Source organism: Sciurus vulgaris (genome assembly GCF_902686455.1).
Source record: "Sciurus vulgaris genome assembly, chromosome: 14".
NCBI classification, from domain to species: Eukaryota; Metazoa; Chordata; class Mammalia; order Rodentia; family Sciuridae; genus Sciurus; species Sciurus vulgaris.
Genome location: NC_136475.1, coordinates 50,789,780 through 51,066,263, shown reverse-complemented (window position 1 = coordinate 51,066,263; position 276,484 = coordinate 50,789,780). Strand labels below are relative to the sequence as shown.

The window sequence follows — 276,484 nt, the reverse complement described above, 5'->3', positions numbered from 1 at the left end:
TTAGCTTTGACTTCCAAATTACTCCCTGCTGGGCTTTGTGAGTTCCAACTCACTCACTATACACACATGTTGGATACATCACACCTCACGGACATCACAGAACAAACAACGGGTCTGAAACAAGATGCTTGATCATTTCTACTTCCCCCTTCCCTTGTTCCACGTATCCGATCCATTACCAAGTCCTGTTAACCTCCTCTAATTTATAAATGCCCCTGGAATTGAATTCTCTCCACTGGCCCAGGTCACCATCATTTCTCATTCAGACTAAAGCAATGGTCTGAATTTACACTCTATCTTCTTCCCGAACCCAGTCCATTCTCCCCTTGATGGCAAAGGATATCTCTCAAAAGACGTATCAGCCTATGTTGCTGCCATGATGAAAAACTTTGAATGCTTCTCGAGAAGGTTAAAATAAGGGGGAAGCACTGGGGAGTGGGATGGGCCAAATTTTATTGTAATATTGTGTGTTGTGCGCATGTATGAATATGTGATGACAAATCCCAACATTAGGAACAATTCTAATGCGCCAATAAAAAATGTGGGGAGTAAAAGGTTGAGATAAAGTTCAGGCTCCTTGTGCTGGGTTATGAAGCTCTGCATGACCTGGTTGCAGACTCCCTGGTCAACTGCAGTCCCTGCCCTTCCCCCAGGATTCACTACCCACCACAGCATCTTTCAGTGCCTCAGTTTCTCTTTCTGAGTCCTTTTCCCACCTGAGGGGCTCTTCCTTCTCTCTAGCAGTCTTCATCTCAATCTCTTATTTGTTTTCTTTATTACATCGATGTACACTTCATTAGACTGGAATTTAAAAACAAATTGTTTGGTTACCTATTGCTTGGCTTGTTATGCAACCATCATGAGAAAAGGGACTCTTGGTGGCCACGCCTCTATCAGCAGTGCATAGAGGAGCCCAGTGAATGTTGCTGAATGAAGGAATGAATGAAAGAAGGAATGGTGGGAAGAAAGACACACGGCAGGCTCTGCAGAGGCAAAAGTCTGAGTGAAGACATGGCAGAATTTATAAAATTCTAAACCAAAAGCCCAAAATGCTGGGCTGGGAAGGCTGCCTTTGACATTTCAGAGAAGTAAATGTGTGAGTTTTGATAATGAAGAGGTAATCTAGGGAGATTACATAAATGAGCAAGAATGAATATCAAAAGTGTTTAGGCAGTTTTACAAATGATGGTATCATAAAAGGCCATCAAGTGAGGCCTGGGTGATGAGAGTTGTTCCAGGAGAAGGCTGAGGAAGAGCGACCACCCATTCCTGTTTTCTTGTCAGGCACAAGGCTTGTTAATTCAATTAATTCACTCTGAACAAAAGCAGCTGCCACATTTTTTTTTTTTTTTTTTTTTAAACCAAGAACTGTTACTACAGGCTTTACCCTCCCAACTCTGTCTTGTGGACACTTGTTTTACTGGCGAGAGAACAGGATCTCCAGATGTACCTGTGGGTTGCATTTGGTGAGAGGAAGAACTGAGGAATTGAAAAGCAGGGCTGTTACCAGAGTCCTTGCCCCTACCTTCTGTCCCAATGCTAATTAATATTCAGCCTTCCCAAGCCCTAGGGAAAATATCAAAATAGAGAAAATCGCATTTGGTATCTTCTTCTCTGTCCTTTACCTTGTTAGGTGGTCTGCACCCAGGCCCCAAGATGGTTTCCCAGAGCTCCCCGTGGATAGAGTCTCTTTAGAAAGAATAAAAGCTAATAAGTCATTAACACCTTAGCGTGAATTAGCTAATGACCCTACAGGGAACCCACTGACCTTTGTGAGGTGAAATATTTTGGCCAGAGGCTTTCCCCTCCCCCTCAAATTCCAGCCTGCTCCTTCTGGGTCCATGCTGGCTAATGAGCATGTGTGGGCAGAGGAGCTCAATAAGGATTGACTGATTTATTGATCTATGGGAGCAAAGCTGAGTTTAATCTGCCATTGCAGCTGCTCCTTCCCTTGCACATCTCTGGAGAAGTGCCCAACTGCCCCAAGCATCATGCGCCCCACAACTTTCTACCAGATCTTAAAGGGCGTTTTCTGTGAAGTTAACCAAGACAGAGAAACACCTGGAGACTCTGAAGGGGAGGAGCCAAAGCTGCAGCCTGGCCAGGTAGGAATTTCTATATCACATGAAGGGAAGCTTCCCGGGCTGCTTTCTCTAGGGGGTTAAGGTCATTCTACCCCCGTGCCCTTGGCCAGCTTCTGTCTTGGAAGCTGTGAAGAAGCTGGGAGGGCCTGCAGATGCTGGCGTGTGGGCACAGAAGTGTACCCTGGGCCCTCCTTGCACATTAGGCTGGGAAGGAAGAGCAGCTGGATAGGGTGAACACCCCAACAGGTGGTAGGAAAAATGGGGCTATTTATCCTGAATATACAGAGAATTCAAGGGTACTTTAGAGTCAACTTCAAGCACTGGCAAGAACTGCCACACAGAAGATGGCTTTGACTTGTTTTATGTCTTACCAGAGGTTGACATTAGGGCCAGTGAGTAGAAAGTGGAGAGAGGAAGGTGAATCTCCTATGAAGGGGTTTTCCTCAGGACCAAAGTCACCTGAAAGTGTGGTGGCCATGCAGAGGGCATAGTGACCTGCCCATCCCTGAGGGCATTCAAGAAGCAGTTGAGGGATTTGCACAAGTACTTGCCTGATCATTTGAGAGAGATTAGACTGGACCACTGAGGAGCCCTTCAACACTGTGTGGAGGGTTCCAAGAAACCAGGATGGTTGTAGAATCTGCCCATTTGGCTCAGAGCGGGATGGTAGAGTATCCTAGGAACTCTACCTGTGTACAGGTGACTGGGCACCAAGGCTTTGACTGGTTTCCTGAAGAAATAGACCATTGAGGAAATTCTCAGAAACAGTCTTTTAGACCTGGGGCTAAAAGTGATCTCAGAGTTTTATTTCCAAATATCTCTAAACTCCCAGCATGGAAAGACAGCATCTTAGTAAAGAGATTGCCTTTACTTTATACCTACTCTGTTTTATACCTGCACCACCCCATATTTTAGCCACATGTGGCTATTGAGCCTTTGGCACATACCTAGTCTCCATAGAAAGGTGCAATAGCTATAACATACATAAGGTTTCAAAAATTTTAGTATGATAACAGGAACTTAAAGTATCTCATTTTTATTTTTCATATCAATGTCATGTTGAAATGATAATATTTTGATGTATTAGGTTACATAAGGTTCATTTAACCTGTTTCTTTTTTAAAACATAGCTACTAGAAAATTTAAGATAACAGGTATGGTTCACCTTCTATATCTGTAGGATAGTGCTGCTCTAGATTCAGGAAAAGTATTTCTGCTCATTTTCTTATTTAATCCTCACAACTGTGACTTGAGGGAGGTGCTGTTAGCATCCCCATTTTGTTAGCTCAGACACCAGAATTTAGGGAGGTTGGATAGCTTCCCAACACGCAGCTAGTAAATTGCTGACTTGGGATTTGAACCCAGGCCCCAATGACTCTGACCACATTCTCCCATGACATTATGCTGCTATATTGACATCCTCTTCAGGGAATTGCTGCTACATTGTAAAATGCTGAAGGAAGGAGCATGAGAAATGGTTGTGGAAATGCTGACAGCAGCTAAACTACATAATTAAAAATGCAGAAGGCTTTTGAAGTGTAGCCGGACAGTGAATCTGGCTCCAAGTTAGATATGAAATCAGTGCCCTCAGATAAGGGGACTTATAATCCACTTATAAGTACACACATACGGGGAATTTTAGAGTATCAAAATGGAGAGGCATTCCCTGATGGAGCTTGTGTGACCTGAGCTTGTAGCTTGGGTTTCTGCTGAGATGGGGACCCTGCCACCTTGTGAAAAGCCACAGTGGGCACACTTTCTGTCCAGCCAGGGGCAGAGGCCACAGCTGCAGCAGGGAGAGTAAGGGAGATGAGAGTGTGTCTTGGGAGAATGTAGTAGCCCCCTTGATTCTGGCTCAACAGAACTCCCTGCCGTAACTGACCATCCTGTACGTAGGCCTCCACCTTTCCTTTTCATTTTTCTAGGTAGTATACAGGGGAAGGTTTGGCCCTGTTTAGAAAGGGTTCTTCACATTTCCCACACACCTAAAGCACTCTCTCTCCATGGGCTGCCCACAGTGCCTCCCTGTAAGACAGTGTTGCTTCCCCTGCCTTGTTGATCAGGGATGTCTGCAAGCCAGGCTTCTGGGGGCTGAGAGCTGCATGTGGGGGCTGTGGCTCCGGAAGGTTCCTCCCGGGGATCATCTGTTCCTGCCCTCACAGTTAGAAAAACAGAAGGCGGCTGTAGGCTGTGGGAGGCAAGAAAATCAATGGCAGATATGCCTTTTGCAGTTCTGAGTTAAATAAATAAACTCCCCCTGCCTCAAATAATATTCAGTTGAGAAGATTCATGAGAAGCAAGGCAAATGGCCTGTACAAAGCTTTGACTGGGGAGAGAAAGAAGCCATGGTAATGATTTTACCAGCCCAAAGGGAAGGGGAACCAGAGTCAGAAGGAGGTGATTGACTTATAATTACACTGACTGGGGACCCTGGGGCTTGTGACTGCAGAAAATTACTTGAATTTTCCATAGCCCTAGAGCAACACAAAACCCCCAAAGCCCAAGGCTCCAAAGCAAGTTGGCTATAGTCACTTCTGGATCACTCAGGAGGTGAGGCATGTGGAAGGGGCAGAAAATGCTGACCAGCTCAGAAGGGTTGTCAGAGCTGCAGATGGAGCTGTTTCAGGGCCCATACCATCCAGGACCATAGAAGAGGATGCAGGAATGCAGATCAGTCAGAAAGCAAGACATTTCCATGCAGGAGTCATAAAGGAAATTTGAGGGCCCCATTCTCCTAGCCTTTGAGGGCTCCAGAGTAGTGTGGCAGAGCCCAGGAGAAAGAAGACAAATGAATGACCCTCAGCTCTGACTCACCATCCATTCAGCTCTGCATTCTGAGTCTGGGAGAGACGTCCAGGACTCCCTAAGGGAATACCAGCTGTTCTCCCGGATGATGACTTCAGATGGCTGGGGCTGCACCTGCATCAGTTCCGAACAGACCTGCCTGCTGGAAGTGTAGTCAACCCTTTTGGAATCTGCCTTTATTTCGAGTCAGTTTCTACTGCTAGCATTGTTAGTGATAAGGACCACGATCAATCAGGGCTGAGAGTGGGGTGGGGCAGGTCAAAAGAGCCTTCTTTGGGTCAAAGGTAGCTGTGTGAAATTTTTACACTGGGGCCTGCTATAATCTGTGACTATTTTAAGAGAATAAGGAGAAAAAGGCTAATGTACCTCTGGAGATAATCCCCGCCCCCATGAGCCCTGGCAATCCCATCACTTTTTTTTATTTTTAACCAACTTTTTAAACAAGGAGGGAAATTAATAAATATGAAGTTCCTGTTTATTTTTTTTTTTCTAGTCCGCACAGTACGTTGTAAATGTCTGGCAGCTATGAAGTGATGGGTTTGCAGTTAATGTTTCTCTAAGTGCCATTCCTTGTATTTCCTCTGATCTAAGCCCCCTAAAGTAAAAGAGAGACTTACTGAATTAATGCTTTGCTGATGCTTCTACTTCATTCAGCTGCTTCCCTCCACGGAATCACCAGTGAAACATCCATTGTGTCAATTGTACCAGAAAAGTACATGTCCCCTTGTTATGGTTTGAATAAGGGTCCCCCCAAAGAGTTAAAGGCTTGGTTCCCAGGTGGCGCTATTGGAAGGTGGCGGAACCTTTGGGAGGTGGAACCTAGTGGGAGGCCCATATGTTATTGGAGGCATGACCTCAAGGGGGATTGTGGGACTTCAGCCTTTTTCTCTTTCTCTTTTACTTCCTGGCCATGAGGTAAACAGTTTGTTCTGCTCTGTGCTTCCTACCATTGTCATCCAGTATGACCTCCAAAGGCAGAAGGCAATGGGCCTCCAAAACGGTGAGCAAAAATAAAACCTTTTCTCTCTGTAAGTTAATTATCTTGGGTATTTCATTACATTGATGTGAAGCTGACTGACGACTCCCTTTTCTAATGTGTGGGGGGGTTACATTATTTTAGTCTTCATAGGTTGTAAGCCTTTTAGAGTTCTGGAAAAAGGCTGAGCTAAGCTCGTCATTTGACAGCAACACCAGTAAAAGTATTAAAATGATAGCAATGATTTCAAAGCTCAATTTGAGGTGCCAAATGGCATTCAGAATTAAAAAGGGTTTAAAAATAAAACTAGCTCAGCATCTCCCCCTACCCTGCCTCTTCTTTAGAACAGTACAGACAGCAAAACCCCCACAGATCCAGCTCTGTCACACAGTGTTAGCAAGTAAAGTGCAGAACAGGTCACAGTATTTCTAATTCAGATTAATGACCCCATTCAGCCCTGTCTCCTTAGCAGGAAATTAGAAAGTGTAGGAAGGAGCAAATAGTGATTCATTATGTGTGACTCGGGGTATTGGCAGTTGTGCTCGTTAAAAGCTAAGATATTGTTTTGATATAAAATAATTGAGACTGACTTATTTATGGGATAGAGTGTTCTCCATTATAAACGGAGTTCCCTTTTATAAAGCCGGTGGGTTACATACCCACGGGTTTGAAGGACAGGTGAACTGACCTTTGCCCGTTTGTGTTTGCTGCAGCTCTGTTGCAAACAATAATTTGGGGCAGTGTGCTGGTGGGCTGTTGTGCTGTCTGGTGCTGTGCTGTGGGTTCTGTCCTCTCCTCCTGCTCCCCATCGATCTCTTCCATTCCCACTTACTTTTTCAGGGCATTTATTTAATTTTGGGGCTGCATTGGTTGCCTGTGTGCCTCCAGCTGTGGCGTTCCCCCCCATCTTGCCATCTCCCCCACTCCCTAACACCACACACACACACACACACACACACACACACAATTCCATTTGATTCACGTATACACGTATGACACTGAACTCATTGTTGTACCCACACACAAATCCATTCCTTCTTGGAATCTCCATTTCTGGCCACGCATCTCCAGTCTGTCTTTCCTTTGCCCCTCATCTCCCCTGTCACTCAGAGCTCTCCCTTCCTCTGTGCAGTGAGCCCTTCTCCTCCATTCCACACCCAACATATCAGCTTGGCTCAGGATCTTATTTAAGAAAGAGAAACAATTTCTTTAAATAAAATCACACAAAGCCCAGTCCTTGGACATGTCAGTAAACCTTACCCTACAAAGGATGCCCTTCTTGTCACATGTCCTACATGTGCATCTACTCACAGATCCTGCATAGTGTTAATAAGAATTGAACTCTAGAAATAAGTGCATCTATGAAGTCATTCTGTACTGGGATGTATATTGGAATCTCCCAGAGAGTTTTTTTTTTTTTTTAAATCTGAATTTAAGTCTGAATATCATCATCTAGCACTCTCTTGCCACCAGTCTTGTTGCTATTCTTTGAATACAATGAGAATTTTTTTGCCTCAAGGCCTTTGCACTTGCTTGTTCCTCTGGTTAGTAACTCTCCACCCAGTCATGCACAACAGGCTTGCTCCATTACCTTATTTAGGTATCTGCTCTGAGGCTTTTATCTGTTCAGAAAGGTAAACACATGATCTAAAATGGTCTCACTCCATTTGCCCACTTTTATTCTTTTGATTTCTTTGGATCATTTTTCACATTATGTATTTATGAATTTTCATCTTTTGGGCCTCCTAGACAGCAAGTTCTGTGAGGACATTCATTATGTCTTATTGGGTTATTGCTTGATCTGAGAACTTGAAAGATGATTTACACATAGTAGGCATTCAAGCAATGTTTGTTGAATCCAAGAATAAAACTGGATCAGAGAGGCTGGGTTGATCTGGGAAAACTTGTTCTAAACAAGTGGTTCTTTAATTGTGGTCCCTGGACTGGCATCGTTGGCATCACTTGGGAAATTGCTAGGAATGCAAAGCCTTGTTTTTCACACTAGACCTGTTCAATCAGAAACTGGGAGGCATCTGTGGGCATTTCATAAGCCTCTGGGTGAGGCGATGCTGCTAAAGCTTGAGAACCACTACCTGCAGTCATTGTCCTGGTGCCAGTTACCTTTGGCACCTACTTTTGTTGATCAAGACAAAAAAAAAAATCTTGTGGTACTCACATTCACATGAATCCTACACTGTTCCCTGATAGCTTCAGGGTCACTGGGTCAGGAAGCTGGCTTGTTTTGTGGTCCTCAAACATCCAGGAAGAACTCAATGTATTTGTTGGTTGGTTGATTTTACAATATTCCTGTGTATCCCCATTTTTTTCTTCTTTTCTTGGCTCTAAGTGACACATACGGAAAAAAAAAAAAAAAAGGTTACACTCTTGCACTTGGAGCTAGCCCAAGAATATATTTAAGTAGAACAGAGAAAAGGCATTGATTTAAAAAATACTTGTTGATTTCAACTCAAGTAAAGTCTTGAAGAGTGTGGACTTAGGAGTCAGATTTGGGTTGAATCAGCTTTAATTGGGGGCAGTATGCCTGTCTCAGGGCCTAATAATGGTGGTGCACAGTAAGTACTCAAATTAACTGTTGATAATATTTAGTGTTTTAGAACATATATGTAACATTTATTGTGTGGATGTGTGTTCGCATTTGTGTGTGTGTCCATGAGTGTAATTATGAAGGCAGAGAGAAGACAGTGTAAGGTACATATTAGGACAGTGGTTCTCACAAAGTGGTCCTCAGACAAGCAGCCTTTAGCATCACCAAGGAATTGTTGGAAGTCCCGATTCCTGTCCCCCCAGATCTAGCAAAACAGAACCATCACAGTGGAGTCAGCAATCTATGCTTTATAGGTGATTCTGATGGGTGCTCAAGTTTTGGGAACCCTGCTTTAGAATCTCACCACACATGCCTTACATTTGCTGTGCTTATTTGGGGGAATAATGTATAAACTGATGAGAGGACCGTGGTAGCCAACGACTGGAGAATCCCTGCTGAGGGCCAGGTCAGTATGTTCCTAGTTTGAATTTGGGGAACAGACCCAATTCCTGGTTTTGGTATAAACCCATTAAGTAGACTTGCTTTCTGACAGGTCTTTGACAAATGAGGTCCCTGGTAGCAGCCCCCTCTCCCTCCACTGCTTCCTTAGCCAGCAGCAATTAAACAGCTAAGGCGGAAACCAGCCCTAAAGTTCTGTTAACCCTTTGTCAGCTGAAGCTCGAGGCAATTTGTCTTACTGGAGAGATTCTATTTTCAACCTCTTCCCCTCCCACCACACCACAAAGGAAAACTGCCTCCTAAAACATTGCCTTGTGGAGCTCCTGTGTCTGTATGATTGAAACAGCCAGGTCAGAGGTCAACAGAGGTGAAAGGTCTTTACAAGCTAAATGTAGCTTCTGGATCTCCTTGTGCTTCTCCTTGGTGTTATGAAGACAAATAGCATTAAAAAAATTTCCAGCGTAGCAGTTCTCATTTTCTCCTTTCTCAGCCCCCTTCAAACATCTCTTAATGAACTACAACTCTATCATCTGTGAGCCTGATGGTTTTAAAGCCAGGCGTATCCTAGTGAGTCGGTGGAGCTAGCTTTCTGAGAGCTTTTGTCCTGGTGTGGTATGTCTGGTGGGCTTTTTCTACAGACCACGTCTTCATTGTTACTATTTATGAAAATATCAAACTAACCTGTGGTAACTGGGAGCCAGTCCTTTGGTGAGAGTTTACCTCAGAGTCTGGGCTAATACTTCCTGTTTATTGAAAATTGTACTGCCGTTTCCTTTGGCTTTAACATGCTTTTAAAAAATTTTTAATTGCTTTATAGATTTTCTCTGTGAATTTTGACTTCTAGACCAGCATCTCCCACTATCTACTCAGGAATTTCCAGGGAACCCAAGCTAATTTGAATGTGAATTTAAGCAAAAAGCAATGGGGACAATAATCTTTTTTAGTCACATTTGTTAGATTAGAACCTAGTAACTCAAGAGTTACTTTAATAAAGATTAAAGAAGGGAGATCCCATCTTTCTATTTCTTAGCTTCTAAGGTTCAGAAGTTTTGAATTTAGAAAACAGAATAGGCATGAGCTCTATACCTCTGTTGATTCATGATCATTTACAAATGTGGGTTTTAGTCATCTAAAGCACAAAAACCAGAATGGAGATATAGGATATCATATCACAGTAAAAAGAGAATTTAATCAAATTTGAGTGTCTATTCTGTTAGTGCAGATGATGGAAGAAAGAACTGACCTCTTGCTTGTAAGTGAACATTTGTGTATAAAGCAGGACCAGAGTCCACTGCTGTACCAGTAAGTGCTCCGTGGACATGACTCCCCCTTTCTTCTCCCTGTCAGGTGCATGATGTTGTACAGGAAAGGTTTATAGAATGACAAAAGAGTTTGAAGATTTGAAACCATTCGTGCACCAAGCATTGCTTATAGATAGATTAAGCACTATCTCTTACATAGGGTTCCTACTCTTTCCCAAATACCTATGTGCACACTATCCTGGTAAATTAGACACACATTTATCTATAATTGTTACAAAATTAATTGTAGGATTTTTGGGAGGTGGATTTTGTTTTTTCTATCTCTTAACTACTACCAAGTTGTGAAGGAAAGGTGAACTTTGTCAGAATCAAGATGGAGTTGCTTATGTCAGTCCTCACCAGCCATAAGCCAGCAGGGAGGTTGTGAAGAAAGCGTTCCTGTGGGTGACTGCCTGATAGTAACTATCATAAAAGACTGCCAGAGGCACAAGCTCACAGATAGGAAGACAGGCTACACAACTTACACAAAATAAACTTCTACAAGGACATCTGCAAGCAACTGTCTCAGGCTGACACCGCTCTTATTATTGATCATCGTTGCCAAGGATTAATGTTTCAAAATCCTTGGTATAATCTTCCTCATTTTTGTTTAAAAACTTTGCCTCAACTTTCTTGAAAATTTTCTACAGCATGGGTTATTCCCATTGCAGTGCTCTGCTATTCCCAGAAAAATACCATTCTTCTTTGGTTTATTGAGGTTAACAATGTGACATCTGAGAATTTTTTTGTTAGAAACGGGCCTTAGCTAGCTTTCTGCCACTGTTAACAAATAACTGAAATAATCAATTTGAAAGGTGAAAAGGTTTATTTTGGCTCACAGTTTCAGTCCATTGTTGCTTGGCCTAGTTGCTTCAGGTCTGTGACTGCACGGGAAATCATGATAGGAGTATGTAGCAGAGGAAGCCTGTTTACCTCATGGCAACCAGGAAGCAAGGAAAGAGATAGGAAAGGGTTGGGGTCCCAGTATCCTCTTCAAGGACATATCCCAATAACGTAACTTCCTTTCACGAGGCCCCACCTCCTAAAGGTTCCACCAACTCCCAATAGTACCATAAACTGGCGGCCAAACCCTCAACACATTGGACCTTGGAGAATACTCAAAATCCACCCAAACTATAGCAAAAAAAATTTCCTCCCATTGCAAAACCAGGGTAACTGATATTCTCTGACTTGGATTAAAATCTCTTAGGAGGGACCTGGGAATCTGTTTTTGGAAAAATATCTGGATGTCAATTTTACTGTGCATTGAACTTTGAGAACCATTAGCATAAAGCAATTGGATAATATCTTCACATAATCAGGAGTTAGCTCCAGAAGGTAAAAGCTTTGATTTTTCAAATTTTATCAAAGATAGAATATCTTTCCTTTTTAAATCAATGCATACTGTCCAGAAACTTCTTGGAATATCTATCAGTGTTGCCAGAGAGAATTTTAAAGCGCTGTAGTCCTCTTGGAACTCTAAAACAAAGTGATTTTGGATTGTCTGTAGTTGTGCCTCCGTTCACATAGCTGTGTGCACTGGCATACCATGTAAATTAAAATATGATGGGTGAGGAAGCTGGGTCATAGATCTGAAGTCATTAGCAACTGTGGGAGAATCCACCTGATTTGTGATTTACAATTGATAAAATTAGGAGAATTTGCCATCGTCTGTGTTGCTATTGCAAAATTCAAGGGCAGCAAATATCTGCCATATTCTGCCATAAGTTTGAGTGGCAGCTAAACATTTCTAATCAATTCCAGTGATCTAGGGTAATTATACCTCATAATCCTGTGCTCCAGGAAGCTGTGATCAAATAGATTGGAAAACGAAATCTATTTGTTACATTTTGGGTGGTGAAGAGCATGGGCTTTGTTGTCAGATGGCTTAAGAGGTTCAAATCCTGGTTTTGTCACTTACAAGTTGTGGGACATAAAGCAACATATTCCAGATAGTTAGGTGATCTTGAAGGCACATTGTTCTTATCTGCAAAAATGGGACAAATGTCCTGTCTTACAGAATGGTCAGGGTGACAAAAAGAGTGAATTGTCCTTGCACACAGAGGTTGCTCAAAAAAATTCAAGTTTTTTTGTTTGTTTCTTTGTTTTTAGTATAGCTTGGAAGGAAGTGCTGAGGAGCACAAGGGCACCTTTTGTAATGAGGAGAAAAGAACCAGCTTTGAAGAGCCACGTGAGTCTTATTAAGGAAGCATGGAGGATCTCCCACTAGAGAAGATCCTTGTTGAGGACCCTTCTATGGGGTTATGGTTTTTGTACTCTGCATTCTGAAGGACTTAATAAATGCCAGAAAGAGCTTTAAGAACTTTATAAGGATTAATTCATTTAATCCTCACAAGAACCCTGGGAGGCAAGTGTTATCCCCAAATTATAGATGAGGCATCTGAAAGAAGTTAAGTAACCCGGATGGAGTTAGGGATGGTGCTGTTCAAAATAATGTTCTGGCCCAGTAGCAGCAGCAGCATTGGGGATTTAGGAAAATGCAAATTCTCAGGCTTTGCTCTGAACTGATGGACAGGAAACTGCATGGGTCCCAGAAATCTGTATTTTTCATGGGCTCTCTGGATGATTCTGAAAACCTTTAAACTTTTAGAACCAGAAGCCAGAAGGTAAGGGAGATTGGCAGGAGAAAATGTGCAGGGAGTTAGACTGTGATCAAGTGGATAGGGGACCCAAAGACATCAGGGTTAGGGTCCCTCTAGGGAAGTATGACTGCCTTTCAGAGAATTTCTTTGATACCTTTTTGTTTTCTTCCACTTCATCCTGGAATTCTGAATATACTTTTTTCCCTGTAAATGAGGGGAATTGGTTGGTTGTACCTTTTTTTTTTCTTTCACTTTGAGTGACATATTCCAGTAGATTAAACAAGAAGTTCCATCTTGCCCTAAATTGTCTGGGACCTCAAAAGGCACTCCAGGCTCCTTTCAATGGAAGCTCTCTGTAGCTCCTACTGCAGATGGGAGCAGAATGCCTGGTTTCCCCTCTTGCAGGTTCTTTGTCTTCTCCTAGTTCTTTACTTTCTTCAATTCACCAATTTCTCACCACCTAGGAAGAGTCTGAATTCTATAGGAATTTGAAAGTCCATTGTTAGAGGTCTGTAGCACATAATAAAAATACAGTACATGTCTGAATGTGTACAAAGCCCAGGGCTAATGACTCCTTAGTCTGCCTTACTGACTCTTTGTAATTATCTCACGCAGAGGCCCTGTTGCTAGAATCTCCAATGCAAATGAGGGCACTTACTAACCCTTAACATACTTTCCATTTCTAGACTTCAAAAGTGATTTAACCTGCCCAGTGGGTGAGCTACAGGGCCAGGATCCAACCCCAGGTCTGTCTGACTGCACAGCACACTCTCTGGGTCACATACGTTATGTGACAGAGGAGTAAAGAGTGAGGAAAATCTGAGGCCACTGACATCACTACAGCAGAGAAATCAGAATCTACTGCTCAAGGTTTCTGGAAAGAAATGGAAAGTTAAAATTTAGAGATTCTCCTTAATAATTTCATCATGATTTGTCCTCAGTTCACTGTCAAGGATCAGAATCAGAAGTTTCTGGAGCTGTTACTGTTAACTGGATTCCATCTGATTCCTGCAGTTTTACTTCCAAAAGAAGATAGATAAATGCTTTTCTTTTAAGATATGCACTGTTCCAGGTGCTTTGGGAGGAGACTTGGAGCACTCACAGAGGCCGCTGTGCTGACTTACAAGGCAGATGGCCAGTCTCAGTGTCCCTGTGGGGTGTTCTGGGGACTGTTCACCTCATGAGTCCAATCCTGAAGCTTGGGGGTGAGTTGTAAACTTCCCAAAAGACCACTAGTATTTTCCTAATAACTTATGCTATGTCTTGCATTTGAGGGAAGGAATAAAAGAGGAAAGCAGTGGTTTTTAATCCTAGAAACTGTGAGATGCCTGTGTCTGCCACCTTCCTGCAATCTCTAACAGAATTGTTCTGCTTGTGAAAACATAATATGCTCGTAATAAATCAATACCCAGTCAGAACAAGTTGCAGAAAGTATCCTCAGTCCTGCCTAAAAGATTTGCCTTGAGCCATGTACCACATCCCTGGGAGAGAAGCTAGCTCCATTTATCCAGGTGAGTGACCCTTACCAGAAGAGAGAGGGAATCAAATGCCTAGTGTGGTGGAAATCCCCCAGCTCCAAAAACCAGGCAGTGAATCTCAATTTTCAGTGAATGTAAAAATCACGTGGGGCCTTTGTTGAAAAGAAGATCCTCAGGTCCTGCTCCCAACCAAGTCTGATTTAATAGGTCTAAGGCAGAGCTTAGAAACAGCATTTAAAAAATTACCCTAGTAGTCCATTTGTGAAATATTGGTTTGGTGGTGGTGTTGGGTTGTTAGATAATGTCACATCCAGCCTTCAAATGTCAGAGGAGCTGGGTGTGGAATGGCTAACTGATGACAGACAGAGAGGTACAAGGACACAGGAAGTACCAGACAGAGCCCTGTATCCTCACATTCTCCTTCTCTTCCATTCTGCTGCTACCTCCTTCTCTTTCAAAAGAAAATTCTTTACAGGATTTCTTATGAGGAAACTTTATTTTATATAAATCAGATAAAAGTAAAGTTAAAGAGGATTCAAGAGGACCCTCTCTTCGCTTCATCCCTTGAGGAAGCTCCTAAGGCAGACCAGATCTCTGACGTGTAGACGTGGTTCTGAAGCACAGGACCAAGCAATGGTGCCCAGGGAGGGCATAGCTGGCCTACCATGGAGGTGGGAGCTTCTGCTGGCTGGGGATGATGACTGGATGGTATGTCTTTGCAGGCACATGGCCTGGGTGATAATGAGAGGCCTTAGGGCCCAGGTTAAACTTTATGACTGACAGTGGGCCAGCGCCAGGAGGTTCCCATGTCTTGTTGTGTAATCGCCTGTTGGAGAAAATTTGGTTTCTGTGTCATTTTAATTTAATCTTTAATTTTTTTGTCTGATTAAAATATAAATGCATAACCATATGTTCATGAAAAGCACTAGAATGTAGTGTTATGAACAAACTCTTTGGTGATTGAGATTGAGTTTGAGTTCAATCAAACACAAGCCATGTGTCTTTGGGCAAGTCACTTACCATTTCCTGTTCTGTAAAATGGAGAAAGATAAATGTATCTACCCTGAGTGGTTATCAGGAGGATTTAATGAGACAGTTCATGTAATGTTCTTAGCAAAGTGTCTGACATGTAGTAAGCACTTAGATTTTAGCTATTATTATCATTGCTATTATAATCTCACCAACCTAGATCTGGTAATGCTTTAGTATATCCCTTTCAATGTTTTAATCATGTATTTATTTTTTAAAATAGGTAGGATCATATTAGATCTAGGTAATCTTGTGTCCTTCTGTTTTCAATTAATATTCTATTCTAGTGCACAGTTTATAATGGGGTAGAGATAAGAGGATTGATTTAATTGACTAGGATGGTCTGGGTTAGAATTTAACTTTACCATTTATATATCCAGCTGTGTGACTGGGAAAGCTACTTAACCCTTTTGAACCTCAGTTTCTCAACTGAGTTGGAGTGATACGTCACAGTGCTGTTAGGAGAACTAATGAAATGAAAAGTTAAAGATCTAGGTTGGGTCTGAAAAACAGTAAGTATTGAACTGAATGATAGTTGATTCCTTTGTCATCAGGATTAAAAAATAGAGAAATATTCCAGAGCTTCCAGAGAACATATTTCTGCTGCATGTCTGGAAAGCATCTTGGATTTCCCCTGGGAAGATTGATGCCGTGCTAGCACATGTGTTTTATGTGTGATGGACAAGTTTGTTAAATGTTCTTTTCTGCCATGCTCCAGTTCTCACCCAAAGCTGCCTCTTAAGAAGCTCAGAGATTGGATCACAAAGGTTCTCTGAGCTTATTCTCATATATTCCTCTGGTTTCTGAGAGCAAGATGAAGGTGCCTGGGTCAGAAACACAGAGTGCTAAGACAATAACCTACCCACCAGCTAGGGTGCTTTTGGCTAAGGATTTATTGGAGACTTTCCTGTGGAGAGCTGATAGTTAACTCCTACAGCACACTGTAGTGGCATCTAAATAATTATACTGGTTGTCGGAATCAATTCAGGTTGTTAAAACAAAGAGCCACCTCAGACGGGGTGTCTGATAAACAGCAAAAACTTTATTTCTCCAAGTTCTGGAGCTGGGAAGTATAAGATCAGGGTGCCCTCATGGTCAAGTTCTGGTGAGGGCCTTCTTCCAGGTTACAGATGGCTGAGTTTTTCCTGTGTCCTCATGTGGCAGAATTAGCTTGAGGTTCTCTGGGACATTTTTATAAGGGCATTAAGCCCACTTACGAGGGACCCACCATGACCTAATTATCTCTCAAAAGTCCTGCCTCCCACACCATCACATTGGGCTTAGATCTGAGTGTATGAATTCTAGGGGACACAAGCATTTAATCCCTACACGAATCCTGTATCTATGTTTGAACTTTTAATTACTTAATAAGCAATATGTATTCCATATGCCTCATTTTATACTATGGGTTCTCAACTATCCTTTTGGATGTTTAAATAAATTTTTGAGACAGAAAATTTCCTACAGGAAAAAAAATTATCTATAATATAAAAGTGTTCTTCAAAAAATTCTCATTAAAAAGACAGTTCAGTAAAAGAATGGGCAATTCACAGACAAAGAAATCAAAATTTATATCATAAGGAAAGAATATTCAACTTTACTGTGAAGGAAATGCTGATAAAAGTAACAACAGAGGGCTGGGGTTGTGGATCAGTAGTAAAGTGCTTGCCTGGCATGTGTGAGGCACTCGGTTCAGTTCTCGGCACTACATATAAATAAATAAATAAAATAAAGGTCCATCAACAACTGAAAAATATATTTAAAAAAAAGTAACAGTGGAAAACCATTTGTGTCTGTCATAAAGATACTGTAAAGGATTATGTGCAATGTAAAAATTTATAAAGAATGAGCGTATCAATGCTAGTGGGAATGTGGGGAAAATTTTTCATTATTGCTTCTGAAAACATGAATCATAATACTTTTGAAAAAAGCAATCCAGGAATATCAAAATTTAAAACATACCTATCCTTTGACTTAACCATCTCTTAAATGGGAATAAAATCACTATTTAATAGCTAAGGATACATGTGCAAAAATGTTTGTTGCCATATTGTTTGTAAGAGTAAAACCAAACAAGCAGACAAAAATATCAAAAAATAGAAATGTGCAATTAATCTCTTATAAGGAAATAGTTAAATTAATGTTGGCATGTCTGTACCATGGATTATAAGGTAGCTATATTAAAAAATGAAGTTGTTCTATACTAGTTTAGCAGGAGGGATTTCCACAAGTAATTCTTCAGTGATAAAAGTAAGATGTAGAAAAATATCCACTGTAAAATAATTTCATATTTATAAACCAAAAAAACCACTGCTCCATATAGATTTATATAATGTCAAAATAAATTTGTGTGAGCATAAAGGCATTGAATGATATAAACAGGATGCCAATAGTGGTTACTTAGTGGTAGAGGAAGAGAGATGATAAGGAGGGAAAATATACATAGCATAATACTAAGGTAAAGTGTAGAATATAAAATTGTAACTACTATTATGAGTATTTAAAAATTAAATATTTATAGGGACAAGAGCTAGATGTGGCTTATGTGGATAAATCAAAATATTGATTGGATTTCAGATTGTGATGTGGGTAGTTTTCTTCTTGCGTTAGTGTTGTTTCAATATAGTGTCTTAGAACACCTATTATTATTTTGAATGAACTTCTTCACATTTGGTTATGATAAGAAAACTGAATTAGGTAGGTTTATAACTAACATTTATAATCAAGAGCCTGGTTCCCAGAGCATTCGGATCCATTGATTTCAAACTGTCCTTCCTTGGAGGCCCAGGTGTTCCATGAATGAGCTCCAATGGGCCACCAAGTGGGAGAGGGGCTAAACCCTCATCTCTGTGTCTGACCCCTACTCTTCATAGCCTCAACTCTCACCTGTAATTAGAGCAGCTCACCTTTATCTATTTTATATGTGCAATTTTATTTGAAGAAAAGTTCTGATACTTAAAATATGTGAATTCCATTGTTTCAGAGAATAATGCCTGGGCAGGGTCCATTCCACTACAATACTCCATACATTACAGTTAAAATTATGTTTTGAGGGAGGTACAATAAATAGCCAGAGTAGGAAATATGATTTAAAGGCCCCAATTCCTATTATCTTGTTATGAGTACTGGAAATTTCTCCATTATGGACCTTAATATCTAGGCTGAGCCATTTTAATCAACAGAGTGGACTGTTAACATACCTGTGGTTGTGCTTGTCCAGATTGCCTCTGGTAATAGGTCCCCTATTTTCAGAGGGGAGCCTATCCCAAGTGTTTTAGGGTGTATATGACCTAAGCCTCGTTAGAGTACACAATCCACCTGCATGTAGAAAGTTGTTCAGGTTGATACATGACCCATTCTGGGATTTTTTTATTGTTCAGTGTTTTATTTCTGTATGTTTTATTAGTGCATTATAGTTCTACATAATGGTGGGATTTGTTGTTATGTATTCGTACATAGATACACTATAACAATGTAATGTGGCCAATATCATTCCCTAGTATTTTCCTTCTCCTTTCCTTCCCTAGTCTCTTTCCTCTACTGATTTCCCTTTGATTTTCATGAAACTTTCCCCCATCTTTCTTGTCCTTTTTCTTAACTTTTGCATGTGAGAGAAAACATGTGATCTTGACCTTCTAAGTTTGACTTATTTTACCTAGCATAATGTTTTCAGATTCCATCCATTTTCCTTCAAATGACATATTTTCATTTTTCTTTATGGGTGAATAAAACTCCATTGTGTATATATATCACATTTTCTTTATCCATTCATCCATTGATGGATACCTAGGCTGGTTCCATAGTTTGCTGTTACAAATTGTGCTGCTATAAACATGGGTATGCATGTGTCACTGTCATACCATGTCTTTAATTCTTTAGGATAAACACTGAGGAGTGGTATAGCTGAGTCATACGGTGGTTCCATTTCTAGTCTTTTGAGGAACCTCAATGCTGATTTCCATAGTGACTTTACTAATTTATAATAATACCATAGTGTAAACCATTCTGGGAATTTTTATTGGAATTGGGAAAATGGATGCTCTCTTCTCATTGGGACCAGTAGTTATAAGGATTGGTAAATGTAGAGCTGCTAGTGGCCCTCTTTGCTATCACAGAGGAAGACTAGTCCTTGAAATGGAGCCAAGACTGAAAAGCAACCTGAGAAATGGAGACAGATTTCTGAAGATGTTGTCTAAACTCCTGGCTCCATCTATCCCTGGAGTCAGTTTGCTCCTTGAACCTCTCCTCTATGAGGATTCAGTTGATGTTTGAATTAAATTTCTGTATCTTACCTGATCTCTGCCTAATTCTTGCTGGTGGACATTCTGAGCTGAATTGTTTGGGAAAGAGGGAAAAAGGTTCCTTCAGAGAGAGATGCAGAATTATGGATACAGTTTGAAGACACTGTACACCTGGGGCCGGGGGAACAGAAGTGATAAGAACATGAAAGAAAAGAAAGGCGAGATGAAAACCACTTCCTCATTGTTGTCCCAAGATGCCAATACCCACCCTTTGAATTCCTCACCCCTGTGGATCTAAAGCCTTGGAACTATTTTTCCTTCTTTTCCATGTATACCCTTGGAGACCCTCTAACAAAGAATTATCAGAAAATCTTTGTAGGAGTCAGCCTCTGTGTGCATCAGCTAGGTTGGAGAGTGGGGTGGGTGTGTCCTAGGGTTGATCTGAAGAGCTGGACGGTGGCCTGGTGAGAGTGCGCTGCCTGTGTCACCTGAGGCAAGACTGATGGCAAGACAGTGATGGAGCTTGGAGATTACAAACAGGAAAACAGTAATAATATTCCTGGATCTATGAGCAACAATTCCCAGGGAAAGGAGAGGATCCAAGGAAGCCATGTCACAGAGTCAAAAGGCTCCACATCATGATTCCCGTCACTGTTTCAGATCTGACTGATTGATCAAAGCACCCCTGTTTATGTTAAGGGAAAAATGCCAAACTTAGAAAGTCAGAGGTCGTATGTTTTCTCTCATATGTAGAAACGAGAGAGGAAAAAGGAACAGGAAGGTAGGAGGTGATCTTAAGATAAAATAATTAGGCAAATACCTAGTCACTGGAATGTTATTACTCTTTTTAAGGCTTACAGATTGAAGTAGCTGTGCCCTGTGTCTGTTAAAACAACTAAAAATCTGCTTCACTCCACCCTTAAGTCTTTTTTTTTTCCCCCTTATGAGGGCAATATTATAAACCCAGTTCACACACATCAGCCTGAAATTTCTATTCACCTGCTGTCATTTTGCAGTTCCAAGTGAGATCAGCAGCAATCAGGTTGTGGGTTGGAAATAGATTCCCTTCACGGGCAACAGAATGTTCCCGAGTTGTTGTCTCCGAGAGGGGCCAGGCTGGAGCATTCATCATCCAAGCGGTGGGTCAGGCCTGGCAGCTGGTTCTTTACAAATGCTATCACTTATTTCCATGGTTCCCAGTGGCAGCGTCAATAAGATCTTGGGGAAGGATAACTGGGAATGGAATAAATGTTGCCACAGAAATAAATGCAAATGAAAACCTGCAGGATCACCTGCCCGGAAGCAGCGGGTGAAAGCAAAGATGGAAACTCAATGCTTTCAGTTAACAGACTGGCTAGTAACTGGAAAGCAATTGCATTGTTAGAAACTGCTTATTGTCACAGTTCTGATACAGTAATGACTTCTTTTATTCCCCCTGAAATGGGGTATGTCAGAGACCAAAAATACCTTTAGCATAAATCATGCCTTTCCAGCATTTGACAGCTACCGTCTCAAACTCAATTAATCATCAGGCACAAGGAAAGCCGAGATCATCACAGATCAACGTGTTTAATGGATAAAGCATGACTGGGGAGAGATTTCCTCAGTTTAATCTCTGCAGTTCAGTGCTCATTAGTTGATCACATGGTTATTAAAATAAATAGGGCAGTGGAAGTTTCATTTGGGCAGGGTTAAGCAGATGTGCTTTATTTGAAAAAGACTGAATGAATTTTATTCCAAAGAGATATGAATAAAATCTGGGAGGCAGAGCAAATGAAAGAGGCACCAGAGGATATAAAGAGTGTTTAGTCAAAAAGCTTATCTCATTGCTTGGACAAGGACCGTCCTATTGGGAAGTGTATCTCTGAACCTCAGAATCTGAGCCCTAGAACAAAGCCAGATCTCCTGAGCACTAAAGGATGGACTCAGATGCTTCTGGGGAAAACAATGGGGTAGAGGCAAGATTGACACTAGATTGATAGTAGAAAACTTGAATTTCTGGGATCATTTCTATGAATCTTGTTTAATACTTTTCTAGACAGTAATGTCTCCACTTCTTATGTCTTCCTCTTTTTGAGTAATAATGATCACCATTTTACTATACTAAATAGGGTTTATTGGCAGTTTCCTAAATGCTGTGCTACTGATAGGTTTTAGGCTAGAGGTGGATGAAACTCAAGTCTGCAAAGGTATTTTAGACAGTTCTTTTCATTTTCATTAAAACTCATCTGATTAACTAAATCCTTTGGTCCTTCTAAATTGCTTTGTATTTTGCATGCCTGGGTCAGTGTGTGTGTGTGTGTGTGTGTTTGCCAGCATGCACATGTGCTGGGATTGAAACCAGAACCTCAGTAGGAACTCTACCACTGAGTTACAACCCCAGCCCCAGAAACGTCTGTTTTCGTTCTTGTTGTTGTTAAAGATTGAAATCATGTGCCCAGTATGTAAACACGGTTAAGGGCAATGTGGTATAAAAAGTGGTGTCATTGGGGTTTTTGAAGTTGTTCTGAGGTGACCATATGAGGTGGGCAATGGCAAAGATTACCCCCACTTTAATCTGAAAAATGGAGACCCAGGGCATTGAAGTGTTAGATTCCAAATCTCCCAAATCTCAAGCCTAGCTCCCTGGAAGAGAGATAAATATCGCCCAGCTAATTAAGTGGGGAGTAGGTTAGGTTTTGTGGGGAAAAGACTAGAGCTGAGTTCCTATCAGTGCCCATGGGAGACCCAGGAACCTAAAGGACAAGTGAAGACAGAGTCTAGCTAACATGATGATGAAAACCTACTTTCAGCTCTGTGTCTGTCAGGGCAGAAGGTAGGGATTCAATGCAGCATTTAAAACCAAGAGTCTAGAGTTCGGGGAGGATGAATTCAAGTTTGGCAAACTGGAAATGGAACCATCCTTCTATGTCCATCCTGGCATGTGAATCGTGTTTTTGTCCATTGTATCCAGCTGTGTACACTATTTGCCCATTAGTCACCTAGGCACTGTCTTGGTTATCAGGTTCACTCTAGTGACACTGCATTTTTCTTAATAATGTCCCCAAAGCACAAGAGTAGTGATGCTGCAATTTTATTACAGTTTATTGCTTTTGCTACCAATGTTCTATATCATGATTAGCTGTTGTTAACCTCTTACTGCACTTCATTTACAAATTATACTTTATCATAGGTATGAATGCAAAGGGAAAAATACAGTCTATATATAGCTTCAACACTCTGCAGTTCAGCTGTCCCCTTATAGTCTTAATATGTATCCTCCACAGATGAGGGGGGCATTATAACTCCTTCCAGTTTTGCTTTTGATGGTAATAGATTCCACAACTTTATTGCAATTGTGTAAAGGAAGGTTTTCCTTCCTTTGCATTAGAACTCCTTCATTCAGAAGGTGATGGGGACCTTGATAGGTACTCCCCACCCATTTCAGTGTTGTGGGGAGATGGAAGTCAATGAAACCTTGGTGAACCTTGAGGAGAGGCAGGAGACCCCTGGGGGTCCTATTTTGACAGTTCAAAATAGGACTGCATTTCTTTGGAAAAAGAATGATTAGCTCATCCCAGTTTTCTGGGTACTTTCTTATTGTTAGCACATGTGTGGGGAAGCCCCTTAATCCCAGGCAAACAGTCCCAGTTGGTCACTCTAGAATATGTCAGTGTTGGTCCACCAACAATATGTGTTATTATATGATATATAATATCTCTATGTTTTTTTCTCCTGCCTCGTCCTATTTGGAAGTTGGGCCTTGCCATGTGTTCCTGATTAAATTCCTAAAAGTCCAGTTTTGAAATTTCTGATTGAAGTTTGGTGATTGCATTCCTCAGAAGCCAAACACCTTCCTTGGAACTCTAAGGATCTTCCCAGGCTGCTGCAATAAACCAGAGGCCTCTTTATGGACCTAACAGGCCCACTGGATTCACTAACTAGTGTAGATGAATCTGAGAGATGACTCTGGCCATGAGATGAGGTATGACAACCTGTTCTTCTATGAAATGGGAGTAATAATCACACCAACCCTGTAGGGTTGTTTTAAGGGTTAAATGTGTTCATAAGAAAAGTAGTTCCAACAGGGACTAGCACATAGTACACGATAAATATTAGAAAAAGTAAAAACTTAAATAGTGCTACAGGAACACATGTTGATCAGATCATCACTCATCCTAGTTTTCATCTTCTCATGACAAAAGATCTTCAGGTTGTAAAGAAAACATATACGATGGTAAAAATGAAAGTCATTAACCTTAGTCAAGATTTGTCCAAGGAAATGTAACCTGGAGTCAGTGGTTTCCCTGCCACTTAACTTAAACCTTTTAACTAAAATATGAACCCTAGTATTCTTAGGAAGCCAATAAACTATGTCAAAACCAGCAGAAAAAGCTTTATGTCATCCTCCACTTATCAGAGAAAACATTGGGCCTTTTGTTTTTTGGGTCCCTGATGTGGAGGATGATATATAATGGGGGTGGGGAGGAGTGAGAGAAGAATGGAGGATCTTAGATTATGTAGAAGGAAATGAGAGGGAGGGGGCTATGAACATTCATGGAATGAAACAGACATCATTACCCTATGTACATGTATGATTACACGAATGATATGAATCGATATCATGTATAACCATAGAAACAAAATGATGTACCCCATTTGTGTACAATGAATCAAAAACAAAATGATGTACCCCATTTGTGTACAATGAATCAAAAAGCAGTCTGTAAGCACAAGGTCCTGGGTTCAGTCTCCAGCACCGCAAAAAAAAAAAAAAAAAAAAAAAAAAAAAATGCAGTCTGTTAAAAAAAAAAAAAATTAATTAAAAAAAAAAAAAAAAAAGCTTTATGTGGTGCCCTGTGGCGAGGTTTCCACCACTAGAGGGAGCTGAAGTAGAAAGTCACTGAAAACCCAGCCACTGGTTAAGCAGCTGGGAAACCTAACTGCTCAAGTTACTAGCAATCCCATATAAACTGATCTTCAGAGTTAGTTCAACCCATGGTTTTAGAGTAGAATCCAAAAGTCATTGATGTTCTCTACCCCTCAGGATCCCAGCTGTGAGAAAGGGATGATTGATTCATTTCCCTGACAGAGAGAAGGAAGTTTAAAAGAGTGGAGGTGGGGGCTGTGGTAGCCTCTATCTTACCTGGAAAAGCCAGGTAGGCACACTCAGGAGTTTACTGAATCCAACATCAGTAGAGAAGGAAGGTCACCATAATAAGCAGAGATTGAGATGGATTTTAGAAACTGGAGTAAAAGAGTCATGGGACTCAACACATGAGATAAGAGGGGACAATGGAAACAGGCCCTCGGATCTGCAGTGGAAGCTATTGTTTGGACTGGGTGTTACAGTGTGTGTATTCCCTTAGTGCATTGAAGGGTTGGGCTGGCAATGTTTTGAGAACCAGGAATAAATTCCATATAGAAGCAGTTCAGAATAGGGCTTCTCTTCTAGTAGGGGAACAAAAATGTAAGGATTGAGGATGATTCTTTCTTGTACAAGGGTATCAGGTAGCTTGTTCTGTCCTAGAAGGAGCTTCTGGGGAGTAAGAGCAACCCTGAAATCTGTATGGTGGGACTGCAGTTCCTACCTCACTGTGAGGCTCCAAGCCTGGTTCTTCATGATCTGAGACTGGTGGGACATGTGCTCACTTTCTTACTTTTCTTAGAAGGTAAATTCAAATTTTTAGGGCCTGTTTCCCAATGCTAAAGTTTGTTCCCTCTTATTTAGCTATTGACTTCTTTGCTTGTCAATGTATAAGAATAAATATTCCTATAGTATAGGTCATGTTCTACCTACCACAGTGAAAGCAGTCAGCAGAGAGAGAACAGAAGAAGTCATTCAGTTCTTTTCTTTCCAAAATACTTAAAAGTGGGCAGCCACATTTCATTGAATGTGAAATATTTGGAAATAGCCTTTCCAAGGGGGAAAATGCTCTTGAATTCAAAGATTATTGAGGAAGATGTTGCTCCTGGGAAGGGATTGTCAAAAATGAAACATTGAGACTGTTTTTCTCATGTAGGCCAGACACTGTTCTTAGGAGTATTTCCCAGAAAATGGTTTTCTAAGTGTTTTAAAAATAGTACTGTGACAACATCATTTGGATCATCTATAATCTCAAAGGTTTATCAGTTGGAAATGTAGCACTCGATTCTAACACACGGTCTAACATGTATATATAAAAACATTCTAATTATGATACCTTATATGTAGAATCTACTTGTTTAAATTTTGGAAGCATGCTTAGAATAAAATTTACCTTTCTGGTTTTTTTTTTAAATAAACAAATGTTACACATATTCTCAACTCTTTATTTTTCTGGCCAATTATTTTCTGGACTGTGAAATGAGTTTATAAGTGGAAAGCAATTGAAAGTTGTAACAGGGTGCCATCTACTGGGGAAATAGAACCGTAGGTTAAAAAACACAATGGGGGTCTCCTTGCAAAGAAGGGGATATGTAGAAAAAGAATGCGATGAATATGAAGTAATAGAAAACATGAAAAGAGATGGGAAATTCTTATTTTTCTTAGTATTGAAAGTATTTTATTTGAGCTGTAAGATGCTTCTTTGATGTTTTATTTTAACATCAGATCAGATACCAGCTATCAGGAGAAACCTTCAGACTCTACTTAAAATCCTAAAACTTTCAAGTGGCAAAGACCTTTGAGATCAATGCTCTCATGTTACAGATGAGAAGTGGGGCTCAGAGAGGAAAGGGGACTCATCCACACAGTCCAGTGAGATCATCATGGACACTGGCTCCCTTACCACAAGATGGTCCTCACTTAGATCAAGTGGCTATTTGGCTAAACCTGATTTAAGGCATGTGGAGAAGTTACCCAGGGCCAACTTGACATCTCTCCTGCTGTTCAGACAGAAGGTTAGTCTTGTCATTAGCATTGCTCAGTCAAGTGGAAATTGGTGCTTCTCTGTCTGTACTAGAATTTCCCTTAGATCTCTTTATACAAACAAGGATTTTCTGGGAAGCTGTTTTGTCCCTCCTTGTCTACAAAGTGAATAAGAAGAATTTCTGCCTATAAGTCTAATTGCAAGCAAAAAAGTGTGATGAGGAGGGAACTTGTGAGAAGTGACCAGAGTTTTCTGGAGAAACCTGATGAGGCATAGCCTGAGGGCTCCCAAATTCAGAGAAAAGCAGGCTCTTGGAGGGAAGATCATGCATGAGGAGAGGTTATTTGTTTAAATTTCATATCCTAAGGAGAAAGAAATAAGGGGCAGAATTCAGGCTGTCTGATCTGGAGCCTGAGAACTGATCTGCCCAATGACTTAGCCACCAGAACTCCACAGGGAGGTCACATCTCCTGGAGCAGGTGCAGAACAGCCCAGCTTCTGAAAGGATTTGTATGTGGGTAATATGGACCACGGTGAGAGACTAGAAATCCAGGAATGGGAACAAGGGTTTCCCTTTTGCAACTTTTGAAATTTGTTGTTATAAATACCTGGGAAAGAAAGTGACCATCTAAGCCTGCAGTGAGGGTTAGTAACTGTGCCATGTAGCCTCCTCTGGAGGCTATTGATAGTTAGGAGAAGCTCTCCTTATTGTACCAATTAGATGGGGAGGTTCAGCCTTACCCTGGCTAGATGGGAAAATCTGCCTAATTCTGGGGTTCGAAGCCCATTTGGCTCTCACTACATTAGCCATGTTAACTTTTTTTTTTTTAAGTAAACAACAAAAATGCACTTCTCACAGTTCCAGAGGTTGGGAAATCCAAAATCAAGGCACAGCCAACTTGGATTCTGATGAGGGCTACTTCCTACCAGACAATAATCTTCTAACTCTAGCCTTATGCAGGAAGTTAGCCAAATAAACCTTTATCATGAAGAAGGAGAAGGAGAGGAAGAGGAGGTGGTAGAGGAGGAGGAAGAGGAGGGAGGAGAAGGAAAAATTATTTTTTCCATAATCTGAATTTCTTAGTCTTGTTTATCACTTTGTTCAAAACTTGGGTGGAGAAAAGGAAAATGATTTACCAGGTCCCTTAGAAAGACTCAACAATGTATTCCTGCCTTTATCATTCCCTCCCATAGAATTGGTTGCTTTTTTTTTTTATTAAAAATCATAAATTTACATAGGACAATGTTGTTTGATTCATTCTGTTATTTTTTTCCCTTTCCCTCCCACCCTTCCCACCCCTCTTTTCCCTCTATACAGTCCTTCCTTCCTCCATTCTTACCACCCTCCTTATCCCTAACCCTAAACATAACCCTAACCCTAACGCTAACCCCTCCTACCCCCCCCATTATATGTCCTCATCCGCTTATCAGCGAGATCATTCGTCCTTTAGTTTTTTGAGATTGGCTTATCTCACTTAGCATGATATTCTCCAATTTCATCCATTTGTCTGCAAATGCCATAATTTTATCATTCCTCATGGCAGAGTAATATTCCATTGTATATATATGCCACAGTTTCTTTATCCATTCATCAACTGAAGGGCATCTAGGTTGGTTCCACAATCTGGCTATGGTGAATTGAGCAGCTATGAACATTGATGTGGCTGTATCTCTGTAGTATGCTGATTTTAAGTCCTTTGGGTATAGGCCAAGGAGTGGGATAGCTGGGTCAAATGGTGGTTCTATTCCAAGCTTTTTGAGGAATCTCCATACTGCTTTCCAGAGTGGCTGCACTAATTTGCAACCCCACCAGCAAAGTATGAGTGTACCTTTTTCCCCATATCCTCGCCAACACCTATTGTTGCTTGATAATCGCCATTCTAATTGGGGTGAGATGAAATCTTAGGGTAGTTTTGATTTGCATTTCTCTTATTACTAGAGATGTTGAACAATTTTTCATATAGCTGTTGATTGCTTGTACATCTTCTTCTGTGAAGTGTCTGTTCATTCTAGAGCTATTAACTGTCCCTGTTTATTTGATTACTAAGTTCATCCCTACACTCCTTGAGGCTGAAAGCTCCTCTCCATTAGATAACCACTTTGAGAGGTCTCTTGTACTTCCTTCCTGTCCCCAACCCCTACAATTCTCCTTCCTGGGTTCCCATTCTTTCTGGTTCTTCCCTGGGCCTGCAGTCCAGCTATAACCCAGAGGCAGCTCACTGTCCTCCTGGGAATTTTGTTTGGATCTGTCCTGTATTGAATCCTGATTTCTTGACTTCCTCTTGGTCTATATTCTACTCTGGCTCATAACTAATGATTTTAGTAAGCACATTATACTGTATTTGACAGGATTTCCCTTAGAGTCACGAAGAAACTGTCTTCCAGAATCCCAGCATTAAGAAATGTCATAACCATGAGAATTTTGTGGGACCCCTGGTAGGTCCCACAAGCACATTCTGTAGGTTCTCTCTTCAAACTTCTAATGGTTTACTTTGCTGTGCAGTAGCTTTATAATTTGATGCTATCACATTTATTAATTCATGGCATTATTCCTGGAATCCCTTCTATGCTGGTGTTTCAATATAGAACATTAAACACAGTCTGGATTTGATCATCTATCTAGATTAATCATATGATTTTCTTAGTACTTTTAAATTTTTATCTCTTTGTTTGGTTTTGCTTTCTCTGAGATTTCCTGTGCCTTGTCTTTCATTATATAGCATTTGTTTGAATTCCTCTGTTTTTAGTCTACCATCTGTGCCTTGGGTCCCTGAGCCTAGAGTTAGATTCAATAGCTTCTGCAGATAGGAAACTACCCATCCCTGGCTTAGTCAGTAGGATGGGAGTAGGGTCTGTTGCCTAACTCCATGGATTTAGGAAGAGGATTTAAATCGTCCTTAGGTAGGTTTTTCAACCAACACTCCTATTTTCATCCTCATTCTATGTCCCATTCTTTAGAAGTAACTGATACCTCTAATTTCAGAGTCTGTGTTACAGATAGGCCTCCATCTTGTCTTCCCCAGGCTTGGCCCTCAGCTTTCCAGGGTCCATTAGGTCAGTATGCGCAGCATCTGCTCTACAGCTTCCGAAACTCTGTCAACGTCTACCTTTTCCTGTGTCTCTTCTCTCATTTTATTTGTCCATATGAGATCATGCCTCTTTAAAATTCTTTTTATCACCATTGTATTGGGATTTCAGGAGAGATTAATGAGCACTTAATATTCCATACGTGAAGAAAATGATCTTTTCTCTTTGTTCCTCCCACTTTCTAATTTTTAGTAAGAAATTTGTTTTAGTTCAGAAATGATAAGGAGACAGAAACATTAATCACCCTGATTTAATCAGTGCTTATTGTATATATGTATTGAAACCTCCCATTGTATCTGATAAATATGTGCAATTATTATGTTTTAATCAAAAAATTCAAAAATGTTTGCAAAGATGAAAGTACTAACTACCCTGGTTTGATCTTTGTATGCTGTGTATATGTCTTGAATTTTCACATGGAACCCCATAAATTTATAAAATTAAAATAATAAATAAAATTGTAACTCATATATTATATTATATAATATGCCCATTTACAGTACTCAGTTCAATCATTTATAGCTTATTCAGAATTATACAACAATGGCCACAATCAACTTTTTAACATTTTTGTTAGCTCAAAGAGAAACCCATGCCCATTAACAATCACTGTCCGTTTTTTTCCAAACCTTTTAGCTCTAGGCAGTCACCATATAGTTCCTGGCTCAGGATTTGTCTAATTTGAATGTTTCTTATAAATGGAATTGTATCATATGTGGTTCTTTATGATAGTTTCTTTCACTTGGCACGAAATTTTCAAGGTTTATCCTTGTAGCATGTATCAGTATTTCATTTCTTTTTATTAATGAATAATATTCCTTTATCTGGATGTATCATATTTTATTTATTAGTTCATTTGTTAGTAGATATTTGGATTGTTTCTGCTTTTAGGTTATTATGAATAATGTAGTTATAAGCTTTTGCGTATGTTTGGGTGTGGATTTATGCATTCATTTCTCACGACTGTAAACCTAGGACTAGAATTGCTGGATAACTCTGTGTTGAACCATTTGGAGAACTACCATACTGTTTTACCAGGTGGCTGCACTATTCACTATTCCCACCAGCTGTATATGAGGGTCACAGACACTCCATATCCTCGCTGACACTTGTTACTGTTTGTCTTTTTAATCATGACCTTCCTACTGGATCTAAAATAATACCTCATTGTGGTTTTATTTGCATTTTCCTGGTAGATAATAATATTAAACATCTTTCAATATGCCATTCGTCCATTGGTATTTCTTCTTCAGAGACATATCTATTCAAATTCTATCTATTTAAATTAGGTTAGTTGTCTTTTTGTTAATGAGTTATAAGGGTTTTTTTTTAAAAATAGTTTTTAGTTGTAGATGGACACAATATCTTTATTTATTTTTATGTGGTGCTAAGGATTGAACCCAGTGCCCTGCACTTGCAAGGCAAGTACTCTACCAGTGAGCCCCATCTCCAACTCAAGTTATAAGGTTTTTTAAAAAAATATTATGCACAGTAACCTCTACCAGTTATATAGTTTATAGTTCCTGTTCTGTGCATTGTTTTTTACTGTTTTGATAATCTCTTTTACAACAAAAAGGTGTATTTTATTTCTAATTTGGTTGCTTCTGCATTCAGTGTCATGGAATGAGTTGGAAAGTGTTCCTTCCTGTTCTTTGGAAGAGCTTGTGATGTGTTGGTGTTAATTCTTTGAATGTTTTGTAGAATTTACCAATGAAGACATCTGGGTTTGGATGAGCTCTTGTCAGCAGTCTTAAAATTACTAATTTTATCTCTTTTTTTTGTATTATAAATCTATTCAGATTTTTAGATTCCTTTTAGAGTTGTTTTCCTCAGTTTGTATCTTCTTGGTATTGTTTTTCATGTCATTTCCCTCAATCTTTGTGTTTGCTTTTTACTTCAATGGGAGTAGAAAAATCATAGCTCAGAGAAATACGGTGATGTGTCTGGGTTTGTGCTGCTATGTAGACAGTGAGGTGTGGTCTAGTTGGCTCTGCCTCTGCTGTGGGTTGGGAAGTGTGCACCCTGCACAGCTGAGCATGGTGGTCTTAAGCAGAGGCAGGGTTAAGTACAATGGACTTGGGCCACACTCTCTATGTTTAAATATTGCCTGTGGCATATTTTAGAGGTATGTCTTGGGGTAAGTTAACACACCTTCTTAAACTTCAGTTCTGTCTGTATTGTGTAAATATTATTTCCTTCCTCAGGGTGTTTTTGTTTATTTGTTTTGGTTTGTTTTTAAGGATTACATACGATATCAAGAAGTGATTGGAACAGTGCCTGATTCAACTCATATTACTGCTTATTAGAGATCTTTATGGCTTCACTATAAGCTTTAAGAAGTTAGAAAAAAAAAATTAGTTGCAGAAACTTAGTGCCTGACAAGTGGCCTGATACATAGCAGGAGCTCAATGTTGTTTGTTTAGTGTTTCATGTCAAAGAACTAGATCAGGGCAAACAGCTTAGTTAGGGTACTGATTGATAATGAATGTCAACTGGTAGAGCCAGAGGTATATGGACACTATCTTGGCCCTTTTTGGGTTTAGCAGTTATAAATGGCTTGAATTAGGTCATAGAGCCTGCACTTACAAAATTCACACTTGACATAAAGTAAAGCCATGAGGAAGAACAAAATTTGGGTACTCATGTATATGTGTGTATATGTTCCTACACTTGGGTCTTAAAATAGTAATTGCCTAAGTAAGTAATTGAAAGATGTGACTTAGCAACATAAAAAATTATAAAGTATTGTCAATAATAAACTCATTATGAGTAAACAGCTCATAAGCTTCACTTATTTTTTCTTTGATTTTTTATTCTTTTTATTTATATTTATAGTAGAATATATTTCGACATATTTATACAAACATGAAGCATGTCTTATTCTAATTAGGATCCCTGTCTTGTGGTTGTACACGATATGGAGATTCACTGTGGTGTATTCATATATGAGCATAGGAAAGTGTGTCAGATTAATTCCACTGTCTTTCCTATTCCTGTAACCCCTCCCTTCCCTTCATGTCCCTTTTTCTAACCCAATGAATTTCTATTCTTCCCCTCCCACCCTTGCTGTGTGTTAGCATCCACATATCAGAGAGCATTTGACCTTTGATTTGTTTGAATTAGTTTATTTCACTTAGCAAATAGTCTCTAGACCCATCCATTTACTGGCAAATGCCATAATTTCATTCTTCCTTATGGCTGAGTAATATTCCTTTGTGTATATGTACCACATTTCACCATTCATCTGTTGAAGGACACCTAGGTTAGTTTCATAGCTTAACTATTGTGAGCTGCTATAAACATTGATGTGGCTGCATCACTGTAGTTTGGTGATTTTAACTCCTTTGGATATATACAGAGGAGTGGTATAACTGGGTCAAATGGTCGTTCCATTCCTAGTTTTCTGAGGAATCTCCATTCTGCTTTCCAGAGTGGTTGCACCAATTTGCAGTCCCACCTATAATGTATGAGTGCACCTTTTCCCCCACATCCTCACCAACATTTTTTATTATTTGTATTCTTTTTTTAAATACCTTTTCTTTCTTTCTTTATTTTTACATGGTGCTGAGGATTGAACCCAGTGCCTCCCACATGCCAGGCAAAAGCTCTACCACAGAGCTACAACCCCAGTTCCATTCTTGATTGTTGCTATTGTGACTGGAGTGAGAGGAAATCAAGTATAGTTTTGATTTGCATTTCTGTAATTGCTAGAGAATTGTTGAACATCTTTCATATATTTGTTGACCATTCGTGTTTCTTCTTCTGTGAAGTGTCTGTTCGATTCCTTTGCCCATTTATTGATTGGGTTATTTGGTTTTTGGTGTTAAGCTTTTGAGTTCTTCGTATATCCTGGAGATTAATGCTCTATGTGAGGTACAGGTGGCAAAGATTTTCTCCCACTCTATAGGTTCTCTCTTCATGTTCTTGATTGTTTCTTTTGCTGTGAAGAAATTTTTAAGTTTGATATCATCCCATTTATTGATTCTTGGTTTTACTTCTTGTTTCTTAGGAATCTTGAAAAAGTCGGTTCCTAAGCTGACATTATGGAGAGTTGGGCCTACATTTAGCTTTACTTATAATGTATAAAACAAAGGTGGGGACAGGTACACACACCACAGAGGTGTGTTATGACCTCACTCCTGTTTAACTATTTTTAGAATTGATACTAACTACTTTCAAAACTATAGCTGTGAAAATATTAGCAGCAAACAACCTGAGTATAATCCAGCCATTGATACTCTCAAATTTGCTTCTGAAATAAGCCAATCAAAGAATCTGAGGAATGTCTTGTCATGTGGGTCCCATAGAATTGCTTTTTTGGAATTGTGTTTTGGCATGAGGGTATCAAAGTATATTAAAGACTGTTCTAGGGAGCATTCTTAAGAAATATGGCTTTGATTTTACACTGGTTCCATTACTTTTATTACAGCACAGTTTTGTAGAATAATTGTTTGAATTAAGCCTGGAAGAGAAAGATTTTCCTGAGCAAAAATGGTACAGGAGGTGGTGTTGGGGAGGGACAAGAAGGTGCAGAAGTAAAAGAAGTCAGGTGCATATTTGGGAGATGACAGTTATCTCAGTTTACCTGGAGTGAGGCATGCAGCTAGGGCTAGAAAATCAGATAGAGCTAATTGTGTCAGGTCAAAGAAAGAATAAATGGAAGTTCATTCTTTCTGGTGGGTGTTTTGAGTAGTTACTGTTTTAGCAGTTGCTGAATGTTGTGTGATAAGTAAAATGGACATGATACCTGACTTCCTAGAGTTATTCTGATCAATAACACAGACAGAAATCTAATAAACAAATAAATGCATAATTTCCTTTATAAAAGAATAGGGAGCTAGGAAAAAACAGAGTGAAAGAAACCTTCTTGAGAAAGGATGGACTCATCTCTGAGGAGGTGACATTGAAGCAGAGACCTGAAAGATGACAGATTTTGTCCAGATGAAGGACGGCTACCCTCATTTCTCAAATGATAAGTGGTGAAGAGCGTTGCATGAAAAGGAACAGTGGCAAAGGCCCTGGCCTGGGAAGGATTAGTGCTTGAAGGATATGAGAAGGACCAGTGAGGGTGGAGTATGGCGAGTGAAAGGAGACGGAGAGGTTGCAGAGGTAAGCCTTGCCCAGTCATGTTGAACTATACTATTGAGAATTTATTCTAAGTGCAGTGAGAAGCTTTTATAAGTTTCAAACTCTCTCTCTCTCTCTTTGTGTGTGTGTGTGTGTGTGTGTAATAGAGAGGCGGGAGAAGAAAGAGAAGATCCATTAGTAATACAGTGGAAGGTTTTGAGTATTGCATACATTCAAGTAGGGAGAACTGGAAAGATGTTTGAGCAGAGAATAAGCATAGGTGAGTATTTTCCATAATGGGCCAGATAGGAAATAGTTGAGGGTTTCAGGCTGGGGATGTAGCTAAGTGGTGGAGCACGTGCCTAGCATGACAGCCACAGTTCCCTGGTCCTTAATCCAGGGTGTTAAAGATGTGCCGATGGGTATGAAATAAAAGGATGACTGGGAAAATCTGAGTATCAAGAGCTGCCAGCATTTGTGGCTGTGTGCAGGGGCTGAGAAAGAAGACATCAGCAGACAGGGCTAAATGTTGGGGAGACTGGTAGAATAGTGGTTTTTAAATTTTTTTTTTTTCTTTTGAGAGCTATATGGAAGTAAGGAAAAGAAACTGATTTTTGGAGTGAATGTTACACTTGCTTTTAGTTTCTACACAGTTTACACCAGATTTTCAATTGCTCTTAGCCAGTGTGGAAATGTGTGCAAGGCCAGCAGTTGGCAGTGACATTCAAGGATTATACAGGCTGTGAGTGATCTGTAGATGGGATTCCCTGTCTGTGTTTGAAAGCAGCGTGGGATCTGATTTGTCCCACAAGATGAATGCTAAGTGGATATTTATTTTCTTCATTAATGAAGGTGCAGCCTTAACTGGAGAAGTCTCTTTTCTCTATAGGACTTTGAAAGTTTTATTTTCTCTGCAGTGATGCCTTGTTTGTGAGAGAATGTGGTAAACCATTGTGGATGTCACATACATCAAGGGCAGTGACATCTCCAACTCTATGCAGTAAACAGCCATCACCAGATACCACACATGATTCAGATGCCGGTCTCCAGCCAAGAGTGCTGTCTCCTGAAACGGGTTTCCCATTTTTGGGTCACCTTTAGTTTTATCATGCTTATGTCTTAAAATATATTTCAACTATCACATTAATACATTTTGTACTTTTATTATATTCAAATCCAAGGAGACTTATCTGTTTAATGAAAGATGCAGAATATGCCTGAAAACTATCCTCAAGATAATATAAAAGAGAATGAGAATTGGGATTTGGCTTGCTTTGAGTGTCAGCATGGTTTTTGCAAAAGAGTTTTGGGCTTTCCATTTTATGGGTGGGTTTGACAAATTGGAGGTACTTGTTCTGTGCTCTTCACTGCAGCCTAGGGGTTAGGTGACTGGGTTATCTTCTCTTTTCCTCCAAAGTTTGTTCTTGGTGCTCCGTGTACCTGTATTCCAATTAAAGTGGTTGACCACCATGATTTCTCTCACTGGTCATGTCTTAACCGAGTTCTGTTTTTTCCTTCTTACCCTCTTCTTTTGGGGGAAACCATCGCTGTTCTTTCTGGTCATATGGTCTAAGTGAGGACTGTCATCTATTTATATGTCCCCAGTGTCCTGGCCACAGCGATGGGTCTGGAGGTAGCCTGAGAGCTCCTTCCTGTTTCCTCCGAAGCCTTCAGTGCAGCACTCCATCTCCTGCTCAAGGCTAATTAAGCTCTTTTACTCATTCTATGAGCTGCCCCTGAAGCTCTTAGAAGTCCCTTTTTGGCTCACACTATTTATGTTCCTTGTCCCCTGTATGGAGATGCTGTTGAAATCCTATATATACTTGAAGGCTCATTGAAGATACCATCTCTTCCATGAAGCCTACCTTTATTGACCCCGACTAACATTAATCTTTGCCTGTCTAATTACAATAGGGGTCTTATAGTTCCCTTAGCACTTATGCATTACTTCTCCCAGTAGTTAGAGGTACAGTCATTTTTTAAAATTCATTTTTATTGTAAACAAGTGAGATACATCTTGTTTCTCTGTTTGTACATGAAGTAGAGGCGTACCATTTGTGTAATCATACATTTACCTAGGGTAATAGTTTTTGATTCTGTTATTTTCTGTTATTTTTGTTATTTCTGTTATTTCCCCCCCCCACCCCTCTCACCCCTCTTATCCCTCTATACAGTCCCTCCTTCCTCCATTCTTGCCCCCCTGTCACCCTCCCATTATGTGTCATCATCCGCTTATCAGTGAGATCATTCGTCCTTTGGTGTTTTCAGACTGGCTTATCTCACTTAGCATGATATTCTCCAATTTCATCCATTTGCCTGCAAATGCCATAATTTTATTATTGTTTTATGGCTGAGTAATATTCCATTGTATATATATACCACAGTTTCTTTATCCATTCATCCATTGAAGGGCATCTAGGTTGGTTCCACAATCTGGCTATGGTGAATTGAGCAGCTATGAACATTGATGTGGCTGTATCTCTGTAATTTGCTGATTTTAAATCCTTTGGGTATAGGCCAAGGAGTGGGCTAGCTGGGTCAAATGGTGGTTCCATTCCAAGTTTTCTAAGGAATCTCCATACTGCTTTCCAGAGCGGCTGCACTAATTTGCAGCCCCACCAGCAATGTATGAGTGTACATTTTTCCCCACATCCTCGGGTACAGTCATTTTTATGCACAGTATTAAGTCAGGAGTTTGGTTTATGTAATTTCTGAACTTCCTTGTAGTATTTTCATAGTTTTGTTGTTTCTACAATTCTATCAATTATATGAGCTGTTCACTGCCCCACTGCTCTCTCTGGGCATCTATAAAGAGCAGTTGGATGGCTTTTCCTTTTGAACCCTCCAAAGCACACAGGATCTGCTTTCCTTTGGATTTCTCCAGAAATAGGCCCCCACACAAAGGTTTGACTGTAAGTAATTTAATTGGGGAGATAATTCTAGGAAATATCAGTAAGGGAGTTAAGCTATCAAATAGGAAAGTGAAGGAAGCCAGTGATGGATAATGAATCCAACCAGTTACCACGGGGTGGCTGGGAAATCCAGCAGCAGACAGTGTGGAACATGGTTCAGTATTATCCCACTGAGAGGCAAAGGAAATGGTATCTATTTACCAGATCTCTGTCTCTTGGTGGTTAAAGGCTTCTTCTGCAGGTGAGAAATCTCCAGCACTATCATTTGTCCCAAGGACAGCCAAGTGGGCTCTCACTGCCAGAGGAAAGCCATAGGTGACTGGAGTAAAGATCACTGGAGTGTGGAGGTGAGTGGACCTCTCCAGGGTCCTGGGCAGTGGGACACTCCTGTTAACCTGTTATAAACCTACCTGCCTTCTTTGGTTCTAGGATGCTCACATACCCACTTCTCTGATAGTATTCCCAGAGATTTCCTATAATATAAGCAGAATCTCCCACACTTGTAAAATCCAGGGCAGGGACATTCTTACTGGTTAGCTTCCCCATTTCACCTCTGTTTATCTGTTTAGTTATATACTGGCCATCTAATGTATGAATGATATCAAATAAAACTTTTATGTATTGAGAAATCACAATAAAAATGAAATGGAGACCATCTCCTCCATAGGTTCTAACAGTAGCTTCTGCTCTGTATACAAGAAAGAGACTTGGGATGTGAACATATCTTAAAATTTTAAATTTTAAATATGCACAGTTTCATAATTTCTTGCTTCCCCCAGTTTCAGCAGGAATAAACTATATTAGGTTGATAAAGGTGAATAGAATATATGTGCACCAAACAAAAACCAAAAATGTCAACTATGGAATCTATTCCCAAATATAGTCAGGTGGATTTTAGTGATGTGGGACCCACTCTTGAGATGAGTTCAGTTTCCTTCATGGGAAAAGCATCTGGCTTTGTGTAAAATGGACCATTTTAGAAAGCTCTGTGGTGACAGTATTTCTCACTACTTCTCAAGGCTTGAAATGGAAGAACTTGTTTTTTTTTTTTTTACTTTGCATTTAATCACAAACTTAATTTGATCTATATGCAATTATTTACAGTCTCTCCAAACATTCAGGGTATCAATAATAGAGGAGCTACTAGGCAGTGTGTTGTTTCTCATTGAATATTCAGTGTGTGGAATGAAGATTTATCTTGTAAATATCACTGGTTATAGCCTTGTAAATTCAGAGATACATCGTCTACAAGTTTGGCTTTGAATATCAAGAAATGAAGGGAGAATGGTCTTTTTAAATGAAAAGATCAAAAAGGTAATTAATATTTCCTAATCTTAATTAACTTTTCTCCTACATATTGATTTTTAATGTTATTTGAGGTATAAGGTGTGATTTTTGCCTTCCTAGGCCAATCAGATAATCTAGTCACAAACCTAAATGTTAAAGATTATATGAACATCCTTTTTGGCTCAAGAAATTAGTCATTAGGTTCCTCAATTAGCTCTGTACTTATTCTGGGGAAATTGTATTACACAAGTGAATAAGATTTCAAACATTAAGAATAAGAAACAAGTTATTAAGCATGTTGGATTGGAGTCCACTGGTGACAGATATGTGAGTGGCTAGATTTGGGGGAAAAGAAGCACACTCCAGTATCATCAGTCCATCAAGGCCCAATTCTTTCTTAGTTAAAAGTTTAATTTTTCCTTAGTTAAAAGTTTAGCGCTCCTGACATAATTCAGTAAAGTAAGTATAGCCTAAGAAGTACCTATCTGAGGGTTTAAAACCAACAAGTTTGTCAATTTTTAAAAATTTTTATCCTAAAGTTGGGTTCGGGGTCTCAAACCTTTTATTTACTTATTTTTTTTTCTTGTATCTTTTCTGTTGCTATGTGTTTCCATTAAGATTAAGAATATTTTAGGTCAGGGTGGCAAGACTTTGACCCCAGGACACTAAGAAAGATGCATATGGCATCTTCTCAGCTGCTCAAGGATTTAGAAAAATCATCCTTCTTCATCTGCTTTGCATGGGGCAGGTCAGTGTAGGGTGTACGCACTTACTTGGTGTATAGACAGTGACTATCCTGACAGCTAATTGCCAAATCAGCTGAAAACCACAGGGAGCTTATGAGAAAATAGAGAAACTGGTTCATCCATTGAATTTCCTGTTAGCTTTGAAGAAAAATCTTCCCTTCCTTCCTTCTTTGGAACAAGTTATGCTTCTGTTGTCAAAACCATTTACGTGATAGTGCCACTTGTCAGACTTTTCTTTTATTGTGATATCTGATATCACAATTAGATATTAGAGGTCAGAGACTGGGCTTTCCACTCCTTTGTGTCCTTGAATCTTCTAGCTTTGAACTTAATAAGAATGCACCATTTATTATTATGGATTATTGATTATGAACTATTATTGCTGAATTATTAATTTAATCATTATTTTGGCTCATTCATGCTTGATGAGAATTCGAAGTTAAAAGTATATGCAATGCTTTCAATCCTATTTGTGTAGAGCCAAGACAAGCTTTTCTTGATTCTTGGCTCAAAACTCTTATAGTGAACTCTCTTTATAGAAGGTTCACACTCAGAATGCAGTGTCTTTAATTCACTATTTACTGAACTCCTGTCAAGTGAAGGGTTATGGGCTACGAAAAGCAATAAGATAGTATCTAAACACTCAGGGAGCTTTGAATCTAACATAGTGGGGAACAGATTTCAACTTAAATGTCTACTTTTGTCCATTGTTTGTGGCTGCTTGGAGTGCTAAAAAGGGTTATGAGTTCTGGTCTAGATTCAGTAAGAGTGTTGTGATCAACTAGTAATGTCTACCATGTACTTAGAAAAGAAGAAGTGAATGTCTACAATCCCCAATGTGAAGATGCATCCAAAGTCTAGCTAGTCAAAGAAGTTTATTTTTGGTAGAATACAATCAATCAATAACTTAAACACATTTGGTACAAAGTAAGTGCCAAACAAATGTACAAATGACATGAAATTACACTCCCATCCACCCACACACATGCCATGCACACACAGATTTGGGCTATCATTACAAAATACCATAGACTGGGTGGTTGAGACAATGGAAATTTATTTTCTCAAAGCTCTGTAGGTTAAAAGTCCAAGATCAACGTTCTAGCTATTCAATTTCTAGTGAGGGCTCTTGGTTTGTCTATGGCTGCCTTCTTGCTACATGTGTGCTATGTCCTCTTTTACTTGTGCATGTGGAGAGAGGACTAGTGAGTTCTCTCATCTCATAACAACACTAAATATTAATTGTTCAGGGTCTCACCCCTATGACCTCATTTGACGTTAATTTGTTAAAGGCACCATTTCCAAATACAGCCACATTGGTTAAGGCTTCAACATATGAATTTTGGGAGACACAGATATTTATTTCATAATAATGTCTTATGTAAAGTACAGGTTTGTGTCTCCTATTTAAAGAAAGGGATGTCACAGAAGTTATAGATCTAGATGTAATTATCATTTAATAAAAAGTAGGACAACAGAATCCATTCCTTAGTTTGAGTTTTAAGCACATCTCATTTTACAGATTGTTTCTTGTAACTCAAACATTTAATATGCACAATGGAATTTAAAATAAAATTACATCATGAAAGCCAATAGTTTAAAGTAGTGAATGGTAGAAGGGTTTGCAAATGCATATTTAGCAAAAAATCAGGTATTCTTGTAAATCATAGTGACACATTAAAATGATAATTAAACACTTAAAAATACCATCATATAAATGATATTAGCTAAAAAAGATTTGCTTTGGAAAGTTTGTCTTAGAAATACTGGTAGAAGAATAAGCCACCCTTCTTCCTCTAACTACCAACTGAGATATATCCCCAGCCTTCTAACTACTGACAGATCTTATTTTTTGATCAATGTGTGTGCTTCATCCTATATGTTTTTTATGGTTACATTGATTACAGTAGAACTTAAAGGACATGATTTCTTAAGATAGAATTTTCTCACAGTGAAATTTAAATCTAGATCCAGGCAAGTTTTGTTTTTTGCATTATGCTTTTTTATTTTCCCCCAAGAAGATCCATTTGTTAAAAGTAATAAGACACTAGAACCAGCTATTACCCATAGAAAAATATAAAACTTATCAGTGCTTGGATTTTGACCTTATCCTGCTCTTGCTTATCTCTTTAGCCCTCCAGAGTTTTAAATTCAGAGGAAAATAAATAAATAAATCTCATTTATTCTTTATTGTTAAAGTAAAAGCCAACCTGGGTTTTAATATAACTGCTTGAAATGATTCCTAATGTCCCGTCGTTTCTTTTTTATCCTGACTTGACTGAACTCTGCATCATCCACATGGATGATAGAATGGATTCCCTTGATTTTGATAACAAACAGAACCTTAATAAGATATTTAATGAATGCTTAGCTAAGGTTTAGAAAATTATAGGGAATGTTTGTTTATCCACATTCTTATCTCAAAATGACTTTCTCTTTAATTATTAACATGGCTTGAGGAGGACACAGGAAAGTGTGGCTCAAGGTGACATGGTAAGTGTGACTGAATGATGATTGAAATGTAAACATAAAAAAGATCTGAGAATTCTGTGAAGACGGAAGCACATCATTTGAAGAGTTCAGCTTGGAAATACTCTCTTTTCATGCCTTTGAGACATAATGTAACAGATAAAATAACAATATGGAATATTCACTACTGATGTTTTTGTTATAGTACTTTTACAGTTGAACTATATGTGTCAACTATAGATCAGAAATATATTAGTTTTAACTGAATTTGTACTTTAACTCAGAGACAATCACCATTAATATTTTGGTGTATAACCTTCCTGTCTTCAAAATTGGAATTATATAGCACATGTTAGAATGCTATATTTGCTTAACAATATATGAGAAACATTTTCTTTTATCATTGCATTTAATTAAATATGATTCTCCTATATATGACAAAATTTATTTAGTAAATTCCCATTGCTGAATATTTATGTTATTGGAAATTTCCTATTTCAAGTAATGTTGTCTTAAGCATCATTTAATATGAATCTGATTATACACAAATTAATTTTCTTATGATAAGTTATTAAAAGTGGAAGTCTTGTGTTAAAGGGTGTTATATTTTTGTGATTCTCAATAAGCATTTCTTTTCAGAAAGATGTACATTTTACATTTGAAAAGCACCCCTTTGTATCTTTGCTAAAATAGTGTTACAAATTTTTTGTGCTTATCAACTTGATAGGCAAATATTGCAATATGTAATCACAGACTACTCAGACTTAGCTCTGAGTCTACATCAGAACTTAGTATTTTCAACTGTCCATATTTGCAGGTTTTACATCTGCAGATTCAGCCAAAAATATTTTCAGGACAAAAGTATTTAGAAAAAAATAGTCTATACTGAACATGTAAATTTTTTCTTTCATTATCCCCTAAACAATACAATATAGTACTTGCTTACAGAGCATTTACATTGTATTAGGTATTGCAAGTAATATAGAGATGATTTAAATTACACAGGAGGATCTGCACAGGTTATATGCAAACACAATGCCATTTTTCATATGGGACTTAAGCATCCATGAACTTTAGTATCCATGGGGGTCCTGGAGCTAATTCCCTGCAGATCCTGAGGCTGCAGGTAGTACAGAAGGAAGCCTTGTCAGCCTGTCTTATTGCTCTGAAGACTATTTTTAGATTGGTGCCTTTTCATTCATCCATTTGACAAATGTTATTTTGAGTGTCTCCACAAAAGCAGAAAAGACTTTAGGAAGTTAAACTTTATATTTGGCAAGTTGGCAATATTCTTCAGTTGATGACACATTAACACCATGGTCTATGCAAGGACACTCTCCTCTTCTTTTGTTTTCTCTGCCTTCATTCTGGTGCCTCCTCCTTTTCCCTTCTGTTCGCACAAGCAGCCATTCTTGTGTGTTAGACACGCAAGCTCCTTAGAGAATATGTAATGGTTTCTATTTTTGAGTATATGTGTGTTTTTTATCTTACATGTATTGTTCATACACTTTGTTTTAGCTTACATTTTCAACTACTGAACGTTACATTTAAAAAAGTTCAATTCTATCCTCATTGTTATAAGCACATTTACATTTTTGTTTCTAATTGTGGCAAAAAATTTCATTGTATATCCCTCAAGTCCAAAGAAGGAAACTTTTGATTTTTGATTCATCATTCTGGGTTGATCCATTGAGTACTCATATGTTGTTATTTCTTGAAGAAAGGGCATCATGCAGTTATATGGCGACATATGTCTGCAATGGATCTATGAGCTTTTGGGAGAGCAGCAAGGACATTCAGGAAGGCTTAACTCGGTAGTATGACCTCAGGGCAGCAACACTGTGAGAGGTGAGACTGTTCTGTCTACTCTGCACATCTCTCTGTGCATGTGTCACACAACCTTGACTCTGTGTGGGGGACAGCACTGGCACCACAGGTTACAGCAGCAGGCCTCTCCCACCCTGCCGTGGAGTACCCTGCTGCAGATATGTCACTGCCACTGGTATCAGAACAGCAGACTCCCCATGGATGCCTGAAACAGATATGAACCAAATTGTGCGTATACTACATTTCTTCTTATACATATGTGTATGATAGGGTGTGATTTATAAATGAAGCATGAGATAAACAACAACAACCCATGATAACACAGAAAAATTCTGACTGCATACTGTAGCACCACTATGCTTGCACTTCGGGTTAGCTGATCTGATAACCACGATGGCTTCTAAGTGCCTACTGGGTGGGGGTGTATGCAGCATGGATAAGGTGGACAGTGGGGGATCATGAGCCAGGTGGGATGGTATGGATGTGTAAGATTCCATCACACTACTCTCAGAGCAGTGTAGTGTTTAAAATTTATTAATTGTTTATTTCTGGAATTTCCCATTTAGTATTTTCAGATGCAGTTGATGGCTAGTTACTAAAACCAGGGAACGAGAAACCCCAGTGGTGGAGGATCTGTTGTATCTTCGGCATCATGCACAGTGTGTGGAACATGAAAGGAAGCACTCAAAAAACTTGTGTTAGTCAGGTGCTGTGGTGTGCACTTGTAGTCCCAGCTACTCAGGAGCTGAGCCCAGGAGTTTGGGGCCAGCCTGGGCAACATTTGTGAGATTCTGCCTCTTAAATAATCATTGAATAGATGAAAGAAAAGAGTCAATCTAGTAATAGTTTTAGGGTGATAACTTAAAGTGGCCGGGACTTCAATTGCTTAAGCACTGAAGAATTTCCAAGGATACAGCTTGTAGTAGTTGATAGTATAAAATTCACCCATGACTGGTTCTCCTTCCTTCCTAAGCACTTGGAAAACTATACTTCCTAGCTCTTTTGCAATTAGATAAAACTGACTCATTGAAGCCAATGAAAGATACAAGCAATTGATAGGTCCTGTTTTCAAGTTCAGGTATTCAGCATTCCACTGCAAGCTCTCTTCTCCTTCTCCAGTGGGAGGGGGTTGCCTATTCCAGATTGCATGTCTGTCAGATGGCAGAACCTTGGACTCTGAGATTGTGTGTAAGGCAATTGTTTCTCTCTCCTTTTCCCAATCTGCATTGGGAGATTTAAAAGTCTTGAAGAGAGGGTTATTTTTTAAATAATTCCTTTTGGAGATATTTCAGTTGAGACCTTAAAACCTGAAGGCAATGAGGAGGTGAGATACTTTTGAACAGTGTTCTGAGAAGAGGGATCAACAAGTGCAAAGGCCCTGAGGTAGAACTGAATTTACTGGGTTAAAGGAAAAAGGGCAAAATCAGTGTGTCTGAAGTAGATGAACAAGGGGGCAGTAATAAGATAAGGTAAGGAACATAACTGGAGGTGTGGAACAATAGATTATACAAGGTCTTTTAGATTACTATAAGGACTTTGGCTTTCACTTTGAGGTGGGGAGGCATTGGAGAATTCTGCATATAGGAGTGACATGATCTAACTCTAATGTATGTTGAGAATAGACTGAGGGTGGTAAAAGGAAGCAGCAGGATGTGCAGTTAGGAGGCTACAGCCACAACCCAGATAAAAGATGGTGGTGCGGGCTGGGGTTGTGGCTCAGTGGTAGAGTGCTTGTTTGGCATGTGTGAAGCACTGGGTTCAATCCTCAGCACCACAAACAAATAAATAAAACAAAATCAAGGTATTGTGTCCATCTATAACTAAAAAAATATTTTAAAAAAGATGGTGGTGGTTTGGATTAGTGATAATAGTAGCAGTGGTGTGAAGCTGTTAAGATTATGGATATATTTTGAAGGTAGAGCCAGTAGAATTACAGGGGACTGGATGAGGGATATGAGAGAAGGGGTCAAGAATGACTGTGTGATGCTGTCTGTGCAACTGTTAAATGGAGTTGCTCTTTGCTGAGATGGGGAATACTGGAGGGAGAACAAGTTTGGAGATGAAGAAGCTTGGGTTTGGACAGTTTAGATTGGAGATGCCTGCTGGACTTGTGTGTGTTGTGAAGGGGATAAAACTAGGTTATGGTGGCAATGTCACAAGAACTGGTAATAATGACAGGGTAATGACACATCTTATTTGGAGATTGAGGTCCAATTTCTCTAAGAGGAGAGTCAAAAAATACAAAGGGCATTTTGGAGATCAGTCTATGATTTCTGTTGGACAAACTGACCTGGAACTGAGTTTCCCAATCACTGTGTTGAAACTGAGTTTTTTTAAGACTGGCTGATGATTTAGCAGCAAATATACACGAGAGCTGTCCTGTCCACAGGTAACCGAAAGGCCAGAATTTTTCACTCTTTTTGTGAAAAATCACCTAAGATCATCAACCTCAAAGCTTCTGCCTTCTTGCATCTTGGATTCATTTTCAGGCTTTCAGATGTGAGAGATGAGCACTGAAAATACATATGTATACATTTTTAAATTAAAAATCTTAATTAAAAACTGTCATGAGTACATGTTAACTATACAGAACAAAGGGTTTAATTGTGGCATATTCATACAGGCCCATAACATACTTTGATCATACCCACCCCCTGTATTCATGCTGACTCTTTAAGCATAAAAAAATTCATTTCCCCTACAGAGTCATGTTTGGTTTCTAAACCTGTTTCCATAGCAAGAACTCTGTTCTTTAGCTTTCCCTAGTTGCATTGTTTACATTTCTTAGCCAACAATATCTGAACCACTTTTTTTTCTTACCACTTGGAACTTCCATTTATTTCAGCCCTCTTCTTTGTGAAACATTTGTATGTGGTAAATTGGAAGGGGGGGGGGGTTACCCCCTCTCCTTTGGGAGAAATGATAAAATAGGGTTTGTTTGTTTTCTGAATCCAGCTCTCCATAACCATTCTGCAGGCTCTGCACGTTCTGCTTCTAATTGCTGCACATGGGTTGAACCTGACAGCACCCTGTCCATGGGTGGTAAACAGTGATTCATTCCTTATGTTACAGTTCTTCACAAGTGTCATTTCTGGGACTCAGTACTTATTGAATGCTTAGTCATTTGTTATTTCTGTTTATTTCCCCTGATGTTTACATCATTTCTTGACTTGTAGATTTTTTCTTCCTTTTTGTTTGGCTTTTTCCTGCTGTTTTTCTGTTTTGATTTTCTCTGTTCTCTTATTCCCTGCTCAGGGGGATTTGAATGTTTTGCACAGACCTAGCAGTCTAGGGAAATTCGTGCTTTTTTCACTGAAAGGAAGGGTTCAGTTATTGTACTCTTTACCTAAGTGTATCACTTAACTCAGATGCTTTTCCAGGGAGTTCTCAGGTATAATATTTGAAGGTAATTGCATTCTATCAACTTGTAAAGTGCTATACCCTTTGTAGAGGCATTATGCGGAGCCCAAAGCCATTATCAGTCCAGAAACTTTGATGGGATTGAGGGAAGGTATAATGAGTTGAGTGGGCCACAAAGGCAGATCTCTAAGGTACCTGTTCTAGAGAAGAGGGGCCATTTCTTAAAGAAGATCTAATGTAAGTAGCAAGCAGGACCCTCTGTATGTTTGCATAGATTATCTCCACTAGGGTGCCCAGTTGAGGGACAGATAGGAGCTGGAGTGCAGCCGGTGCTGGTCCTATCATGTGCCCATATGTGATGGTTAATTTATTGTGTTAATTTGACCTGTCCAAATGTTTGGTTAAGTAGTATTCTGGGTGTTTCTGTGAGGGTGTTTGGGATGAGATTAGCATTTGAATGGTTGACTAAGTAGAGCAGATTATTCTCCCCATGAGTAGGCCTCATCTAATCCATTGAGGGTCTGACAAAAACACAAAGGTGGACTGAGAGAGAATTCACTGTCTCCAGGCTGGGACATTGGTCCTCTGCCTTCATACTGGGACTTGGACTGCAACTGTCACCTTTGATTCTCCTGGTTATTAGACTTTCATAGCTGTCCTGGGTCTCCAGCTCGCCAACTATAGTTCTTGGGTCTTCTCAGCCTCTGTGACTGCTTGAGTCAATTCCTTCTAATAAACGTGAGTGTGTGTGCCTACCTGTCCATCCACCCATATATCTGTCCATCTGTTTTACTGCTTTTGTTCAGGATAACCCAGACTAATAAAACCCCACCCCATGGAGGGTGACTTTTTTTTGGCTAATTCATACAAAGTTTCTCTATGGATTAATCACGGGTCTGGCATCAACTGGAGAGTTGGGTGTGAAGGGGTCAGGGAATAGATTTTGAGAATTTATGGCCTTCTCCTTACCATGCAGCTTAGAGGTGATTTGAAACTCCTGGTTTCTGCACAAGTTACATAATATGGGTGATTCTTGCAATTCTAGAGGGACAGAAGCAATTTAAAGCTTTAGTTCCTCTGCTAGATTAGTGGCGAATCCTTACAATACCTTTTCTGTTAGGAGAAAGATACAGCAAAATAGAGATACTCCAACGGTGTCACAATTATACTTTTCAAAACATGTTTCTTTCACTGTTCCCACAGAAAGCAGTCTGATACTTATTATCATTTGAAAGGTGTGGAAACAGCTGCAGAGGCTACACAGGGACCGTGGCCTGGTGGTGGCTAGAGGTCGGCTCTCTTCCCTGGTTGAGCTGCAGTCCAGGGAGCTTTCCCTGCACTGATGGGGCCCGACGGAATTTTTAGATTATTAGAGTATTCTTTCTAACCAGTTCATTTCTTAGGAAAAATAGAACGGTGAGCTCAGGGGCATATTTTCTTAAAGGAAAACATTAGCAATCAGGCTGATCTGGATTCAATTTTTTTTTTCCCAAGAAAATGGGCATATAGTTATATATTTTAATCTCATTTTCTACTCTTGCTGTCCAAGGCTTCTTCTCTTCTGATTGCTGTAAGGATGAGAATCTTTATAGATAATAAACATATATATCTATGGATACAGACACATATATATCTAAGGATACATACACAGATAGCTCTCTGTTCTGCAGTTTTCTAAAAAAAGAACTCAAACGGCATATACTCAAGGCAGTGTGATAGTACAAAGATTCTTGCAATAGAGGCTAACTGAGAGGTCATGTTTGCAGTACCTGACATATTGCTCCTAAAATAAGAATTATTGTTGGTGTTCATCCACAGCATGTGGCAAAAAGAGGAGCAGTGGCTTTATGATGCAGTTGAGAATTCTTTATACCCTAGGGAGAAGATGAAAATCAATGAACCAGAGAACCGATGTTTTGCTTTGGTTTTTGACTTCTACCCAAATTGGTTTCATGAGTTCTTGCACTTTTATGTAACCTTCCCTCTGGGACATTTAATGCAGATTAAAACAACATAGTCAGTCACACTTCCAGCTCTGGAAAAACCACCTTGGAGGAATGGCGCATTATATTTATGAATATTAGTAAGAGATTTCTGAACCCTTTTCTAAATATTTGTGATCTTCATGTTCACATATCATCCTTAGGATGATATATGAAAGTTCTAGGTAGGGAATACTGAAGAGACAAGACAATCAGAAGCAAAAGTGGGGTGAGTCTTATTTTTCCGGCCATGCTACTCTTGAATATGATGGAGGCTGGACTGAATCCACAGTGGGATTTCCTCTAAGTCAGGGAATTTCCTAAATTCAAGCTATTTCTTCTAGTTCTTTAAGTCTTTTTCTGCCATTAGTTTATGTTAGTGTGTCTCAAACTTATAAATCATGTCCTTATAAGTCACCTTGAGATGTTGTCCAGAGACAGAACCCCTTTCAGTAGTTCGGGGGGGGGGGGCGGGGGATGGAGAATCTGGATTTCTACCATGCTTTTTGGGGATGCAGATGCTGCTGGTTCACTGATCCTAGGATAACTAGTAAAGGCCTAGAGTGAAGTTCACCTCCCAGGAACTCTATTCCTTCCCTGCTTTCTTTTGATACCACCTCTGTGTGACTGGGGCCTCTTACTCCCTCGCTATTGCTGTCATTTCTAGTTTCAGTCCTCATCTATTATTGCCAAAAGCATTTAAGCATTACTCAAGCCTGCTTAGAGATCATTTGGCCAGCCTGGGGTGGTCTGACTTTTCAAAGAATTACATTTCCTCTTTAAGACCCTAATTGCGCATTGCTTTTCATTGCTAACAAACTTAGATCAAGTTTTTTGGAATGCTGAATCCCTTAACTGTCCTGAATATCCCCTCAAGGATCTTGGTGGCCTTTCTCTTTCCTTTTTGCTTGGGCGTGTTAACTGATAGTGTTTAGCAGGTAATGTTAGCCCTCCAATCTTATTCATGGCCTCTGATGGTTAGGCAAATGGTACAAATGCAAATAAGATTCATTGAATACTCTTAGATGTCACAAGACCCAGAAATGAATGGAGTGTGTAAAAGAGGCTGTTACCCTGACTCTCACTGCAAAAGAACAAGTAGAGACCCCACAAGGGAGGCACGAGGGTCCCATATATTGTTCAACTGACTGTATCAGAAGCAGCCTTCAAATACACATTCATAGGGGTTCATCTCTGACCAATAGAATCAAAGTTCCTGGAGAGAATTTGTACTGTTATAAAGCACAGTTTGGTTAGGAGCTTTCTGTGCTGATCTGCAAATATTAAACACTTGCCATTCATTTCTTTGATACAGGTTACTAAAGATCTCCAACAGGTCAGGCACAAGACAGACAGCTTCTCTCCTCATAAAAGAACTTACCTTAAAGTGGAAACAATAATAGCAAAATAAAGAATAACTGCCAATGATACATGTTATAAAGGAAACAAAAAGGCGGTGAACTCAAGACAAAGGAGGCTCGGGTCAGCCATGATGTCTCCGGGCAGTGCTAGTAAGTTGAGGCTTGATGGTGGATGACTCAGCCAGCAAGCAGCACAGTGTGCTTGGCAGGAAGCATCAAATGTAAACATCCCTGAGTGGCAAAGAGTGTGATTGATTTAGGAACTTCTGCAGATGCTACCAGAGAAACAAAAGAGACAAGTTAGGATTTCCTTCCTGGCAAATTAGTTGGTAATTCGGACTCCTTTCTCATGTGGCAAAAGCATCAGGACTCCCTTTCTTTCCCCTTCAGAGACTGTTTTCATTCTTTACTTGCTCTGCTGCTAATGCCCAAATCCTGGATCCCATTGAATGTGCCATTAAAGATTCCTTACACTGTTCCTTGGAGGCTGCTGTGGAAAGTCAGGGGTGCAAAGTCCACCTGTCTAGATCTCAAACCACTCCTGCTTCCTCTGGTGATAGTGATCTTCTGGAAGCCACTCCACTCATGTGGATTAACCACGGGAGCCTGGTCTGAGCCTTGGATCCCTTTTCTGTGAAATGGAACATCTGTCACATAGATGAGTCAATATCATGTGCCTCAGCAATGAGAACTTTTGTACAGTCACAGTGTGACTGTGGCACCCTGGAAGGTTCTGTTCTGAAACACAGTGTTCCTGAATCTGCCCTGTCCCCAACCCCGCCATTTACAAGTTTTGATTATATTGGGGCACTTGAAGCAGATATCCCAGGTGACATCAATGCTGTCAGGGCCCAGACTCTTGAGGAGTAGTCCAGAGCAGACTTACTAATCAAACTTGTACAGTCTCAGAGCAACTGATTTCTGTGTTAGAAAAACAATCTATTGAACAAACGTGTGAAGAGGTGTTTTCAAGTATAAGGCTCTTCATGTCTGTTTCAGACATCTTAACAAAGGGACTGGAATCTTCCAGATCCCGTGGGAAAGGTTTGCACAGAGAGAGACAGGAGTTGGCCAGTTCTGCTGGGAGTTTGTCTTGCAGGTTAGATTTGTTAGGCAGTCTATGCTTTTAGCACTTTTTTTCCTTTTCCCTATTCTTGGGGTTATGGCTTCTCCAAAATACTTCAAGTGATCAGGGCAGGCAGGCATTACAATGGTCATGTGGGTTCTTTGTGATCTGTGGCTCTGCCATATGGATATCTCTTCAGGAAGCCACTTCCTTTTGTACTTTTCCTGCATGCACATCAGAACACAGCACCCCAGAGTCTGGGCTTCAGTATATTTGAACAACATTTACTGAACTTCTACAGAAAGCACTTTACTTGCCAGATGTAGCAGAGGGTTCACTGTTGAGTAAGACAGTGAACCTGCCCTTCGAAAAAATATGAAGGAAAAATTAATAGGTATCTACTAGCTATAAAACAAGAAAGACTGTGATAACTACAACAATACAGTTGTTCTGTGTTATAAATAGCATTGTGTTGGTTTCCCTGTTGTGGCCACAGACTAAGTGGCTTAAAACAACAGAAATTTATTCTCTCACAGGAGGAAATGTCTGAAATGAGTCTTATAGGGCTAACACCAAAGTGTCTGGAGGGCTGTGCTCCTTCTGGAGATTCTAGGGAGAATCTGCTCCTTGAATCTCCCAGTTTCTAGTGGCTGCTGGCATTCCTTGAATTATGGTTATATTGCTCCAATCTATGACTCTGTGGTCACACTGCCTCCTTCTCTTCTATCAGTAAAATCTTCTGACTGCCTCTTACGAAGACCTCTGTGATTGTGTTTCAGGATCACCTGGAAAAACAGGGCTGATTTTCCCATTGTTTTGCCATATGAGGGAACATTCTAGGTTCCAGGAATTAGCTCCTAGGTGTATCTTTTGGATGGGGGAGGCAGTATTTATCCCACTGTAGGGGCCACCCTCATTTTGCCACCCCTCAGACCAAAGGATCTTCAGCTCTGATGTCCAGTCTGGTAGCCTCTCATCACATGGCTATTGAGCACATGGATGTGACTTTCCTGGATTGAGATGCATAACAGGTGTAAAATACACACTAAATTTTGAAGGTATACTAAGACATAAAGTAGAGAATCTCAAAAACTTATATTGGTTACATATTGAAATGATAGTATTTATATTAGTTTAAATAAAATATATTATTAAAATTAGTATTTATTTTAGTGAGTTTTTTTTTTTTTTTTTTTTTTTTTTTTTTTTTTTTTTTTTGCTGCTGTGACTTTAAGACCTGATAAGTCAATTTTAGAGAAGGAAAAGCTTATTTGGGGCTCATGGTTTCAGAGGTTTCAGTTCATAAAGAGCTGGTTCCATTCCTTGGGATTTGAGGTGAGGTAGAACATCATGGTGGAAGAGAGTATGGCCCACGGAAGCAGCTCTTATGATGATCAGAAAGGAGAGAGAGAGAGAGAGAGCGAGAGAGAGAGAGAGAGAGAGAGAGAGAGAGAGAGAGAGAGAGAGAGAAAGAGAGAGACTAAGTTCAACTTATCAAATGTGCACCCCAAAGGTATACCCACCAATGATCCACCTCTTCCAGTCACACCCTACCAGCCTTCAGTTACTACTCAGTTAATCACATCAGGGGGATTACTCCACCGATAGGATTTAGGCTCTCACAACCAAATTATTTCTCCTTTAAACCTTCTTGAATTGTCTCACACATGAGCTTTTGGGAGACACCTCACATGCAGGCCATAATAGTATCATTTTTACTTTTTAAATTCAACTACTAGAAAACTTAAAATTACATGTAGGGCTTGCATTTTTGGTTTGTATCTTATTTCTATTGAACAGAGGTCTAGACTCTCTACAACAGTACTTCTCAAACTGCTGCAAATTAAAATTACATGGGGAGTTTTAAAAACACTCAATGCCCAGGCTGCAACCCAGACCTATTGAATTGGAAATCTCTAGGGAGGGGGCCAGGTATCTGTATCCTTTATAACTCCCCAGGTAGTTGCAGTTCAGCTAAGGTTGTGAATTCGTGGAGTAGAGACTTCAAGGAGGATCAATAGTGGAAATAGTGTCACTGGTCTAGGGATCATTACACAAAGGTAAGTCTGTTTTCTTTACAAACAGCAGGAAATATGGGCTCCTGAATACACCTTGATTTAGGCTTTCTTCCTTGGGATGTTGCTTCAACTTATCCACAGAGTATAGCTGAGTCTAAGAGTGGGGAATGGGCAGCAGAGCTGTCCCCATGAGCCCAAAGACACTGGGATCTCCACATTCTGAGGGGCTAGCCTGGCTGTACCTCTTTTCCTTGGGTGCTCCTGGTGGGTGGATCAATACTCCCTTGGCCGTTTCTGTTTTAGCACCTGGAAGTACAAAACGTGGTAAAGTGCAGCATGCTTCTTCATTGTTCAGTTTGTAAGGCTGGATAAATTGAAGGGCCTCTAAGAGGCTCAGAGTGTAGTTTCTTTTGGGGGCATCCATCAATAACATCTACCACCACCAGAGTTTTGATTTCATCCAGGGTTTCTAGTTGCTTACTGGTTCCACATGGTGTCTATGTTCTCTGAATGTGACTCCGAATTAGTCAAAAAAGCGGCAATCTAATGCATTCATGTTGAATTATGAAGTATTGCTTGGGAAATTAGTTCTTGGTGGGATTAGGATGTTTCAGTGGCTACCCATGTTACTCCACACAATGCAGATTTTTAAAATGTGAAGTGCCTCAGCCTAGTTCATGCAGATGACTTATGTTTGGCATCATCAGCAAATAAACCCACCACCTGAGTGCATTTGCAAGAAATTGAGGCCAACTCATTAAAGCACCATGTTATCTCACATTTTGACAATTTTGAACCATTTTGAAATTGTTTCTAAACTGCCTACTACTCCTATGACTTCCAAAATAGCATGTATTAAACAGTAAACAATATTTTCAAAAGGAAGTAGTCTACTCATGTATGTGTCATGGATGGAGAGGCGGCCAAACAAAGAGGATAAAAAATCTGGACAAAGGCCCCTGACAAGCTTGTTTCCCACATGCCTTCTTCCCCTCCTCCATCTTTGCTTTCTTTATTTAGTACTGACTCTCTGCTAGAGAGTGAATCTTGTCTTCAAGAAGTTTAGGGGTAATAGAGGGAAAAAACATTGTCCTAGACTATTTGTGTTGCTATGACAAAAGTCTGGGTAATTTATAAATATTAGAAATTTAGTTCTCATGATTCTGGAGGCTAGAATTTGATGTCTGGTGAAGGTTCACTCTCTGTCTTATAAATGGCACTTTTGCTGCATCCTCACATGGTGGAGGGGTGAGATGGACAAAGAAGATCCAACCATGGCAGAGGAGAAGGAAGGGATGAACATGCTCCCTGCAGCCCTTTTATAAGGGCTAAACCCATCCAGGAGAGTGGGGCCCTCACAGCCCAGTCACTCTCCAAGGTCCCGCCTTTCAGTACTGTTGCTTTGGGATTAGAATTCCAACCTATGCACAGTGGAAGGGCACTTACATGCAAAGCATAGCAGACATCAAAGGGAGAGAGAAAAAACATCATGGGGCCTCTGAAAACAAGAAATCCCTTCTCCTCTTCCTTTGCCTTCCTTCCTTCCTTCCTTCCTTCCTTCCTTCCTTCCTTCCTTCCTTCCTTCCTTCCTTCCTTCCTTCCTTCCTTTATTTTCTGCCTTTCTGAAATAAAAATAAATAGATAAAATAAAACCAAATCAGACAGCACTTATGAAGATATATACAGGACAACTGAAAAAAATAAAAGAAGAAATGGAAACAGGAAATATGAAAGTAAGATAATGATGGTTAGTCAAAAAAAAAAAAAAAAAATTACACTCCTTAAGTCTTATTCAATGATGGAAGATGGGCCAAAAATTGAACCCTGACTTCCCCGGAGTTAGTGCAATGAGAAGTAAGTTACCGATTGCATCCAGAAATCAACTCTTCTTACTGACTTAAATAGAGTTATCAAAACAAAAAAAACAAAACAAAACAAAACAAAACAAATGAAACCACTGTTTTCCCTGAATCCCTGATTTTAAGCCCTGTCTAATGATGTGTTCTTTTTCACTCTTGCACATAGTTAGTGTCCATCAGATGAAAACTAAGGAACTGCACCAGAGAACCACTTCAAGTGCAATGCCATGATAAGGCATCAGGGGCTGCAATAGAAGTGGTGTCCTCAAAAGTGTACCTAGTCGCACCATGGTAGTCTGTGGGGCAAGACAAAATTCTGTATGGTGTAGAGAAAACTGAAAGAAAGACTATTAAGTCATAGCTGGAACTAAACTCTTTTGTTGGAATTGAACGGTATTAGTCTGAACCTCAGTATATGATTTTCTATATGAGTGCTTCTCAACTTATGATGGAATTACACCCCAATAAACCCACCTTAAATTGAAAACAAGTAAGGAAAAAATATATTTGATACATTTAACTGAATGTCAGAACTTAACCACACAGTACCCTGCAGAGTGTCAGTGGTTTCTCTCTGTGACTGTGTTGACTGGGCATTGTGGCTCTCATAGTATCCCACTGCATATCGCTAGCTGAGAAAAAGATCAAAATTCAAAGTACAATTTCCACTGAATTCCTATTGCTTTTGCATTGTCACAAACTTGAAAAATTGTAAGTCCAACCATTGTTAAGTCAGAGACCACCTGTGGTTTAATTGCTTACGTTCTTGCTGGAGGTGTGTGCTGGAGGTTGTGGGAGTGGAGAAAAGGATGGGCCAACGCTAGGGGTCTGAACAAGGGGATGCCAGTGGAAAGATCCTATGGGAGATCCTATGGGAGCTGTTCAAGAAAAAGGCAGGGAAGGCTTTCCATGCATGAGACAATAGCGTCAGTGGGGTACGGAGGTACAGAGAGTGATGATTAGGAGCTGGAAAAATAGGAAAGATGAGACAAGGTGTGCGATGGGACATGGAGCTGGAGAAGCAGGAAAGGGCCTGACTGTGCCCATCTTATGTACCCTGCTAAGAAAGTGGCTTCACCCCAAGGAGAAGTGCTAAGATGGCAGGAGAAGGTCTTAGGCAGGGGTTATATCTGCTAACTATTGCATTAATAATGCTGCACAATGAACCTCCCCAACACGAAGTAAGAAACAGAAATCACATATTCTCACACGCAGACCTGTGAGTCTGTGGGCATGGCTCTGATCCGGTTGCAGGGCTTAGGTTAGCAGATGTGGCTGGGTATGGGTCCCAGATTGGAGGACAGCAGCTATCCGACATTAGCTCTTCTCTCAGTAAAGTGCAAAAGTACAGGAGCTTGAGTGGACAGAAAAATGCCTCTTGGACTTCATCAGAGAAGGGACATACCATTGTAAAATGACTGCTGGACCTCCAACCAGCCATCTTCATTTGAGACAGGAAGAAAGAGCACATTCCTCTTGAAAAAATCCTGGCCATATGACCCAGTGAATCTCATTCATATCCTTTCATATCCTAATAAGTAGACCTGGCTAGGAAGTTATGACTCCAACATCACTTAATATCCTAATGACCACAGGCAGCCACATTCCACTGCTAAAGCAAGTCACATGGCCAAGCACAATACCACTGGAGAAGGGAGGTCAACCCTCCCTCCTTGAATGGGAGGTGCCACAAATTCAGGTGGAGAGTGGTGGTAATATTATAGGGAGGTTGTGAAGGATCGTGAGGGATGATTCAGTCTACCTTGAGGATGAGGCAAGTAGGCTTGACTTTTCCAGATAGTTCACTTGGGTAATCTTATGGAAAGCAGATCTGAGAAGGGTGATACTGGAGTCAGAAGGACCAGGGAGGAAGGTCATGTAAAACCTCTTGGAAACCTGGACTGGGATAAAATTGCGTTGATTTAAAACACTATATGTGATAAAAACCATCAGGATTTAATGACGTAGGGACACTTATGACTGGTTTTCAGATTCCTCCATTAACTTGCAGAGTCCAGGTTTGCATAAGAAATCGTTGTCTACCTAATACCATTTTCTTCTTTCTTTTTAAAACAACTTTGATTTTACTTGTGGTATTAATATGTCCAACTTTAAAAAAAGTCATAGATTCCTGGCACTGTCTGGCTATTAAGCTATAAATTGATATGAATGAGATTCAATGGGTCATATTACAAGGACTTTTAAAAGAGAAATGTGCCCTTTTTCCATGTGCCTCTAAAATGAAGATGGCTCGATGGAGCTCTGGCAGTCATTTCACGACCATGAGGTAACTAGGCCAAAGATGGCTGAGTAGAGAGAAGGATCCTGCCTTCCACGACGTTATGAATGACCCCATGCTAGCCCTCAACTGCCTATCTTGCAAATACCAGTATATGAAAGAAAACCCATACCCTCTTTAGGCAACTGCTTTGAGTTTCTGTTTTAGCACCTGAGTGTTACCATATAGGACCTTAGCAATAATAAAGCAAGATTATTCGTTAAATAATAGTCCATACTCAATGACTAAAATTAGAAACATTAAAACTTCAATAAGGTACTCTACTTCAAAAGTGTCTATAAATTTGTGGAGAAGCTTTTCTTTGGTTTTTTTCTTCCTTGTTCTCCCAACCCAAGTTCAAATTCCCCTCTAAGCCATTTATTTGCCTTCTAGTATTCACTCAGATGGTTAAGTGATCTGGAAGAAGTTAGCAGAGAAAGCACTTGTTTTAGTCATATTTTTGTCTCTGTGACCAAAAGACCTGATGAGAATAGTGTAGAGGAGGCTCATGATGTCACAAGTTTAGTTCTTGATTGGCCAACTCCATTGCTCTGTATCCAAGCGTGAGGCAGAACATCATGGAGGAAGGACATGGAAGAGGAAAGCAGCTGTGGACATGGAAGCCAGGAAGCAGATAAAGAGAGAGAGAGAGAGAGGGAGCTCTGCTCACTAGAGTAAAATATAAACCCCAAAGGCACACACTAGTGACCAACTTCCTCCAGTCATACCCTGCCTGCCTATGGTTACTACCCAGTTAATCCACACAAGAGGATTAATTCACCAACTAGGTCAAAGCTCTTATAAACGAATCATTTCACCTTTGAACATTCTTGCATTGTCTTTCACGTGAGCTTTTGGGGGATACCCAATATCTCAACCATAATAGCACTAGCTGTTTCAACTTAGCATGGGACTCCCGAAGAATAGGATGAAGGAATAAATACAAGTGATGGTTCCCATTTCTGGACAGGGGCCTGTGCAGATATAATATCAGTAACAGTAAGGTTGAATTTCTGTAGGGTATCTTTATGAAGAACTTCATACATTTCATCTCATTAATGGCCCGAGGCACAGCAGGGTTAGATGATTTGTTCATGGACAAGAACTAACAAGTTAACAGGGACAGGATTCATATTTTCTGACTTGAAGTTTCCCTTCCTGTGCCAAAACTGGTGTTAGAAACTATGTTGATGAGAGCCTTCTGTGGGCTTGGGAGAAAGGGAGGTGTCAAAGAAAGATTGCACCAGGCATGGTTAAACAGGCAAGGAAGACTTTATTCAAGATGACTGAGAGACAGACTGAATCAACTCCACTGAGACAAAAGGGTGGGGATTGTTAAGCACTAAAGTGAGCTAGTGGAAAAGTACCAGAGGACTTTGGGGTGGGAGGTTGGTCACCTGCCATTGCCAATCAGAGCTTGTTGTAGTTAGACTCCTGCCCTCCACAGAGCCTGGGAGATAGGGTACTGTCTACCATGATAGGTGCTTTCCAATGCCTGCCTTGAGATCCTTGAGAAGGATCTTTGAGGGTTGTAAAACTGACAAGAGGTGGGGAGAAGAGTTAGATCTCAAAGGGTCAGAGAAAGGATTTATAATTGAAAGTCCACTAAAGTAAATGCTCTGAGAAAAGGAGGTCAAGGGTCCACAGATAGGAAGAAATCTGTGTTTAGCTAAGATGAGGGGTATGTGCAGGGGAGAGGGCAGCGAGTACCATCTTTCCTTGTTCTCCAGAAACCAGTTCTCAGTCTCAGTCCCCAACTGATCACCTTTAATAGGTAGTGTTTTATCAGGGACGCACACTAACCAGCCTGTGGAGGGACTCTGCTTTAGATCCTCATCCTACCAGATGGAGATGTTTCCCTCTGCATCCCAGTTAACTGAAATCGTGTGTGTGTGTGTGTGTGTGTGTGTGTGTGTGTGTGTGTGAGAGAGAGAGAGAGAGAGAGAGAGAGAGAGAGAGAGAGAGAGAGAGAGAGAGAGAGAGAGAGAGAGCACTACAGTTTTCTGATCCTATCTCCATCTCAGAAATGACATTCTCACAGGGCCAACTGAATCTACTTCTTTAGGCAAAAATCATGTTTTCAGCTCAAAGTTGGTTTCATCCCACTGTACCAGAGGGTAACTCAAAGACAGAACCCAGACGCACAGTTTCCTTCCAGATACTACAATCTAAAAAGCCAACCCAGGTAACCCTGCGGCAGAGGAAAATGGAAATCTCCTTGGCTGGCATTTCAGTTTGCCTAAGGGGACCTTGCTTTGCTCTGAGGGCAGGTGACTGTTGACCTTAAAATCCCGGCTTCAGGAGGCATGAGATGAAGGTATTTTATTTTTTTCCTAAAGGCTTTGATGTTTTTCAAATAAGAATTTAAAAGATTCAGTATTTCCGCCTGAAGCTTCTTCACCAAGTAGTGGATTTTAGAAAAGACAAAGGCCTGGGGGTGGGTGGTCCCTAAAGAGCAGTACCCCGAAGCATCGTTTTCCCCTTTCCAGAGCATTAGGATTTTCTTACCTCCCCCGTCTTTTTTTCTGACTTTTTCTCCCATTCTCCAAAGTGCACATGGCCGGGCATTCCTCAGGTCCTGCTACCCTATCTTTCCTGATCCCCAATTCCTCCAAATACCAAGCACCTCTCCTTTGGTTAGCAGCTGTTTGCCAGCCTGGTGACAAGACTGGCCTGCTGGGGGCAGAGGAACAAGCGACTTCGGTCACATGGTGGCGCGCGCGAGCCTCTCATAGCCCAGGCGGCCACAGCTTCGCACCTGCTCTTTATTTCAAACCAACCCGCACCCTAGCGCTCCAGGAGCCGCGCCCCCAGCCTTCCCGGGTGGGATAGCTAGGAGCGCTTCTCTGGGACCTGGGTGACAGTCGGGCGGCAGTTGCTTCTGGCCCGCGCGCAGGAGCTGCTGCGGGCTGCGGAGGTCCCCGGCTCCAGGCTCCTCCTCCTGCCGGCCCCCCACCCTCCCCTTCTCGGCTCCGCTTTGCAAATCGAAGCCTTCCCGGAGCAGCCTTGGAGAGACGGCAGACGCAGCGCAGGCAGCAGGAAGAGCACAGCCGGCTGGCCGCGCCGAGCCTTCGGGCAGCGGCGACGGCGGGCTAGAGCATCCCGGGGGGCGCCGCGGATCCCGGTGCACCCTGCACAGCTAGGAGAGGAGAGGACCCCGGGGGCTTCAGCTGGGCAAGGGGGAGGAAAGTGTGTGTGTGTGTGTGTGTGTGTGTGAGAGAGAGAGAGAGAGAGAGAGAGAGAGAGAGAGAGAGAGAGAGAGAGAGAGAGAGTGTGTGTGTGTGTGTGTGTGTGTGTGTGTAGGGCGTCAGTATCGAATTAGGGCGGAGGAGAGGGCAGGGGATTCGAGGGCGCAGTCCCTTGGATGCCCCCGCCGGTATTCAAGGTTTTCCCGCGTGGGAACCGGCTCCCTCACGCCCCTCACCATGGACTTGCGCGGAGTTGAAACCGGCCAAAGCAGCAACCCGCAGTTGACTGCCCTGCCCTGGGGCATCGCGGGTGCGCGCACGGGGATGGCAAGGTAGGATGGCCGCCCAGCGCGACCACCGCCGCCCCAACACAGCGGCCCCCGGGCGGTGCCGCTGACTCTCCAGAGCGCACAGGCGTGTGGGCGGAGGCGGCCCAGCTTCGCCCGCGTCTTCGCGAGTCGCTTTGCCTCTTCCACCCACTTGCACCTGCCACCGCGCCAGACCATGTCGAAGGCGGCTGGAGGCGCAGGGGCGGCGACAGAAAGTTGTCCGCCAGCCCCGGCTGGTTCGTCCCCGGCAGCCGCGGTGGAGGATCTGTCCAAAGTATCGGACGAAGAGCTGCTGCAGTGGAGCAAGGAGGAGCTGATCCGCAGCTTGCGGCGCGCCGAGGCAGAGAAGGTGAGCGCGATGCTGGACCACAGCAACCTCATCCGCGAGGTGAACCGTCGACTGCAGCTCCATCTCGGAGAAATCCGCGGGCTCAAGGTGAGCGCAGGGTCAGACGGGGAGTGGGGTGCACTGGGGAGGGGAAAGGCAAACTTTCTCTCGCTCTTTCAACAGGCGATTCTCCCCTTAATCCCAGTCAGCACCCCTTACCCTCATTCAGCCCTTAGGAAAGTTTTTCAAACTTTGGAGGCTTTTGCTCCCCCCACCCCTTTTCTCCATATGGGGCGCGCCAGCGTCGAGCTCTCTAGGGATCCTTTGAAACCAGTGGAAAAGGCCCCTAGGATGCTGAAAATCGGGGCGGGAGGCACATGATGGGCACGCAAAACCTTTAATTTCCAAAGGAGCCTGCAAAGTCGATGCTTTGGGGAGCTGGGTTATAGCCAACCAGGGTGAAAGACAAGCAAAGGAGAAAGACCAGGACATCTTCACCTTCGGGGGTCAGGGATATGGCTGCCCGGGCGCCACCAGCTCTCTGGCGAGCAGAGGGCGATGAAAGGGCACCATTGCCGAGAAGAGCGGGAGGGGCGTCCAAGAGAGAAGACGCGGGCGCCACCCTCGGAGCCTGTGTGTGTTACCCGGTGCAGAGGAGGTTAAGTTCTGCCTTCAAGTCGTCTCCTAGCTTTCGTGCTCTCACCTCCACTTCGGCTAGCGTCACTTGGAGTTGCCTTACTCCCCTCCCCAGTACACCCCTCGTTTGATTTAAATTTTATCACGCATGTAAGGCAGGGAGAAGCGGCAAGGGACTCAATATGGAAGGGTCAAGGTTTTGAAAGGGTACCCAAGTGTCGGACAGTGGTGCTTTCTTTTTTTGAGACAGCCATCCTTCTGCCGTTTAGCAAAAGAAGGGGGGAACCCTCAAGCCCCACTAACTTTTCTCCTTGGAAATCTCTGAGTGTGCCGGCAATATGCTCACCCGGCTGTAGCAGATCTGGTGGTGGGGTGGCCGGGAACCGCCCTGCCGGCAAGCACTGCAAACTTCCTCTCCTCACAGCTTGCCTGGTGCCTCCTGGTATTCCTTCCTCTCATTGTTCTGCTTTTGTTTATAGGAAGCCAGACACAAACGAAATCACTGTAGGGACCTCAGGGAGCAGATTCCCGCAGGCACAAGCTGTTCTTGTCCCTTCCCACTTCCACCCCACTTCTCAGCCAGTGGATTCTGTTCTTTAATTGCCTCATGCTCCAGCTCTGGGATTCTGGGGCAAAGAGGAGTGGGAGGGGCCGGATGCCCAAGACTTACCTGTGTGTCGCAACCAGTGTGGGTGAAAATGGCCCTCCTCAGAGACCCAGACTCACTGTCATATAGTCCCTAGAGAGGATGCAGTAAGGAAGATCCCACAGTTAGAGAAATCCCAAGGCTTGCTCTCTTCTTTGTTTTAACTCATTACTAATGGAGTATTTATTAAGAACCAGGCTCTTTGGGGAATAGAAGTAGGCTCAAATAGTAAAATGGTGATATCAGAGATGGGTTTCAATGAAGAGTCTGCATCTGCCAGAAAGGTGAGCTTGGCTAATTTGTCAGATACTTGTTTTATTCATCAGTAAAATGCAAATGATAATAAAAATTTCCTAGGTGCTGTGATGATCAGTTGTGATCACAGAGGGAAAGATTTAATGCTGAACTTGACTACAAAATATGGTGGTTATTGTCATCAGGAGAGGACTTATACATGTACTGTCATTAATTTCCAGGTTTGGGTTTCTTAGGCAAAGCTAGGCAGTGGTACTAGTTTGTCTCCCACCAATTTAATCTTCCACGATTTGAACCATGATGTGATTTGGAAAAGTTTTAAATAAGTTAATCAATTGATTAATACTGAATATTTAATACTATGAAGAATCAATATAATAACTCAAGAACTTCTTCAACCTTCTTTTAAGGTTGTGTGGACCTGATTCTGTGTCAGGGTCTAGGTATCAGTGGGGAGGGGGTGGTCTGGGTGGTGGGCTGCCTGGTCTTTACTCCAGGAACCTCATTTAGAAAAACAACCACTAGATCAGTTAAAAGCAGTGGCAACCCAGGTAGGAAGGCTTCCCTGTGGCCTAGATTCATGACCTAGCATTAAAAGACTCCCTAGCCTACCTCTGTCAAGTTCAGAAACAATGGAGGCAGTTACTTCCTGTGGCAGACTATACACCTTGGGTGTCAGCCCTGGGCAACTTCAGGATGTGGCTTGGGGGGTGCCACGGGGTTAAGGCTCTGCTAAGAGATCAATATTTTCCCTTCTCTTCAGTATTTTGGCTCAAAGTTTCCTTAGATACCACAGCAACCCGGAAATATGGTTGACTGAATTAATGATAGGCATATTTATTTATTTTTGGTTTAACCATAAGAAAAGGATTTTATATTTGGGAATCTGATGGATGGGCACTCTTCATTAAGGGCGGTAAAGGTAAGGTCACAAAGGCCACAACACTTTTCTTTGCTGTGCCCTTTCCTGTGAACTGACTTTGACATTGTATCTACATGTTTTTAAGGCTAGTAGGCAGGACTGCAGCTGTATGATTTGGTAAGCATGAGCAAACTGTTAACCTCTCTGAGTCTCAGTTTTCTTATCTGCTCAATATGGGTTTTAATTCCACATTAAGTTTTGTGAGGAGTAAGTGATACACAAATGCAGAAGCTCAGTGAGCTTAGATAGCTTTTTCAAGGTCACACAGATGTAGAATGTTTGAAATAGGCCTATTTTCTTCTCTTTTGCATAGTTGACATTCTTTGATTAGAATGTGTGAGGAGATTAGGGTGCTAGATTCCTGAGACAGTTTCTTTGGACTGTTGAGCATACACCAACCTTCAGGTTACTCTAACCCAGAATCCTGGTAGGGGAATATTCCGGGGAACTGAATATCTGTTGATTTGTTGTCTGAATTTCATTAATTTCCCTACTTGCTCCCTAATACACCAAGCCCTCCCCCTCATCCTGCAGTGAGAAGAACAAATTAGAACAATTCTTTAATCAGAGATGTAGTTCTTCATGGTTTGCAGGCAGAGGATTGAAAGTTTGGGTAGTATTCTATGAGATGGACTTCAAGTTTTAAAAGTTCATTTTAGACACTTGGATAACATCCAGTGGCCTGTGGTGATGTTAAAAGAACACCTAGGGTTTTGAAAAAGAAAGTCCAAGTCTAAATGTGGCAGATTTGAAAAAGCTGACTCACAAGGTTATTATCAAGCTTATTGCTTTGCTGGGCATCAGAGGGTGAGGGAAATCTCCCCAAATTGGAAAGTAAATAATATTCTCAGGAAAATTAATGATAGGAAGAAGGAGCTGTGAAAAAGGATCATAAATAGGCCCATACCTGCTCCCTGTCCACCACCCTGGAATGCTGAAAAGGATCTATTTCAGGTTCTTTGGAGAGGACATTAACTCCGAGAAGCCCCTAATAATTCCAGTTTGCATTCCAGTTCTGGAGAAATCAGAGTAGCTGTGGGATAGTCAAAAGGAAGTGTTTTCAGATGTAAATTCATTCAGATGAAGAAGAACAAGACTTGAACTTCCTATCAAATGCCAGGATTAAACTAAATGGTGAATAACTTTTTGTAGCTTAGAAAGATTAATTTTGTTTAGTATTATTTTCTCTGAATATCCACAGCTTCTGATTTTCTCTAAAGATCAGCATCGAGGGATAATTCATCCTCTTACTATTATAGACTCCAACGTGGCAGGGCTGGCTGAAAACAACTGTAAGAAATCCTTTATCAGTAGCTACAGCTACTTTTTTTTTTCCATTAAAAAGTTTATTTATTTTTATTAACTCATGTTAGTTACACATAATATTAGGGTTGCAGTAGACATTTTTGGTCATAAGCCTAGGGCTTTTAAGGGGTTGATCAGTCCATAAACACATATTAAATGCCTCCTGTATGCAAGGTACCATAATAAATTTGTTGCAAATGCCAAAACAAACTAACAAAACAAAACAAAATAATAATAATAAAAAAAAGACTTCAGACCTCTGTCTTCTAGAAGATACGGTATCCACACAAGAAAGGAGACAAAACTGATGCACTGAATGCTCACATGTGTTAAAGGCATTAATAGCAGGTGGGGAAGTTACATCATTCATTTATTCATAGGTGATATTCCATGTAGGGGGAGACTTCTCAGAGAAATCTCTCATTTGAAATAGGTTCATATAGGCAGGAAGGTGATATTTCTATCTGGAATGCATGACATCATCAGGGTTCAAAGCTAGTTGACAGTGAGCTAAAGGTGGAAAGGCAGAGAAAGCCTTATAGGACTGGCCTAGGGGTTTATTCACTTCCTGGCAAAGGGAAAGTTTGCGGGGTTGGTTAGCAGCAGTGGCAAAGCATTCAGGAAGTGTTTCTGAAGATCAGTTGGTCCAGCCAAGGAGTACTTGAATTGGAGTGGGGGAGGGAAGAAAGGCAGGGAGGCCAGCTGGGAAGCTGTTGGCAAAGATCAGGCCCTAGTCATAAGCGGCCATAAGAAGCAGAAGGAAGAGGTGGGCATTGGAAACAAAGAAATGGAGTTGTTGGTAATGCCAAGAGTTACCACTGGAGTTGAAAACGAAGCTGCATAGGCTTCTTCCTCAAGGCTGAAATTCTCTTTCATCTCAGGCCTTGTTACTGTCAGGAAGTGAAGGACATGGTTGGTGAAAGTTTTAAAGTGTATTTACTAGTCAATATCAGTATCGGAATCAACCTGCGTTTAAAAGAAGTAAGTCCCCTCTCTGAGAATCTCTGGCTCTGGACTGGATGATGAAATCGCAAGACCACAGGATTTCAGGCTTTGTAAAGCAGGGTGAGTCTTAGGTAGCAGCCCCACAGCTTCCTGAACATCATTCTTACCAAACCCTGGTGCTTGCTTTACTATATGTGTGAATGGAGAGGAAGTGAGAATGGCACAATGCATTTTTAAATTCCTTAGTTTGAGGTACCTTCAATGGGGGTACTGCATTTTGGATGCACAGGAGACTAGAATAGATGAGGTCCCTATTCTCATGGCTCTAGCGAGGCTGGAGACTTAATTAGCAGGCACACTCAGACATATGTTGCAGTATTGTAATAAGTACAACAGAGGCAAAGTCTAAGGGGTGACATAGAATATAGAGGTGGACCTTCTTTAGATTTGGGTGGCTCTTCTTCAGAAGGCCTTCTATGGGGGGGGGGGTGATATAAAATAAGTCCCAATAGCTGTGTAGAAGGCTGGGGAAAGAAAGCATTGCAAGTGAAAAAGGAGAAGGCCTTGTCCCCTGAGAACCTAAAAAAGGTCAGGGTTGGTGGTGCTCAGTGTGTGATGCTCACCTTTTGCCCTGCTACCACCCATCCCAGCTACCAACATCTCCTGCCTGGACCAGCCCAGTAGCCTCCTTGCTGGTCTTGTGGCCGTCTTGTCCTGTCTCCCTCCCTGCTCTCCCCTCCCCACTCCAGCTGGTCTCTTTTCCATATTAAACTGTGGTGATTCTTTACAAAATGAATCATATCATGCCACTCTTTTATTCTCAGTTCTTCAACAGCTCAAAGTCTGACCACTACTCAGGCCCTGACACCTCGGACCTTCTTTCTTATCTCTGTGCTTCAGACGCAGTGACTTCCCTGTGACTTGGGCTCTTGCTGTCATGTCCTTTCAGGGCTTTTGTATTTGCCTTCTCTCTTCCTAGGATTATCTTTCACTCATACATTTACTCCTTCATTTCACCCAGGTCTTTGCTTTAAATGTCTCCCTTTCCTGCAGAAAAGTAGTGGTTTTTAATCTGCTTTAGTTTTTACGGCAGCACCTTTCGTGAGCCCTTATGTGCTATGCTTGTGTTTTGTTATTCTTTTCCACCAGAATAAAAGCTGGGGGATGTGAAGGTGTCCACTATGTCTACTGATACACCCCTACCACTTGGACTAGTTTCTAGCACATAATGGATGCTTGTGATACCTTTGTGAATGAACAAATGGATCACCATCTATGCTGGAGAAGTAGAGCAAGTCATAGCATTTGGGGTCTTGTGAGAATCGAAGGATCTTGCACTTTATCCTAAAGGCAATGAGAAGCTATTAAAGGGTTTATAACATGGGAGTAACTAGATGAACTTAAGTTTGGAAGTCAAGTTCCAAAGGCTGGTTTGGAAGTAGAAGATGAGGGAGGAAATGCCAGGGATATCCACAGGTTCTTACAAAGAACATGAGTGGTGATGGGATTTACTGACAGGTGAAATTTGGGAAGGGTGTTTGTATATCAAGATTCCTGGTAGCTCAAGTATCAGATGCCTGGGAGACATTTCAGTTGGGTATGGCAAAAGGGTTGGATGTGCAGGTCTGAAATGCCACTAGGGGGCAATTGTGCCTTTCCCTCCAGGGGGCATTGGGGTTGTTCATTTCATGTCAGGGGCTAAAAATTAAGCAGTGCTTTGCTTGCTCTGTTGAAAGCCCTACTGGCTCAGAGCTTTAAGTGTTTCCTAGGTCACAAGTAGCCAACTTTCTTTCTAGAGGGTGAGGCGGAGGGAACCTTGTTTTTCTATTGATTGATTTCCTGTTAATTAACTGGCTGTTCCCTAAATACTGACTAGATGATCTTGGATGCGTTAAGCTTTGTGAAGTCATTTTCCCATCTGTGGGTACCCTTCAGAACCATAATAATTATTATCTATTATGTGTTTGGGGTGAATATTAGATGAGATAATGCAAGTAAATCATTGTTGGGGGAACATGGCCAATGCCTATTATTCTTAACTTTTATGGATACTTAAAAACCTTCAGTTCTTCCTACCCTCCTACCTCCTCTGGCAAGAATTCAGCATCTATACATTCTGCTGCTCCCAGGATGTCTGGCCTAATGATGTCTCCTATGTGTTCCTCCCTAGAATGGCTCTCTCTCTCTCTCTCTCATTTCAGGATATCAACCAGAAACTCCAGGAGGACAACCAGGAACTGAGGGACCTCTGCTGTTTCCTGGATGATGACCGACAGAAAGGCAAGAGGGTGTCCCGAGAATGGCAGAGACTGGGCCGCTACACCGCAGGGGTGATGCACAAGGAAGTGGCCTTATACCTGCAGAAGCTGAAGGAGCTGGAGGTGAAGCAGGAGGAGGTGGTGAAGGAGAACATGGAGCTCAAGGAACTCTGCGTGCTCCTGGATGAGGAGAAGGGTACGGGCTGCGCGGGCAGCCGCTGCTCCATCGACAGCCAGGCCAGCCTGTGCCAACTCACTGCCTCCACCGCACCCTATGTGCGGGATGTGGGTGATGGCAGCAGCACTTCCAGCACCGGCAGCACCGACAGCCCCGACCATCACAAGCACCACGCAAGCGGTGGCAGCCCTGAGCATCTGCAGAAGCCCCGCGGTGAGGGCAGCCCAGAGCACTCCAAGCACAGAAGTGCCAGCCCTGAACATCTACAGAAACCAAGGGCCTCCGGGACCCCAGATCACCCCAAAGCACTCAAAGGACCCAGCCCTGAGCACCACAAACCCTTGTGCAAGGGTAGCCCGGAACAGCAAAGGCACCCACACCCCGGAAGCAGCCCTGAAATGCTGCCCAAACACGTGCTGAGCGGGAGTCCGGAACATTTCCAGAAGCACAGGCCAGGGGGCAGCCCGGAACATGCCAGGCACAGTGGAGGGAGTCCTGAGCATCTTCAGAAACATGCCCTTGGTGGGAGTCTGGAGCACCTACCCAGAGCCAGGGGCACGAGCCCTGAGCATCTCAAACAGCATTTTGGGGGGAGCCCTGATCACAAACATGGAGGCGGAGGCAGTGGTGGAGGCAGCAGGGAGGGCACCCTCAGACGTCAGGCGCAGGAGGACGCGTCACTCCATCACCGGAATGTCTACAGTGGCATGAACGGTGGGTCAGTACGCGCTGGGGAACTGCTTTGACTGGGGTGACTCAGTAGAGCTATGAATGACCAAGGGCTTTCCAGCCACGCTGCAAAGTGCAGGTGCTGGTAGCGGGTGGGTAGGGGGGAGGAATAGGCCTTGGCTCTGGAATTATGGGTTGTGTTTCTTCCCCTCGATTTGTTTTTGTTTTATACAATTACCAGTCAAATAAGCTTGAAGAAGGTTGGGGTGAGAGATTAGAGGAAGGACAGGAACAATAATTCCTTGAGACCCTGAGTTGCCAGGGTGACATCTAAATATTGGAGATAAAAATAGATTCTTTCATCTTGAACTTGATTGAATTGTATGGTGTTTCCTACTGGGGCTCACTTGTTGAATGATGTCTGAGCAGGTCCTGAATCCAGCTAGTGTCTTATGTTCAGGAAGAAATGAATATTTATTATGAAGAACAACATTGAAAAATAAACATGGTGTCCCTTAATGCAGACGTGATGCTGCTTTCCTTGTCTATAAATATGCCTTTATCTTGAGAATTTTTCCCATTGTGTTGGGGTGGAAGAATGAATCTGTGATTTTTATTTGCATTTAAAATGTATCAAAAGATTCCCTTCCCTACTCACTCAAAACTCATCAACCCTCTAACCAAACCTTCCTAAATATTCTGAATAGTATGCTCTTCTACATTACATAAGACATCTTTCTGGGTCATTTCAATGTACCTCTTTAAAATATATAGATGTGTTTGGACACTCCTTTGATTTCCAAAGCATAACATCCACTGCATTTGCTGAGGCGGCACTAAACTTGAGCTTTTAAACCTTTTGGAAGAAGCTTAATTTTCTGCATCTTGGTTCTGAAACCACTTTGAACTCAAGAGAGAAAGAAATCATTCCTAAAGAAAACAAATCAAAAACCAAAAGAGCAACACACACACACACACACACACACACACACACACATGCACAAATCCACAACCACAATAACCCTCCTCCCCCAAACCTTACAGTTCTTTTGTGTTACATGTGTTTGAGTTGAAGCTTAAAATGATTGCTTTCATAAACTGTGGAACTTTTCATTCAAAATATCTGAGGTTATTTTGGCTCTATTCGGGAGCTGCTCTATTGAGTTTATGTGCAGCCAGCTCTGAGCAGTGGTGGAGGAGGTTGCCGGTTTTAGCAGTGACACAAAGAGGTAAATTTTCAATATTGTACTTGGGGATTTACCTGTTGGATTCCATTTCATCCTAATCCTTTTCTCATAGTGCTGAAAATTGACTCCGGAAGCTTGACTTCTAATGCAGCCAGTGTTCTTTTCAGAGAAAATGGAACTAGAAAGGATAGGAAAGATAGGAAGCTGCTGCTTTCTTGGTTTGTTTGTGTTGGGAGGCTGCAGGGAGAAGCCAGTTCACCTGCTTCCTGGAGGCCTCCTGACTGGCTGGTGTCTGGACCAAGTTGACTGAATCTACACTCCTCGCTGTTGCCAAGAGCTGCAGCAGCTGTGCCCTGATGGCCGTGGGCGGCCTTGGCTGCGCAGGTCTCCACAAGAGATGAAAGTCATTTAAAAAGATATTTTGGTTGTGTTATTATCATGAGATGGGTCATTGGCCATGACACTTGTCTTCAGGGGCTGTAATGGGTCAGTGGGGAGATAGTTAATGACATTTCCATTTTGTGATTACTTTTTAATGAGCTTGAAAAGTAACTATGTGCACTATTTTAAAGAAACTGTTTCTTAAACTAAAAAAACAAAATAGCTAGGGGCAGGTGGTTCACTTAATAATTCATCCATTTATAAAAGGACTCTTTAAATAAAGAACCCTAGTATATTTTTATTATTCTTAAATTTTATTATTTTCGACTGACAAATTATAATTGTATATATTTATTGGGTACAATGGAGTGTTTTGATCTATGTGTAAAATGTGAAATGATTAATTCAAGCCAATTAACATATTCATTATCTTAATTATATTTTTTATGGCGTGACATTTGGAATTTACTCTCTTATTTTGAGATGTACATTGTTGTTGACTATGGTCATCAAGGTCTCAAAGCCTACTCCCAGATCTGAAACTTTGTGCCCTTGAATGAACAATTACACATTTCCTCCTTTTCCACTATCCTAACCTCTGATGACCATTATTCTGTACATTTCTGTGGCTTCCACTTGAGCTGATCTTGTGGATTAAGTGAGATCATGTTTCTTTTGCCTTTTTGTATCTGACTTATTTCTCTTAACATAATGTCCTTTATTTTTATCATGTTGTTGCAAATGAAGGGTTCCTTCTTTTTTATGGCTGACTAGTATTCTATCTTGTATATATCCCACATTTTCTTTATCCACTTAGATCAAATCCAAATCCCTGCTATTGTGACTACATGATGAAGTAAATGTGGTAGTGCAGATATCCCTTCTACATATTCATTTCAGTTACTTTGGAAGTATATCCAGAAGTGGGATTATTGGGTCATATATTCATTTTATATTTAGTTTCTTGAGGAACCTCCAAACCGTTTTCCCTAATAGCTATACTAATTTATTTTCCCACCAACATTGTATGAGTTCCTTGCAACCTGTTGATAAAAGTCATCCTAACGGGTGTGAGGTGACATCCATTAGAGTTTCAATTTGTACTTCTCTAATGATTAATGATGCTGAACATTTGTTCATGTACCTGTATTCCATTTATAGACCTTTTGAGAAATGTCTGTTCAATCTTTTACCCATTTTTAAATTTGGGCTGTTTTCTTGCTGTTGAGTTGTTTGACTACTTCATCTGCTTTGCACAATAACTTTTTATCAGGGGTATGGCTTGCAAATATATTCTCCCATTCCGTGTGTTGTCTCTATGTTCTCAATTATTTCCTTTGCTGTGCAGAGGCTTTCTAGTTTGATATAATCCCAGTTTTCTAGGTTTACTTTTGTTGCCTGTGCTTTTAGGGTTAGATCCAAAGAATCATTGCCCAGGCCAGTGTTACAGAACTTGTTCCCTATTTTTCTTCTAGAAATTTAACAGTTTCAGGTCTTCTATTTAAATCATTAATTTTGAAGATTTTATGATGATTTTTGTATTTGGTATGAGGGTTCACTTTCATTTTTCTGCATGTGGATATCTAGTTTCCCCAATGCCATTTATTAAAAAGACTGTCTTGTCCCCAAGATAACTTCTTGGAATCTTTTGTCAAAAATTATTTGGCCCTAAATGTTTGATTCTGTTTCCAGATTTTCTATCCATTCCATTCACCCATCTGTCCATTATTTTTACACTGGTACCATGCTGTTTGATTATAACTGCTTTATAATAATGTTTTGAAATTGAGAAGTGTGATATCTTCAGCTCTGTTCTTTTTGTTCCAGATTATTTTGGCTACTCAGGGTCTTCTGTGGTTCCTTATGGACTTAAGGATATATAGCTATATTTTACCATTTCTGTGAAAAATGACATTGGGATTTTAATAAAGAATACATTAAATCTTTAGGTTGCTTTGGGTGGATATGAAAATTTTACAAGATTAATTCTTCAATCCATGAATACAGGAAATTTTTCAGTTTATTTGCATTTACTTTCTTTCATCAGTGTTTTATAATTTTCAGGATATAGGTCTTTTACCTCCTTGATTAAACTTATACCTGCTTAAATTTTCTATATTTGTTATCATAAGTGGGATTGTTAATTTCCTTGTTGGTTAGTTTGTTATTTATAGAAGTGCTGCTGATTTTTGTATGTCGATTTTGTGTCCTGCAATTTTACTGAATTTGCTTATCAGGTCTAGCAGGTGTTTTGGTGGGTACTCAGGTTTCCTATAAAATGATGCCATCAGCAAATAGAGACAATTCACTTCTTCCTTTCCTATTAGGATGGTTTTTATTTCTGTTGCCTAATTGCTCTGGCAGGCACTTCCAATACCTTGTTGAAAAGAAGTGGTGAGAGTGGGCATCTTAAAGGAAAAGCTTTCAAGTTTTCCCTGTTGAGAATGGGGTTTATCATATTGGCCTTTATTGTATTGAGGTACATTCCTTCTATAATCTGAATGGTTTTCTCATGAAAGGATCTTGAATTTTGTCAAATGTTTTTAAGATTTCTGTTGGGAGTATTCCTTGAGTTTAATTGATGCATGATTAAACTTAAAAGAAAGATTTTTAAACAGTGCCTTACACAAAGCAAGGTATATTTGTAGAGAAAGATGATATTATATAATGACTTATTTTTGCCTGCATTCAGGTAAACTTGGTGGGTCAGGTTTTATAAAATTTAACAACTTAATTTAGTTACAACTTTGATGTAACAGCTACATTATTGAATGACACTGTAGTTTAATTCTTGTGTCTACTTCAAGTTTTCTCATTCTTAAATTTTCTCATCTTGTGTCTATTTCAAGGTTTCCCATTCTTGTGACTACTTCAAGTTTTCTTATTCAGATCTTCTACTGACAGTTGATATCCTCACCAGAGTATATTTATAGTACATTTGGATTGCATTTTCATTTCAGTAATTAATTGGAAAATGAAGTGGCACAATGAGATGTTTATGGATCATCAGCCTATAAACTTGTGCATTGGTAGCCTGTATGTATCCTGCCGTTACAAATTAATTTTTGATATGGATGGTAAGACATGCTTTTTCATATTTTAAAATTGCCACACAGTTTGTTTGAATCACTGGTGTACGGACAGATAAGAACCAGTAGCGAGGTTAATCCCAAATTGCAGATTTGCTGAGTCATTTCCAGAGCTATTTGTTTAGGGTTGGTATGAACTATGAGTGTTTTGGTTCAGCACTTGCATGTTTTTGTAGGAACAAATAAATAAATTAATAAATAAAATAAAATGCAGATGAAAGAAAGTGGGAAGAGTGCCTAAATTATGGCAGACCAAGACAGAGATGAAATATGTACCTGCAGGATATTGTCCTACCTGTAAAGATATGCATTCCCTCCAAACACACATGCTTGTGCACAAATGTCAGTGAAAAAGGACTGCTGTTGTAGTCCACTGTGCTTTGGCCATCTTTAAATCTTGTCCTTCACTTAGAAACTCAGTGGTTGAAGTAGTTGAACATGGTGTCCAAGAATCTTCTTTGATTAAAACCAGTGGCTTAATTTCCAACTAGAATGTGAAGATGAATCTCTGTTACTTTGTTAATTAGTAGCTGATTTAAAAAAAACAACACAAGCAACACATACAACCAGAAAAAACACACAGAAAAACTCCTAAGGTTAAAACAAACAAACAAACAAACAAACAAACAAACAAAAAACCTCACAAATGCATTTTCTTCTTTGAAAGTTATTATTCAAGGGTTTTTTTTCAGTTTATAGAGCATTCCATTCAACACTTATCACATCTAGACATTAAAGCCCATTCATTAATTGCTCATTGTATTCCAGGTTAGCAGAGTAAGTAATTGAATATCCACTTCTAGCTATAAAAGCACACAACTGGTCTCAACTATTGAGAATGGGGATCTCACTTACCTACTCCATTGAAATTCAAAGTGGAGTTGAACTTCTTAGGAGGTAAAAGGAGTTCCCTTCCAAAGGAGTTTTGCTGTCAGATAATCAGCTGCCAGATATTTGCTTTTAAAAGGTACCTATTTTAGCTCAGGTCATGGGCGTTTTGGATGATTCAGACTCTAGCAATATTTGTTTGTTCTGTTTGTTGCTGACCTTCTAGATATTAAGGTTCTGATGATCAGAGGACCTTACCTGCAGCTGGCCCATTGGGCACTATCAATCCAGATGAAAAAGTAGTAACATTATTTCAATTAAATATTTTTTTTTACTTTTATTTTTTTATTTTTGATGGATGTTTATATACCATATGCTTGGCAAATGCTCTACAACTGAGCTACAACTCCAACCCCTTGTTTGATTAGAATTCTCGGGGCACATATTGCTGGTTATCAGCAAATGAGAAAGAATGAATAAAAGAAACATTACTCTGTATTGTGTTGTTTATTTTTTCTTCTGAAAATAAGATAATTGCTTGATCATCTTGCTGGTCTGTCTGCTTCCCCTTGCTTTCTTCGAACACATCCCAGTGGATAGTAATATCATCCTCTCCTTCAATATCACCCTAGTCAGGGGGAGCACACATGAGGAAATTATTAATTTGTGTTAGACAAGGTCTGCTTAGAACTCATTTGACTTTGCTGTTTGGAATGCCAGGGTTCTAAGTCCTCCTGAAAACTTCTTATTCTTTCTTTCCTTGCTTTGTGAGTGTCTCTAGAGATGAAGAGAGTCTGCTATTTCTTCTAACAGCTATTCCTCTATTTCAGAGCTTTTCAACAGTGGCACTCTTGACTTTTAGACCAGATAATTCTGTGTGTGAGGTGCTATCTTATGCATTTTAGGAAATTTAGAAGCATCCCAGGGTTCTACCTATGAACAAGTCAAAAATGTCCCCAGATACTGGCAAATGTTCCAGTACAATAGGGTGTAGGCAAAATTCTTCTAGTTAAAAAAAAAAAAAAAAAAATCACAGCTTCATAGCAGTGGTTTGCAATCTGGCTGCAGATTAACATTACCATGGTGGCTATAAAAAAAAATAGCAGTGGTTGAGCCTCACGCTCTGAAGATGTAAATTGAATTGATTTGGTACCAGGTCTGGGCACTTTTCAAAGAGCTCTTCTCAGGTGACTTGAATGAGTAGACCAGGTGCAAAACAGTCTCTGTATAAGCGACTGTTGCTAAGAAGTGTTGGTGTGAGTGAAACTCTCAAGCTTCTAGAAGTAGAATGTTGACATCTCCCTTTCCTTTGCTGGGTTCCAGGACTGAGAAGACCTGACTGACTGACTCTAGCTGGTACTGTCAATCTTCGCCCTGCCAACTCTAGGCTAAGGCTACCTGAAAATGCACTACAGTATGGGTTGCAGGTGGGGTTGTTCTGTTAATTTTGGGAAAACTGACGCATGCAGTTCAAGTCTGCTTTAGTTGTTGAAAACTTCATGTCCAGATGGAAAAGATGGGTTTCTAACCTATTTGCAATGGATGTTGGTGGTGAATATAGATCAGGCAAACCCTGCAGTGCTAAAGAGATTTCCCACAAGGGAATGCTGCATTGCAAATCTCCTGCTTCAGAAGTTTTAATCTGAATTTTAATACTGCTCCTTATTTTCTGTTCAGGCTATTAATGAGTAACTAAAACAGTGATAACACAAAGTGGCCTTGTCTGTGAGACGTAAGATAACCTGTGTGTGGAGGAACTCCTTGGAATTTCTCTATAGGGAGGCTGTCTGTGAATTAATAGTGGTGCACTAGCGCATGAATAATTGCTCAGACATCTTATATTTTGCTTAGAAAAAATCAGAACTTCACTTATGAATGCATTTGGACAATAGAAGTAGAACATATCTTGGGAGAGAAATTTCAACAATTAACAGTTAAGGACTACCAGAACAAATATTAATTGAGGTTCTTCGAGTATATTTTATATTGTACAAACTGACATGTAGATGGTTAAAAAAATAAATAGTAGTTTCTGTTCTTTAAGCTTGAATACAGCAACTTGGGAACCTTATAGACACTTTGATAGACCATCAATTGAAGTTTTGAAAAATAGAATTGATTTATGGTACCATACTTGTATGTGCAAAGCATATTGCACTGATCAGAAGAATACATTTTGATTTAGTCAGATAGAAAGCTTAATATAGGAAGTGCAGTTTAAGAAAATCACAAAATATCTAAGAGGTACTAATTATTGGAAAACCTAGGAAATAGAAAGATATTATCTAGTACAATTTAAGATTTTCAACTCTACTGGCAATAATAGCACAGAGCTATAAATGTTTTTTAAATCTGGGAGGGGGCATTTAAATCTTTTCCCTAAGGAGGGTTTCTTCAGTGTTATATATATGTTCATATATTTATATACATTTCAATAACTCTAATATTGTATTTGAATAATGCCAGACATTCTCTTGATTCTGTTTATTCTAACAAATGTTCAAATGCATCTGGCAGCCAGTCACATAAGCTAGTTGTTGTCATGAATTAAATCAAGAATCTCTTTCAACTGATTATGATCCTGTCCAATAGGCTCAATTGAAATCAATTCAATGTTCTGGCTCATTACAACTTTTCAGAAAACATAATAGAAAACAATAACATCATTGAATTAGTGATGCATCTATCATTTCATTTTAACAGAAATAATTTAGAACAAAGGATGGGAAGGTAAAAACCTTTGAGTTATTCCATTTATCAGGTAACAACTTTTTACAAGTGCCAAATGAATACAGATATGTGAATGCATATTCATAAATACATGAAAAAATGCAATACAAATACAAAATATGTAGGACTATCGATGTACGCATAGTAAGGATAGACTATTCTGGAGGCATTTTGTTGGGATCTTGGTCAAGTTTCACAGGTCAGTAATAAAAGTGTTAAGCCAATTTTTGCCAAAACAAATACACAATAATGTTTTACTGTGTAACATCACTGGACCAGTGTATGCCTGATGGGAATTTTCCAGACTACAAGTTTATAACCTTAGGCTCTAGAACTTCTCAAATTTTAGCCACTTACATGTGATGTAAGTGGTAAAACAGTGTCTACATTAAATGACTGTGATGGATATTCTTATCCAAATATCTCCTTAAAAAGCAGACCCACCATGCTGTCAGCCATGCCCCTTTATGTCCTCAGCAGGCCTAACTGATTTTCTTATTATGTCTAAGTTTTGTTCTTCTGTTTCTAATGAAGCTTCATAGCTTCGGAAAATAGATAACTGCACCACTTAGACCTGTATCTGAAGAAAGCATAAATGACCTTGAGGTGCCCTTCTGTGTGTAAAGTGCATAGTTTTAGTACATGGTTCATGTGTCATAGTTACATGGTTCATGTAACTATGTTGGCTTTTCAAGGTTTATCCTTATTTTCAAGTCTTAACCATACTTCAAATAATTGAGGTATTTCTGTAATAAGAAATGAAATGTTCATTTCTGGGGTACTTTGTCATAATTGAGTTGTCCCTACTAGCACTTTAATGCATATTATTTATGGTGAGCATTATCCATATTTGAAAAAGTATTTATTTTGAATTTGATTCTGAGAAAACTATTAAGAATAGTTTCTGAAATGGGCTGACTTTTCAAGAGAGCTAGGAAATTTGAGACTCAATATCAAGAGTAGACCATGGGATACTTGAGAATACAGACATGAAATCTCAACTCTAATTTATAAGAGTCTCTAATCTGCAAAAGAGTGAGGTTCAAGTTACTACTGTGCCTGACATAAATTGCTTTCTCTTTAGAGTGCCATTCAAGTGTTTCCAATAGAAAGAACTGCAGCTCTTTCTCAGGCAGAGGATTCTTCAGCAGCAGAGAGGCAGAAGAGGTGTTCAGAACAAGGGAGATGGCAGAGGGAGTAGCAGTTTGCATTGATAGACTTACAAAGGCAATACTGGTTTGTCCTCCCTAAGAAAAAGGCAATAACTGGTTGTTCAGATGTGGCTGTTCATTTACAGCACTCACATAATGAAGAGTTATGTGTACCATAAGAGCTTCTGTTACTCAAATCATTATCGAACAGTACAGGAAATCCTGGGATTTTTGTTCTAGCTAGGCTTCAGTTGAAGCTCAGCACACATTCAATTGCTGAGTAAATAAAACTTTAGGAATTTCTATTTTAGTTTTTATTTTCTTTAGAACCTTAGTTACTTAAGTATTCTGGAGACTTTCTGGGCAGATGAAAAGGTTGCATTTGGTAATTGCTCAGAGTGTTTTGGCTATTTGTGCTCTCAGGCTACACACACAGTATTTAATGTTGTATGTGTATTTCATAGAACATTAAATGTATTGAATTTAATGGTATTGAATGACCCCTCCCCGCTTCTTCCACCTTCATTGTCAGCTAAAGAAAAGTGAATCCTTACATCTTAAAATTGGGCAAATAAAATATGTCTAACACTGATTTTTGTCTGCTGGCATGATTTGTGGAATAGAATGTCTTAGTTACGTTCTTATGACCAGGCTTTGGAAGGTGGTCTTTGATGCTTTGAATTGTCTTTTCTAGTCAAATTGATTCATCATTGCTTTAGACACAGAATTTTGCTTCTGGTCTTGATTATAAAGGAAACTAAAAGGTATTCTTATATCTTTCCAATTGTTGAGACTTTTGGCTTTTTAGGTAGATCTCTGATCTAGAGTATGTATCTACAGCTTTCTAAGTGTCTATAATTGCTAGTTAAGATTTTTGAAAAAGCATGAACTGCCTATGGGTACAGGGTGTTTGGAAAAACCTAATTGTGTGTGTGTAGTTATGCACCAATGTTTTAGTCAACAATGGACAATATGTTAGACAGCAGTCCTTGAAGATTATGATGGAGCAGTAAAATTCCTTTTGCCTGATATCTTTATTGTACTTTTCTATGTTTAGATGATCAGTCACTTAAACCATTATTACAGTTGCCTACAGAATTCAGTATAGTAATGTGCTATACAGGATTGTAGCATAGCAGCAATAGGCTACACCATATAGCGTAGGTATGTCATAGACTTTACCATTAAGATTTGTGAAAGTAATCTCTGATGTTTGCACACATGACAATCTCCTACCAAGTCTTAGAATGTATCCCTATCATTAATTGTTGCATGATTATATATACTTATGTGTGTGTAGTTTTATTTTGCAGTCAATTGAGACTAGATATCAATTTCAATGCTAAAGAGCAGAAAAAATTAGCTGGACACTGTGGTGCATGACTGTAATCCCAGTTGCTCGAGAGGCTGAGATAGGAGGATTGCAAGTTCAAGGCCAGCCTCAGCAACTTAGTGAAGCCCTAAGCAATGAGACCCTGTCTCAAAATAAAAAATAAAATGTCTGGGAATGTAGCTCAGTGGTAAATTGCCCCTGTATCATAAAATAAAACAGGACCATATAGTTGTAATGAGTTCAAAACTACACAGAATCATAGAACTTGGAGCTCTAAATACTCAACATTAGAGACATGAAGTACTTAACCCTTCCATATGCTGAAAGAGAAATTTGACTTCCAAAGAAGTTTAGCAAATTGCCTAAATCCAGTTGCCAGTTAGTAGAGGACCCGAAGAAATCAAGCTAACTCCCCAGGCACAGAATTAGTTATATAAAGGGGACATATAGTCTTCAGCCTTTGAGGCACTGTGGTAGGGGAATATTAATGGAGCTGTCACTAGGCTCTGACTTGGAGAAGTACCAAACAAGACCTGGTGACCTAGTAGGTGAGTTCAGTCTATTTCCTGGGCAACTCTGGCCCATCCCAATAGGGCACAGTCAACGGATGGATGGACAGCTGCCAAAATGTATTCCTAATGGAAGGGACACTTTCACTCCTGGGCCAGGAATCTAACATTCTTATGAGTCACGTGGTCTCTTCCACCCCAAGGCCATGCTCCTTCCAGATAAGCATTCCTGGGAAAAAAGGCTGACCTTAGTCCAGTCCTCACACTCCACCTTGGGTTAACAGCCCAACATGCTGCGTGTCAGGAGAAGTGCCGGCTTCTGGATGGCAAGAAACAGAAGGGAGAGAGACTAAGGAGCAAAGGGATCAGCCAGATGGCAACACCAACTGCTCTCAAGGAGTTTTGTTTTTTTAATAACTCAGCTTACTGCAAACAAAACTAATTAAGTCAGTTATTCTGATTTATGCTACTATAGGCAGAAGTAAACTACACTTGTGTTTCACTTTTGATGGCATTTAAAAGGTCAGAATATCTGAGTTGCAGGTTTTTGTTCACAGCAACCTGGTGTGTTGAGCCACTCTTGAGAATTCAAATTAACCCTGTTCATTAATTCAGAATCTCTCCCATTTCCCTAGATAGCAAATGCCAACTCACCCTTCCACCCAAACAGAATAAAACCCTGAAAGGTAAGTCATTAGATCCGTAGATGATGGATTAGATGTGATTTAACAGGAAAGTGAGGGAAGAGTCAACTTACAAAAAGGAATGAAAATAGTAGACAAAGGCAATTGAGAGACATCGGTCTGTGAGGGGGAATACTGTAAAGAATTTAAAAATATTTGGCTGTGCATGCTGTTAATGGTCTTATTTTGGTTGGCAAGGCAGGCCTATTGGTTGTTACAAAAGCTGATCAGAATTGCTGTTTTTATAGAGTCATGGGGGAAACTGGTTGAATTGAGTTGCTCGTTTTACGTATGAGGACTCTTATGAAGAGTATATTTATAATTACGATAAATTTGAGGTCTAGGAATAAATGTTAGCCAGGTGGTTTGCCATGAATAGCTTCCCTAGTATAGTGACTTTCATGTGAAACCTTTTAGAATCAAGCTTTCAAAATATGTGGAAGAACAGGCTTAGAAATAGCTAATTTCTACAGTATCTCTTTAGCACATAAATGGAGATCAGTTCTTAAATCCTTCTATCCTAAAACTGTATGCCTTATAGTTTCATCCTTAATGTTTTTTGTTTTTATCTGTTGCAGTCTCAAAATTGCCCACTTTAGGAAATCTTGCATATAAATCTACTTTTGATGGAAATATTGTTTTGCAAGAGTCTATGTAACATACATACACCAGGCACTCATTTAAAAACAGAGCTAGGCTGGTACAATTATACCTATTCACAAAGTATAACTAGTTTTTGTATTTGTGTATATCTGTGGAATTTCACCCATAATTCAAAATGATATGTAGATACCCATCCTAATTGGCATATGACATCTAAGTTTTGTTTAGAGATTTAAAGCAAAGGAAAAAAATTATAAACCTCAGCTAAATTCTATTTTGTGAATAAAAATGACATCTAGGTTTTGCTTTAAAACACTTTAATAAATTTAAATTTATCATAGTTAAAAAATGTATTACCTTCCCAGAGGGTGTGCTGGCACACTTAACCCAGCTGGAGGTGTAGATATGGAATTGGTTTTGCCACTTTCTTGTTGTGTGACCTTTAGTATGCCATCATATTCTGTGGGCAAAATAACTTATCTGCTAAGTAAAGGGCTGGGAATAAAGATATAAATCAGTAGTCTTAGAATTTGGATTTTGGATAAATAAAACCTGAGAATCAAGCTGGAATTGTCAACTTATGACTTTGTCAGGTGTGGTCAGTAAAATAATCATCTACTAATGCCATCATTTCATGAAAGAAGGCCCTTTGAACATTTAAGAACAAAAAAGTACATACACTTACTAAAGGGCAGTCTGTCCAAAGAAACAGCCGATAATGTTGTGCTGATATAGAACTATTTTTATTTTGAATAGTAACAAATAGTCCAGGTTTTCAGCAATGCAACACAAAGTGCATTTCTAGTGTAGAATTAGCTTCGGAGCTTTTATTAAAATCCCTTCTGTCATAAAACATCTAGTTTCACACAAGTTTGTGTTGGTAAATTTAGATATCTCATTTTGGGTAAAGAAGTCAGGAACGACCACCCAGGTACCTCTTCCAGCTACTTGCCCCTCCCCCTTACCATGACAGGAAAAAGGGATATTCATCAACTGGGGTCTGATCAGCTTGGACTAGGACCTCTTCTCCCTGCCTGTTAACCCACCTGACTTTAGAGATTGTGCAGGTTGGGTTGGTCTAATATGGAGCAATAAGGATATTTTCTAAAAGAAATTCTGTGCATAGGTGGGAAATTCACTGTGCCTGGCATGTCCTAAAACCCTTGCTCTAAATTTTCTCCGTACCTCTGTGCCTGGTAGGGAACTTGTCAGGGTGGCAGCAATTCACCTAGCAGTGTCAGTGTTTTAATCAGCTTTTTTGATGCTGTGACTTAAAGACCTAACAGGAACAATCTTAGAGGAGAAAGCATGGTTTCAGAGGTCTCAATCCATAGACAGCTCCATTCCTTGGGACTTGAGGTGAGGCCAGACATCATGATAGGGAAGTAACTCATATGATGATCAGAAAGCAAAGGGAGATACTCCATTCACCAGATACAAAATATGTATCTGGGCAGCATGCCCCAGTGACCTACCTCCTCCAGTCATACCTTACCTGCCTTCAGTTACCACTCAGTTAATCCCATCAGGTGTTTATTTCACTGATTGGGTTATGAGAGTCTTAACCCCATCATTTCACTTCTAAATCTTCTTATATTGTCTCACACTTGTGCTTTTGGGGGACACATCACTTCCAAACCATAACAGTCTAGACCCTGTTCCCTTTGAAGCCTCACTGTGATGAATCTCAATACTATGGGTGAACAAAGAACTACAGAAGCTATAATGGAGATGACTTGGGATTTGTATGGTTCTGGTCTGTTGACACTAGGTTTCTTCTGCTTGGTCAAGTCTCAGATGCAGACATAAATATACTGGCCATTGTGAAACCTGCATTCTCAATGGACTTCACGTATGTTTTCTGTGTTCCTTCCTGGGAAAGTGCTCTGAAAGATCAGAGTGAAGGACTTTGCTTTCTGTTCCACCGCAAACTGGATTTTCTCAAATCTTTTTGTCTGCACTGAGGAAAGAACATGTCTTACCAATTAAATATTTGAAGAGACTAAGACCAGTGACCAAGTGGTGTCTCCAGGTTTTAACTTTTTTTGTTTTTGATTTTTTTGCTTTTGTTATGTCCCATTTAAGCAGACATCTTACTCTGACTCTGTTTTCTGTTGTCATAACAAAACACCTAAAACTGGGTAAGTTTTAAGAAGAGAGGCTTACTTTGGCTTGTGGTTTCGCAAGGCTAAGAACGTGGCATCTGCTTGGTTTCTGGTGAGGGCCATGTGCTGTTCCAACTGTGACAGAAAGTGGAAGTGCAAGAGATCCAGAGAACATGCCAGGCTTGCTATAATCTATTCTCTCAGTAACTAATCCACACCTGGAAGAACTAATCCAGTCTTGCAAAAAAGACATTCACTGCTCTTAAAGACCTTGCCACCTCTCATCACCATCATAGTACGTTATAAGCCACAATGTGAGTTTAGGTAGGGAAAAAATGCATTCAAACCATAGCACCACATTGTAAGGATCTTTTCCTCTCATCTCTGGCATCTTTAGTATTTTAATCTTATCAAAGATTAAAAGCTTGCACTTGAACTAGTTTGGAGGAAGGTCCTCCAATGGAATTGGGAGGATAATAATAACTGAAGGGAAGGGTAAAATCTATAGCAATTTCATTATAAATCATTGCCTTGACTAATCAGGCAACCATGCGTTCTAAATAATGTCAGGGATAATAGAGATTTATTACAACAAATTAAAGTCTAATCAGAGTGTGTCCTGAGATAAACAACATGGTGAGACAAACATAAATGAAAATAAGGGGAAGCAGGCACTGATCAAAGTGGGTTGTAGTAGGAAATCAGTCTGCTTGTATTTTACTTTATGTAAATTTTTTCATGGTTCCATATGTAACTGAGAGATTGAAAATAAACACTCATTTAAGAAATATTTATTGTTGTGACACACATGAATGCAGCATGGTGATACTTTGTGAGGTGGGGCAGAAAAGTGAAACGTGAGCCATGGGTCCTTCATACCAGGAGTTCATGGTCTGAGAAGTCCATGGGCAGAGGTGAGTGACAATAGGATGTATAATTATGTAGCAAATGGATGAGATCAGTGGTTGGTGCTTTAGGCCTTCATGGGCCTGGGAGATGGCTCCCAGGCCACCAAGTCAAAAGATGGTCTCTCAGAAGAGGTGTGTTGGGAGGTTGATTCCTGAGCATTGATTGGATTTGGATAGTCTGGTAGAAGGGTGAAGGTGTCTGAAAGGGAAAACATGTAGGCAAAAATGAACAAACTGTTTAAGGAACAGTGAAGAGCTTAGCAGGTTTGTGCTAAGGTCTTTGTCAAGGTTGGAGCAGATAATTCTGGACAGTGGCTTGAGGCCAGGTTACCTATGGTATAAAATGCCATTCATGGGTGTTTCCTAATAATGCTGTTAGTTTATCATACAGGGAGTAATGTAAAATGTTCTTTATTCTTTAGAGTTTGTGATTGAACTAAGTGGTCCAGGAAAGTTAGTTCCTTAGCATTAAAAAAAAAAATCTCTTGTCAAGATTTTATAACCCAGTTTAATTCTAATAGTTTGACTTTTATTTTCTCACGCGGTCCTGAACTGAGGTTTTATAATGATTAGTACTTGAGGGCTTTATATATTCAGATTTATGCCATCATTTATTCCTCTTCCATTTATTATTTTATTTTTTTTAAGGAATAGTTATGCTGAATTACTGTTTTCCTTTACTTGGGCAGTTTTACAATGAAAGAAACATCAATTAAGAAAATCCATCTCCTGACTAATATCTTCTGAGTAAATAATGAAGATGTTCTAAGGATTTTGGGAAAAATATGGCTTAGTTACTGCTAAGTGAAAATCAATGAATTAATTGTTAAAACAGAGGTATAATGTTGGAACATTATTGACCCTTTCGTTGGTCTAATAGAGTAAAATTAGCTTTTAACTTGCATTCATTTTGATGTTTTTTCACTGTAATGTTTTTTGACCTCATTTTAGTTTTTTGTGTTGCATATGAAGTCTCAGGTGTTTTCCAAACTCCTCCATTGACCCCTGAAATGCTCTGTGAAAACTCCCTAGGGCCAGTGGGCTGTGTAGGGAGGGGTTAGGTGCCCAGGCTCCTCATCACCCCCACCCGAGACACCTTTCACCTGGAGCATTGCTATATTTAACCGATTGGTTTCTTCCATATCTGCTTAAGCCCTGACTTGGGGAGAAAAAAAGGGGGTGGGGGTGCAACTTTGCAAAGTTTGAGAACCTCTTATCTAATCCAGTGACACCAAAAGAGGCAGACATTGTAGATATTCCAGTCAGGTTTCTGGACCAGTAAATGAATGATCCCAGATAACAACAGATCTTGATTCTCCTTGCTGCTGAGTGTGTGCCTGATCACAGCTGTGATGACAGGTATGTTGAGAACATGTGCAGTCAAGTTAATTTATAGGTGCAGAGCTATTATTTTTTCAGAGGGAGACATTTAAAATGGTGTACCTTTTAAGCAAAAAAACAAAAAACAAAAACAAAACTTTCACCTTCAGTTCTCCTCTTTGCTATCCACCATCTGTTCTTTACTTTCCAACCTTCTGAAGCAGGAGAAGAAACAAAATACATCTCTTTAAAGGAAAGCAAGCTTGCTAACTTCTGCCTATAGCTGCAGAGGTGCTGGTAATATTTAATGGTTTATATGAAATAAACTTAAGGATAACTTAAAGTTCATATTTGAATCCACCCACACTTAGCCTTTTCCTGTTTTTAACTACTTCTTTCCCTTTATTTACTGTGAAGTTACTTGTGCAGAGTGTGTTTTAGTGGATTAATTAGATAAATGTGCCTTTTTTTGGTGACATCAGTGGATTACCATTCAAAGAGTTTGAGTTTTAGGTTTCTTAGTTTGTCTTCAATTCTGAGATCTTATAGGACTATAAACTTTCTTATGGAAGCTTTTTATAGCAATTCAGGATAGTCAATTTTATTGCATAAAGGCTATGCTAAATTGCTCTTTCTAGCTAATGTCCTATATGAAATTAAGTTTTAGAGCAAACTCTCTCCTCCCCAGATAACCCATATGGGTGAACACAAACATATGCATTAACTAACATTGGATGGGTAAATCACTAAAGATTGTTTTTCTGAAGCACAGTATTTCGAAGTAGTGTATATTCTATAACACAGGATCCTTTATTTCCTGCAGTCACAGCTCCTAGATAAATGCAAAAGTGCCTCTTTTGGGGGGAAAGTGAGCAGAATCTTGGGAGAATTTACTGGGCATGTAGTAAACTACTTGCCAGGGCATCAAGCAATGTCTTGAGCTCAGCTCAAGGTCTTCACAGGATTTTATAGTCAGAATGAGAGTGGTTTGGTTTTATTTCATCTGATTTTTAAAGCTGCCTCTTCTCCTCTTCCAGGCTCATCTAGCACCATCTAGTGTGATAGATAAAAGGAAGGTGGGGGCAAAGGAAGCTTATTAGGAGAGTTAGTAGGTTTCGTTCTTTGTCTCAGGATGTTTTCCCTCATCTTGTAAATTCTTGGCACTTCATGGTCTTCAGCATCCACTTGTAAAAACCAGAATTTCTTTGGTACTCCACATCAGACCTCAAAACCCCTCTGCTTACAATCCAGATAGGAAGGAACAGGCAGTCTTCACCTTTCTAAAGGATTTCTTTGTGCATACACACCTGGGGTCTGGTCTAACTTGGGCAGCTAGTGATAAAGGAAGGAGTCTTTAGGTTGCAGGGTCAAAATCTGAAATTCTGAACCATTCTGCTTTGAAGTTCTCTGACTAGATCTGATCACGGTGGCAGATTTGAACTTGCAGTCTGAGTATATACCCAAGTCTTTAAAATTCATTCTTTCTTTTTTTTTTTTTTTTTTAGTTATGATGGTAGAATGTATTTTGACATATCATTCATACGTGGAGTATAACTTCCCATTTGTAGTTGTATATGAGGTGGAGTTACACTGGTCGTGTATTCATATTTGAACATAGGGAAGTTATATCCAATTCATTCTACTGTCTTCCCCATTCCCATCCTCCCTCTCTTTCTCCCACTCCCCAACTGTCCAATCTGGTGAACGCCCCCCCCCCCCCCACAACAACCTGCCTATTGTGGGTCAGCATCTGGACATCAGAGAGAACATTTGATCTTTGGTTCTGGGGGATGGGCTTGTTTCACTTAACACGATAATCTCCAGTTCCATCAATTGACTGGCAAATGTCATAATTTCATTCTTTATGGCTCAGTAATACTCCATTGTGTATCTGTACCTCATTTGCTTTATCCATTCATCTATTGAAGAGAACCTAGGTTGGTTCCATAGCTTAGCTATTGTGAATTGATGTGGGGGAGTCACTATAGTATGCTGATTTTAAGTCCTTTGGGTATAGGCTGAGGAATGGGATAACTGGGTCAAATGGTGGTTCCATTCCAAGTTTTCTGAGGAACCTCCATATTGCTTTCCAGAGTAGTTGCATCAATTTGCAGTTCAACCAGCAGTGTATGAATGTACCTTTTTCCCATATCCTTGCCAACATTTATTGTTGCTTGTACTCTTTTTTTAAAATTTATTTTTATTGTAAACAAACGGGATACATGTTGTTTCTGTTTGTACATGGAGTAACAGCATACCATTTGCATATTCATAAATTTACATAGAGTAATGATGTTTGATTCATTCCATTATTTTTTTTCCTTCCCCCCCACCCCTCCCACCTCTCTTTTCCCTCTATACAGTCCCTCCTTCCTCCTTTCTTGTCCCACTCCCACCCCCCATTAAGTGTCATCATCCGCTTATCAGTGAGATCATTCCTCTTTTTGATTTTTGAGATTGGCTTATCTCACTTAACATGATATTCTCCAATTTCATTCATTTGCCTGCAAATGCCATAATTTTATTATTCTTTATAGCTGAGTAATATTCCATTGTATATATATACCACAGTTTCTTTATCCATTCATCAATTGAAGGGCATCTAGTTTGGTTCCATAGTCTGGCTATTGTGAATTGAGCTGCTATGAACATTGATGTGGCTATATCTCTGTAGTGTGCTGATTTTAAGTCCTTTGGGTATAGGCCGAGGAGTGGGATAGATGGGTCAAATGGTAGGTCCATTCCAAGTTTTCTAAGGAATCTCCACACTGCTTTCCAGAGTGGTTGCACTAATTTGCAGTCCCACCAGCAATGTATGAGTGTACCTTTTTCCCCACATCCTCTCCAACACCTATGGTTGCTTGTGTTCTTGATAATCGCCATTCTAATTGGGGTGAGATGGAATATTATGATAGTTTTGATTTGCATTTCTCTTATTACTAGAGATATTGAACATTTTTTCATATATGTGTTGATTGCTTGCACATCTTCTTCTGTGAAGTGTCTGTTCATTTCCTTAGCCCATTTGTTGATTGGGTTATTTGTATTCTTGGTGTAGAGTTTTTTGAGTTCTTTATAGATTCTGGAAATTAGTGCCCTATCTGAAGTATGAGTGGCAAAGATTTTCTCCCACTCTGTAGGCTCTCTCTTCGCATTGCTGATAGTTTCCTTTGCTGAGAGAAAGTTATTTAGTTTGAATCTATCCCAGTTATTGATTCTTGCTTTTATTTCTTGTGCTATGGGAGTCCTGTTAAGGAAGTCTACTCCTAAGCCAACAAGGTGAAGATTTGAACCTACATTTTCTTCTATAAGATGCAGTGTCACTGGTCTGATTTCAAGGTCCTTGATCCATTGTGAGTTGAGTTTTGTGCAGGGTGAGAGATAGGGGTTTAGTTTCATTCTGTTGCATATGGATTTCCAGTTTTCCCAGCACCATTTGTTGAAGAGGCTATCTTTTCTCCATTGCATATTTTTGGCACCTTTGTATAGTATTAGAAAATTGTATTTATTTGGGTTTGTGTCTGTGTCCTCTATTCTGTACCATTGATCTACCTGTCTATTTTGGTGCCAGTATCATGCCGTTTTTGTTACTATTGCTTTGTAGTGGAGTTGAAGTTCTGGTATTGCGATACCCCCTGTTTCATTCTTCCTGCTAAGGATTGCTTTAGCTATTCTGGGTTTCTTATTCTTCCAGATGAATTTCATGATTGCTTGCTCTATTTCTGTAAGGGACATCATTGGGATTTTAATTGGAATTGCATTGAATCTGTATAGCACTTTTGGTAGTATGGCCATTTTGACAATATTAATTCTGCCTATCCAAGAACATGGGAGATCTTTCCATCTTCTAAGGTCTTCCTTAATTTCTTTCTTCAGGGTTTTGTAGTTTTCATTGTAGAGGTCTTTTACCTCTTTGGTTAGATTGATATCCAAGTATTTTACTTTTTTGAGGCTATTGCAAATGGAGTTGTTTTCCTCATTTCCCTTTCAGCTGTTTCATCGCTTGAGTATAAAAATGCTGTAGATTTATGCGTGTTGATTTTATAGCCTGCTATTTTGCTGAATTCATTGATGAGGTCTAGAAGTTTTCTGGAGGAGGTTTCTGGATCCTCTAAATACAGAATCATGTCATCCGCAAATAGTGACAGCTTAAGTTCCTCTTTTCCTATTTGTATCCCTTTAATTTCTTTAGTCTGCCTAATTGCTCTGGCTAGAGTTTCGAGGACAATGTTGAATAGAAGTGGTTAAAGAGGACATCCCTGTCTTGTTCCCGTTATTAAAGGGAATGGTTTCAGTTTTTCTCCATTAAGAATGATGTTGGCCATGGGCTTAGCATAAATAGCCTTTACAATGTTCAGGTATGTTCCTACTATCCCTGTTTTTTCTAGTGTTTTCAGCCCGAAGGGGTGTTGTATATGGTCAAATGCTTTTTCTGTGTCAATTGAAATAACCATATGATTCTTATCCTTATGTCTATTGACATGATGGATTATGTTTATTGATTTACAGATGTTAAACCATCCTTGCATTCCAGGAATGAACCCCACTTTATCGTGGTGCACAATTTTCTTAATATGTTTTTGGATATGGTTTGCCAATATTTTGTTAAGGATCTTAGCATCTATATTCATCAAGGATATTGGTCTAAAATTTTCTTTCCTTGATGTGTCTTTCCTGGTTTGGGTATGAGGGTGATATTAGCTTCATAGAATGAGTTTGGTAGGGTACCCTCCTTTTCTATTTCCTGGAATACTTTGAGAAGTATTGGAATGAGTTCTTCTTTGAAGGTCTTGTAGAACTCGGCTGAGAATCCGTCTGGTCCTGGGCTTTTCTTGGATGGTAGATTTTTAATGGCATCTTCTATTTCATTGCTTGATATTGATCTGTTTAAATCATGTATGTCCTCCTGGTTCAGTTTGGGAGGAGCATATGTCTCTAGAAATTTGTCAATGTCTTCGGTACTTTCTATTTTGTTGGAATACAGATTTTTAAAGTAGCTTCTCATTATGTTTTGTATCTCAGTGGTGTCTGTTGTGATATTTCCTTTTGCATCATGTATTTTAGTAATTTGAGTCTTCTCTCTCCTTCTCTTTGTTAGTGTGGCTAAGGGTTTATCTATTTTGTTTACTTTCTCAAAGAACCAACTTTTTGTTATGTCAATTTTTTGAATAGTTTTTTTTGTTTCAATTTCATTGATTTCAGCTCTGATTTTAATTATTTCCTGTCTTCTACTACTTTTGCTGTTATTCTGTTCTTCTTTTTCTAGGGCTTTGAGCTGTAATGTTAGGTCATTTAATTGTTGACTTTTCATTCTTTTCTGGAATGCGCTCCATGCAATGAATTTTCCTAATAGTACCACTTTCATAGTGTCCCAGAGATTTTGATATGTTGTATCATCATTCTCATTGACCTCTAAGAATATTTTTAATCTCCTCCCTGATGTTTTTTGGTATCCATGTTTCATTCAATAGCATATTATTTAGTCTCCAAGTGTTGGAATAATTTCCTTTTTTTACTTTGTCATTGATTTCTACTCTCAGTCCATTATGATCTGATAGAACACAAGGCAGTATCTCTATTTTGTTGCATTTCCTAAGGGCTGCTTTGTGGCATAACATATGGTGTATTTTCGAGAAGATTCCATGTGCTGCTGAGAAGAAAGTGTATCCGCTCGTTGATGGATGGAATATTCTATATATGTCTATTAAGTCTAGGTTATTGATTGTGTTATTGAGTTCTATGGTTTCTTTGGTTGGATTTTGTTTGGAAGATCTATCTAGTGGTGACAGCGGTGCGTTAAAGTTGCCCAGAATTATTGTGTTGTGGTCTATGTGATTCTTGAAATTGAGAAGGATTTGTTTGATGTACAGGGATGCACCATTGTTTGGGGCATAAATATTTACTATCGTTATGTCTTCCTGATTTATGGTTCCCTTAAGCAGTATGAAATGTCCTTCTATATCCCTTCTGACTAACTTTGGTTTGAAGTCCACTTTAACTGATATAAGGATGGAAACCCCTGCTTTTTTACTGGGTCCATGTGCGTGGTAGGTTTTTTCCCATAATTTCACCTTTAGTCTGTGGATGTCTTTTTCCATGAGATGAGTCTCTTGCAGGCAGCATATTGTTGGGTCTTTCTTTTTAATCCATTCTGCCAGTCTATGTCTTTTGATTGATGAGTTTAGGCCATTAACGTTCAGGGTTATCATTGAGAAATGATTTGTATTCCCAGTCATTTGGCTTATTTTTGGAATTTAAGTTGGCTTGGTTTCTCCTTTGAGTGGTTTTTCTCTAAGGTAGTTCCTCCCTTTGCTGACCTACATTGTTGTTTTTCATTTCCTCCTCATGGAATATTTTGTTGAGAACATTCTGTAGTGCAGGCTTTCTATTTGTAAATTCTTTTAACTTTTGTTTATCATGGAAGGATTTTATTTCACCTTCAAATCTGAAGGTTAGTTTTACTGGGTATAGGATTCTTGGTTGGCAACCATGTTCTTTCAGAGCTTGAAATATGTTGGTCCAAGCCCTTCTAGCTTTTAGAGTCTGGGTTGAGAAGTCTGCTGCTATCCATATTGGTCTCCCCCTATATGTAATCTGATGCTTTTCTCTTGCAACCTTCAAAATCCTATCTTTATTTTGAATGTTAGGCATTTTCATTATAATGTGTCTTGGTGTGGATCTGTTGCAATTCTGTGCATTTGGTGTTCTGTAAGCCTCTTGTATTTGATTTTCTATTTCATTCTTCAGGTTTGGGAAATTTTCTGATATTTCATTGAATAGGTTGTTCATTCCTTTGGTTTGTATCTCTGTGCCTTCCTCAATCCCAATAATTCTTAAATTTGGTCTTTTCATGATGTCCCATAGTTCTTGGAGATTCTGTTCATGATTTCTTACCATCTTCTCTGTTTGGGCAACTTTATATTCAAGATTAAATATTTTGTCTTCATTGTCTGAGGTTCTGTCTTCCAAGTGGTCTAGTCTGTTGGTGATGCTTTCCATTGAGTTTTTTATTTGGTTTATTGTCCCCTTCATTTTAAGGATTTCCATTTGGTTTTTGTTTTGAGAATCTCTATCTCTTTGTTGAAATGATCTTTTGCTTCCTGCAGGTGCTCTTTCAGCTTATTGGTATTATCATTCATTGCCTGCATTTGCTCTCTTATCTCATCCTTTGCTTCACGAATCATCTTAATCATGTATAATCTGAAGTCCTTTTCTGACATTTCTTCTAACATACTGTCATTGGATTCTATTACTATAGAATCTAGATTTGTTTAGATCATTTTCTTCCCTTGTTTTTTCATGTCGTTCATGTATCTTCCCCTCTAGCACTGCAGATGTGGGGTATTGCAGATTTCCCCCTATAGGCTTGTAGTGGCCCTATAGATTTCCAAAACCCTTTCTTTAAGGGGAGATCAATATTAGCAGTGCCCAAACCAGACACAATGCAATCCTAGACCAAATAGCCCCTATGGGGACAATAATATCATGTAAATAAGGGAGAAAGCAACTCTGAGGGAACAGGTAAACAGACAGAAAAGAAAGCAAGAAACGTAAAGAAATAAAAACTTAAATTTTTTTTTAAGAAAGGAGAAAAAAGAAAATCTGCTGTATAATAGTCATTTGCTAATGAAACCTCCCAGTGTTCAGTAGCCTGATATATGAAAGGTACCTGACAATGAGCTTCAAGCCTCCAGCAGGCATCTCGGGACGGATTTGCCCCACCCAAAGATTGGAGCTATGGCTTCCAGGATTATCCAAGATGGCTGCTCTGGCTTCCAAATGTGTTGGTAAATGGGGAGCTGCAGCTCAGGGTTGGACGTGGTCAGCTGGAGGTCCTGGAGACAGGATGCAGTTGGTTGGCAGTGGTCCTGGAGGTCGGCTCTGTTTGGTGTGGTCGTGGGATCCAGGAGGCCAGGTGCAATCAGTTGGTCTGGGTTCCCGGTGATAGGGCACAGTCAGTTGGTCTGGGGGTCCTGGCGGCAGGGAGCAGTCAGTTGATGTGAGGGCCCCAGAGGCAGGGAGTGATCAGTTGGGCTGAGGGATCCTGGAGACGGGACTCAGTCAGTCTGGCCAGGGGTCCTACAGGGCCTGGCTGTTGTCTCAAAATGGCGGCAGCCACGTGTAATCAAACCTGCAGGTACTGTGACAGTGAACTTCCAGGCAGCAGCAGGCAGCTGGTTCTCTACTGGCGGTCTGCAGTCAATCTGCTGGCAGCTGTCGGACGATCGGGAGGTGAACCTCGAGCGTTGGGTGATGGATAGGGGTAAGGCAGGCAATGGACAGGCGAGAGGCAGGCAAATGGCGGATGATAGATGCCTGACAGTGAGCAATCTGCTCTCAAAAAAGGCATCGATATCCTGGCAGATTGCAGGTGATCACAGCAGACAAATGGGGTAAAGAGCAGGGGATTGATAAGCAGCAAAAACTGCCTCACCGAGAAACAGATATCCTCTGCTTGAATCCGGCGTTGTGGAGCAACAAGGAACGCAGCCTCCCTCTAGACCGCCATCTTGGATCTCCTGTTGTTTGTACTCTTGAAAATTATCATTCTGATAATTTTCAGTATAGTTTTAATTTGCATTTCTCTAATTGCTAGTGATGTTGAAAATGTTTTCATACATTTGTTGTCTGATCATATTTCTTCTGAGAAGTGTCTGTGTAGATCCTTAGTCCATTTATTTATTGGTTTTTTTTTTTTTTTTTTTTTTGGTGTTTAGTTGGAGTTCTTTGTATATCCTGGAGATTAATGCTCTATTTGAAGTGTAGTTGTCAAAAATTTTCTCCCATTCTGTAGGCTCTTTCTTCTCATTCTTGATTATTGCCTTTGCTGTGAAGAAGCTTTTAGTTTGATACCATCCCATTTATTGATTCTTGATTTTACTTTTTGTGCTTTAGGAGTCTCATCAAGGAATTTGGTTCCTAAGCTGACATGATGGAGATTTAGGTCTACTCTTTCTTCTAGTAGGCATAGGGTCTCTGGTCTAATGCCTAGGTCCTTGATCTACTTTGAGTTGTTTTACTCAGGGTAAGAGGGGTCTGATTTAATTTTGTTACATATGAAGTTCCTGTTTTCCCAGAACCATTTGTTGAAGAGGTTATCTTTTCTGCAATGTATGTTTATGACACTTCTGACTAGTAGGAGATAATTGTATTTATGTGGGTTTGTCTCCGTGTCTTCACTTTTCTTACTGAGAATTTCTTTGGCTATTCTGGGTCTGTTTTTCCAAATGAATTTCATGACTGCTTCTTCTATTCATATGAAGAACTTCATTGGAATTTTGAAAGGAATTTAATTAAATCTGTATAATGTATTTGGTAGTATGGCCAATTTGACAATATTAATTCTGCCTATCCAAGAACATGGGAGATCTTTCCATCTTCTAAGATCTTCAGTTTCTTTCTTTAGAGTTCTGTAGTTTTCATTGTAGAGGTCTTTCACCTCTTTTATTAGATTGTTTCCCAAATATTTTATTTTTATTTTTTGAGGCTATTGTGAATGGGATAGTTTTTCTGATTTTTCTTTCAGCTGATTTGTCATTGGTGTATAGGAATGCAATTGATTTATGGGTGTTAATTTTATATCATTTAATGAATTTGTTTGAGTTAAAGAAGCTTTTTGGTGGGATTCCTTTGGGTTCTAAATATAGAATCATATTGTGGGCAAACAGGGATAGTTTGAATTCTTTTTCTTTTGGTATCCCTTTAATTTGTTTCTTCTGTCTAATTGCTTTGGCTAGGGTTTCCAAGACTATGTTGAATAGAAGAAGTGAAAGAGGGCATCCCTGCCTTGTTCCAGGTTTTAGGGGGAATGCTTTCAATTTTTCTCTATTTAGAATGATGTTGGCCTCAGGTTTAGCATATGTAGCTTTTACAATGTTGACGTGTTCCTACTATCCCTAGATTTTTAGTGTTTTGAGCATGTAACAGATGATGTATTTTGTCAAATGCTTTTTCTGAATCTGTTGAGATAATCGTGTGGTTCTTATCTTTCAGTCTATTGATGTGATGAATTACCTTTATGATTTCTGAATGTTGAATCAATCTTGCATCCCTGGGATGAATCCCACTTGGTTGTAGTACACTATCTTTTTAATATGTTTTTGTATGCAATTTGCCAATATTAAGAATTTTTGCATCTAGGTTCATCAGGGATATTAGTCTGAAGTTTTCTTTACTTGATGTGTCTTGTCTGTTTTTGGTATCAGGGTGATACTAGCTTCATAGAAGAGTTCCCTCCTTTTCTGTTTAATGGAATAATTTGAGGAGGATTGATTTTAGTTCTTCTTTGAAAGTTTGGTAGAACTAGGCTGAGAATCTTTCTGGTCCTGGGCTTTTCTTGGTAGTCTTTTGGTGGCATCTTCAGTTTCATTGGTTGAAATTGATCTGTTTAAATTTTCCATGTCATCCTGATCCAATTTGTATAGGTCATATGTCTTTAGGAATTTGTTTTTGTCTTCAAGATTTTCTATTTTATTGGAGTATAAATTTCCAAAATAGTTTCTGGTTATTGTCTGTTTTATTGGTGTTCACTGTGCTATTTCCTTTTTCATTGTGAATTTTAGTAATTTGAGTTTTCTCTTTCTCTTCATTAGGTTGACTAGGGGTTTATCAATTTTTATCAAGTTTTTCAAAGAACCAACTTTTTGTTTTGTCAATTTTTTGGATTGTTTCTTTTGTTTCAGTTTCATTGATTTCAGCTCTGATTTTAATTATTTCCTGTCTTCTACTATTTTTGATGTTGATCTGTTCTTCATTTTCTAGGACTTTGAGGTGAAATGTTAGGTCATTTAGTTGTTGACTTTTTATTTTTTTAATGTATGAGCTCAATGAAATGAACTTTCCTCTTAGTAAAGCTTTCATAATGTCCCAGAGATTTTGATATGTTGTGTCATTGTTCTCATTTACCTCTAAGATTTTTTTTTATTTCTTCCCTGATGTCTTCTGTTATTGCATCATTCAATAGCTTATTATTTAGTCTCTAGGTGTATGAGTTGTTTTTGTTTGTTATTTTATTGTTCATTTCTAATTGCATTCCATTATGGTCTGATAGGGTACAGGGTAGGATCTCGATTTTTACGTATTTACTAATGGCTTTTTTGTGGCATGGCATATGGTCTATTTTGGAGAAGGATCCATAAGCTTCTGAGAAGAAAGCATATTAGCTTGATGTTGGATAAAATACTCTATAAATATCCTTTACATCTATATCATTGATTGTATTATTTAGTTCTATAGTTTCTTTGTTCAGTTTTTGTTTGGAGGATCTATCCAGTGGTGATAGCGGTGTGTTAAAGTCCCCGACTCTTAATGTGTTTTGGTCTATTTGATTCTTAAAATTGAGAAGAGTTTGTTTTATATACAGAGATGCTCCATTGTTTGGGGCATAAATTTTTAAAATTGTTATATCTTGCTGTTTTATGCTTCCCTTAAGCAGTATGAAATGTCCTTTATCCCTTCTGACTGATTTAGGTTTGAAGTCCACTTTATCTGATATGAGGCTGGAGACCCCTGCTTTTTTACTGGGTCCATGTTCATGGTATGTTTTTCCCCATCCTTTCACCTTTAGTCTGTGGATGTCTTTTTCTATGAGATGAGTCTCTTGAAGACAGCATGTTGTTGGGTCTTTCTTTTTAATCCAATCTGCCATTCTATATCTTTTGATTATTAAGTTTAGGCCATTGGCATTCAGGGTTATTATTGTGATATGATTTGTATTCCTGGTCATTTGGCTTATTTTTGGTTTTAAACTTGACTTAGTTTCTCCTTTGATTGGCTTTTCCTTTAGGGTAGTTCCTCCCTTTGCTGACTTTTATTGTTGCTTTTCACTTCCTCCTCACATAATATTTTGCTGAGAATGTTCTGTAGGGCAGGCTTTCTATTTGTAAACTCTTTTAACTTTTGTTTATCATGGAAAGATTTTATTTTATTGTCAAATCTGAAGGTTAGTTTTGCTGGGTATAGGAGTCTTGGTTGGCATCTGTGTTCTTTCAGAGCTTGAAATATATTGTGCCAGGCCCTTCTTGCTTCTAGAGTCTGTGCTGAGAAATCTGCTGATATCCATTTTGGTTTCCTTTTATATGTCATCTGACACTTTTCTCCTGCAGCCTTTAAAATCCTATCTTTATTTTGTATGTAAGGTATTTTCATTATAATGTGTCTTGGTGTAGATCTGTTGTAGTTTTGTGCACCTGGTGTTATGTAAGCCTCTTGTATTTGAATTTCCATTTCATTTTTCAGGTTTGGGAAATTTTCTGATATTATTTCATTGAACAGGTTGTTCATGCCTTTGGTTTGTATCTCTGTGCCTTCCTCAATCCCAATAATTCTTAAATTCTGTCTTTTCATGAAATCCCATAATTCTTGGAGGTTCCATTCATGACTTCTTAACATCTTCTCAGTTTGTTCAACTTTATTTTCAAGATTAAATATTTTGTCTTCATTGTCTGAAATTCTGTCTTCCACAAGGTCTGTTCTGTTGGTGATGCTTTCTTTTGAGTTTTTAATTTGATTTATCATTTCTTTCATTTCAAGTATTTGTTTGTTTTTGTTTCAGAATCTCTATCTCTTTATTGAAGTGTTCTTTTGCTTCTTACATTTGCTCTTTTAATTATCTACTGGAATGGTCATTCACTGCCTGCATTTGCTCTCTTATCTCTTCTTTTGCTTCATGGATCATTTCAATTATGCAGATTCTAAACTCTTTTTCTGTCATTTCTACTGCCATGCTGTCATTGGATTCTTCTATCACAATAGCATCTTGGTTTGTTAGGGACACCTTCTTCCCCTGTTTTTTCATATTGTTTCTATATAATCCCCTCTAGCAGTGAAGATCGGAGATACTGAAGTCCCCCCTTGCAGGCTTGTTATGAAGCTGTGGTATTCCAATACCTCTCCTTTGAAGGGGAGATCAGTGCCAGTTACACCCAATACAAAGAAGATGTAGCCCTGAACCAGATACCCCATATAAAGACTTTAACATTTTTAAAATAAACAGGATCAGTTCAATTACTATTTACAGTATTTCTAGTTGTGAACAAGAGGATGAGGAAAGGGTGTAGGATGTGAGTGAGTAAATAGAGATACTGGTCAAACGGCCTCTAGTCTCCTGTAGGTGTCTCAGGAAGGGAGCATCCCTTCCAATGGTGATGGCCACACCCTCAGGAATAATTCAAAATGCCTGCACCAGTCTCCAAAGAAGCTGGGGAGCCCCAGTGAGGGTGCCTTGAGTCAGCACGGAGGCAGGAGTAGTGTCCCTCAGCAGTAGGGGGGCAGGTGGGCAGGCTCACCTACTGGTCTCCGACCTCAGTGTGTGGGTGTGGGCTCAGCCATGGCGACTGACTTTGGTGTGGTGGGGGTTGGGCGGGCTTCCCATCCTTTTACTTTCAGTCTGGAGATATCTTAGACTATGAGTTGAAATAGCATATTGTCGGTTCTTGTTTTTTAATCCAATCTGCTAGTCTATCTTTTGATTAAGTTTAGGCCATTTACATTCAATGTTATTATTGAGATATGATTTTTATTCCCTGTCATTTTTATTTATTTCTGGTTTTTAATTTGAATTAGTTTCTCCTTTGATTTTCTTCTAGTATAGTTCTTCCCTTTGCTCAATTTCACTTTTATTTTTCATTTATTCTTCATGAAATCTCTTAGAGTATATTTTGTAGTTCCAGCTCTCTAGCTGTGGATTATTTTAACTTTTGTTTAATCATTGGAAGGTTTTATTTCATCATCAATTTGGAAGCTTAATTTTGCTAGATATAGAATTCTTGGCTGGCATCCATTTTCTTTCAGTTTGGTATAACTCCAAGACCTCCTAACTCTGAGGGTCTGTGTTGAGGAATCAGCTGGGATCTGAATCGGTTTCCCTCTAAAAGTTACCTGTCAATTTTTTCCCCCTCTGGTAGCCTTTAAAATTCTATCCTTATTCTATATGTTAGGCATTTTCAAAATAATGTGCCTTGATGTGGGTCAGTTGTAATTTTGTATATTTAGGGTCCTGTAAGTCCCCTGTATTTGGTTTTATATTTCTTAAGGTTTGGGGAATTTTCTGATATTATTTTATTAAAAAGATTGTACATCCTTTTGTTTTATCTTCATGCATTTATCTGTCCCAACAAATCTTAAATCTGATATTTTCAGGTTATCCCATATTTCTTGGAAGTTCTGTTCATGATCTCTTAAAATCTCTTCTTTAAGGTCAATTTTGTTTTCAAGATAACATATTTTGTCTTCATTGCCTGAAACTGTCTTCTAAATGATGTAGTTTGTTGGTGATGCTTTCAATTGAATTTTGAATTTGATTTATCAATTCCTTTATTTTGAGAATTTCTGCTTGATTTTTTTTCAGTCTCCCTTTATTGAAGTGATCTGTCACTTCCTGCATTTTCTCTGATTTCATGCCTTTATTGTCCTTTATCTCAGAGATCAGTTCAACTATGTACATTCTAAACTCCCTCTCTGACATTTCTTTCACTGTAGGTTGATGGATACTGTAATTGGAATATCTTGGTTCATTTGGGGTGATTTGTTCATTTGCTTTATCATGTTTGTGTGTCTACCCATCTAATGGTACAGATCTGAGTCAGTCGAATTTTTACCCTGTGGACTTATAGTGTCTCTGAAGGTTTCCAGTGCTCACCATTTAGGGGGAGAAAATTAATAACAACGACTAATTCAATCAATATGCAGCACTAAATCAAATAGTTCTTGCTATAATGTCTACAATCTTAACTGTCCAATATACAGAAATGATATGGTCAGCTATTGTCTGCAATAAAAATAGTAAATTTGCAAAGTGGTTTACAACTTTGAATGGTGAATAAAGAGACAGAAGTGATATAGTGATGATTATGAGGTTGGAGGAGAGAAGACAGAAGTAAAAAAATTAAAGGAAGAGTGAAAGGACAATAGAGATTAGCTGTTAATGGAAGAAAATAGAATTGAGGGAAAGTGGTGAGAGAAAAAAATATATGAAGGAAAATTTGAAAAAAATAAAATTAAAAGAATATAAAATAGAACTGAAATGTACTAATAAAATATCTTAGTCCTCAAAAAACTGATCCATGAAAAATAACTGGTTTCAAAAATGCCAAAAATGAGAAAAAAATGAGTATGTACATTCATCCATCATTAAGGTTACAATAAAAGAAAAGAAAAAAAATAGGGAAAAAAACTCAATGAAAAGTTAAAGAATTGTTTCCATTGGAGTTCAAAAGATTTTCAGCTTCTCAGCCGTGTTAGGTGGGGTCTTCTGAAGTGTGATGCTTCACCCTTCAGAGAGCTGGAGTAAGAGTAATAAGCCCATGGGCAGAATTCCTGGAGACAGGGTTAGGCTTAGGTAGGCCCCAGGATCTTTCCTGAATGCCAGTTGGTCTGGAAATTTTAAATAGGCATACCTCGAGGGCCTGCAATTGCTGGTCCCTGCTGGAAGACAGCACCCTAGGGTTCTCCCCTGGGATCCACTCATGTGGCAGAAAAATCAATTCTTAGTCCACTAGGTCCCCTGTGGACCCCACATTTCCTAGTATTGGGTTCAATCTCCAAACTCCATCTCTTCCACCCCTGCCCTTTTGAATTCACAGTCAGGCATGTTTCTTCTAGCAGGTTCTGTTAGCAGCCTGATTGAAGTTGTGGGGGAGAACTGGGTGGGTTTTCACAATTAGTGGAACCTCTCTCCATGCTTGGTTTTTCTTTTGGTCTCTAGGCATACTCTGTCATGCAGTATGGGTTTTCCAGGCCTATATTTTGGGCTAAACTTGGGTTTGCCAGGAATGAGCTCCCTCACCTGCTGGCTCCGGTGCCGTGGCTGCAGAATGGTTCCTTCCAATGTCCTCCACACACAAGAGAGACGGCAGCTTCTTTCCCACACAATGGATGTTGTGCATCCTGCTTTTCAGTTGGTTGGTCAGTGTCTTTGATCTCTAAACTCTCCATACTCAGATAAGCCTCAGACCTCCTAAAAAATGTGAGTTTAATTCCCTTATCCTTCCACTTTGCTCACAGAGGGAATACTCTGGCTTATTCCTCCAGTCACAACAGCAGCTGTGGTGCTGGGGATTTCGTCCTTATTTTATTATATCCGACCTCCTGAGTCCCTGATCTGCTTTCAAAAGTCCAGTTTTAAATTCCAGGAAAGTCTGCCCCACCTTTTTTTTTTTTTTTTTTTTTTTTTTTTTTTTTTTTTTTTTGCTCACCTCGCTGAGAAGCTGCCTGTCTGCTTTCTTGGTTTCGTGCCATGGAGCAGCCAGGAAAGTGACCATCTATTCAGCCATCTTGAAAGTCAGCTAATATTCATTTGTGATACCATGGCTCACTTGTACAGATGGCTGTGGCAGTGATTTCACAGAAAGTAAATAGAATGTTAGTTTGTTTAATGAAGCCTATTTGAAAATAATCTTACTGAATCTCATGTGAATTCTTTTCTGTGTTACTTATAAAGAAAACTAAGGCAGACAAATAAAACCTTAGTCACTTAAAAGAAGATTAATTTAGGCCTGAGTGATATTTGGAGAAAAAGTAGGGATACAAATAGGAATCTGTTTTTTTTTTTTTTTCCTTCCAAAATTAAATATTGACTTGTATACAAAACTTGCTACTGGGTAGTTTAAATGTGAATGATCTTTTTATTGCTTAATACTCTTATGAGCAAAGGTTTTTTATCTATCGTGAGCTATAATGAACTTGCCATACTGGTAGGTCTCCACTGTTTATGGAAGTTGGGAGAACTTGTCATTTTGGAGACTTAACAATGTGCATTAGTTTAAGACCAAAAGGAGGTTGTGATTTTTGTTTTGCTGGAAATGCCAAAATGTGGAATAAAGAAGACCAGATCAGTCCCTTATCAAAAAACATTATTTATCCATTCATTTATATATTTGTTTTTTCTTGAGTTACTATTATGTACTAGATTCTCTACTCCTTTTTCATTCCACATCTGAGTTCCTACTGTATAGGTAACAGGTGTCCAGGCTTGCCATGTGAGCTCATATTTCACTCAAACTTATTGGCCCTTAACTTTCATTTTGATCACCGTGGCTTTTATTTATTTAAAAAAAGTACCCTAAAATCTACCGCAGATTTCAGAACTAAAGCAAATCTTGGAATATTTGGGGGAGTTTCATTCTGTAAGAAAAAAAAAATCTTAGTCTTCAATAGAACAGATTTATCTAACATCAAGGACAAGCAACAACAAAAGCTAGCGTAGTGCTGAGTGGCATTGGCAGGGTGTCTGACTCACCAACTGTAAACTCTGTGAAAGTGGCTGAAGGTGCAACTCTGCCTTTAGAGAATCTACATGCCATGTGAGGATTTGTAACTGGTGGGCCAGGAGTCAAATTCAGTCACAATCTTGTTTTATTTGGCCCATGGTGTTTTAATGATTGGAAAATCATTTACCAAACCTAAGTTTGTATGGCTTTTCTTGATTCAACTGGAAGGGCTTCTGACACTGGCCCAACAGCCCACACAGCAACAGCAGGGACAGCACTGGCTGCCTGTTCAGTGGAGGTGTTCCGATGTCATATTTCTTTGTAACAAACTATTTCAACAACTTAAGTGCTGTAAAGCGGGAACATTTTCATTATGCTCACAAATTCTGTGGACCAGGAATTTGGACAAAGCAGAGTATTCACATCAATTTCTGAGGCCTCAGCTAGGGAGACTTAAGTTCTGGAGACTGGAATTATCTGGAGTTACCTTTATTTAGATGTTGTATGCCTGGCCTGGGATAGGTTGATGCTTCTGGATATTCCCTAGTCTCTATGCAGATTCCAAGATTTCCATGGGATCATTCCATGTGGCTTCTTCAGTGTGATGGCCTCAGATGGCCTCAGTATAACAGTTCCTATGTGGTGGCTCAGTGATCCAAGAGTGAGTGCAGAACAGGCTAAAGCCACCTGGCCTTTTGTGACCTAGCCTACGAGTATACACTGTCACTTTCCTGTAGCCTTTTGGTGGAGGCAGTCCACAAGCCTATCAAAATGCAAGAAGGGTGATTACTCCATCTGTTGATGAGCTACATATCATGGAATTTGAAGGTGTGTGTGTGTGTGTGTGTGCACGCTGTGCATGTAGTGCATTAGTTAATCCATATTTGTGGGGTTCATTTTGAAATTCATAAATGCACATTACAAAATTTGCTGTATTTATTTTTTTTAAAGTCTTTAAAATTCTCTTTAGTTGTCGATGGACCTTTATTTAATTAATTTATTTATATGTAGTGCTGAGAATTGAACCCAGTGCTTCACACATGCCAGGCAAGCACTCTACCACTGAGCTACAGCCCCAGCCCCAATTTGCTGTATTTCAGTTCCTAATACTATCCTTTCTCTCTCTTCCTTTGACTCCCTTCTTCTATTCTATTTATTTTCAAACAATTGATGCATTGTAGTTATACATAAAAGTGGAACTGTGGTCTCTCCATATATGTACATAGAATAGTTTGGTAAATTTCATTCTGCATTTCCTCTCTTTTCCCATTCCTTCTCCTTACCCCTTGATTCCTTTCCTCTACTCCACCATTCTGTTTTCACGAGATCCCCTGCCTCTTCTTTTCAAATTCCTTATTTCTCTCAAGCTTCTGCATATAACAGAAAACATTTAAGTCTGACCTTCTGAGTTTGGCTTATTTTACTTAGTGTGCTGTTTTCTAGTTCCATCCATTTACCCACAGATTACATAATTTCAGTCTTCTTTATGATGGAGTAAAACTTCATTGTGTATATATGCCACCTTTTCTCTATCCATCTGTCTGTTGAGGGACACGTAGGCTGGTTCCATAACTTGACTGTTGTGAATTGCACTGCTATGAATGTTGCTATGCATTGGTATCCCTGCGGTACGCTGATTTTAGTTCTTTTGGATAAATACTGAGGAGTGGGTTAGCTAGGTTATATGGTGGGTCCATTCCTAGTCTTTTAAGGAATCTCCATACTGCTTTCCAAAGTGGTTGTACTAATTTGTAGTCCTACCAACAATGCATGAGTGTACCTTGTCCCCTACATCCTTAGCAGCATTTATTGTTCTTTTATTTATTTATTTATTGTGATGATTGCCATTCTGACTGAATTGAGATGAAATCTCAGTGTAGTTTTTCTTTGCATTTCCTTATTTGTTAAGGAAGTTTCAAAAGGCAAAAAACAGATGAAAAATTTGAGAAATGTCACTTTAGTTTGTTTGCTCATTTATGCAACTGTGTTTTAAATCCACTGATGGGGGCAGACAAGTTTCTGTTCACCACTCTTCACTCCTCCCTGTCACATTGTCTCCAGGCTTCTTTACCACTGTCTATTTGACTCTCTCTAAGTGAATCTGAATTAGGGAATCACTGTTCTTCCTTGGTACCTCCAAATTTAGATAAAGCCTAATTAGAACTTAAGAGTTTATTTCTTATCAGTGTTCGTAATGACAAATCTGAGTGTTCCCTTGGAGAAAAAGAATGGGAGGCAGCCTGGACTCCTTGTGCCAGGGAGTTGTGAGTAATTTTTGGCTGGGGAGATGAGGAGATGATCCACCGGAGTTTGAGTCAGGCCTGTTTAGGTCACATCCTGTACTTGCACTGCACACTGCAAATACAGTGACTGATTTTTTAAAAAAATTCTTTGGCATGTGTATTTCTTCCTGTATTTCCTTATTCTAGGGAATGTGAACCAGAACATTTGTTGGATAATTATTTTTAAAAATATCCTGTGGGTGTTATCACTATCACTGTCAATAATAAGAAAGAAATTCTTTAGTGGTGGTATACTACTAGGAAATTAAAATAAAGCAACTACAGAGTAAGTAAGGTTAAGGAAAAGTTTCTAAAACTAACATTGTAATCTTCCTTCTCATTTTTACCTCTCTCTTTCTCTAGTGAAGGTGGGTCTCACTGTTGCTTCAGGTGAAATACTGGGAATTATCTAAGACTCTTTCTTGACTAGTGTTCTAGATGTTTAAAAAAAAAAAAAGGCAATTTATTCTCCTAAATACTTCTTTACTCTGTCTCCTGTCTCCACTGTCAGCGATCACTTAGCTCAGACCCTCATAACTTCTCACTTGGGACTTCAAGTAGTATGCTATCTATCTTTTATGTTCTCATTATCTCTGATACCACTCCATTTCAAATTGTCCTTTATTTTGGAGTGATCTTTCTAAAACCTACATCAGATCATATTCATTCTTTGCCCCAAAGTCAACAGTTGCATCTCTATACCCTCTTTTCCCATGGCACAGGAGGACCTATAAGATCTGGACCCAGCTTGGTTCCTAGACCTCAAATTCAGGTTGCCCCATACCCTCTAACCTGTCACACCAGGAGTTGCTCTGTTCACAATAAATAGGCCACTTGTGTCCATGTACCTGCCCCATATGCTTGGCCAAATTCTATACTGGGAGCCTTCACTGGTGTTCTGTCTTTTCTATTTTGTGCCAAATGCTTCACTTTTGTTTCTGTAGCATACCACTTATCCTAGTAGAATAGTTTGTTTGCTGTCTTCCCAATTCAGAGTCAGATTTGAGGAGAAAAATAATCTTTTGTCTTTCGATAACAATACCTGGCATAATAGGGCTCTTGGTAAATGTTTAAGGCATGGCTGGCTGACTGAAGTCCTCTTGTGATTCTGTTCCAGAATTACTGTTGCTGAATAGCAGTGTTCAGAGAGCACTTGTGAAGGGAGAAAGGACCCTTTGGGTTTGTATTTGACAGAGAATGCTTCATTCCTTTTGTTTTCACAAAAGAGAAAACAAGTATGTATTTGGGAGGATAAATATGAAAGATACTTATCTAAAATCCAGGCATCTTGGTTGTATATTTGTGTATATCAGAAAAGTGAAAAGTCTTCAATGTATTCCTCACTGGTAATGTTATGGTGATATTGCAATAAATCACTGAGTCCACCTTAAACCAAGAGATGGAACTATCTTGATTCATCAGCTGGCAGGCCAAAGGGCAGGCTGCAAGTCTACACCATTTGGCTCCCTCCAGGGTTAGAGCACAACTTTTAAAGCATGTCAGTACATCAGTTATAAGTGACCATTGCTATGATCAAAACCATAAACATCATGATATCTAAAATCATAAGCAGAAGGGGAAGTGGGTAAAAACAACCCTACTTGAGTACAAGTTAAAGAATGGATACTAGCATATAGACAATCATTCTCTGACAGGGTACATTGCCCAAGAAAAATGGGAACAAAAAACCCCAATTTTACATTGTATAAGAATTGCCATTTTTGCATTGCCAAACATGCCATGCTAAGCGCAACTGTTGATGGGTACAGAGGTGGGGATTTTCCCATGGGAGAAGCATTTCTTATATGACATGGAGTCTCAAGGTAAAGTGGAGTCTGTTTGGACATTGCCCGGCCCATAACAGTAAATGTCAAGACAGACCTTCCGTTGTGCACCTGAACTTGGGACACGTTCCTTAGTTGCCTCACTGAGCACCCAGTGTTACAGGAATTCTATCAGAAGCAACCTGGTTCTAGTTTCCTCCTAAGCTTCTTGTTATTGGGGACAGCTCATGTTACTTCTCAAAGCCTCACCTTATTTATAAAATGGAGTCAGAAGTTCAAGGTGAAAGTTGATATGTGTTAGATCTTTTTTTTTTCCTCCAGAGAGAAAATAGTAGTGCACCGAATCTTATATTTGTTTGACAATTGGCTAGCCTTTGCCTTCACCTCTGAGCTGCTTATGTTGTCACTTTAATCTCAGCAACTAAGAAGCTAATAAACTTCACAGATAAGCTAATTGCCATTAATTATGGGCAGAGAGGATGTAAGATCACTGACTCAAGGAAATGAGAGGTGGAGAGCTTTCAACTGACTACAGTCTTGGTTAGGGCCCCATGCTTTTATGTCAACTCTGACAGCTTTCAGATGGATCACCTTGGCCATTATTATTTCTAAATGAAGAAATAAGCACTTGGATGTGCTTTGAGTGTGTCCAGAATTTCACAATTTCAAGCTCACTTAGTCCTGGAACCCAGTTGCCTGCTCTCAGGGCATCAGGCCAACATCTCACATTTATCTATGTTATTTCACACCTTGTAGAAACAGGCTCAGAATAAGTTAAGTGACAAGGTGGTATTGTAGCAATTGGGATCCACGTTCTTGTTTTATGAAGTTTAGATTCGTCTGTAATTTGAGAGCAAGTTCTTTGTGTTGCCAAGAGTCGAAGCTAAAATTACCTGCGTTTCAAACAAAGAGTTCTTCTAGGAACTGCCTTTTTACTAGGAGGTTGGAGGAAAAGGGGAGATGGATGACTTTTGCTTGAATCTCTAGACTCTAGGATCTAGGCCAAACAGGGATTGAACTGCCTCTTAAAATTTTTATTATTCTGCACTCTAGGAACCCCTTGAAAAGAGACTAATGCACTTTTAATGACTGGATATTAAAGAGTATTTATTTCAGGTATAAAAAGTTGCTGTTGAAGTGATTTTTTTTTTTCTTTCTCTCTTGCCTCAATTCAGGCATAGAGGGAGCAAAGCCTCATAGCTGAAAATAGAGCAATCAAAAATAGTCTTTTCTTATCAATGTGACCTGTTCACAGATGGCTCAGATTTGGTAGGGAACCTTTGGTAGTGAAGTGCAGTATGGGGGTGGGGGGAAAGAGAAGATTTGCAGTCAGCAGCAGGATATAGTAGGTAGGCGGAGCAGTAAAGGGCCATAGTGTGGCACCAGATGTATCCAATAAGGCTGGACAGGCACTGGGGACCAGGTTTGACTGATAGATGGTGGTGATCTCGAATACTCTGCTGAGATAAGACTAAGTGGATAAGTGCAGCCTTCTAGGGGAAATGTCATCAGTGCACGTAATTTGTGAGTGTGGAGTACAGGCTCTGGGGCTGCGCAGTTTGAATCCTGGCATCTCTTCTTATTACTTGTATGACCTTTAGACAAGTTATGTAAACTCTTTTGGCTGCAGTTTCTGCATTTGTAAGAAGAAGATGGTAATATTTCCCACCTTAGGGGAATGTTGTTTTGAGCGTCAGTATAGGTAAATCATTTAGATTGATACCTGTGCAAAGTAAGTGCAGCATGAATGTCTAAATTGAATCATATGAATTTTCCATTGATTGTCATGCTTCCCGTAAACTCCAGATGAGAACTGATGGTGCATATATGAAAGATTTGACCAGGATGCTAATTATATAGTGGGTGAATTTTGTGATTTATATCTAGGTATATGACTCATTTCAAGTAAATTTTTGTGATGGAAAATCCAGATGATTCAAGGTTGTTTGTTTGGTTGTTTGTCAACTCTTCGGGATTTTCTACATAGACAGTTATGGCATTTGGATATAAAGGCCATGTTCTTTCATATTTGTATACTATTACTCTCTTTTCTTGTCTTACTGTGCTAACTAGAATTTCCACAGCAATGTGGAACAGGAATGGAGAGAGGACATTCTTGATTTGTTCTGGATCTTGATGGTAAAGGGTCCCAGTTTCTCACTATTAAATATAATGTTAGCTGTGGGTTTTTTTTTTTTTTCATAAGTATTCTTTATCAATTTGAAGACATCTCTTTTTATTCCTTGTTGAGTTTTTTTTTAAATCAAGAGTGAGTGTTAGATTTTGTCAAATGATTTTTCTCTATCAGTTGAAAGCATATGATTTTGATTCTTTAGTATATATTCTTTTTGAACTTGTTCACTTTAAAATATATATATAATCTTGTGTTTGAAGGCTCTTCATTCAACCTTGTTCAGGGAGTTTTGTTTTTAGGCCACTTCTAGTCTGTTGCTTGGTTTTTTTTTTTTGTTTTTTTTTTTTTTTTTTTTTTCATTTTAAGATGACCTGCAAGTTGAGACTATTTTTTACATTTTAAAATGTTTGAAAAAGATCTAAAAATTTGATTTGATGTGAAAATTGACATTCAAATTTCATTATCCAAAATAAAGTCCAATTGGAACGTAGCCATGCTAATTCATTTATATAGTCAAATGTGCTCAATGGCAGAGTTGAGTCATTGTAATGGAGATCCCATGCTCTCAAAGCCCAAAGTATTTATCATCTGGCATTTTATTAGAAAGGTTTGCTGACCCCTGCTGCATAATATTCTACTGCATGAATATTCTACAATTTGTTCAATTACTGATGGACATGTTTTGCTGGTTTCTGGCAGCTGTGAAGAAAGCTGTCATGAACTTTTTTTGTGTATATACTTCTGCATCTAAGCATGTATATTGTTGGCATGGCATGGCTGAGCCACAGCAGTGTTAGTTTTCAGCCTTATTAGATGAGGTCACATGTTCCAAAGTGGATTCCCTTCTGTTACTTTCCCACCAGCAGTGAATGAGACTGCTGATTGCTCCATGTGCTAACAACTGCTGTTGTACAACTTGAGAATTTGTTGCCAATATGGTGGGTAAAATCTAGTATTTCATTTAGGTTTAGATGTGTTCCTTCCTGGACACCAATGAAGGCTATTATATTTTTAATCATTTTCCTATATTTTTTCTTTTCTTCTGAAATACTGATTTCATATATATATATGTATATATATATATATTTTTTTTTTTTTTTTTTTTTTCCTTCTCTCACAGCCAACCTCTTTTTGGTATCTGAATCCTGTCTACCTTATTTTGTATTGTAAGTTTACTTGTATTCATTCCACCTTTTTCTCCTTCTATTTTTCCTTTCAGTGATATTTTATCTGAACTCTGCCAGACTATTTTTATTTTTGTTTCAAGGTTGTTTCTCCTTTTATGAATTCTTCTGTCCAAATTTCTCTGCGATCATGAAGAACTATTGGCTTGAAATTTCTCATTTCATTGTGTTTTTCTTTTTGTTGTTTATCTTTTGCTCTTGGAGAAAGCAGAATGTGAATGGGACAGTAAAAATTTCAGTTTTGGCTTTTGCTTCAAAAGGTCTCTAACCAAATAGGTTATCTTCTTTGCTTTGTGGGTTTGTCTTTCCCTAATTTTAAACCTTTAACTGGTGATGTGATGCCTGGCAAAGCTGCCGGTTGTCAGAGGCTGACTGCGTAAGCACTAGCCTTGCTCCTTTTCCTCTGGTCTCCCTCCTGCAGAGCTGATTCAAGTGAGGAGGTAGTAAACGGGTTGCTTTAGCCATGTCTTCCATGACAGATCAGACTTGTTCCATGTCTCTGTGACCACCACCCATCCCTTCTTCCGTAGCCCTTGCCAGACATACATTGCTCCATCTGGTCGCCACAGTGCATGGAGACCTATTCTGTCTTATACTTTTAGGAAAACTTGTTTCCCTGATTACAAGAAGGTATAAGGAGTAAGATCAGCCTCTGTTGTTCAGGTGTGCTCCATGGTTTGCTTGGTAGTTGTCCCTGTGTAAGTCTCCTCCATCTTTAACATTCTGATTTAGTTTTATTGCTTTTGAAGGAGAATCTGTTTGCTTAACCATTTTTAACTAGAATGCCTAACATAATCTCTTGGTGCTAGAAAGTCAAAATAAGTAGATAATTGACTTATTTCAAAATTTTATCCACATGTGTTAATGTAAAGAGAGCCAATATTGGTCAATTGCTTTCTTTGCAAAGGCATAAAATGCTGGAACGGAAGGGGAAAATTCCTTTTCTATATGGAGTAGAAACAAAAAACTGAAAATAATGATGTCTGCTCTAAAAGCCTAATGTAGTATGTCTTAATTATCCAAGGATTAAATCATGCAGTGAACAGTTATTATATTCATTGTACATGAAAATCATGGCAAACTTCTGAATGTACATCTCTGTATATGATGATCTTTTTTTGTTGGCCATAATTATGTCTTTCTTAATTAGGTTTGTCTGATTATTGGTTTCTTAAAATATGTGCATATTTTAAGGATCATAGGAAGTCAATTTATGGAAAAGCATCATTAAATTTGTTTTACAGACTCTGAGTTGTTCCTGCTGAGGTTTGTGGACATATGGTATCTTGTCTGATATAACATCTTGTATATGAAAAAAATCTCGCTGAGACACCAAAACAAAAACAGCAAAAGAATAAGGATAAACTTTTACTAACATGAAATTTTCCTTTGTCAAAATGCCCTTAATTTATGCTAATATACTTTATGACTACAGATACAGTGTGAAATATCCTTTTTTTTTTTAACTTTGTGAGAGAGTTTAAAACAAACTTAAAAATGGAAACTGTAATCTGTAACACTTTGGAGGAAAACCATGTGTATAAAAGTATGAATAAGTAGTTCCCTATAGTTTTAAATTAAAAATAACCTTTTAGTTATAACCTTAGCAAAAGGTACAACCAAAGTAGAAAATTAGAAAATACAAAATTAGTAAATGAAAGCACCATCTTCTTGACTTGCAGATAACCATCATTAAGGGACTCTCAAACATTTTTCATATCCATTTCTAAGTACATGTTTTTCTTAAACCAAATTAAGATGATATTCTACATGTTCTTTTGTAGTCTGTTTTTCAGCCAAAACAGTCACCTGCTTTACTATTTCACCTTTGTCAATAAATTTACATCTTACCTGTCACCTGGTCTGTATTTATTTATTAATTTTTTTTATGGTGCTGGGGATTGAACTCAGGACCTTATGCACACAAGGCAAGCACTCTACCAACTGAGCTATATTCCCCAGCACTCATATTGAAAATTTAACAGTTGTTTCCAAAATATCTTTTTTGTCCTGTAGAGATTCTATGATAGGCCACTCTTTGTAGCCAGTTCTTATGTCCCTTGGGTTTTTTTTTTCATCTACCTCAGTCCCAATCTTTTGCCCTATGACACTGACTTGCTAAAGGGCCTGAGCAAGTTGTCCTGGTCTCACAGATTTTTCATACTAAACTTTTTGGAGGCAGAACTTCTTGAAACTAAAAATTTACTCCTTTATGAGGTTAGGAGAGTGCCAGAGGCAACAGTGGAGGAAAGGTAGACATAAATATATTACTGAAATGAGAAAATCCTTTTATTCATCTGCCAGGGTATGCTGATTATTACTTATGTACATTATGAGACATTTCCCAAACTGAATCTCTGGGTTCTCCAAGGTGGTCTTTGTTTTTGATTGTAGTCATTAGGATGACCATGAGCATCAGTATACTAAAGAGGCTGGTGAACACAGGAGTACCTTTGTTAAACTTCATTTACATTTTTGTCTTCGGTGACTTTATATGCATGTGCGCATAAATGCATGTATACCACACAAACACACACACATATACACCATCCCCCCCCACACACGCACTTTCACATCATAGTTTTTGGTCTCACTATGGAAAGGAAGAGTACAGAGAGACTGCAGTGCGCTCAGCCTTGAGTTGGATGCCATGGGAGATGCAAAGATAATAATGCAGTATCTTTCCTCAGGAATTCCGGAAATGTAATTATGGACACGTGATCAATCAGAACTATGAAGCAATAAATGCCAACATAGAGGACACCATTATAACAATAAAGAAGCTGACATTAAACAAACCCCTTGATCTTACATTTTAAAATTATCTGTCTTGAATTATTTATACAAAACAAAATATACCCTTGTCATTTTTGAACCACTTTCTGCTTCATCCTGCTGCAGTAACAAACTACTGGTAGTGTCTTACACAAATCCATCTTTTCCTGCCCTTCCAGTGATTCAATATATTTTGTTTTTATTTCCTATATCTGGAATCCCTTTAACCCCACTTGCATTGCAGGATTAACTAACTTTTTTCAGCTCTTACCTGTTTACCTTCTGTGCTCTTAAAAAAATCCTTGTTTATGACACTATTAACCCAAAAGAGCAACTACATAATAGTCATTTGCTTCTAACAATATCTAAACTTTTGCCCCCCCCATTTGTACACATTTCCCTTTTTGTATTTCATCCATTTTGTAAATGTCCAGTGATCATTATATATCAGGCTTACTGCTAGATCTTAGAGTAGATAAAACTTAGAGGTTGTCTTTGCCTTTATGGAATCAAAGTACAGTAAAGGTGACAGAATCAGAAGCTGACACAAGAGGGTGTAATAGATGTCAGAGTTCAGTGCAGTGGTATCTGGGAGCAAGGAGGAGGGAACCATGGCCATATGGGGAAGAGGGAAAGCCTCACTAAGATTGTCTCCAAGGTCAGTTCTGAAGACAAGCGAGAAAATGAGAAAGGCCATTGGGTCAGAGGGAGCCGTATGCATGGAAACAGCATGGTGGTCAGAAGTCAAGACATGTTCAGGGAATTGTGACAAGTTACTGTTCTTGGAAGATCCTTTCTCACGTATTAGCATATTTATCAATATAGGCACAGCTATTCTCTTTTAAAGTCTCTTTTGATTCTATTTCTATTTAATCTTCAACTCCTTCACCCCATCATTATATTCTGTCCTTAAAGGACCATTAAACCAGGTATTCTCCATGTGCTGAAAATAGGATTTTTAAAAAAATCAAGTCAAAACTTATAAGGACAAAAATACTAAACATCTGAATAAAATGTAATTATTTACAATGATTCAGTAAGCTATCATTATGAGAAAGGTAAGTTGTTTTAACATACATAATGATTCTGCAGGAAGATAATTGTACTTTTAAGAATAAGTAGGACAGAAGCCCAAACCACATAGAGGGAGTAGTTTTTTGTTTTCCAGAAACTTTATCACTTAATATTCCTTTCATTTCAGGCAGTTTAGTAGGTCAGGCATTTCTGAGAAGGCAGCTTGTACTTCATTATTTCTTCTCAGTAGCTAAATGGCATTCCGGAAGATCACACATCAGAAATGTCAGTGTACTTAATGATAGGACAAGCCACAAATGGATTGCCTAAAAGCTAAGTCTGACTTTACCTAACAACAAAATAGCAATGAAAGTGGATCTTCATTGATATCCTCATCTGTCTACTCATTACAAAAAAAATCACAAATAATGAAAAATTTCCATAAATCTGGAGGGGAAGAGATATGCAGGTGGTCAAGGTTGCAGGGTCTCTTGATTGACTCTTAAATGGCTTCTCCATTACCACCAAAAGCCAGCAACTTCATCTCTACTCCCAGCCCAAGTCATACCACATTTGGTCCACGAGGTAGGATGACATTCTTCCTGTTTTCAAAATGAATCTCCATTTTGTGAAAACGTCCACATTTAAGGTTGTAATCTTCTTGATGATTTCTGTGGTTCTTTGCTTTTCTGACTTCATTTCCTGGTATACCAGTAACAAGCACTAGTTTATGAATAAGAGATGAGATGAACTATACAGAGATGTCTGAGGTAGGTTTGAACTTGGCTGCTCAAGAATTGAATCGACCTGTGTGCAAGGCTTCACTTGACGTTTTAAATGATGCACTGACAAGGTATTTTGGTCACATCATGAATTTGTGTACCGCATACACACTGTGGTGGATATGCATTTAACCAGCTTCCTTGGAACCTGCTTAACAGATGAGCTGATACTCTCCATTGTCTCAGTAAAACCTGCTGTTCAAAGCCCATGGCACTTAGTATACTTGTGGCTAGAAGCATGCTCTGTAGTCTCCTTGTTACTTGTCCCACTAATTGAGTGGTTTGCTTGCCAGAGGTAAGCTTTTTGAATTCCCAAACCTGTTTATGTTTGTGCTTGTTCATCTAATGTAACACCACAAAAGTGATGAGTTATGATTGTAAAATAAGAGTAAATTTTTCTGTGAAAAGTAAATCAAATGCTATTGAAAACTTTCAGTAAAGATCAGTTGTTTAAAGAAAATTGTCAAATTGGAGATGGACAGGAATATGTCAAATATTTGGAAACACTTAAAAAAATCTAGAACAAAATTAAATTATGGATTTCTCACTCCAATTTTAAATTCTTTAATGTTCTTCCTTTCTTATTTAAAGAATAGTGAGATATTAAAATTAGAAAATCAAGGTTATATGTTTTGTTATTTGTATTATAGGGTAGACTCAGGGAAGGTTTTTGCATTTAATCATCACTTTAATTATCAACTTAAATTTTGTTAAATTGAATTTATATATATTTAAGGCATCCATCATGATGTTCTTCATAAAAATTATTCCTAACTTTAAAAATTAACAGAATAATCCATTATATGACATCTAAGGCAAAAGACTTTGAAATACTTGGAAATACAAGGACTCCTTGTTTTTATGTCCAGTCATGCAGAGAGGAGTATTCCCTGTGAGAAGCATTGGGTTGGAACACTTCACTTTTATAGAAGAGTGAATTTCTGGACCTAGCCAGGGAGGGGTTGTATAGGCCCTCCAGCTATTAGGGAACCCATCATGGCTAATTGAACCGGGGAGAGTTAATGTCTTTGTGAATCTGTTTTCTTGGCACATAATATTCAGGGGCATATCAGCCACATTTTCCCACCCGTTGATAACAAATGTATCCTAAGTCTCCAATATGAGATGTGACTGGGAAGTAAAGAGACTGATTTAACCAATATACCAGAATTTAGACATCCTAATGAGCTTTCTTTTTCAAAATAATGACAGTAGGAGGTTCGACAGTTATTTCCAAGATGCTGTCTTTACTGAAAATCATTTTTGGAACTCATTTGAAATTGCTTTGAAAGACAATTTATATGCTTCATGGGAATGCTGGCTGCATGCTCCAGAGATATACCTGATATCAATCAATGATAGTTGTACCTATCTTGATTTATCATTTTGTTTCTCAATAGCTATCTACTTACCATTAAATGCCAAGATTTTCCAGTGATAGGCCTGAAATGCATGCTTTCTAATATCCTAAAAGACAGCTCTAAGGCAAATTTCAGGAAAGTCTTGAATAATGGTGACATCATTGATATGAATATAAACCACCTAATGAAGTGAATGTTTGAAGGCAAGAGAATTCACTTGAATATATAAATTGTGTTTAAAAAGTTGAATCTATAATATTTTTGTAGAGAAGTATTAGCAATTTTTTTTTTTTTTTGTAAATGACCAGTTAATAAATAGACTTTGTATTTTCTAGGTCTGTCACAATGATTCTACTCCACACAAAAGCAGACATAAACAAAACAGAAATGGTTACACCTAGCTTTATTTACAATCACAGGCAGCAGATTGAATTTGGCCCATGGACCATAGTATATCCATGTTGAAAAACAAATTACCCTTAAAAGTTCTAAATCGGTTCCATCCACTGAAAATATATATTGGAATCATTGCCCCCATATTTGATAAAGTAATTTCCACATTGCAGGATAACTACTTGTATCAAAACTATTTTTGGGGGGACCAAATGTATAATTACAGTGTGATATTCTTAGCACAATTCTTTAGGTTATTCTAACGCATAAACCTAAAGAAGAATTTGCCTCTGATTCAAATAGTAAAATATTATTTACTGTTTGATATTATTCTAGCCCTTACTGCTGTCCCTTTGCCCCTACATACCTAGAATGGCCACACTGGAGATTAAAGAAGGATGTGAGAGCACAGGCTCTTCTATTTCTCAATGACCCTCTGGGATCTACTTCAGCTGTCTTGTGGTACCTCTAGGCTGCTCTGTCCCTGCATCCCTCCCTCTTTTTTCCCCTTCTCCCACATGATGTCTTTATTAAGATATAATTCACATACCATTAAATTAACTCATTTTAGAATATATTCCCAAAGTTGTATGATCATCACCAAAATTGTAGAATATTCTTGTCTGCCTAAAATAGAATTTGCGTTTAACCTCATTCCCATTAGTAGTCATTCTTCAACTTCCTCCACAACCCCAGAAACCACTAATCTACTTACTAATATTTTTATTAGACACCACATAAATTGAATCATACAATCTGTGGTCTCTTATGACCTTTTTTTTGATTTGTTTTCACGATTTACCCATCTTTTAATATGTTTCAATACCTACTTCCTTTTTATTGGTAAATAATGTATTATATGTATATAGCAGATTTTAAAAAAATCCATTTGTCATTTGATGGACATTTAGGTTGCTTTCACTTTGAGCTATTTTGAGTATTGCTGCTATGAACATTTTGTATACAAGCATCTTCATATTTTTTGGATAAATACCTAGAATTACTGGGTCACATAGCAACATATGGCAAGCATGTGATTGGTATTTAATGTTTTGAGGAACTTCCAGATATTTTCCAAAGTGGCTCCAGCATTTTACATTTCCACCAGCAATGCATCAAGGACTGTACTTTCTACCCATCCTTGTCAATACTTGTTATTGTCTGCCTTTTGTTTTAAATTTACTATTGGCTATGAAGTAGAATCTTATTGTGGTTATGATTTGTATTTCCTTGATGACTAATTAGGTGCTGTGGGTCATAGACTTTAGATAAAAGTCTATTCAAGTCTTGTGTTCATTTTAATCGGTTTGTCTTATACTAGTGTTGTAAATGTTCTTTATATTTTCTAGACACAACTCTTATCAGATATGATTTATAATTTTTTCCCATTCTATAGATTCTTTTCCCTTTCTTGATAGTGTTACTTGAAGCATGAAATTTTTCAGATTGATGAAGTCCAACTTATCAAGTTTTCTCTTGTGCTGTTGATGAAGAGATGGCTATGTTCTAAGAGTTTTATAGTTTTAGCTATTACATTTAGGGTTAAGATTGATTTTTGTGTTCATTTTTGCATGTGGTGTGAGGTAGGGGGCTCTAAATTCTCTCTTTTTTTTCTTTTTTAATTTGGCATGGCATGGCTATCCAGTTGTCCCAGTATCATTTGTTGGAAACACTATTTCCATGTTCAGTTTGAAATTCTTGTAAAAAAAAAAATTCCTTGACAATACTGTAAGGATTTATTTCTGATTATTATTATTATTATTAGTAGTAGTAGTATTTTTAGTTATATTCCATGGACCTGTATGTCTGTCCCTATGCTGATAGTATACTCTCTTGATTCCTATAGCTATGTAGTAAGCTATATAGTAAATTAATTCTTTCCCCCTCAAGTTTACTTGGTCCATTCTGGGTCTCTTGAATATCCATGTGCATTTTACTATCAGCTTCTCAGTCTTTGCAAAAAAGCCACTGAAACTTTGGTGTGAATTGCTTTTAGTGTGGAGATGAATTTGGGAAGTATTGTTACTTGACAATATTAAGTTTGATTCATTAACATTCATTAACATTAACATTTTGATTCATTAACATTTTGATTCATTAACATCTGAAGTCTTCCCACCTACTAAAATCTTTCAATAATGTTTTGTACTTTTTAATTTGCAAATCTTATGCTTCTTTCATTATATTTATTACTAAATATTTTACTTTTTTTTTTTTTTTTTTTTATACCAGGGATTGAACTCAGGGGCACTCAACCACTGAGTCACATCCCCAGCCCTATTTTGTATTTTATTTAGAGACCGGGTCTCACTGAGTTGCTTAGCAACTTGCCATTGCTGAAGCTGGCTTTGAACTTGTGATCCTCCTGCCTCAGCCTCCATAGCTGCTGGGATTACAGGTGTGCGCCACCATACTCAGTGCTATTTTACTTATTTGGATGCCCTAGGAAATTGTTTTATTTAATTTTTGAATTGTTCATTGCTAGTGAAAATATATAATACTTTGACTTTGTATATTGATCTTATATTGAAATATTTCTGTTTTCATTTGCTCTTAGTTTTAGTGGATATCTTAGAATTTTCTGTACACAAGATCATATCACCTACCAGGGAGGTATCTTAAGGATCTGTTTCATTCCACTTGGCCAGCATCCTTTTTTATTTCCCTCAATAACTTTCTCAAACCTCATCACCATTTTTAAGCCCCTTTTCCAAGAGCTGTACTCTTTGCTCTCAGAATTTCGTGTCTTAGAGAGAGGTGGTACCACTGTATGTGTGAGAAACCATCAGTAATTTTGCATTTCCAGAAGGTTAACTCCTTGTCAAGGAGAGACCGAAAAAATGTCTTTCATATTTGATTTGTAAAATATCCATGGTCAGAAAGTAATGAAGTTAAAAAGACATATGTCAAATTGTTTTCATTATTAAGGTTTTTTGTTTTGTTTTGTTTTTGTTTTGTTCTTGTTTTGTAACTAGACAGGTGCTTGCCATGTGGAACAATGGGCCAGTAAAATCAGGATCATTAATTTGATCACTTTGTTAGTCTTGTAAATATGGACCATCATCTGTCACGAAATGCTGGCAAGAAGGTAAATTGAGCTTATAGGGCCAAGGTCGTGGAATCTGTGGGAATAGAACTCAGTGTAACTATTCACTGGAAGAGTGTCAGCTATATGCTCTTGATTGATAGATGATAGAGAGGGTTGGGACAGACATAGGGCACATGGCCTGGCAGAAATTGTTCATCGAACAACTCTAGGGGATGCAAATTCATGTGGACTCAAATGCACAATTATGCTGTGTGGTTCTGTAATAGGATTGCATAAACTATCAAAATTTGAAGGCTTTTCGATTTACTAGAAAATGGATAGTTTTGAATATTTTTTTGTATGTATCAATCTCAAATTCCTAGAGCTTGGGTGACTATGGCTTCAGTTTTACTCCCCTTTCTTGGTGGTTGTTATTATTTTGATTATTTTTTTTTTTTTTTGCTTGTTTATAAGGTCAGCAAGTGTTGAAGACTAAAAGATGGCACCCAATTGAGCTTTTCTACTTGATGTAGTCAATATAATTTAAAATGGTGAAAATAATATATGCATTGTTTCCTAGAATGATAGGGTATTAGAGCAGATGGGATTTTAGAAATGATTTAATCCAACCTCTAGTTCATGCTGAATCATCCATATCACATACCCATTTCACCATCTAGGGGTTAGTGACCACTACCCACTTATTTTAAAGCCACCTCTACTCAATTTGGTACAGGTTTTATGTCAACAAATTCTTTTATTGGACTGAACTTTGCCCCTTGCTATCCAGTCCTACTCTTGTCTCAAAAAGTAAATGTATCTTGCTCCATAGAGTAAATCTTATACACTTTCTGTGTAAAGAATCTTTGTTGTGTAAAAATACTTAGGATAGCTCCACCTAAATCTTCTCTCCTTATTAAAAAATAACCTGGAGAACATTCTGTTATATTTTCCAGATATTTTATTTCCCTGCTTCACAAATTGAAATGTATCTAGAGAAACTCAGTATCCCTCTTAAAATATGTTCCAGGCTGAACATTTTTCCAGGTGTGACTATGTTGCAGTGTACAATGGAATTATTATCTCCCCATCCGGGCACCTGATGAACTGTGGTTAAGATTCTAGGCTTTGGAATAGAATAGATTTAAGTTAAAATTCCAGGCCTGCTAATAACTAGATCTGTGGGAAATTTACTCAAATGTGCCTTAATTTCTTCTTCTACAAAAAAAGAATTATAAACTCCAGAGATTCTCCAGTTTATAAATTTCATGAGGGCCAGAGACCAATGTATTTTGCTTTACTAACCCAAATATTTGGTTCTTAGTATAGTGCCAAGATCATAATAGTTGCTTATTAAATATCTGATGAATGGATGAGTGGATGGATACCAGTCCTGTAGAACTGTTACTAGAAATGATTAAATCATTTCTAGCACCTAGCACAGCGTCCAGCACTTAGAAACATTCAGACATTTTATTTATTTATTTATTTATTTATTTATTGTAAACAAATGGGATACATGTTGTTTGTTTGTACATGGGTTAAAGGCATACCATTTGTATAATCATAAATTTACATATGGTAATGTTGTTTGATTCATTCTTTTATTTTTTCCCTTCCCCCCCACCCCTCCCACCCTTCTTTTCCCTCTAAACAGTCCTTTCTTCCTCCATTCTTGTCCCCCTCCCTAACTCTAACGCTAACCCTAACCCTAATCCTAACACTAACTCCCCCCACCCTCCCCCTTATGTGTCATCATCCACTTATCAGCAAGATCATTTGTCCTTTAGATTTTTGAGATTGGCTTATCTCACTTAGCATGATGGTCTCCAATTTCATCCGTTTGCCTGCAAATGCCATAATTTTATCGTTCTTTATGGCAGAGTAATATTCCATTGTATATATATACTACAGTTTCTTTATCCACTCATCAATTGAAGGACATCTAGGTTGGTTCCAAAATCTGGCTATTGTGAATTGAGCAGCTATGAACATTGATGTGGCTGCATCTCTGTAGTATGCTGATTTTAAGTCCTTTGGGTATAGACCAAGGAGTGGGATAGCTGGGTCAAATGGTTCCATTCCAAGTTTTCTAAGGAATCTCCACACTGCTTTCCAGAGTGGCTGCACTAATTTGCAGTCCCACCAGCAATGTATGAGTGTACCTTTCTCCCCACATCCTCGCCAACACCTGTTGCTTGTGTTCTTGATAATCGCCATTCTAATTGGGGTGAGATGGAATCTTAGGGTGGTTTTGATTTGCATTTCTCATATTACTAGAGATGTTGAACATTTTTTCATATGTTTGTTGATTGCTTGTACATCTTCTTCTGTGAAGTGTGTGTTCATTTCCTTAGCCTATTTGTCGACTGGATTATTTGTATTCTTGGTGTAGAGTTTTTTGAGTTCTTTATAGATTCTGGAGATTAGTGCTCTATCTGAAGTATGATTGGCAAAGATATTCTCCCACTCTGTAGGCTCTTTCTTCACATTACTGATAGTTTCCTTTGCTGAGAGAAAGCTTTTTAGTTTGAATCTATCCCAGTTATTGATTCTTGCTTTTATTTCTTGTGCTATGGGAGTCCTGTTGAGGAAGTCTGGTCCTAGGCCGACATGTTGAAGATAGGGACCTACTTTTTCTTCTATAATCTGCAGAGTCTGTGGTCTGATTCCAAGGTCCTTAATCCATTTTGAGTTGAGTTTTGTGCAGGGTGAGAGATATGGGTTTAGTTTCATTCTGTTGCATATGGATTTCCAATTCTCCCAGCACCATTTGTTGAAGAGGCTATCTTTTCTCCATTGCATATTTTTGGCACCTTTGTCTAATATTAGAAAGTTGTATTTATTTGGGTTTGTGTCCGTGTCCTCTATTCTGTACCATTGATCTACCTGTCTATTTTGGTACCAATACCATGCTGTCTTTGTTACTATTGCTTTGTAATAAAGTTGAAGTTTGGGTATTGCGATACCCCCTGCTTCATTTTTCCTGCGAAGGATTGCTTTAGCTATTCTGGGTTTCTTATTCTTCCAGATGAATTTCATGATTGCTTGCTCTATTTCTGTAAGGTACATCATTGGGATTTTAATTGGAATTGCATTGAATCTGTATAGCACTTTTGGTAGTATGGCCATTTTGACAATATTAATTCCTCCTATCCATGAACATGGGAGATCTTTCCATCTTCTAAGGTTTTCTTTAATTTCTTTCTTTAGTGTTGTATAGTTCTCATTGTAGAGGTCTTTCGCCTCTTTTGTGAGATTGATTCCCAAGTATTTTATTTTTTTCGATGCTATCGTGAATGGGGTAGTTTTCATAATTTCTCTTTCTGAGGATTCATCACTTATGTATAAAAATGCATTGGATTTATGAGCATTGATCTTGTAACCTCAGACATTTAAAAAAAAACATTTGGAGCAACTCTGTCATACTTTGGTTCATAAAAAACCTCCAGTCAACTAAAACTCCATGATTTATCATAAATAAACTCTAAACTAGTTTCCCAGTTCATGAATTTTAAATGCATGTCATTATATTTTCTTGCTAACCTTGGTATAATGAATTTCATTTCTTCCTTATATTTTGTTGAACTCTTGCACCTTTCTTATATCTCTCAAATGTCTTGATAGCAACTATTCCCTACTGTTCCCATTACTTCCAGGGGCTTTGTGCAGTTGATAAATTCAGTGACAATAGTCACATCTTCTAAATATCTAAGATTTCTACAGTTCAGACACCTGACATTTTAAGCACAAATAGAAAGCAGTTAGGATGACTGGGCCTGCAATTTCAGAGTTTTATAGTGGAATATTGGTGGCCTTTTGTTGTTATGATTGTAATCATCCTTCAACATCCACTGGAGATTGGTTCCAGGACCCCCAGTCCCCTACCAAAATACATAATTCTCAAGTTCCTTGTGTAAAATAGTGCAGAATTTGCATATGACATATTTGTATCTTTCCATGGACTTTAAATCATTGCCAGATTACTTAAAATACTTAATGCACAATGTAAATGCTATATAAATAGTTGTATTATATAAGGAATAATGACCAAAAATGTCTGTACATATTCAGTAGGGGTGCTTTTTTTTTTCCTGAACATATTCAATAATGGTGGGTGGTATTTGGATGTGAACCAGTGGATATTTAGGGCTGACTGAACTCAACTTGGGGAATGCATCCTGAGTAGTCTCAACAGGCAAATTTCAGCACCTTTTACTCCAGAAGGGGACAAAAGCTAATGAAAACCATTCAGTAGATGAAAATGCATAATTATAGCTAATGTCGTAAGAGTGACATTGATCTCTTGTTCTGTCTGCAGCAATTTTAGTTGCTGCGTAGAATCCTCCTGTGTAGTTCCCTCCACAAATGAGGCTTCTGAAATTGAAGAACCCATGACTTGCTGTTCCTACTGTAGAAATCCAATGATTTGATGAGTCCTGCATCTCTTCATTCTCTCTTCTTTCATTTACGGATTTATTTTTAAAAACTTCATTCTGTAATCAAGATATCCTGTTTCTATATCCCTTCTATACAACTGAGAATGTTAATCAAGGTCTCAGATTGTATCATAGCAAAAGTGTGTTGCTTGGCAACAGAGGGAAAGAGAAAATGTTTCAGATTTTAAAAATAATTCAAGGTTTTATTATTCATTTTTTATTAAAATGATTTCATTATTTGTGGGAAAATAGCCTGAAGGGAGCAAAAAATGGACCATGGCAGCAATATGTTTCTTGTATTTGTCTCATTGGAAATGTTCCAAGTAGGAACTGGTTTTTGTCCACTTGGACTATATGGATATTCTGACTACTTCTCAGGTTTATGCTCTGGAGATTTGCCCAGTTGACTCTTTATGTGTAAAGGAATATCTTTTCCCCATTGCTCCTTTCCAAAAAATTACAACCCACAGGCTGTCTCTCTAGGGCCATCTTGGAATTAAAATCATATTCCTTTTTCAGATGCACTAACACCTCTACCATAGTCTTGTTTTTTTTTTTTTTTTTTTTAAATAGTTACTGTATATTGGTCCAACCTCTTTCCCTTGTTAGAGTTTAAGGTCTCTGAAGGAAGTTATGTTAGTCACCTCTCTGTGTGAAACAGCTAACTGGGGTAATGGTTCTGGAGACTGGGAAGTCCAGAGCATAATGCTGGCTTCTGTCAAGGGCCTTCATGCTGTATCACACATGGTGGAGGGTATCACACAGAAGAAGAGCAGGCGTACATGGCTAACATGACCCATTCATTTCATTGCTGGGTGCAAAGAGAGGAATAGGAAGGGCTAGAATCCAAATATCCTCTTCAAGGATATTGCCCCAATGCCTTGACTTTGTCCCAGACAGGCTACTTTCTTTGAAATGTTCCACCAATTTCCAATAATGTTTTGGGCTGGGGACACATGGGCCTCTGGGGGACACTTAAGAGCCAAACTATGGGATGAGGCCTATTTTAGACCCCCTTTTTGGTTTATGACGGTTGTTGATGGTCTGATTGCCTTTTTTGAAATACGCTAACCTATATTTTAGTAATTGTTCTCAGTTCTTTAATTTGGACACCAGTGCTCCCTGCGCAGTATGTAATTAAAATCATGAGACTTCACTGTGACTTCTAGGGTAGATTAGTCTGATTTCAGAATCACAGAAATGATTGAATTGTTGAGAGATCAAGGGATGCTTGTCTCAAGGGCATGGTACAGAGCAAAGCTGAGGGCTCAATTTTTCCCATGGCACATCAGGAAATATCTGGATAACTGAGGACTTCCTCTGTGAAGACATCTGGTCCAGTATTTTGTAGCTCTACTATTTACAAGCTCTATGATATGGTCAAGTCTCTTAAATTCTCTGTGCCTCAATTTCCCTATCTGTAAACTGAGGATAATAATAGTACTCAAGATTTTTTTCTCAGAATTAAATGACACATGACTTAGCACATAGTGTACAGTAAATGTTCAACTCTAGCTGATATAGCATTTACATGCAACAACTTAAATCTACCCATGATCTTTTCCCCTATTCCTTTTCCTTCTGTTCTTTCTTGTCTTATTTATTCAATTCTACTGTATATTTGACCATATTAAATTTCAAAATCAAGTTGCGATAAGATGCATTTTTATCTATGATATAAACTTTGTATTCATTGGAAAATGATGTGTTGGAATGATGATCCTTTTCATTAAACCCTTCCCATTACATGACAGAAATAAAGAGAACTGGATATCTATGATGATTGTGAAGCTTTTAGATATCCTATAAACTTCTTCCTCCTTAGGAGTCTCCTTTTTAGGAGAAACCAAATCAATAGCATAATTTTCCCCATAGTCTATGATTGCTTTGTCCTGAGTACTTTGTCCAGAGAACTTAGGTCTTATCTTGTTGGGAAATTTTGGCTTTCTTGGATGCATTAATGCTAATCTTCATTTGTCATATCATATCCAGAATTTTCTCCTTATAATATTAGGTGGTAATGAGACTAATCATATATGATCAAGATATAGACTTGTATAATGTTTTTTAAATATTGTTGATGTTATTAATATCACCACTAGTAATTATGGCAAAAGGTATGGTTCAGTGAATGCTACCCTTAGAATGGGGTGGTGATTGCAGATATAAGTTCTGCAAGATTTTCCCTTTTGGGTGTTGGTGGCAAGTCTGGGTTTTAGGAAATAGAAGAGAAAAGGAACTGAAAAGAGAAAGAAGGAGAAGGACAAAAAGAGCTACAATGTACCTCTGACTTCTGCTATAGGTGACCATAAAGTTTTGTTGTTGTTTGGTCTGTCTTTAAAGATAGAAGAACCATGTTGAAGCATAATCACAAATAGTTAAGCCTTTTAAGTCTAGATTTTTTAAAAAATGAAAAATGAAATGTGATGAGTTTTTCCAAACAAGATATATGAATTAGGATTAAAGAGCCTACGTTGTCTTTGTGTTTTATCTGAAGCAAAGATGAATCAGTCTCAACAAATGGGTTTTCACTAGGGAATCAATACAACTTTCACCTTGAGCTAACTTTGTGTTAACATAAGCAAGATATATCTGAATTTTGCCTCTGATATTTCACTGTGAAAATCCACTTCTTTTATATAGTTGTCAGAGAAACTTGGTAAGGTTGATACAGATATTAATAAGGTCAGTGAAATTTTGCTTGAGTAAGTATTGAAGAGTCAGTTGTTTAAGAAGATTCTAGAGTGGCTTATTGTCGGAATCAGCCAGTGAAATTTAGCAAGGGATTTGGCCACACCAAGCCTAGCAGGTACAACATTCTACTTTTTGTACTTCATGTTTAGTTTCATTGCTGTATTTTGAACATTTTCTTGGGGCTGCATGAAATTTGCACAATTATTTAGGCTAATTGAACCAAACCCTTCTCTGCTTATGATACTAGTAACTCTTGAGTGATAATTTAGGAGCATAGACTTAACTCTAGGGACAGATACCTTGGGCAGATGATGTAATTCCTGGACGTGGCAGTAAAAGTACAAGCAGTTGTTATTTTTATGTGTTCCCTTCTCTCTTATTAGTCATTGAAAACATAATAAAAGAAGTAATGACTCATTTCTTTTTTATAGGCAATCCTTGGAGTTCATATTTATTTTTCTGCTATTAGAAATACTGCTGCTAGACTGCAGAGCCTAGGTTATTTGCCAATAGTTTTAAGCTCCATATTAGAAATGTGATTTTAAAAATGGAAATTGAACACCCTTTCTTGTCAAGGAGGCTGATCCTCCTTGTCATTCTCAACTCATATGTTCTAATTTTTGAGAGCGTTTTCTCCTGACTCTCCAATTTAAAAAACAAACAAACAAAAAAACCAAAAAAACTAAAACCCCCCGCAAAACTTTCTGGTCATGACCCGTTATAATTGTTCTTTTCAAAACAGCAATCCTCACTTGAAAATTTGCTTATGTCTTTGTTTTACTTGCTCACTGTCTTCTTCCATCTGCTTAAAATTTGAATGTATTGACCTTGTCTGTCATCAAGCCCTTGGCTCTGGCACTGGTGTTGACCCACTGAAAGGACATTATAGATGAACAATGGAGGAAATAAAAGAATAAGAATTAACTGTTGCAGCTTCAAACTCTACTTTTGCTTTATTCTTTTCCTACCAAGGGTCTGCTTAGGTGCTTAAATGAGCTGCAAAGCATGATTCAAATGAACTCTGCTTATCTAGTTTCTTATATTTTAACATTAAAAAGTTTGGTAAACTTGCTCTACACAGTCTGATACCTTTCTCTTCCTAAAGGGCAACATGATAACTGAAGTTGAGATATAGGGGCAAACCAGAGGTGTTAAAATGTTGTGGTGTGCAACTGAAGAACAGGCCAATCATCACTGAGAAGTCCAAATTTGAGAGTTGGTTGGCTGAATGTCTCACACAGTGCCCAAAATGGTTACTTGGAGAACAGCCCTGACCACAGGGTTGCAGGGGTTTTTAAACCATAAGTCAGTACATCAATCATAAGTGTCTGTTGCTATGATTCAAAACTATAAACTAACATCATAAGATACAATTATAAGCAGGAGGGGAAGTGGGTCAAAATGACCTTAGTTGGGTACAAGTTAAAGAATGATTATTAACTAACATCTAGATAATCGTTGCTGACATGATACATTGTCCAACAAAAATAGGAACCAAAAAGAGAACAATTTTACATTATATAAGAATTGCCATTTTGTGTTGCCAAACATGCTATGCTAAGCAACTGTTGATGGGTATAGAGGTGGGATGTTCCCACGGGAGAAACATTTCCTACATAATATGGAGTCTCAGGGTAAAATGGAGTCTGTTTAGTCATTGCCCATATAGCCTGGCTTATAACATTTCCATGGAGTCAAATATGTCAACCTGTCACACAAAAAATTTCCTTCAATAGGACTTTATCAAATTCTCACTTTGATAGGGTCTGATGGTTTGATATCCTGGCTGCTCATTCAATTAGTATGACACCAGAGTGTCGCCTGGAAGAATTTAGAAGAATAAAAATATCTTAACTGCCTTCTTGATAAAACTCCTTATGCTAATAATATTCTCCCCAGTCTGAGATGGAAAGAAAAGCAAGTTAGGTAACAAGATAAGGTATTTTTTGAGTCTCTGTGCACAGTCTCAGGAGCCTTGGCCCTTTTGCACAGCCTCCTCTGCCTAAAAGTATCCCTTGGAATTACTGAAATAGCTGGAGTCATTCTGAATCTCTGCGCACCAAAATTAAGTCCCGGGGTTCTGAATCTAAGTGATTTTACTTTATAGAAAAAAAAAAAAAAAAAAAAAAAGACATTTTCTAATGGGAAAAAATCTTCATGGGTAAGACAAGAGACTATAAAAAACTTGAATTGCCTGTGGATTCATGATTCTTGGATTCAAAGAATCAGTCAATTCAGTGAAAAAAGGTAACCTTGGTAGTCTGTTTTCACTGTGAACCAAGGTTTTTTAATGGGGTGCCTAAAACCTTAGGCAGTTTATAGTTTTAGAGGATTTGTTATATAACCCCTCCCCCCATGTTTGATGCTACGTATGTATGCATGCTCCTCCCCTCCTCCCAGGAAAAAGGCCCTTGGCTTTATCAGAGAATGCTGGTACTCACTTCACATTCTTTTCTTGTTTCATTCCTGCAATTCTTTAGTTTCCACAACTTCACTGAGACATGGTGACAGGTCACTGTTCTGTACTTGACCACTCTCAGTATTAGACAGCCACGGTCATTCTCATGACATTTTATCTCTTGGCCTTCATGATGTCACACTCTTCACCTCCTTCTCTGGCTATTCTATCTCTTGGGCCTGGTCTTATTTTTCTGCTTGACCTCTCATTGGAGGGCCCCAAGACCCTGATTATTTAGGTAAATTCATCTGTTCCTATGGCTTTAAATGCTAAACTAATACAAATGATTTCCAGATCTCTACCTATAGCTCCATAGCCCTTAGGGCCTCATATCTCAATATCTATTTAGTATTACCAGTAATATGTATAATTAGCATCTGAAATTTAACATGCTCCAAATCAGACTCTGGATTTCTTCCTCATAGCTCCTTTCCCCCTGGATCCTGGATTACTAATCTTTGAAAATGGCACCACCCAATAGCCCACGCCCCAAACTGAGCAGTTGCATTTGATTCCTTGCATGCCCTCACCCTCAACATCCAGTTCATTGGACAGCACATTTTTATAACTCCATCTCCAAATATTTCCAAATTTTAAACTACATAGTTAACTACCCTAGTCCAAGGCATCATCATGGTTCTTGCCTGAACAATTTAATATTTTTCCTAGTCTCCCAATTACCACTCCCCCCCTGTATTGCAAATGGCATTGGCTTATTCCCTTTATTAACTTAGTGATGACTTAGAGCAGTTATCAACATTTCCTTATTTTCTCTAGAGAGATCTGCCCTGCCTGCAGTTCTCTGGCTCACAAGGTCCTTATTTTTTCCTCCTAAATTCGCTGAGCCTCCTTCTCATAGGACCTGTGCATTAGATGCTGCCTAGCTTGGGGTGCTCTTTTCCCTATCCTTTCATGGCTGTCTCCTATCATTCAGATCTCAGTTTAGCCTCACTTCTTCAGCAAATACTTATTACTGTCATTTTTCATGTCTATTAGCAATTTCTACTGCATTTATGAATGCACATAGGGATACACATTTGTGTGTGTTGTCTCTTCCACAGAATGTCAGAGGTTCATCACTCTATTCCCATTTTCTCAGATTTGCCTGGCACATTGTGAGAGCTCTATTAATATTTGTTGAATGAATAAATAGATGAATGATTATACTCAAAATAATTTTTGATTTTAAAAGGCATTAGGAAGGACTGACATCAGCATAATTCTTGGTTTATGCTTTAGAATTTAGTTGTCTTCCATTTCTTTGTATGATCAGTGTCTTTTGGGCAAATATAAACATCTCAGAAGTGTGCATGTGAAAGGAAGGCTCACATGTGAGCTAAGAACATAATGCCAGTCTGTTCAGCCCTAGGAGACCTAGGTGAATTGGTAGTCCTCTCTTGGGTGGGTGAGGAAGTGGAGTCTGATATAAGTCACTTGGTGGACTACAGAGCTGGTGGCTGAGGAACCGGGTACTGGAACCCCATCTTTCTGACTCTGGAGCTTATTCTTATTGATACAAGGCTTTATCATCTCTCCTCCATGTTTGAGAATAACATGTATACTTCCTTGAATCATCCCTTGACAAATAGCAGAGGGGATTCATCATAAGCATTCATGTTGTGGAGTCATGTTTTGCTCAAGTTGAATAGTAAATATTTAGGCTGTTTTTTGTGGGCCAAAGTCTAACTACTTAACTCTGTTATTGCAGTACCCAAGAAACCATAGATGATATATAAATGAATGGGTGTGGCCATGTTCCAGTCATTTATGGTCACTAAATATCATATCACAAAATGGTATTTAAAATATTTTTCAACCATTGAAGAATGTAAAAGTAATTCTTACTTATGGGCAGTACAAAAACTGGCAGTGGACTGTCATATGCTGACCCCCTGCTCTGAGAGATGTTGTAGTAGTACTCATCAGCTATGTAGTAACTTTGAGAATGACCTCATAACTAACCCCTAATTGCAGCTCTTGTGAATCACCTGAGGGAAGGACCATGTGATATGTTTCTCACCATGTTCTCTTCCTGTTGCTTACTGGAGATGACCCCATTTTGTTAAGCCCTGTTTTGCCATCTGTGTGGATAAAAGGTGCTCCCTACACTTATGGTCAAAAAAGAGAAAAGTTGACAAATACATAATCAAATTAGAAATGCACCAAGGGCTGAATTATTTTCTAATCATTATTTTCAAACTTCTTGAGGAATAAAATTTACTCTGAAAATTTAGTAATGGGGACACTTGGGAAAAACAAAACAAACAAAAAATAACATAAGAAGCTAGTTGTCAGTATTTGAAATAGGATAGCCATCTATGTATTAACACCAGATGCTACTACTAGAATTTGTTCTGTTGTTTTATTATTTGTGCACTTTATTATTGTTAGCTTGCATTCATATGACTTTTTTTTTTTTTTTTTTTTTTTTTTTTTACTTTTCAAAGAATCATTAATCCTTAATGTGGTGTTGTTCTGGTCTTTTAAAAAAGATTTTTGTATTTTTTTTTTGCCAGCCTAAGTCCATGAAAAGGAGATGTCTACTTTGTGTTTATTAATACAAGGCTTTATTTGTATGTTTAACTGTCTCTTCTCCATGATTGAGAATAGCATGTATACTAAACATGCCTTCCACAAGCCAGTCACTTCTACCCCTAGACAGTTCTGTTCCTCAGAATCTGTGGGTGCTTCTCTTGGGACAGTGATCTCAGTCTGCCATCCTATCACATTTTTTGGGTGCAGTATTAACTTTGATTTTGCCATTTTCCTGGGCTCCACAATCCCTACGTTCCTGGAGGGCCAGGTTAGCTCAGCAGTTCTTAGCATGGTGCCATGTACCTAGTAGGACCTCAGTAATTAGAAGTCACATTGCTTGGCTCCCCTCTGAGCTTGTTCAGCTCTTCATTCCTAGCAACTGCTCTGATCACTTCATAGTGTCTTGCCTACAATTATTTTTCTGATTAAAACATTACATCAACCTGGATTTCATTGTCTCCTGTGTAACACTCATTCCCATCTAGTTTCGCCTTATCAGTCTTTTTCTCAGATTTGCTACTGTTCGAGTCACTCATTATCACTTACCTTCTTCTTGGGTTTCATTTCCCTTTCCGATGTGCATGTTCTCCAGAGCCCGCTTAGACTCCTCAATGATGCCAAGAACTGATCTAATCTTTCTAACCCCTTGATTATGCATTCATTCTCCTTCACCTGAGTGTTTACATATTCTTTTCTTGTCCTGCCTGTTTGCTGACTTTAGGCAAGACACTATGTTTTAATCATTCGTTGAATAATAATTACCACATTATGAAAGGTTGAACTGCTTTTATCATCTCTGCTGATAGAAATAGTGTAGTAGATGTTCAAGTATACCCATCAGCCTGAGCATAAATAAGTTCATCTCAGGTTGTGAAAATGAGTTTACTAAAATCAGAAACAAATCAAAACAGATGTAAGGTTTGGGGGTCATTAATTTCCATTAAATTCCCATGGAGACCTATGAACAAGCTAAAAATACCTTCCGCAAATTGTATGAAATGGCTTCTTTAATGGTGTGCAGTGTGATAGGGGAGTAATATGAAGCTAAATACTGATTCCTAATCTGCAAACTTGCCTAAATGAAAATGTGGGTAATATCATTTTTTGGAATATTTAATAGAGTAGGCATAGGAAATTCTCTGTTACAGATTCCTCCCCTAATTTCCTGTGAAGGTCCACTTAATCAATCAGAGGCTTGATTAGATAGCCATAACTAGATATGGTTTGAAAACTAATATAATACTACAGAAGACTTACTTTGTTATTGATTTTTATATGTGCATACAAAAGGTAAATTAGGGGAAAAGACTTAAAAAACAAATCAGTGAAAGGCAGAATGTATAAGACATTGAAAATAGAGTTTAGGTTCTATTCTCAAGATTGATGTTCATGTATAAGATGTTTCTGGAACAATTGTGTGTTGTGTACCTAGTTTTAAGCACAGGCACGATGTCGTAACACTCAATCTCTTACACAATGGGTGGTCTAGCGGAGGAAAGAGATTCACAAAATTAAATGTCTCATAATGGTGGTATGAAAAAGGTGCAAAATAAGATTTGCTTTTAGCCAAGTTCAAGAATTCTTCCTAGAGGAGGTATGTTTGAGATCAATTTTAAAAGGAGAATACAATGTAAATGGGAGAGCATATCTGCTGGAGGGAAAGTTGCCAAGTCAAAGACCAAAGGGCAAGAATGGAATAGTTTTAATAGAAAGCAGTAAGTACATTCTGGTTGGAGTTCCAGAAAGATGCTGGGGAAAAGGCTGAAAACACAAATGTGACCAAATATAGGGTTTAGTATTGAGAATAGCAACAATAATAGAATCCTAACAGCTGCTTTCTGGGATCATTGTAAGCATTGAGAATCATGAAAGGAAGGTCCTTGTGCAGTACCTGGTACTTAGTAAGCATTCTATTTTAGCTGCTCATGCAGATATTGGAGGGCAGTGGGGAGCTGTCCCCCATTTGAGCATAGAAACAACACAATCTTGGCTATTGGAAAGTTAGGATGCTTGCATAACCAGTTGGAGTTGGGAGAGACTTGGGGCAGCTGGGAGACCAGGAAAGCTGACATGAGGCAATCTGTGCCTCCAGAGGAAGATCCACTGCAGAGGGCAGAGAAGATCAACTAATGAAGCATCTATTTTTGTTTTCTGTTAATTCTTCTCCCACATTTTACACATTCCACCTTAGAATCTAAAAATGTCCTGCAGAGAGTCAGGACAAAGAGTGATAACTTGGGCAGATGGGATAAAACAAGTGTCAGACTTACCTTAGTGGAGGAATGAGGAGAACCCAGATCTCCTGAAAGAGTCCTTTCTGTAAATCATTGCTTCAGCATTTTGGCTTCACGTTTGTACAAATTCACCAGGTCTCTTAGGTCTCCATCATACTCTTTTCTGTTCTCAAACTTGAAAATCTGAATCACTGAAAAAAAAAAAATACTGACTGTCCATCGGGGAGGTAACAGTTACCCCCCACCCCCACTGTAATAATGATGAGTCTGTTTATTCTTTTCAGTCTTTTCCAGCTTTCCTATGAACTCCTTATTTACATGGCTCATCAAAATGTATTTTAGTTGGTTACTTATCTGTGCAAAATGGTGATTTAATGCAAAGGGGCATTTCTTAATGGTGCTTATTGCAGCATTTCTGTTGCATTTGGATTCTCACTGGGAAGGGCCTTGGAATCTGATGGCCTTGCTGAGATGGTAGCTGCAGAGTTGCCCAATGAGGAGCGTCAGTTGCTCAGGTATGGCTTGTGCACCTCCTCCAAAGCCAGACATTCTCTTTAGATTGCTGGCATGATTTAGAGAGCACAGGTAACCTACAATTAGTTTATCTTTTTGCAGTTTTAATTGAAATAACAGCAGGCCCAGCTTGTTTGCCTGGGAGAATTGGGAGCAGGAGCCAGAAAGCAAGTGTCTGCAGGTGTTTCTCTCTTGATGTTGCTTCCATGTAACATCATGGAGATTCAGCAGATTTATATATAAAAGAATTCAGTAGAAAAATTCATGAGGCTTTTATTTAGTAATAACAAAAATTGCTAATGTGTGAAGCATTTTGTTAAGCAGTTTACATGAATGTCCCTTTTAAATCCATTGAAGGAGTTATCTTGACAACAACCCATTGAAGGAGTTATCTTGTCATACCTATTTTAAAGACAAAGAGAACTGAGTTTGGGAGGTTAGATAATTCGGTCCAGATCTACTGACCAGTATGCAGGAGAGCTAGGATTCAAACTCAAGTCTCATCATCTTTTTTGCTAGAGTTCTTAACTGTGATGCTACACTACCTCTAACCATTAACAAAACAAAACAAAACATGAAATTTGCTGTAATAGAATGCTGAGTAAATTGCAACCTCTTTTGCAAATGGAGAGAAGAATATTGGTTTTGTGTCTCTTATGGGTAGCCTGGTAGGAACTGCTGGCTTGCTGTAGTGTCCCATGCTACCATATGCATGAAATAGTTATTTTTCTGTTGTCTCGTCTTGGCAACTTTGAAAGGTAGATATTATCTCCATACAACAGAAATGGAAGATGAGGTTTAAAGGGGTCACTCTGATTTTTCTCAGCTAAACGCAGTGCCAGTTTGGGGCAGTGCTGGGCTTTGAATCCAAGTCTGCAGCAGTGTACTTTCCAGCTCAGCTCTACTCATGGTGCCATACTGCCTTGAGGGAGCAGGTTAGTGTAAAAATGGCACTTGACTTTCACTTGTTTTCATTAAAAATGGAAGCAAATGTATGATGTCCCCTCCAATAGAGGAATGGATAAAGGAAATGTGGTAAAGAAGAAATTATGCATTTGCTGGTAAATGGATGGAGTTGGGGAATATCATACTAAGCTAAGTAAGCCAACCCCCCAAAACCAAAGAACCAATGTTTTCTCTGATATGCGAATGCTAATTCACAATGGTGGTGGGCTGGGAGGATGCCTGAGAAGAACAAAGTTACTTTATATTAGGTAGAGGGAAGTAAAAGGAGGAGAGGGGATATGCAGATAGGAAGGATAGTAGAATGAAACAGACATTATTACCTTATGTACATATGACTGCATGACTGATGTGATACTATAACATGTACAATCAGAAAAATGAGAAATTATTTCCCATTTATGTATGATATATTGAAGTATATAAATGTATTCTACTGTCATATATAACTAATTAGAACAAATAAAAAAATTAAAAATGTCATTATCTCTGACTCATTCCTCACAGTCTGCATAGCCCATATTTTCATTTGTTGAACATCATACCCATGAAATATTTAGAATATGAAAAAAAATATTGAATTACTTGGCAGCTTTGTCTTTATGTAGGGATGCTAAGTTAACTGAAGCAACTAACTTATAAAATTTCTTCACATATCACTGAATTTTTTCTCATCCAAGAATTGACCACTTTCTTAATATAGGACCATTGTAGAAGAATTTCACTATTTTTGAAACATGGGCTCAGTCTATATAAAGCCATTGCTTTTTGTGGAGGATTGGCCCATTTCCTAAGTGTTGTGTAAAACCTTAGTTCTTTGACTGCAAAAGGTTTGCTAAAGATTGACTACTTTATTTCTTTAAAAAAAATTTTTGTTTTCTCTGTGAAATGGAGCGTTATGCTGATATGCTTGCTACTTACCCCAGAGTGTAATAGATCCTTATAATTAAGAATTTCCTTGGTAGCTGAAAATATATGCAGAGAAGCTTGAAAAGAGAAGACACTGAAATTTAAAACGGTGAAGAGAGGAGTGTGCTTTTCGAGTTCCCCGAGTAGACATTTCACTGTCATTTTATTCAGCCAGATGTCAGGGTCACTTTATGACTGTAGAGTCTGCCGAGTCAGCCTGTTCGGGTGAGAAGAAGATAATTAAATGCCCTCATACTTGATGTGCATGCCATACTACTCCATTTGTTTAAAAGTAGAGGGCAAAAGAGAGAAACCCCTGGATGGTAAAGCCCCAGAGAGAAATGGCATCAAATGATATGCTTATGAAGCCAGGCTGACTAATGCCTTGTATTTGCTGACAGATTACTCTCTGTAGGTTTTATCTGGCAAGTTCCTGTTTCCTCTTCAAAATAACTTCATAGGAAACTACACATTGTTGGGAGATAGCCAAGTGCATATCAGTTTGAATCACTTAGGTTAGGGTCTGGAGCCTTGTAAAACAGCTCTAACACACATACACTGAGGCACAGTACAAATTACTTGGGAAATAAATTAGCACTATTTGTTTTCAGGGTGAAGATTTCATTAACCAGTGTTTCCAGAATGAGTTTTGCTTTGCTAAGAGCATTCATCAGAAGTCACTGAGCTTGATTCTTCAGATCCAGCTAAAGCTTATTCCTGGGTTTGGATTTGGAAAGCCCATGGTCTGGTCTCATTCTGTGGGCACATGGTCCTGACCCTTCAAAGTAACAGTTAACAGGAAATATGATGAGATCATTTGTTAGTGGATTCTCTTGGACAGTGTCTGGAATCACACTTTTAAGGAATTTCAGAACTTAATAATCTTTATTTTAAACTTGTATGTTTTATACATATTAGTTATGTGATAAGCTTTTAATGGAATTGCTTGAGTTTTACCAAAATTTGCATACTTTTTAAATCTCCACAACTCAAATTTGAATTTTTTTCCTAAAAAATTTGGGATGTAATTCACATATCCTAAATTCCCCTGTTTATATATTTCAGTGATTTTAAGTACAGTATAATTTTAACACATATTTATCACTTTAGAAAGAAGTAATATACTCATTATCAGCTCTACTTACCCCGTTTAGTCCCAGCAATCACTAATCTACTATCTATCTTTGATTGGCCTATTCTGGACATTTCATACAAATGGATTCGTGTAATATTATGTGGTTTTTGTGTCATATTATTCTTTTCTAAGGTTGAATAATAGTTCATTGTTTGGATATACATATATATCTAATCTCACATCCATTTATCAATTGATAGTATCAATTAGTCATCACTTTTTGACTAACATTATAGGTTTAGTATGAGAATTCAGATATACTGTACTCTAAATCATATCCTCTGAAAACATGGTTATGCCATATTGCAGGTCCTGCCTAAGGAGCCAAGATTGACCTGGGTATTTGTGAAGAGGGTAGTTGCCCCATGTTAATAGGGTAATTAAAAGGTGACCAGAACACAGTGCATTTCTATACCTTTCTCTGTGTCATGGTAACTTACTTGGATTTGCAGTGGGGCTCTTTGATTTTGAGTTGCATTGAAAATATGTTACTTGGGAGGAATAACAGTAACCTTCTCATAGCTAGTGATAGTGTGTTAGTCAGCTTTCTGTCACTGTAACAAACACCTGAGATAATCAACTTATAATGAGAAAAGGTTTATTTTGGATCAGTTTCAGAGGTTTTAGTCCATGATTAATTGGTCTCAATGCTTAGAGTCTTGTGGTCAGGCAGCACATCATGGCAACAGTGTGGGATGAAACAAAGCCCTTGCCTTATGACAATACAGGGAGTAAGGAGAGAGACAGTCTGTGGTCCCATAATCCCATTCAGTGTACCCTCAGTGACCTGAAGACCTCTCACTAGGCTCTTCCTCTTACAGCTTCTACCACTTAGCACCATGGCCTGAGACCAACCTTTAACATGTGGACCTTTGAAGGACCCTTCTTCAAATCATAGCAGTGAATAATTAGAAATTTAGAATTCATTGTAATACTCATCTAGGAATACAATACAGGGAATAGGACCAGGTCATTATTCTGTTCCTTGGGAAAAGAGAAACTTGGAAGATATATTTTTCCTTTGTAGTTTTTCCTGTAGAGATCACACAATTTGAACTAATAAGAGGGGATTCCTCTTCAGTCTTGAAGTAGTAGGAGTGCTGTTCTGCTTTTGCCTGCTGTTGGTCATTGGGACTGATTAGGCCTTTAGGAGGCCATAGAGAGAAATGGGGTCCTTGAAGTCACCTTGTTAAAGTTGAAGAGTTGGAGTATTTTCAAATTGCTTGTTTTGATGGCAACTCATGAAAGTGTCTCCTCTGTGCTTTGATAAAAGTGTGAATTGGAAAAGCTTATGCAATTAAGGAACATAAACATATAAAAAGACATCATAGAGGATGTGAGGGACATTGAAGATAGAAGATGTATTTGTCCTTCTAAAGTATATTTATAAAATATGACTTTAATTCTCTATCAAGGAGAAATAAAGTAGAAAGTAAACAAATAAACAAGCAGAAAATGTGATATTAGAGGTGGGACCAATCTTTTGCTGACACTAGAAGCTATTTAGAGAGGGCCAAGCCATTCACAGAGGAAAGAGTGCTGCAGAAATACTCCTGGCTTCTCTGGGCAGCAGAGAGACTTGGGCTTTACCTGCTATACAGAAAGTCACAGCAACTTTGTCTTTCTCTCTCACTGGATCATTTCAGAAAGTGACAGGGGATATAAGTGATATTACTCAGATGGCTGTTTCTAGATGTCTCAATTTCTGGAAGTTGGGATATGTCATTGTGATAAATGCTCCTGCTTCTGAATATTCCACAGCAACATTGGCTCTGGAGGGAAAATGTCCTGCTAGCGGCAAGAAGGATGATGGATTTAGGGTGAAAGAGGTATCTGGACTTGGCTGGCCCTGAAAGGGGCTCCCTTGCTTGAGTGCGTAGTCTTGATTTCTTTTTTCAGGACAGTCCTGACATACTGTTTAGGTGCCAGGATGGAGCAGTGCGCTCAGAAGAGGACTCCTGCTTATTGGACCAGTATGCCTTGCCCTCAGGGAAATGGGGAAGCAAATGACCTAGGTCTTTTGTGTCTGACCATTTCTCCTCCTGTGCTGGCCTCTGCCTTAAGGCCAGCCTGTCTCCTGAAGTCTTGTTTTCCAGAGTCCTTGGTGTCCCAGTTCTTCCACTGTGGCAAACAATTCAGTCCTATCTTAAGTGTTCTATTTTCACAAATGGCTTCTGGCAATGCAGGGGCTCAGTACAGATAAGGAAATTTCAGAAAATAGAAGACATCCATGAGTGGAGAATCAGGGAGTGGTAATTGTAAATTACAACAATGATAATAGTGTTAAGTGTCTTTCATCAAGTACTTTTACACAGCAGGGGCTGAGCCAAGTGCCACATACATGATTTAATTTTCATGAAAATTCTGTCAGTGGGGATCCCCATGTTGAGGCAGCTGTAAGAGAGTAGGTCACTGATCCAAGGTCAAATGAATATTGACTGCCAGAGTCAGTCTGCTGCCCTAACCCATTCTCTTGACTGTTGTGGTTGTTGTGAATGTCATATGGAGGTGTTCCTATGTGATTCAGGACTCTGTCGAACAGATGGGACTCTTAGCAAAGGGCAAGGTCTGTGACCTTTAGTATGTACATGGTCAATCCAAGATGACATTTCTGGTTGTGTGTGTTTGTGCGGGGGTGGAAATAAAGTCCAGGGACCTTGTTTGCTGTCTTCCTTTTGTCCACTATTCTACAGTTGCTTCCCAGTAGGAAGAGAGAGAGCCTTCTACTACAATCCATATAGATCAGAGCTACAAGGACAAGGGAAGAAGTGACTCTTCCACAGGGGCACCAGACATGGCTTTTCCTTAAGCAGAAGAATGCACCCACCGCCAGACCACAGTTTATTGGCCGGGGAACCTGTGTTTCTTTCTTGCTGTCTCTTGCCAGGGACTCTGATTGACTCTGCCCAGTCAGAAGCTGGAAGTCAGGGGAGCCAGTAGGGTACAGAGGAGGAGACTAGAGTGACCCTGGAGAGCCACAGGGAAATAAATCTCATACAGGGCTGGCATGCAAGTCTGTTCCTGAAGGACAATCTTAGAAGATGCATGGTGGCTCCTTGAGGTCTCTGGCCATCAGCTTCTTTTAGGTCAGTGGCATTTGTGCATAGAACATCTTTCATTGATATAGAAACATGATCTTGTTACATATCAGTTTTCTCTGAGCCTTCAAAAAGAAGTTTGCATGAGTCTTCTTTACCTCCTAAGGAAAAGCTATCATATTTTCAGAGGGTTGGTCTCCCCACATCTGGATGCCTGTGTCCTTGGTAAACTCTTAACCTTGAGTGGTCCTGGCATGTACTTTATTCCTCTGTGTCTACACCTGGGCCCTGGGGCATTTGTGTCCTTTGGATGCCCCTTCCTCTGATAAACTTTCTGAAGCTTCAGCATTTTCTGTGTCTCATTAAAATTTAATTTGCTGTAACATTGCCAGGTCCTGCTATAGCTATATTTAAATGACTTCATTGCCTCATTTTTTGCATTGCTTCTGCTTTTGAGTATCTTGAAGCAGTAAATGCCTTCAGTTGTGCCAGCAGCCATGAAGGGCAGGTGGGGACTTTGTAGGTGAAATCTGTGCATTTATAGATTTTGCTTTCCTAAAATATGTAGGCAAGGACTGTGGGGTTATTGTGAGAGTGAAGGGGAAGGGAAGGGCATAGTAGAACCAAGGAAGCATCTGGCAACACATATCAATTCATGTATGGTGCTTATCTGGTTTTTGTAAAGTCCACTTAAAATATGGTGAGGTTTTAAGCTATAATGTTCTAAGTTTGAGCATGAGAAATATCCCTGAACCCTATGTTATAATTGGCACAGAACTACAGTAGTGTTTTATAATTATTTCTATGAATGTAAGCTTCAGTATGTACAAACATTGTAAAATACTCTTCGTTTGGTGTTAGAAAACAAAGTGAACTATCTGTTTGAACATTGTTGAAGTATATTTCACTGCCATATTAAGAATGAGATGACATAGACCTGGCCAGGAAAGATGTAGGGAAAAGCCTTCCTTGGAGACTTCAACATGGCAGCCTGTACCCAGGAAGAAACCAGGTGGGAGGGAGAACGAGGGAAAGGTAGGAGAGTGTGGGCCAGCACGTGCAGACTGAGGACAGGAGTCAAGCCTCCGGAGGAGCAACAGGTAGCAATTTCTTTTCTAGGTTTCAAGAAGTAGATGTTTTAAAGGAAAGGTTATAATGCATTTATTCAAGTTGCTAATGTTTGCTTCTTGAAAAGAAAACCAATTCCTTCTCCCCAAATTTAGGCATTTGGTTAATATTCACTGTCTCTACCATTTGTCATTGCCAGAGATGATCTGTTAAATCAGAGCAGAAAGGAACATTAGAAGTGCATTCAAAAGATTTCAGAGGTTGTAGTTTCTTGCTGAAATATTTTTTTCTGTATGATTCTCAGTATTCCTATCTGATCTCTCTCCTTTGCTGCTGTTTTTATTTGCTCTAATTTATTTGATGTACTCTTTAATACCTTACTTGCACTGTCTCCTCCATTTTAGTTTAACTCTCTCCCTTTCATGTGTTTCTTCCTGGATGGTTCTAGTCTGACACTCTTCATCTGATGACATCTGTGCTGTCTGTCTCCTTGCTGTCTCTGCCTTGCAGGGATCTGGTGGAACTTGGAGGGAAGGCTGTGATATGTTGGTGAACTTTGGAGCCTCAAAGGGCATGGTTTGCAAAAGACCTTCCCTAGGGCCTGTCTGGAGAGGCTCTGCTTCTTCCTGGTAGGCAGCAAATGCTTTGAGAGCCAGTGTCTGCCCAGTGTCTGAAATATATTAGGTGCTGAGTGAATATTTGTTGAACATTAGGCAACATAAAAATTGCAACTGTGAAAATGTGCTATATGTAAAAGGGGAAATACACTATGATTGTCATGCACTGAGAATTTTTAAAGTTTTTTTTATTAAAATGTACGTTTAGAAGATGAAGTATACACATCACAGATGAGTAGCTCAATGAGTTTGCTCCCAGCAGCAGATTAAGCAACAGAACTTTACTAGTACCTAGAGCCCCACTGGGTCCACTTCTAGTTCCTACACCCCATCAAAGATTAAACTATGATTTCAATTTCTAACACTTCAGATTTTTATCTAGTATAGCAGCCAAAAAAACTTCACAAGGAAGTTTTCTCTGAGCCGATATATTAAGGATGTTAAGGCAAAGGTAGAGGGAAGGGTTTCTAGGCAAGAGTTATTGCAGGAGGGAGCAGGAAGCATTAAAAGAACTATAAGAAGACCAGAATGGGATGGGAAAAGAGGATCCTGGTATGGGATGTGGCTACAGAAGGCAAGACTGAACTGTGCAGAAGCTCAAGGACCATATTATGGGGTTTTTGTCTGATACCATAAGATTAAGGGAGGGGAGGATTGGAGTGAATTTCAAAGAGATCACTCTTGCTAGAGGGTGGAGAATGGATTAAGGAGGAGGCAGACTGAATAAAGGCAGGCCAGATAGGAGGCGGTTTTGTAAACATTCTTTGCTGGAGAGGAGGTGACTTGGTCAAGGTGCTGGTAGCAATGCGGAAAGCGGGTGGATTTGAGAATTGTTTAGAGCAAAGATTGACAGGAATCATTGATGAATCAACCACAGACTAGAAAAAGAAGATGTTAAGGATGACATCTAGGTTTCTGGCTTAAAAACATGGCAGAATATTAAAGCCAGTTGTTTAGATCATTAGCCAACTTGACTAAATGGGTCTGCAGAATACAGATTTGGGACAAAATCATGTTGGCAAACAAAGGACAGGTGTAATTGGTTTTGTGTCCATCTGAACAAATGTTGGCTATGATGGCTGAGTTACAGGTTGGCACATCTGAGTATTAAATAAATGTACCATGTTTACTCATGTATCCCTTATTCCCCTTCATTCTACTCTTGAGAACACACATGTACATACATACAGACACGCTTGTAGACATACACATATCTGTATATTGTATGGTGGGGTTTATGTGTACTTGCCCTTTTAACAGGCAGGGGTTGTTGAAGTAGTTGTCCTGGTATTTGAAAGAATGATGAGGGCTATTGAATTTGATGAATATGAAAGGATTAATACATAGCTCCTGTTCACAGCTCATAAAGTCTTCCTAACAAGCTTTCAGAGGGTCCCTGGCAGTTACTTTGGAGATGCTGCTGTATAGATTTTATTGATGATGTCTGTCTCTACTTGAGAAGGTGATGATAGCAGTAGTATCAAGGATAAAAATGCACTCTTCCCTGAAACAATTGAATTGAAATGGTGAGACATTTATATGAATGTCTATTATATATATAATGCCATTATTAATGGATAATTTCTACTAGAAATCAAGCATTGTACCAAGCACTATGTTAGACATTGAAGATAAAAAGATGAGCAACAGTGGTTCAATTAATAAGTTTTTATTTCTTAACTTTTTTTCTGTGCTGGACATTGTGTTTTAAAAATGAGCAAGCATGGTGTCTCTGATCGCATAGAGCTTATAGGTTGGTAAAAGAGGTAGACATTAAATCTAGGAATTAACAAGGTTATAATAATGATGTGTACCATAGGGAGGAATATGTGATGTTATGAGAGCATAACAGTAAGGGAGTAGATCAAACTAGGGACATCAAGTTTTCCCTGAAGAAGTGGTATTTAATTAATGGAAGAATAGTATCAAGTATTCTCTTGTAGAGAAGGTGGAGAGAAGAGCATTCTAATGGGGCATTTTGAGGAAGTGAGAGTAAAAGCAAGTTAGGTTACATGTGAAGAATACCTTGACCCCTGGATTCCAGGGACTTGGCAACACAAAGGTTTGTTCCTTTCTCTCTGGACATGAATGATGTAGCTGGGTGAAGAGGTCCTATTCTTTATAGGTACTTGGTATACACCAGCTGATGGAGGCTTTCCCTCCCCAAGCGTTGCTGTACTGTCATGTGAGAAGAGACCACATGAAGACTTCATGCCTCTGCTCTTTTCTACTTGCATCTAGAAGTAGCTCAGGGATCATTGACCAGACTGATAAATTGACTATAAGGGACTGAGTGGTACATTTTTCTGTGTAAGGTTATGATAATATTTGTTGAAGTGATGATTATAGCTGTGTAATAGAAACAATGTATCGAAACCCACACAGATGATGGCCCAGGATGATTTTGCGAGTGGTGAAGGAACTGAAGGAGTTATGAAGAGGGGAAGTATCCTTTAGCACCTGGGCAGATAGAATTAAGTTACCATGCACAAGGTTAGGGAAGTGATATTTAGAAATTCTCCAGGGAGGGAGGATAAATAAGTGTTAGTTGATGTCATACCTAGGCTGGGGCATTAATTAGGAGAAGATGTCCAACAGGCAATCAGAAACATAGAGCTAGATTTACCAGGCAAGTGAGGGTTGTACATGAGATTTTTCAGGTAGTGTAAATAGGATGAGAGATGAAACTGAAGGAGAGAGAGGAGATGGTAAGAGCTTCATCTTAGAACACTTCTGTATACCTGGAACCAGGAAAAAAATGTTTCATCAAAGGGAAACAAAATGAGCAGTAAGAGGATAGTGTGTGGACTTATGGCACCAGGATAAGAGCATTTTGAAGGGAGGAGAGACCAGCACTATCAAATGCACTATCAAATGAAGAAGATGGAGAGTGAGACCAGGTCATCAAAGAGAGACTTGTGGAGGTCACTATTTTATTCCTCCTCCTAGGGAAGAGGAAAAATGACAGGATTATATAAAATTATTAAAGTCATGGGTATTTTTTGGTGGTGGTAGGGACTAAATTCTGAGCATGATGATAGGCACAGCATAAGGAGTATGTGGAGAAAGGCAGATTAAAACACAGGGAAAATGAGATACAGGAGCCAAGAGTGGGTGGAATATATGGTTAACCTAAGTAACAGGACCAATAGATAAAAGGAGTATTAGAGGTAGGACCAATAGATAAAAGGAGTATTTGAAAACACAGAGACATATTTGATGGATTGATAGGAGAGATGGAAAGATGTACATATCCTGGATCAAATTCAAGATCCTTAGAGGTTACTTGTTCATAACCCAGAAATGTAAGTTGTATGGCAGGACCATATATTCAAGTTAGTTCAAAAAAGTCAGAATTCAAATATATCTTGATTACAGGCCAAAATACAGAGGATCCTATGAAGGGTTAGTATTGGGAAATTAAAAATAGTAAATGTTGCATTTTGAGTAACTATGCATTTATTGTTGTGCTATTTTTAGGGAAACAGCACCAACCTGCTGGGTAGAATTGACTACACATCATTTTAAGCCGAGTCAGGGCACCTTGGTATGACTGTGTGTGAGAATTAATTAATAAGAATATCTTTCAGATGTCAGGAATCTGCTTATTATTACTACTTATTAAGTGAGCACAATGTGTCCTTGGTGGCCTATTGATCAGTATTATCAGTTTAAAAACCTGTCAGTCAGCCTAGCTGTGAATTGCCTAAAGAAAATTCAATTATACAGTGGTTGACTAAAATAGCTCATGCATTAGGAGGGAGTGAATTATACCCATCAGAATTCATTTGTGGTATTAAGTCAGATATTTTTTTAGAGGATTAGGTCTTCAGCATTTATTTAAAATCTCCAAGAAGGAAGGATTTTCATCCTAATTTAGGAGCCAAACAGTTGACTTGGGTATTGTTTGACTGGATTTGATTTCTTTTCCCAGCTACATAAACAGAAACTTCCTGGCCCAATGCCTGAGCTGTTTGAATGACTACCATTTACATTTGGTAAATATGGGTGACTTGAGAAGTTGTGAAAAGAATGAACTGTCTTGCAGACCAATCTGAAAAGATAGAAAACAAAAATCAGGCACCAGTTGTAAAGTGTTGCTGGATGAATGCCATTTACTTTTCATTTTGTGCTTGAAGGTCTTAAAAATAACTGGTAGTAATCCCAAACAGATTCAACTTGTCAAAAATGTTATTTTGACAAGAAAGAACAAACTTTCCTGTAGGAAGTATACTCAACTGAAGTCCATATAGTATAACCCTTCTAATCCATAAATGTAGAATAACAAGTTACCCATGCCCTATGGTATGATTAGACCTCATATCACCTTTATTACACATTTAATGACTACCTTCCATGTTCAAGGTGCTGTTTCAGAAGGTATGGATATTTTGAAAGCACAAATTTGAGACCCTGTCCTTGTCTTAAGGAATCTTATAGTGCCATATATGTATGTAATAGGGAAATGGTGGAAAGCCGTAAATAATCACAATGCCACTTGGAACGTGTTGGAATACCATAACAGAGCCCAGAAACTATAGGAGTCAAAAAAAGGGAGACATTATTTCCAATTAGGAGACCAGGACAGCTTTCATGAAGGTAGTACTTGAAGAGAACCTTAAAAATTATTAAATGAACCCAAATTATGGTGGGACAGTGAAAGGAAAAGATGGACAGGTATGGGTGAGGGTGCAGTGTCCTCAGAAGACAATAGAAGGAAAATATGAGATGGGAAAATGTGAATTCTGTCACGTAGTCTGGCAGAAAATAAGGGTGGGGAAGGAAGTCACAAGGAAGATATCTGGGAAGAAGGTAGTTTTGGGCATACTGTGGAGGCCAGATGCCTGGGTGAGGAGTAGTACTCTTTTTAAATCAAGAAATGAAGTAATAAAATATGTATAAGAAACTTAATTAGATGTGCATTCAGATATAGGTAAGGCAGAAAAGAAACCAGAGGAATGAGATGAGGAGTTAGGAGGTTGTGGTGACAAGGTAAATGAGAAATCACGAAGATCTGAACAAAGAGTTGCTCTCTGACTTGACGCGGAGGAGAAGGTATAAAAGATGTTGTAGCTGTAACACCTCTGTATAAAGAAGGGATTGAAGATGGTGATCAGATGTTGGAATCAATAGACATAGGGAATCGGGAGAAAGGGCTTTTTGATCAACTTAGGTAACAGGTTAGGATTTGTACACCTTAAATCATAGCCAAACCAAGATCTGAGATGTCTTTCAGATGTCAACTTGGGTCACAGAAATGGCATTGAAAGAGTGAAGCAGTCTCTGAGGAAGGAGTGTGAGGATGTAGAAGAAGGTGGAGTGCTGAGTCCAGCAGAACCGAGTCAGGAGGTGGAGGGGAGAGTGCAGAGTGTGGCTGTGGGAAGAAATGGAGGAGAAACAGCAAGGGAGGAGGAAATGAAGTGAGCTAGGAGCCAATGAAAGAAAGACTGCAGAAGCAGGGCACTGAGGGAAAAAAAATGAGAAAATGCCTATGGATTTATCCATTGATATCCCTGAAAGCTGGGGTGGAAGAAATCATGGGGAATGGGGGTGGTGCAAAAATGAAGGCAGTATTTTTAATTCATGTGGGAAGATTCACCATGCTCTTCCTGGTCCACTACTTCCACTTGCCATCAGGTTCTACCATCAGACACGATCCTGATGTACCCAGATCTGTTTCCTCGGTCCTTGGTTCCCAGGCCTCCCTCTGCCTCCCTTTCTGGGCTCAGACCTATGAAATCTCTGGCAATGCTGAGTGGGACAAGAACATGCACATGGGGAGCTTCCAGTCCATCAGTGAGTAGCAGTGGAATTAGTATCATTTCTGTGCCCCTTCTGTGTGTGTGTGTGTGTCTACAGAGTTATAACCTTTACCTGATTCTCCTGGCATTTGCAGACTGAGCCTCTGCTTCAGTTTCTGCTTAATGTGTCTGCTTAAATCTGGGATCACTCAAGACTTTGTTTGGCTGGAGCTGTTACTTTTCTAGATCTTTTCAGAACCTACTTTCCAGGGACTAGAAATCTAGCTATTGACTAAAGTCCTGCTCTTATGGACTAAACACCATGAAACTGCTTTGCCTTTCCTGAAAAATGGACCTCTTCAGACACTGAAGATGGCACAGATCACGCTTGATTTCACCTCAATTTCTTTGGACACAAAATACTGAACTTTCCATTAGTCAACTTGGGGGCCAGTCTGATAGCCAGATCATCTCCACCAAACCCAGGGGAGCCTATTTCCTTATGAATCTGGCTGAGACCTCAATACTTTCTTGGCCAAATCCACTCAAATGTTGTCTTATTGATTTGAAGGATTTATCAAGGTGATGATTTAGCAACAAAAAATAACATTTAATATGAGAAGTAGGATGTGATGGGAATCACAAAATCAAAGAGCAGTAAGACTGATAATCAGAAAAATTCCAGTGTAAAAGTCAGCATATATCTTTTTATGGCTCAGTATAGTGTGAGACCAAAAAGAGAAGAATAGATAAGCGATTGTCAAAAGAAGAAGATCAATAACTCCTGCTATCCCTAAAACACTGTTTGGCCTCCCACTGGAGTACAGATTATCTCAAACTTGGTTTTCCTAGGGATTTCAGCTAGTATTGGAAGAATCACAAGAATCTTTCTTTTGATCAGTGTTGTTTTCCAGGAGATGTTTGCCACTTCCCATAATGTCAGAAGTCATGCTTGAAGTAAAGTTTTAGTGGAACTAATTTATTCAAACCTGGGCTTACATGAACATGATCCATTAGTCCAATGGGAGAGTTTTCTTAAAATTTAAAGCTGCTCTAAATGTCATGGTAGCTTTTCAGCTAGCAGGAGCAGCAATGTGACACGGTGCCATAGTTAGCCTAATGAGGAGCAGGGCAGGGCCATCTTAGTAATGATGTTACTTTCATAGTCTTCATTTGATGCTGCTGCCAAGATGCATGGTGTGGAGGTGAGGTTGCATGGAGTTGGCATAAACCTTCTTGGCTGTGGAATACATATGTATATGGTACATACACATATGGGCAAGTAATGAACTTGTGTAGTTATTTCTTCAGTTTAAAGAAAAGGTCATCTGGATGTATAAAAGTGTCATCTTATAAACATTTAGAGGGAGTGTATTTGTTGGCTGAATATCTTAGCTGGGATTGTCCCTGTTGGTCCAGGGCATTTACCCTTTGATTACAAGGTCTGCTATTTCTCATAGATCTTGCCATAATTTGAAAAATTGTTATATCTATATATGTATATATCTTTATATATATATATATATATATATATCATGTTACAAATTCTTCTTTGACAAATTGTGTGTGTGTTTTACAGAAGTGAAAACAGTCTGATTTAGTGATGAAATTGACATAGTCTGAAACAGGTGTGAGGGTCCTGGGTGTGCATCCAGGATCAGTTTTGCCTTAGGTGATCCTGGGAAATTCACCAAGTGTCTTGGGAAGGCAGCCTCCGCATCTCTTAAATGGGGATAATGAAGTTTCCTTCATCAGGCAGAATGTGAAAGAAACTGTGACAGCACTTTTAAAACCACAGTGCTATACAAAATACTATTCTTGAGTTAGAACCAAGACTAAAGCTTGCAGAGAGGAAGAGGCTGAAAAATGTTTATAAGCTCTGGTGTTTTCATCCTCTTTATTTCCCTGTGTTGGTGTTATATGCATATCACCAGTGCATTTGAATCACTGCATCAAAAGTGACTCTGGCACAGCCTTGGTGCTATTTCGAGCATTCACTCATCAGTTAACCAAATTTATATGCTAAGATCTATATTCTTTAAGCCTATCTGAAATGCAAAATGCACTGGAGCTCAATAGGATCACTTTGGTTGTATTCCCACAATCTGTGCTTCATCTAAGTCCAGTTTGCCTAAACATTTACTGAGGGAATATTTACTATGTGCAAGGTATGGCTTTGGATGCTGTGGGAGATACAAAGATTTGGCATGGGCTCTGTCCTCAAAGACTTAACTCTCCAATGAAATGAGAGCAAGAAGCAAATTTACAGCTAGCTTAGAAAGTAGAAAAAATGCTAGTGAGCCGAGATGCATTGTGTTAAAGGGGAAGCAAGTTTTTGAAGCACTGTCCATATGCCTTCTTGTGCTGGACTGTACTCGAGTACTATAACTCTCAACTGCCCAAGTCCTAGCACATGGTATGTTCTGGCTCTTCCTCCTCACCACCTTTTTAGTGTCCAAATGTACAGATGGGCAACTGTGAAAGAGCTAATGAAATCTACCAGTTTTTCATCCCTCCATCCATCCAATAAGTATTTAGTGAACATCTGCCATATGATACATTACAGGATTTTGGAGTGTTTTCAATTTAAAAAAGGGACAACTTGCCTGAGCCCAGTTTCACTCTGGTGGTAAATTTCACTTGCCAGGAATAGGACTGAAGGAAATTTGGGAGGTCAGTGGAGAGGGTGAGTCTCCTGTAGCTATGCACTTATCCCTCATATGTTAAATTGATTCTTCAGTTTAAACCTTGATTGAGGTATAGATAATTGAAAGGTAGATCATTCAGCATATGTTACTGGTTTTGAGTTTTCCTGTTATTTTAGTATGAACAGGAATATGTCAGATGTTCTGGGAATTGACTGCAAACAGAATAATTGGGTTTGACTTATTTCACTCCTTTCTGTAACTAATTGCTAGAAATGTGTGTTTCTTTTTCTCAGCATTATACAAATTGGCTTCTGCCCAGAGTTCTTTGGCTCTGAAGGGTATTTCTGCATGAGAAGGCCTGGATGGGGAGATTAGGGTACTGCTGGATAAACGGTGTGAATCAAGTGTCTGTAGGTAATCAAGAGTTGTCTTCACCTCACTGGGAGATGCTCCTCCCCAGTGGTGGCCATCGATAAACCATCCACACATTGCTAAGGTTTCATTAAATTCTCTGTGGTATCTGGTAGTAAGTGGCAATCGTATTTGTGAGAGACCACAGCAGGGTCAGGCTCGATGCTTAAAGTAAGGTTAAGACAGCATTGCTGTCTCTTCTCAGAATTCTGCTTTCTAGTGGAGCCATCCCAGACAAGCTTCTTGGTGCAGAGAATGTCCATCTAAGGCTAGGGCAATAGCTCGCAAGTAGAAAATTTAAGTATTCATCCACTTGTCTGTTCCAGGACACACAGTTTATCTACTTCTGTTCCTACTGGACCTCTTTATTAGTTGGGCAAAGTATAGGTATATCCTCAATACTATAAGTAAGAGGTGCCTCACAGAACATTTTTTTTCAATACCTCTTAAAGCATTAAGAAAGAGACCAGAGGAGACCAAATGAATGCTTAGCTCTCAGTAGCACTAGAAATACTGCAAGTGGCACGTGGCAAGTGAAAGTACTTGATTAGAACACGTAAAATTTGACCTTCCTGGAACACTGTGACATGCTGCAGGTATGGAATATACACTAGAGGCATGGAATTCCTATAGAGCCCAGCACACACTGTAGTCCTGGTATGAAGAGAGGATATCATGGTGTTCCTTGTCTTAAACTGTCAGTGTGGTTAGATTTTCTAGTTAGTGATTGTCTCTTTAAGTACTGAAACGATTTAAAAATACATTCTTCTTTAAAACTTGAATGGTTGTGTAGAGACAAGTGGAACAACTTAATTTTTAATTTTGCTCCCTTTGGTAAAACATCCTATATATAATTGAATTGGGACAGGACCACAAAGTTCCAGAGTGAGTCCTCTATTCTACTGACCCTCTTTGTCTGCCTAGTTGGGTGACTGGAGGCAGTTGCTGTGGTGGTAGTCCCAGTGGAACCCAGGCTGGGATATTTCCAAGAGTATCCTCCTAAGTTTATATGGTCACTACATATTGAACTGGTCTGATGCATGTACGAGGTGTACGTGTGTGTGTGTGTACAGGAGGAGGAGAAGTGTGTGCTGGGATGAGAAATTTTTACCAGAGTTTTAAGGCAAACGCTCCAGGGTTCCAGTGAACTAGATTCTGCCACTGACCCAAGATGCCAATGGAAGAGATGAGCAGGGATAAAAGCAAGAAAGGAACTTGAATCAGTACAGTTATACTAGAAAGACAAGGTGACCAGTGCGCTCTTAGCCCTGATATGAGCCCCCAGATTGAACAGGGAAGGGGCCAGAAAGCTGCACAGTCAAGCAGTAGTGGTCAAACTGTGGTCTGGTTGGTCATTATCTCAGGATTAGATAGGATGAGCCCTCTTGGCAGCAGTTATAAGAAAGTTGATGTTGTATAGGAGTAGTTTCTCCTCATCAAAAGATGTTTATTTAATAGACCTGGTGTTCCTGCAATCCAGGATGACTGCAGGAGAAGATGACTCAGAGCAAAGGAGACAAATGCAAAAATGGGATGCAGAGATGCCAAGTTTGTATCCTGCTTTTAGCTACCCATTGACTATTTGCAAGCCCAAGTGAAGAGTCAGTGCTTTTAGCAAGATACTTGTTACTAGATGAGTGGGATGGTGTGGACAGTTGAGCTGCCTTCTTTCTCCAGTAGAGAAATGGTTCTTGGGAGCTGCGAGTCAATTCATTCTCCTTTTTCAATGGGACAAATAGCCAAGTTTGTATAGGAGTCCTTTCCAGCCTCCTTTGCTCATTTCTTTTCATTTCCTCTAAATTATAAACTACCACTTTGGACTGCCAGGGGTTTCAGGTCTTGGTCCTCTTCCTTTTTCTATCTGTGCTCATTCTGCAGGTGATTTCATCCAGTCTCCTGGTATAAAGATTTTCATCCAATCTTCATGTTTTCCTTCACTCTTTATATCATCTCCATGTTCTCAAATCTCAAATTTTACCTTCATCCTGAACTTTTCTGTGGAATATTATCTCAGACTACCTATTTGATATTTCTTCCTGAATATCCAAAAGGGTTTCAAACTTAACGTGGCCAGAACCAAACTTTAATGTCTGTGTGTCTGTTATGGTTTGGATGTGAGGTGTTCCCCAAAAGCTCATGTATGAGACAATGCTAAATGTTTTGGAGGAGAAATGATCGGGCTATAACCTTAACCTAATCAATTAATTAACCCCCCCCCCATGGGATTAACTGAGTGGTAACCAAAATGGTAGGTTGTAACTGGAGGAAGTGGGAATTAGTGTGTGGCTTTGGGGTATATATTTTGTATCTGGTGAGTGGAATCTCTCTGCTTTCTGATCAATATGTGAGCTGCTTCTCTCTGCCACATTCCCAGTCATGATGTTTAGTGTCACCTTGAGCCCCAAGGAATGGAGCTGGTCTTCTGTGGACTAAGACCTCTGAACCATGAGCCCTCAAATAAAACTTTTCCTTCTCTACAATTGTTATGGTCAGGTCTTTTAGTCTCAGCAGCAAAAAAACTGACTGAAACAATGTCCTTATGCCCCAAATTTGTTCCTCTGACTACCTGCCCAGTTTTGGTAGTATAAATCAATAATATCCTTTCTAAGACTCTCACATCTTATCTCTCAAATTGCATATCCAAACTCCAAGTAAATCCTATTAGCTGTCCTTTTCAGATGTATCCAGAGTTCATCTACTTTCCTTACCCATGTTCCCAAGTGCTGAAAGCCCCTATTCTCTTCTGGACTTCTGTGATTTCCTCCTAACTGATCTCCTTGCTTACACCATTGCTCTTTGCTGTCTGTCCTCCACACAAGTCCCTCTGTATTCACATTCCTCCTATTTGGCTCCCTTCTAACAATGTGAAAGCAAAAGTCCTCCTAGCACTTAAAATGCAGCATTCTGTGATCTGACCTTTATTTTCTCTCTGACCACACCTCATGGCCCTCTCTACCTCACTCAATCCTCCATGGCCATCCTTCTGTTCTTGCTTTGCAGTTATACCAAGTACTTTTATACCTTAGGACCTTTATGTGTGCTGTTTCCTCTGTCTCTCACATTCAGAACTTGCCTGATTCAGAACCTTATGTCATTCAGGTGTCTGGTAAAATGTCACATTTTTAAGGGAAACTTCCAGGACATGTCTGTATAAAAACAAAACAAAACAAAAAAACCTCAATAACAGTCTCCTCAGACCTTGTTTTGTCTCTGACCCTTACCTTCCTTTCTTTCTCTCCATAGCACTCCACACTCTGACTTAGTGGCCCAGTATGCTAGGATGCTCTCCACATGTTGTCTTAACGAATAGGTAGGAAGAGGGAGAAAAGGAGAAGAGAAGAAAAGAAGAGGCACTGAACTGGGAGAAAGGAAAGCTGTCCTTCAGATACCATTTGCCAGATCTGTCCAGGCTGCCTAAATGAACCAACTAGCTAGAGGAATCTCTTCTCTGGAGAACAGTTCTATTAACACAGCTACTCATTAAGATTATCTGTGATTAATAGGAAATGAACTGAGGAAAGCCTTGGGCTTTGTAAGATTTAGTGCTCCTGGCTTTGAAGTTTCACTGAGACTCTTACCTGAGTTGTGCAGCTTCCTAAATTCCTATTTGTATTTCAGCTGCTTTGTCCATTTGCCTCTGTGGCTGCTGCTCTTACCTACTTATATCCCTGACCCTTAGTTATGTCCTTTTAATTCAAAAGGAGTATTAGCAAGTTGTTCAAATGATGATACTTAAGCTACACTAGCAGGGAATTCAGGCTTCTCTAATGTTGCTACAAGAATAGCTGAAAAACCATTAGTGTTAAAGGGGTGGTGCAGTTTGCTCTGAAGAAAAAGTGAGTAGCTTTGGGAACAAGATCTTTGAGGGTTTTCTATTTGTGAATCTCCATGTGTTTGCATGCATGATGACAGCCTTATCTTTTTTTATATTTTTAAATGCAATGTAGGAATAGCATAGTATGCAATTACAGATAATGAAATATATTCATGCACTTGGTCTGTGATATTTCCAACTGAGAAGGAGACTTTGTTCTAAAATGGATGGTTTTCATAGACCCTAAAAATAGTGATTAACTCCTCCTCCTACACCCTCCAGACACTACTCTTTTGCCAGTTCTCACTATCCCTAGCCAAAGCTACAGAATAGGTTTCAAGCCAGCTCCCTGGGAAGATCTCTTTAATAGCCAATACTGTTATTTTTGATTTTTTTCCCTACAAAAACTTATAAGTGCAAAGATTAATTAAATCTATTGATTTTTTTAAATTTTACATGTGATACACACTGAAATCACTTTAACTGTAGTTTTATTCATGCAGATTTTTTGATTCTTCTTCAAACAGGTGATTTGTACATTCAGCATAGTACACAGAGCCTTGAGTTTATTCTGAATGGGACCAGATGGGACTAACATAAAATGTCAACATGGCTCCAGTAGGCTGGCATCCAGCACTGGCCTTTGAGAAGCTTTGCTGAGTGCTTTTTAGCATGAAACTGTCTGCTTTGTATAGTGAACCACAGACAAGAACCAAGTAGACCTGCATGTCACTAAGAACACTGGAGAGTTGAATTCAATGTCACTTCATACTGTTTTGAAATGCTCTCTAAAATGACACCTATGATAAAAACCTAATAATTAGCCAAAATCTAACTGGTAGGATTTAGAAACATCTGGAACTTCTCCTTGAACATCATTTAGAGAGACAGGCTAAAAGGGCTGTGATTGTAGAGCTAATGATATTTGGCGTGAAGTTTGGTAGGCTCCTAAAACCTCTATCAACAGTTCCTCCTTAAAAATAAATCAAGAAGGACTGGGGATGTAGCTCCATGGTATAATGCTTGCCTAGCGTGTTTAAGGCCCTGGGTACAATACCTAGCCCCATGGCAGTGGGAGAGGGGCGTAATTAAGGAATCTCAAACTTTGTATGCTCCTCTCTTCAAAATATCAATGTATGGTAGTTTAATTATGCTTCCTGAGGCTTCACATACAAATGAGAGAAAATCTTAGTTAAATTATGCTTTCACTACTTTTTTTGTTAAAATATTCTGTATTTTTGGAAGATTTAAAAGAGCTTCTCAGGTTAACACTGAGCAAAGTCTTATAAGTCTGGGACTTTGATATTTGTATCAGGAGTGATGAAATTCTATGGAACATTGAAGGCAGATCTAATGTGCAAAGGAAGGCTGAGATGTTGTAGGACTTGAAGTATAAAATTGTGGAGGACTCTCTTTAAGGAGAAATCACAAGATTACAAATAAAGATTAGATACAAATGGGATATTTTGAATGAGGAAAAAAAAATCAAAACAAAAATGACCAATACCATCATTATCATAAAATATCCAGAAAAATTATGTAATATCTTATTCATTGTCTCAATTGTCCATTTAAAAAAGACATTAAAAATATAATGGCTATGTACTTTTTGATTAAGTCTTATGATTTTTGTAGTGTTCTCTACAGAGAGACACAGAAAGATAATTTAATTTTCCCTTTAACAAGATTGATTGGAGACAGAACCAAGCTTCAAGTCCCTGAACCAGGGTGGCGAGTTCTTGCCAGCAGGTTGCTTCAGGGACCAGGACAGGGCAGCCAGGGACTTCCCCAAGCAGCCTGCAGCCCAGCCCACTCAGGCGGGAAACTCCTTTCCAGGCTAGCTTCTCGGAGCAGACCGCCCAGTGAGAGCCTTTCCACACAGAGCCAGCCACAAGTCCCCAAGCCAGCGGTGACCTCCAGCCTGCAAGCAGCCTCTGGGACCAGGGCAAGGCAGCCAGAGACCTCTCCAGGCAGACCTGCCCTCCCCCGTCCCCCTGGCCCCAGGTTTTTTCCACGGAGTGATCCAAGATGGCAGACTGGAGGGTGACTGCATCTCCAGTCGCTCCAAGCCAAAACTAGTCAGAAGGGATAAAGAAGGACATTACATACTGCTTAAGGGAAGCATAAATCAGCAAGACAAAACAATCATAAATATCTATGCCCCGAACATTGGCTCATCCATGTATGTCAAACAAATCCTTGTCAATTCCAGAAATCAAATAGACCACAACACAATAATACTAGGCGATTTTAACACACCTCTCTCACCGCTGGATAGATCATCCAAACAAAAATTGAATAAAGAAACCATAGATCTCAATAACACAATCAACAATTTAGACTTAACCGACTTATATAGAATATACCATCCAACAAAGAACGAATACACTTTCTTCTCAGCAGCACATGGATCCTTCTCTAAAATAGACCATGTCTTATGCCACAAAGCTACTGTTACGAAATACACGAAGATAGAGATACTACCTTGTACTCTATCAGACCATAATGGATTGAAATTAGAAATAAATGACACAATAAAAAACAGAAATTTCTCCAATACCTGGAGATTAAATAATACACTGTTATATGATGAGTGGATAACAGAAGACATCACAAGGGAAATAAAAAAAATTTAGAAGTAAACAAGAACAAAGACACATCATATCAAAATCTCTGGGACACTATGAAAGCAGTACTTAGAGGAAGATTTATTTCATGGGGCGCATTCAACAAAAGAAGTAGAAATCAACAAATAAATGACTTAACACTACAGCTCAAAACCCTAGAAAAAGAAGAGCAGACCAACACCAAAAGTAGTTGAAGACAGGAAATAGTTAAAATCAGAGCCGAAATCAAAGAAATTGAAACAAAAGAGACAATCGGAAAAATTAACAAAATAAATAGTTGGTTCTTTGAAAAAATAAACAAAATTCATAGACCCTTAGCCACACTAACAAAGAGAAAGAGGGAGAAAACTCAAATTACTAAAATTTGGAATGAACAAGGAAATATCACAACAGACATGAGTGAAATACAAAACATAATTAGAAGCTATTTTGAAAATCTATGCTCCAAAAAAACAGAAAACCTTGAATACATCAACAAGTTTCTAGAGACATATGAATTACCTAAACTGAACCAGGAGGACATACACAACTTAAATAAATCAATTTCAAGTAATGAAATAGAAGAGGTCATCAAAAGCCTACCAACAAAGAAAAGTCCGGGACCAGATGGGTTCTCAGCAGAGTTCTACAAAACCTTTAAAGAAGAGCTCATTCCAATACTTCTCAAAGTATTCCATAAAATAGAAGAGGAGGGAACCCTCCCAAACTCATTCTATGAAGCCAATATCACCCTGACACCTAAACCAGACAGAGATACATCGAGGAAAGAAAATTTCAGACAAATATCCTTAATGAACATCGACACAAAAATTCTCAACAAAATTTTAGCAAATCGCATACAAAAATATATTAAAAAGATAGTGCACCATGATCAAGTGGGTTTTATCCCAGGGATGCAAGGTTGGTTCAACATCCGGAAATCAATAAATGTCATTCACCATATCAACAGACTAAAAGTTAAGAATCACATGATTATTTCAATAGATGCAGAAAAAGCATTTGATAAAATACAGCATCACTTCATGCTCAAAACACTAGAGAAAATTAGGGTAGTGGGAACATTCCTTAACTTTGGAAAGGCCATCTACGCTAAGCCCATGGCCAATATCATTCTAAATGGTGAAAAACTGAAAGCATTCCCCCTAAAAACTGGAACAAGACAGGGATGCCATCTTTCACCACTTCTATTCAACATCGTTCTTGAGACTCTAGCCAGAGCTATTAGACAAACCAAAGAAATTAAAGAAATTCAAATTGGAAAAGAGGAACTCACAAACTATCCCTGTTCGCTGATGACATGATTATATATTTAGAGGAACCTGGAAATTCCACCAGAAAACTCTTAGAACTCATAAGTGAATTCAGTAAAGTAGCAGGTTACAAGATCAATGCTCATAAATCCAATGCATTTTTATACATAAGTGATGAATCTTCAGAAAGAGAAATTAGGAAAACTACCCCATTCACCATAGCACTGAAAAAAGTAAAATACTTGGGAATCAATCTCACAAAAGAGGTGAAAGACCTCTCCAATGAGAACTACAGAACACTAAAGAAAGAAATTAGAGAAAACCTTAGAAGATGGAAAGATCTCCCATGTTCTTCGATAGGCCGAATTAATATTGTCAAAATGGCCATACTACCATAAGTGCTATATAGATTCAATGCAACTCCAATTAAAATCCCAATGGTGTACCTTACAGAAATAGAGCAAGCAATTATGAAATTCATCTGGAAGAATAAGAAACCCAGAATAGCTAAAGCAATTCTCAGTAGAAAGAGCAAAGCAAGGGGTATTGCAATACCAGATCTTCAACTCTATTACAAAGCAATAGTAACAAAAATGGCATGGTATTGGTACCAAAATAGACAGGTAGATCAATGGTACAGAATAGAGGACATGGACACAAACCCAGAGAAATACAATTTTCTCATACTAGACAAAGGTGCCAAAAATATGCAATGGAGAAAAGATAGCCTCTTCAACAAATGGTGCTGGGAAAACTGGAAATTCATATGCAACAGAATGAAACTAAATCCCTCTCTCTCACCCTGCACAAAACTCAACTCACAATGGATCAAGGACCTCGGAATCAGACCAGAGACCCTGCATCTTATAGAAGAAAAAGTAGATCCAAACCTTCACCTTGTTGGCTTAGGAGCAGACTTCCTTAACAGGACTCCCATAGCACAAAAAATAAAAGCTAGAATCAACCACTGGTATAGATTAAACTAAAATGCTTTCTCTCAGCAAAGGAAACTATCAGCAATGTGAAGAAAGAGCCTACAGAGTGGGAGAAAATCTTTGCCACTCATATTTCAGATACAGCACTAATTTCCAGAATATATAAAGAACTCAAAAAACTCTACACCAAGAATACAAATAATCCAATCAACAAATGGGCTAAGGAAATGAATAGACACTTCACAGAAGAAGATGTACAAGCAATCAACAGATATATGAAAAAATGTTCAACATCTCTAATAATAAGAGAAATGCAAATCAAAACTACCCTAAGATTTCACCTCACCCCAATTAGAATGGCGATTATCAAGAACACAAGCAACTATAGGTGTTGGCGAGGATGTGGGGAAAAAGGTACACTCATACATTGCTGGTGGGGTTACAAATTAGTGCAGCCACTCTGGAAAGCAGTATGGAGATTCCCCAGAAAGCTTGGAATGGACCCACCATTTGACCCAGCTATCCCACTCCTTGGCCTATACCCAAAGGACTTAAAATCAACATACTACAGAGATACAGCCACATCAATGTTCATAGCTGCTCAATTCACCATAGCCAGATTGTGGAACCATCCTGGATGCCCTTCAGTTGATGAATGGATAAAGAAACTGTGGCATATATATACAATGGAATATTACTCTGCCATGAAGAATGATAAAATTATGGCATTTGCAGGCAAATGGATGAAATGCTAAGTGAGATAAGCCAATCTCAAAAAACTAAAAGACGAATGATCTCGCTGATAAGCGGATGAGGACATATATGGGGGGTAGAAGGGGTTAGTGTTAGGGTTAGTGTTAGGTTTAGGGTTAGGGATAAGGAGGGTGGTAAGAATGGGGAAGGAAGGACTGTATAGAGGGAAAAGAGCGGTGGGAGGGGTGGGGGAGAAGGGAAAAAAATAACAGAATGAATCAAACAAGATTGCCCTATGTAAATTTATGATTTTTAATACAAAAAAAGATTGATTGGAAAACAATTTTTTACTGCTTCTTTGGAAAGATTTTAGCTTTCCCTAGTAGTGTCATACATATTTTTTAGGATTGCTATCACATTTGGAAAACTCCATTAAGTTTCTTTCCCTGTATCTTTCTGTAAGATTTGGAAAATTTGCATAGACTGGTTTTTGGTTTTGAACTTTATTTCAAGCCTTATTTTCTCTGTCCATACCCCATTCTTTCTTGCTGGGAGCCAGTGAAGACCATATTTACTTCATAATCTATGGCCCCACACCTTTGGGTCACAACACAGTGGGGAATCGTGATGGCGATGCTGTGAGTGTTACTGGAAGCTAATTCTCTCTCAGGACCTTTAGCAATCACTCTTCTGAAATGGAAGCACATAAACATCCCACTAACGCCTGATTAAACTTACTCCCAGCACAGCTTCTCTTTAACTGCATCGCCAAACACCCTGAACCTATCTTATCCTTGCAAGGATATGTGTGTGTATGAAGGAGGAAAACTTAGAACAGAAGGAAGAAATCTTAATGGTGGTGGTAATGGACCTCACTTTCTCAGTTCGTAAAAACATAATCTATGTGAAAACATTCCTAAAGGGCCACTCCCACGTTCTTGGAAGAGTCCCACATAAATGTGGGTCCAGAAGCTTATGCTTCATTATCTTCATAGTAAATTATTTGCCTTTTCTGATATGAACTGATGATGCATCAAATTCATCACCAAGAGTGCTCTTCAGAGAGATAGAGTGGTGCTTTCTTTCATCAAGGACTACAACCCTTGAGATTCCATTCAGGTCTCATAATTTAAACTTGTGCTTAAAAAAAAATCCCTGTATTTAACTGATGCTGTTTCATTTCCCCCATTAGTACCACCTCCTCCTCACTAAAAAGTCTCCTCCTCTGTTTTAAAAAAGTGAGAATATGCAAATATTAGACTGGCTTTGCATTCAAGGTGGAGTTAATACCCATTCATTCTTTTGTGTTGCCTCAATAATCCATCTCCATAAACAGCACTATTATGTTTTCCATCCATATTAGCTTTACTTGTAAATTGCATTTTATACTCAACATGGAGTATGCATATCTGTCAGTTGGATTGCTGTTAGGAATTTTGTCTGCTAAATGTTTTCTCACAGTTGTGGTATTGTCAGGCTAAGTGAGTGTCAGATTCATTTTGTGCAGAAATAGTCTGTCAAGCTTGCTCCATGTGTTTTTATTACACTGCAGGAATTCCTAACATCTTAGAAGAAGAATGTATACATGTGCTTATGTCAGTCTGGACTGACTGATTTGCACTTTATTTAGTGGTAGGATAAGAAAGGTGTGATAATTGATTATAGTGAATGGAAATTTACAAAATTTCAGAAATTATGGGAGAATTAGCAACATTTTTCTAAGTGTTTTTCATATAATTTCATACTTTGATAGCAAAAAAAAAAAACCTAAAAAATTGATGAGTCTATTCTCTTGTTAATTTGTTAAATATCTTTGAGGTCTGAATTTTTTAGCTGGATAGGATAGTCAGACTATTGCTATTTAGAGTTTTAAAAGAAAATGTGGTTGCAAGATACCAAAGAAAACTTTTGAATAGAATAGTATCTTAGCATTTGCTTTTAACACCTAGGATGAAAAGCAATATGTACCTTATGGATATCTACAATGTTACGTCAATTACTGTATACCCCTGAGCATACCTGCTTTTCTGCTTAAGAACTGTTAAGCCTAGAGGAGTTATTTTGGTAGGTGTTTTATGGATGCAAATTTTAATGACCTCTCATTTTTTACTTTTGTGACTTTAATGTACATTGGATGTTGTCATGGATCGCAAGATTGGTTTTTAGATATATAATTGAAGGTTGGGATTTAGAAGCATCTAGAGTCAGCATTAAGGATAAAGTTATTTAATTTGAGAATTCAAGACTCTGTCAAGGCAGACAGAGTCCAAGTGATGTTTCCAAGACCCTCTGCAGTCCACTATGGGAAAAACATTAAATTCATTACAGGTCTCATTCAGTTCTGATGGAAGGGGCTGATACTTATCAAGTGCTTGTTCTGTTTCATGCATTGTGCTAATCGTTGTATTATTTTGTCAAATCCTCATGACTCTTTGAATTAGTATTTTTTATTATTATCTCCATTTCCAGAAAATGAAATGGATTTAAGGAGATGTAATGATTTGTCTAAGATCCCACAGTTGGAATTAAACCCAAGTCTATCTGGCTCTAGCATGTGATCCATTAGTAGTGTACTCTATCACATCACCGGTTGTATTTACTAAACAGTGGTTATGAGGCAGGAGTCAGTTTGGGTTAGATGTGGGTCATTTATTAAAAGCTGTAGATTTTGGTCAAGAGCTGATCTTCAGGAGGGATAATAATTTGAGTAATGAATTATAATTGAACTGTGCAGTGATCAGGTTGGTAGATATGTGTTCAGACAAATAAAGGATTGGATCCAGTCAGCTAAGCTATAATGGAAAGGAGAAGGCAGGTATCCTTGGTTAGGGAGGCTGTCCTTGAAGACTCCTGGAAAGGCTAGAGGACTAACTGGAGGCAGGGGCATTATGTGTGGCCCAGGGCTGCTCTCTGCTGTGTCTTACAGGCTACTTGCTTTGGCTATACATGAGCTATGTAGCAAGTGTCAGGTATGCAGATGAATTGTAGGGCAGGGCTACTAGAGGTTGCCTTATAAAGAGACAGGCTAATGATAACAGATCATCTTAGCTTTCCCCTCCTTCCTGTAAACCTCGTCCTGATTCATAGTTATATCTCAAAGTTTTTTACCAATTAGGAAGGATATCTCCATTGCTGAACAATTATCTATGCCTGATGGTAGGTGAGATGCAGGCACAGGCAATAATTTCCTCTATGTCTGAGCAGGAAAGAAGCACCAGGAAGTAAAGCCAAGTCAAGTGCTGGGAAGCTTCAGACATAACATCAGTTAGGAAGCTCAGGGTCACCAGTATATCAGAATTCAGCTATTCCTATCAGTGGGAAGCCATCCCTGGTGTTTTAGTCAGCTTTTTCGCTTCTAAAGGACCTGACCAGCACAGCTGTAGAGGAAGAAAGGTTTATTAGAGAGCTCACTATTTCAGAGGTCATAGTCCATAGAAGGCTGCTCCATTCCTTAGAACTTGAGGCAAGGCTGAACATCGTGGCGGAATGTGTGGCAGAGGGAAGCAGCTCACCTGAGATCAGGAAGCAGAGAGAGAGAGTCTCCACTCTCCAAATACAAAATATATACCCCAAAGCCACGCCCCAAATTCAAGCTCCTCCAGCCATACCCTACCACCTCAGTTACCACTCGGTTAATCCCTATCAGGGGTTAAATCACTGATTGGGTTAAGACTCATACAACCCAATCGTTTCTCCTCTGAACCTTCTTGCATTTTCTCACATTTGAATTTTGGAGGGACACCTTATATCCAAACCATAACACCTGGCTATGCCCCTGCTGTCTTTGGCAAATGATAGCATTGACGAGATATCTGTACCAGGTGAATGTATGAACTTTCCTCTAATTTCTTCGTAGTACTAGAATCCTGGTCAGGAGCTAAGTAGGGTGGATAGGGCTGGGTCATGTTCATTTCCAAATATGCTTGCCTAGAGGTATATGTCTTCATCTCTTTGCTTAAAGTGACATATTTTAATTTGACAAATTGCTTTTATTTGCTTTCTTCCTCTTCATCCAAAATTTACCAAATAGTAAAGTTATTGAGTATTGATATTTAAGTATGAAAATAAAGAAAATAAGATGGCATTTGCAAGTAATAGGTTTCATTAAAATTTATCAAGATAAGATGCTTAAAGAGGAATGATAGTCAACTTAGCAAAGCAGAGAAAACTTTCACCTAACTGTCCTGCAGAGGGAGGTCCAACCAGCAGCAAGAAGGTGAGCCTTTCAGAACTTCAATTCAGTAGTAGGTCCTACAGAAGATGGTAGTGAGAAAGGTCTGAAAACTCTCAAAATACATGGATTCAGAGGGGTCATAGGAATAGGGAGTTTAATTTGGTGATCTTAGGCCCTCTCTTCACCTAACGTGGTCAGGTGATATTCTTCCTGCCATGTCCCATCCCTTTCATATAGAGGAACTGAGGTTTGTTCTTTGGAGAAAGTAACTGGGAGGCTTCATAGTCAGGGGTATCATGTAGCACAGGGTACAGGGAATCACAGGGCTTAAAACCGGGACATTCAGTAAACCTACACAGTAGGTGTCCTTGAAGCAGATGAACAAAATATTAGTTTCTTGGAAAATAGAATAATTCTGTTTTGAAGTAGTCAGCAAAGGCATAGTTTTTTTTTTTAAATTTATTTTTATTGTAAACAAATGGGATACATGTTGATTCTCTGAGTAATTCTGGATGAACTGATTTCCATCCTTACATTGAGAGTCTCACCAATAAATGAACAAATATAAAAATGAAGAATTCTTTCTGGCTGAATGCTCTTCAGTGTGGTCCATGGCATCATGCTTCACCCACACATTCCAACCTTCCACTGAGGTTTGTAGTGCCTCAACTTTTAAGAATGAATATATATGCAAACATTCAAGGCATGTGCAGAAAGCTTTCAACATAGGAAACTAACATGGACAGATAGAAAGGTAAAGAAATCGAAGACAAGAAAATGTCAACCATATTTAATTTCTTAGATTGGAGATATTCTATTTACAGAGTAAGAACAGCACATCTTGATAAAGGGACAGTTAAGGAAAGGGTAAGAGATCTTATAAATAAAGTGATATATAGCCCCAAATTCAAAAAAACATTTTGGAAGATAACTGTCCTAGATATTAGTTCATTGTGGGGAAATATTTTGTCAGTCATAAGACATATTGGATAGTAATCATTAAAGAAAATGAATTTGAAAACTATGCTAGTAAGAGAACTGGGCCATTGTTTTTTTTTGAAGGAAAGCATAAAGTGGATTAAGAAAGTAAACATGATTGTTGTTCACAATACTAAAACTTTCTTAACCACATTTGTAAGATGAGAGATGTACCAAGTCAGTTGATAAGTCTAGAGTAGCTATCATGGACTTCAGTGAGCTCTGTGAAATTACCCATCTTTCTAAATAATTTGTGACAAATCCACATGTTGTTCCTTTATCCCTGTTTGTTCCTCCCACCCTGTTATTGTCCATCTCGTGTTTCTCTTACATTGTTCTGTTTAATCCGTGTATAGGTTCTTCAGGCAATAAGAAACAGTAGTCTGTGTGTGCACACACATGTGTACACGTGGATAGAAACAGTAAGATTTTAAGTGACGATTGGAATGATTTGGGAAGCTGGAAAATATGAAATTTGTAGGGTTGGCTGATAGCCTGGAAGTTAAGGTAAGAGTTGATGTAGTTTTAAGTCCTAAGTCTACAGGGAAAGAGAATGGGCTGGAGACCTGGGTAGAGTTTCTGTATTGCAGTATGGAGTCAGAATTACTTCATTTTCAGGAAATCTCAGTCTTTGTTTTTAGGGTCTTTAACTGACTGAATGAAGCCCACCCACATTATGGAAGGTAATCTGCTGTACTTAGGTCTACAGACTATAGTTGTAATTGTAGTATTTGCAGATATCTTCAAAGCAACATCTATAATAGTGTTTGACTATATGGGCATCATAACCTAACCGAGATGACAACATGAATTTAACCATTGCAACCTGTAAGCATAACATGTCTTAGTCTGTTCAGGCTATCATAATAAAATACCATGACTGGGTGGCTTAAACAAGAACTCACTTCCCACAATGCGGGAGACCGGAAGTTCAAGATCAACTTGCCCACAGGGTCAGTGTCTGGTGAGAACTCTCTCTTGGCTATAGATAGGAATTTTTTGCTTTGTCCTCACATGACTTTTCCTCTTTTGTACGTTGGTGGAAAAAGAAAGCAGGCTCTCTGGTGTCTCTTATAAGGCACTATTCCCATCCTAAGCGCACCACCCTTCTAAACCTAATTGCCTCTCAAAGGACCTGTCTTCAGAAACCACAACCTTGGGAGATAGGACTTCAATCTGTAAATTTGGAGTGGACACAGTTCAGTCCATAGCAACCTGTCATTGGTCTGTTATGGTATTTTCATGGTATTAGACATGCTGACTGTGAAGGAATTCATCCCCAGCTATGCAGTGGCATGAATAAAGCATCTCCTATCTGTAGGCCTTTGTGGAATGCCTCTCTAGGTAAATGGAGTGCAGCAGCTCAATATAGTTTGCATTATAGTTAGAAGCATTTCACTGTGGAACAGATACAGCTACAGTTGCCATTTTTAGAGGGAATCAGTTAACAACAACTATTGAGCATCTTATAGTTCAAATACCCTAATTTATTTCATGAATTTTCACTTTTGAGCTGTTGTTCAACATCCTATATTCACATCATATGGCAAAGAGTGAAAATGGATATTAGGACAGAGTTTATGCTGTTGAGCAATACTGAAAAAGGTCTAGTTTTGAATTGGTTTTTGGGTGTTGACTATTGGATGTGATATTTTGTTGACATAGTCATGTATACATACCTGCCCTCTTTTGGCATTGTTTATCTTCATCATGACCTTTATACCCAGGTTCATCTGTAATGAGTTAAAGTTTGTTCTGTTGTGTTTATCCACAAGCAAAATGTAAGCCAGAAAGAGGAGGTAGACGTTCATTGTGAACCTGAGTTGAGTCTTTTGTCTTGGTACCTTTTGTAGATGTAGTTATGCCAATTAGGAGTAAAGACTGAAAAGGAGTGGAAACATTAAAGTCTTGTGGCTAGCCTTATGACTTTCCCTCATGCTCTGTATGTCCTGCTTAAATTTGGTTCAGGAAAGAAAGATTTCACACTTAATCACTTTAGTCAGATTGATGGCTTTGAGAGAATTTCACACCCCATGAAACAGATAGAGGGCACCTCCCCTCCTTATATCTCTATTAGGTAAATTTAGAAACTCATTAATCTCTTATTCTTTTTACTGGAACTTTTGGGTGTAAGTGTAAAATTATTCCCAGGAACATACAAGGATTGGTTAATAAGGTTATGGATGTAGAAACTTTTTTTTCTTGAGTGATTCTAGTTTTGCTTACTGGCTGCTGTAATGCTATTTCCCAAGGACTCTTGATTAGTGACCCAGGGCAGTTTTGAAGTCCTGGTGAGTGTATTTTAGCTCGAAGGTAGATGTGCTTCTGGAATGTGGATGGAAGCCCAGGATCACTTCACTAAGCAGCATCTGCTTCAGTAGGTAGCTTTATTTTCGGCTTCCAGTCAGTGATTGAGGACACTGGGATCTTAGAATGACTGCTTAGCTAAGGAGCGCAGGACAGTTTCCAGGTCTTCTGAGAGCAGGCAGGTTCTGAGCTGATCTGAGTGGCTGGGACTCTCTGAGGCCACTGAGTTCTCTTCTTTTGACACTTCTTTTTGCCCTCAGTGAATATTTGATTCTGTTACAAAAACTTAATAGCTTACATGGGTCCAAATACCTAGTTGCTAGTTCTTTGGAAACTTTGCCTTGGTCTTCTGTGATGGAGAGTTTCTACCTGCACCTTCAAAGTCTGTATTCTAGTAGTTAGGAAGTGGGGAAGGAGATACAAATTAAAAATCATCTTGCATGGCTCCTCATTTTATAGGCATTTTATAGCCATTTAGAACAGATGGGTTGGCTGGCTATCTTCTGACAACTCTGAAAACAAAACCCTTCAAATATCATTTCAAGAGATTCTCTCTTATGACCAATTCCAATCTTTCCTGCCCCCTCTCCTTATTGGTTCTGCATGAACACAGAATCAGAGTGCCATAGAATTCTAGAGTCAAAAAAACAAAACAAAACAAAAAAAAAACCCTTGAGATTATTCAACCAACTATTCCATTTGATGGTTGAGATGAGAAGCATAAATACATTTTTGCATGATTTGTTCAAAGTCATAGGGCAGTGCCCAAAGTTTGATTTGCTGCATGATGATTGCTTCATGTCATATTTCAGAATTTTCTGCAAGACATCTTTGGCAGACTTATATCTTCATTTGTACACTCATTTATTCTTTCAGCTGGCATGTATTAAATAGCCTCTGTGTACTAAGCTCTCAATGTTGGGAGTGCTTACACAAGTAAGATGAAACTCCGGCCCCTAGATTGTCTCCTCAGGAGCTTCCCCTTGGTATTTTCCTCTTAGTTCACACCATTATATAGTGAGTACCACTCACATCATCTAGGTTTATAAGAGTTGGTGACTTCTGTACTGTGTTTAGGAAGATTAGTAACTCAAAAGTATAGGAAAGGACATGGATGGACAGACAACATGCATGAAAAATGGCAGGAGAGGCCATGGAGCTCCAAACAGCTTGACATGAATGGGATTAGGTAAACACATGTTCTGGTTTAGATGTAATATTCCCTAAAAGCTCATGTGTAAGACAGTGCAAGAAGGTTCAGAGGAGAAATTATTGGGTTGTAAGAGTCTTAATCCAATCAGTGAATCAATCCCTGATACGGATTAACTGAGTGGTAACTGAGTGGTAGGGGTAGCTGAAGGAGGTGGGAATTGGGGTGTGGCTTGGGGGTAGATATGGGTATCTGGAGAGTGGACTCTCTCTTCCTGATCACCATGTGAGCCACTTCCCTCTGCCACACTCTTCCTGCATGATGTTCTGCCTCACCTCGAGCCCCACTGAATGGAGCCAATCTTCTATGGACTAAGACCTCTGAAACTGTGAGACCTCAAACCTTTCCTCCTTTAAAATAGTTCTGGGCAGATCTTTTAGTCACAGCAGTGAAATAGCCAACTCAAACAGCACTTGAGAACATATATGGTAGATGCAGCTGGAGCGGTAGGCAGGGCCTGTACCTGAAAACACCTTGGATCTTAAAGAAGGAATCAGGAAACTTTTGCAGGATTTTAGATGGGGACTACCATGAAATCATATTTGCTTTTTAGAAGTGTTAGATAGCAGCATGAAGAATGACTCTCAGGGGAGCAACTGAGGCGAGAAGTGTGGGGAAAGCAGCAGTCCAGCTGAAAGCTAATTAAGACCCTGGAGCAACTCTGGGTGAATCACCTGAGAATACAGGGGAGGAGGAGGTTTGGGAATGTGAAGGTGAGAGCAGGTGATGACAATTTCAATCCTGAGCTTGCTGAGTGTGGGGAGGTTTTAAGATATGAGTGAGACATCTGGGAGGTTGAGCATGCTGATCTAGAACTCAGGACCTCAGTGCTGGCTAGAGAGACAGGAAGGTGACTATCAGTGTCGAATTGTCACTGGAACTTGTGTGTCTTTCCACCATGCTGGAGTTCCTAGATTCTGTGTTTTGAGTGTTTTCTCTACTGGCCCCCGCTTTTTTTTTTTTTTTTTAAGTCTGAACGGGACTGGGTACATAAATGGTATAACTTTAATCACTTCCTTCAGTTGTGCTGTGTTGACTTGTTCTTCATTGCCTTTTAATGGTATCATGGACATATCCCAGAACTTTCAGGGATGTAACAAAGTCACATTCAGGTCTGGTCCAGCTGAATACTTCAAACTGATATCTGGCTTGGGGTTTACCTCATCCCTTTGTTCTTCTTGAGGTGCCGGGTGCTCAGACTGAGGGGCTTGACACGGGAGTAGCATGATCTGCTTTCTTATTCTTGTCTTTTCCAGGTTCCTTTCTCCTCTGTGTGTGAGGGCCAGCAGGAGGCATGGGGAAAAGGGGGTAGCCGTCTCTTTCTTCAATAGTGGAGCTGCTAACAAGGCTGGTGAGGGCTATTGTCCTTGGGAAGGCCTGGGCCCAGCTGTGGCTCCTTCCAGGGCTGCGGAGGCTGTGTGTCGATGTCCCTTTCCTCTAGGACATATCTGTATCACTGTTAGCATGAAGTTGTAGACTAGCAAGTTGACCTTCTAGCAGACTTGGTTTAGATTTGTGACCTGTGTTGACTCCTTGAGGTCTTCAGGAGTTTCTGCTTCTCCAAAGTCATGGGCAGGCTTTTAGAGGAAAAAAAATGGTACTATAGCCACAAGTTCTTTCACCCTGCAGCAGAGTTCCCTAACCTGTCTAAAACCCAAAAGCAAAAGAAACCATCTTAAAATCTCTTGTACCTTACCTTGCAAACTATCCTCAAGTCCACCTAAACACAAGGTGCACATTCGCTAGCATGTGGTATGTATTGGTCTGCCTTAAACCTTTTTACTCTGTGTAGTACTTTCAAGTTCTGTGGAATTCGGTTGTTCATGCAATTGTGCTGACCTGGCATCTGGAGTTGGCTCTGCCCTGGGCCAGGTGGGCAGGAGCCCTGCTTTCTTAACCTGATGTTAATGCAGCTGAGATAGGATCTTCACTCCTTCTGTGCCTCAGTCTTCTTGTCCATTATAAGAGCAGTGTAGAGCTTATTTAAAGGCATCTCAAGTTCAGTTAATTTGATGTTTTGAAAATGCTTCATAGCTTTGGGGGAGCCACTGCTTAAGTCAAAGGAAGCGAGCTACTTAAAGATCAAAGCAGTTTGCCGACAGTGACAGGAATTAGACGTCAGCCACTAGGAAAATCCCGTTTCCCTGTTTAGCTTTAGAGAGATATCATCAGAGCAAGAGAAGGCATGAGTGGGAAGCAACGATGTCAGCACGTACCGTTTCACTGAAAAGTCATTTCTGTCCTGTCCTTTTCTCACCAACACCACAAACTTTTGGTGAGGAAGTAGTGCTATATGCTAATGATGTGATATTATCTAGTTATAAAGTAATTAAGCTTTAGATTATCATTTGGTGTTAGAAATTCATATTCATAGGATATTGGAGCCACCAGAAATCTTAGTCTTTTTTTTTACATTAAATTTTAAATAGAGTGAAATGCATGTATTGTGAGTGTAAGATCTAATAAGTTTTGACAGACGATATAGGAATGTAACTGAGTCTTCAGTGAAGAAGGTAACCTTGTGCCCCTTTATAGTCAGTGTCTATACTACTTAGGTCACTCCTGTTCTTATTTATATTACCATATATTAGGTTTTTTGCCTGATCTTGAGCTTCAAGTCATAAAACCATGTAGTATTTACTCTTGTGCCTGGATTCTTTTATTAAATATAATGTTTTTGAGATTAAGCCATATTGTTACATGCATCCTCACTTCATTCATTTTTAAAAATATACTTTCTCTTCAATTGTTTAAATGTAAGACAATTCGTTTATATATTTGTTTGTCAGCCTTTGTCACTTACCAAAACACCTGATCCAAACAACTTAGAGGAGGAAAAGTTTATTTTGGCTCACAGTTTTAGAGGTTCAGTTCATGGCCAGTTGACTCTCTTACTCTGGGTCTGAGGTGGGGCAGCATACCAGGGGGAAGTGTGTGCCAAAGGGAAGCTGTTCCCCTCATGGAAGCAAGGAAGCAGGGAAAGGGAGGTCAGAGACGAAATATAACCCCCATAGGCAAGCCCCCAATGACCTACCTCTTCCAGCCATGCCCTATCTGCCTACAGATACCACCCATTCAAATCATTAACCCATCATATGGATTAATCCACTGATGAGGTTACAGCTCTCATAACATATAAGCCTGATTTGGGGATACATTCGATATCCAAACCCCCTGGGCACAGTGGTTCATGCCTATCATCCCAGTGGCTTAGGAGGCTGAGGCAGGAGGATTGCAAGTTTGAGGTTTCAAGGCCAACCTGGGTAACTTAGACCAAAGATAGATAGATAGATAGATGGATAGGTAGATAGATAGATAGATAGATAGATAGATAGGTAGGTAGGTAGATAGATAGATAGGCAGGCAGGCAGGCAGGCTGGGGATGTAGCTCAGTGGTAAAGTGTCCCCAGGTTCAGTCCCCATTATGCACATACACACACACACACACACACACACACACACACACACACACACACAACCACATATGTACACATACACAAATCTAAACCATAACATTATTCATGGGCACTTGAATTTCCACTCTGGGTCTCTTATAAATAAAGTCATGTTCAAGTCTTTGTGGAAGTATGTTTTCATTTGTTCCAAAAATGAATGAAATTGCAGGTCATAGGGTAGGTGTGTGTTGAACAAAACACTATCATCAGGGTGTCAAAGTTCCAGATGTTCTACATCCTTATAAATATTTGGTATTGTCAGACTTTTTAATTTTAGCCATTATGCTGGGTTTGGAATAGTATTTCACTGTGGCTTTCAGTTACATTTCTCTGATGAATAATGATACTGAACGTGCTATGTACATATTTGCCATTTGTGTATATTTATGCACAAGTGTCTGTTCACACATTTTTGCCTGTTTTTGATTGTATTGTTCGTCTTGAGTTGTTGGAGTTCTTTATATATTCTGGAATCGACTCTTTTGGTGATAACTCACAATCTGTAGTTTGGCCATTTTCTTAATAGTGTCTGTGTATACAAGAGTCCTTAGTTTTGATGAAATTTAATATAATAATTTAAATGTTTTTGTCTTGTTCTCAGTGTATCCTTTCTAAGAAATCTTTGTCTAATCTATGATTACAAATGTTATACCCTATATTTTGAATTAGAGCTTTTACATTTAATTTTACATTTAGGTCTATGATCTATTTTTAGTTGTAATTTTTATATATCCTATGAAGAAAGGTATGACATTCTGTTTTTGATGGGGGGATATACATCTATGTTCTGGTACAATTTGTTGTAAAGGTCTGTTTCCTCAGTGATTAACCTTGACATTTTGGTCAAAGATATGTATATATATTTGGAGATTTTCTGGATTTTTACATTTTTGTATCCTTACATTAATACAATACACTCTCTCTTTTTAGAGTACCAGGGATTGAACTCAGGGGAACTTGGACCACTGAGCAACATCCCTAGCCCTATTTTGCATTTTATTTATAGATAGGGTCTCACTGATTTGCTTAGCATCTCACTTTTAATGAGGCTGGCTTTGAAGTCCGAATCCTCCTGTATCAGCCTCCTGAGCCACTGGGATTACAGGTGTGTGCAACCACGCCCAGCTACAATATTGTCATGATAATTGTAGTTTTACAGTAAGTCCTGAAGTCAGATGGCATGAGTTTTCCAAATTCGGTTAGGATATATTCACCAAAACACACACACACACACACACACACACACACACACACACACACACACACAATTTAAGGTCAAATATGTTTTAAATCATTATATCAATTTCTGCAAAGAAAGCCTGGTGGGATTTTGATTTGGATTGTGTTGCACCTATATATTTTAATAATATGGAATCTTTCTAATTTATACATCATTTATTTAGGGTTCTTTAGTTTCTTTTAGTATTTCATAGGAAGGTAGTCTTGTATATTTTTCATAACATTTATTCCTAAAGATTTAATCTTGATGGTACTTTATAGTGTGGTCCTAAAATATTTTCTATTTTTCTTCTAGTACATATAAATATAGTTGATATTTTTTGTATATTGACCTTATAAACTTTGTAATATTAAATTATCTTGTTCTAGTAGTTGCTCAGTAAAACATTTAGGATTTTCCCTGTAAATAATGTCATCTGCAAATGACAGTTGTGCCTCTTGTTTTCTAATACGTGTTATTTATTTTTGTAGGGTGCATGCTAGGAATTCAAATACTATGCTGAATGGCAGTTATGTGAGTCCTTTCTGATATTAGGGGAGATTTCACAATGTTACCTGTCAGCATTGTGTATATGTCCTTTATAATGCTGTTCCCTTCTACTCCAGTTTCTGAATAAATATATTTTTATCATGAAAGGTTGTTGATTTTTGTCAAATATAGTTCTGTCTTTTTTTTTAATTCTGTGGAAGTTAATTCCATTAATTTTGACCATTTAACCAACTTTGATTTTGGAATATACTGTATTTAGTCATGCAATTTTCTCTTTTTTATTGCTGGGTTTGGATTTCCTATTTTTAAAATTGTTCTTTGGTTGATTTTGGTGTCAGAGTTGTGCTGGTTCTTAAATCATTTTTAATAAACTGTTTTTCGAAGGATCTATTTGCTCTAAGTTAAAAATTATTGCTATGAAGTCAGTGTCTGTGGGGTTTTATAATGATATAGCATCTTTCCTTTCTGCTATTTGCAGTTTTGTATTTTCTTCTCTTTCCTCTTCTTACCATCTCTGTGAGTATATCAGTTTTTACTTATCTTTCAAATGTACAAACAAGCTTTTCCATTTCTCTCTCGTTTGCATTTTTTCTATTTCATTAATTTGTGTTATCTTTGTCATTTTCTTCTATGTACTTTGGGCTTATTTTTCTATTTTTCTATCACTTCTTAAAAAGGAAACATAGAAAAGATAAAAGGTTTCAAAAATCAAAGCTCTCAGTATTTAAATCTCTACATTTTCCTCTAAGCCCTACTTTACCTGTATCCCATAGTTTTGATATATTTATATATATTATTAGTTTAAATTTCCCTCATGATTTCTTTCGTTGATAAATTGGCTATTTAAAAGTTTAATTTTTAAGTACTTGAGTATTTCTAAATATTTTTTACTGCCTTCCAACTGATTTCCATTGTCTTTGTCATAATCTCTAATATTTCAACATTTTGAAATTTATTGTGATTTCTTCCTTTTTTGAGTAGTTTTCTATTTTCACTTGAAAATATAGTAATTTCTGCCTCTGAATAAGGTGATTTATAAGTGTGCTTAAGATCAAGTTGACTTTCAAATCTTCTCCATCCTTACCAATTTTCAGTTTGCTCTGTTTGTTATTAAGAGGGCTAGATTAGAATGTTCAGTTGTTTCTTTAGTTTTATCAGATTTTTCTTATTTTGAAGCTTCATTGTTATACGTATGAATATTTATAATATATATTCCTGAAAATTGATATTTAATCATTATAAATTGTCCTTTATGTACAGTAACAATACTTATCATCAAGCCTCTTTTTTGTTATTAATATAGTCACACCAGCTTTCTTGTGCATATTATCTGTATAGCATATAATTTTCCATTTTTTTACTTTGACCCCATATATGGTTTTACATTTACATTTAGTCTCTTTCAAATGGCATAATGTTGGATTTTGCATTTTCATCCAGTCTGGCAGTATCTCCTTTTTGTTTATTTAGTACCTTTCCATTAAATGTACTCATTGATAAGGTTGACTTGATGTCTAACTTTTTAAAACTTGTTTTTTATTTGTCCCATATTATTCCCCTTCTCTTTGTTGCCTTTGCTTCATTTTAATTTTAATCTAACATTTAGAATAATCTCCTGTTAGATTAATCAAGTATTTCAGCTATACGCTATATTAATTAGATCATCACTTTGATACAGTGTGCAAATTGAATTTGTCAGTCTTCTCAGAAATTATTGTATACTTCATGTATATTTAAATAAATTTTATTATAAAATTAAATTTTATTCCTCTTTTGTATGGTGTGTTATATATTTTCTATATGCTATATAAATCTTACAATGTAAGTAATTTTGCTTTAAATAGTCTGCTTTCTTTTAATAAAATTAAAAGAAATTGCTTATATATATTTATGTACATACTGATCAATCCTCTTCTTCCTTTCTTGCGAGTGTTAGGTTGGTAAGATTTTTTTCCTACAGCTTGAAGAAAAAATATTTATTTTTCTTTTTGTAGTGCAGGTCTGCTGGAGATAAAATTTTCTTAGATTTTGTATCTTTGAAGAGTTTTTTTTCTAAATCTCAGTTTTGGAGGATACATTCACTAGGTATAGAATTTTAGGTTGACAATACCCCCTCCTCTTCCCATCCGTATAAATACAGATGCTGTTTTATTTTCGTTGGGAATTGTTTCTGATGAGAAATCAGTGGAATTTAAGTAATTATCCCTCTGTTTAATATGTTTTTCTCTGGCTACCTTTAGGATTTTAGCTTTTAGCAGTTTGACATTATGTGGTTAATTGTGGGTTTCTTTGCATTTGTCTATTTGTGGTTCACAGCTTTTTGGATCTGTAGGTAGATTTTTTTTTTTTTTATTAAATTGAAACTTTTAACTATTTAATTTTTCTGTTCCATTCTCTTCTAACAATTGTATATTAGACCACTTTTTTATTGACAAGGACTTCATTGAGGCCTTTTCATTTAAAAAATGTTTTATCTAGGTTTTTTATGTTGATGGACATGTATCTTTCATATACATATATGTACATATGTGTGTATATGTACAATTTTTGGGGGGGGTGCTGTCTTCAAGTTCACTGGTTCTCTATGCTATAGTCTCCAATTTCCTACTAAATGCACTTGGTGAAATTTTCATTTTAAGTATATTACCTTTCAGCCTAGAATTAGTTCTTTTCTATTTTTCCAGTCTCTACTGAGATTTCTCCATCTGTTCACTCATATGTCCATGTTTTCCTCTAAGCCCTTGAACACATTTATAATAACTATTTAAAACTGTTGTCTACTCATTTCTACATCGGTGTCATCTCTTGGTCTCTTTATATTGGTTGCTTATTTTTCTTTATTATGATCCACTTTTCCTCCTTTTGTATGCCTTATAATTTTTTATTGTAAATTGGACATCAAAGATAATTCTTTTAGGGAATGTGGAGTATGTTATCTTCCTTGAAAGGAAATTGAATCTGCTTCCGGCAGTTAGTTAAATTGCTAGTGGATCCTCTTGATCCCGTCAGACTTGGTTTTATTGTCTGTTAGGATGACTCTGTCTTAGATCCTGCCTTTAGGTCTGGGTCATGACCTTTACTTTAGGGAGTGGTTTTTTTTTTTTTTTTTTCCGCTAAAGATGTGCCTTTCCGTGGTTTTCACTAAATGCTAAGGCACGTCATGATGATTCTGCTCTGGCAGCACCACAGTGCCAGGCTCTTCCAGCACAGTTGCCACATCTATTAGCTTTGTTCATCTCTCAGCCTCGCAAAAGCAACTTTCTGCCAGGCCTCAAGTCTTAGTCTGCACCTGTGCAATCCATCCTTAGTAAAGGATCTGTGAGAGACTTCCAAGTGCACTTCTGGGTGCCCTGCTCCCTCCAGGCCAGGGCACTGTCTTATTTCCAATATCTACCCCTCAAAGTCCAGTCACGTTAGTGGTTGTTAGCGTCAGTCTCCAACTCCTCAGATCAGGGATAAGTGCTCTGCTTGGACTCCCCTTCCCTGAGCCACTGTCTGGAAAACATTCCCAGACAGAAACCCAGGCAAACATGGGCTCTTTGGAGGGCTTCTGTTCTTTCAAGGGTTACTCTTTTGCATTGTTTGTTGGCTAATGCCTAAAAACAGGGACCAGGTTTGCACACAACTTTTTAGTTGTTCGTAGCAGGAGGATGAGTCCTGTTCTAATTATTCTCTTATGCCCTGAGGTAGAAGTCATATGCTCTATGGGATCCATGTTAGAGTTGAATTACTGGTTTCCTAACATCCCACATTCTTTCTTTGCCGGATCTATACCAAGCTCAGCCTTTCAGACCCAGTAATTTTTATGAGTCTTCTTTCTTGGCTCCAAGCCTGTTCTTTCTCTTTTATTTTTCTAATCTTTACCCTTTTCGAATTCTTTTCACACTTTGCCTGATTTCAAGAAATGGGACATTCTAGCAACCAGCACACAACGTTCTCTGCATATAAATGTGAACTACTTTTGGGAGTGTGAAATTTTCTTCCCAATTTGAAGCCTGACTTTAGGCCTCTTAAGTTCCTTTCCTGTCGTCTTTGGGTTTTCCTTCTGGCCTAGAGAGCTGCCATGGGGCATTTTGAATCATGGCAGAAACCCTCTGGGAATGCTTTGGGGTCTATCTTCTTTCAGCCTTTCTTGTAGGCTCCATCGTACAGCCTGGTGTCCTTCTCACATCTGAACCCATGCTTCTTGGGATGACTGGCAGTTCACTCCCCACTGCTGAGTGAAACACAAAAGCCATGGAAATTTTCCATCACAGAGGGATGGATGGGTGGACTGAGGGAGACAAAGGTCTTTATATGAGCATGATGCGTAGTTTTATACCTGGTTACAATCCCAGCATTTTTATTTGTTCCAAGCTCATAATGACTCAGCAGGCTTTATCTTCACTCACCACTGCTCCTTACTTAAAATTTCCTTTTGTTCTCTTTTTTTTCCCCCTTGTAGCATCAAAATAATCAGATGCTTATGTATTCTCCAAAGCAGAAAACCAGGAATGAATTACAATGAAAATTGCTGCCAGTTTTTAAGTTCTCTGAAATAAACAAAAACTAGTTTAATGTTTTTGATTGACATTTTTCAATAAATAAATAATGAAGTTATTATGAAATAAGTTAAAATTAGTTTTGTCTGTCTGCATATTTTAGCCTCGAAGAGTATGTTTAATTAGGTACTTTTGATGTATTAGACATAATTATGTTTACCTTTAATTTGGCATGAAAATGACATTTTCAGAACTGAGTTCTGTGGTATATTTTCTAACACACCAATAGAGAATTACATTCCATATCCTGGAGTCCTATTTCTCCTTTCCCCCACCAGTTTAAAGTTAAGTCAATAACTTTTTTTAAAGCAAATATATTTGTACCTAGAGCACAGATCTTAAGACCAAAGTACCACAATTAATACCATGTCCTAATCAAAGAATCTTGAAATTTTGTAGTTCAGTGTTTACATTAATGGTTAAGATGACTTGTGAGGGACTGTCATGCCCACTCTCTGCAGTCAAAGGATGCTAATTATGTCTAAAAGGTCTGGGTATGGAGAGCTTTCTACCCATGTATACTGACCCTTTAGGTGTTAAGAGTTTCACTAATGTGGAAATAAGCATCTCAGTAGTGTACGCAGAGGTGGCATCAGAGTGGCCCTGGGAAGGAGTCAGGCTCTGGGGCACAGCTATGGTTCTAGATGATGGGCAGAATTACCTAAGCTGCAGTTAACATGTCAAGCCAAAGTGTATGGATTCACAATCACAGGACATATAATTTCTGATTGTCTGCTGACTTCAGTTTCAGATTACTGCTCTTTTGTCTCTCTTTTTTTAAACATATGGATTCTTTTCCATGCACTCCTGGTGCTACCTAGATTTATCAATCACTACTTACTATTAACTCTGGCAGACACTGGGGATATGGGTCTGAAAAATGAATTGTCAAGTGAATAGATCATCCAGAATAGTATAAGGGTTCTGATAGAATTTCATGGGTGCTAGGTGATGCAGTTAATCCAGGCTGGAATGGAGGGGAGCGCAAGGAAGACATCTAAGTCAAGTCTTGAAAGATGAGTAGGATTTAGCAGGGGAAAGCAGGAGTAATGTGAGTGGTGAAAGGACATGCTAAGCAGAGAAGGAAGCAAGCTTAGAAGACACACTCTGATATGCATGGAATGTGGAGTCCAGAGGAGTTATGTTAGAGGTGGCAACAGAGGAGGAGGGACGGCACCAGAGGGAAATGCATGGATCAGTTCCTGAAAAATCACCTTCTTTGTCACTCTACCATCTTCTTTCCACTGTTCATCTGTCTATTGTGTACTTCATACATACTATGTAAACTTCAACTCTGTTGTCTGAATTGTCATGAATTTTCAGTTAGTAAAACTTAATTTAATGGTTTTATTATTTTTAAAGGGGTACAGTTAAAACCCATCAGGATTTTCTAGTCGTATAAAAACATGCCAATAACAAAGTATAATCTTTGTAAGATATTTTCTGTTTAAATATTTTATATTTTGTATTTCATCTACAGATGAAGTCAAAGGGCTTTTTCTGGTACTAGGCTATTGGTCAAAACTTACCCAAGGGAATTGGGGTGGTGATGGTCCCCGTTCTCAGCCAAACCTTCTTTTCCTGCTACTATCTGGTTCTAAGTTATTGTCTAGTCTGCTGCTGTGCTCTGCACTACTCTGGCCACATCCTTCTACAATTTCCTGCTCTTATTTTTTCATCAGTGCTGACATTTCAATTATAGTTAAGTTTTCAACCTCTCTGACTATAATCAATCAAAAATTAGTCCTGCATTTGTGCTATTATCTTCCTGTCATTCTAGCTATTTTGGTTTGGTATTAACTGTATCATGTAAATGCTAGAGGTGCATTTTTTTTTTTTTCCAATACTAACATGACATTTTTTTTTTTTTGTTTCCCAGTGTGTTTTCTCCCCAACCTTTCCCCAGTCTTGGTCAGAGAGATTCTATGAAGATCTATCATTTTGTGGGGTGGGAGTGGGAATGAGAAGAGCTTTTTACCATTTCCTGTATACAAGATGATTAAATATGACTTATTCTTTGCCTCTTTGCTGTGATGAAGTCAGATGAATTATGTTTGTATTTGTGGTGAAATTTTGATCTTTCAGACTTGCTCAGCTTTGGGTTGAACTCATAATTACATCACTGATGGTGATCATCCAGCTATCCAGAAGACAAGCAGAAGGAAATAATGTAGATCATTCTCAAATCATGGAATCAACCTCTGGTTCACCTAATAATTGACTTTTAACAATTATTGTTAATGCTTGAATTATAAATCTTGAACCCACTGAATATCTCTTAATAAAGTAACATTTCTTTTTTTTAATTTTTAAGTTTCTAATTAGTTCTAAATGACAGTAGATATATAATATAACATAATTTACAAAGTGTATTGTGAAGAATATTAGTTTTTAGGGATGCTGATTGGTTCCATTAAGTATAGACAGTCTGGTTAAACAAAGTTAATCAGAGTTCCTTATTGCAGTTATTTTGCAACTTTTAATATGCTAATGTGCATTGTGAATTTCCAAGACCAAAAAAAAAAAAAAAAAAAAAAAAGAAAAAAGAAGTGTTTCTCAAATTCATGTGACTATTAAGCCTTTTCAGGGGATAATCTTCAGAACTAATGTTGGGGGTTTATGATATACTTTATGACTCCATTAACCCAACTGATGAGAAATTGTGGAAGTTTGATCATAAAAAATTTAAATGGATTGCTTTCTCATTTGGTCACAAGTAGTAAGTAGAAATAAAATAGAGAACTAAAAATCTTAATCTTTTGAGCAGAGTGTTAGTGATTTAAAAAATGGATAGATCCAACCATTTTATGGGTTTTCATTTGTTAATCATTCAAGTATTGGTGGTGTCCTCCACTCTGAGGCAGGCTCTGCACTGGGCACTGGGGGCACAGTGATGGACTAGACAGCATTAGTGAGTGATACAAAGGCATAAAGCCTTTAAAACCCATTTTCTAAGTCATGGTATTTGTTTTCATTCTGTAGGAATGTTATTTACTCACTGATATTCTTGGTGTGGGAGTGCCCTCTTAGGCTTATTTTTATTTTCTTATTCATGTAAGTCAGAGATGACAGTTTGATTCACATCTTTGTTTAGTAACTTGCCCTATGATCACAGAGGAATCAACTGACCATGAGGGATAAAACACTTATCCAAGCAACATCAAAACTTGGAAATATGTATGAAGAGATGACAATGTTTTAGAGTAGTGGGGCTGGAGAGGAGACTAAGTCCATAAAAGTCTTGGTGCTTTGAAAAGAGTAGCAACCAGGGAGCACATGGTGGATCCTAAGGCCAATGTCTCTACATGCTAGCTCTTTAAAATACCCAGGGTAGGTTGGTGGTGTTAGTAACAATTATTTTGACAGTGATTTTGACATTGCTGAGGAATGAACACATGACAGCATAAATTTGAGTCACTGAATTATGTGCATTACCCAATATGAATATAAAATTCAGAATATTATTAACAATATCCAGATTTTAGTAACTAGGGTTTTCTTGGTTTTTCATTGAATTGATCAGTTGTTGTTTCTGTATTCTTTTTTTTTTTTCTAGACGTGAGTCAGAGGCCTTCCTAAATGCTCCCCCCAAAAAATTATTGTCTCAAAACTTCAAAGAAAGAAGTCCATTTGAGCAGTACATTTATTGTATTTTTAATTTTTTGCTGTACTTGTTTTTAAGATTGTTGTTTCTGAACTTAATTTCGTGCTTGTTTTCTTTTATGCAGGGAGACATAAATAAGGTTTCCACTGTGTTTACTAAACTATTGCTTCCAGGACACTGGTTTCTTCAACAATGGTCATATTTTTGCATGAGACATGAATACAACTGATCAGTAATATGCTGATAGCCATTCACTCTCCTGATGCTAACGTTCAGCCTACAGGTGGTTAATGGAAAGGAGGTTGACACCTTTCTGAAAGAATGCCTTGGGGTCTACCCAGAGGACTAGCAATAGGTGTGGCTGGTCAGTTCCTGGTTCTGATAAAGAGAACTGGTCCCTCTCTCTCTCTGGGAGTGTGGGATTCTGCCACTCACTATTATTACAGAACATTTCTGTCCAAATTAAGAAGGTTATGACTGTATAGTGACCTCTTCCCATGAGGTTTGGCAGGCATCATTATCTAGTCTCAGGAAATTCTATGGAGTATGGGAAATAAACTGCCATGCCTTGAGGAATCCACCTCCCCACTAGCACCATGCTAGCTTGTGGCTTCAGGTAAAGGCTCTTGAGAAACAAAAGGTGAGATACTAGGAGAAGGTGGGGTGCAAGGCTGCTAGTTTCACTGCCCAAGTGTTTGTGCCTGAGGATTTGTCAGGGTTCTGCAAATCCAGCTGACAGGTTTTCCTACTACTTTCCAATTAAGCCTGTAAGTGTTGACATCTTTCTTACACATACAAAAAGGAGGGGGAGGCAGGCAGCTTCGAAAATGAAAAATTAGTTTTGAAAATGTGAAATTTACAGGTAGTAATTTTCATTTTCTCAATGTGAAAGTGACATCAGGAACTTTTTAGCCTGCTGGCAGGATCACCTGGGTATAGCTTTCATTGCCTCTGTTTGTTCTCTTCCCCAGTAGTTCCCCATTTGTAGAAGCTTCTAAATATGTACCTACTGGTGTGTGCCCTATTTTGCTGTCATAAGAGCACCTCTGTTAAAAGTTTATCCCAGAGTCATTAATAGTTCAGAAGGGTTTCTTTTTGCCTAACTGTGCAAATGAATTAACTTAAAAAATGTTTATAACATACTTACTGAGAAATTCCTAGAGTATGGTACTTTCTTCTTTTCCTTTTCCAAAAACCCCAAATGAAAACGAGGAGCATGTGATGCAGCCCCACGCCTGCAGGAAGAGGCATCTGACCTGAGTCTAGGACTCCCTTCTCTGACTCATGTGGAGGCCTCTTAGTCTCCAACCAGCGTTTCTTTTTTCTGAAGCAAAGTGATAGCTTCTAGAGTAGGGAAGAGAAATTTTATGGCTTCTAAATTGAATAAACATTAACTAGGCATTATAATGAAGGTTTTTTAGTTGGGGTTACGGTCTGTTTTGTAAACGAATCCTCAGAAAGAAGACCTGAGTTGTGTATTTTGGACACTAGGGAAGAAAACAATTAACTTTGGAAGGGAAGTTTCCATTTTCCTTGGGAAGGAGTGAATTGTCTCTAATAATGGAAAGAGAAAAAAGTTAGCAATTTAAACAATTTACATAGCAAATTAATAGCACAATAATTATCCATTGGTTTATTTAAAAGGGGCCAGAAATGTCTGCTTTTTTCGTGGGAGATTATTTCATTGCATGTACTAAAATAGAATAATGCCAAAAAGAAAAGCAGTAAAAGTGAAATAAGACTTTTGAAAACATTAATGCATAAAATATTTATTATACAGGCTCAGTAGTGTTTGCATTTAATCATTTTTATTGTATATCGGGGGTTAGTCACTTCATTCTGAATTCTGAAAAATGAGCATGAGATGTTTTGCAAGCCCTGCTTTTTCTGGAGTATACTCTCATTGGGATTTACTGAGGTAATACTTATTTGTTGGGGGAGGGGCACATGTCTGTAAGCACATTACAAATGCTTCCCATAGTGGCACTAAAATGATCAGAGGAAATGAGAGGCAAGCTGGGAAAGTTTGCCTCACTGACATGGATTCTTGTCGGTATGCTAAGTGAACTGTGGATGAATTGGGGAAACTTACTCAGAACCATCGGGAGGCAGTCCCCTTTTCTAGCTCTGTGTGTAGAAAACCATACCCTTCTCTTGGCATCCTTTTTTTTTTTTTTTTTCTTTTGGACACTAGTCATGTTCCCTATTGTGTAATCCTGGTATGCAATGAAACATGTAATCTCTTCCCAAAGCATGTATATATAGGGTCGATAATCAGGACCACGAACTGGGGAATTTGTGATGTCACTATTCAATAAACAAGAGTCAACTGACCAATATTATATTACAAGAAGAAACAGTACAGGAGCATGAGAGCTGGTTCCCCACTGGTAGGTTTTTGTGTTAAATTGTGAGGTTCTGAAGGGCAGGTCTGCCCTCTTCTCAGTAAAGTTTAGCACAGGACAGCAGGCACAATATTTGCTCACTAAGTCCAAGTAAGTGTTAGAACTTGCTTCTTGAGATGATGTGGGTGCCTTGGATATTGGTTTGTGGAACAGTGTCCATGGTTTCATTTTCCTTCAGGCCACTTGGTCAAACTGGATGACATTTGACAGACACCTGGAGGTTGGTATTAAACACTTGAAGTAGTTAGGTTTATAAAAAGGGCTATGAAATGGTAGTACCTTCCAACCTATTCCATGTTTGGGACACAATGCTCTGTTAGCAACATATTCATCTCTTGAAAGGATTACAGTGGTTATTCCTCACTATACTACCCTAAACAGATTTGCAGGAGAGATTTACAAGTTTATGCCCCAGGCATCAGAGCCATCTTGCATAGCCATGGGGTTGATGTTATATTGAGAAATGATGATTGCAAAGTCAATTTTTTCCTCACTATAACCAAATCACCTGACAAGAAAAAATGCAAAGAAGGAAATATTCATTTTGAGCTCTGTTTCAGAGGTTCAGTCTGTGGTCAGTCAATCACATTGCTCTGGATCTGAGGTGAGGCAGAACATCATGGAGGAAGGACATGGTGGATGGAAGCTGCTCAGCTCATGGCAACTGGGAAATGGCAAGGATCCAAGGACAAGCTATAAAATCCAAGGCCATGCCCCTAGTGACCTACTTCCTTGAGCCACACCCACCTTCTTATAGTTACCACCCTACAGTCTATTCAGATTATTAATCCATCAAATAGATTAATCCACTGATGTGGTTGTGACTCTCGTAATCTAATCGTCACACTCTGAACATTCCTGCATTGCCTAACACATAAGCCTTTAGGGGGACACCTCATATCCAAACCACAACAATGATTTTATGTTAGCAGATGTACTGGCTAAATGGCAACTTGCATGGTATTTTCAGATAATTGGAGGCTGAGTAGTACTGATTGCAAGATGGCAGCAGGACAGAGTATGCAAGACTAAAGTGATACCCAAAGCTCTGAATTTGGTACAGGGTAATTGTAGAGGTTAAGCTTCTGGCATATGAATAGATTCTAGATAGACTGCATTGCCCGGGAAGCACTGTGGAATTTCAGATCAGAAAGGAACCTGAAGGACAGCCCTCATTTCAGTTGCATTAGAGACTATATTATAGATAAAAAGTGATCTTGTTCCACAATAAAGGAACATATTGACAGTTTCAGTAAGTATTCTGATCCTGAATTCTATTTCAGAGCTTAGCTGAATTTTAATTCAGAAATTCTGAAGATAAATGCTTCTCATATATGATATCATGTATTCCCTGAGGACTTAATGAGTTTAGGGAATCTGTAAAATCTACCATCCTTCTTCCAGTTTTAAAATTTCTTCAATTTGTTCAAGGACAACTAGAGTCCAGGAAATCATTTAGATGGTTTGTTTGCTAATTGAAAGATCAGAGGACAGCTGGGAATCATAGGCAACAATAGGAAATTAGGGGTCTTCCTAATAGAGGGATTATTTAACCATGCATATCACTTCTGTTTGCCTTTGTGTATTTTGAAATGCTGTGATTTTATTAGCTTACCAAATTTCAAGAGTCTGGAGGGGAGAGGTCTGGTTGGGGACAGTAACACAGAGTGGGCAGAACAATCAGAGAGAGACTAAGGACCAGATCACAGGTACAGCCTCTTCCTCTATTCTCATCACCATTTCAGACACACAAGCTAGCCAATCCAGACATACTGTAGCAAATGTCAGGCTTAGTCATGCATTAGCGTGGCAGGTCTGAATAAAGCTTTCTGCACCTGAAGTTCTCATGCATTATTTATCCCCGGTACCTCCGCTCTTGCTCCTTTTATAACTGCACTCAGTCTGGAAGAGTAGAGGGTGCACAGGAAATCCTTAGCTCCTGGCCCAGTGCACTTAGAGAATATTGCCTGCCAATTTGGTAACTGTGATAACTGCAGCAATATTCCTGGGTAGCTTGTTTCCAGAGCATCTTTAATGGGAGAAGAGGATGTAAGGAGCCTATTAGCCTTGGCTGTGCTAAGTTTCAAGTGCTATCAGTGATCCTCAGTATGGATGCCCCCTGCCGATTTCTTCCTTGATTAGTCTTTCCTAATGTTCTTGCCCGTATGTGTCTGTGTTCTAATAGAGAATTAAAATTCATAATCTCTGCTTGGAGTCCCGAGGCTGTACCCTGTCCTGGAGCCCAGATGTCTTTTGTTTCCTTGCTTTGCCACTAGAAACATTGCCTGATTGATTTTTGGAAGAGCATCACAGAATGTCACAAAGTGCTGAGAAGAGAGGATAGTCAGTCACCTTAATCTGTTTGACTCAAAAGAGGAGATTGTACCTGCTATATAGATTAGAAGGGGCCATAGAGAATATTTGTCCTGAATCAAGAAACTGGGTAAGGTAAGAAACAGGTCACTTTAAGCAAAAACAGACTAGATAAAATCCCCCAAATAATATTAACTGTGATTCACCTGCCACTGCCCTTATGGAAACAGCTTAGACTTGACTTCCCCTCCCTCATTTCTTTTCACAACTGCATTCTTAAGTCTGACATGGGGCTGGGGTGTGAATTTTTACTAACAAAAGGCCTGTGGTGATTCAGCTTAAGTACAATTAAGATACATTGTTTAGAGTTCCTACATGTGAAGATTCAAAGGACCTGATGGGGAATGGAAGAGTTAATTCCACCAAGCTGAGGAGAACTGGAAGAGTGAGCAGCTGAGCAAGATGCTTGATCTTTGGCATGTTCGCTAGGACAAGAGGGAGAATGTTGGTAGGTGAGAGAGGGGCATCCAGGTGACAATGAAGGTGTATCCTAGGGATGACTTTCAGGGTGACCTTTCAGCATTCAGAAATGGTATGAGTAGAGGCAGGCCAGGCCCTTCCAAGGTGACTGGAGCTCCTAGACCCAAAGGAACTGTCATGGCAGGTTATTGGGATACAGCTCCAGACATTAGGAGAGTGAGATAGGGACACAGTCTTTCTATGGGGAAGGGATGGGTGAAGTTTGACTTTGGTGTCTAGATTATAAGTCCCTTGAAGGTAAATACCATGCACATTCCAAGTAGGTTCTAAGTCAATATTTGGAAAAACTTGTCTGTTGAGAATAGACTCAGATGTGGCAGCAGTCTTATCAGTAAGAGTGACTTAATATTGAATTGTTAGTGAATTGACTTATCTGTTCTTTTGTTAGTGTTTGACTTATCTGTTCTCAATAATCCTCTCTCCCTCCCCCCCAGCATAAGGGCAGCTTTGGTCACCTAGGGGTAAGGCTGAGCATAATTTATAGAGAGGGAGCTTATCAGAACCCGATAGAATGGTATGACTTGGCTGGATGAGAAATACAGAAGCAGAAAACATAGGTATGCTGTTCTATGTTCAAGCATGCTGCCACCTGGCTTTCAAGGATGGAATACCTTTGAGTTTGTGAATTCGGTGAATGTATTATTTTTCCTCCAGAGAATTTAAGGAACCACCCACCTACAGTACATACAACACAACCAGATGTGATAAAAATAGGTGACAGTGTTAGGTACTGCAGTCGAGGTAGATGGGCTGGCCTACTTTGTGTAATATCCTGCTTGGGGATGATGCTTTTTCTATGTATAACTGCCTTTGGGATGTTTTTCTCTGCAAAGTTGGTAAATCTTGCTTTATATGTTCTATGTTTTGAGTTACATTTAAAAATTTTCTTACAAATAAACCTCAATGTTTAGTCTCAAGTATCATCTAAGTAATCTAGATTTTGGAAACCCTGGTTTTATTTCAGAAGCAGCCATGAGTAAAAAGAATAACGTTAAATACTTCATGTGTTTTTGCAATCTGCTCAAGCTGCAAATAAAATGTTTGCGACTCAAATTTTATAAAAGAAGTCAACCTTTAGATTTTGGATGCTTTTACTAAAACAATAAGACTTTACCCTAAGAACCTCTTCTCCTTCAAAATAGTATTTCTGAGCATTACATGAAGTATTTATGAAGCAAGTCAAGTCACTTCATGGTCACCAGAAAAGTGTTATATATGCCTGTCTGTGTGTTGTATGTGTATTTGGTATGTTCTTGTATGCCCAAAGCACATGTAGGTCCAAAGTCCTGTCATAGGATGGATTTGTGGTAGGGCACAGTTTCTCAGCATTATGGCCTTTCTACCACCTGGGTGCTGGTTAAAATGTTTCTTTGAATGAAATTCTCAATCAGAATTTTTTAAGGCTGGAATGTGGGAACATATATCTTAAACATTCTTCCAAGGATTCTGATGCACAGGGATGAATTAGGGCTTTTTTAGACAAGGTGTGATTAACTCCAAGAAATAGGAAGAAAGAAGAGAAGGGTCACTGAAGATGATGATTTAGTCAGCTTTTTGTCTCTGTGACCAAAATACCCAATAAGAACAGTTTAGAGGAGGGAAAAGTTTATTTGGGCTTATGGTTTTAGAGGTTTCTGTTCATCAATGGCCAGTCCATTGCTCTGGGCCCAAGGTGAGGAAGCACACCTGCGGGGAAGTGTGTGGCAGAGGGAAGCTGCTCCCCTCATGGCAGCAAGGAATCCAGGGGAGAGGGGGAAAGGGTCATGGAGACCATGAACCATTTCAGGACATACCCCCAGTGATGACCTCCTCCAGCCACAGTATGACACACTCAGTCCATTCGAGCTAGGATGAACCAATTAGGTTACAGCTCTCACAATCCAATCACTTCATCTTGGAGCATTCCTACGTTGACACAGGAGATTTTGGGGGGACATCTTATAGCCAAACCATAACAAAGTACCATGATTTTAGAGAAAGTTTTATAGAGAATATGAAATCTGAATTTTTCTAGGCACCAAAGCAGATATTTCATACATAAAGAATGCCTTAAAAAAAGAGTTTAAAAGAAATTAATCTGCCCCATCACAATGAAGGATTTGTTTCACACAGGAAAACAGAACAACATATGTAGATAGGTAAGAGGAAGCAAGATATAAAGAAGGGCTTATTAGAGATAAATTGAATGGAGTTGAGCTTGGGGGGCAGGAATAAGATTGGTAAAACCACTGAAAGTAACATGCAATACTTTAGCACACCTGATTCTCTCACTCATGAGAGAGTGAAATAAGCATAGACTCTAGAATTTTAGGACAGAAAAATGAACCCACATGATTACTGGAGGAAAATTCTTTGTGAGAAATTTATTTGGTCTTGGACTAGTTGCTTAGTATCAAAAGTTCTAGGCAGAAGTTAATTTGCCCAGAAACCGTCTTTCCTATACAAAGGCTTAAAACAATACAAAGACCACTTCATCTTGGACTCTTATTGTAACTTCAACGTAAAGCTCATTTTCACAGATACCTAAATCAGATGTTGGTGTGTGTGTGTGTGTGTGTGTGTGTGTGTGTGTACTGTTTATTTTTACTTGTGGAGGAAGCTCTTGGTTGGCTTCCTTTTATCTCCTCCTTCTTAGCCAGCCTAGTGTAAAAATTGAGAAATTGAGACAGGATCTTAGTAAATCCTATTTTCTTCTCTTTCCTCTCATTCTATGCATATCCTAACCCTGTGAGGCAGATGAAATAGACAGACTTTGTTAGGGTATTTTAGTTTTGAAAACCAAATAGGGTTTCAAAATAGTTAAGTGGGGGCTCACCACATGTCACACCATGCTACCTGAGGGAGGGAGGAGCCAAATTTCTGGATCCCCAGAGAGGTGCTTTTTCTCTTATATGCCATGAGTCTTGATGGACCTGCTTATGTCTCCAGCCTCCTTCTCATCCTAGAGAGAATCTCACACAAACCTGTCTCATATTGCAATTCTTTGTTTACTTGGCTATATCTTCTGTACGAATTTGGAGGGAACTTTGAGGCCTGGGGTTATGTTTCTCTCTTCTGTAGAATATTTCTCCAGACCTGGCAGGTGGTAAACAATCATTATGTAAGATTAAATGAAAGAACGTGCATAATTTTGTGGTTAAACTAAAAATAGTTCAAAAGACATAATACTGGACTGTAGCAACCCAGGGGCATCAACTATTGTTTTCCTCTTTCTTTTACCTTCAATTTCTGGCACAATACCTGGCACAGAGTATGTTCTTAATTAGTATGTATTGCATGGAGAAATGGAGGAAAATCAACAAGACTGTTAGCAGTAGAGAAGAACTCCATTTGAACCCTGATCCTGGTTGAACACTATCTTACACTTTGCTAATGCAGGAAAGGCATGCCATGGATGGTATTTGCTGTGTGAAAAAGACTTGAGAGAATAAGGAGTTTGTTCCTATGAGACTTAAATCTTTTTTTTTTTTCTCTCTGCATGGTTGCTATTGTAGTGCAGAGGAGAAATTACCAGGCACTTTTACTTTTGATTGAGAGAAGAAGATTTCTATATCCATAAAGGTTTCGAACTGTCTTTGCTGAATTCAAGGATCAATTACTTGATAAGTACAAAGCACGGTTTAGATTGTTCCATTCTGGCATCATTAAAGGACAAGCAATGTGTTGTGTGACGTGTCTCCTAATGGAGGCTGCTTAGGAGCTAACAGTCTGCAAGGGCATTTTGGGGAGCTGACACTAAAAGCCAAGGAAGCCCATTATATTAAGTAAAACCAGAAGGAGCTGTGAAAGAGATAAGAACTGGAACAAAAAGAGGAAAGTGTGGCTATTGGATCTGTGTCCTTGTGATTTTCATCAAACGACACCAGTTACAAAAGTTATCTCGATTAGGTGGCAATTGTGATTGCTCTTTGCATGACTGTTGTAAGTGCCTCCTTATTAGGAAATATGACATGTTATCTGAAATCCCATCCCATTTCAGGATCAGTGCCACTGACAATAAGTTTCACCTTTTGATTTCTTAGTTTTAATTGAATGCAAAACCTATAATTTGGGCTTTCTAGACTTATGGAGAATTCATAGAACTGACATTTCAAACAAAAATTGTTTTTGAAATGCACTCATGCTCAACAATGGCACTGGAGACCTACTCTGAGTAGAATTTTAAATCTGAGGAATATGCTATGCATAAAAATTTGACTCTTGTGCAAAGACATCAATAATTTCCTCTAGGACTTGTGCATTTATGTGATAGTTCATGGGCCAAATAGACTTAATCAGGAGGTGAAATGATGCTGATTTTAGGTACATCGTGCTGGTGATGGAATAGGAAATTCAAATTATAGAAAGAGCTGTTGGACCAATCACAATAACATGATGAAAGTGAAACTGAGAAAGGTTTAAGTAGCAAATACACAAACAATAGAGTTTGCTGATGCTCACTTTTAACCATGGAGAAATCTGGGAGATAGAAATGTTTCCATGGGCTGGGGATGTGGCTCAGTGGTAGAGCACTTGCCTAGCATGCAGGAGGCACTGGGTTGGATTCTCAGCACTGCATATAAATAAATTAAATAAAGGTCCATTGACAACTAGAAAAATATTTAAAAGAGAAATGTTTCCTTAATCTTTTAAAGAAAATATCTGATTTCAGTATTCTCAAAATGTTTATAATAAAAATCTATAGGGTATTATCCTTCAGATTGTTAGGGAACTAAAGTACAATGGCGGTCATAAATATATTTAAGAAATAATGCTCTTGGTACATGATCATTTTAATGAGTGGAGGTGAATACATTTGTATATTAGTAATTTTAAATGTTTACTGAACAGTTACAGTTCATCAAATACTGTTTTCAGTGTTTCTTGGGTATGAATCATTTGATCTTCCAACAAGCATGTGAGGTAGGTACTATTATCCCCATAAAACTGAATCATAGAGGGGTTAGATCACCTGCCATAGGTCACTCAGATAGTTAATGGGGAGCTGAAATTTAAACTTGGCCAGTCTCATGTTCCTGTGTCTTAAACACTATGATCCACTCCCTCTGAGTTTGAAGTTGGAGAACTCTAAAATATACAACCTCTACTGCCAGCTTTATTCAGAAGATAAGGGCATAGCTTGTAGGTCCTGACATTGCCAAGAGATCCTGTAATTTGTTTATGTGCCTCACAGGCAGCAAGATTAGGTTTCAAGATGACTTAAGTTCTATTACTTACAGAATTCAGCAAATTGTATCTCAGCTTTCCCTGATTAAAGTCATGGTCTCAGTTTTAATTGATTGGCTGGTTTATATGCTTAAAATTCAATATTGATATTTACAAGTGGGCACATTGGCTTTGATTAATTACTGAATTTAATTCAGCATAGAGTACTTCTCATTCTGTAATCAGCATTGCTGATTTAATAATCAAGTCCTCCTGTTTCCTGGATAATGACATTAGGTTCCAAAAAATGACAATTTGGAGATTGACACATTTCTTTCTAATTGAACTATAGACTGGTTCTACAAAGCAATTCCCTGTGTGTCTTTGTGTCTGTCTGTCTGTCTCTCTCCCTCCCTCCCTCCCTTCTTTCACTGCCTTCACCAGCATTGCATTATGTCTGGCCAGGTGCCAGAGTTCTGCCAAGGGCAGTGGCTACATTGATGACTACGACAGGAAGGTGTGGCTTCTCTTCCTTTATTATAATGTCTGTGAAAATTCTCAACTATCAATTCTTCTTAAACAACAATTGTTTTTGAGTTGGATTGAGAATGGTATGTGGAATATTTACGATTTTGCTCCTATTAAATAACTACATATACAACCAAATATCCAGATGGCATTAGTTCAGAAAAATTGTTGGGTTATAAGTTTCAGATAACAAAAAGTATGAATTATAAGTGTTTTATTACTATATGTTTATTGCATATCATAATCCCATGCAATGGCCCATAATGTTTCTAACTGGAGATCTGCCAGGCATACTAAAATGTCAAGTAAGTATGTTCAATACTTGTTTGGGCAATAACTGTTTATTGAACACATACTTTGCCCAGTTCAAGCTGGATATTGAACTGCAGCAGTGAGTAAGAAGCAGAGCCTACCCTCTGGGGCAAACAGATCTAGTAGGACACTTCCAGATTTGAGGAGACTATCCTCTAAAGTGGGTCACATATTTTTTCACTTAGATGTGATGTTAGGAAGACGTTGCGTCTAGTTGAGGAAATTTTAGTCCATTTCAGATGGTTTGAATGAAAATTAAGAGTTGGTGGTTTTTTTTGATCCAAAATTTGTGACTTTCTATTTATTTTAACAATTTATACTTTTTAGATGAAAGTAAGGTTAAGCATTTGGAAAATTTCAAAAACTATAGTTAAACCAGAGAAATCTAGGGGGTTGTCTTTTATATTTAACTCTTGTGCTTTGAATAGATACAATTAAAGCCTTTATAAATAGTTTATTGTAAATACTATGCTTTTGAACTAATTTTTTTTATTTTCTTGCATGATACACTCTTACCAGTTAAAGAGTTTGCCTACTTTTGAGTATGCAAAGCAAGAAAAATGAAGGTGAACCATGTTTATCATGATGAAATATATTCTATAATGCTAAAATTATATATACTTCAAAAACTCAAACTGGTTCAGGTACCAGTGCTATCAGATCAGCTTTTCACTGGAGTCAAGCTCTATGCAGACTCCCCTCAATTTCAGGTGTAACCCTATTCCTTAACTAGCTAGAGAAGGTAGCAGAGAAATTTGAATTAATAAACATTTGTTGAATAAATAATCCCTTTTCTTATATGAAGTGACTCATACATGAAGGCTTTGGGTTGACTTTTCTTGATATAATCATGTAAAAAAATAACAATTAGCAATCACTGAATGTTTATATTGCTTAAGTTAGTTATTTCTTACCTTTACAGCAATTTTACAAAGTATTCTGATCTTCATTTTATGGTAGAACAACCAAGGCTCAAGGAGATTAAAATCCACTCAAAATAATGAACCTAGCAATTAGCAGGAATAGGATTAAACTGCACATCTCCATGACTATTCAAAACCAAGAGTCTTTTGCACATGCTATGAAGATGGTAGACCCAGTGATGACTTAGAGAGAGCAGCATGCACACATAGCCAAAGCCCTTTCCAGCTTTGATCTAAAGTAAAACAAAGGTGATAGAATAATCTATAATGGTTATTTAGTTCTCCTTTCAATGCCCACAGTGTTCTCACTTGCTTTCAGTCTTACTGCGAAAGGTGTACGATCTCTGACTAAAGTAAACTGTTATGGAATAATCTGATATATAGAAATGGGGGTTTACATGTATAGAAAGACCTTTCTAGATACAACTGTTATGGATAGATAAGTATATATGACTCTTTTTAGGACTGATTTCTTGAGTGCTTTGAACAGGCACTATTTCCAGGTAAAGGGAGATTGGCTGTGTCCTTTCTGATGACAGCCATGATGACTTCATCATCAACAGCAAACACTGATGTGCCCTCAGGAGAGATGTCTTACATGAGTCACTCCAGTTTTGAAGTTTTTTCATTCTAATAACATTCTATTTTTATTCTGGTAGCATGATTAGACCTATTGGAGGGTCTCTGGTGACCTACTAGTTTGACATTTTGGGCAAGTCTTGATATTTCCTCAGACTAGTCCTGAGATGCCTCTAGAGTTTACTATTTTAGGACTTTTTGTTAAGCAAGATATTTTGTTGCTGTTCACCAAAATGTTCCTTTTCTGAATCCCGCTCTGAGCTGTCTGTATGTCTACAGGAAGAGCTCCTTCCTCCTTCTACCTAAATCCAAACTTGGACTAAAATGGAAGAAAGTGTTGGTAGACTTTCATCAGTAGATTCATCCAGGGGTTCTGGATTCACCCAGAGTTCGTTTGAACATGCACTTTTTAGGAAACTGTTGAACTGTGAAGATCTACATAAGATTGAAGCAAGATGAACATGGTTTTGAACTCAAAGACCAGGATACAAGACCTGACTCTGCTGCCTTCTAGCAGGGCAGACCTAGAAAAACAACAAGTATAAAAATTTCTTTGGACTTCAGTTTCCCTTAATTGAAAAATGGAACCTAATAATACATACCTTGGGTATTTGTTGTATAAGGTGCTATTTCTGCTTGATACTATTTCCTTCTGAAAGCAAAAAGAATGTTCCATCTCAGATTGCATTTAAATATGTGGAGAGGGAAAGAGAATTCATGTTTATTGGATATCCATTGAATCCAGCCCTTTGGCAGATCTATCTTGTGCACTATCTCATTTGATCTCTGTACAATGAGACAAAGAACATGATTTGACTTTGGAGTCACATAGACTTAGGATTGAATCCTGAACTTGTATCTTTCAGATTACTGAATGGGAAGGAAGAAAGGAGGAGGTTGAACCTTTTGTAGAGAGTGGGCTGGGAAAAGTAAAGGAATTGCTTCTCTATAAACCAGAACTCATTGGAAGGTGGGGAGAGATGTGACTCCCTCAGCCTCTGATGTTCCCTAATTGGGATTTGAGACTGTGCTTTCTATAGAAATGGTGAAAAATAATATTCCTTATATGATGGATCTGTACTGAGAGTTAAATATAATTTATTTGGTAATATGGGAAATTTATGCCTTATGGGTAAAAAATAAACATAAATGAACTTTTGTGAGAAAACTTTTTCATAAGAAGGTATCTATAGAGTGAAATTTCAGTTTTATTTCTTGTTCAAGGACTGTTCAGAAGGAAGATAATTAGAGAACATTTTGATATGAGGTCTTCATGAGATGGTTAAAATTAAATTTCTTGACAGCAGATCCAGCTCTTAAATCTGATAGGCAGCTACACAGATCATAGTGGTTTTGTAAATGTGTTTTATGGACTTCAGCTTGCAACATATTAAATGACACTGCCAGCTTAATGATTATGAAAGCTTCAGTAACCCTGCTTGGCATCACAGGCTGGGTTTCTAAAATGTTTTATGATACAGTGGTAGCTTCTTTTATGCCACAATGTATTGCTCAGAATGTGAGAAGTGAGAAGTGTCAAAATTGCATGTGGTGTTTGGTTAACAATAAAAGTTATTCTTATGATAAAATTGGGTAGTTAGATGAACTGGGGCAGATTAGAGGACTTTGGAGATGAATATACTTGATAATGATTTATCTTTGGATTGTTACATTTAGAAATCAGCTCTCAAAAGCTTGTATGTATCCCAATGTGAAAGACTATCATTGACTTTGACCATTGTTCAGTAAAGGGTCATAAAGGATATTTGTTGAAAAGCTGAGTGCTTTGGAGAATGTTCTGGGGTTTTGGCAGTGGTCTTTGAGACTGGCGTCATCACAGCATGATTGGCTAAAGGTCAGTGCCTAGACTTTTATTGTTGCTTAAGTGTTTATAACATAATACGCACTATCCCAAAAGAGAAGATTGTGGTTCTTTCTCCTTCAATTCCCGGAGCTTTATATATTTGTACAAGACCCTGCAGAGTCACATTGTTCACATCATCAACTTTTGCCTCTTTGTTCCACCTGACATAAGAAGAACAGGAGACCTAAAGATATTACTTGCTCCAGGCTCCATCCAACTTGTGATGGGGTTAGAGTCATTTTCTGTCTGTTTCCAGCCACTGTAACTTACACGTGTAATATCCAGTGAGATAGAGAGATGCCTTAGGTGAATGTCATGACCATGTTCCCTGATGCAGCTGATTGCTGAGTGGATACTCGCTTATTCTGGCAGCAGGGAGAAATCCATGTGTATGTGGTAGTGGTGTTGGTGGGCGGGGGGCAGGTATAAGAAGCAGTTTCACTACAGAAGAGTTTAGGATTCCAAGAAGGATAGCACATATTCTTGCTGGAATTCAGTACCTTGCTACTCAGTTCTGTCAATTATAGCTATTGGAAGTGACAAGATATCTTGGTGTTTTTCTGGAATCTAACAGAGATTTCAGAAGAATTCCTTTGAGACAAAAGGTCTTTCCTCTATTATAATTTATAGTAAGGCCTTGGCAAAGTTGGGTCACAATGATATGTTAAGAACCTAGTCTGTCCAGACTCATCAAGAAAACAACAACAACAAAAAAAGAATTGATTTACTTCAGCATTTGAGAATGCCCATTTAAGAATGTGCCACAATGGGGGCCAAGGAAAAGTGAGATTTCTGTTACAGGGCTCTTCCTTTCACATATAACTGCAAGGTCTATGGCAGTCTCTACCATTAAGAAAAAGCAGCCTCCAGAATCCCTCCATGATGTAAAGTGGAAACAAAGTTTAATGGGCAACTGCACATGTTTTTCAGGAAGAGAAGTGATTGCATCTGACTTTCCAGTGCAGTTTCATTGGTTTTAACAGACAGAAGACATGCCCTGTTTCCTACACTGCTTGAGCCATTTCTTTCTTTGGATTCAGACTTTCAAGGAATGATATAGCTCCTTGTAATGCTAGTGACTTTTAATTTAGGGAGAAAATGGAAAATGACTTTTCCACCTAAATTTCACTTAAGTTTAATAATAGCATGTTTAGAACTTTCCAGAGATTTGTTATTCTTGGATGCTTGTGCTTTGACTTATGACATAGAAGAGAAAGAATAGTTTTGAATCATGTTTTCTTCCTTTAAACATTTCTTCAGAATTCTTGGTCCCTCATGATAAAGCAGAGAGAAAGAAATACACATTAATGTCTCAAATTCTACAATCAACCATTTGGGACAGCCTTCCTTTTTGCTTCTACTGCCCCTCATCCTGTTCACACTTCGTGATTTACACCACTCCCAAGCTCTCAGGATCTTACCCCATGTCACCCCCATTTACTTGATAGTTTTTATCAATGCTTAAACACAAGATTTGGGCTTTTACTGGCTTTTCAAAATTCTGATGCGAGTTGTTTTGAAACTGCTTCTAAAATCTCAAGCTAATGATCTGTTAATCATTGTGACTGTTATTGTTTTTAATGGCTTTGCAATGAAGAGAAACTAACTAACTTTTAGTGGGAATCTAGCCATGTGTAAGCAAAGTGCTAAGAACTTTTACATGAGTTCAGTCCATCTTAATACCAAAGGGCTGGGAGTGTAGCTTCATGATAGAGCATATGCTGAGCATGTTCATGGTCATGGATTCCATCCCAACCATGAAAATGATGATGATGACTAAAATACTATCCAAAATGTAGCAATATAATTTCCCTTTTTCAGATGCAAAACCATCTCTGAAAATTGTGTTACTTGTTGTCTCATGCCAAGGGCAGGGTGGAGCAGGGATTCAGGCATCCACGGTGCTTTAATGTCTGGTCTCTTGAAGGATTGTTCCTACACCAGCTCCAAGAGTATATCTCGGGACAGATTGCTGAACCACTATCTATAGTTAATAAAATCCACAGTTGATTTGGATGCACATTCAAGTTTGAGAAGTAGTGCTTTATTTAGAATTTTAGATCCACCAGAGACTGCAGCTGATGAGGAGCAGTAACACTTAGTTTCTTAGTGGCACTTGGGGGTTGATGTTAGACTTCTGCTTTTAACACTTATGGAAAAAGAAGTACTGAGTTAATGGTGACCTACAAATTTTGTTTTCCTTCATGTCGGAACAGAGCTATCACTATCACTATCAATAGCAAATATCTACCCAGCACTTCTTTATTTGAGGGTGTGGTCAATTGATGAAATGATTTAAGAGAAGCCTCTGTTATAAGAGGCATTTATCAGAATAAAATGGGAGCCTAAATCAGAATTTCTTGGATTAAGGTTGAACACCTGGAGACAGTGCTATAAAGGCAAGAAATCATTGCTAATTAAATGTTTAATGCTTATTCTAGTTGCTAAGTAATTTAGGCTTGAATGTATAATGTAATACCATTGTATTCTGTGATGTAGGTACAATTTATGATGCATTAGGGCCCTTTGTCTAATCAACGTGTACCATGCATGATGTCTATATTGTAGGGTTTGAAAAATAACTTTACTACTTTACATGATTATAAAGATTTATGATTTTTTAATCTTTACTTTTATGACATTATAGATCATATTTGTGATGACTGTAATACTGAATCCTTGGTCAGAAACAAATACCCAATTACAGTGTAGTCCCAGTAGGAAAACATGATTTGCTTTATGAACATCCACTATGTACAGTGATTTTTAAGGATTTTTAACTTGGTAAAAATAAAACACTGTATAGCACTTTCATTTTAACCTGAATTCATTTGATATTTGAGTATTTACTATAGGTGCTAAGTAAATTAACCTCTGACAATTAAAAAAATCTGACAATATTAACTGAATATCGGGTAAGTACTGAAACTGATTTGTAAGTAATATTTCTACAGGCTTATAAAGACTGACTTGCTGACCTAGGTTTTTGATCCTGAAATATAAAAATATGCTAAATCAGTTTGTAGAGCTCTTATGCTTCCAAAATGCTACCATATATACTATGTTATTTAATTCTGACATCAGTTAAATCTGAACATGCCCATTTTATGGAAAGATGTAAGAGCCAGATGACAGTATGGTCCTGTGCATCCTGAAAGTCTTCTGTTATGTTCATAGATGAGGAATCTTCACACTGTTCTGAACATTCCTGGCTGTTATTGTTTGTACAATCCAGTTGGCAACTAATCATGTTCCTCTTTGCAGTAATTTTGTCTATTTTTATCTTGATAGTCCTTAAATCATATTTATCTTTTTATACACTTCAGTTTTATTTTCCTGACTAACCTGCAAATCTCACCTGTGTTATATTTCTTTATATTCCTTACAGTGGCTGGCATATCGCAGGCCCTCAATAAACTTAGACAAGTTGAAGAATAAGGAGAACTGATAGCCCGACTTGTATCCTCCCCTCCTTCGTCTTCTTCCCTAGGCAGTGTTTTTTCTCCAGGCCAGGCAAACCTGGGCTGCTCTCCATGTTTTCCAGGCCCTTACTATAAGCCATGTCATTGCCCAGCAGACCACAGTGCAACAAAGAGGATTTGGAACACAATATACTTTGTTTTGCCAAACGTTCACTTCTCTGAGAAATCATCTATTGGCTAAGCTAACTTTAGGGAATTATCTATGGACTTTAATTCTATTTTCCGTCCCCATCTGGTTGCCATGGATACTTGCTGTGGCAGAAGGTTGTCCTATGGGTACTGGTACAGGATGAGATGTTGCCTAGGGCAACAAAGAGCTCAGTGGGTGGGAGGAGGGACTAGGCTGGGACAGGAGAACTTGGGGAGGACCTAGCAGAGGTTGGACCTAGCAGAGGTTATGGGAAGTATTCTAGTTGGGGCTAGGGCTATGGAGAGAATATGTGCTATCAGGACATGGCATTGCTCCAAGTAGATCATTAATATTGAGGAGGTCCATTGAGGGTAGCAGGTGATATTTTGGTTGGGGAACAATCATGTCATGATGGGGATTCTAGTGGCAGGTAATCTGTAAACAATCCAGGTGAGCTGGCAGGTGAGATTCTGTCTATTAAGTAGAATAGATCAGAAACAAGAGTCAAGATTAGTCTTGGGTGACCTTGGGCACTTAGAAACAAGAACCTGAGTATTCTCAGTAAAGAAGATGGCGCTAAGGCACTGTAGTTTGATGGAAATTGACCTGTGACCAGAACATGTGTGATAGTGTAGAATAGAAAGAACTGACCTGTCATAAGAAATGTGAATTCTATTCTCTACTGATCCCTGAAATCCTCCTCTTAAGAATGGTATTGCTTCCCCAGGTCTTAGTTCTTTTCTCATCTGTAGAAAGAGAAGGAGTTGATGTGCATTTTTGATCCTACAGTCACACCACGTTGTCCTTTGCAGCACAAATTCTATGTTAAAACAGTTTTGGAAAGGTGACATGGTATAGTTTCCCCTAACCTTGCCAAGATTACAATGCTCCTTCTTGACTAAGTACCCATTAATGAACTGTGAGTGATTTTATTTAGCCTAGTAGTTCTCAAACTGATTGACCATGGAACATTTCTTCCTGTGGTCCAGCTGTTGATTTGGTGAGAGAATCTAGGACTTGAAGGAACATAGCTTGAGAAAGATAGGATCTGGTGATTTCTGGACGTCTGCTATTTGAGCATCCCTGCAAGCGCTTAGGCCCTTCTCTCTCATACACAAGTGGCCTGGTCAGTTGAGCAGTCACAGGTGGTCCCTTCCTTTCCCACAACTCTTAACTTGACATTTCCTCGTCCTTTTCCTTTGAAAGCTGCAGTGGAGACTACACTGCAGTTTGGAGTTTCCTGTCTCCCAGCACTAGAGAGCTGCTCCCGGATCCTCAGTTCATCACTTGCAGGAAGGGGTGTGGATACCGCCTGCAATTGTTCCACCTTCCCTTTCCAGAGCTTCGGTGTTGGTTTTCACGTCAGCTTTTCCAAATCTACTTCTGCTTCCTTACTGAAGCTTCTGTTTCTCCTACATCCCTTGACTTCACTACCCAGGCTTTTGGAAAACCAGACCTGAATGGAGCATCATTTCCGCCACAGGGATTGTATTTTCCTCTTTCCAAACAACTGATTTGCAAATAAACATTTTGGAATTCTGCCCACCCACCCCACCTCCCTTGGGGTTGACTGAGGTAAATCTTAATACAATCTGTTTAAACATTTTGTAATCAAGAGTAGGAAAAAATACTAATTGTTTTATCAGACTGCATTTTGCATAAATAACTTGAGAACAGCTTGCTCTTCCCCCACCCCGACCCCAGCAGCCTTTTGGGAAGGGGAAAATTTCATGAAATAAATGTGGTAGAAATGAAAGTGATTGTTCCTCAGCGGTTGAATCCAGTTATGGTGGTGATTTTTAAGACTGCAAGTATTTACTCAAATAGTAAGTACTTACAAAATTGATCGTGGCAACATACCAAACTTCTGCCCTTGAGGAATGTATGCAACTGAGCCACCGACAAAATAAATTAGAATGAAATTAAGTGTGAATGTATGTGGAATTCCATTGAGTGAAAGGAAAGTATAGTGTGAATCCAGAGATGAACTGTCCCTAATGGAGTCAGATAGGCGCACTTAGTCCAGGGAGTCTGCAAGATAGAAGAATATAAGGACCCATTCTGGAATGATAGGTGGAATTTGTAAATTTCATAGAGAAAAGTGATTAAAGGATAATGTTTAGATGGGAAAAACCATGAACAAATCAAACCTTCTCAAAATAAAATGTTTGAAACCCTGCTGGCCAGGCAGAGCAGTCCCCTCACTGAGGTGGCATGTGGGCAAAGAGGACCCATGAGAGCTGAGTGCATGTAAATTCTGTGACTGTAGGCTGTGAAGAACAGCCAGTGCCAATGGCCTGCGTAGGGTTAAAGTCTAGTCCTTCCCAGAGTGTCGAATTGTGCAGACCCTCTAGAGGGGCCAGCTCGGTACACTTGGTGCTAGAAGTCCTGGTTCCAGATGAAGAGGTGGCAGGGGAATGTAAGGTAAAGGTTGTCTCTGAGGCAAATTTGTTAAAGAACTTAGCGGTTTGGATTGGTTAACAGCTAATGAGATTATAAACTTCATGTGAAATGTATGCAGTTTTCACTTGAACTGTCCTAGTGTCTATTTCAGTTTGAATAGTTTTTAACCATTAATCTCTGACAGGACACTATTGGCTTGTGTTGTTCTCCTATATCCTATTCTCGTATAGTGGGGACAAAACCAATTTGTTCCCAAGTTAGGTTTTTTTTTTTTTTTTTTTTTTTTTTTCCATATCCCCCCTTTTATCCTCATGTAGTCTTACAAAGCCCCAGGATTTTAGTTCTATTAAGGACCAAGGTGGGGCTGAGGACCCACCCAATGGGCCTGTTGAGTGCATAGGAAGATCAGTACAGCAACCCACCTGAGTTTTACTTTTAGCTTTGTTATTTAGGAAAATGGGTCAGTGGTCAGTTCTGTTGAAGCCATTGAGCTAGTTTACTGGTGTAGATACAATCTTAGTACTTGATTTGGAAATGGTCTTCTGCTGGACCCCATCTGCTTTAGCCATTGAATAGAGACAATACTATTTGGAGGATAAAACGAAGTGTCAAGAAATTATTATCACTGGGGACATTCTGTTAAATATACTAAGGATTTTTATTTCAGTACAGACATCTAGTTGACTGCCCATAAATGTTTAAATAAATGTGTGGTTGAAGATGCCCACTTCTGTTTCAGGCAATTATTCACAAAATGTCAAAATGTCACTTTTCTACGGTAAACAGACATCATTGGCATTCATTAAATTGAAAGTATTAATAATAGTTGTCACAAAGAGTTTTTAAAATGTCCTTTTCTTTTTTTGCGTGTCTTATCATACGGGGCTGGGAAAACGTTCCTAAGCCAGAGTTATAATTTTTTTTCTATTGTGTTCAAGTGGACTTCCTATTAATAGGACAAATTTTAGTTTCAAATATTGGAAAATTAACTCAGGTTATCTCTTTTATAAGATGTATAACATAAAGGGAAGATGGTAGATTTTTTTCCTTTCCTGTTACTAAAAGTCTGGATTTTTCATAGCTAAGCCAATTCAGCAAAGCCTTGTAGGCACCAATTATTTAAGATTTCTTTCAAGCAGCAAACTTTAATTAAAATATATAGTTGCTATGGTTTCCTAGCCATCCATTTAAGCAATTTATCTGTAAAGATATTTTCACAAAATAAATTCCATGTTAATTGGAGGTTTACTTTCCATATTAAGGAGCATACCTACACTAATATGGAGCAATCTAGAAGCCTAAGCTAGCATTGCTAGTGCCTCATTTCCCCCAAATCTTCTTCCCATATGGAACATTATGCCTTTTTTAAAATAAATATTAATGTGTGGACTAAGGTTGTCTGCCTTGTCTTGCAGAGAGCTAAGTGGGAAATTAAGTTCTTAGCCAGGCAACCCAGTCCATCTGTCCCCAGACTCTTTTCTTTCCTCATTAAGAGGAAATTTTACCTGAAATATTGAGCTGTGTTCCTAATTGGAAGCGAATTTTTCAGAAGGGACTTAAAAAAAAAAAAATGTTTAAAGTCCCCATGCAGAGTATGTAGAGTACTTTGACTGATGTTCTTGAACAATCTGGGACAGAACTTTAAAAAGAAATCCCCATTTCAGCTTAGAAATAGAAATTAAAATTACGTTTTAGATTCTAAGTCATTCCTGAATCCATTTGCTTGATGCTATGTAATCTCCACTTCCTGCTTTCTCCATGCCCCCTGACCTGTATCCTCAGGTAGGGTCTTTTAGGTATGAAGTTGGGAGATTACCATGATTGCTTCACCTGCTTCACCCTCTTTGACTTTAAACCACTTTACCACAAAGGGTCTAAAATTAAATCCATCTTCTTTTTTCCTGTAATTAAGATGGATGTCTGCTGTGCCCTTCATCTTAAACACTTTGCTCTGGCATTTTTGTATAGTCAGTTCAAGGTGCTAGAGACAATATAATCTCTTTGATCTGCCTCTCACTATATCACTTTCTATAGAGATTTATAGAATTTAAGAGGAAGAAGGAATAGTATGACCCTAATAACCCAACTGGGTTGAGATGGATACAGGTTTTAATGCTTAACAAACACTCTTCCTCCTAATTGTGCTCTTTTTAAAAAGTATTTTGCTGTCTTCCCAATAATATCCTTACTCATTAGGCTCCTGACTTTCAGTTCCCCTGTAATGCTAAGATCATCCCCACCACAGGCCCTTTGAACAAACTGTCCCTTCAGTCTAGAATGCTCATGATTTAACCATAACTATCTTCCATTCATTCATTATCAATTAAAATGCCCATTCCTCACAGTGGCTTTCTCTGCCCACACAATCATTCCTTTATATCGCTAAACATCTTTAAAATAACTTCATGCATTTATTTTTGTTTCTTATCTTGTATTTATTTCTTTGCTATCTACTATAATCTAGTGTCTGGAACATTCAATTATTTGTTGAATAAACAATTATTCATGTATGGCTTTCATTTTGGCCTAAATATGATGTTTATTAACAGTCAGAGTATAGCTCGTCATTTTAGTAACACCAGTTGAACAAATTTTGTGTGTGGAGTCATTTAGTCAGTGTGCCTCCCAAAATTAAGACATGCATTTCCCCTTAAATCTTCTTATACTTTTGTTGTGATTTGGTTCTTATATGTTTGTCAGATTGTCAGTGCTGTGTTCAATGCCCGATACAGTAGTCAGAGTACTCCGGGAAAGCTGCTGATTCTGGTTGGTGTTTGGTATGGATGGCTGAGTGACAGAACAGCCAGTGAAGGTCTAGAATAGGAACCGAGGCTGCAGACCACGTGGACTGCCGTGGGTAGAATATACAAATATCCAGGACATCCTATCAGCCCTCATGGTACTGGATCAAGAGTGTAGAGGAGGACAAGAAATCTACCCTCCCAGAGAGGGCCAGGGACAGGGTAGTAATGGTGGCAATATCAAAACCACAGCTATTGTTACCAGCATCCGTGCTAATACTAAAGAGCTAGGGCTTATGATATGCTAGCCAATGTTTCAGGTGATTTACACACAGTAACTCAGTCTTCACAGCAACTACATAGGGTAGGTACTGTTATTAAGCCACTCTGCAAATGGGGAAATTAAGGCACACAAGGGTTTTTTTTTTTTGGTTTTGTTTTTGTTTTGGTACCAGGGATTTAACCCAGGGGCCCTTAACCACTGAGCCACAGCCCCAGCCAGTTTATTTTTTATTTCAAGTCAGGGTTTTGCTAAGTTGCTGTGGTTGCCTTTGAACTTGCAAACCTTCTGCCTCAGCTTCCCAAACTGCTGGGATTACAAGTGTGCACCACCGTGACAAGCCAAGAATTTTTAATAATTTATTGAAGACTACAGGATAGGTGACAGAGGGAGTATTCAAACCCAGGAAGCCTACTTCTCATTCTTTGCTTTTAACTACCTGTCTAAATAAAATCCCAGATGACTGTCTCCAGAGAGCTGGTTCTTAAAGTAAAATAAAGGGAATGTTGGAGAAGACATTGTAACTTTTTAGTACCTGAACAAATTTTTAAAGGAGTACCTTAACTCATACTAGATATTGTTTTGCAATAAACAAATATTTCATGTTCTTTTCAGATACTATTAAAAGGAGAATAAAATGTATGAAAAAAAAACAGTGGGTATAGCTGATGGGGTAATGATGCTGAATATATGAGGAAAGGAGATGAGTTGTGTTTTATGCACATACTGGTTGTCTGGTCTTTCAGGTATGCTTCAAAAAAAGTTCAAGTGGTCAGCTGAGGTCAGGTAGAAGACCCAAGCTGATCAGAGAAGGTCTCTGTGCAATGTCCTGAAGCTGACGAGGGAATTTATTACTTGCCACATAAAGTGATGGGCAGGGAGCTGAGACCTTAGGTGCTGAGATTCAATAGCAGTACAAGAGAGCTAGCTTCTGAAAATGTAGAAACTGAGGGCCAAATCCAACTAGAGGAGAGAGACTGGGCTGGAGATCTGGGGAGATGGTTTAACGTTGGCTCGCTTAGGTCCAACTGAGTAGAAGATGGTAAGGGAAAGTACCCCAGCCCCCGCTGCCTTTTGATATTCCTTCCTGAAGCAGTATCTTCCCTAATCTTATATGAAACCTGGCTGAAAACCTAAAATTATTTTTCCTCCCTACAAATTTATCAAATAGATAATCATGGTGTCCATCACAAAGCAAGTATTTTTCTAAACCTTTACACAAAAGCTGATTGGATGTTATTAGCAGAGACTTGAGCAGCTCTTGCTTCAGAATTATTAGCGAGTACCTCTTTCAAGTAATTCGTTTTTCTCCATGTGCATTCAGAACTAAATTCCTAGCTCGATGGTGGTGATAGGATGTGAGAAGTTGGTGTTTCAAGATGATTGACTTCCCTGGCACCCCAGCATAAGACAGAAGCTAAAAGAATAAATTTCAAGAGAATTGTTATTTAGACTAAAAAGATTAATTCATCTCCAGACTGATGCATTAAAACAATCATTTATGGAAAGATATATACATTTGTAAATGTAAGAGATATTCATCATTTTCCATGGATTTGAATTTATACAGTCCACAGACCTATTGTTTTATTCTACCTTAATGTTCCTGTGTACTTCCTAAGGACTGACTGCAAATTAAAAACAATTCATCTTGTTCCATTCCTGGGTCTAACATGATGATTTAAGAAGCCTTTCTCAGTAAATCTGATAAGCCAGTACCTTCAAACTGAAGCTCCAGTAGGGCTGTTGATGTTAACACAAAGCTGAGCTTCCAGCAGAGCGGGTAGAGGGCATTCGATAGGCAATTCTGTAAGGGGACTCTTCACTTTCTTAAAATCTTGCATAATTCTGCTTGTTCTCAGCCGGAGGGTGGGGTGCAGAACTATAATTCCCTTTATGCAATGGTGGTGTTCCCGATAGATAGTTGTGTACTCCCAGTGCAGCCAAGAGAGAACAGTGTTAATACGTTAATAAAGAAATAAGGCAAGTGTATTCTACATCATGTACAACCAGAAGAATGAGGACTTACATTCCACGATATGATGTATCAAAGTGCATTCTACTGTCATATATAACTAATTAAAACAAAATTTTAAAAATGCATAAAAATAAAAAATAAGAGAAATCCCTCTTGCCAGCCTCCTTTCACCTGGCATGCCCTGAGATATCTTATCAGAATGAAGTTTTCCCTCGTAAATACAAATTATTTAATTATTATTATTATTATTATTTATTTGTAGATAAAATATCCTAATTTATAAGTGTTGGTATAATCTTTAAATTTTCTATATACTATACAGACCAAACAAAACATCTTTGAAGGGAAGATCTATATCAAAGGTTGCTAGTTTTTTTAGACTTAATTTGGACCTAATTTTAGACTTACAGAAAAGTCCAAAGAATAGTACAAATAATGGCTTTATGCCCACCATATTCCCCAAATATAAGTACTACACTTGCTTTTCTTTTATCTTTTCTCTTATGCCCATATACATTTTGAAATTTATTTTTTATTTTTTTTAATTTATTTTAATTAAAAATCATAAATTTACATAGGGCAATGTTGTTTGATTCATTCTGTTATTTTTCCCCTTCCCCCCCACCCCTCCCACCCCTCCCACCCCTCTTTTCCCTCTATACAGTCCTTCCTTCCTCCATTCTTACCACCCTCCTTATCCCTAACCCTAAACCTAACCCTAACCCTAACCCTAACACTAACCCCTCCTACACCCCTTTATAAGTCCTCATCCGCTTATCATCGAGATCATCCATCCTTTAGGTTTTTGAGATTGGCTTATCTCACTTAGCATGATATGACATTTGAAGAATGATAAAATTATGGCATAATTATTATTATTTTTAATTGGAATGTGTCACTCAAATAATTTGTGACCAGGTGAACTTCTGTCTTAATCTTAATATGTCCAAAAGGGTAATGCTTTTATTGTGACCCTCTTTGTCCTTATACTTACTTTATTCCCAGTAATATTTATTCTGTAAAGTGAATTGCTAATATTTTAAAATTCTCATACTTTTTAAGGACATTTTATTTTTGTTTATATTTTTTATTAGAGCATCATAGTTTCACATAGTCGTTAGGTTCCTTTTGACAAAATCATACAGGCATGGAATTCAGTTTACTCCACTGGCGTCCTCATTCTCCCCCACTTTCCCTCTCTTCCTCCTTCCCCTATTCTCCTTCCTTTACTGATCTTTCTCTCATTAATTTATTTTTCATTGGTGCTTTATATCTATACACAAAATGACATTCTCTGCGGTGTGTGTGTATATATATATATACATTTATAGATGCACATAATGTGATTTTGTTAAATTCATTCTCCATTCCCTGCTCTTGTCCATCCCCTGCTCCTACTCTTCTGATCTTCCCTATACCTTTATGACATCTGACCCCAGCCCCACCTTCTTTCCCTTATTGTGCTTTAGCTTCCACACAGGAGAAAAAACATTCAACCAACCCTTGGTTTTCTGAAACTGGCTTATTTCACTTACCACCATGTTCTCCAGTTCCATCCATTTACTTGCAAATGTCATAATTTCATTCTTCTTTATGACTGAGTAAAGCTCCACTGTATATTTATACCACAATTTCTTTTCTTTTATCTTTTTTTTTTTGTTGACTGTGTTTCTTCTTCTTTTTTTAATTTTAAACAAATGGGATACATCTTGTTTTTCTGTACATGAAGCAGAGGCATACTGTTTGTGTAATCATACATTTACATAGGGTAATAGTTTTTGATTCATTTTGTTATTTTTTCCTTCCCTCCACCCCTCCCTCCCCTCTTTTCCCTCTATACAGTCCCTCCTTCCTCCATTCTTCCCCCCTCCCACCTCCCATTATGTGTCATCATCTGCTTATCAGCGAGAGCATTCGTCCTTTGGTTTTTTGAGATTGGCTTATCTTACTTAGTATGATATTCTCCAATTTCATCCATTTGCCTGAAAATGCCATAATTTTATTATTCTTTATGGCTGAGTAATATTCCATTGTATGTATGTATATATATACATATATGTATATATACATGTATATACATGTATATATACATATACATTGTATGTATATATATATATGCTGCAGTTTCTTTATCCATTCATCAATTGAAGGGCATCTAGTTTGGTTCCATCCATTCTTCTATTGATAGACACCTGGGCTAATTCCATAATTTGTTTATTGTGAATTGTGCTGCTATAAACATTGAAATGGATGTATTGCAATGGTATGCTGATTTTAGTTCTTTTGGACAAATACTAAGAAGTGGGTCATATGGTGGTTCCATTCCTAGTTTTTTGAGGAATCTTCATAGTGCTTTCCAGAGTGGTTGGACTAATTTGCAGTCCCAGCAACAATGTATGAGGGCAAGTTTTTCCCTGCATCCTCACCAGCATTTATTATTATTTGCATTCTTGATAATTGCCATTCTGACTAGAGTGAGATGAAATCAGTGTAGTTTTAATTTGCATTTTCGTCATTGCTGGCGATCTTGAACATTTTTTCATGTATTTGTTGACCATTCACATTTGTTCTTTTGAGAAATGTCTATTCAATTCTTTTGCCTATTTATTGATTAGGTTATTTAGGGGTTTGTTTGTTTTGGTGTTTTTTGAGCCTCATTATATTCTGGATACTAAACCCTTATCAAAGGAGCAGCTGGAAAAGATTTTTTCATTGTATAGTCTTTCTCTTCAAGTTCCTAATTGTTTCCTTTGTTTTGAAGCTTTTTAATGTGATGCCATTTCACTTACTGATTCTTGGTTTTATTTTTTGAATTTTAGGGGTCTTGTGAAGGGATAGGGTGTTTACCCTGAGTTTTCTTCTAGCAGTTGCAAAGTTTCTAGTCTAATTCCTAAGTCTTTGATTCATTTTAATTAGACTTTTGTGCAGGGTTGAGAGGTAGGAATCTAGTATTATTCTTCTACAGATGAATATCTAGTTTTCTCAGCGCCATTTGTTAAAAAGGCTTCTTTTTTCCAGTATAAAAATTTGGTACCTCTGTCAATTATCAGGTGGCTGTAGGTATGTGGATTTGTTCTAGAGATATTTTAAACTGTTAAAATACTTGTGTTATTTTCCTGTTGAAGAGCCAAGCACCTTAGTTTAATGATTATTTGGGATTTCATAAGCATGTCAGACTTGGGCTTACAAAGATGGATAAAACACAGTTTCCCCCAAGTGACATAGTGTTCAGATTCTATTTTACAATTTTATAATTTACTCTTATTTTTTTTTGTGGCATAAGGTTTTACTAAACAGAATGACTACACATTGAAAAGAGGTTAACTCAAGTGAAAACTTAGATTTTTCAATTCCATTTTTTTAAAGTAAAAGAAGCATTCTTTTATTTTATAAGGGTGAATAAAAACAATTGATTTAGAATTCCATTTTATACACAGAATGCAGCATTTCTACTAGTAATATAAAATCAATCTGAAAGTTAGCAAAAACAAGACAAAATTTAACAGATTTTATTGTTTGACCAAAATGAATTTAAAATATGCTTTTGGTTTTGTGTGTGTAATTACAAGCTATACAGAATTTTATTCAGCTTAAATTATTACATAAAGATTATAGTTATTTTAGGTACAGAAATTTATTATATTTACTTCAGTTTCTGAGGTATCATGACACTGTTATATAATTTCAGACTTCATAGGATTTTGTAGGTAAGGATGACTACTTTAAAAGTAGTGCATTGAGACATTTGATTTAGGTGAGTGGACCAGCTTCTGTCCAAATTCCTGAGGTTACTTCTGTTAGATAATATACATCAAATTCTCTATCATCGTCCAAGAATAATGTCAACCACATAAATAGCTATAATTTTAAGTGCCATGGATATTTCATTGGGCTTCCCAATTATCCAGAAGGGAATCTGGGAGAGATTCAAGAAAACAACTCCTTTTGAAAAACTGAAATTAGACATTAACAAGCCAGAAGAAACTGCCACTTGCCTGTGTCTATCATTTTCTTCTAAGCCTGTGGACTTCTGAGACAGGTTGTAAGAAGTTTGTAAAAATTTCCACAGGTTGCCTTGTACTTATTAAGCCCACTAATGACTTACTGATCCAGGCACTTGGCTTGGGGTGGTTTGGTTGTTGTTGACTGTGAAACTTGTTATCCTCACTTTGGCTGACTTGTTTACCTGAGAGTAGCATCAAACGCACTTTGAATTCCATGAACTTAAGAAAAAACAGTTTTTGTTCCTTCAAGAAATGTTATCAACTGCGTGATGGGGTACTGTTCAGGTATAATATAAGAAAGAAGGTTTAAATAAAGTAGATTATGGATGTTGATCAGATTATCTGATAATGGCTTAATCTGGTCTTCATTTTTGTCTGTGCAATAAGGAATATTTATAATGCTGCAGTGGTGGTCTTTGCTGGAGCAGAGCCCAGGCTGAGTTGCAGAATTGCAACCTGCTAGCTTTGTGAGTTTGAGGAGTTACATTTTTATCTCTAAAACTTCAATCTTTCATCTGTAAGATGGGGATAATAATGTCTGCCACTTAGTTTTGCAGTGAAGATCAAATACATTAATGCATGTGAAAAATGCATGTGCCTTTTTAGTAAAGTGCTTGATACATGATAAATTAAAGTTATTAGCCATTATTTGTGTCATCTGATTTGCCTGCTTGACCAAATTGACTACTCTGTTGTTGCTTGGTAACCATTTAGTGAAGATGAAATGATGGAATCCTTGTGAGGCTAGGAGAGGCCAAATGAACTTCAAGGTCAGGTGAAAATTCCCTGGCTAGAACTTTCTCTCTCAACCACACTATTTTAAAGAGTCTCTCAAATCAAAGAACAGTGAACACTTTCAGGTTAACTTGTGTGGACTGAATTTAACCAGACTTTTAAGATTTATTTCCTATTTCAATTTTATTAATGCATGTAGAAATAAATACCCTGATACTTTCAGTTTACCATGGTCAAATAGATGCTTAGACAAAAGTAGTTATTCAATAATTTTTTATTCTTTTCTTCAGTAATTTGTTTATAAGAATGATGTCAAATAATATTTCATTGTACCAAGATTAAATTTGGAGGATTGCTTTCCCTTATTCTGGTCCTTTTCTTCAGTGGAAGATGATTTTAAGGATACAAAGTTTAGGAAAGAATAAACCTATAAGGAGATATTCTTAAAGAATAGTGCTTTTCAATGTAAACCAGCTTAAGATGAGCATGTTTAACAGCCACAAACAGAACAGGTGAGCATTTGTCACAGGGGTGTGCCTTCTCCCCTTTCTCAGAACACTGTGATATAGTCTTACATATTTTCTGTTTCCAAAAGGCCTTGATATTAGTAGATATGCCATAAATGCTTAATGAATGAATAAAAGAATAGCCAAATAATATACATATGCTTTTAGAAATCCTATCTTAGCCCCCTTTCACAGTTATGCCATTAATAAGGATAATTGTAAAATGCACAATTGTAACCCAGAAATTATTGGTGTTAGAGTCCAAAAGATCATAGACTTCAATGTTCATATTTGACAATTAAAACCCAATGCTTTAGAGAACCCAAAGCAAATTAGGTCATCTGATCTTGGATAGGAACCCTTAGAACTGGTGAACCAAAGTAAACCTTTTCAGTCATCAAATATAATAATTAATTGCTTCAACTATTTCATTATAGTAATGGAGAGCTGACTAATACAGTATCTAAGAAGAGACACAATATTTGTGCTTGTGTCTACAAGGAAGGCTGGATACTGACTCAGGCCTGGGAGAAGGGGATTGAAGAGTACTGCCATGTGGCTCTGCCTACTCCAGATCCTTCTCCATCCTCATCCTTCTCTTCAACAAATGCTCTTGGCTGTTGACTTCCACATTTAAGCCAAAATTGTAGATCTTTTTTCTGAACCCCAGATTGTCTATTCAACTGTTGACTCTCTGTTGCCTTAAATGTTTGGTAGAAATACTAAACCTAATATGAACAAACTAGAACTCTTGATTTCAATTCCCACTCCTGCTCCTTCTCTAAGCCATCACATGATTGCCACTCTCCCTAACTTCATACTCCAATGGCAGTTGTCATTGATTATTAATTTTTTCCTTCATTCCTCATATCTATTCTATCCATATGCTTAGTTGGCTCTACCTGCTGGAGATCTGGTGAATCTGGCTACTACTTCGGTACCACTGTTGTGGTTCACATACAATCCACAGTCATCTCTCAGCTTATCCCCTGCAGAGGCTCCCTCAGTGGTACCCTACCTCCATTCTTGTTCCTCTATCTTCTACAAGACAGGATGCTATTTTAAAGTATAAATAAGGCGAGATGTTACTACTTGTGTCTTCCATTCCCCAATGGCTCCCTACTGCAAACAGTGCAAAATCCAAGTTTTCTCCTGCCTTCCTAGGAGACAAGTCCATCTTTCCTGTTTTTGCAATTAACTGCAAATGCTCTAGCCTTCTTTCTATTCTTTGAATGCCTCTGGTTCATTCCCATTTTGGAGTTTTTGCAAGTTATGTTCCTGCTGCTTGGAAAGTTTATTACCAGCTATTTACCTTCACATTTGGACTTGGATGCCAGGTCTTCCCTGATGATCTAAGTGTAAGCTGGAGTGGCATGTTCAGGATAGCTTTGTCCGTGTGTATGCACACACCTGTCTGCCTACCTTCCCAAGTACAATATTCCTCAAGGAGGAGGAGCCCTATTTGTTTTCAATGAATCATCTCTAGCACATGAAGTAGTGCCTGGATCATAATAAGTGCTCAGTATGTTAACTCAGTGATTACAAAGCACAGCAATTATAAATAGGCCAAAATAGATAACTTACCAAAAAAATGCCAAAATATGTGTTATTTCCAATTTTGTTTATTTAAACTAACATTCGTTTTAAATAATCACTCAATGTAATCTAATGCTAAACTTTTGCAAAACTTTGCTCTCCAAATATAATTTTTGCTGCATTTTTGCACTGAGTTTGTTCTGCCAACTATTGTTTCCTAGCCAGTTCAGAGTGATACATAGGCTAAATTCAACAAAATTTTATGAATTTCCAATTGATGGAGGTCAAATGATGCTTTGCTGTGCCGTTTGATAAAATTTATTTTTTCTGAAAAGTATAATGGCAATAGAAGCTGTTAGATATAGGTTTTTAAAACATATAAATATACATACAAAGTCATACTAATTATGCTAAGAAAAGAGAACATTTTTATAGATTTACTGTCTTTTGAATTTTGTTTTTTGAGATTTCCTTCCTTATGCATTCATTGACAATACCAAACAAGATGCACTTACAAGGGGGCTATGTACATTAAAGAAAATTGTCACCTTTGTTAAAATGACATCCATTTTTATTCCTGGCATTAGGAAAAGGCAGCTATTTTCACTGGGAAATGACAACAATAACGCAAGCAATGTAACAGTTGATAGTAAGACACATTTTAACCCTGAAAAGCTGTTAAAACAGTACTCATACTGAACAACTCTTTAGAATTTGAAATATTTTCCATATGGTCCCTAGTTCATTTAGCCCAGTTTATTGCTACTTACCTGCCGCATCCTTTGTGGAATTAGCATGTTCCAAGAAAAGAGTAAAAGTGAACACAATTTTAGAGCATAAAAAATTCCTATACAACACCCTTCAGTTAGATTGCTTGCTGTTGTGTTTTATAGGTGGAACTCTGACTGCATTTTGAGTTAACTGCTTAAAACTATCCTAGAGACACAAAACTTGCAGTATCTCCCAGGATAGTTGGGAACAGAATAAGGAGAGCATTTATTCATTCAACAATGTTATGGAACATCATCTAGCACATAGCATTGTGGTGGTCATAGGGAAAATTGGAAAAGAAGTATAAGGCAAGGCCTTGTCGTATGGGATCTCCAGATTACACATAGAGGGAAATCAAAGCTCTAACAACTAGGTGTAGTGTCCCAGACCATTTTCTGTTGTTATAACACAATATCTGAGACTGGGTAACTTATAAAGACAGCAAATGTATTTCTTACAGTTCTGGAGTCTGGATAGTCAAAGAACATGGTCCTGGCATCTGCTTGGCTTCTGGTGAGGGCCTTCTTGCTGCATTATAACCTGTTAGATGAAGGGTATCACATGGTGAGACAGTGCAAGCATGCCAGAGAGAGCTCTTTTTTTACAATAAAGCCACTCCCTTGACAACCCATTATCAATGAATGGATAATCCATTCATTAGTGTTCTGCTCAATCACCTCTCAGACTCCATTAACTGTGACTTTGGGGATTGTTTCCAACACATATTTGGGAGATACATTGAATTCATAGCACCAAGGATCTACCAACAGGTGGATGGTAGCAAATATCCAACAAAATGCCATTTAAAAAACTCATTTGGGACAAGAGTATCTTGAACAAATTTGTAGTGTTTATTTTCTAATATAAAAGTTAGGACATAGACTCTGACATTTTTCCTGATTTTTAAATTGATTCCCATGTAAATTGTCAGTTTTAAATGTCCGTTTAAATATTTCCTCTTTCATAAAGTAATAAATTTCATAGAAAATAATAAATGGAGCAAAATAATTACTATTTCAGAAAATATAATACTGGTAAGGCATTGAAGAAGAGCAAAGAGTACTCATAATTTTTCTGTCAAACTATTCTTGGAAAGTAGTTTTTCCAGACTTCATTCTAATTAAAATAAGCAAGACAGCAAGTTTTTTTCCCCTTGCCTTGAAGTGACAGATTTTTCTCTTCATGAAGAAACATACCCTGATATGGACCACTGCCCACAGCCATCCTCAGGCTGTTCTCTGACAGCTCAGATTCCCTCACTCAGTACTCAATTGACACCTGCCAAGCACAGTGTCCCATAGCTGTGCTTACTCCTGCTCCTTCAGTAGATCCCTCTCAGGAAGAGACTAGGGAGAAAATGCCCAGGTGAAGTTTAAATTTCTTCCAGTGGCTCTTTGTAACTAAAAGGAACTTGATTTATCTGAAGCAGATTAGGGCACTTACATTGTATTCCAAGACTTTTGTGGTAGAGATGGTCCACATACCACATTCCCTCTACAAATGTTTCTCTGTCTCTCCACTTCCCCTACTCTTGGTTCTTTTAGGATGTTATAACAAAATAATAGACTGGGTAATTAATATAACAAATTATTGCATACAGTTCTGCAGGCTGGGAAGACTAAGATCAAGGCTCCAGCACACTCTAATAAGCACAGTCTGATAAGGTCCCATTCTTTATGGATGGCACTTGGAACTTATGGATGCCCTCATCTGGAATAGCAAAAGGGCTCCCTGAAGCTTCTTTTGTAAGGGCACTAATCTGATTTCCTCATGACCCAATCACCTCCCACAGCCCCATCTCTTACTACTACCACTGTGGGGGTGAGGTTTTAACATGAATTTTGGTGGGGACACAGATATTTACATTTTTAATCCTTTAACCCTGAATAGCTGATGAGAACACATCTCAGATTCTCTTATTGAAATTACTTACAAATGGTTGAATCTGACATTGGTTGAGAACCTTCCCAAAGTTTCCATGCAAAGTTTAATGTGCCACAGAATGATTTTCAAAAAATATAATAGAATTGGTATTTGGCTTCAGGTAAGTGTAAATTCTCTTTCTCAAAATGACCAAAAGATGTAGACTTGTATTATGAAATCATTTGCTTTTGGAGCACTGTGTCCATAACTGCTTGATTCGTTCATTCTGTAACATTTGATTGGGCCAGACACTTTTCCAGGCACTGGGACTATGTCACTCAACATAGTAGTGAAAGATCCTTGCCTTGTGGAGTTTATATTTTGTGGCGAGACAGACCTCATACAATAAAAATAAGAACAAGCTAATTTATATGATAGGAGATCATAAAATATTTTGACAAAAGATAAGTATAATAGAGTCAGGGAGATCAGGTGTGGGTTGCAGGTGGTAGCAGGTTAAATACAGAGGATTGGCTGTGTCTCCCTGAGATCAGTTGAGATTTCAATAAAGATTTGCTGAGGAAGTTGGTCAAACTGCTATCTGGGGGAATAGCATGTCAAGAGGACGGTGTGATTGAAGCAATGTTGCTCAGCAGGAGCATGCCTGCAGTATCTGAGAACAGAAAGGAGGTCCTGTGGCTGGAGGAGAACAAGTAATGGCCTGAATCAGAGAGGTTTTCAGGTGGTCAGATCATGTAGGACTCTGCTGCTGGGAGATAGTGCAGTGCTTGGAATGATCTGACTTAGCACTTTAGAAAGAAAACCCTGGATACCTTGGGTTTGAAATAGATTGTGAAAGAATTTAAATCTTGAGGAAGAAAAGACAAGAATGCAAGCAGGGATACCTATTAGACTCCTGTGAGGTTGGATTCTCAGAATATTTTGGAGATAGACAACAGAATTTCCCAATGGGAAAAGTAGAGAGGGAGAGAGAAGAATCCTAATACTAAGGTTTTTTTTTTTTTTTTTTTTTTTTTTTTTAATGAATGTCCAATAGTCAAATAGTCTGCAACTAGGTCTAAATAGGAACATCCAAAGAAAAGCACAAGGTTTTAAAACCATAAGCAGTGGAGGAAGGTGACAAGACAAACAGAGCTCTGTCTTAAGCTGCCATTACTTCCCGCTTCCTGACTGGGTTCCAGAATATGGGTCTTCCCAACCAGGGTCTTGGCACTGTTTCCTTCTGCCTAGAGCTCCTCCTAGGCCTTCCTCCCTACAGGGATTCTCTTCCTGAAATTGCTCTATCCTAGTACTGTTTTGTTGTCTTCATTGCACATTTTTCCTTCATAAGATATCCTATTTGTCTGCTTTTCAATGTCTGTCCTTCCCTACTGCAATATGAGCTCCATGAACACCCAGACCTTATCACTCTTACTTGCTACTATCTGACATACAGCAGATAATAACTATTGGATGGAGAGCTCTTTTAATATTAAAGCAAAACAAGTATGCATTAACCCCTTCAGGGAACACTACCAGTTGGTATGTGGAGGTTATGATATTTTCATTTAGCTTATTTAGGCACATGTTGAAAATAATCAACACTACAAGAGAGTAGGGAAATCATAAGGCACTCAATATATAATCCATTGTCAATGAGTTGACAAAGAAAGCTGAAAGACATTTAGAGTGGGAAGAATTTAAAATTGTAGAATTATTGCCCTTCAGAGTTAAAGGGACCAACCCAACAGTGTGTACACAGGTAAAAATCTTTGAAACATCTCATTGAGCTTTCCCTGAATACTTCTAACTATACGAGACACATCATTACACAAAGCAGTATTTTCCCATCTTTAGCAACTGTAGTTATTAGATTTTTTTTTTTTTTTTTTTTTTTTTTTTGTGTGTGAATGGAAGAATAGGGAGCATTTGACCAGGCAGAGTGTAATGAGGAGGGGTTATCTGGCCAGGGCAAGCTATGGGAAGAGACACAGAGCTAAGATAACTGTAGGCCAATGAGAAACTGAACAGATTTAAATATGGAGAAAGAGATAGGAAATAACTATCTCATTTCTCCTTCAGGTTGGCATAAAGACAGAGGACTGAGAGGAGTGGAGGTAGGCTTGGTATTAAATTTTAATAGATAGTGGAGGTAGGCTTGGTATTAATTTTTAATTCTGTAGGGTAATTAAAGTTCCATTTAAAAAAAAAATCCTAACTGTGTCAATAAAGCAGTCTGAATTATCCAGACGAATCTGAAAATGCTGATTCCAAGAAGATGTTTTTAAATAAGAAAAGCATCAAATTATAGTGAGACATGTAATCACATATACTTTTAGAACTAATATGAATTCTAAGTAGAAAGCTGACCTTAGCTTGCATGAAGAAGAGAAACACTTTTGTCAGAAGAATAATAATTTTTTAACATGTACTGTTCTGAACTAATTTCCTTAGAAATGTGTGAAAGCCTATGACTGGTGGGATTAATCTGGAACTAGTTCAAACCATGTCTATTGAGCTTGGGGTTTAATGGAAAGATCGCCTATGAATTGGAAATCATGTGACTGTTGGACCCTTGCTGAGAGAAGCTGTCTTGTTCATTTTGTGCTATGATAGAATACTGAAGATTGGGTAATTTATGGTGAACATAAATTTATTGGCTTATAGTTCCAGAGGCTATGGTTGAGTGGCAGGCATCTAGAAAGAACCTTATGCTGTAATCCCAGGGCTGAAGGGCAAGAGGGAGCCAGACACCAATCCTACTCATAAGTGGGGGAACCTTCATGATCTAATCACCTCTTTCAGGTCCCCTCTCCTATTACCATTATGATGACAATTAAATTTTAACAATAGTCTTGAAAGGGACATTCAAATCATAGCTCTCAGCCACAGAAATTTTCTATAATTATAAGGCTGCCAAAGTCTTCTGAATGATTTTCCTCCTTTACACTGTATAAAATCACTGTGGTTGGCATTTGTGTTAGAATGGACCATCACCTGATTTTATTTTCTGCTCTAAAATGGAGACAATGACAATACTTTTATCTCATCAGATTAAAACCACTTAGAAGTTTGACAAACCTTCGGCAGTTTTAACTATCAATGACAAACCCTTTACGTATAATAGTTGGGGGCATTCATGAGTGATTGTAAGGGCGGATGTTTCCCTAGCAGAAGAATCACTGCTTTAGAAACCAAAGGCAGGAAAAGAGTCTTTAGTATTTTGATCAGAGTACTTCCAATAGCAGGGGGGAAAAATAGAGCTCCTTTATACAATTGAATATATTTCAGGTAAAATGAAGTGAAATTAAGGATATTGTCCGAGGAAAATCTCAGGTGATTATAAAGGTAAATCCGTTAAGAATATCTAAAAAAATAACAGTGTTTAACTACCTGGGTAAGAAGCATGACATTACTTCATGATTAGAAGATCCAAGATAAGAATCGCTGTGGTGCCTTAGCAATGGAATGGAATATTTTGAATATATTTGACAAATCCTCAGGGTTAAGATACAAGTTTACTACTCTTGGCTATAGTTCTCTCATCTGAAAAACTAGTCGGGGGACAGGGGATCAGGATGGAATAAAAAGGCTTTAAAGTACAGTCCACCTCTAAAACTGGTTGTTTAGAAGATAGAGAACTTAGTGGAATGCTTATGCTTATCTCTGACACTTGTTGAAGAGGTGCTATGAACATTTTACACATAGGCTCAAAGAAAAGTGAGATGTATGGAGAAAAATGGCTTCTGCTTAGAAAGTTTGAGACTTACCCAAAGAACAGCTTGAGAATGTCACAGAATTTTCACATTGATATGATTTGTTCTTTGCTTTTCTAATGTCTATAGGTTTCCCAGGATGGAAAGAGAAATAACTTTCTGGAGAGTTTAAAAGCAGATTGACACTTGGATTACTGTGATTTAATGTTGGCTTTCCCAGATCCCTGACACAGGACATAACCTGGCCCACCCTCCTTCTGCTCTCTAACAGTCTCTTACTCTTCTGTCATATGATTACTTTCCTTCTCTGTATGCAGTATGACTATTCTTGGCTTCTGACCTTTGTCTATCCTGTGGCTCCCCTTATGTATCTCCAGCCTATCATAATTCCATTGATCCATTTAAGTTCAGGCTTTGCCTTTGTATGAATTATAGCCCACATCCATCTTCCTTTACTCTTGTTCCACATGCTTTAGCACTGAATTTCACATTACCTTATTGGTTTTATTTTTCCCTGTTACTTCCCCCAACTAGTTATAGTTTCTGGAAGACAGGGTCCTTTTTCAACATATTTTACATCTATGTAGTTATAGCAAAATATTTTTCTATTTTTTGTTCATTTGGATCATCAGCCTCAGAATTCTGAAAGCCCAAATGGCATTTTGAAATCTCAGTTTTATGAAGCTATCAATCCCTGGCATAAAATATAATGATCATTCAGGTGCAGTAGTGCACACCTGTAATCCCAGCAGCTGAGGAGGTTAAGGCAGGAGGATCTCAAGTTCAAAGCCAGCCTCAGCAAATACTAAGTGCTAAGCAATTCACTGAGACTATGTCTCTAAATAAAATACAAAATAGGGGTGGGGATGTGACTCAGTGGTGGAGTGAACCTGAGTTCAAACCCCAGTAGCCCCTGCCCCAAACATACATAAACATATATATATGTGTATATACATATATGATATATATGATCAATTATAATACATTATAATGCAGTTTTTATTTATCACCTCTTGATAAAAAAGATCGTCAGTCTTTGTCAGACACTTCTCAGGTCAGTGTACAACTGTCCTTAAGGTTTGTTGTGTGTAATGAGAGACCAGCTTATTCTATGGTTGTCATCATGGAGAAAGAGAAGGTTGTAGCAGATATGGTCAAATATGATCTGATGCCCCAGGAACTCCATTTTTTTTTTTTTTTATTCAAAAGATTCTGTTTTTTTTTTTTTTTTTTTTTTTTTTTCTGATATCCAACTGGTACAGGGCAGAAATTGTGATGTGATGTGTGGAGTTTCTTTATCCCATACTGTTTTAGTTTATGCATTTCCTGTCCCATTATTGGCTATGTGTTATAAGTCAGCTGACCTATGGTGAGGTACAAATAATACTTGAAATTACTGACCTGATGGTAAACTTCAGAAATGTTTGCCTACTGCAGTCCCATTGAAGGATTATATAATCAGCTCATTTATTCAATGAAACAACAAACAGCATGAGTACTCTGATTTGTGCATGCAGATGAGGTATTCTTCCTTATTCCTTCCAGGAGAGTTTTTCATTTGTAGTATCCCTTAATTATTAACTAATAATTGCAAAAGAGAGTAAGGGCCTGGAATAATTAACAGTATCTTCTGGAACCTAGCACACAGCTTGTAATCCTCAAAGAAAATTTATATTCTGAGAAATGTGTTAAGACTTGCAATAACTGGTGTTCTCTTCCAACTCTAGAACAAAGTTTGAAATAAATCAGTAATGTATTAAAGGGACAAACTCAAACGTTACCTTTGCCTTCATTTCTAATATTTTTCCATTGTTTTATGAGTATAAACTATTCCCTATCTATCCTGTCTTAGCCCATATTTTCAGTGAATGATTTGGGACAATGATTTGGACTTGATTTCTTGTAATTAAACTTTAAAAATGGAAATTAGAGAATGTTTTCCAAACTCTGGAATTTGCCTTTGTCCTCTTTTTTTTTCTGAACAGCATACTTTAATTGTTTCAGTAGAGAATGAAGCCATCAAAAGTGTAAACTGCAAAGATTTAAAAGGGAGAAATGTGTTAAAGTGGCTGAATATAGTCACTGAATTAAAACAAATTCCATTCAGTGGCATTTTTCAAATACTACCCAAATCCCACTATTTAGTCTTTTCCTTTAAGTATCATAGATTTAGAGATAGTAAAGAATAGGAGCACTAAGCTAAGCTATGAATTGTGAACAAAGGATAAAATAATTTTATTTTGTTTGTGGTTTAAATAGAATATTGCTGATCAATTTTTCATTGGATAGTCCTTAGCAAGTGGTTGTTTTTCTAGAGAAGAGAGCTGGGCTTGCAAAACTGTGTAAATCAGGCAATCAACATTCACATCTTGATGATCTGCAAATCACTTATTCATTTGGTAGAGTAAAGCAGACTCATGAAATCAATAATTTTACTATTCATTTATGCTGTGTACTTGTATTTTGCCTTTTGAAAAGTCCATATAGCAGAGTTTTAACATTTCATTAAGCTAAAAAAAAAAAAAAAAAAAACCCAAAACAAGAGCACATCTCTAGCAAATGTCTTCAGTTTCCTTTCCCTTCCATTTTTGTTGTCTTTTATGAAGAATACTCAAGGCTAATCTCTATCTGTGTGAGGTCAGTGTGTCCTTTTATTAGTGTTAATGATGGGGGCTTTCTGCAAATCATTGTGAAACAGGCATGCTGTGTTTACACAGAGAAGAGCTTAATTGTTATATTTGTGAATTAAAGGCTGGCACTTCCTATGTTAAATAAAATGTTAACTTATTGCTTTGAACACACATGCACTCACACAGGTTTGATTCCATATAAGCAAGTCCCATATCAAAAAATAAAAGTGAAGTTTCCATGATAAATTTAAGATCATGTTATTAATGCTTGAAATCCTAACTTCAGATTCTCAGGTGCTCCAAACACTTGCCTCTAAAATGCACTATCCTACTGGATTTTGCTTTTTTTTGTGATCCTGTGATCCATGAACACTGAGAAGGTTCTGCCACTTTAGTATTAACTATGAAAATATGCTCTGGAGGAATTTTGTGACTATATACTTTGCCCTATACCTGAAATGTTTGTGCTTGGGTAATGAATGATTTGCTGTGTTATATGACATGCTTGAATATTTTCGTTTTAATGAAGAAGAGTTACAGTCATATTCTTCCAAAAATGAAACTCTACTTTCTTCCATCTGCCATCCTTTTTTTGAGAAGAAGCTATAAACTTTAGGGTTTCAATATGGAACAGAAAATGAGTATGATTCTGATTCTGAGCTTTCAGGATCCATCTGAGTTTTGGAAGAATTGAAGACAAGAACCAATTTCAGTTCACTTGGCTGGATTTTACATAAAAATTTGGGGAAAACTTGGGTCTCTGCCCCTGTGTGGCCACAGTGAAAGTCCAAATTTAGCCTAAATTTAATATTTAGCCCTGTAATGGCTGTTTTTGAATTAGAGTTAATATCTATAGATTTGTAAGGAAGAACAAATGTTGCTTTTAAAATATTAATTGGGAAAATGAAGGGAATTGTGTATTTTGCATTTTTATTCTATTTTTAATAAGACTTTGTTTATTTTGATGACAAATCATGTTACAGAAAAGTCTAGTATATGGTACATATTGAAAATGCAAAATGCACACAATGGAGAATGATGGAGTAACTTTCTTCCAGATGCTTAATGTTATAAGGGCCGGTTGGTGTGAAAAAGCTGGCAGTCTGGCCACCTAGAAACTTCTCATACTTTTTAGCACTATATAATTGCTCTAAACTGTTTATAGTTTCCATGGCTTCTGCTGTTTTATTCCTGGGGAATTTTTTGTTTTTTAAATAACAGACGAAGTTAGTCTGATTTAAGTAAATCAAACCAGAAATATCCTGACAGTGCACTGAACAAGACCTGTGTGGATAATGTGAGTTCTTTCTTTTTAATTTTAGAATCAACCTTGTCCTATGTTAGGCAGCTGGAGGCAAGAGTAAGACAGCTGGAGGAAGAGAATCGCATGCTGCCCCAGGTGGGTGACTTCCAGAAGCTCATAGCTAGTCAGTGCCTTTGGAGTTGTAGCTTTTTATTTGAATGTAAAGTCTTAATTACATGTTCTCCTTTAAATGATAGAAGTCATTTTGTAACTAGCCATTCATCATGTGGAGTGTGACTATGTTCCATGAGACCATCATGTTATCCATATTTCTGAGTGGTACACTCAAGGATATGGGTGTTAAAAATAAGGTGAAGTAATTTTAAAAGGAAGAGAAAATAAAGAGAAATAGAAAATAAAGACCCTTTGTTAGTATTACTCATATGCATGTGCATGTACTCAGTGGTTACAGGGAAGGGACTCATTAAAAAAATTGCTAGTTTATGAGTGGAATAAAGCTGTAGATAGTTTTAATTTTAATTAAATTAGTACTTTCTAAGATTCTTTGTGATTTAAGTCATCTTTTTTAGTGCAACAAAGCAATGACAGTAATTGACGGGTTTTACTTTGGAACTTCATTTCTTTTCCCTGGTGAATGTAAAGTGGAACTTTTTCTGGGATCCTTAATGTCATTTCATATATTTCACTTATAAAATTATTTCTGTGGGCTGTTAAAGTGGTGAGAATAATGTTGGTCTTTGGTGGTGGTGGTTTTCAGAAAATATTTTGTTAAGTTGAACTAATCTACTGATATTAGGTTAGTTTCCATTGCAGATATGAAGATAGAATTGTATTTTAATATTGTATGAAATGGGTTTTCTCTAAGCCATTAGTCATTAGTATTCTTCATTTTGGTGGGTATTTTATAAAGTGATGAATGGAAAATGACACCTCAAATATAAATAATAGTTTAAATAAAAAGTCAAAGATTGTATTTCAGGAGAAGGGATTTAAACATTAAAGCAAAGACTCTTTGGGAAGACATTTTAGGTATTTTTAATTCTGTTTGGTCTTTAAACTATTTTTGCTCATTAATGATGACTTGGGCTATCATATACTGCATGGAAGAATGCCTTTCTCTCTTCCACTGGCCAACTAACTGCCTAGAAATCATGAGGTTAATGAACCTACTTCTCCCCTTTCTCATTAAGCATACACAAGCACACACACACACACTGCATGTTGAGAGAAGGGATTTATTTGTGTCATAAGATAGAGGTTTTTCTTTGCTCTTTTCATTTTGTTTTGTCTTTTATATTGGGTTCACAGTGTGGTTTTACTAGGACCCTTGACTGAAAATATCTATTTTTTTAATACATGGTCATATCATCTCTTAGACAAGTTAGAATGTAAAAGATAAGCAGAGATAATATTTATTAGTTTTCCTTCAAGTGGGAATTGAGTATCACTGAAGTGATAACACGAAAGCCATCTTATTAAAAAAAACAAGCACAACAAAAATGATTGCAAGATTTATTTTTAAAAATCTGTAAAAGCGAGTGTTAGAATTCTTGAAGGAAAATCAAGAGTCCTCAGCTCTACTTGATGCATGTATATTTAAATACGTAGTAGTATTTGCATAGTTAAGACTAGGAGAGATTAACTTCTCAAGTTAGTTTTCAATTATGTGTTTTTTCATGCATTACTATTTGCTATCAAGAAAGGTTGCTTTTGGCTTTATTTGCTTTTTCCTCTGAGAAATGGCTAGGAAAGATTGTTTTGTTGAATGTGAAATGCTATTGATGTGGGATACACCATTACTCTATGTATGATTACAAAAAGAAAAATATTCATTAAACCATGTCAGATTCTTGCTGATTTCAGAAATGTTAACAATGAGAAAACAATGTTTCAGATTTAAACAGCTATTTACATGTCAAAGTACTTTAATGCAAAGAAAATTCATTGTTTGAAATGTTACTGGACATATGCAAAGAATACAAAGGGTCTCAGTTCAAAAACAATTTTTATATTAGAGAGTATTGTCTTCATTTACAGTTAAGATATGATAGAACCACTGGTTTTAACTACTTCTATAGGTGGAAACTGACATGAGCATAGATAGTGGGTGAGACTGTAGGATGCAACACCATAAATGTTGCATGGTGAAGGTCCTCACAGAAGGCTGACTTGGGCCAGGGAGCATGAAGGCATTATGCACCTTATTGTTGGACATTATTGGGACTATTACAAATAATGTCCTATGAGATTTCCCTGTAGGAACTATTTCTGACTGCATGCCAGCTGATTTGCAAGGTCAATTCAATGCGACATGCTGACATTCCTGCACAAATTAACCTCAATATTTGAACACTTTATTTTCAATTATAAGAGCTTCCACTGTGCCTTGATTAAAGGTATTCCTTTTAACTCCCAAATTCATAAAAATATGTCCATTTGTCTTTGGATAAATAGGAATAAGGATGTAACTGGCAATTGGAATCCCAAGTATTTCAGATATCCTTTGTGGCTGTGTCAGGTCCTTTGCTGATAAAATTTAGGCTAATTATTTAAAGTATTTAAAAAAATGGCTGGAAGAAAAAAATGTTTTAATGCTTATTTTATTCATTATGCAAAATGGTGTACAGTGAATAGAAAGTCACAACTTTGTCTAGCAATACACATATTTAAAAATAAGATGAGAATAATGCTTGTGATTTCTTTTTGGTCAGGGACAAAGGCCTAATTTCTTCATTTGTAAGTGACAAAGTTCTTCCCAGCTCTTACAGGTGAGCCCAGCTGTAAATAAAGGCTTGGGTCCATGTCTTATACTCAGACAGTTACCAAGTCTGAGAATGAAGGATTCTTTTGTTAAGAATAGAGAAATGAATTAACGGTTGAGTTGGTTTTATGCAGTGGCGAGGAGGAGTCCTAGGAAGTGAAGCAGACTGTCTGTGCTGCCACCATGGCAGGCCACCCCAGTGAACACAGAGCTTCAGCCACCACCATGGTGACTATACTGTGTCCTGTGAGGTTCATTAAGTTGTAATGTACTTTCATTTGTGAACACCACATTTCAACAGTCTCCTAAAGTAAAAAGTTTTACACTTAGAAAATGTAGTATTATTATGTAGCTATTATTATTTGAAAAGAAAATGCCTTTTTTTAATTAAAAATCATAAATTTACATAGGGCAACATTGTTTGATTCATTCTGTTATTTTTTCCCTTCCCCCCACCTCTCCCACCCCTCTTTTCCCTCTATACAGTCCTTCCTTCCTCCATTCTTACCACCTTCCTTATCCCTAACCCTAAACCTAACCCTAACCCTAACGCTAACCCCTCCTACCCCCCCATTATATGTCCTCATCCGCTTATCAGCGAGATCAATCATCCTTTAGTTTTTTGAGATTGGCTTATCTCACTTAGCATGATATTCTCCAATTTCATCCATTTGCCTGCAAATGCCATAATTTTATCATTCTTCATGGCAGAGTAATATTCCATTGTATATATATATGCCACAGTTTCTTTATCCATTCATCAACTGAAGGGCATCTAGGTTGGTTCTGCAATCTGGCTATGGTGAACTGAGCAGCTATGAACATTGATGTGGCTGTATCTCTGTAGTATGCTGATTTTAAGTCCTTTGGGTATAGGCCAAGGAGTGGGATAGCTGGGTCAAATAGTGGTTCCATTCCAAGCTTTCTGGGGAATCTCCATACTGCTTTCCAGAGTGGCTGCACTAATTTGCAACCCCACCAGCAATGTATGAGTGTATCTTTTTCCCCATATCCTCGCCAACACCTATTGTTGCTTGTGTTCTTGATAATCGCCATTCTAATTGGGGTGAGATGAAATCTTAGGGTAGTTTTGATTTGCATTTCTCTTATTACTAGAGATGTTGAATATTTTTTTCATATATCTGTTGATTGCTTGTACATCTTCTTCTGTGAAGTGTCTGTTCATTTCCTTAGCCCATTTGTTGATTGGATTATTTGTATTCTTGGTGTAGAGTTTTTTGAGTTCTTTATAGATTCTGGAAATTAGCGCTCTATCTGAAGTATGAGTGGCAAAGATATTCTCCCACTCTGTAGGCTCTCTCTTCACATTACTGATAGTTTCCTTTGCTGAGAGAAAGCTTTTTAGTTTGAATCTATCCCAGTTATTGATTCTTGCTTTTATTTCTTGTGCTACGGGAGTCCTGTTAAGGAAGTCTGATCCTAATGCCTTTTTAAAAGTTGGTTCAAATGATAAAGATTTCCTGAACTCAGGATATTCTTTAAGTATGTAAACTAATGTGAACATTTTTTAATGATCACATTTAAAAATATTTCAAAAGATTGCTTATAATCTCTTTTTACACATAATGCTAAAACTGGTCCGACTCGTCTGTCAGTTTTACTTGATGCAAATTTGAGATATAAACCCCACATGAAGACTCTGTTAAATAAATATAGCTGCCATCTATGAATCATTTCTAACTTTTGAATCCAATGAAGTACAGTCATGCACAAAAACATAAGTAGCATTTATAAATAATAGGCCTACTATGGTGTAAAGCTGTAGTTTTAAACTTTTTTTTTTCTAGTAAACATAGGTGTATACACCTATTCTGTATATGCATTTACCTATAAAAACAAACTATCTTTGGATACAGTAATAGATTTTCAGAGTTGAAGAACCTTAAATATCACATAGGACAACTCCCTTTTTGAGTTGAGACCTGTCAGATTCACAGAGGTCAAGGGCATTATTCTGAATAGACAACTAATTGAGGATGGGTTCAGGCCAAGGTGGCAGGCTGACTCCATGGCTTCTCTAGCACATGCACAATACCCTCTCTGATTATTTCATACCATTAATATAGTTCAGCATTATTAAACTACAAAATCCATTTTCATCTCATTGTCAAATTCGATTTTTTCCCAATATTTTTCTTAAAGACTAACATTGAGTCTGTTTAGTCATCTAAGGTTTGTTGGACATTTTTCTATTTCTGCCTTAAAGGAAATGTTCTGTTTTTTTTTTTTTTTTTTTTTTTTTTTTTTTTTTCTTAAAGCAATGCTATCTATCACAAAAGAAAAAAAAAAAAAAAAACCTGAATTTTACAGGGTTGTTTTCTCCCTGAAACATTTCCAAAATGCTCCAGAGTCATAAAGTTTTATTGTACACTCTTAGATACAACTGCATGGAAAATTCATGCAAAAGAAGATGTGGTCAGAGGCCTTTCTGTTTACAGTAAGCTGGAGGTGGGTAGGGAACAGATAGTGCTTTTAAAATTGAAATTTGAAAATTGAAATATGATTGTTTGACCCAAATTCAAAACTCTGCTTAGGTCTCTCTGCTCATTCTGTGGTCCTTTTTTTGACAATCCAGATGTAGCTATCTATTTATGTTCTACATTTGCAAGGAAGAAATTTATTCAACTAGAATATCTTTAAATGAATGATGTAGCATATTTACTTGATGACTTTTATTATAAAAAATAGGGCTGTCCTTCAGAGAGGGCACTTACTTTTCACATATAACCCTGAGGCAAACTATCATTATTATTTTTTTAACTATTCTTATCAATTCTATATGGACTTTGAATTTTTGCATCATGAAGATAGTTCATGACATGAAGTAAGTAGTTTATTGCAACTCCAAAGTCAATTAAGTATCCTAGCAGGATATCTGTTTCCTTCAACCAAATACCCGGGCACCAAATCTGCTTGGCAAGTACTGTGTGTGCTCTGGGCCTCAGAGACCCTTCCTGACACAAACCACCCACCCCTCTGAACATTCACGAGCCAGTTACCAGAATCAGAAAAGGCACCTAAAGCTGCCTGGTGTTGTAGGCCTCCCTGTGTGCTGGGGTTCAGCAGACCTGTTTGAGAAGCAGGGAACTGGGATCTCCACTGAGTGGGCCCCTTTCAGCAAGTGTTGCTATTTCTGTTGTGCTAGCACACACATAAGAGTCTAATTTTAGGAATGAAAATGAAAAATCTCCCTCTCATGTAATTTGGTTACAGCATGGCCTCAAAATGCAATCTTTCAGTGCCTTGGGCGGGAGGCAGGGCTGTTTCCAGAGCAGTTTCTGAACAAAGGAAAGAACCTGTCACCCGATGCCAGAAGTGCTGAGAAGGGTACACAGGAGCTAAGGAAATCTAGCTTCTCACTTCCATGGCAACACAGCCTCTGTCCAGCATGCTGGGCAGCGATGGGAGGTTCCTCTCCGACATGTACATTCTCCTTATGTGCTTTCCCTTTCTGCAGTGGAGATATTTATTCTTTTGCTTCTTTTTCCTTTTCATACACATATCCTGACTTGGTTTTGCCCATATATATATATATATATATATATATATATATATATATATGTATGTATTATATATATATATATATTTTTTTTTTTTGTCATAGTACAGCCCTACATATATAACTCTTTCAGAGTTGGAATTGCTCTGGAAGGAAAATATCAGTAACTGTGGCACAAATGAGTCACAGAGTAATGCTTTTTGGGATGCTGAAATCAAGTGGCAGTATTCTTCAAGTGTTATTTGCATGGAAATTACCATTCTGGCATCCTGAGGAGTAACTTGTGCAGAATTATTTTTTCTCATGAATAGCAACCCTAATTATGTTGCACAATCTGGGTATAATCTGGATGTTACTGATAGGAAAAATTAGTTAAACCCATTGAAGATTGATTGCTCCTTATTTTTTTTTTTTTTTTTTTTTGTGGGGGCGAATGGAATCCATCAAATGACTAGTGCTTGTGAACAATTTATATAATTAATGAAAAGGAAAAGTCTTTATGTATAGTTCAATAGAGCTTCTTAGGGGACAGATGGGTGCTTCACAAGTGGTGTGGGTGTATTGGAATAGAAGAGATGAATAGGTACAGGAAATAAAGTTATAGGAGAAAAAGTCATGCTAGAAAACCTATATTAATGGAGACTGGATTAAAGAAAAAGCTAATGTGTATTGGAGAAACTATCAAAGAGTAAAATCTGTAGAAAAAAAAGGTCTAAGGCAACATAAGGGCTTTCAAAGTGAAGGGATTTTTCACATTTTTCTGAGAACTTCTCATACTTTAAGGTCCTTGTTTGATAAGAAACTCTCATCCTAATGAGAGAATATAGGTGAAATAGGGGTGCAAAGAGAAAACATGGCAGTACTACTTACTCAACATTAATTCATAGAATATACATTGAATTTACAGGTACTAAATTAGTAGGGACTGTGTTGTCAACAATTCACATTTAATAGTGCTGTCTTTTTATATCTATACTAGTACATTGTAATTCTTTCTGTAGGGCACATTTTAAATTTTTGATTTGTAAAAGTCATAAAAACATAGCATTTTTGGTACCATGTCCTTAATAAATTTGACAAAAAATTATAGGACCCTGTTGGGCATGGGGTTTTGGGGTATAGTCATATCAACAAGAATCATAGATATTTCAATGAGAAGAAGTTTCAAAGAATAATTGGGCAGAACTTAAGAGGGATTTATAAGCGAAATAAATAGTGCATTGTACTATTAGAAATGACTTTCTACTCTTCTTTTGCTTTTTTTTGAAAAAGTAAAGTCAAAAGTGAAAGATGAAGCAGTCTGCCCCTTTCTATTTTTTGGGGGGGTGCTGGGTGGAAGTACTCTGAACCACATCCCCAGCCCTACTTTGTATTTTATTTTGCTGAGGCTGGCTTTAAACTTGGCAAGTCTCCTGCCTCAACCTCCCCTCCTGAACCACTGGTATGATAGGCATGTACCACCCTGCCCCCCAGCCTTCCCTTTTCTTAGTAGGGTAAGGTGACAGGTTCTTAGAATGTGTAGAGCATTGTGCAGTGTTTGATTTCGGAATTTAATTAGTTTTATAAAAATCAGCAAATTATAAAGCATTGTGGACATTCTCACAGAGGCCATGATCCCTGATAGTGCAGTCTCCTTGATCTCCATTTCTTGCTGCAGATCACTCCATTCCTGACTGATGGGAAAGACATAACTAAGACAAGCTGCCTTACTCTTTCTGGTTCTGGCCTTTTCCATAATGGAATTTAGGCTTTTTTCATCTGAAACTCTTATTCTTACAGTTTATTTCTTGCCATATCCTAAGCAAAACAAACAGGCTTATAAATAGAACACATTAAAAATTAATGTTGGTGCCTCTTAATAATTTCATATCAATATTCTTTATATGCAAAATTGATAAAAATAAATGTGATATATAGTAATATCACCTAAATATAACCATAGTATACATAACAAGTATAGGATGGGCAAATGTCTATATTCTTGAAACAATGACAGTTTTAAATATATAAGTTTCTAAGGGATCCAAGTCATTAATTTACACTGAAAAGTGATCACTGTATGGAAAATTAGTAAAATATAACTGGGTCATATTTAGAACGTAGAGACATATTCAACAGCAATCAAATGATTAAAAGAGGTCATGCAAGAAAGAACACTGAATAGGCCTGAATTATGTCTGTCCTTAGTTAGCTGATTGACCAGGAGGATACGTCTAACCTCTTTGAGCCTTATGTAGGTGATAATGGAGGTTCTACTCAGTTCTGAAAATCTGTGCCTCTTTATCCAGAGAAAGTTTGTGTTTATTTGTAATGTATACACAAAAACAGTGTGTCCCTTTTGTATTGATGCTAAAATTTCTAAAAATTACAACTTTCTACTATACTGAGTATTCTATTTATAGATGCCTGTTCATGTCACTGTGGGTTATTTGACCTCTCTGGATTCTAAAGTTAAAAAAAAATTCATCAGATAGCTACCAGTTCTGTTTAACAATGATAGGTATATCTGTTTGAGGCACATAGCACCTCATATACACATATAGTGGCTTCATACCCTTGTCTGAGCAGTGTTAGCTTACATATATTTTGAGGGATAATATCTAATATCCTTGATGATGATTCTTATACAAAATCATATATAATGAACATGGAAGATGTTAGTTTTCCCTAATAGTATACATATTTAAAAATGCAATAAGTGTGATAAATGCCAGTGGATTCCCTCTGATTAGGTACAAGCATTGCTTTCTTCATGTATCAGTGTGGTTCCTTCTAATCCTAAACATCCTGAGCCTAGGTATACATAAAAGCTTGGGAAGATGTCTCATATCCTTGCAAAGTTACCATATCTCAGAATGAAGGACTCTCTATTTTAGAATAGAGAAATACATTAAAAATTTAGTTGGTCTTATCCAGTGGTGACAAGGAGCCACAGGAAGTAGAGTGGAACATCAGTACCATTGACATGGCAGATCTTCCCAATGAATGCAGAACTCCAGGCGCTCCAGGTGACTTCAGTTGGTGTCCTGTGAGGATTGCTGAGATGTGCTCTACATCTTTTCTTGAATTTAACATTTCAAAAACAGTCCACACATATGTACAGTCTTATTACTTTTTATTTACTAAGCATTGTTTGGGGGGGAATCCCTTTAAAAGTTGGTACAAACCACAAAGATCACCTGAACTTACAATATTTTCTCTTGAGCATCTAAAATAATGTGTTTTTCAAAGATCATACTTAAAAATATTCCAAGATTGCATATAATGAATGGGGATGTAAGATTTCACAGAGGAAATTTTTAAAATTATGATGAAAGAGAATGCCAATATAGAAAATGTGAGAAAATTATTTTTTTACCTATGTTTAATTTATACTCAAACAATATGAATTCTTTATTCAAAAATAGAGCATGCTTTTAAGGTATTCAATTCCAAAATAAATTACTATGAAAAAGAGATGACAAAGACATGAAATAGCACATATTAGTTTTTGCAGTGTAGCTAGACTGTAGAATATAACAAAAGAGAACCAGTGTATAAATCAAAGTCAGCTGTATTTGTCATATGTATAAAGAACAATGTGTGAAGGAAGAAAATTTTTTCAAAGGATATCTGATTTGTTGAATTCATTCTATTAGATGAACCTATCTGAAGTAACAGACAAAGAGAAGTGGATAGGGCCTTCAGATTTTCTTGTTGACAGAGAATGAAAGAAAAATTTGCAAGGTACGTTGTGAGGCAAGGATCAGTGTAGCATTTACAGGTTACAGTGAACTCTTCCACGTTCTTTTACATTGAGGGCCATTGAGCCTGTACAACCTGGTACCATATTAGCTTATGGCACTAATTAAAGTATGCTTTCAGTGTGCTTGCTTAGAGGAGTGAAATGAAGAAATAGAACACATTGAATAAATGACAGGTTTTAGCTTACTAGTTTTACTACTCGTTCTTTGGTGGTGACTTGGTAAATAATTCTTAGTAGGAAAAGATTGAGGGGTTTACTCAGTTTATTCTAGGAATGCTAAAAAGTATTTCTACATTAATAACACAATATATTATTTCAAAACCTTGCTCACCCACAGTTGTAAGGTTCATTATTCAATAATGCTGAATGATTGATGAACAGTCTTCTCAGGTCATTCCATTCCAAATCGGGGTCACAGAGATGGTAAATGTTCTCTCTTGGCTCAGCCCCTGTGAGCCTGCCTTTGGGAGCTGCTTGCCTCTGAAGTTTACAAGTTTCACGCACTATCTCAAGTCTAGCCCTGTGGGTTTCTAAGCTTCACCCCTCTGAACCTGACCTTGGTTGATGACCCCCTGCTATGGTGGTGTCCTGGCCATTCCCACAGCTCCTACAATTGGAGATCCCAAGTGTTCTAATAGTCTTGGAACTGATAAAGTTCCATTATTCTTACCTGGGTTCTACCTTTCCTGGGCCCCAAACCTATTGGAAAATGTAGCTTCTTACTCCCGGGTTCTAGAGCTGACCCTAGGAAATGGAGGTGGGAAAGATAATTATCAATCAAGAGGCAGTTGGCAGAATTGTTCCTCCCTTTGAAATCATTCCATTATCCATGATTCACATGTGTCTACCTGGTCTGGTTCTTACCTCTGGGAGAATTTCTTGCCCCCAAATTTCATAGTACCTCATGAAAATCAACTCAGAGGTATGTGTGATTTTAAGAGTGCTTAGTTGAGATGTTTAGAATTTTTATTCTCTTGAAGATTTTCGTAACTTCTATCATAGAGGTTAGGTATAGAAGAAACATTTGAATCATTTTTTATAAAGAAAAATCAAACAAGGAAACAGCTAACTGCCAAATTTAAAAACTCAAACTAATTTTTTGTTTTATTGATCTAATTATTCTTAGCAGTAATAATCCAAAAATGATTGCACAGAGAAATGTGCAGATTACAAAAGAAATAAAATTCAGACTCAAATGTAGTATAGCAAATAAAGGAATTGGGTACTGTCTTCTCATGACCTAAAATGCCTCTCATTTACTACAGAACAGCATGCAAGGCAGGAGTTCTAATGTTTGACAGATAACAAATAACTAATAAACTCAGGACCAGATGGGAGCCATTTTGGACTGATATAAAAACTGGCTCTAAGAAAGGAGGCTTTTTAATAGCCAAGATACATCAACTATTTTGACACCAAAGGCAGGTGTGTTTTAATGTCAAAGAGATAATTTTTAATTTAAACATTTTATATGCTAGGGAATTTTCTATGTACAACTATAGAAATCTCATAAATGGAAAAATATAAAATGCTCACTCAGAAATAAAACATAACCAGGTAAATTTGATCACAATTAAATTGTGTGGGAATGATGGGTTCTTATCCTTCTGGCACCTCACAAGTATTGAGTGCCAAAAGTTAGCAGAAGTTTCAGTTAGAATTTGGAAGTCATCTGTTTGGCAGGGTTTTAGAGAAAGGGGGGTTTTAGCAATTTTGTGTCTGTGTTTTGAAATGTATTTTGTTTGGAACGAGCTCCATTCACTTTCTCCTCTTGTTTTTACCTCAGTTCTATTTTAATACACTGGTACTTAACTAGTAAAATTCACATACTTTTGTCAATAAGTTCTACAAATGGTTAGATAGTTGTTGATGACAACTTAGGTTCTTTGGCAATTGGAAAGGACTTTGAAGAGTTCTCTTGAAGACAAGACCCTCCTAATGGTCAGTGGAAGTAGGTGGCTCATGTAGCCTCATGGGAGTCGGAGAGAATTCTCTTTGTTAGGGAAACCAGTTGTGCTGAGCTTTTCACATTTGCTGATGAGATCAAAATAGGTATGAGAGCAGGTAGTCGGTGACCCCATCAAATGATATTCACCTAAATGATGTGTCTTGCTCAGGATCTTGATATTGACAGAGTTCATCAGAATCAGGCATGAGAATGTGATAAGTCATCTTTCAATTCTAGATAAAAAGTAATTCTGGTTGGTTTCTCATGGCTATAGATGATGTCATAATAATTTGTGAATCAAAAGCACTTTTGTTTTAGAAAATGTTCAGTGTTATCACATTGATTTTTTAAAATGCTTTATTGCTTTATTTGATTCTGCTTTTTCTTTTAGATGTATCTTTCATGTTAAAATTTTGAATCATCAATCCTAGTTGGTTTTAAGTATGGGTTCAATATCATAAGTCTTTAGGGCCCAAGGAGAGAGACTGTAGATCAAGAAAAACAGTGTCCATTTTCTTTACTTTTCATCATGCAATGAACCAACCAACCATCCTCCCTCCCTCTCTCTCTCTCTCTCTCTCTCTCTCTCTCTCTCTCAACACTATGGGCCACAGCACAGTGGATGTTTTACAAGAATCTGCAACACCTGTGGTTTAGGTCTGTCTCAGGTTATACACAGTGAACAGGATGGAGACAGTGGAGGTATCTATTTCATCCTGTCTCATAACCATGTCCTGAATAGCAACTAGGATCCAGAATAGTCCTAGCCTTGAGTCCATCTTTATTATTTCAGTTCTGACCTTGACCCTGGTGATTATCTCTATTTTGCAGATAGGAAAATATTCATTAATGGGCAAAGGCAATGTTTGTATCCAGAGTTTTTGATACTGCTAGTCAAATGTTCTTCCCATTTTGCTCAAACCTGTCCCTTAGCAAGTGTGTCTCCCTTATAGCAAGATAGCTATGAAAGTAACACTATTACTACTATCTCCATCTCTCCATCTTCACATCTAAAACAGTTGCTGGTTTCACAAGAATCTGAATTGGGCACTAGTCAAGAAACTTATTCATATTCATATTCATTGGTGAGATTTCATTGCTCTCATAACTTATCTAGAATGGGAAGATCTTATTCTCTTAGCAATCTTAAGGGTGTTTCTATTACAAAATGGTTATTCAGGGGAGAACATTTGTCTTTTTCTCACTTATCTTCTAGTTCAATTATAGCTTTTAAGACCCTTCCTTCTTCTGAAACTTCTCAAACTGTTCCATTCTGCAATGACCATCATCTATAGGACCTGGCAAACCTTTTTTAGTCAAGGAATATTTTCAAACTTGTGGGCATGTGGTATGTTGCAACTACTGATGTTTGCTATTCTAACACAAGAACAGCTAACAGCTACAGAGACTGTATTCAAATACAACTTTGTTCACAAAATAGGCATTGAATTGGATTTAACTCTGGCTGTAGTTTGCTGACCTTGCCAGATGATATCAAAACTAAACTCATTTATTCAATGTGTTAGTCAGCTTTTCCCCTGCTGTGACCAAAATACCCAACAAGAACAACTTAGAGAAGGAAAAGTATATTTTGGATCATGATTTTTAGAGATCTAATTCATGGTTACCTGAGAGTCCATTGCTCTGGGTCCAAGGTGAAGCCCAGAACATCATGGCAGAAGGGCAGGGCAGAGAACACTATCACCTCATGGGGGCCTGGAGGCAGAGAAGGTGGCGAGGGGCCACATGAAAAATGTACTCTTCAGGGCACACCCCCAGTGGCCCATCTCCTCTAACCACACCCCAGTTAGTCTCATCAAACTAGGATAGATTGCTTAGGCAGCAGTTCTCAGAATCCAAGCATTTTACCTCTGAATATGCCTGCATTAACACGGGAGCCCTTGGGGGAGACCTCATATCCAAACCATAACATTCACCAATTCAACTGGGTCATCTCTTATATCATTCTTTGTTAAAAAGTTGGTCTCTATAGAGCTATTTAAATTTTCATCTGTACATAATCTGTATTATACACAAATATTCTCCCTAGTTTTTCCTCTTTTTTCATTAGTCTGTTATCAAGTATTGGAATTTGAAATGTGCTATGATTAAATTAACAGAGTAGCTGAGCAATAAGCAAGGTATGCTTTCCTAAGAAACCATTAATGTGAGGATAAAAATGTTATTTTAGAGATCAGGATGCTTCCTTGCATTTGACTTGACAAGTCACCTTCTTTGGGAGAAATAGTTGTGGTCTATTGGGCTAGGAATTTTTCTGAAGAACTTAACTATGGTGACTGAGACTATACTTTAGTGAGTGATTGATCATATTAATTTTGTGTCCTGGCTATACTTGCATGTCTTAGAGAGATTGCTAGGAAAATAATATGGGATAGGTTTGTCTTTAAATTAGATACCACATGGTGGTAGCTTGTAAAGAACATTAATTTTTATGCAATCCTTTACAGACAAGTAAAATTCTAAAACTGTATTTATCAATGAATGAGAAAAACCATTTCTGTCTAAGGAAGAAGTCTGCAATAAATTAATCTCTCGTTTTCCTTAAGTGAGGGTGTTTCATGGGAAAATGAGCAATTGCCAGACCATTGGTAGAAAGTAATTCTACAAATTTAGGGCCTTTCATATCCATATTTCCTCCTCTCATGATCTTTCTCCCATATGTTGTTTCTAATTCTGTGTTCTCGTAAAGGAAAGGAAAAGGCAATTCATTGGTCATTTGTGTAGCATCTATTCATCCAGAATTTGCAAGGTGCTTTGGAAAGAACACAGGATGGTTCATATCTCTGACTTGTTTTCTATGACAAGACTTGAACAGGAAAGTGAGAAGAGTCCTCATTTCTTGTCTTTGTCACCAGGACTGATTGACATCAGGAGAGCCACAAGATGGAAGAGAGCTTGAAAAGATGAGCCAAAGTGATGTTCACATTGTACCTCATAGATACGATTATGACTTATCAATTAAAAAAATAAAGCTTAAAAACATAAACCAGATGCATTCACAGTGTGGGCATGGTGACTGATGGCAACCTGGCGGTCATGAAGCCTAACTACAGCGCTCACTGCTTTCAGAGTGCTTTGCAATCCATTTTATTAGTCACCCTTCATAGCCAGCACATGAAGCTAATTGATAGGCCTTTGTTTTAGCCCCAAGAAGTGATTTGCTGAGGGTCAGGCAGAGAGTGGCTTAGGGAGCTCATTAGTCTCTGGGCAAATTTCTCTTTTTGAGTTTGAAAAATACTTTTTAGTTTTCTGTTTTTGTTTTTTTTTTAATTTTTTTTATTTTTTTAAACCAAAGTTGAAAAACCAACTACTTCTGGTTAACCTCTTTGCTGGGATAAAACTCTAATTTTTAATTGTAAATTCTAATTTTAATTGCCAAACTCTAATTTTTAGTTTCTTTTAAAATTTTGCTTTTCCTGAAGCTTCACAATGCTACTTTTCAGAAAATTTTTTGTGTGTGCCTGTGTTAAGCATTACCTTTATTTAGATAATTCCCTTAGGATTTGGGGCATTTTAATGCCTTTCAATTCTTTACCCAGAGATTTTAGGAAAAATAAACTGGTTTTGTTTTGTTTTTTTTAACCAGACAACTTTGGTTTGTGGCAATTAGCTATTTTTAGGACTTGTGTGGAGGGATGAGATGACACTATTTTTTATTCTATTCTAGCTATCTATGGTGTCTTTTATCCCCAGAATCTCACATAGACCTTGCTATTTGAAATGAAAAATTGTTGACATTTATCATTGAATTGGGCTTTTCATTTAGGGATAGGTGGTTAGTGGGCTTCCACTGATTTTCTTATTATAATCGAACAAATCTTAATAAATAGGGAATATAATTTCTATAAATCATGGAAAGTTGTTATTCCATCTTTTACCTGTTTTGAATATTTTTTGAGAGTCTCTTCAACACAGCCACTGTTTCAGCAATGGGGAATACAGTTTGAATAAGAAAGTTAATTTCTGACCTCATGTAACTTAAAGATTAATAGATGGGTTATTACTTTTAAAACATTAATATGTAATACATTACCTGGAAGTGGTAATCACTATGTAGGAAACAAACCAGGGCATAGAGTCAAAGAGGTACTGGAATGAGAAAGGATTAGACAGAGTTTGAGCGGGCTTCTTTCTAGGAAGTGACAACTGAAGAGACCTGAGTGAAGGAGCATGGCTTGCTAAAGAATATACTGGAAAGCAGGAGCAACAAGAACAAAAGTCTTGTGTAGAAATAGGGGAAGCATGGTTGAGGAAACAGGAATAAAACCAGTATTTGTTTCCACCAAACAACAGTATGATGGGGTGGTGCTGTGAGCAGAGATGAAGAAGGTGGGGAGGAACAGGTTAGGAGGTGCAGGGGAATCAAGTTCTATTTTGGACATGGTTAATGTGAGGTATTAAGACATTACTGAGGAGATGCTATTTTGGAGTTATACACCTGGAACTTGGGTGATAAGTCAGAGCTGGAGATGGAAGAATGAAATATATATATTTTATGTGTGAATATACACACCCCACACACTTTTTTAAAACAAAAATTTTACACTTATTTTAAAGCCTTAGGAACAAATGAAAACTTGTGCAGTGTTGAGAAGAAAAGAGGCTTGTAGACTGTCCTGGGGCACCCTAAGATTTAAAGGCAGGAGATGAGAGGAGCCAGTGGCAATGCAGATGGAAGGAGAAACTCATTTAGTTCTTTCAGACACCCAGAATTATGGATAATTTGGGGCTCTTACTTCATGGAGCTAAATGGAAAATTATTCACCTATGTGAATAAATAGTATAAATCAGAAAACCTTATTTTTCTTCATAAATTATTTTTCTAAGGAGGCAGAACACAAACATTTTTTAAATCACTGTTTTTCTTCCTAGTAAGCACTGCTTGTGACAGTGAGAATTCTTGCTTCCATGAAGCTTCTTTTGTGCTCTGATGATGATCTTGCTAATGGCAGATTTCATTTCTCCCTGCTGGCAATTTTATTACTACCAATTAGTCAGAAGCTATACTGCCTAGATTCATTTTGGCAGCTTTTTTTTTTGCAAATATTTAAGTATAGGATTTTCGTTAATGTTTTAAGATAGAGGTTTCAACAGATGGCATGGGTGGACTGGTGTCTAATAGCAACAGTCCTTCTTTGTATTATTGATACATATCCTAGAAAGGTAGCCATCCTTGTAGAAGTTGACTCTGCCTCTCTGCTGGCCTCTCTCATCTTGACCTTCCACTTTGTGTGGCAGCTTCATGTACTGGAAGATTCCTTGAATAAACTTACAGTTCTTCTTTTTGCCAAAGTCAGTGTAGCAGACTCCACTTTAGAATGTAATATTTCTTAGTCAACTCAACAAACATTTATTTTCAAAGCTATTTAGTTTCTGGGACTGTAGCTCTGCACACGTGTTCCACAGGGCTCCCATGGCATGCTGAGATGCTTAACGCTATTCTTAATGGGCTGTTTTCTGCAAGTCAAATACAATATTAATTGGCATTACATTTTTTGCTATTGCATCCACACTGTAATTCAGTTCAATGTCCTTGCTCTCTCTGTTCTGCTCATGCCCCCCTGTTCCCTTTTATTTATTTTTTAAAAAATAAGTCCAAGGCCCCAAAACATTCAGGTATGTTCTTCTCAGCATCAATGCCAGAGTCTTACTATTCAGCATTAACCTGATAAGAAAGCAATTTTGATGTATTCTTTTATTCCCCTAGAAATCTAAATGTTTTTCACTGGGAGTTGTGTGGTTAATAAAAGTAAAAAATTGAAAAACATAAACTCATTATCTTAGCAGAATGCACACAAATGTAGTTTTCCACACTTTCTACCTATTGTTTAACAGATTTTTTTTTTTTTTTTCAAACAGCAGACCTTCATTTTTATTCTTTGTCTATTCTCACTCTGGCTCCAGAGATACAGGGTGTTTGCTGTCTTCACCCTTTCAAGATACTAATGCTTTTCTTCCTCAGGTTTAACCTCTAATTCTTGGGAGAAGGCATCCTGATAATCTTCTATAATTATTTTCATTTATTTATTTTTTTCTTGGGAACATTTATATGTCTCCAAATTTCACCTGGAGTAGCAGATATTTGATTCTTTTCCTTCCAAGAACATTGCAGTGTTTAATCTGATATTTTCACTAGTTGATCATCACATGTAGTTAAAATCATTTATAATTTTAATATTTTGCAAACTATTCTTTATCTCCCACATCAGAAGAAAGCCATTTGAAGGGTATCTGTGAGAAAGAATGCTTTAGGACTTTGTATCCTTAATCACCTCTTTGATCTTGACTTTAAAATTCTGAGGATGGAGTTAGATATGCTACTTCCCCTGATATTTCCTATCCTGGTTAATGGCATGACAATTTAGAAGGCACCCAGTTAGAAAACAAGGAGCAATCCTGGATTCTTTTCAACCTCACTGTCTACCTTCAAGCATTAAGACTCATAGGGTCTTGCCCTTTAATCTGTCATTATCTGATTTTCATCCTTTCTGCAGTTGCCCAGTGTAGGCAAGAAGTAATTATTTTTACTTGAACTTCTTTGTTAATATTGTAATTGAAACTTCATCACAGCTAGTCTTGCCTAGCCAAATCACTTTCCACATTAAGTCAATTCTATATATGGCTTGAAGCAGAATAAATTTCAAATTTTTCTTATGGTCTGTAAGAGTTTTCTTGATCCAGGTCCTACATTCGTGGCAGCCTCAGCTTTGGCTGCTCTGGGCCTCACATCCTAGGCTCACATTTTTCTGAATTTGTTTCCACGTCTGTGTTGTCTGTCTACAATTTTAGTTTCTCAGGGTTAGAGTTCCTTGCCAACTCCAGACATCAGTCTTTTTTTATTATGTCAAACAATGACTAAATGAGTAAAAGTTCCTTTCCAGTTTCCTTAACTAGGATCTCCTGGAAACTTAGAGTGGTCTACACTTAATGAATTTGAGAGCCATATCACATCAAAAGATTTTTTAAAAATTTCCACTTGATTATGAGATTACATAGAGATTCTGATGAGCATATACTTTGGATGCTGCAGTGATAAAGTCTGTTTTTATTTTTGGTCTGATATTCTTTCCTTGTGATCTTTTCAGTTACTGTTTTAACATGGGTTAACTTCTCTATAATGAAATTGATGGAGGTGATTCAAGATTTTGAGGATAAACTTACTTTGCTCAAATGATAACTAGCTGATGAGAGGAAAATAGTGGGAATTTAGACTGTGTTTAAATGCTAGTTTTGTCAAATATGGACCATTAAAAACAATGTAAATTTCACCTATTGCAGGCCATTTTAGCATTCCAGAAGTGCATTTCAGTCACTTAATAGTTGAGTACCTCTTAGGTACCAAGTACATAGGCACAGTTATTTTTGAGAAAGAGCCATAGTTTCATACATAGATATACATATACACAATTATTTTGTTTTTATATGTCTATTTATTTTAACACTGAAGAAACTCAATAAATATCCAAAAACATCCATAAACTTTATTTTGTCTGTTTGTTCTTTTTTTGAAATTAATTAATTTTATTTTTTTTTATTATTATAAACAAATAGGGTACAATTTGTTTCTCTGGTTGTACATGAAGTAGAGGCGTACAATTTGTGTAAACATATATTTACATAGGGCAATGCTGTTTGATTTATTCTGTTATTTTTTCCTACCCCCCATCCTTCCCTTCCCTCTATACAGTTCCTCCTTCCACCATTCTTGCCTCCCTCCCACCCCACAATTATTTTTGAGGAAGAGCCATAGTTTCATACATAGATCTTGATTGACACTTAATAGTGTTAGTATTCCAAGATGTATGAAGTATTACTGAGAATATGAGTGGGCTTAAAATTAACCCATGAACAAAATTCTTGTCAGTTCACCTTAAGGTGGGGTGGTCAGTATAGTAATTATATCTATCTGTCAGACAATGGAGGCAAAATTCACAGGATTATGACTTCCTCATTAGCAGAGCCAGGATTGAAACAGGTATTTCAGACGATGGGGCAAGGGAGAGAGGGAGAAAGACAGATGCTAAGTATGGAACTAGAATAAAAAAGTGACATCCTGGATCACACTGATGTGGGATGAGAAAAGCATGGGATTCAGAAGAGTGTGACTAGAATCCAAATCCAGAGAGAAGAAAGTTGGAATAGGAGATAGATTATTTTCTTGATGAGATCACTGTAGTTAGCTGGATCTGTATTATATTCCATTTATAGCATGATCTATATAGTATTTCAAAATGAGTTGCTGGTAATTTTCAACAGATCCTTTAGGTAACTTCAGAAAACCATGCTTTAAAAATTATTCAAATAATATTTTAGATGTAGGCTTTATGTAATTATTGTGACCCCAGCTTTGTGTCTTGAGTAGAGCAAGTCACCTGAGCACAGAGGTCATGGTCAGTCTGTGTATATTGGTTTGTCTGGATCAGGCAATAATTTATTAGTCAGAATACCCACATGCTCCTAATGTAACCATTCCTAGGCCCCTGAGTCTTTCCAACCAGGATCTCCCGTTAGCCCAAGAGCTAGCAGATGAATACATAGACTAGAAAGAGACTTCTAGGTCCTCCAAAGTCATCGAGGTGTAAATTATTGAGAAAAGCACCAGGCACACAGTATCTTCTAAAAATTAAAAAAAAAAAAACCTGACAGATAAAATTATATTACCAAGTACATGATAGTTTGAAATACATATACATTGTGGAATGACTCAATAAAGCATTCCCTCACACGGTTATCATTTTTGTGGTGAGAACACTTTATATCCACTCTCAGCATTCTCAAGAACACATTGTTAATTATTGTCACCATGTTGTACTGTAAGTTTAACTTATTCCTAACAAAAATTTTGGGTCCTTTGAACACCTCCCCAATCCTACTGCCTCCAGCCGCTTCCTGTAACCACTATTCTACTCTAAACTAGAAGAGCAACTTTGTTTGATTGTATATATGATTGAGATCTTGCAATATCTATGTGTGGTTTATTTTATTTAACATAATGTCCTTCAGTTTGATCCATGTTACAAATGGCAGAATTTCATTCCATTTTATGCCTGAATAGTCTTCTATTTTGTAGGTGTATCTCCAACATTTTCTTTGTGAATTCATCCATTGATGGATACTTTGGTTGTTTCCATATCCTGTCGTGTGAATAGTGCTGCAGTGAACACAAGAGTACAGGTGTTTCTTCGACATACTGATTTCATTTCCTTTGGACAGACACCTAGAGGTGACATTGCTGCTTTGCATAGTAGTTCTATTTTTAGATTTTTGAAGAGCCTCATATTGATTTCCATAATGACTTTACTAATTTACATTATCACCAATAGCATATAAGATTTCCCCTTTCTCTATACCCTTGGTAAGCACTTGTTATCTTTTATCTTCTTATTAAGTCATTCTAACTGGGGTGAGATTGTATCTCATTACAGTCTTGATTTGCATTTGCCTGATGATTAGTGATGTTCAGTGTTTTTTTTTTTTTTTTTTTCATCTACCTCTTGACCATTTGTGTGTCTTTGGAAAAATGTTGATCCAGATTTCTGCCCATTTTAAAAAAATTGGTTTGTTTTCCTGCTGTGGACTTGTTTGAATGCCTTATATATTTTTTATTCACAATTTGTGTCTTTGAAGGTGTAGTAGGATTGTCTTAATCTTTTAAATTGTCAACATTTAAGACAGCCCTAACATATAGTAGGGCCTTAGTGATGGAGAGCCATTGTGACAAAGGCATACCTTCAAGTCTCTTCTACCTACTGAGGATACAAACATGTAAACAAACTATACACCTTAGCCACGGGTGAAGGAGGGAACGGTCACTCTTATTTGCTCTGATTTCCCTCTCCATCTTGCATAATGCTCTCAGCACTAGGATGCTGTTTGGCTGTTAGGGCCCTTCTATTTGCTGCCAATTTTTATTCTTTCCTAAAGTGACTGCTTAAAGTTAAGTGAGGAATATTTGCCTGCTGTATTGTTAAGGAAGGTTTATTTTCTTCTCTAATTTCCACAAATCACCTTCTGCCAATTTCATTCTCCAGATGGGATTGCCATCTTGCTTTCCAAGGTGCCGCAGCTTGCTGTATCTCTTTACTCTGGGACTCTGTTCTTTGGACCACTGCCCTGTGCTGGCCAATTTTTGTATTTTTATTATAGTATTGCTGTTACAGTAGTGTGTTTGGGACATTCTTAATTCTGTTTCATTTGTCACGAAGTCATTTCCTGTTTGGGGATGGGAATATGTGTGCCTTCCTATGTAGAATACTTAAGGACTGAAGCTTAAGGAGTTTCCTTTTTAGTTGTTTCGAGCTCTAAATCTTGCAGGCATGTCCTCCTCACATGCAGTATCTGATACAGAGCTGTTACCAGAGATTTTGTGTTGCAGTTTTCCAATATAGTTCTCTTTCTCTGAATCAGGCTTTCTCAACTTCAGCATTATTGACATTTGGGGCTGGATAATTCTTTGTTGCAAGAGGCCCGTATTATGCACTGCATAGTGTTAGTAGCATCCTTGGTGTCTGCCCACTAAATGCTAGTAGAAACTGCCCAGTTTTGAAGACTAAAAATGTTGGTACATTTTTTTTTTTTTTTAACCAAATGAACCCTCTGGGGGAGCAAATTGCCCCTGGTTGAGAACTACTGCTATATATAATAAATATGTGAAAGGAAAGTGACACATTATAAAATGTGTTGACAACCAAAGCCAAAACATTCATGATAATGACAGCAAATGCTTATAGAGCACTTACAGGAGCCAGGCACTGTTTTCATGAGAGTTACTAAGACCATACAGTGACATATCAATGCACCATTATTCCCCACATTTTAGAGACGAGGAACTGAGGCACAGAGAGGTCATATAGTTTGTCCAGAGTCATATAGCTCAAAAGTGTCAGATCTAGAATCTAAATCCAGGCTACATGACCCAAAAGGCTATAATTGGAACTCTTTATCTTTCAACAAAAAATTATTGAAATATGATATTGCTTCCGATAGGTGCTTAATAGATATGAAGTGAACAAATGAATATCCGCAAATTCTGAAAACCTTAAAATATTTTAAGTCAGTATTGAATGGGTTTTTTAGTTAAATGAAAAATGTGCTTTTATTTGAATACAAACAACTAAATATTATCATGAGAACAAAGTTGAGGATCTCAGCATCTGTTTATCTCTGCATAGGTATCTTTAAGTGTTTGCCAAGGTGACTTTTAAAGTCTCTAATCTGAGCTATTTATTGATTTGTTAGTGCAGTGTTATAGTGTGTCAGAATGAAGGCTGGCCAACTTCAGTGAAATATTTTCCCGATGCAATTAGGCAAATCATCTGTCCTAGCCCATAGTAAGGAAAAACTGAATTTGTCCCCCCATCCTAAACTAGGTATATGTTCTGATGAGCCATGAGACAAGCTTCAGGACTTACAACAAATAAAACATCTTTAAGTACCAGGAAACCACTTTAGCTAATCAATCTTCCGGCTTTCGTAGTTGGCTTCCTTTAATAAATAAGAAGGCTGGGCTCTAAAATCTGCTTTAGGTGCATTACTTTTGATTCATATCAAGCAAAAAGCCTGTATTTTATAGGACACTACAGTATTGTGATTTTAATCAACTGGAAATGTTCATGCATATAAAACATATATACATATATGTTTACATATATGAATAAAACATACGAATATACATATATGTATATATGTATAAAACATATATGAATATACATATCCATGCATAAACATATATATGTTACATATATGTATAAAACATATATGTTTACACACATATATGTATATATGTAGATAGTCAATAAGCAGCCAAGTGCATTCATTGTTCATTACTCTAGAGTAGAAAACGAAACTTGGGAAGCATTTTCAGTTTTTTAAAAATGTTATTTTTCCTTGACTAGAATAAAACATTGTAAACATTTTATAAGTTTTTAATTTTTAGGTAATTTTCTCCATTGCAGAGCCACAAATCAAGTTCCAAGTGAACATCTTTTGTGATTTTTGTGCTTTATATAACATAATAATGGACACTTTAAAGTATATTTCACTATTTCTGTGAGGAATAATAGCACTTTATGGATTCCCACAAATATGGGAAAAGATGATGACTGTATTCAAAAGTAGTCTATTTTTTGCAAGTTGTTTCCTTCATTTGCACGTAAGCCATAACCCTTTGAGAGCAAGAAGGAAAAGAGAAACTACTGTGTCTTAGAGAAATTTGTACAACCTTAAATAGATGAGAACTGTTTATCCCTTCAAACTATGATGATTCTAATGATAATGTTACAGATAGTGGTTGAAGATGTCATGTTGAGTCATTTTTCAGTATGGAGAAGTTGGAGAACCATTTAAAATCTGACCCCTGGATGTCCTGAGTCGATACACTCTGACTCATGCAAAAGCCATTTATTTGTCCATGTGAGAATTCATTTCTCCATCTCTTCTTTCTTTCAAAGTCAGCAAGGTAAAAGTTATCAAGTCAAACTGACTCTTTCCTATTCCCATTACCTTAAAAAATGATCACTTTTTTTGTTTCCCAATCCTTTATTACTTAGGCTTGCAAGGACTAGTTCTTGGTAGCATGTTTTTTCCTATCAGTGTATATTTCTGCAGTTTGCTGAGGTGCCTGGTGATTAAAGGATGGAACCTGGATAGCTCCCTTTTCCTTTCTTTCAGGACCTAATTTTCACTTCTCCTCCTCCATCACAAATTTCAGAAGTACTTATTTATCTATAAATCTTGTAATATTGCCCTTAGGTTTTGGGAATTTTAGAGGAATGGAACATAGATTGTCGTACACTTATATAGAAACTTTTGAAAGAAATTTGATTTTTAATTGTCTTTCACCCATTTGCTTATCTATAAGTTTACATTTTTCTTATTCAGTCATGTTGCATAATTATATATAGGAATTATATAAAGGAATACATGTAAAATTAAAATATTTTTTAAATTTCAAAATAATTTAAATTTAGCAAGAGGATTGTTGGAATATAATTGTATTTTATGAAAAAAGGACCAAGTTCTACACAGCTGTTCCTTTCTTCATAAAATTGTGTGACCCTTTAATTTGCGTAGTTACTTTGGTTAGCTAATGAAACAATGGATCTGAGAGGTAGACAGTTCAAATCTCTGCATTTCTTGTATTTTTTTTTCTTTTCTGAAGCCTGTTATATTATCAGTTATTCTTGCTTATAAGCAGATAAAGTTGAGTGGAAATAAACTAGACAGGATGAGATCCATCTATACCCACCCTTCTAAAGAGAACTACTGCATCATGATAGAGATTAGTATCTTTTTCTTATTTGGAAGGAAACTAATATGGCTCTCATTAGAATTTAAAATAGTGATGCAATTATCTTATTATCAAGAATGTAATCTTGCTATGAGGAAGATCTATTTTGCTACTCTGCTCAAAGTGCATACATCTTTTGCATTGAAAATAGTCTTTAAATAAATACTTAAGACTCCTAATTTTGCTTTTATTTTACTACATGTGCAATAGTGAAAAAAAGACAAATCTTTTAATGTATCCTGTATGACAAAAGAATGGAAACTTTCAGAGTGCTAATTAAAATAATCTTACTAAAAATAACTGACCAAAACATAATAACAAAATAGCACAATGACAACTTAATCACAACTGTTTCATTTTGCCACTTTTCTTTAAAGTCATATTACAAATTATAATAATTTTACTCAGCAAGAGGAAAAATTAATATATATTCTGTTTGTTTACATGATCTTTTAAAATTTGAATGGCTTTATTCTTTGATTCTGAAGGATAAGTAAATTATTTTAAGGGCAATAATAGATGCACAAAATTTCAACTTTCATGGAAGGTCTTCCAGATACTTGGTAAAAGTCATAGTACTCATATTTTCTGTGATATTAAAGGATACTTGTGTTTCTTGAACAAGGGTGCTTGTTTACAGCAAAGAAATCATTTCTATAATGGGTCCTTACAACATAGTAAGTAATCTGTGATTTATCTCCCACACAAAGCATTAGTTTACTCTCAGCATTTAGGGTATTATTATCCCCTATCTAAAATAACTTGTTGGTTGCACTATATATCTGTATATAAAGTAGCTGATCAATGTACAGATTTATGGAATTGGTGGGGTCATTCAGGCATTTCTTTTTATAAATTTTAAATTTTGGAAAACCACAGAAAACAAGACTAAGCAAAACAACCTCAGAAAATAGGAAGTCACTTTCTTAAGATGGTTAGGAATTGTTTTCCCCACTGATGGCCAGAATTAGGTTCCCTACTTTTGTGCCTCAAAGTTTACAGAAATAACTCCAACAAATGACCTGCTGAGGTTTACAAAACTGTCTTCAGGAAATACCGTGATTAACGATTGCAATCCTGGCAAAAAGTTGAACCTTCATTAGTCTAGTCTAGAAATGTCATTCAGATATCGTTTATTTGAAAGTCAAAGATGATGGTTGGCCCCAAATACATTTTTCTTTGTACCTAGATTTTTTAAAAAGTTGCTTATATAAATAGGAAATCAATAATCCTGATTCTCTATAAGAGTACCTTTCCTTTAAAATAGTTATATCATCAAATAATTCATTTTTCCACAAAAATCTGGCCCATTTGTATTCCCCCCTTTTATGAGATTAGTTATAAATATTTAATATTTATAAAAAGCTTTTATAAGACTTACCTTGTAGCTGTTATTTTATATAGTATCATTCTGTAAATGGGCAAATATTGTGCGTTCTCTGGAGTATCTGAATGACTTCTCTATTCAGTAGGCTTCTGAACAGTTGTACCACCTTAGATTTCATGGGTTTGGCAATAAGTTGTCACAGTGGAGAGGCATTAGGATTTTGACTTGGTAAACATTAAGAAAGAATGAAAATGAAATTCCTGAATGTTTTCCTCGGTTGTTGAATCTAAAACACAAGATCAAGGAGACACATAAGCCACAGAAAGAACCAAATCCAGATGATAAATCTCCTTATTTGTAAAAGTAACTATAAAATTTGCAGTACTTATTAAGGATAATCACAGAAACAGAATCATGTAGTAGTTCAGTCTAACAACCACATTGCAAACTCTTAGATATAATTCTTTCGATGATGGAAATAGATTACACACATATGAAATACTACCAAAAAAGCAATATTCATATAAAGGTTGAAATTATCATTATGGCCCAAGTGCAAATATATAATTTTCCTGGTTATATATGAAGAATAGAATATGTATGACTTATTTGGTAGGAACTGGGGCTGAATTCATAAGTTCAGAAAAGTTTTGGTAGTACCAAGTGCTAGACATCATTATTTCTTTCTTTTTTTTTTTTTTTTACTTCACTTAAGATTATGATGCATATTTTTTGTTGTTGTTCAGCCTCCAAAAGTTAAAAACAAGTGAAAATTAGACCAGCACCATTTAGAAGCACATACTAACGTCCAGGAAAATGAATCATTGAATTTTTTTTTTTCTTTTAGTTTCCACAAATTACCCTCAACATTTAACTACTGGAATTTTTTGAACAGTCTGTGAGTTTTCCATAACATTTTCCCCCTGTTCTTGGGACAGTGTCCTTTGTCAAAAGTTGGTGAAAGTTGGCAGTGAGAGCAAATCATGTTCAAATAAGTTCATTTTGCTTCTGATCATTTTAATAGGATTATACCATTTGATCACAGGAAAAAAAAGCTGAAATGTAGGGAAAACATTGTTTCTTTTTTCAGTTAAGTGATCTCTAGTTCCAGAACACAAAGAAATTTGGGGATTAAGTGATGAATAGAATTTTTAATAATCCAGTCGATTCCCTGTGTAAAAGAGTTTTTAAAATACAGTGAGACTTTTTAGTTGATTACATACTCTTCAGTATGTAGCAATTTTGTTGAAACTTTGATTAGTGTCAGGTTTTCTGCATATTATTGAAATTAAATATTCCCAAATTAAGTGTCTGAACAAAAGGGCATACAGCTGCTGATTATAACTTCTTAATAGAAAAAAAGTAACTTCTATTAAGTTCTAAAGTTATGCAGTTTAATACCTGGAAGGCGTATGGCAATTCTGCTTCTCACAGGTAAAACCCATGAAATCATGTCATTTAAATGGCTTTAAGATTTTTCTGACATTTTACCTTTACCATCTACTCTTTTTGCAAGCTTGAGAATGTAGTTATACTTTTGCCAAACACGTAAATTGGTCTTAGCTCTAATACACGGGACTTCAGACGCTGATATGTGTATATTTTTTCCCTAGCTGCATGTTACAGCTTGCCATTGTGGTCATTGTGGTTCATTTCATTAATCATCATGTTCTATCTGCTTTTATGAGACTTGGGAAACAGTATTTTTCTGAGTGATTGTCCCATATTGTTCCAAATATAAGGCCACCCAGAATAGAAGGCAACCTCCAACTAGAAACAGCTCAAATATGGAGAAAGGCTGGGGGCCCAGAGCCCGGCGGGTCTTGCAGTGGTGGCAAGGGTGCCGAGGAATAGGACGATGCCTGCCCACTCTCCCGGTGAGTGAAGACGAGTCAGCTGGCTACATTTGCTTGTGCATAACCAGATGGCTTCTGCTGTTTGAGGAAAAGTTATACTCGGGGGTTGAGAATAAGTCCATACACCTGGGAAAAAGTTGCTGTATGTCTAAAACCGGGAGGGAGGATGGGAATAGTCTTTCATCTCCTAAATAGTTGTTGACAGTGTTCTTTCTGAACCTGGGGGTGAAAGTTGAGCAACCCCAAACAAGAGAGAATGAAGTTACCCTGGACCTTTGGTGAATAGAAGTGTAAAAGATGTGGGGCTGTGGAAATGAGTGAATGTCATCAACTGTGTCTCGTCTGCCCTGGAAATTATTCCTTGCCCTTTCCAATTGACTACTGGCAGAGAGGGGTGCACTGTGTGTACTCATGTGAAGCTTGAAAACAGGCAACTCAAACTGGGAATTACATTTCCAATTTTATTAAGATTTTTCCGCTTTTTAAATCCCCTGTCTCCTGAACCAGGCGAGAATAATTTAAATAATTTCATTGAAATACACTCCAAGAGAATATTTAACATCATTTGGTGTACTGGCATTTCATTCAGTATCATACTTAGATAAAATAATTTGTTGAAAAAATGTTAGCTGAAAGTACATACTGATTGAACCTCAGTAAGTCTCCAAGGATTGGTCTTACTGTGTTAAGCACAGAGAAAGCTAACCTTTTATTTTACAGTACTAAATGAAGGCAGAATGAGGTGCTTGATTCTGTTATAACCTAGAAAAGTATTTAGCGCCTGTTGGCAGTAAACTTTACCAGGTATTTTATTACCTTTCTGGTATCACAAAAATAATACAAAATATGAAATTGATCTTCGTGGTTGATTACTAGTTTTTACCTCTCAAAGCTAATTTGAGGTAAAAACTTAAATTTTTAAAAGATGATTTTCCCTCCTAAATAACCCCCCACCCCCAAAAGATTCTACTGTAGCATTTTTTTTTAAGGAAGTCACTTTAATAAAAGTGTTCATTTGTCTCTGAATAGATATGACCAGAACAGTGCTCCCCGTAAGTTGAAACAAAGCTAACTGGCCCTGATAATTTGGTATCAGGAAGCTATTAACATTGATTTTGAAAGATAGAGGCCCACACCCAAACAAGATCTTGCTAGGCTTCACATGCCTAACTTTCTGCCAAATCTGGGAAGAGAACCTTTGAAAAAGAAAGACTGGGCAGAAAATGTTTGAAAGGAAGAAATGGCAAGAGGATAGCTCAGAGTTAGAAATTAGGTTACCCATCAGAAGAAAATCAGATTACCTACCAGAGGAAAAATGGCATTGGGAGAGAGAAGCGAACTCTGTAAAATTCCAGAAATCTTTTCCAAAGAGTTCCTAAGGGTAGTGCCACTAGGGGAGGCAAACACAACAGCAGAGGACCCAGGTTATTCAGGGAAGAAGAACTTCCTTTGTACCCCATAGTTTTGGAATTATTCACTCTTGAAAGAAAAAGAAGTTGTCCTAAAATTTGTTGGTGGAGTTTAACCATCTTTAAACTTCAAATAATTTCCCTTCTATTATGTGTATCAGGGATTATTATATTTTATTTGATCTGAGTTACAAATACAGTAAAACCAATTTTATAATTTCATTTTCCGTAGGAGGTTGGCCATTGATAATTGAAAGACCTGCTTTATCACCTGTTTCCAATTAAAGTTAGTAGCAATAGAAGACAAAACCTGAAGAAGTCACCTAAATGTCATATTCCACAGCTTCCTCTACCTGTTGGCTAGTGGAAGTGGACGAAGACCTGACTAGATTGTGCAAGTGTGAGCAGGGAAACAAACATGGCCTTAGGCTTGCAAGGAGGCAAGGGGATCCTTCAGGGACATGGGAAGACATGACAGCAACAAGGGGAGAAAATATTCCAAATTGCATAAACAGTAATTATTGTAAAAAATCATTGGGGGTTGCTCATTTCTCTGTGAATGGCATTGGATGCATAAAACCTATATCTCTACTGGTTGCTCTGTGCAGGTTTTCCCTCCCACCCCTAAAATGTACCCCATAAAAGCTTACCCAGAGATGTTGCAATTTAATATCCTAAATATATGTCTCTCCCTTCATAAATTCATATGGTGTACCTTCAGTGGCTCCTATTCAGGGGATTAAGTTGATAAGATCAAATGGAACAGTGATTAATCTGTTAGATATGGCAAAATCTGTAGATTTGTTGATAGTCAGAAATTAAAATTTCTCATGTCCTCTAAAGACTATAATGATCTGCATAAAAACACATTTGGAAAATTCCCAAATTTCCATTCCTGCTTCTCTCTTTTGTTTGAGAGTAGATAGCTGCTGCTCTCTGTTCCTTCACTGACTCATCAGTCTTTCTGCAAGCAATCTTTAGTGAAAGGGCAGACCTCTCGGGGGGATTCCCACTTCATGTACCCATGACTACGGCTCACATGGGTCTAATTAATCACTCCCAGTTCTGATTTCTCACTATATGAGTTGAAGAATAAAAAATCAGTAAACTAAAATTATTTAATTTGTATCTATTTTGATTTTCATTTTTAAACACTAGAAAATCAGAGAATAATTCCTTAAAGGAAATGCTGAATTTGGTTGAGTGTCTTTCAAAAATGCTCTACTATAGGCCTTCCCTCAAAGAAGGGTTTATAAGAGATTATCTTCAATGCAAGGATGTGATGTTTCTGCATCTTCTGAGACATGGAATGTGGCATTGGACCTACTGAATGAGCACATTGAACTCAGCCATGGAGTAACTCATGAATCCCCCTACTCTTGAGAATCTTTAAGTTTCAAATATTATACTTGAAATTTTGTTAATGGTCATTCCTTGAGGGGCATTACTCTCTTTGGTAAATCAGAGATGACATCTGGACGTGTTGGATGTCTCTTAGTTTTCTTGTTGGTCAAACAGCAAGTAAATTCCAATTAGCAGGTCAATAGTATCTTAGGATAGGCTAGGAAAAAAGTGGATAATTCTCATTTGGCAGTGAAATTGAATATTGAATGACATCTATGTAGTTATAAACGACTTTTGTTTTAATAACAAAGTTGTTGATTTTCTACTAAGGGTTCTTTTAGGTTGTCATCAGGGGCTGATGGGAGTAACAGTTCACCCAACTCTCCAGCTAGCTTCAGTGGACATACCACACCTTCTCAGCAGCCTGAACCTGTGGTACATTCTCTTAAGGTAACCAACTGTGTGCAACCATTTATCCAGAACCTCAGTTGTGTCGTGGCTTGTTTGCTGTATTCTGGTAATCCTCACAGTCTTGCTTTAACCATAGATACTTTATTTTTTTGACTCCTTATGCTATAACTTTTTTAATCTTCATTTTTGAAGTATGATTTTAATTTTTTAAACTAACAACGAGTTTGAGTACTTGTGGTTGAATCTCTAGTTCTATCATTTTGTTTTGAGTAATGTGATTCATACCTATATGCATTGAAGTTTAAGTCTGATGTGCATGTATATCCATATTTGTGAAATATTGTTATAGGTATGTGTGCAATGTTTGTAGCATGGATGTCTTCAGAGGTAGGGAGTTAATGGTCAAAATGAGGAAGGCTAGTATATTTCTCTTTATGCACTGAATACATTGTGCAACTTACAGTACAGAAATAAACAACAACCTATTTTTCTGCTGAGTAGAAATTAGATCTTCAAATTCTAATTAATGCTGCATTATAGAGCATTAGAAAGCAGTTGTATGGTCTTATATGTAAATCTAATTTTTGGCTCTTTAGATTCTGTGATGACTTTACAGAATTTTGGGTAAAATTTATCATTTTTTAACCACTAATGAGTTTTTCAATAATTAAAATTAATAAGTAATATATTGACAACAGAAGAAATTGATACAGATAATAAAAATATTAAAAATTAAAGTAAATCCTTGAAATTTGATCAGTTCCATAGTATGAAACACAGTCCATCAAATATATCTGTAATTCCTAACAGGTAGGAATCAGACCTTTCTAAGATTCAAAGTAGGTCGAGTGCTTCCGTTCTGTTTTGTTACATATGTTTTACAATTTTTCTTAAAATTGTTTGTTTTGGAACGATTAATCCTTAGACTACAGATATCCTCTTTTGGAGTGTGCTACACTTTCACAACCTGTCTAAAGCAGACGAGAGCTTCAGAATGTTCAGTTCTTGTGGTGATTTAGTTTGAGAAGAGGATTTAGCGCTCTGTGTATTTTGCTTTAGCTTACATGAGCTTGTTTTTCCTGAACACACACTAATTGTTGTTGAGGGAAGGTATGAGAATCAGGCTGGTAGCCATTGGCAATACATTTGGCATTTTCTGTCTTGGCTGGAATAACTCACAAAGTGAACAACTGAGAGAATTCAAGGGACAGTATAGCCAGCATGAGGGGTTTTGGCTTACTGTCTGAACATTTTGCTCTGTGTATTTGGATGAACTTTAACAGGAATCAGGCACTAGCCATCTGAAAAGCATTTTAGAAATGGAAAATGGGCCAGAGATTCACTTCAGTTTTATAGCATTGTAGTGCCTATACAAATGATCAGCACCTCACCCTCCGGATCAAACTGTCTCAGTCTGTTGCCTTGTTAAATGGCAAGTACTCTTTGAATCTGATCAGCATAGTGGGTCTCATTGAAATTTCCTTAATTTCTCAGTGCAGCTGTTAATGTGGCCTCGAAGGAAAGGGAGGGCAAGGAAGAGCTTCTCAATTTTCTCTGAATTTATTCTCTAATTTTCGTGTCAAATTTTATCTCAAGAGAAGGATATATTATGTATTAATCAGAGCACTTAAGTGTCCTTAGTTGGCAGATGGGTGATACTGAGCAACTGAAGCATCTTTATTGGATAACTACAGGCCCTTGAATATGAGATGTTTGGTTCTATGAGTTAACTGCACTGCAAAACAGAAATATGTGCAGACATTGTCTTTTGAAAATGCATCTTAAGAAGATCTCAATATTAAAAACTTGACATGTTTTTAAGAGTCACCTATCTAAAGCTGATTTATATCATGAAGTTTCTGTTCCAAAGGAATAATTAGAACAAAGGCTCAGTTTCTCACTTTCTGATAGATTTCAAAGAAAACTCTGAGCTTTAATAAACTCTATGATCATGGTTTATGGGGGAGTGTGTAAATCAGTATGAGAAATTAGACCATTTGTAATAAGACCATATTTCTTTGGCTTTAAAATCCATGATTGCTATTAATTGGACCTTCACTGTGCTTAGTAGAAATTAACTGATTTGAAGTATATTTCTATGAGGTGTATTACAAATCAAATTTGTAGGCAAATGAGCTGCTTGTTCAAGGGCTCTTTAAGTTTTCCATGAATATTCACTGAGCAAAGTCAATGATTTCCCTTAGGAAATTTATAAAGAATGTAAATTTAAAAGAAACAGGTGTCAGGACTTTAAAGACGTGGTATCTATATAATAATGGCTAAGGTTTTGGATTAACAAGATGGCAGTTTATAAATTTGATATTTACAGAATTGAATACTATAATTAGTCTCAGTATTGATAAACTCGATATGAAGGTCTCTACTGTTCATTGTTGCAAATTCTTGGAAGGCACTTTTAGATGTAGTCATCAGTATGAACTGTGAAGACAACTGGACAATAGAACCTTTGGAAAAAGCATTAGCTTTTTCTTTTTCTTTTTTTTTTTTTTTTTAATGCTACATTACTGCTTTGGTTTAAAAACTGATTGATAGGGAAAAGAACGACCAGCAGCACTCAAAGTTTTGTCTCCTTTTATATTATAGAAAGTGTCCACATTAAAAACATTATTGAAAGGAACATTATTTTCCACAAATTTAGAGGAGTGGAGACAGGCCTGTAAAATTGTTTAAAAGCCTTCATCTCAGATGTTTCACTCCAATGAAAAATATTTTCAGTGTTGCTCAAATATTTTCATTATAATAAGCCAGTGTTTCTCTTTGCTACCATCAAAGAGCCATTTCCACCTTCTTTCTTAGGTACTAGGAATATGTACAGGCAAGAACTGTGAGGTCACTAGTTCTTATATGTATGTTCTCTTTTAGTTGTCTTTTCTGTAGGCCATGTCTACATATCATTTGGACTGTTTGACTTATAATTAATTACATTACTCACAATTACAATGGACCAAGAGGCATTGACTGTCTCCAAATAGTATACACTATTAGGTTATCTTAATGACTGAATTAAATGCATCTAATTATTTTAGACATTAATGAATTCAGTTAACTATTAATGATACAATGGCTTACTTTTAATGGTCATTTGAAAATCAAGTTGAATTTATTTCAATAGGTTTTGGATCAATTACTATTTTTAAAAGGTTTTGCCATATACTAATCTACTCTGATATGCAGACACGGAGAAAGTTAAAGAGTTTACAAAATGGAGCTCTTTGATGGTTTTATCATAACTAACAATTTCCCATGTGAAATTTGCTTTTCTTTTTCAACAAATCCAGGTCTTGGATGTTCAGGAAACTATAGATCGTCAACAGGGTAAAGAGTATGAACATGACCTTAGTGAGACAGAAAAAGCTATAGTCAGAGAAATGTGCAATGTAAGTTTAATGTGCTTTATTGTGTATTCTGTGTTGAAAGCTTCATCATAGCTTAGTTATTGCTTTATGAATATCTACCTTTAAAAGTGCTGACCAAATGTCTTTACATTTCTATAAAACACTTGCCTTTTTTTTTATCTTCAGTATGTTTTATTGCAGGTTTATTAACAATAATCATGTTATAAAATATTAAGATCAATGGGCTGGTGATGTAGCTCAGTAATAGAACTTTGCCTCGCATGTGCACAGTCCTGGGTTCAAGCCCCAGCACTGCAAAAAAACAACAACAACAAAAAAAACAGATCAGAAATGATCAGTCAATTCTGCATTCCAGAATAATCTAAACATTTTCTAAATATTAAATTTATTGTCTAATAATAAATGGATTTTTGTTATTTTTAAGACATTCTTTAAAGATCAGTGTTTAAAAACATGATAAATAAGACATAGCCTCTTCAGATTTATTCGTGGCTATTCTTAGAAATAATGTCCCTATTAGGTAATGTTTGCTTAGTTCTTCATACATGTGTGTGCTTCACGTCATGCAAAATATTGTCTTTACCTTTCACCAGTTGACGTGAACTCAATATAGAAAGGTGAGACAGACTAATGGGGAAGTCGATCCATGTGTCAGGAGAACATACAAAAAGTTATTTTCATAATGTATATCTGTTATAATTATTATTGTGGGTTGAATTTTAATTGCTGGTTAAATTTTTAATTTTTAAGAATACAATTTGTGAAACTTCAAAGAAGTACTTGAAATATGGTAGAGGAAGCCATTTGTTAAATGCAACAAATCATGGTGAAGCACTGATCATATTAAGCAACTGATTTGAATTGACTTTGTATTGTACTTTTATCCCCTTCTTTTCTCTATTAGGATAGCAAACTTGCTTAGAAATACCCTTTAGCTTCAGGTCCATTAGAACTAGATATTCTCAAACCTTTATTGACCTCCTTGAGATGTTTCTGGAATCCAGTAAATGTTAACATAAGTCTCATGGGCATTTTATATGTGCTGTGGTGAGTTTTTTTTAGCTCCTGCTTACTTGTGTTTTGGCTGCTTTTTCTTTTACAACCCTTTCCAAGTTGTGTGTGTTTCTTTCTTGCATATCTGTTTTTTGTTTCTAAAATATAACTAATTATAGATGTCATAACTTCCTAAAATACCCATTTTTCACCTGTAGCTTTTCACTTTGTGTTTACGGTTTTCAACTCGATAGTTTCCTTAGATAAATTAAAACACTGAGCTACACACCTAAGAGTGCCTGGTACCTCTCATCTATTGACTATGTAATAAGAAATTTCAGACAATATGAATTATAGAACTAGAAGGAACCACAGAAGTCATCCTCCTGTGGTCTCCAAAGAGTGTGGAGCTCCTGGGTAATCAGATGATTGAGTTTCATATACCACAGATGATTTGATTTGGATAAGAACGCCCACTCTTACAATTTATGTTTGAATGAACCAAATCATAAATGAGATTAGTTCAATAATGAAGTCAGAGCAGACCCAGATCTCCTCTGAGGACCAACTCTTTCCTAAGTGCAGTCAATCATGGGATTTCATTTCCTAAAGAATGAAAAGCACAAATATCTCAGTGCCAGAATTTTTTCTTGTCCTTCCCTTCTTCTCCCTCCCTTATGAAGGGTTTCCAGACACGAGAAAAGTCATTTCTTTTGTCTCAGAAGAAAGCCACCATGGCATTGGATTTTGAATAGCTTTGTGTTGATGTTTTTATTTGCCTGTATTTCCAAAAATGCTTCAAATAGCACCTTTCAGTGCTGATGTTGTTTTTCACTATATAAGATCCTTTCAGAAAAATCAAAAGTTTACCTTCCTTGTTTATGTTAAAAGTTCTCTAGGGTATCTTTTCTAATTGTCCACGTTTATCTTTGATTCCTAGAACTTGAGGGGAAAAATACAATCCTAACCATATCTGATTCTTAAGTACTCATATTTGGAAATGATTTAAAAGACAAGAAGTATTGATTTAAAATATTTGTGTCACCATTATATCAACATAGAAAACAGTAAATACTGGAAAAAAGAAAATTGCAGATTACAGGGAAGTTTCATAGATAATTTCTCAAACTAGTAAGGATTATGAGGCCTGGACTCCTATTGTGGAGGAACTAAATGCTTTTATAATATCACAGAAATAGTTTTCACATAAAGTCAGTGTGAGACTCAGGGAGAACTTGGGGTAAGAAGTTTTGCCATCATTTCTGATATTCCTCCTGGAGATAAATCATTGTCTTCTGTACAGTGGAAATATAATCCATAGCACCATGATGTATGTTAGTAAGTATTTACTTGGTTATTCTCTTCCAGAGATAATGTTTTTAGTAATGCTTTATTTTTTTTTTTTTTCGGTTTAGCTCTTGTAACCTCACCGATGACAGTTGAAATACTTGACCAGGAATCTCAGTCACGTTCTGAAACATACACCTAGCCTGCTTTTTCAGTTATCCAGTCCCCACTCCTGTGACCCTGTAGGAACAGTGGTTTCTTTTAGATTTCTGCCTGCTGTGTTTCCTTTCTCTACATCCTGTCGGGGTGAAGACCCATTTTGTTCCATATTTGGATAATTGATGAGGAGTTGCCCTTGAGAGTGACCAGCTGGTGCTTTGCGTCTCTGATCCTTGTAAGGCCTTGAAGTTCCAAGCCAGACATTCAAAACATTCTGGGAAATGGACTTACTATGAACTTTACCTTTTTATCCCCCTAAATGTATCTTTTGGCTTGCTTCCCATTGCTCTATAATTCCTTTCCAAATATTTAAGGACCATAGCTGTAATTCCCCTTGAGTACAACGGGACATTTCTGACAGTACTGTTATCTGCTGAAACAGATACTAATAGTTCCTAGAAATGAAGATAGAGTCCTATGTTCTTATTACTATGAATGGTATTGAGTTTCCCTGGAACATCTGCCTGGATTTATAAAGAAAAAGCAAAATAAACAGTATAAGTAACTAATGAAGAAACCAATTTTGTGTTCATGTTAGAACACTGTCAATTTTTGTGGATAATCTGACATAATCCTCATAGTGAAACGCTCTAGGAAGGTTATGATTGTTATGTGTGCATGCGTGCATGGGGGTGGGGATAGTATAATTAATATGACAGAATAAGTGAATTCTATGGTTTTTCTTTTATACTTATATTATTTTTGATTTCACCTTTTGCTAACATCCTGTTAAAGTGGCCCAGTTTTTAACAGGTTATAACTATCTCTTTCAAAGATTCCTGAAACTATTCTCATCTTGTCCCTATTTTGGGGTGTTTTGTTTTAGAAATCTTGAAGAATTGTTTAGTAGGTAAGGTTTGTGTCAACCAAGATTCCAGCTTGTAGAGAGGTCCACCAAAATTTACTATTAGCCCTAAGACCAGCTCAAGAACAAAAGCTCCTTCATTTTCCTAAGTGAATTAGACATTTCATGACATAGGAACCAGGATGATCTTGCTAAAGGGTTTGTAATTCAGGATATGCATTAGAATCACTTGGGGAGCTTAAAAGAAATACAGATGTCAGTACCTCACCTCCAGTGAAATGAGAATTTCTGAAGGTGGGAGATACCATTGAAGAGTTCCCCAAGTGTTCAGCATGCAGCCAGAATTAAGGATCACTTGGGTAACTTGAGTAAGCTGGCACAGTGTTCTTTAATTTTGACCCTGGTTGCTAGCAAGGGAGAGCAATCCCAGCTGCAGAGCAATTCTTGTGCTTCAGAAGTTCATCATCACATCTTGTGTTTGAACTCATTCACGTGGATATTTTGTCTCGTTTCTACATCCATCTTTGCCCCTCTCATAGTTCCCCTTTAAAACCCACAAATCTCTGAAAAGACAAGGAAGATGCTTACTTTTTACTTTTCTTTTTTAAGGTTGTGTGGAGGAAACTTGGAGATGCTGCAGGTTCGTGTCCTGGAATTAGGCAACATTTATCAGGAAACCAGTACAAAGGACCCATGTGAGAAGCACTCTTTCTCAAACATGAGATCAACACTGCCAGAGATAAAGAAAGAGAAGAGTGAATTTCCACAAACCTGAACTCATGGAATAACACGGATTGATTGTACATTGCACATATCTCCCCTCTGAAACCCTCAGTACAACTTCCCCCATCAAACTGATATTCTGTGTCTCACTTTAGTGTTCACAACAGTTGATCTCAAACAAGGTTAGCTTTGAAAAAAAATTACCATTTTGGTATCAATATTTTCATTAGAACTAAATCATTTTTATCTCCCCAGTTCTGAGATTGTAATTGGGAAACCTGCATGGTTGGAAAAGTCCAATAGAGCCTCAGTGGTTTTGATAGAGTTGACTCATTGCATACAATGGTGGGAACTTTCCACCATGCTGTTTTGAAGATACAAAGAGGTGTTTGCCAGCTTCCCAAAGTTGAGAGTTGGGCACCTACCTCTTATACTTCTCTTGAGGAAAGTTCCTAATGCATAATTTATTTGGATGCAAATAGATTTGATCTCTGTTTTGATTTTTTGAGGTGCTAAAAAGACCACATCAATTGTCTTAGCCAGTTAGAAGGGTAGCAAGAGTTTGTAGAGTGCCTATCAGAGAGTATCATTTATTTCAAATGATCAAAAAGTACCTTTTAATCTTGATGAGTTGCTCATAAAAGCACATTCTGGGGACAGACCAACTTCCATATTCATTCAATATATCAATTTCAACTAAGAAAAATAATTTTTCTATGTGTTTCGAGCTGTGATATGTCAATTTCTACAATTTAGTTTCTAGACATACTGTATATTTAATAAACTTTATGTAAACTTTACAATATTGCACTGCATTTATGAAAAAAGCTTTCTTTGCCTACCGCAGCTATCTAGCATTTTCTGGAACTAACGCATGTCCTTCATTATTAAGGCTAAAAGCTCTTGTTCAGATTGCTTGAGGTTTGAAAAAGAGGTGTGTTAGCTTCGCTTAGTTTATTTCTTATTTTTGGTATATCTATATATATATATATATAATATTAGAATGTGTGTATTGGAAATGCTATGATAGGTATTTTGTGTTTATCTAAATGCAATGATAGTTTCTTGTATGAATGTGCAAGAGGCCTGTGACAGAATGCTACATTTCTACTGTAGTTTAAGAGTATAAAAGTAGGGATGCAACAACTTCCAGCTATCAGGCATCTTCTAAATTACTGAGATTTGGTTCATAGCAAATATTTATTATTTTAACATGAGCTCATTACACAGTGTATTAATGTTCATTGATGAGGGAATGTAAAGGAATTTCATTATACTTTTAAAAAGTGTAACTGATAAAAAACAGCTATTTTCAGAAAATATTTATGAATTAATTTACTATAGAATTATCTCTGTTATAATTGGGTTACAGTTTAAGCCTCTTTCTTTTAAAATGTCATATTTTTAAATCTTATCCCTCTATTAAATTGCTTGCTATATTTACACCTTCTCTCCTAGATGTGTTTTCATCCTTAAATTGTTGTATTCCTACACTCCAAAAATGCTTAAAACGAGTTTTTGTGCCTGCAGCACAACCTGCAGAAGCTAATACAAGGGACTCTGGTCTTTTGCAAAATACTTGTGTAAATTTTGATACTGTATTAAAACTATTTTTTTAAAGTACCACATAAAATTGAGTATTAAGTATGTGTTCATCTTAGCAATGGTAATAAATTATTTAATCTCAGTGTTTTTGTCTTACTCAAAATGTTGTTCCTTAATTTGAGTAGATGTCTGTTAACTATCAATGCTCTCTTGGGATGGTGGTAATACAGATAATTATCTTAAATATAAAACAGTCATGTTTTAAAATATGCTTATAATGAGGGATTTAATATTCAGAGATTTCTTAATTTGTACCATTCCCTATTATAATGTAGTTAAAATTTTAGAATGATCTTTAGAGATTTTAAAAATTAGTGTGTTATAAAATCTTCTTTTAATTGAGATGGATTAAAATTAATTTAGTTACCAAATTATTAGAACATAGTCATTAGGAGATACACTAGAAGGGAAATACTAAAGAAATAGGAAAACTGTATTTAAGAAGCTTACACATCATTGTGTGTATATAATATATATATTATATATATAATATACACATAACCAAGACATAAGTAGGAACACACACATACTACTTGGAAATCACAAATGAGATGGTGGAATAAGACTTCCTATACTGAGCATCAGCCCAAACTTTAAATGGCAGAGTGTATCAATCAAAATGAGTGGCACTGTTCTGTGATGATTTTAAGTTTATGATCTTATCTTCCCTGGGACAAAGGTTAATTTCCATATCTTGGCAGAGTATTTTTTACAAGTCTCAAAGCTGAGAGACTGACAATCAGAATCTAGCTTCTAATGAATGCCTTTCACGTTTTTAGCACATGCTTAAGGCACTGTAGAAAATGCAGATTATCTTATGTGACATTCAGTAAAACACTGACAGTTTAATTGGGATGATTGTTCCTTAGTTCAATGAACATTTAATGAATGCCTACCATTGCCATATGCGTAAACACAGCTTTGATTCCTGATTCATGGTGCTGGTTGCTCAAGACACACATGAAGAGTGGTATCTTGGATCTAGTGAAAGCTTCCTTTATCCTTGAAATCTAGATAGGATTGCTTCAAACATCTATTTTCTTGATCTGAGGAAGCAGTAAGCCTCCTAATGATTTCCCCTAATTCCCAGAATTTGCACTCTGCCATAAGCTTCCTGCTGCTTCCTCCTCCCACCACCTCAGGGACAAGCTATTTTCTCGGGGAGAAACTTTGGTATCCATTTCTGGAAAGATTTGACTACCTCAGTCTGGCTTATCAAGTTGAATTCCCAGCAAGCTCAAGGCACCTCTGAGGAATGCATTTGTTGGCTACTAAAAAGTAAAACCTCCACTCTGTTAAAGGTAGCATATTAGGTTGAAACCTAAGAAACAACCAATGTTGACCATCTTTGGACTGTAAAAACTACATGTGGCTCAAGATCCAACCCCATGATAAGATTTTATTTGCAGGGGGTGGGTGTGGGAATCTGAGTAAATACAATAGAAGTTAGAAAAGAGAATTATCATATTGGGATGTAGCTATATTAAAGTATACTGACTTAAGAACAGTATTGAATCAATATTTGACTTTAGACAGGCAGACATCTGCAAGTTCAGCATTTGACTCTAATTAGCTCTGAGTTTGAACAGCTTCACTGAGCCTCAGTTTCCTCACATGACAAATGAAGATAATATCTATATTGCTGAGTTGTAAGGTTCCTCTTCAATTCTTAAATTCAATGGTCTTGACAGTGCATGAGGAATAATAGCAAGTCCACCAAAACCTAAGTGTCAAGACCCATGGTCAGTGGCTGTTCATACCATTTGTCCAGAATGGGCCAGTGTGGGTAAGGTGGGGGGAATTGATGCTGAAGAAATATCTACTGCAACATAAGCATTCTAGCTGTGCAGTTACAGATGATCTCCATACATAATTCAGCCTACCATAGGCCTTGTCATGATCAATTACAGATGGCAACTATGTGAATGGAGTAAAAATGGACATTGACCTGATTCTCATATATAAACAGTATGTTTTAAAAAACAATTTCCACTACTGGCTAATTCTGTATTTTACATATCACTGGGAAAAATTAGTCTTCAAAATGGCAGAATGAGTACCTGCCACAACTTCCTCTTCTTGGCTTAAGCCCTAAAAATGACTGAAAAGATGTTTTCATAAATCCATGATTCCACTAGATCATAAGAAACAGTGTACTCCATGGGCCAGTGATTATGATGAAATCTTGAAAGATAGACAAATGGAGCAGAGTGAAGAACAAATCCATAGTTCAAGGTACATGATAGAGGGCTGCAAGAGTGCTCCAAACAAGCCAGTTTGATACTTGTGTCGTGGGATCCTAGAGTGACTGGCAATAGCTGGGCATTTTTGATTCTTGCATACAACCACTCTGTCCTTGGGTAACACAGAGAGCAATAGAGATGATTTCTTCCAGACAAGAACAGAGAGTGGGGGTATTTAAATTGGAGAAAGGAGAAAAGGATTCTCTATATTCAGATTGTTAGTAATGAGCACAACCTGTCTAGAAGCTTCTCCTGCCATCTCCTTTACACTTAAAGAGGTTTATGTATCTCTGAGGCCTAACAGCCTGTTCTGCTTCTCCAATGTGCAAATTCTAGCATAAACATAACAGGCTACTATGGAAATTTTAGTACTAAAATATGTATACAATCAAGAATCACACAGCATTGTGGGAAGCCACAACTATGAATCAGAAACACAAAACTCAGCAAAAAAAAAAAAAAAAAATGTACCAAGGGAAGAAAAAATTAAGAGAACTTCAGAAGCATAGCTGATAGTCATAATAAAGATGTAAATATCATATTATTAAAAATTAATTTTGAGATTCAATATGACTGAAAAGAAATGTGCTTCATTTGTGTACAATGAATTGAAATGCATTCTGCTGTCATATATAACTAAGTAGAATAAAAATTAAAATAAAAAAATGCCCAGCACTCACCACCTCCTCCAAAGGAAAGAACCAAAGTAGCAGGTATATAGCTGCATTTTGAGATGAATACCCATAAAGAACATTGGAAATCAGTCAGAAACCTCATAAGATACAGAGACTTTGGACAACAAAACAGTAAAAAAAAAAACCCCAAATTCCCTGGTATCTGCCCTCATGGCTCCACAGTTGGGAGCAGGAGTCTCTCCTTTGCAGGAATAGGGGTGAAAGAATTCAAGCAAACCCTTGTTAGTGCAGGTGCAGGCATTCCTTGCTTCTGGAAATGTTCATGATCCTTAGAAGCTTTCAGTCCATTTAGATAAGTAATCTGTAATCTGCACAGTAGCATTGCTTTGGAAAAGGATCTCAAATCACTTAGCAACGAACCCTCAGTGTGCTATAGCCAGGAGTCAACTAGAGAAGGGAGCTATTGTCTGAATTTGTATTGCTCTACAGGTCAGAAATTCCTGTACATTCCCATCTCTGTGGCTCCACAGACGTTCCACAGCATTGACTTGGTGGGCGGATACTTCACAAACCCAACTTGGTCCAGACCCAGGTGGCCAATTGTGACCTGAGCCTTCTGGGTGACCTGCACTGTAGGGAGGTTAGGGGTTTTGTGATAGAGAGGGGAACAGAGAATACTACCCACCCGTGGACTCGTGCCAGTGCTAGGACTGAAGGTAGACACCTGATTCCTGCCTTCCCTGCCGTGCACCACCCTCAAGCTCCTATTACTGACAAGGTGGGAAAGGAACAGTTCTCACTGCTGCCTCCCACACTGGGGCATACTGAGGGAGCCTTGATCAGCTCCAGCTGTCACTGGACCCTGGTACACTGTGAGCCAAGAGCAAATTCACGTCGCTTCAGCTATGTCCTTCTTGTTCTTGGGCAGGCACTAAAACTGAAGGATCTAGAGGGAGAAAATTCCCAGTCATGGGTGTACATGCCAAAGGAGGCCCCAAAAGAAAAATTTCCCAGCTTTAGCCTGGGCAAGAATTGTCAAAGAAGCAGAGGAACCATGGTTCAGTCACCTCACTCCATGACCTCATCCAACCACACACTGCTCTCAGGTGCAAGCCACGCAGAGGGGATGCTGTGTTTTCCACTATCTGGGCCTACACCTCTGACTGGTCAGAGTCAAATTCTCAGACCCATTGCCACTGCAGGGGCTGTCAGTGCCAGGGCCCCTTGATGGTACCAGGGCTTGTATCAATAGTGCCTGAGGAAACCCCAATCATTGGTGCATTGGGGGCTCCCTCTCCCATTACAGGCATAGCCACACAGTGAGCATCCCGTACCACAACTGCCTGCTAATGTCCCCATTCTCATGGAGACCACAGAGACAGTGGGTGTCTCCAATTCTGCCATGGTATACTCTGGTCTAAAAGTCATTTATCACAGCCACAGAAACTATAGGGAGACAACACTCACTTTAGTGTACATCTAGAATCAGAGTCAACATCAAATAACAAACCAACATCCCAAGGCTCACCCTTGGGAGGTAGCCACTTACTCAGAAGGCCATCTCATAAAAGTGGTAGAGGTATCTGCTCCAGCTGCCCAAAGCTCAACAGGAGCAAAATAAATATGAATACACAAGGTAATTTATGCCTCCAAAAGAATATAATAATACTATAGGACAGATTCCAAAAAATCAAAATGAAAGAAATTCTTGATAAAGAATTTAAAAGTGATTATAAAAATTCCCAGTGGGATCTAAGAATACAAACAGTTGAATGACATTAGGAAGACAAATCGGGATATGAATGAGAAATTCCAGCAAAGAGATTTTGAAAAAGAACAAAGCTGAAATATTGAAAACAAACAGCTCAAGAGGTCAAATAAAAATACAATTAAAAGTTCCCAAAACAACCTAGATCAAGTGAAAAAAGAATATTTGGCCAGGCTTGGTGGCACACACCTATAAGCTCGGGCGGCCGGGACAGGAGGACTGTGAGTGAGTTCAAAGCCAGTCTCAGTAAAAGCGAGATGCTAAGCAATTCAGTGAGACCCTGTCTCTAAAAAAGAAATAAAAATGTGGCTCAGTGGTTGAATGTCCCTGAATTCAATCCCCAGTGCCCACCCCCAAAAGAGAAAGACTATCTGGTCTTTTGAAATACCCACAAAAAAAGAGAAGGAAGAAGAAAGGGAGAAGAAGGAAGAACGGAACAGGAAAGGAAAGGGAGAGAGGAAAAAAAACGAAGAAAAAGGAAGAAAAAGCAGAGATGAGAGTATCCAAGGCCTTAGGGCATCCCAACTAAACAAATATACATGTTTTTGGAATACCCAAAAGCCATGAGAATAAGGCTAAGGGCAGAGAAACCTGTATGGTGAAATAATAGCAAAGATTTTCATGATCTTGGGAAAAATATAAACATCCATGTATAGGAGGATTACTGGACCCCAAACAGGCATGAGCAGAGAAGATCTTTACCATGGCATATCACAGTCAAACTGTAAAAAGTACAAGACAAAGAATTTTAAACTCTGAAAAGTTTAAAACTCCAAATCCCCATTAGAGTAACAGGATTTCTTAGAAGAAACTCCACAGGCCTTGGAGGAAATTGAATGATATATTACAAGTTCTTAAAGAAAAATCTGCTAACCAAGGTTACTATATTCAGCAGGGCTGTCCTTAAGAAACAAAGGAGAAATAAAGACCCTCCAAGACAAGCAAACGCAGGGACTTCATGACCACCAGACGAGCCTTACAAAAGATGCTCAAGGGACTCCTACATGTAAGATGACTGCCATCATGAAAGCATTGGAAAGCATATGTACTGAAAGTAAACAAAAAAGAGAAACAGAAAAGAATTAAATATCATCAGTACAATAAATTACCAAATCACAAAGATGAAGAGAGAACAAAGAATATTCAAAGAAAATTGAATATTAGCTAGAAGAATATCAACAAAATTAACTATTTATAATGTGGTGTGTGTGTGTGTGTGTGTGTGTGTGTGTGTGTGTGTGTGTGTGTGTGTACTGGGGATTGAATCTAGGGCCTTCTATATACTAGCCAAACACTCTGTCACTAAACTATACTCTTAGACCCCAAATATGATCAAAAGGATAAGAAAACCCTTATCCATCAATAATAACATTGACTATAAACAGATTAAACAGATTTAACAGATTAAATTCTCTAATTAAAATATACAGACCAAGCCAGGTGTGATGGTGCCTGCTTTTAATATCAACTATTTGGAAGGCTGAGGAAGGAGGATTGCAAGTTTGAGTCTGACCTGGGCAACTTAATGAGATCTTGTCTCAAAAAATTAAAAAAGACTGGAGATGTAGCTTAGTGGTAGATTACCCCTGGGTTCAATCCCCCATATAGGGGTAGTGGGGGGATACAGATTGGCTAAAAGAATTAAAAAAACAAAAACAAAAAAACCCAAAAACATCAACAACAACAACAACAACAATATGCTGCCTACAAGAAGTTCATCTCACCAGTAAAGACACAGACTGCAAGTAAAAGGATGGAAAATTATATTCTAAGCAAATGGAAACCCAAATCAAGCAGGAGTAGCAGTACTTACATCTGACAAAATAGACTGTAAGAAGAAAAGAAAAAAAACTGTAAGAGAAGACAAAGTAGGTCACTGTATAATCATTAAAAGATCAATTCAACAAGAAAATATAACGATTGTAAATATATATTCCCAAATGTTGGAGCACCGAATTTTATAAAACAGACACTATTAAGACCTAAAGGGATAGATATGTTCCAATATAATAATAGGGGAGGTTTCAGTACCTCACATTAATGTAATGGTCATCTAGACAAAAAGATCAGAGAAACAGTAAAACTTCACTATAGAACTTTATAGAACATTCCATTCAGCAACTGCAAAATACACATACTTTTCATTAGCACATGGAACTTACTCTAGAATATACCATATATTAGACAAAACAAAGCCTTAAAATTCAAACAAATTGAAATTATATCCTTTATATTTTCTGATCACAATGGGAAAAAAACAGATGTCAACTTTAGAAATAATACAAATGCATGGAGACAGAACAAAATACTTGAATGAACAGTGAGGAAAGGAGAAGGGAAATTGAAAATTTCTCGTAGCAAAATGAAAGTGTAGATAAAACATATCAATATTTATAGCAAAGGAAGAATAAGGAGGAAGTTGACAGCAATGACTATCTACATAAAAAAATGGAGTGATTTCAAGTAAACAAACCTCTAGCTAGACTAAGAAAAGAAGCGAACAGATTCAAATAAATACATTTAGAGATGAAAAGGATACATTATAACTGATACTGCAGAATACAAAGGATCTTTACAGATTATTATTTTAAAAACTATATGCTAACCAACTGTAAAAACTGAAAGAAATAGCTACATTTCTAGAAATATGTAACCTACCAAAATCAAAGAAGGACATAAAAAATCTCAATCGACCTATACCAAATAATGAGAGTGAATTTGTAATAAAAGTCTCCCAACAAAAAAAGTACAGGACCACTTCATGTTGAATTTTACCAAATGTTGAAAGAACTAATGCCAATCCCTTATAAATTATTTTTTAAAAAAGGAAGGGAGGAAATCCATTCAACCATTCTATGAGGCTAGAATGGGCCCTATTATCAAAACCAGACAAAGAAACAACAACAAAAGAAAAACTATAGATCGATATCTCTGATGAACCTAGATGAGAATATTCTCAAAAAAATATTAGTAGATCAAATTCAATACCACATTAAAGAGATATTTGCAATGATGAAGTTCCTTTCATCTCAGAGATGCAAGGATGACTCAACATATGCAAATCAATAAACATAATATACCATATCAGCATAATTAAGGCTTAAAATCATAAGATCATCTCAAAGAAGCACAAAAATCCTTTGATAAAAATTCAACATCCCTTTATGGTAAAAGTCTTTCATAAATTAGCATAGAGGTTTCATGACGCAACATAATAACACTATGTGAGATAAAACTATAGCCAATGTAATCCTGAAAGGGGAAAAACAGCAAGATAATAATGCAAAGGTGTCCATTCTCATTGCTCCTATTCAATAAAATAGAAATTTTAGCCAGAGCAATTAGGCAAGAGAAAGAAATATAAGGCATAAAAATTGGGAAGGAAAAAAATACATGATTCTGTACATATAAAAATCCAAAGACTCCACCAAAAGACTTAGAACTGAAAAATGAATTCAACAAAGTAACAGGATACAAAATCAGCATACAAAACCAACAGTTTTTCTATACACCAAGTATTAATTTTCTGAGAAATTATGAAAGCAATTCCATTCATAATAGCTGCACACAAAAAATAAAATACCTACACATAAAGTAAACTAAACATGTGAAAGACTTATACAAAATTACAAAACACTGAACAGAAAAAAAAAAAAAAAAAAGAAATTGAAGATACACTAAAAAAAAAAAAATGGTAAGACCTCCTAGGTTCATGGATTGAAAGAAATAATATTGTTAAAATACTCATACTACTGAAAATAATCTACAGATTCTATATAATCCTCTTCAAAATACGAATGACATTCTTCACAGAACCAAGAAAAACAATCCTAAAATTCATATGGAAACAGAAGATCCAGTAGCATATGAATAAACACATAGACCACTGGAATAGAATGGGGAGCCCAGAAATAGTCCCGCACATCTACAGTCAACTGCTTCTCACAAAGCCATGTTGGAAAAAGGATAGCTTCTTTGACAAATGGTTTTGAGAAAATTGGATAGCCACATAGGGAAGATTGAAACTTGATCCCTATCTCTCATCTTCTTCAAAATCAACTCAGATTGGATCAAAGACCTAAACGTAGGACCTGAAACTCAAACTACTAGAAGAAAACATAGTTGAAGCCTACAAGACATTGGTACAGGTAATGATTTTCTGTATAGAATCTCAAAAGTACAGGAAACAAAGACAGACAAATGGGATTACATCAAACTAGGAAGCTTCTGCACAGCAAAGGAAACAACAGTGAAGAAAAAGTCTACAGAACAGGAGAAAATATTTGCCAGCTATTCTTTTGACAGAGGATAAATACCCAGAATATATAAGAAACTCAAAAAACAACAAAAAACAAGTAATCCAATTTTAAAATGGGCAAAAGCTCTTAAGAGAACAATATCAAAAGAAGTAATACAAATACCAATATGAAAAAGTATTCAACTATCATTAGCTAAAAGGGAAATGCAAATTAAATATACAAAAGAAAAGAACACACACACACACACAATCTTATTTCATGTAGAATTGCTATTATCAGACAAATAAGCAAACAAGCACAAAAAATGCTGACAAGAATATAGAGAAAGGAACTCTTATTCACTGTTGGTGGGAATATAAATTAGCACAGCCATTTTGGAGAACAGTATGGATCCTCAAAAAAAAAAAAAATCATATTATCCAGTTATCCCACTTTTTTGTATATATTCAAAGGAAATAAAATCAGCACACTAAAGACATACCTGCACACCCATGTTTATTGTGGCACTATTCACAATAGCCGCAGCATAATATAAGCCTAGTTAACTATCAACAGATGGATGAATAAAGAAAATGTGGTATGTACATATACAATGAATGATTACTCAGCCATAAAAAAGAATGAAATTCTGTCATTGACAGAATAGGTGGAACTAGAGGAAACTGTGTTAAATGAAATAAACCAGGAACAGCAAGACGGTCTCTCTCACACGTGGAAGTCAAAAAATTAACCTGAAAGTAGAATAGTGGTGACTAGAGATTGAGAAGGGTTTGTTGTTGGGAGTGGGGAAGCTGAAAAAGGGGTGGTGGAATTTTATCAATGCTTGCTGTATGTATGTATGTATGTAAAATCACAGTACAATGAACACCATGAATATGCATAGTTAGTGTGTATTAACCAAATAACCATTGTATATGTTGGAAGTGAAATGTTAGTGTAAACAAGTTGAACACACTGGCTGTAGAGTAGAAAGCACACTGCTGAAAAGCAAGCTAGTGAGCTTGAGGTTGAGAAATTTTGCCAGAAAAGATATTTAAAAAGTTTGAAAAGGGAAATGTTGTCTCCATCCCCAAGCCCCCGGAGTGCTTTCTCTAACTCTCTATCCTTTCTTTCATCTTTCTCTTTTCAAGTTGTTTTTTTAGTTGCCCTGTTTTATGAGCTTTGATGTTAAAGGATACCTCAAGATCACTTAGAAGTAAGGATAAATCATAAGTGATATATAGTCTCATTTCCTTAAAATTCAAGTATGTCCCTTTGAAGTACAAGTTCTTCTTATTTTGCAGAATATATTTCATTGTTTTGTTGCCTAAATTATAATTATATTTGCTCTTATTAGCAAGAAATCTTTATTTTCAGGTCCCAAGACCTTTCATTTTCTGATCCTGTTCTGAAATGATAGCATTCAACATACAATGTCATAATTACCATGGCAATAAATTCATATGCTAATGAGGATACAATTTTATAGCAGC

At 38.0% G+C, this 276,484-nt stretch overlaps 1 protein-coding gene across 6 annotated transcripts; it reads left to right on the top strand.

Annotated features, from left to right (window-relative positions):
* Positions 1 to 59,669: 59,669 nt before the first annotated feature.
* Positions 59,670 to 266,190, top strand: CCDC85A (coiled-coil domain containing 85A). 6 transcript variants are annotated; one of them, XM_079110220.1, is made up of 7 exons: positions 59,670 to 61,623; positions 68,426 to 69,374; positions 225,527 to 225,603; positions 253,821 to 253,955; positions 257,018 to 257,137; positions 260,398 to 260,496; positions 264,389 to 266,190. In XM_079110220.1, exons 1-7 carry the CDS (start codon positions 61,363 to 61,365, stop codon positions 264,476 to 264,478), a joined length of 1,731 nt encoding a protein of 576 aa, XP_078966346.1. In that variant the 5' UTR covers positions 59,670 to 61,362; the 3' UTR covers positions 264,479 to 266,190. The 6 variants fall into 6 exon arrangements, with proteins under 6 accessions (XP_078966346.1, XP_078966347.1, XP_078966348.1 ...); XM_079110221.1 differs by lacking the exon at positions 260,398 to 260,496 and having other exon boundaries at positions 59,672 to 61,623; XM_079110222.1 differs by lacking the exon at positions 253,821 to 253,955 and having other exon boundaries at positions 59,673 to 61,623.
* Positions 266,191 to 276,484: the final 10,294 nt, after the last annotated feature.

Coding starts and splice junctions, on each gene's coding strand:
- CCDC85A (XM_079110220.1), top strand. CDS start 61,363: ATGTCGAAGGCGGCTGGAGGCGCAGGGGCGGCGACAGAAAGTTGTCCG. Junction 257,138..260,397: donor CTGTGGTACATTCTCTTAAG/GTAACCAACTGT, acceptor CAACAAATCCAG/GTCTTGGATGTTCAGGAAAC. Junction 260,497..264,388: donor TAGTCAGAGAAATGTGCAAT/GTAAGTTTAATG, acceptor TTCTTTTTTAAG/GTTGTGTGGAGGAAACTTGG.